Raw genomic sequence first — 211,143 nt, 5'->3', positions numbered from 1 at the left:
ACGATTGCAGCCCACGTGCCCAGACTGTGACACCAGAAGGGAGCACTGCGGTCATTTCAAGAGGAAAGAAGTGATACGGGGACATGGATCTGTACTTCCAGAGGACTGACTTTGCTTTTGAAAAATGTGAACTACCCTAATAGCTTTCCAGATATGTTGGTGTGTGGAAATACAGTGACTTTAGTGCTGATGATCAAGCACTTTTGCACCTCATGCTCCCAGATACATTAGTAATTGATCAAAGACAAGGCAGCGAGTACAGGAAATTTCTGGTTCTTGTGAAAACCTTTAGGTTTCAGTGCAGGACACTTCTGAAAATGGTCTGGGCATCTCTGCGAAAATACTAATAGATGCAGAATCTACACAGTGTAGCACGGGCTCACAAAAACAACAAATTCAGTATAGTTCTATATTTAATGTTGTTCAGCTACAAAGCACCACCACTGCAGCGTGGAAAATCACTGGCAGACTTACAGGAATATGCATATTACCCAGTATGACAGAACCAAAGGATGAAAAAATACTCTTAGACTTCGGTAAAGAGTAGGTAAGTCAAAACAAGCACAAAATTGTAGAAATACAAAACTTCATCATGGTTTAGACACAGATGCTTTAGAATTTGGAAAGGTCATCATAAACTACAAAACCTACAGAAATGTCACTTCCTTGCAATGAGCTAAACACAAAGAAACATTTTATAAAGAAATTGGAAAGCTTCTGCTTAGTCTTTTAAAGCAAAGAAAAACTAGCACTTGGAGGAGAAGAGTAAAGCAAAGGGCAAAAAGACTGAAGAACAAAAGTCTTCACGGACTGATCTTTTGCAGACTGTGCAAAAGCAATTTAACAAGTGAAGACTTGAACATACTTGAAAATACTTCAGTTTACCAGATCAAAACTAGAAGACAGCTGAAATGGCCAACAGACCAGTTGAAGCCTGTTGATCCTGTAGTAACAACACAAAATGTTAGGTGTAGCTGCTGTACTGGTTGGAGTGCATTGTGGTATCATTGATAATGCATCTCTTTTCGGGTATGTCCTCTCTTTGGTATTGCTGTCCCACACTGGCTCTTTGGTTTTTATCACCTTGTGGTGGAGTTTCTCACTTTATTTTGTTTTTTGCTAGTGCAAGACTAGTGAGCAGGGTCCAGCTGCCTGCTGCATGGCATTGTCGTGGGTCGTCTTTGTAAAAAACAGAAAAGGAAGCAAAAATGTAAATTGATGGAAGAGTTCAGCTGGGTGGGCAAATGGGAAAGGCCACTATCTCCGATATGTTATGCAAAAAGATCCAGCAAGGTGCGGTTCGTAGCTTGGATGTGAGGACACGGGCAGCGATCAGAGAGGAAGAGTTAATCTCCTGTGGAAGCTGGTCACCTTCACCTTTATCACTTAACTTCAGATAACCCGACTGACCTCAAGGGTTTATCAATCTGGATTTTTTTGACCCACCCCACACCCTTGCCACTGCATTGACCGTCAGAGTTTTTTATTAGCTCAGCTGCTTTTCTTCCCTGGAATCCTCCCAAGTTAAACTCTCTTGGGGCTTGATTTCCATAGTACACCACAGACCAGAAGCCCAGCACTAACCTTCATTAATTCAGCATGTCCAGCTGGGCTTGGGACATTTTTTTCACAGGCCAGCATAATTCCCCAAAGACTCAAAACATTTAGAGCAAAGTGTAAGACTGATAACAGACCTAAATGCCTGGTACTACTGTTGGCACGCCTGCCCCGCTCAGGTACCGGCAGCCGCTGTGCCTGGGATGAAGGGCACCCCAGCTGCAGGCACTGGCAGCATTGGTGGCAGTGGGCTCCCGGCTCTGTGCCTGCTCGACACATGCCTCAAGGCTTTCTCTCCCACTTTCCTTGTGTATTGACACCTGTAAACTGGATCGCTCACCCTCCTGCAGCTCAGCTGGGGCTGAGGACGCGGTTCCCTGCAGTGAGGTGCTGCCTGCCCTTCAATCCAGCCCTCGCCCTGCTGCTCCTGCCGCAACCCGGGGATGCTGCCTTACACCCTGGCAGTCCTCCCCAGCCCAGCCAACCTCAGCCCACCTGGCCTCCCCCCTGCCTTGGTGCTCCCTCGGCTGGGATCCAGCCTGGCCTGCCAGGTTGGCTGAGCACGCTCCGCTCGCTCCGTGACCTGGGAGCACCAAGGCTCCAGCGATACCATTCAATCTTTATCCAGTGAAAAACATCCTACTTGGGAAAGAGCTGCGGGTGTAACCTGTCTCCCCAACTTATGGGCATGCTTTTCTTTAACTCCTCTGAATGTGGTTCCTGCAGCTCACCCAGGCCTTTTATTTGACCTTTCCGTTTGCTTTTTGCATGAAACCCATTCCAGGCCGGGCAGCTCTGCCTGGCCTGCGTGCAGGTGGCAAACTGTGGCCGAGCAGGGTAAAGGGGTCACGTTTAATATTTGTAAAGGGTAATTCAATTATGGTTTCTGCCCATCACTTCATCTACGTCCCTTCTCATAGCACTTCTGCCTTGACCCTCGCACAGGTTCAAAGCGGTCAGGGGAGCCGGGTGGCTCAAATCGCTGAAGTCACCAGCCCTGGCAGTGTTTCTTGCCGAGCCTCAGCCACACCAGGCTGCCTGAACGGACCAGAACAGCTGTGCCGGGCTCAGCCCCAGGCTACGCAGGGTACTGGCACAGTCCTGGCATACCTCTTGTGACATGGCTGCCGTGCTGGGGACATGTATTGCTCCTTCGTGGGGCTGGGTTGGATCTGCCCAGTGTTGTCAGAAAACGGCTTGGGTTCAGCTGCCCAACTGTGCCACCCTCATGGCACCGCTGGCCCGGGGCTGGCCCAGCACGGTGGGATGCGCTTTCCCACTGGGGCAACGGTGAGTGCCGGGGGAGGCTGCAGTGCTGGCGGCGCGCAGCTGCCCTGCCCTGCCTGCCCTGCCTGCCCTGCCCTGCCTGCCCTGCCTGCCCTGCCCTGCCCTGCCTGCCCTGCCTGCCCTGCCTGCCCTGCCCTGCCTGCCCTGCCCTGCCTGCCCTGCCCTGCCTGCCCTGCCTGCCCTGCCCTGCCTGCCCTGCCCTGCCTGCCCTGCCCTGCCCTGCCTGCCCTGCCCTGCCCTGCCTGCCCTGCCTGCCTGCCCTGCCCTGCCCTGCCTGCCCTGCCCTGCCCTGCCTGGCCTGCCCTGCCTGCCCTGCCCTGCCTGCCCTGCCTGCCCTGCCTGCCTGCCCTGCCCTGCCTGCCCTGCCCTGCCCTGCCTGCCCTGCCTGCCCTGCCCTGCCTGCCCTGCCCTGCCCTGCCTGCCCTGCCTGCCCTGCCTGCCTGCCCTGCCCTGCCCTGCCCTGCCTGCCCTGCCTGCCCTGCCTGCCCTGCCCTGCCTGCCCTGCCCTGCCTGCCCTGCCCTGCCCTGCCCTGCCCTGCTCAGCTCTGCCCTGCCTGCCCTGCCTGGCCTGTTCTGGCCCTTCCATGCCCGTGCCATGCCATGCCATCCCATCCCGTCTCGTTCTGTCCCGTCCCATCCCATTCCACTCTGCCCGGCCAATCCCATCCCATTCCATCCCGTCCTGCCCGATCCAGCCCCATCCCAGTCCACCCGGCCCGGCCCTGCCCATCCCATCCCCATCCCGCCCCCTGCCGCGGGCCCCGCCCCGCCCCCTGCCGCGGGCCCCGCCCCGCCCCCGCCCCGCCCCCCCGCCGAAGGGGCGGAGCTCCCGCGGCCGCCGCTTCCTCGAGGCCCCGCCGCACGCCCCGCGCCTGCGCGCTGCCGCCGCGCCTGCGCCGTGGGGCCGGGGAGCGGGGCCGGGGGGGGGGGGTGCGGTGGCCGTTCCCGGCGCCGGCGGCAGCGGCGCGGCGGCGATGAGCCTCCGCCCGGCCCGGCTGAGGAGGGCAGGCGGGCGGAGGGACGCGGCGCCTTAGGCCGGGCCCCCGCGGCCCGTGTGCCGCTCGCCACTACCGGCGGGGTCCCGCGGCCGCGGAGCTGAGGGAGCGCCGCTGACCGCAGCCGCCCGCTCGGGCCCTGCCGGCCCCGGGGCAAGCGAGGGGGACGCGCGGGCAGCGGGGCGGCTGAGCACCCCCCCCGGGGGGGCGGGGGCCGTCGGGGCGGCCCGGCCCCCCCCTCCCCTCCCTTCCCCCGCGCCCGGTGGCCCGGCGGGCCAGGGGGGGGCCGCGGCCCGGTGCCCGCGGGCAGGATGGTGCAGCCGCCCCCAGCCCCCGCGCCGGGCCGGGAGGCGGCCGGGGCGGGCCGGGCCGGGGCCGCCGGCCGGAGGGGCTGAGGGTGCCGCGGGCTGCGCGGCGGGCGGGCGGCGGAAGGATGACCACCCCTGCCCTGCTGCCGCTGTCCGGGCGGCGGTTGCCCCCCCTCGCCCTGGGGGCCGCCGCCTTCCCGCACCACAGGGCTACCCTGAGACTGTCGGAAAAATTTATCCTGCTCCTTATTCTTAGTGCCTTCATCACCCTGTGCTTCGGGGCGTTCTTCTTCCTCCCCGACTCCTCCAAGCACAAGCGCTTTGACCTGGGGCTGGAGGATGTGCTCATTCCTCACGTGGACACCAGCAAAGGGGGCAAGAACCTCGGCGGGTTCCTCATCCATGGCCAAGGGCACGACGAGCACCGGCACAGGTGGGTGCTCACCCGCCGGGAGGGCGGCGGGGCCGGGGTGCTGGGGGCGTCCCTTCCCCTGGCTCTTTCCCGTGGCCGTGTCCATCCTCGCTCCACGGCCCCGTGTCTTCCGACATCGTCGCGGCTCCCCCGTGGGTGCCACCTCGGGGTGCCACCTGGGGAGCGCTGGCCCTGGGTCCGCTAGCTGCCCGGCGTGGCTGTGGCTCCGGCTCCATCGTTTTTACCTTTTTCCAAGTGAATTTAGCATTCTGGCTAAATCCCTTCTGCCTAGCGAGGGCTGGGAGGATAAACCTGAGCTCTCCTCCAGGGACCGGTTTCTTTCCTCAGCCTAGCCCCTTCCCAGGGTCAGTCGTGGAAAGAAGGGGCTTAAGTTGTGGCATTGGTGGAGACGGTAGAAGTGACTGAAAACCCGCCACATCTTTTCTCTAGCTTTTATGTGTTTACTCAAAACAGCTGCTTGTTGCTGAATAGCGTAGTAAAACTTCAATCTGACGAAGACTTCGTGCTGTGATCTGGAGGCTGTCAGCCGATGACATGCAGGATGTAGAAATAGCGTAGGTGGCACACAATCGCCTTTCCTGGCCCTTAAAATCGCTTCTTGTAATGTTATTCCAGACAACTGGAGGTGCTGGTGGTTAAGCTTCCTTAATTGTGGTTACCAGCATAAGGAAATCGGATATAAAATAGCAGTTTGGAATAACAAGGGTGATTGTCATGCTGTGGATAGCTTTTTGGGGCCACCTAAGGCTTTGTGCGGTGCAAGCCTCTAAATGTTCAAGGCAGGGTCACGTGAAGTTAAGCCTTCAAAAGTGAGATTAAAAAACTTAAATGAGGCTTATACAGTATCTTTGCATCTAACGTACTTTAATTGCTTAGATGCTTCCCTAGCACCTGGATCAACAGTGAAGCCGACTGATCTCTCTTCACTGTCAAAAATGTGCAAAATGTGATGATGGGTAATGAAATACATGCTTTTCCATACTCAAATTAGTAATACAGTGAAATTTAACAAAAGGTTACTTTTGCTGATAGTGTTCCTTTGAGAACAGCTTAAAGCGTATCCTATCGATTGATGTGATATAAGAACTATTTAAAGGTTATTTGTGCTAGCTTAGAAGGGGAGGGTATAACTACCTCATCTTATTCATCTGTTGTGAGTTACACGGTATTTGGGTTGTCTGTGTATTTGTCCTTAAGGCATCTTTGCTGTTGGATGACTTTGGGCATTTATCATGAGCTTTTCCTCCCTAACTGAAAGGGCATGGGTGCTTAATATTTAACAAAGGCTTCTTTTGTCTATGATGTGAATTGCTGGTGTGGTTAAATGTTGCACAAAACATAGGTTTAGACACACTCTAATGTGACTTAGAAGGTCTTATCTTTGTGGTCAGTTTGGGTTTTTTTTTTTTTTTTTTTTTTCTGTGATCTTATTTCTTTGCTTTCCCTGTCGCTCTGGTACATACAGTCAAATTGAGGTTTTAAAATAGAAGACAAATGAAACAAAAGAACAGTTCAGAAATGTTCGAAACTCCAGCTGTGACTGTTGTACCTTTTGTTGCCCAGTAGATGGGCTGAAGAAAAAGGAGTTTGTTGATGCTGATAATTCTGGAGCGATGCTCTTGATTGACCTACATATGTGGGTCCTTTTCAGGTTTCTTCTTTAAGTGTAATTACTGAGGCTACAGCTTTAGTAACGAGGTTTGTACTGGTTTTGTCTGTCATGTACATAAGCAGTAACTTACAACTGTCAGAGCTAAATGTGTTGTGTGTTTGGGATCTGTTCTTGAAGGAAGTGGTAATCCCATCATCACTTAACTCTCCCAGGGTTCCTCCGTTAGCTGCGAATGTGTACACCTCCCTGTGCTGCTCCCCCCCCCCCCCCCCCAACTGTCCCTGTCATGTACAGTTTTTTATGGCTGCCTCTTGAGTTATTTGAGAAAACAATAGATATTACCCTTGGTTTAGCCCTGCAAGTGTGTTTTAACTACTAAAAAAGCCCACCTGTTTAACCTGCTTGTGAGACACTTCTGTGAATGCTGCAGCAGGCATTGTGAAGCAAGGCCATGTGCTTTACTTTTGGAGCAGCTTTTTTGGCTTGTTACCACGTAGTCTTACCAACAGGCTATTTGCTAACTTGGTGCCATTGTGGTGACTGTTTTCCATGGAGGAAAACACCTGTTGCCATTTTTGTTGCTGGGTTCCTGCTGCTGGATTGGCAGCGACATTGCCAGACAGCATTTTGGGACAGTATAGCGGCTTCAGTAGTGAATTCTAGCGTACTCAGTATCTGTTTGGGATGGAAAATTGTGCTCAGCATACTATCAAGGAGCAAAGTTGTATGTCAGCTACTCCATAAGTATTGTTTTTTGGATGGCATTGAGGAGTTACAGTACAAAAGGTAAATTAACCTACTGGTAACACAAAGGAGGGTGCAGTCTTGTATGTGGAGCGTGATGATGGCTTGACAAGCTGTATTTCCAAGAACTGTGGGACTTCAGAAGGAATCAAGTCAAAGGTCATTCATGTGAAGTATACCACTCTATCATGAAATGACAGGTGTGTTGATTTAGTGGCTAAAGGTAAGTGTTTCTTCAGTGAATGCTGGTATTGACCTGTATCAAATGCTAAAACCCACATATCATTATTATGCTGCTCCCTTGGTATATAGGTGATAATATTTTAATGTCCATTTCCCCCTACCCCTTACATTTTGAGCTGTGCAGGCTATTGGGGCATGTTCATGTTTGTCTTCTAGCAAAATAAAGCGATGGTGTACGTGGAGTCTTGTTGTGCAGCCGTGCCTTAGTGGTGTTGGGTGTGCAAACAACCATTCTCCCTGGACTTTGTACTATATTGCTTTCCTACATCTTCCCTGCCTCCCTTAACATTCTTGAGTGTTTTTATTGTTATTGTTACAGTGGTTACTCCTTGGTGATGTTAACAATACACCTTCCACTGACCTGTTTGTTTTTTGGTTTTTTTTTTACTGTTTCTGTCCCTCTTCTCCCCTTCCAGACAGAAAAAGGTGGGAAAACCCACTCCCTTCCTGATGATCTTATTTGTTTCTGTTTAAGGACTTGTTTTTGTAAATAAGCATTTGTTAAAGAATTGCAGTGTCCTTTCCTATCATAAAGAAAAAGAGCTTTCTTGTGAGAAGATGGTTAAAATCTGGAATAAACCTGCAATTTCTATTTTGGGAAACGGATGGGCTGTAGTGCAAGCTAATACTTATTTTTAGCTGTTCATATTGTGGGTAAGCTCTTCGTGTGCACTTGCAGGAAAATGCGTGGGGAACGGGTTACTAATATTGGAAAGGTGTACAGTGAGATTTTGCCTCTGGGAGGAGGGAGGGTGGAAAAGGCTTGTCCAGGACTTGTGAAGATATGTGCATACACATGCTTTTTAAAAATCAATTTCACTTCCCAGAGATGAATTTCTCTCAGTTTCAAATAGGATATTGCAAGGATTCTGGAAGGAGAGCAGCATGCTTTTGAAAAGACATCTTGTGAAACAAACTTGTGCATCACTCAAAATTTATTACGCTGTTTTGGGTAACTGTCACTTCTGCATCTCCCCTGCCACACAAAAACGCGTAAGGTGTTTCTCACTACCCTGTTACTTTCCAGCTATCTTAAGTATTTTATTGTTTGGTGCCAGTTCTGCAAGACTGTTTTGTTTTCATTCCAAAGCTTTCTTATGGTTTCTTGGCATCTAATGTAAATGAGTGAGGATGCAGATGCCCTGTAATTCTCTTGATTGATCAGATTTTTTTAAAATAAGATTATCTGTAATATGAAAATTGAGCAGACTTGTTTCTTTAATGATGTGTCAAGCAGCTGTTCTTTATATTACTTGACAAAAGCTAAGATGATTTCTGTGGTAAAAGTACATTAATCTTAGAGGCAAGGAGTAATGTAATTTTATGAGCTGAAAGCTGCAAAGCCACTTTGTAAGAGCACTTGGACTACTGTTGTGCCAACCATTCAGTGCCTCGGAACTTGCAGAGCTGTATCTTCAGCTGCTAAATTCCCGTGTATTACTGCAAGTCATTATTCCTGCCTGTGCCTAAAAAAGCCCTAAATCAACCACCAGCCCTTATGTTATCAGATTGATAGCAGGTGCTGCTAATCCCATTGACTGCCACAGCTGGCTTGGCCTCGGCATGAGTAGGTGCAGATGGGTGTAAGTCACGCCTTTGACTTGGTTCCTGTGAAGCTAAGGAATATTGACTTGTGTTATGCGAAGATATAATCAGCTTGGCAGCCTGGTATGGCCGGTTGTGGGTCAGCAGCTGTATGGCAATAATCTAAAAGTGCTCGCTCTGCTCTTGCTCAGTGTATGGCTGTCTGTGGCAGTAGCAGCTGCTGTCTCTACTCTTAGGAGGTGAAAGTAACAAAAATGACTCTGAAGACCTTTCAGTCTTAATTTCTTCTTTTCAATTGTGCTTTATTTTTTTTCCTTTAAAGAAATGTGACAGGCCTAATATCTCTTTTTGGATACTTCTGTCTTTGGTCTATATGACTTAATTAGCCATAGTAGAAGTGGGCAGAGGAGGTAGTTTAACCTCTGTTGCTCAGTGGGATCAGTGTCTCCTGTCATCCTCAGCCATGCCATCAAGTATAAAAGTGTATAAACCTCTTAGTTTTTCCTTTCCTGCCTTTACTTGAGGCACAGCTCATTAGGGTAATTAAGATTATTTGCTACTGTGATTTAGAGAACCTGTTTTCTTCCCTGAAAAATCAGGAGCTGGTGTAGTGTCTGGGCCCTGACTCCTGCTCTGTCCATTTTTTCCTTGCATGAAATTGAGACTGTCCTCGGAGTAGACTCCGCAGTCTCTCTGCAGTGTGGGTGCTGAGTTTTAAGGTGAGGGGCTCGGTGTAGAAATGAGGGCTTTTTAGGGTGCAACGTGCAGGAGGTGCAGCTCCTCATGGTGATGCCTGTGGAGCTGAAAGAGGGCAGGAGTGGAACATCCCAAGTCAGGGTTCAGACACGTATGCCTAGGGTAAGAGCTCCTGTCTGTCTGGTGTCGGGCTTCAGCTGCTGAAGCTATTACAGGAGCACTGCCCATCTGTACCTGGAGACTTTTCTCAGCTGGAGTTTTCAATAGCCACATGCCATTCTCTGTTCTGGCCTCCGTTTTGAGAAGAGGCTTGAGAAGTGATGCTGGTATTGAAGATTTGTGGGAGTTTGATTTGTCTTGATTTCTTCTGGAATCCCCATGTTGTACCCTTAAACCCCATTTGGATTTCACCTGAAGTTGTACTGGATTGCAGGAGAGGTACCCTCTTGTATTATTCCAAAGATTTTTCTGAAATTAGCGTGTTATGTTGTAGGCTGAGAAATGCTTTCATTGTCGAATTACAAAATGCAAATTCTAGACCATCTGTCTAGATGTCCTCCCTCCTCCCCCCCATCTGCTGAACAGCCTACATCATATGTACAATGATGCTTTCTTCAAGTTATCTTGCTGTACTCCAGTTTGTCAAAGTATTTCCTGTATTATGAAAAAGGAGTTGAGAGCTGGTGTTCTCCAGTTCTTATGCTTTCCAGGTTTGGTTTTGGTTTTTTTTTTCCCCCAAAAAAAGTTCTAACTTGTAGCTCACACAGAAACCCAGCAGTGTCTACAAGCTGGAATGCAGTCGGGCATGGGGAACTGGCAGAAAGTCTGCCGGCTGGATTTAGGCCAGCTAGTGGGTGGGAGGCAGTAGCACTTTGGTTCATTCGGAGTTTTGTAGATTAAAATCTCAAAAGAACCTAAGTATAAATGTGGGTTGCTTGATGATGGTAGCAGTGTAGGCAATAGTAAGAAGCATGGCCAGTTGTGGGCATATTGCACTATAGGAGTTCTCCCATCTTCTGGTCTTCTCAATTTGCTGTAGTAAACGCAAATGTTTCAGTCCTCCCCAGCTAGTTCTGAGTGACAGGTTTTTGCTTCCTTACAACAAATGTGTGTAAAACTAATGGTGAGTTTGGTGACATCGTGTTGTACGTGTACGTGTTTTCAGCACAATTGAACTGAGGCAGAATGCGGGCGAAGAGGAAGCATTTTGTAATGCCTTTTTTCTCCTCTTATGCCATTCCCTGGGAAGCCTGTAAAGTCCAAAACGCGGTCAGTGCTCGTATTCCACCACCCCAGGCTTTCGTCCGCGCAGCGCTGGGTGTTGAGGAGCCCGGTCTGATGGGTGGGCCGCCGCTGTTGGGGCTAGCAGTGGGAGCTGGGGGCGTGTGTTCGGGTGTAGCTCCTGGGATTTGTTCTTTTCACCACCAGTTGCAGGCTCAAGGGAGTGCTATCACCTGTCTTAATTCAGCAACTAGTTATCACTTTATTGCTAGAATAGATTAGATTCAGAACACTGTTACAAGTTAGCTGTTTGTGGGGAAAGGAGCGTTGAGCAGGCCCACAAGGTAGTAAGGCAAGAAAGGGGAAAACCAAGTGCCTTTCCCCAGCTGCCCCAAAGCTTGAAATAAAAAGTCGGAGGCTCTCGATGTCCTGTATGACTAACTTTTCTGAAGTACCTGCGTTACAATGTAGATTTTTACCTCTTACTTGATCGATATGGCTTCTGCTATTTGTTGTGAAAGTCAGCAAATACATTTTACTTTATTCATTCTTGATACAATAAGGTAATACACTTATTCATGGGGGGGAAGTATTGGGAAAAGCTTTGAGAGCTGCAGAGTTCTGGCAATATAATGTTTGCTCATAAAATTTGTAGGCTTTTGGTTCCTTTTGTCTTTATGTTGTCTGATCTAGAGTCCTGTACAGAGCAAATAAGGTACCTTCATTCATTCATTCGCTCAAATAAAAGGTCAGGAGTTTCGGTATTATTTGTGTCGGTTAGTATTTGCAGATTTCAAAAAATAAGGGAGCTGATTTTCCCTGGTGAATTCTATTCTTGTTTTTTGAGTACCCAACCAGGTACACTGGTGTTTCTAAAACAAAACAAAAAAATTGGTAAGATATTTTATAGGTTATTTATTAACCTTTTCAAAACTAGAGACTACTTTTAAAAGGCTGCTTTAGCCTTGTCTCCCCAGGAAACAAAGTTTATGTGGCTGTGCCATACGTTCATTTCTAGCGCTGGCTGACCTTGTGCTGTTCTGTTCCCTCTTTCTCCCCCGTGACATCCATCAGCAGCAAAGGGTGACCTGTCAAAATAAGTATGTTTCTGTACCTTGTAAATATCTCAGGGCTGGGTGAAAGATAAAGACCTTAATTAGCAATGGTGCTGAAGGAAGAACTGCAGCCATGAGCCCAAGAATCCTTTGTGGTACTTGTTCTGCTGGTCAGTCTGTGCCGGGGTAGCTCTGACCCAGCCCCAGCACGTGTCCTCTGTTCTTCCCTCATCACTGGAGAAGGGTGGCTGGAAATCAACACCGTGGTGGCAAAGGGCTGGGGTTTGTGGGGTGCCAGTAGTGATGGGGAGCATTGCTGAGGCGGTGGGAAACATTGGGAGAGAAAGCTGAAGGCTGTTGAGGTGTGAAATACAGGGCTATGTATGTTCTGCTCTCTGCAGGATTTATTCGCCCAAATGTTGAATCATATTTGTGATTCTTTCTGCCTTCTTTTTAAAAATACTCTTATGATGCAAACCCATGAACTGGATTACCTTGCATATGGTGTTCAGCACATTAATGTTTTATGTGCTTTCTTACTTGTTAGCCACCTCTTAAACCACCGGAGGATTTTGTAAGTGCTTGCCTGACTGCTTGCTGCAGGGCTGCCATCGAGGCTTACGGTGATCAGGTAGCTGTTCTCTGTGATTCCATTTGAGAGCGCAAGCTGGAGGTTTTTATTTGGTTTAACATGACCTAATCTGATTGGTACGGCATGAGCAAAATCACAGCTGTACGAGAGTGCATACGATGGAAGTATTTTCTTGCTGTATGAAGTTTTAAAAGCTCTTAAATGAGGTTACTTTGTGTCTATTAACACCAGCATGCAGAAATACAGGTTTTCACATTTAGTATGTGCTGGTAGCAACTTCTGCAAGATGACATGCATCTCAGCTGAGGTTTAGCCCTGTTTGTAGGCCAGCAGAGCATCTGGGGTTTGCACAGGCAAGGTACATAAGTAGTTTCTCCCTCTCAGTAATTTTGTTACTGTATTTCCCTGGGACCTGCTGGCATGTTGGATGTCAGCATGCATGACATGGCTGGAGTGTACGGTCAGGCCACTTACGAGCAGGTGACAGTCAGTGGTAAATCAAACTAATCTGTTTTCCTTTTTATTGGATCGAACAACGTGCTCACAAAGAGTAAGAAAAACATCTTGTGTATGGGAACGGCATATCACTTAAATCCTTCACTGGGAAAGGGAGGATGACGTCAGCAGTGTTCTTGCTCTGAATATCCTGCTGGATAAGTAAACTTGTGCTTTAGGTTTACTCGTGGTTTAGGTTTGTTGCTGGCAAAAATAGCTTTTCAGCATGTGCTGTGTCCTCGGCAGATGTTTCTTGGATATGTTGCTATCTTTACAAATGTATTGTGTTTTGAGTGCTATTTACTATTTTCCATATGCATATTAGGGGATCTGCTTTTGCTCCAGAATACTTATGTCCTTTCTGTGATATATTTCAATAAAATCATGATCCAGAGCTGACTTTCTGGACCACAGACTTCCTGGTTGTTTTAATTGCTTCTGTGAAATAAAATTTGCCTTATGCTTTAAGAATGAAACTTGAAAAAACACTTGCCACTCTCTGGGCTTGAGATGATAGAAGTAGTGGGAAAGATGCTTCTTGGAGAAGAGGGCAGTTATTTTTCTGGATAAGATACAATATTCTTCCCTCTCTTTTTTTCCCCCCAAACAAAGAGAAAATCCAGTCCTGAAAAAACTAGTGTGAACTAGTTTGACTAAGAACCATGTTTCTAGTGACCTTTTAAATCTCTTGTTAATCAGGTTTATCTTGGAAATGCTGAAGACTGTTTAATTCTAAACTGAATAATTGCAGATGATACAAGAATGTGTCTGTTTTCCTGGTGCTATAATCACACATCCTTAGTTTCCTGAAGGCATCTGTTCTGCTGTCATTGGCTTCTATTTGAGTGGAAAGTGTTTTCCAAATTATTAAGTAACGCATGTATTGAATTCTAAGGTGAATCCATGGTGTTCTGGAGAAGAAAATACTGCAGAGGGGTGAGCTTTTCTGCATCACAGAGTTCTGGTGGTATAAAGGGTGTTCAGGGAATTCAAATTTCTACTTTTGTGAATAATTCCACCTTCTAGAGATAGTGGAATCTGTGGCAATTAAAATATTAATGGGTCTGTGAAACAGCTGTTTTCCAGTAAATAGGAAAAATCAAAACAAATAAGTGGTGCTAAGAATTAGATACATTTTTAACTTCAGTTTTATCACTGTATTTTGCATGTTATTTTAACTGGTTGTTGTTGCTATGAACTGTTAAAAATGCTGATTTAGGTACTTAAACAGTCAGGGTGAATCTTCTAACAGTTAGTTATACTTGTGAAATTGGTCCAGATCAGTGTAGTGAGAAGTTCATACAGTATAAATGTTATGCCTGTTTCTGTGTGAAATTAATTACTATTTCCCATCCCAGATGATGGAAGGGAACTTAACTGTACTGCAATAACTGCCACCCTGATAACTGAGATTATTTTTTTTGTAGTTTTATATCATGTCTGGGAACTTTCTCATATCGAGGGACGGATACCTACGGAAGGATACCAAGGTATCTGTATATATAATATCTGTAAACTACTCAGTGAAGTGGATAATCAGTTGTTATTGCTGTCACTTCAGTGCTTGCATGTGAGACTAAAACCAGTGGCTAATGAGGTGACTGATATTCTACTGGAAGATTTTATAAATAACTTCTGTATGAACTTGGTTTAGCTTTTTCTTGTGGTGATACTGGTGAACAGAATGGTTGGGAATAATTCAAAGTTGTATTGGTAACCAAAGCTCTTTTATAAAAACAGCTTCAAACCCCATCAAAAAACCCTAGGCAAAACCGAACAAAAAGGACCCCATTTACCCCATCATTCTTGGTATTGCTTGATGTGAAAAATAACCACAGAAAAAAAAACCCAGTGATGGAAGAGAACTTTCTGACTGGCTTTTAGCCAGTAGTGAGTTGGCACTGCAGCATCTGATAGCTGTTTGCTGGCCAGAGGCGGCAATGGGAACAGTTTATTGACTCAAAGTCAAATGCCTAATGGTGACTTTGTTCTTTTGTGTGTTTTTGAAAAGCAGAATTTCTGAGATTGTGTTACTAACACTACACATGAACCCCAGGTCCTTGGTGTGCTCTGGCTTTTATACATCTGTAGTCTTTCGGTATGTTTATTTTGGTTTCTATAACTCACGTGAGCGCTAATTTTATTCAGATGGATATGCTATTGCAGTTATGCATAGTCGTTTCCTTGACACCCCCTCTCCCCTCTTTAGACATAATTTTCTCAGAATAGCATCTGGCCGTCACACTACGGTGGGACTAGATCATCCAGTCTGCTGCTATTACAAAGAAAAATGAGGCTTGACATATTTGTGTCAATTTGGCAAGATGCCTGAATCATTACGCTCAATGAAATATGTGACGTTTGAAGTGGCAATGTAACCAGCAGTAACTCTGGCAGGAGAAACTTGGGGCACTGCAAAGCAAATGGCACCTTACCTTGGTCTGGGGGGCTCGGGCACGGGCGTGAGCCCCCACCAGTCCCAGCACAAGGCTGCAGCTGAGGCCATGCAGGTATGCCATTTTATTCCAAAACTTCGTGTGCTCTGGGGTTTGCTGGTGGTGATCCTGGAAAAAGTTAAAGTGCCTTTTGAGTTTAAAAAGAAAAAAGCCCTGGTGATCCTGGAAAAAGTTAAAGTGCCTTTTGAGTTTAAAAAGAAAAAAGCCCTGGTGATCCTGGAAAAAGTTAAAGTGCCTTTTGAGTTTAAAAAGAAAAAAGCCCTGGTGATCCTGGAAAAAGTTAAAGTGCCTTTTGAGTTTAAAAAGAAAAAAGCCCTGGTGATCCTGGAAAAAGTTAAAGTGCCTTTTGAGTTTAAAAAGAAAAAAGCCCTGGTGATCCTGGAAAAAGTTAAAGTGCCTTTTGAGTTTAAAAAGAAAAAAGCCCTGGTGATCCTGGAAAAAGTTAAAGTGCCTTTTGAGTTTAAAAAGAAAAAAGCCCTGGTGATCCTGGAAAAAGTTAAAGTGCCTTTTGAGTTTAAAAAGAAAAAAGCCCTGGTGATCCTGGAAAAAGTTAAAGTGCCTTTTGAGTTTAAAAAGAAAAAAGCCCTGGTGATCCTGGAAAAAGTTAAAGTGCCTTTTGAGTTTAAAAAGAAAAAAGCCCAAGGAAATCTCTGTGGAGCTTCCTTTCATGCAGTAACAGGTAGACAAACCAGCAACTAGCCTGAACCCCAAAATGGCGTGTATTTTTGACTAGGTTGTAATTACTTAGTAGTTCTCTGGTTCCCTAGCAAGTTTGTTTTGAAAACAAACTGGATAGTAATGTCTAGTGTTCTAGTAACAAGAAAATATGTGGAAGCATAAAAAATTAAAATATTCCTTAAATCTGATACTTCACAAATTCATTTTTCTGTCTGACTTCTGTTAATAAGAAAAAATTCTAGAACCTGCACAAACTGCAAATAGAGCTCTTCCAGGCTGCCTTGAAAAATTGCCTTAAACTGCGTCAGCCATAACCTGCCTCACCAGCTTTCGGGTGGATTTAATAATGCTTAAAATAAGAGTGCCTTTCGAGATTCAGGAAGCCTTACACTTACATCAAACTATTCAAAAACATTTGTGGCAGGTGGTTTGTGGGTTTATATTTCATTTCAGTTTCTGCTCTACCTCTCCTCTCTGTAGATGTGGACGCCTGTTTTGAGCTGTCTGGCCCTGCCGGGTCGGTGCCCAGCGGCTGGAGCAGGGCAGGGCTGGGGGTGGCGGCGCCTTGGGGCTCTGCCAGGCCACAGCGTTAAACCAGCATCACCATCTTCTCTGCCATGTGGAGGTGGGAAAGCTGGGAGGCGAGGAAAGGTTAGGAGGGGTCAGATAGGAGTGTAACCCAGTTTTTAATCTTTTTCTTACGCTCCTTTACGCCGTGCAGGTTTTCAGATTACAGGTAGCCCTTGCCGCCACCTGACTCCCCCAAAGGCTAGGTGTGCTCCTGAAACACGCTGTGCGGAGGTTTGGCTAATACTGCCTCATCTTGTAACCCATCAAGGATCACTGAATGTTAACCTCTGAGAAGCAAGAGTAAATAAAAACGTCCATAAAAACGAAGGAATCCTCAAGAAGGGAAGCTGCGTTAGGCTCTGACAGCCATCTTAAGTATCATGTTTTGTGTTCTTTATATTTTCTCCCATCCCTTTCTGGAATCCAAAATGATAATGAGTGAAGGTGATGTAATGTTTATAGGGGAGGGAGTTAAGCTTCCATTGCCTAGTCTGAGTGCTTGATTTTTGCAGCATCTTTACTTCAGCATTGGAAAGAACGTCAGCTGATACCAACTTTCATGCATGACGATTGCAAGGATACGAGTTTTGCCATGGTGATATTCTTTCTCTATAAAATTGCCATGGGTATGTTTGGCATCTTGCAGCATACACAGAGGTTCCTCAAGCAGGGGATACACAGCAGTTGTTTTCTGGCTGGTGCAGAGAGCCTGGCCGGTTAGCTGCGTATCGAGGACTGATGTGCTTACCAGCTCCGTGAGTCCCTGCTGGCCTGGGAGCTGCGAGGTAGGAAAGTATCAGCCTGCTTTGGTTCTTGGAGTGGGTTGGTTCTTGATCTTGTTGAGTCAACATATTCCAACTCCACTTTTTTCTTTCTCAGATTTGTATGCCTTTTTGAGTCAATATTTTCCTTTTGAAGTAAGTTAGTGCTGCAGCAATTCCATATTTTTTTTCTTATCTATTGTGGCTTACAGCCATGGGAGTATCCTCTTGCGACTGTTTGATTTTGGTGGAGGTGAGCCCAAGCTCGCACTGGTCTTTGGGTGGTAAAGAGGGGAATCTCTTGGTCTGGTGGTCTTGGAGCCACGTGCTTGTTTACTCTGGACGAGTGTGTTTGAAACTATTGGGTCTGAACTTCTCCAAATAAACATGATTTTGTTGCCTGCAGCCAGTGAAGGAAAGAGCAGTGGATTGTTCCAGAATTTCCATTAGTCCAATCAACGATGTTATCCTGTTTGAGTCATCTCTTTCTTATGTACTGTAATATTACAGATAATATACTTGTTAGGGAAATGACCTCTTTTTTTCATGAAAGAGGTAAGGAAGTTGCCATAATCATCTGAGCTAATGAAACAGATTTTAATTTAATCTTAGGGGAATCAAACATATGACTGCAGCTGTCCACGAACTGTATTTTGTTGCTGGGAATTTAGATAGTTGACTATGGAGGCAGTGGTGGTGATGGAAGAAATTTGACTTTACATGCTCGATGTACATGTGATTGTATTAAGCAAATTAAGTGCAGACTCTGACGTTTATAAAGCTATTTGAAAAATCCGAGGTCCTGTGATCTTTGAATTGTCTTCATCAACATCAGTAAGACATTTTATATCCCCAGCTCTTCTGTTGTTTTAGATTCATGTTCTGAGCTACAGTACTTCTGTGTGCATTCTGTCTTGGTCGTGTCAAGAGTAATTTGTGTCCAGCTCATCTGTTGTTGCATACATACAGCCTGTGTATGTAGGCTGTAAAACACTTCAATATTAAAGCGTTCCACTGGTAGTGGAAGTGGCATTGATAGCTGTTGATCGGCATTTCATTGTTTTAGTTTAACCTGTTAATTCTGTCATAGGTTTATGAAAAACATCTGTGATAGTTCTAGATGTACTACTGTACTAGAGTTCAAGATGTATATACTAGTGAAACATTGCTAGTTTGCTCTATTTTGTTTCAATTCTTGTATCTTGACTATTTTTATTGCAGATGTGTATGAACAAAGATCTGCTCAGCAGTTCCCAAAGAATGCCAAGTCATCTTTTGCTGACTTAATTGTAATGTGTAAAAGTAGTTTACACATCACAGTTTCCTCTTTTATACTTTTCTTTGTGTTCTGTTGCATTTAAGGTCCTGATGGACCTTACCTTGGTTGTGGCTCAGGCATTCCTTAGACTATGTCTGTGTGGACGTGGTCGTGGAGGCTCTGGGTGTCGCTGCTGGAGCAGGGGGCTGGACCAGATGACCTCCAGAGGTCCCTTCCCACCTCAACCTTTCTGAGATTCTGTGATGGGGACTGTATTCTCTTCTGATGTGCAAAAACCTACTTTCCATGTTCATATACGTGCTGAGTAGCATAAGCCTTGCTTGTTGTATTTTTTGTCTGGGGAGTTACTGATCCAGTGGTGCTTTTCTGGCCTTTTTCAAAAGGAAAAAAACCAACACCCAATTATCTGTCTCTTGAATCAAAATTGTGTAGTTTATTAGCAGGGTGGATTATTTTAATATGGAAACTTATTAAAAGCACCTGGAAGGCTAAATCATTTGTCTCTCAGTTGCCTTTCATCCTTTGCTTTATTGACAAGATTAAAGAACTTTGGGAGCAATGAGATACAGTTTTGTTCTGTGGAACAGTGCAGATTAGATGGTGTGTCATGATTTCCAGGTATTTTGTTGCTCTATCTTTAGGTACTGTTTTGGCTGATTTGCCAAGTAGAGAGGAATAAAGCTTTGCTGTTCTTTCCTTCTAATCAGTCCCAGTGGTGCTGTATGGGAGAGGAATCTATATAGATTATTTCTATTGTGATTAATCCAATATTACTGTTAAAAATATATCCACACTGCAGTCTGTGTCCTCTTATATTAAATCCTTTTGAATCACAGTATATTTGGATTTTTCCTCTGAAATAAGGATTGCGTTTGACAAGAGAACGTTACCTGCAGCTTCTGTCCTGTCGGGATTTTTCTCATGACATGTTGCAAAAGACCTTCTGCAAGCTATTGATATTCTGAGACAGAGTTCAAATTAATTTTTTTTTCCTGTTGCCCCATAATTCTTCCAGTTTCTGTGAAGCAGGGCTACATCTTAAACTGCTGCCACGCAGAGGGAAGGGAGTGCTGGTGGCTGCTGTGGTCCCACCGATCCCATGGTGCAAGAAGCTGATCCGTGTCGGTCAGATGGATCAGACGCTGCTCTCGCGCCACAGCAAGGGCAGACGGCTGGCGCTGATGCTGTGTTAGCCAGGAGGGTTATGCGTAACCGTTTCATGGTGGCAAGAGGAGCAATTCAAGAGAGCTTGCTGTAGACCTGCGTGTGGACTAAGCTGCACACCCCTAGAACTATCATTCCCCTGTAAGGAAGAGCTGGTGTGGGACTCATGGTGGATCCCAGTGGTTCCCCTCTCCTTTTCCTCTTCAGCTCTTTGCTATACAGCATTTAGTGTATGGTGTATGATGCCATGCATATTGACGAATATTATTTTAAATGCATTGATAGACGGGTATCAATTTACCAGATAGCTTTATGGTAACAGTTGTAGGTGGAGGGAGAAGATGAATCTCAGCAGTACGTGTGAGCTTCCAACAGGGTGTTTAAAGCGGCGTTGCTGCTGGGGTGTGCAAAGCAGCTCTGGCTGGGTGAGTAAAACAGCGTGGAGGTGTGGTAGCTTGTGCCGGTGGAACATTGTGTGAGGGCAGTCACTTCTCAGGGCTCTGTAGGACCTGCCAGAGGGTTTCCCATGCAGAGGACTCTGGTACCATCTGCTCAGCTGAAAGTTTGCCGTCTCTGAGTCTGCATTATATGCTGCTTGCTACTTTTGCTTTGCAATAGCCTTTTCCTCTTTGTCTTTTTTTTGCTCTCAACTTATTTTGTATTTGAACAATTGATAAGTTCTAGACTAGGACCACACTAGTACCATGGCTATTGCTTTAAACTGCTAACTTTCTCCAGCTGTTTTTCTTCTTCACCAGCTAAGGTGAGAGCCTTAGCATTTACTGCTGGAGATCAGGCTGCCTGGAGGACTCGTGGTGTAAAAGGAGGGAGCTGCCATGCTTACTGTGGTACCTCTTCTGAACACAACGTCAGGCAGAGGCCATTGCTTCAGTTAATAACATTCTCATTTTTTCCAGTGTAGGGGGTGGGGAAAATGGAAGGAAGTACCTGACTGATCAGTACCTGAGAACAGGAACCTGGAGGGGAAACTGAGCCAGGGCTAGCAGGGGGCCTGGGTGGTGGTGAGTAGCAGCAATTAGTTTTTCTGTGGAAGCTGGGGATGGGAACTGCACATGGAACAAAATAAAGGGGGGTGGGATGACTGTGAAATTGTGCTTTTTGCTTCCGTCCCCTTTTTCCCCAAGCAGAAAAAGATGAGTGTTGGCTGAGGCAGCAGAAGAGGCGGGCATGGGCTGAGTTGAGGTATCAAAGACTAATCAGAGTGACCTTGGGTAGAGGAGACATTTGAAGCAAGTTGGTGCCCGGTAAGACATAAATAAAATTAAGGATGGTAGGGAGTGACTCTTACCTGATGGAGGAAGCAGTGTCATTGGGATAAACTAGAGGAGAGGAAAGGGTACAGCTGCGTGGGGGGACAGAGGTGGTGGCAGGGGAGGGAACGACGGCAGTTAACGGCCACCTGAGTTTGTGTGCAGAAAACATGTTCCTTTTAGCTTGGGCTCTAAGTTAACAGCCCTGAGCATGCAGGTCTGTAACACTTGAAGCTCATGCCCTGTTCTGCTGTGTTCCCAGACATTTAATCTCACCTATATCCTTGTCCGCACAGCAGTGTTTGGGCAGTCAGCCAGTTAGGAGACCTGATTTGGCCCAAAATGATCAGTGATTTTTCAGCTGGCTCAGCTCACCACTGGCTGACTGGCTTGTTGCCTGGTCTCCTGAGTACCGGCGTAAGGAGTAATGGAGCTTCCTTTTGTAGGGTGACTAAAGTCCTGAAGCTTAGAAAATTTGCGCAGAGAGGGTGGGCAACACAAGGAATACAGAGTTGTGATATCCTTTATTGCATAAACCGACATTCCAACTGTTACTGTCGATCATATTAATGCTACAGTCATACGGGACCAGTCTGTAACCTAATAAATCAGCAGCATGCGTGGGCATACAAGAATCCTTCATGTGCACGTGCTAGTCGTCTTATTTCTACAGAACCACTAACGTCGTGGCCGTCAGTGCCGTGCTGCAGCAGCACCAGGGATGCTGTGTTCCCGTGCGCTGCCTGCCTGCTGGTCAGGAGAGGGGACCCGTGCTGATGGTGGGCAACTCTTACTCATGCAGGGGTATTCTCCCACCAGTCCCCACAGGTGGACTCCTCTGCCTCGGGCATTGGTGTCGTCGTCTCTCCGATGCAGCCGGGTCTGCAGGTGGCTCCCCTCCCAGTCTGTCAGAACTTCCCAAGGTTTGACCGGCCGTGGCTTGTGCCTGCATTGGTAACCTCTGCTCTAGGTGCTGTGTGTGGTGTCTAGTCAGTTCATGTATTTCCCCATGATTTTATCCAGTAGTCCTTGGTTTCCAGTAGATCCTTGCCTTACCGCTGTTGGCTCTGACTGTTTAACTCTGAGCACTACAGTTAGTTTTGTTCCTTCTTACCCCAGTCACCTTAAAGCTACAGTTCACACACTTGCTCTGTTAAGGGAAGGCTGTGTGGACTCAATCTGAAGGTTGCTCTCGCTTCTATACCCATGCTAGCTTGGACTGTAACGTGACCCCACCGTCAGCTAATTCAGGGAGCTAACTCCATGCAAACCCCTCAGAATGAACACATGCCCAGGAGAGTGCTACCGAGCCCCCAGAGGGTCTATGGTGTGAAGACCCTCAATCAGTTCACCAGCCGTGGACAAGCGCCAGAGCTGGTGCAAGGTTGAGTGGGACCTTTTACTTGGCAGTAGCTTGGTATTAATCAGCTTAAATATAATGTGAAACTGTAGCTGGAATCTTTTATTTTTCTGCTGCAAGCTGATATGTGTGAAACCCTGTCAAGGTATTTTTCTCTTCCTCTGTTGTTGACCTACATAGTAACTGATAGCAGGAGGCTGTCAGCCTCTTTTAGCTCAAATGGTGGAGTCTCTCATGGATGTAAAGCTCCAGCCTTACCATTTTGAATCACAAGGATGTTAAAATGATTGTCATAATTTTTAGTGATTGCTGCTGCTTAGTTTCCTATAAAAAAAAAAAAACAAACAAAAAACCAACACCCAAAAACCAACACCCTACCCCCAAACACAGTTCTCTACAGCAAATGTCTTTTGGCACCCCGTTCTTCTCTTCTAGTGCCCCAAGCTCTGTCCTTAAGGTTACTTACTTGACACTTTCAAAGGTCAGCCGATATTTCTGCTCACAGTTGGTGTTAACTTTTTTCTGATTGTTATTTGAAACTAAATAAAACTTTTAAGTCTTGTTCTTAACAAAATAAAATCAAGTTAATTATGTAAAAGTGAGTTATTAGAGGTGTTCTTGGTAACTTGAGAAGTTTTCTTGGGTCTTTTTTTTTTTCCCAAGGCAAGAGTAGACTAGGAGTTATGTTCTTTCTACTGTTGTTCTTCCTGGACTCACACATTTATTGCGGGTTTTTGAGGCAAATTCTTTTCAAGTGTATGCCCTCTTGTTATTTCATTTATAACAAGCTTATAATGTCTGTGGAATGTCACAGAGGCATCGTCTGTCCTACCACATGTGGAGGGCGAGGCTGCCCCGGTATATTAAGTATTTAGTATGTTTATATTTAGCAGTTCCCATTGCAAGGAATTAATGCAGCTTTCGTTGTGACATTTTTATGTAGTGATTTCAGCAAGCCTTTGATACCTGCTGGAGGGAAGTTTTCAAGCTGTATTTGTGAAGGTAAACGGGTAAAATCCTGGTTTTCTTCTGCTTAAATGTTCTTTCATGTATTGCTGTTTCTGTATCTCAGGTGAAATGTTAGGAAACTTTTCATAGCTTATTAATTAAACTGATGTCACTATGTTCTGTTATTGGACTAAAGGATGTGAACAAGAGCACGCTATAATCCAGAGATGTGCTAAAGCAATTCCTTTTCTTCTTTACCATATGGGTGCGCAGAAGGAAAAGGAATTTCTGAGCTGGCCAAGACTCCTGCTTAAAACTTCTGGAGGCTATTTGGGTCCTTTCAGTCTCTCCTGAAGTTTTTCAGCATGCCTCTAGGAACTCTTTTCCTCCTCTGGGAGTCTCACGTGTGCAAGCGGGGATTTGTAATCCTGGGGGCAAAGCAGATGAGGAAAGAAGGGAGAGGAAGGATGCTTTATGTAAAACACAATACGATTGGAGTTTGTTTGTCGCTTTTGTTCTTGTTTCTGGCCCCATCTCCTCCCAAAATTCCTGTACAAAATCTAAGGCGGTGATGCCAGCATCCTGTCTTGCACAACTTGGGGGATGTAGCTAGTACAGAGGGTGAGGAAGCAGCAAGTTGGTGCTGTCGTGCTGAAGATGTAGTGCAGGCTTCTGTAGAGCGTATACTGAAACAGCTGCTGGTGTGGGGCAAAAAGGCACCCATGATTCATTTATTCAGGTAAAAAAGTGATGTAAGGGTTACGTTTTGAGAAACCAAAACTTTTCACTCCAGGGAGTGTTAAAATGTTCAGGAGGTGCTAGTTCTGCACTTGCACATGCAACTTTAATGTGGCTTTTCATGTGTTCAAAAGGGTGAGAGAATGAAGGTGTAGTGGAAACCAGTGATATTCTTGGTTTTCAGGTGTTTGAATCTTTTTTTTTTTTTTTTTAATCTAAAATTAGCCATCTAAGTCTGGCTAAATCTAGGATTCTGTTTAATAATGGACAGCTTAAGTAGGACTGTGGTTTTTGTGGGCAAAAAGTTGCTATCAAACCAGGTTTGTTTTTATCATTGTGAAAATGAGTGTTTACAAATATTTTTGTCTAGAATAAAGAAAAATAACTTTTGTAAGGATTGTAGCGTGTTAAAAGATGAGCTTAGTGGTATGGAAAATACAGCAATGCTTCAGACTCTGCAGCAACTCCTGTGATCCATGCCAGGTCACAGAATGCACCACTCTTATTTTCCCTCCTGGCTTGTCTTGTTGGATTTGTCTCTGGTGGGTTTTTTCCTGATTGAAAACTTAGGTTTTGGTAGTTGTAGTTGTAGACTGGACATAATATTTAAGAGCTTGATGCTGTGCATGGGAGCGCTCTGGTTCCTTTTATTTCTGCTTGAGCATATGCTTCAGTATCCGATCTGTGCCATCGACATCAGCGGGACTGCTTTGTCCTATGTGTAAATGTGGTTATTTGTAAAGATGCCTCCTTTAATATTAAGCAGAGCTGATGCATTGCTCTTGCGTGAGAACCCAGTTCATTGCTTTCGCAGTAGTACAGGCCCAGTTATGTAGTATTCTGCCTTGATCAAACTATTTAATCAATAAATAATATAGTATACAAGATGTTTGTCCATACTGTCTTATACTTGATTGTGATGAGTAGAATGTATAATATATTGCTATATACATATCAAACTTGCTCGACAGCAGTGATGGCTTATAGTAGAAAATTCTGTGGTTTGACATTGTTAATTCTAGTAGGCTTCCACAGTTTTGAATAAAAAATATCCTACTCGTTTTTGGTGCTGTTTGAGGTCTGCATCAAAATAAACTCTGTTTCCAGATCTTTGTTCTTTTCTACCTTGCTAATTTCTAACTTCTTATCCTACCAAGTTCGCTTGTTCAATACTGGTTTATTTTTCTGTTTCTTATTTCTGTAGTCAGTATGTATCTTTCACTCCTTGTAAAGTTCTTCAAAGCATCTTTATTATTTAAAAAAAAAAAAATCTGTCTCATTGGGGTGCTAATTGGAAAGGAAGATCCAATGCTCCAGTCAGCTTCCTGCCTTCTAGCATCATACTGTTTAAAATTCTTTTGCACAGGGCAGATAGCAACATTCGGGTTTCTTGATAAAACATGAAGAGATCCTAAATTTCATTGACTTTTCATAAGACTTAGGCTTTTCAGTGTCCTTTTTTAGAAGGAAGATTGATTCCTAAAAAACAAAGTATTTTTTTCTCTGTATTATTAGCATTGTAAGTGCTTTGACAATCGAACTTAAAGACGTTGTGCTGTAGAGGCTTAATATTCTGCACAGAAGTAATTAGCTGCAGCTGTTAAATGAAGTTTCTTTAATCAGCAAAAATTCTGAAATAATGTCTACTTTTATTATATGTTAGTGCCTTAAAACAAATATAATTGTACTCTTTTACATCGTATAAGCAAAAGGATATAAATGAGATGTTTGATAGCTATAGTGACTGAAAACTCTACATTGTTGAACTTTATGCGTCTATTGCTTTTCCTAACAAAGTGGTTTTGTACCTGAGTGACATTAAGACACTAAAAACCGAATGACTTTGCTTACACGTAGTTGAAAACTTGTGCAACCGTTATATGCAATTTGTTTTTTGTTTGCTCCTCACTAATGAAAGTTGCATTCGTTGTTGTAGTCAAAGTATTATATTTCTTAATTAAAGAGTTGATCTGATTCTTCTGAAAATCTGTTTCAGCTGATACTGTAACTACAAAACTAAGAAATGTTACGTAAGCTCTAAATGCTTACGCAGTTTCTAGTGATCCTTCTTAGTGTTCGTGAGCAAATGCCTGGCTGCTGATACGAGTGAACTGTTAGAATGTAGAAAGCATCCGCCTTTCTTCACCAGTAAAACTGAAGCTGTGCCAGCTGTGACGGTGCTTAGGGGTCCCAAGGAAGCCATTGATTTGGCCTTGGTACCCTCCTCCTTTTGAGCTGATGCTTGGGTGTAGGTGGCTGCTGTAGGCAGAGGTGAGGAACAAATGCCTTGCTAATGGTCACAGCGCATGACAATCTCAAGATAAACTCTCCCAATTCTGTTCATGTTAATGCTTATAACATAGGAAGCAAATAATTCCTGAAGGATGACCCCTTGCCTGCCTGTCCTTTTTTTTTTTTTAATCCTTCAAAGTTATACATGTTCTGCATTTGATAATGGAATCTGTGTTGTTTGGTTCTTAACTAGAAGCTACATTTTGTATGTGTGATTATCATTGTGAAAGAAAACAAGAGTTATCTTATTAATGCACTTCACTAATGAAGTATTTAATTGGCTGTATTACCTTCAGATGATTTAGGAAGATTCTGACTATGTTCCAAAAATCTTATTACAAAAATACTTAGCAATACTAAGGAGCTCTTTGGCTTTCAGTTTTGCAGAGGACTTGCTCTTCATGCATAAGGGATGTGCTTCAGCTCTCCACTCCCTTCTGCAAGTTCTGTGTGTCCGTTCAGTCTGTCGTTTTGAAATTCTCTCTAAATGTATTCCCCAAGGGTTTTGCTTGTCCTCGTTCCAGAGCTGCTTCCAAAGGCCCTGCCTAAATTACAAGACAAAGGAAAACTGGGTAGACGTGGATACCAGAGTAACAAGCAGCAGTGGCCCTTAATGATCAGCATGGAGATCTGTGGATTTTAACATATCGAACATCTAGAAGTGGCTGTTTTCTTTCTGTTATGCCTAGAAAAATACATACAATGAATTACCATTTTTGCAGGAAAAAACCCCACCAGAATGGCAGTGCAAGGATGCAAATAATTAAGTGGCTTGTCTTCTGAACAGAATTGCTGGATGAACAGAACAAGATCAAGCTCTGAGGCTTCTAACTGTATGGGTTAAGAAAGGCTGCATTTAAAATATGGAATCTAAGCAGAGAAATTTGGGTGTCATCAAGTTCTAGGAAATGGGAAGTATGCCCAGGCACTGGCAATCTGGGCAATGGGGAATTTTCCACTGCTGAACAAAAGATGTGGGAGGAAGATTAAACATTAAGTTCCAGTTCCTTTGGCTTGGAGGTGACACCCAGCTAGAAAACAATGTCAGAGCCAGAGGTTTGGTCCAGATGAAAGGACAGGTCTGGAACAGGATCTGTGAGCTTCCAGCATCGAGGTGGGAGTTTTTGAGGGCAGTGAAGGTGAGGTTCTGAGAGCCCAGATCCTTGGTCTAAGACTTGGCTGCAAAAGAGATCAGTTAGGGCATCATTGCGCAGAAGTGGAAGGAAGTTTTGTGTGTGGGAAGCCTATGTGGGATTTAAAGGAGGGTGTTTAGGATTAAAGGAGAATGCCCGTGTGAGAATCTCCTCTCCCTAGCAGGGTCCAAAGAAGCTGCATGACGAAAGCAAGGAGGGCTGGTGTTCACAGTGGTGGCTGTGCCTTTGCAGAAGCCTGAGGAAGCAAGCTGGTGGAGCCTGAGTTGGTGCAGATAATAGTAAGGGAAGGCAGGAAACAAACGTGGAAAAGGTCAAGGGGAAGCATGATGGCAAGAGGGAAAACTTCTGAAGCTGGATGGAAAGGGGTAAGAGGACTTGAATAAGGACTCTGTGTCATGTTCCTTGTATTTGAGGAGCAGTACTCATCATGAACACAAATCTAACCACTTGCTAGAAATAAATTCTACTGTCACCTTTGTCTAAAAAAACCCACTTGAGGAATCTGCAACTTGGGTTAATACCGCGGGTGGTGAGGGGAATTGTGTATGTGTATATATACATACACGCACACAGACATCTCCAGTGTTCTTGTGTGTTGTGAATGTATATTCTCCATATACCAGAACATGGAGTTGTAGTATTTGTGCATGTTTTAAAATTGTGTATGCTGTAAGATTGGAGGGAAAGCCAACTTTGTAGTTAATGTGAAATGTTTTTTAGGTGCTGACTCTCAAAAGATTATTTTTTTAAAAAATTATCACCTATCATTGTGTTTCACTGTGTCTCTGACAGTAGCCTCTGGTTGAAGATTAAACTTGGCAAAAGGTTAAAAGTTCAGTGTTGCCACAGGGATTTATTTCTGGATGACAGACTTACACAAATATTTATGTGCTTTAACAGTTCTTGTCTATCCATCTGCTGAAAATCCAAATGATAATAAACTGGTTGTCCTTTTGCTGTGGTGACCCAGTGCTCTGCTATTTAGTGTGAGAACAGCTGCTGTTGGCCAGTTTTTCTTTTCTTGACTCCATTCTAATTTTTATTTCTTTTGGAGCTTGAATCTTATCAAGAAGTTTGAAAGCATTTTTGGGTGGTTTTTTTTTTTTTTTTTTTTTGCAATTCCGCTTCTAAAGAGCCTGTTGTCACACCAGATAGGGGAGACATGTTAAAAGTCATTGTCTTGGTAAGTGAAGCTTTAGCAGCCATTAAGTTCAGAAGGCTCACTACTGTGTGCATAATTAAAGCACATTAATTTTCAGTTAATGATTTGGTTATCAAGCGTTATAATTTATGGTCTTTTCTGAATAACATTTAGACAGTTTGTGGGTGCTTTGAGAGTAGATGCTGTTCCTGCATAAGCAGCTGCAATAGTTAATTGCAGCGATTGTTAAAAAACTTGCACCTGTTTCTAGTTTCAGATTCTAATTGGTCTATTTATGGTTCTTGCTGGCAAAAATAGTTTAATCGCAGATTCTTTTAAATAATGTTGTTTTTAAAATACTTACTGCTGTAGTTTTGTGGTACTTGAACGTCTGTCATGAGACTTCAGAATAAACGGTTGGGGTGACTAAAGGAAGCAGCAGCTTTCTGTTAGGTAAGGATTTTGAAGGTTTACTCAAAATACTGTGTATTTTAAGACCTTGCTTATGTTGCCTAGAAGGCGGGGGTGGGTACTGGATAGGGAAGCTGACACATTTTGGTATATGAGTTTATGCTGGGATTCTTTCCAATCTTACATTTTTAGATTGATGCTTTCTGAGGTCTCTAACTCCGAGTATGTGAATGTAGTGCTATCTGCATGCATCAAACTGCCTGCCTGCCTTATGCTGGATGGAGAGCTGCTTGGTGTTTGGGTGTCACTTGGGGGGAGCGGGGGGTGGCAGCTGCTCACACATTTGCAATCTTCTCATCCTCTTATCTTTATTCTGTATTTTCACTTAGTTCTTGTTGCTTAAGAACTCAGAAGAAACACGTGGTATTGGTATTTAGGGGTGTGATTTTTTTTTTTTCTTCCGTTAGGCTCATATACTTCAATATATTTGTAAAGTAGATCTTCAGCTGGAGTGTAGAATATGACATCTCCTGTAGCTCATGTTGTCTATCATTGGTAATTGCATAGAGAATATGTGTCTGCAGAAGAAGCTCTTGTAGTACCTCTTGTAAACTCCCTCAAATACCTGTTGACCTTTCTTTTCATCTTACTGTTTTCTTATTTTGTCTCCAAATGTCACTTCCTGGAAGACTTGGAGCTGATCATACAGTTAGTGCTAGAATTTTTCATCTCTATTGAGTCTGTGTGCTTTCTTCAAACACTTAGGTATTCTGCTGAGTGACTGAAGGAAAGTAAACTGTCATTCAAACCTCCTTAATGAGTCTAATTGGGTTATAGTGCTGTAGAAATCAACAGCTTTTGTATGTTTATGTAGTGGTTCCTGCAGTGTAGACAGACGTGAGTTCAAAACTTGTTTTCCAATTTATGGCTGTTTCATGCCATTTGAATCTAGGAATAAATGAAGTTGCTAGAGTGACAGAGCTTTTATTGTTACTGTTGTGTGCAGCACCTGGGACTGAAAATTTATTGAAGGAAAGGTAAAGGCAAAATCTTCATGGCACTTGATCTTGATGGTGCACAAAGCCCATCACCAGTGACTCAGTTTAGGGAGTCAGGCTCACTTCTAGCTACTCAAACACTGTTGATCTTTTCTACGCAGAGGGATTGTTTCTGGGGGCATGCATGTTAACCATGGGTTTTAGCAAAAACATTTCTGGTTATGAATAAAGCACACTCATTGTAAAGCATCATCTTCAAATTAGGTTAATGTGGATGTGCCTTGGGTGTCTATTTATTAAATTCTGAGATACATTGTTACCCTGTTTTTCTAAAAATTCATGTTTTTCAGTGGTAGTTGATCTTTTGCAAAAAGGATTTCAGTATCTATTAGCAAAATGTGAGTAGATCCAGTCAGAGGGTAAAGGCTGTCACTTGCCTCCAGAAACTGAGTTTTGAAAATGAGAAACATGCCTCCAAAATACATATTCCACATTGAAGTATTTTGATTCTGAAATGTTCAGTAACACATTTCTCATTCTCAAGCCATCTCCTTGGCTCCCGTACAGCATGCTGTCTCTTGGTGAGAACATGACTGTGGTGAATGATGTCTCGTTCTGGCGATCTCATTCTCTCTAGCTGCAGCTCAGCAGAGCCCTCTGCTAGACCTGGGAAAGCGTTCCAGCCTACAGATGTATGGATTCAGATCCTTCAGCTGATAGAAATGTTCGGCTGCTTTTGTTACTGGGTTGAACACATCACTGCCACAACAGAATGTCGGTAACTTTTGCAGGAATATGAAAAGTTATTTTCCCCATAAGTAGATCACAGTAGAAGAGTTACCCTAAACGGCATTACTTGTGTTTTCTCTCTTTAGAATAATGTTTTGACACTTTGAAAGTTGTTTCTTTGCTGGACAGTTGAGAGAGAGAAGCACTGTTACTGTTAAACAGTATTAATGAGCTCGGATTTGATAGTCAAAGTGAGGAGCTCAGTCCTTTGTTTTTTATTGGAGAAATATGAATGTGATGTGGGTCATATTGAGAAAAGCGGCTGAAGAAATTCAGTTTAAAAGCCTTTCAGGCAGTGCATCCATTAAAACCTCTGCATTGTATCTCTAGTACTGAAATATTGAAAGGTAATAATGCTGCTATAATTTTTTTAAATGCAAGCCTAATAGCACTTCAGAAAAATTTAAGGGCTAATAAACCACCCTGTGTAACAACGCATTTTGCTGCAAGCACAAATGCTATAGTGCAGTGGTGGTTTTCCCCCAGCACACTATGCACATTGGCCTGTAAATTGGGAAGTTATTTTCTGGGTGACATCAAGTAGTGTCAGACTTAGTCAAATTGAGAATAAAATGTGTGCCTAAAAAAAAAAAAGAAAAGTCTCTATTTTTCAGCTCTTGAGCCCAAGCTAAAGACTGCAGAAAAGAGCTGTATAAATTTTAACTTAAAAATACACTGGATGTTATGAGAGCAGTCAGGGCTAGTGCACCGGGGGTTTGAACTGTGAATTTCCAGAACTAAAAGCTTGATTTATTGCACTTGGACCTAAAATCAGCTCTCCTTAGGCAGAGGACTGTAACAAGTCATAAACCTTGCACAAAATGGGCCAGTCTGGTGGGATTGCTCTGATACTATTGTGTCATAACTCTATGCCAGTTATTCATTACCAGCTTTGTTCTTTGACCTTTATTTGTAAAGGTGAAGCTGTGCTCTGTAATAGACACGACATGATCTGTGAGATTAAAAATATTTCTGTTATACTTGGAAAGCTCAGTGCGATCTGTAGATATAACCAGATATTCCAGCATAGCACCCCAGGGAGTTCCGTAAAATTTGTTTGAATCTCTGGAAGTGTTAATTGGTTTATCATAGATTTTTGTCAAATACTTTTAATAACTGTTGTAGGAAAAAAAATCACATTGCTGTTTCTGTTGTCAGTGTTTGGTTATCATTTGTCAATCTTGTGTTTGTTTTTTTCTGTAAGTTTTGGATTGGCGTTTAGTTGCAGTTGGACTAGGTGGTCACTGTAGGTCCCCTCCAGCTGAACTCTGTATCAGAAGGTGGTTGCTCCTTTTCACTCATATGTTTTCAGTATACTGAAAAAAATGTGGTATGGATCAAGTGGCTCAGTTCCTCCTAAAAGCAGTTAGGCCAAGCTTGATATTTCTTACATGGATTGCTGCTTGCCATCTTTCCATTATCCATTGTCGTCTTCATACTCTTAGAGGAAAAAGCGTTTTTGCCTGGGGGAGGAAACTGGCAGGGAGTGTGGTGTTTTGTTGGTGGGTTTGGTTTTGGTTTTTTTTTCTGCAATTGGTGCTTATTTTAGATCCCTCCAACTGTTTTGGTTTATGTTCGTCATTGAGCAACTATGTTTTAAAGACTCACAGAATGGTCGGGGTTGGGAGGGACCGGGAGAGCATCTAGCCCAGCCCCTGCTGAAGCAGGTTCCCCTAGAGCGGGGTGCACAGTCATGTCTAGGCAGGTCTTGAATGTCTCCGCTGAAGGAAGCTTGAATAGGTTGTGTTGTATTGAGAGCCTGATGTGTATCTTTCCGATGCCTTGAAATATTTTAGGACTGGAATGTCCTGAATAACATTTTTGTCTGTTGTTAGAATAGCCTCTTGTTTAACCCAGGCTTTAAAACAGCATTCTTTCATTTTGTGTGTATCTCAAAACTTTTGCTGATCATTAAAGGTTGTGATGGAAGATTGTGCTTAAAGCCAAGATGTTGTTTGTTTTGTTGACTGTGAGTTTCAAAATCAGGCTTTACTAAAAGCTCTTAATGTTCCTAAAAGGCTTTATAATTAACTCTGCATTTAACTTGAGGTTTGTGGGCCGTACTGACTGGAACAATGAGGTCTGAATTCAAGACAAAACATGCTGTGGTGGGGTTTGCAGCTTTTGCATCTCACACCTCATTGTTAATAAAAGGAGTGGCCACAATTTATTTTTTTTAGTAGTTACTTCAGATCTTTTCAAGTTGCATGCGATGTATTTATTGTGCAGAAGGCAAGTGAGAGCCCTTCTGATCTTTTTTCCTTAAACTGAATGATTGCTAGATCTGCCTCTGCATGCATCCTGCGGTTGAAGCACAGGATGTAGGGCTTTTCCTCTCTGAAGTCTTGAGCAGAAAAGCAAAGATGCTGGGAGATAATCTAGAAAACCTCTATGACACATTTTTGTACAATAGTGTTGCTGATGTGTATGCTCTTGTTCTTTTGGGGTTCCTGGCGAAAATAGTGTATGCGCACTAACACAATTCAGTAACTGGTCTGAATCGCTGGAATTACTTTGAGTAAACCAACTTGGGATGTGCCTTCTGTTTTGAAGCTGCAGTTTGTTTATAAGCAATGTGTTTTTAGTAATGAGATGCTGACTAGCATTTGTATCTCCAGAGAAGAAGAGGAACGTCTGAGAAATAAGATCCGAGCAGATCATGAAAAGGCTCTGGAGGAGGCGAAGGAGAAACTGAAGAAATCACGTGATGAGATTAAAGCTGAGATTCAGACAGAAAAGAACAAAGTAGTGCAAGAGTTGAAAAAGAAAGACAGCAAGCCATTGCCCCCTGTTCCTTTACCAAATCTTATAGGGATAAACAGTGGAGAACCAGCAGACCCGGATGTGCGAGAGAAGAGGAACAAAATTAAAGAGGTAAAGATGATGATGATGTGGTCCTATGTGTTCTTGTATCTGATAGCAGTTATTTATATGGCATTTAGTTGGTGTTATGATTTATATTAAGAAGAAAAGACAACCAGGATTACAAGTCTTTTTAATAAACAGTAAGCTGAAAGTGCACAGCAAGTATTCATGAACACCAACGCTATTGCATGTTTTTTCCTGGTGTTGGGGTGTTAATTTTTTAAGTTGTTATCCAGTGAAATATTATTTTAAGGATTTCTTCAGCTTAGTGGTATGGGTTCAGAGTGAGTTTGTTGTTAGCACATGGAACAGCACCAAGTGCATCTTCAAAGCAGAACCTGACCTTGTCAGGTTCCATTCAAAGAATGGGATGTGCTAGTGTGTCACAAGATATTTTTAAATGTTAAAAAGGTGCATTGAAGAAAGGGGGGAAGAAATGACCTGTTGCTAAAATTTTCAAATTATCAAATTGCCACACTCTTTTCAAAATGTTTTTAATGGGCCTAAAAAACTAGGAGTTCATTGAAGTAATTGCCTCATTTACCTTGTAAAACATTCACACTGAGATACTGGCCTAGGCTTTTGATTCTGTGGCAGCTTATGCTATGGGGATTGCTGTTTCTGGTCTTGTCCTTTCCACTCCTGGTTGGCCATGTGATTCATTGCCCTCTTTAGTCTGAGCAATGCCAATTTCCTACTGTTACTGCCAGGCATTTTTCTCAGTCTGTACTTCTAACTGGTACGGCAGAAACGTTGTTTCCTGCAGTCTGCTTAGTTTTGTGCCTAAAAATGAAGTTAGCAACCAGGGATGGTTAAGGCCAGAGGTAGACAAACACAGGCCATGTAACCACTAAGCGCTATTGTCCTGGATGTTCCTTAATTACATCAGCTAAATCTTTTAAATTATAATCTGAGTTTAGTTAGCTCATAAAACCAAATAAAAAAGTCAGTCATACACCTGCCCTCATAGCAGGGAGGAGTTGCAAGCTGTATGTACCGTGCTGTGGGTAGGTCACAGAGGCTGGAATTTTGCTTTTGAGTATTAATGATGACTGGATGAAATTTACTCTTGTCAAAGAGTGAACAACTGCTTTAGATGCACGAGTGATACAGCATGGAGCTGTATCGCTATTTGAGTCTCTCGGGTAGCAGATCCTTCCCCAGAAGGTGTTCCTGTTCAGTGTCTACTGCAGAACCAGTTTTGACTGAAGTTGTGTGTGGAATATTGGACCCCCTTGGCCCTGCTGGGTTAGGGCTGTTTCCCGAAGGACAGCACTGAATTGGGGATTTCAAAAGGCTCTACTGCTTTTTAAAACAGCCCTCCAACGTTTCAGTGAGAGCATGCGGAGAATCTTGCTTTTCAAAATGTCTTTTGCAGGGTGAAGGTGAACGGTATGATCATGTAGTTGTCAAAACTACTTAATTTTAACTACAGATTACTGTATTTAGATACCTTTGAGTTTGCTACTGATGGATTTAACATGTAGAATGAAATTGAGTGGGCCAAGCAATGCGAAAGTACTGAGCACAGCTAACAGCAAAGAACAAGATGTGAAAAATAATCAGCTAAGGGATTGGAGGGACTGTTGAAAATTAGTATTTGTGTTTCTGAAGTTGTTTGGTCAGAATGTAGACTGAGGAGTTGAGAAGCTATAGATCGATACAGAATGGTAGTTTTCTTGGTGACTTGAATAAGTAGTACAGTTTACATCAGCAAGAATTGTCCAAACCTGGAGGTGTAGCAGTTTGTGGGTAAGGAATCCAGGGCAGTTTGTGACTAAGGCAGTAGGTCTGGTGATCCTTAGCTGCAGTTGCCCCAGATCTCCTGCTGTAAAAGGCTTACACTTTTTTTTTTTTGTGATCAGCCTATGTGAGTCACGCTGACAAGCTGGGGTTTTATTGCTTAATATGTTGATGGGTCTTACTGTGGTTTCTGAAGTGTAGCTTTTCATATCCAGACCAAAGATTTTGTGGGAGTATCTATTAGGTAGGTAAGTACTTCAGTTAGGATAATCGTACCTTTGTACTGAGCAGTCCTCAATAGTTTGACCACTGTGCTTCAACAGTCCAGCATCGTAATGGCATGACTGAAGTTTCTGTCTTTGTGTGAATTGCCTTCACTGAGTCAGGCTTGTTAGTACTGTAGCTACAGGTGTTCTCCAGAATTTGTAATGTTTTTGATGCAGGGCAGCAGAATTATCGCTTCTACAGCCAGGTGCGTGAAGACGTAAAATACAGGAGTGGAAGGTCTGCTAGTGAGAAGGGGAAACGATAATGCTGAGGAGCCCGTTGTTGGTATATTGTCATTTTTGTTTGGCTTCTGGATTTTGGCATACACTATCTTGCGGTGAATATAAATATAACATGGCACAAAACCCATGTATTGACAGTATCAGATAAATAATATTTTGCCTGAAACCTGTTTTTGACTGTATCAGATCTATCTGCAGCGATTCCAGAAATGCAAAGTGCCTTTTGAAATATGCTATGATCATCACCGAGGTATTCTCTCACTGTTCTTGTAACCAGTGTGGACTAATACAAATGGTCTTTGTAGATGAGATAAAGACTTAGCAAAAGAAGCCCAGGTTCCAGGAGCCAGTACCTCTAACAGAGGCTACACCTAGCACATATGCCATTTCTGACATGCAAGATACTATGATTACCTGGATTGAGGAGAAAAAAGAAAAAAAAATGTAGCACAGGGAAGCTCCTAACTCTTTGGAGGCTGCTTCAAATTCCACGTGGACCTGGGAAGGCATTTGGCCTGTGCCGTGCTTTACTTTGAAGTGTCCTGATGCATATTTGAGGAACTTCACTTTCACAGGAGAGCTTTAGACTGTTTAAATTAACAAAATGAATGGGTTTATACAGTCTGTTTTGCCTAATATGAGATGGAGAGAAAACTATGTAGAATTGGGCTGATTACTGGGGACAGTTTGTAATACAATCAGGGGAGAGACTGGAAAATTTTCAAAGCAGGATTTAGTTTCTATCCTTTTTTACAGAAAACTTATTACTCCTTTTTCTTTCTGAAGAACAACTCAGTGAATCTTTTTTTTAACATCTTTTGTATAAAAAGTGGTTTTGCAGTACTTAAAAATCAATACGTATTTTTAAAATATTTAAGTGTGTATAAAAGTGCATACACAAAAAAATTTGTGTAATGCTCATAAGAGAGCTTTGTAAAGCACTTGAAAGCTTTATATGATAGAAATGTTTACTGAGCACAGAGAGGGAGGCTTCTTAAGGTCACAGAATAAACCAGGAGCAGAGTCCACATCACTTGGTTTGGTTTCTGTGTGTCTCTTGATTCTCATATTTGTATTTAGCGTTACATTGCATTCTCGATTGTAACTAATTCACAGAATTGTATAATTTGTCTATATTCTCCTAACAAGCTTTTCATTCAGTTATTTCAGTAAGGCCCATTTAAGGGTTGGCTGGTTATTTTAGATGCACAGTGACAACTTTGAGAAGTAAATGTTTTCCACCTGCTCGTTGTACATGCTTTGTAGCACTACTTTAGTATATTAGCTTCCTGTTCTAGCTTTTAAAAATTGCTTTGTCTTTTAATTAACTGGTATTTAAGAATAATTACATCTGAAAATTATTCTTGCTGCTACACTTTTGTATTAATATTTTAGTGATTTTTTTATACCAAGTAAAAGATGAGAAAATGGTTTTATAAGAGGGTAGATATAACTTGTATAATTTTCCAAAGAGATTTTAAGATTTGGGTTTTTTACTGTGGCTAATGCAAAGAAATTAAGAACAAAACTCATCTTTTGGAAGTCATTGGATTCATTTCAAAGTTAAATTAGATATAAATTGCACGAGCACTTGGAATTTTTGGCACTTAATTTCCATTATTATGCCCTTTTAAATGGTGTTCAGAATATTTAATTTTTTTCTGCAGTTGAAGTTTAATCATTACATAGTGCTCTCTTAATGAGTTTTGTTTCCTTGAAGTTAATTTTTACCCAGCGAAATAACGAAAACTTTAAAATTCTTGTCACCCTACTGAGGGTTGAGGTTTTCTTTCATTTCAACCTAAGATTTCATGGTGTTGTCTTACCGCCAGAGTTCATCTCGGATATGGGTTCAAATAGCGCTTTGCCCTCAGTGATGGTACTAACCCCACGCAGGGTATTCTGTGCATGCACCTTGTTCTAACCGGTGTTCTAACTTGTTTGTGTAGAGTCCTTGTGTTGCTAAGGTCCGTAGGTGTTTGGTCAGTGAATTGTTGAAATAATGGATGTATAAGTTTTGTGTACAAGTCAGTGTGTATTGCATTGCATATGCACTGACTGCAGAGCGCTGGGGGAGGTTGTCAGGGTCCTGGTGGCCTTGGGTGGTGTCCCCTTGCTCCTGCCGGTGAGGGGAAGGGGTGCTGGGAGGAGGGCACCAGCAGTGCACGGCAGCAGCTGGTTCTGCAGCTGGTGTTGGCAACAGGTTTTGGGCTCTGCACCATGGGACCCTGTTTGCAGGGGCTACCTGGGAGAGATGGAATCCACCTCCTTGAGGCAGAACAAAGGTGTCCTTGACCTTGTCAGGGCTTTGGGCTAGGAATGATGTGGGAGGGAGAGAGCAACTAGCAGCCCTGTGAGGGAGTGACTGACGGGGCGGGTGAGCAAACGGTGTGCAGTGATGTGGCAGAAAGGCATCACAAAAGCAACAAAACGGGGCCTGAGCAGGGTCACCTCTAGCATTTGCACAACAGCAAGGAAGTGCCTCCAAGGCACTGCTATGGAGAAATCCCCAACACCATTTCTGGGAGATCAGCGTGCCCTGGGGCACCTCTCTGAAGCGTGTGGACAGTAACGCAGCGTGGGGAGCGACCGCGGCGCGGCAGAGATCTGTGCGCGGTCGCAGGGCTGCAGGCGGGCTGGGAGGTGTGGAAATGGATGGAGGTGCAGTGGAATGACTTGCATGGCTGGAGCGCTGCGGGGGGGGGGGGGGGGGGGTGAATGGACTCCTTAAGAACAGGACAGGAAAATGAGGGGGTAAAGTATGTGCAAGAGCAGCTGGGGTGCCTGGAGCTCTGCCTGGGGATGGATGATGAACGGATGGAGTGAGGATTAAAGAGCAGACTGGCGTGGGTGACACTGCAGCATGTGTCTGCTGTAGGCCACCTGCCCAGGAGTAACAAGTGGATGAGGTGCTCTGCAGACAGATTGGAGCAGCATCATGTTTGCAGGCCCTGGTCTTCATGGGGTGCTTCAACCAACTCTGTATCTGCTGGGGGCACAACACAGCAGGGCATAAGCAACTTGAGTTTTCTGAAGCGCATTGATGACAACTCACTCCTCCAAATGTCAGTGCAGCCAACAAGGCGAGGTGCTCTGCCAAATCTTGTATTCACGAAGGAGGGGGTTGTTTGGGATGTGAGGTTCAGAGGGGGCTTTGGCTCTAGGGACCATGAGATAGTGGAGTTCAGCATCTTGAAAGGAGGAAGGGCAAAGATCAAGCTCACAACCCTGAACTTCAGGAGGGTGGAGTTTGGCCTGTTCAAAGATCTGCTTGGTAGAGTCCCTTGGGATAAGGCCCTAGAGAGAAGAGGATTGTGGAGTCTCCCTCTTTGGAGATACCCATAAGCTGACTGGATGTGGACCTGGGCAGCCTGCTCCCGATCACCCTGCTTGAGCAGGGAGGTTGGGCCAGATGACCTCCAGAGATCCCTTCCAGCCTCAGCCCCTCTGTGATGGCACAGTGTTTGTTGGCTGAGCCTGTCAGCTGGAAAAAAGCTTCTCCAGAACGTGATGCAAGTGCGTACAGAAAAGAGTGAAATACCTTCTATGTTCTAGGTTTCAAAGAAAGACTGGAAATTCTGAGTTCTCTGGAGCTTGTGTTCTACTGCTTGTTTTGTATTTGTTGTGATAGACAGTCATGTCATTAGGCAGTGCTAATTGTATGTAGAGTTTTTTATATTCAGCTCAAAGGAGATGGGGTGTTCAGGCAAATAAGCCAGAGCTGTGAAGCGAGTGCAGCCGCTGGCAGTGTGCTCGCTTCTTGTGCGGTTTAAAAGCTGTTGCATTAAGGAGGTGGGACAGCGAGGAGGTATCTTAGCTACTTCTGATAAGCTCTTTTCAACGCAGCAGAATTTTGGTTCCGTTCCTGCTCGTCACGGCTTAATGGTAAAAAGAAGCAGCAGAGAAAGACGTTTAAGCAAAAGTTGTGAAATGGGTGTGCAGGGAGCATGGAGCTTCAGCGAGGGTCGCAGGCTGTGCCGACACCTGTGGAACCAGCCGCTGGTACGTTTGGATGCTCTGCACAAGTGAGGAATAAAGTCCTGGCTGGGAAGCTGGGGACCTTCTGGCTGGAGATCGTTTGCCAGTGAACTTACTGTGGCCTGCAGCAAAACTTTCAGTGTATCCTCTTCTAAAATGTGGCTTGGGACTATGAAGACAATTTATTTAATATTAGTGGAGGTGGATTTGGAAGTACTGTTAGAAATGTGCCAGGAAAAGTGATTAAAATGTGCTTTCATCATGGCCTCTGGACGATGCTCAAGAGGCTGCTAATGTTGAAAAGTAACAGGCAGTTTCAGAAGCAGTAAAACTAAGTTTCCCGTGGATTTTTGACCTACATCCCTTTATACCACCCCCTGCTCCTCATGCACACATTGCTGTGAACACCCTCTTACCTTCCCTTTGACAGCATGAATTGCAGGTGTTCTGTGCCTGGTTTAGAGCTACCTGCACGCTTAAAGCTGCCCCTCTGACAGAATAAAAGGTCTTTCTAACCTATATGGCTCTATGAATAAAGGGTTGGATTGTAACTGCCTTCCTCTCAGTTGGGGTATTAATTTGTGTCTGTCTACCTTCTCTAGCCACAGATATTTTTTTCTTTCCCCCCCCCCATTAAAAGTAGAGCTCTCAAGTGTCTGGTTCCTCTAAGTCTGTAAAATCAGGTTTGAAATGAGAGAACATATAAAAGGCTACTGCAAACATATGTGGTAAATGACAGCTATAGAGACAGCAAGATTGCATAAACCTTATTCTCTTAAGAAATCAGGTTAAAAATAGTGTCTCTTTACCTCAATTCTGTTTTGTGTGCTCCTTGAGAAAAGAGCTGCACAGAAGAAAGAAATGTAGAGGTCTTTTCATGCTGCATAACTCCTGTTTTCGTAGTTACTATTTATACAACTTCCACTGCTAATCTCATTTATTTTTTTGTAATTGCAGTGTTTCTGATCTAGCCAAATAGGCTGCCTGCTGTGACTGGGGAACTTTCTTTTTTTCAGTATCTAAAGCGAACTTAGAATGATCTTGTTATTGCTGACACTTCATACTCATTTTGTGTTCTTGGTCAAACTTAGTTGGACTTCTGGTTGGTTAGAACATCATTTTTTAGTAATAGATACCTATTGTGTTAGAGTTCTGCATTGTATTTTGTAGCTTGCTGCTCCTGGCTTTGATCCCGATAAAGAAGCACGATAAGTATTACAACATATCTTTTTCAGTATTTAAGACAACACTCCCTGCAGTGTGTGTGTTTGTATAAAATATATATACACACGTACAGAGTATGTGTCCCTGAGTATTACATATCTGTATGTGTGTATGTGAAAATGTGTTTGTGTCTATACATATGTATACATACACGTAGTTTGTGAAGTGTTTTTGTTTGTGCACTACTTGGATTCTCAAATGTAATTCAGCATGTTGAGAACATCTAAGTTGGCTTTAAATTAGTTTCCCTGCACTTTTTTTAGTGCTGATCTTATTTTTACTGAACGAGTAAAATCTGCGTAAAGTAAGGATGGGTTCTTTTTGATTAAGCCTGTTAGTAAACTAATTTTCAGTGGATAGATTAGAATGAAAATAGTGCAGTTAGCACTTTGGCTAGTACAGGCAAGTTAGGAATGGCTCTACGCAAAGTTGTGTCCCGGCATGTTGGGATGATTGTATAAAGAACTCATTTTACATTGGAGAATCTTTAATTTTTCCCTAGGAGAAGCTCTGTAGCTTTGTGTATTTATTTTGCTCTAACAGAAGGATGAAAAGAAGGCTCCTAGTGTGGATGGTACGGTATTTCAGCTGCACATCCTGGACAGGTTGCTTTGGTTGGTAACTTAGAATGTGCTACTAATGAGGAATTAAAGTTTGTGTTTGAGGATATTTAAAGAATGAATCAGTTTATTCATGTTGTAGCAATTACAAAATTCTCCAATTATGTGCATTATTGGAAGCATGTGAAAAGTTCAAGGTCTTCATTATTTAAGATTTTTTTTCCCAGACTATTGTGGGAAGAACCTGTCTTTCAACAGTAAACTAGCACATTTGCAGTATTTAAATTTCATAAATGCAAAATAAAATCAAGATAACAAGGAAATATTTCACTTCCCTGATACAATCAGCCAAACAAAAATGAGCAAAACCCCAGGAAAATTACTTATCTTCAGAATGGGTAAATGAAAAGGCTCCGTGATATCTGATTGACCATGCCACTATTTTTTATTTTATGTGCCATTTGTGCCATACTACAGAAACGTTGGTAGCAAAGATAATTAATTATGGCTAGATGGAAGAGAGCTCTATGTTAAATTAAACAAGATCTGTTATACAAGTGACAATGTGTGTTTTGCAGCTATGGAGACTGACTGGAAAGCAGGAGCATCCTCTTTAAATATAGTAAAACTTCTACTGTTTGTTAGTTGACTTTGCATAATTTCTCCTGTAGTCCCTCCTGTGTTTCCCAGAGCAGCTCCACAGAATGTATGCCAAGCGTGTTCTTTAACATAGTTTTCCTGATGATGTTACATCTCGGAATTATTGGTATTAATGATGTAATTGATACACCTTAGAGTGGATGAGTAACCTTTTATGGTGTGTTCTGTTAAGACACAGATATCAGTGTACAACACTGTAATACACGCAGCGTGCAATAGTTTACTCTGACTCTGTTTGCTCTGAGATTTGGATCTTTGATTTGCATTGCTGACATCCATTCTTATTTTCTGCTTTGTTACCAGAGGACTAAAAAGTGACTAACAAGACATCAGTTATGGAAGGGGGTTCAAGGGGACATCAAAAAACTGCAGACCCCTACGCCTGACAAATCAACTACAGATTAACAGAAACCAGAACAGGGAATAGAGTTGTTGAGCACCCAGATATGTAAGGTTTCTCAGTGTATTTCTAGTGATGTCATGATGCACAAAACTGTAGAAGATCCCTGAAAGAGTCAACAAGCATGTGAACAAGGGAGACGTGGTTATAAATGTAACTTTACAAAAAAATCTTTGGCAAGGTTTATCACTGACAGCTGTGGAACCAAGCAGCTGTGGGACGGAGGATTGTGGCTTTGCTGGGGGAAATTGGTTAGATGGTGGGAAGTGGAGAGTACAAATAAATGGTGCTGGAGGCCACAGAAGACATGTGCTGGGGATCAGTGTTCTAAATTATAAACCCAAAACATTTACAGTTTGAAAATGGATGAGTAGTGATATGATTGATTTTGCCGTCAACAGAGATCTGGAGTACAAAACTTCAGGCCAGGCTGAAGAATTGCAGAAAAATTTTATGGGACTGAGTGATTATCTTTTATTTCTCAGCTAAATGTAAAACGATGCATATTGGAATTTCTCCCCCTCCAGCACCAACTTTATGCTTAATATGAGAAAGTGTGAGGTGACATTATCACTTGAGAATGAGAGCTTGTGTTTATGATAGTTCCTTGGAAATGTCACTGTAGTGCTCAATAGCAGACAGAGCAAATATTCAGTATTTTAGGAAAGGAGAACAAAACAGGCAAGGTTCTTACGGAAGTGTGTGGAACTAAGGTGCCTCTGCATCTTGCATGCTTCATATAGTTACAGTCTCTGCTTCAAAAAGGATACAGGAAAACTGGCAGAGGAGCAGGGGTAAGGCGATGAAGGAGGTTCCATTGATAGCTGGAAGAAAGGAACTGCTTTCTGCTGGCTGAGGTGCAGTCCTCAAAATGATCTGGAAGGTTCTCATTTTCCGACTACCACAGGACTAGTCAGACCCGTGAATACCAGTTTCTTCTGAAGCCAGGAGGATACATAAGGTCAAAACCACTGATTCATCATCTTGGGGGAAAAAAAGCAGTTGGCTTTCTTGTATGAATCTGAGCAGCTGGTTCGCTGCTCCAAGCTCTCCAGGTTTAGGCTTTTTACATCTACTGTTCCAGTTCTCACCAGTCTGAAGTATTTTCCCCTTAGTTCCATCAGGAGTCTTAGACTTCGAGTATTCCATGCCAACAAAAAAGGACAATCTTCTCATCTCGCATACATTTCATAAACATTTTAGTTCTGTTCTAGTAATGGATTTGTTACCAGATTTCAGTGTGTCTTAGGGACATGTTCCAGTCATCTTCAGTGGCACTGTTCAGAAACGCACAGCGGAGGCAGAGACTGATGCCTGAAATAATTTCTTTTTAGGCAGAGATTTGTAGCTCCTGGAAGAATAAGTTTGCTGAGTTTCTTCAAAAATCTGAGTATCTGTACAAGGAAAAGGTAGTTCTTTAACCTCCAAAAAGTACTCTCTGCAGACAGCAGGAAAGCAGTTATTAATTTTTAATCTGCTGATTGAGCAGTAATCTTGTCTAGCAAGTCTTTGGTTAATTTTAAAATAGAATTTTGAAGGTGGTTTATGTAAATCTCTTGAAATGGTACCCTTAACCAGAACATGGTCCTTTGAAAGCAAAACCTATTTGTTCTCTCTATTATGCATGTTCCTGATGGAATGGCAAGAAGTCAATAGGTTTCTCATTTCTAGGCACAACCAGTAAATGCTGCAATTTGCCAGTAAATTGTTTCTTTTGCTTATTTCTCAGGGCTCTTATTTTCTATTTGCTAGGTGTCTGCCCTTTTTGAGGAGTGGAAAGGGGCTTTTGAACCAATCTGTGGTTTGAATTATTGTTTCTAACATGCTGCTGTGGTGATAAGAACTCCTTTATAGAAATATTTTCAATCACTGTAACATCCTTTCACTGTTACAATTATGATTACTGTCAAAAGAGATCATTACCGCTCTGTCTTTAGGAAAACCCGGTTTCCCAGTGACTGTAGAGGATCAGATCTCATAAACATATTCTGAAGTCATTAAAAGCATCTAAATAATGATGTACCTACAAAAGCAGTTTTTCACGTGCCCTGCTTCTTGTCGTTCAGGCTCTCTTGCAGCAGAGTCCAGGTTCATCATCTTGTAGAATTTTCGTGCTGTACATGCAACAGCATCTTGCTGGCTGTTGTATATAGTGCATCCCATAATTAACATTTACAAGACTGGTATTCAGTGGACCTATCCCCTATGAATGATTTTTGCCTTCAAAAGCAAAATCTGGCATTAATAGCATCAGTAGAAAGTCCACCGCCAAACCTGTTGGCTCTCTGGCAGACAGGCTGCAAGGTCTTCACACGACGCGCCGTCAGGCACCAGGCCCTGGCTGGGCACACGGCTCCAGCTGTGCATGCTGCAGCTGTGGAGATGTACACCTCGCCTTTTTCACACTGTTCATCCACGCCTGGATCTGCTGCTTGTTACCACTCTGCTGAGCTTAAGGTGCCTCTGTCAGTGGGTTCTTTAGGGATTGGCAGGTGGGGTTTGTGGGGGTTTTTTTGCAAATATTTTACCGTCTTTCTATTATCATTAATGCTGATGTTCCAGTCGTTGTCTGAGACTTCCCTCTCCTCTAAGAGACAAGTTTTTGGGATTTTTCCATGGTTGTGGGTTTTCGTGTGTGTGTTGTGTTTGGTGGTGGTTTTTTTGTGGTGCTGCTTTTTTTTTTTTTTTTGTTAAGAAAAAAAGCCTATCTATACTTGCAGCTATTCCACAGCATTTACGTAGTGAAAGCTGGAAATGCTGTCTGGCATAACCATAGAGATAATCTTGTGTTTTTCAGATCAGGAGTTCATGTGGCTTGTATTTGCTGAGCCAAAGTGGCATCCTCTTAAATTTTTAGCTGTTAAAGGCATCTGTCTTCCATATCTCAAAAGCTGCTGCGTGCACAACTGCTCCCAATAGTGTAGATGATGTACCTAGAGTGTGTCATGCTACGAGTTTCTGGCAGTAACAGAAATGTCCACGTTGTTACAAGATCTTTTAGCATATCATCCTTACAAAACTTAATATCACCTACAAGAGCTGTGGGGTTTCTCACTTGCCTGTGATGTGCCGTTACCTGCTAATGCGGTACCGAGAGCTCTGCTCGCTCGGCGGCAGAGGAGAGTGGCGAGCTGTGTGCCAGAGTGACGGTCAGTGTTCATCTGGAAAAAATCAGTTAACTAGTTAGTGTAATAAAATCAAAAGATTCTCAGGGAGTTAGAATACCCTACTCTTTGTACACTGTTTGGGGGAGGTGAGGGGACAGGACAGACACACGTTCGTCTTTATCACCGTGGCTTAGTGTCCTCAAAACCGTGGTGTCCTGTCTCAGAACCTTAGGCGATGCGGTCAGCTGCACCTGTCACCTGCCTTCAGTGGAGTTCCTGCTCTCGGTAGTGTATTCTTGAGTTACTTCTGCATTAATTCATGAATCTAGTGAAATTGACTCCTTTACAGTTCTATCTTAATGAAATTTTATCTTAGGGTAAATTCTGTCTTATGGGTATAGGGGTATAGAAACATCTTGCATTGTGATGTTTTATCCCTTTGTAATTTCCATAATTTTCTTGGGGTTCCTCAGAACTAAACAGTCTGTAACAAAATCCTTCTCCCCCAGAAGCCCGGCAAAGTGGGACAGTGAAATATTCCACAATTAACATTCTGCTGTGAGGAAAAATGTCATTGTTGTTCTTTTAGCCTTAGCTAGTTTTGATCTGTACTGGTATTTGCCTACACTTTGAGATTCTTAAAAAGCTAAAATGTCAATGGTCATTTGATTCTCCTTCATGAAATGTTTATGTGATGTATCCAAAGGTCTCAGAAGCCCTGTTTCCCTTATGGGGAAGCAAGTTTGTTAGATCTGCCATGTCATGGTAACCTTGTTTAAACACCTGTCTGCTACCAAACTCGCACAGAGGTCACTGGTCAGTAATTCTTTATTTTCATCCTCTAGTGCCATCCAAAACTACAGGTCTGTGTTTTCCCAAGTACAACTTTTAGGACTTGAAGGTGGACTGGCAAGCTGCGAGTTAGAGCAGGACACGTTGTGGAGGCTTACTGTCCCATTCGGGATGGAGGAAACCTTGAGACCACCTGAGCGGAGAAAGCCTTCTGTTAAGCCTGGTCTGATCCCAGCAGGAGGCTGACCTAGAGACATCCTGGGCACCCTTCCCACCGGGATGATGCTGTGGTTCTGGATTCAAGGATCTTCAGTTAACAAACAACTCTTGATCTTAAGTTAATGAGCAACTTTGCATAAAAAGTTGTAGGTTGATTCTGCGTATTGTTAGTAGGAGATCTCAGAGGAACTTCTGTGCTGCCTGTGATCAGGCTTTTATGGCGTTTATTGTGCTGTAGTTTTCTTACCAGTCAGGAGAGGAGCACTTCACCTGAGTCACCTAGAGGTTCTAAGAGCTGTTAATTGGTCAGCTCACTAAGTGACTTGTAAACACTGAGGAATTTGTGAACACTAATGAAATTGCTTTTCTCTCCTCTTCTAGTATCATGAATATTATTAGCATCCTCTTTTTGTTACGTCACAGATTCATGATACTGAAAGAAACAATAGGGTTTTATTGCCTAATCAGGGTCAGAATCCTTTACTGCAAACACCCAAAAGTGACACGTGAGCTGACCTTGAATGCCAGGCGGTAGAAGTGGGACCTGTGGCATCCTGAGGGCCGTCAGTGCCTAGGTGGATGCCAGCTCACCTTCCCAGCTCCAGGCCTGTGCATGTACCTTTGTTGCAGGTCAAGTTTATTGTCCGGATATTGTCATGGCTCTTAACGGAGCCGCAGGAAATTTGAAGGGAGCTTATGTTCAAAGGCATTACAGCTGCATCGGTTGGACAGGGATCTGCTGCTGCTTGTAGGGAGACAGGGACTTTGTTTTGCACGTTTAGATGCGGTTTGAAAGATTTGGGATTACCAGAGGCAGACTTGCGCTAAGTCCTGAGCCCGGTAAGAGAAGAGAGCTGAGTGCGTGCTGGTGGGGCAGCTGGCTGCACCTCACTCTCCAGCCAGCACCTCCTTGTTCCCTTCCATCGTCTAGGAGTACAGTGACTCTCTGATTAAAATGAGAGAAATATAGTCCTGTAAATTGCAGTGAAAACTTTACTTGCCCTGATACAATCAGATTCTTAAAGGGTCAGAAATGGTCTGTTAGTTACGTTAGCATCGTTTCTCCTTTCAGAGAGCATTTCTCAAACTAGTGGGGATCATGCTTTACATCCTGTCATTTTCTTGGGGATTTTGTTTATATTAACAAAATTTTAATACCATTTTTAAGATGCACTATAAAGATGAAATATGTATAATGCTATGGATACAGCCACATGGCTGTTGTTTTAGAACAGATCTGTTCCTGACCTTGTGTCGGGGCAGTATCATTTGGAGTCTGATTTCTTCCTGTTACTTGCTCTGATCTGTTTAGTTAAATAATATTTAATTTTTATATTTTTTTAATTGCATTTGCTATGCAGTCTGGAAGCTGCTGAATTTCTGCTTTATACCAACAAGCAAGGAATTTGAAAAGTTTTGGCAAATCCATAAAAGCACTGTTTAGTGGCTGATGAGCACAACTAATACTTGTGGGTCCACAAGATCCTTGGGTTTTTTTGATGTACTTTGCTTACTAGGTGGTAGAAACATTTATTAAAGAGCTGGGAATGTTTTGTGGAACAAATATTAATAATTTTATACTGCTTTGTTCATTGTGCTTTCTAACAAGAAAAACTTGATGTTTCTTTTCATAGAAGCTGTATGACAGTGTATCTTTGTCAAGTAGGTGTTGCTAATAAAAAAATTGATTTTTGCAAAATTGTTTAGTCATACTTGGATACACCACTGTAAATCCCTTTTATGCTTTAGATATTGGTAGATATTTTTTAATTTTTTTGGTTCTTAGATGTTAGCTGGTATTTTTCGCCAATTCCTTATGCTTAAACGCATTCCTTACGGCTGTGTCTGTATTGAAGGGAAAGAAAGAACAAGAAAACGATGTAATGCAGAGCATCAGGCTCTATAGCTCAGCAGAGCATCAGGCTTTATAGCTCAAGTCAAATAGACTTGGAGTTGTTTCCAAATTTATTCATGCTGTACAGTCTGATTTCTGTAACAGATAGAAATAGTGGCAAAGTAATTATCAGTATGCTGGGATGACTGTGAAAGATGAAGTCTCAAATAAGAAGTAAAATATTCATACAAAGTAGTTCTATAATGTAATCAAATCCTATTTTTTTCCTTCTCTTAGATGATGAAGCATGCCTGGGACAATTATAGGCAATATGGATGGGGACATAACGAGCTCAAACCAATTGCCCGGAAAGGACATTCCACCAACATATTTGGTAGGCTATGTTTTCTGATTGGTTTTTTCAATATTTCTGTCCATGCTGTCCTCTTTGAAAGTCTACCCAAACCTACTAGCAGATTTTAAAGTGTAGATGACAGAAGGGTATGGATTATTTCAATTGTACTTCAGTGAATTGCTTTACTAAACTATCTTTTGGGAAGCAATATGTTCTTATTGTTGCAAAAGCCAAGCTGCTTGTGTACACACACATAGAAATAGAAGTTGCACCCCAAAATATCATTACTGCATTGTAATGAAATAGCAATTTGTCTTTTTAAAAAACCAATCACATCTTGTCCAGACCTTTGTGGTTAGTTCCATGAGAATGTGATACAAGATAAAATGTACATGCAACATGCTGAAAAACTGCTGGTACCATGGTGAAATCTAAAGTGGCCTTTAAAAAAAAAATCTGAGTTAAGGAGAAGTGACATTGTTACTTGATGTGTGGCTTATGGATCTTGAACCTGTAGACTGGAATGAAAGAAAAAAAAAAAAACATTCAAAATGCATAAGTTTGAGGGTAGGGGTAAGTTTTGAAGAAATTCGAGAGATGGAGTGTGAACATTTGAGCAGTGGAGTGTGAATGAGTGTTACAAATGACATTTAGAATAGTATGAAACATGAGGAAGGTAAAGATCAAGAAAATAAATAGCTTTGTGTTGCGTGTGTGTGATCAGACTAGATGACTTTTCTTCCTTAAAATGTCAGGGATCTGCAGTAGCACTGCTTTTTTGGTGTACTTGCACTGGCACAAAATAAGTAGAAGAGTGATTGGAAAGTGATAAGCATTTTATTGGTACTGGAACCAGGGAAAAATCCTTTTTTTTGTCCCCAGTTCTGTAGGACTGATGGTTGAAAAGACCTGGTTGTAACTGTTGAGAACTGAGCCCTGGAGGTTCTGTAGGTTCATCCTCTGGTACAGCGAAACACATGGCCTTGATGGTAGTGAGTAAGGCTGTGCTGCCCAGGGTGCACAGCACCTAGGGTGGCTGAACCAGCAAGTTCATGCATTCATTTCTGAAACGGGCACAGGAGAGCTGCTCTAAGACCGGTACGGTTTTCTGAATTTTCTTCAGGGTTTCATACTGCATTCATCCGCTCTGGTATCCGAAGGAGGTACAAATTTGTCATAACCGCTTTTTACACCAAGAGTGAGTGTGAATATACTGTGTATGCCTTAATTATGTTAGTATCGGTTATTTATAACAGTTTGCCTGAAATCAAGATGTTATTGGCTTTTATTGTAAGGCAATTGCCTAACGACCTTGGGGTTGGTTCCCATTGTAATTGGTGTGTTTCGCTTATCTTGCTTTAAATCTTGAATTTTTGTGGATGATGGAAATACAGATTAGGACTGCATACGGATCATTTTCTGTGTTTAGTGCCTGAACCCAGAATAAATTATGTAAACTTAAATCAAAATGTGGTTAGCTTTTTCTTTTGCTGTTCGTAGGGAAGAAATAAACTCCCAGAGGAAATCTTCCAAAAGAAGAGTCAAAGGACTTGTTTCGAAAGTATTGGAATACTTCAAGGGATTTTTCATTTTTGCTCTGTCCCATCCCCTAATCTCCATACATTTTTATCTTGAAATTGGTCTTATATCTTACCAAATAAACAAGTGGTTTTCTTTACACCTAAACAGTTTTTCCATCAGATTTATTTGTACAATGAATTACAACCTTAAATGTGTGTTCGATATGGAGAAGTAAGAACTTTAACTAGGCATGCTGCTTCTTGCCCCTGCTTCCAGTGATGGAAGGAGAGCCTTCAAGTTAATTTTCTGCAATACTTCAAATCAAAAAACTGCCCACAAATACACCCTTCTCCCCAAACCTGCAGTGTGTAGAAGCCTATTTAAATCCATAGGAGAATTAATTCTAGCTGCTGTGCTAGTCCTGTCTGCTGTAAGCACTGTTCACCTTTCCCGCAAGCAAACCCCTCAGAGCCTGGTGTTGGCGGCTTCTGCTCATGCGCTGAGACCTGCCTTCTGGCACTTCGGGGTGGTGTGAGAGCTGATACTGTTCTACCTCTTTATATTCCTTTATATAGAAAATGACTGGGTCAGGGGGAGTTGTCTGGCGGGGGAGATGAGCAAGCTAGCATGCTCTGGAGAGAAAAGCATCTGGTCTGGAGGAGTTTGAAGAGTGAAATGGAAGAGTCTAAGATGCAGCCAGTACTGAGCGTGGGGCTGCAGGGAGGGCCAGAGCAACAGGCTTCTGCCGTGGCAGATGGAAGGAGATTTCTTGGATTCTTAAAGAGTATTGTGTAGTACTCTTAGATAATTTCTCTTTGCTACCTTGTATGCCAGCACTGCTTTCATTTCTGCTAGAAGAATCTCTTCCGAAGCTTCCTGTGATCTAGGTGATCTGTGTTATCTCTAATACATGGGTTGCCTTGATATTTTTTTTCCAGCTGGTGAAGTTTGGTCTGACAGCGGAAATCTTTAATATTCACCTGTATGATCATGTAGTTTTTGCTGTTGAATTTATATGCAATTCTGTTGCTTAATTTGCCAACTGTAATTTTAGATTAGCCTTAGTTTGTAACCTAGACTCTCTGTGAAGTGAGGTTTTGTCTTTATATGGCAGGAAAACATTTTTCTAATGTTTGTTTTTAATGCAACTGACACAATATTTTGAAGCAATTTTGAATTATCATTTTACTGTAGTCTTTTCTCTCTGTTCCTCCTCTGCTTGCTTCTAACATGTTTCCTAATGAGTCTGGAAGACTTCTACTTTCTTTTTTCTCCTTGGAATCCTTGTTCTTTGGAGTTTTGGCATTGCTGTCTGAAAGAAATTGCAGGCTTCCTCCACATTCAAGTTTCTGATCCTCTTATTCCAGCTAACTCTAGCAGCCAATTCCCTGTTTCTCTTCTGAAAATCTGTTTTGTGCCATCTAATTTTTAGCCAAATCATGTCAGGATTGCTCTGTTCAAGGCTATTTCATAGGAAAACCTTTCTGAAACAGATCATCTGGAGTATATACCAAGTCTAACATAGAATCAGCTATTGTTGGTTTGGTGGGTGGTTGATGGGAAGGGGGAAGAATAATGGTCCTTGTACTGAGGACAGTCTGGGCTTGTATTGTTATTGCTAGTACTTTACAAATTTCTGTTACCTGTAATGACACCATTCCCAGTGGTATTTGCCTTTATTGAAGCATTACATAATTTCTTCTGGAATCTGATGCTATTTTAAATGAAAAGCTGCTCAACAAAACCTGTTTGTAGTATTAATCTCAATGATGATTTGACCCAAGCCCTTCCCTGCCATTGCTGCAGAATGCTGTATTCCATCTGTTTCAATTTACAACACGCCTGAGATTCAGCGAGATGGTATCGCTGGTTGGCACCGCAACCCTTCGCATGAATCTTTGGGAAATCAGGTTTACTGATAACTCACAAGCGAGGTAAAGGCGATTCAATTTAGAAGGCAAATAAGCCATTAATCTTCCCCTTTCCCTCTGAAGCAGTGTATATCTATGTCTGTGCCAAGAGGAACATCAGTGTTCCTATCACTGCAAGATCTAGGAGGGTTCAACCTGGGATCAGAGAAGGGAACAGGAGATTTCCTGCTCTGCTGCCATAAATCTTAGTTTTAAGTCATTAAAAAAAAAAAAAGGTGATGAACTTCAAAGCAAGATGCTCTGTTCCCAACTGAAGCACACCAGCAAGAGCATCTGTGGGCTGCCCCAGTTATTAACTTGACTTTTTTAACAAAACCTGCCGGGGTTGTTTTAGCTGACCTGCAGCTGGAAACTCTTGACAGTCTTTTTTGAGGTGTCTGACCTGGTGACTGTAAATTGTAGAGGAGAGCCGGTTAGAAAGGTTGCCCATCAGGCATAGTCAGTCAGCAGTTAAACCCTGGACTGGTACCTCTTCAGCAGCTGGGGCACAGCATCGGTGGCGGGGTGCTGCCCTGGGGAGGTCACTGGGCATTGGTGGCCTTTTAAGTGATATTTACACTTAGGTGACATATGGAACAAACTTTTATAGGTTCTGTGTTGGTGAAACAGGGTGATAACTTGCTCTATTTTTGTAAAAGTCGCCTGCTTTTGAAAGGGCTGGTAATCTCAAGATTTATTCATTCTCACCCTATAAGATAAAGTATAAAAGGCAAGAGAGGTAATTTCTCTCTTCAGTTTAGATTTTTATTTGCAGCTCTGCTGGTGGTTGTAGTGGCTAAGCTATAAAAAAGTTAACTTTTTTGTTTGGTTGCTTAAATTGCTGGAATAATTTGATGGCAGCCGCAGGGTGTTATTGCAGAGGTGGGGCTGCATGGAATCTGGGTCAAGTTCTCATTAGAACACAAAGGGGGAAGAGAAAAAAGGCTGATGGAAAATGATGTGTATAAGATAATGAGCAAGCATGACAAACTGCGCTTCCTTTAGAAGGTTTTTCTGGGTTTAGCAGAAACCAGAGTAGTTGATGGTATTGTTGGATTCTCTTGCTTTGATCCTCAAAAGCAAATCCAATCAGATTTCATTAGAGTAACCATCTGAAACATGAAGGGACAAATCATCTTTAAACAGCGCTTGTCTGGTGATCCCCAGGTGAACATCTTATGGAAAGATCATTAAAATTATTCAGTCCAGATATGAGTCAGCTTTAAACTATGTGTATTTGTGGCATCTTTAACTTCAATATCTTATGAACTAATTAGCATAGCACAAGCTTTGAGGATGCTTTACTGTGAGTTAAATTGAGCAGTTTGTACTAATGGGTTTGTATCAGTCTTCAATCTTTATTTTTCTAAACCAGTGCTTATTTGGGAACTTGAATGACTCTTAACGGGGGAAAAAAACCCTCAAAAACTAAAAAAAAAAACCACCACAGTCCTTGGGCAACTCAGAGCATTTTCCTTAGCACTAGAAATAGTGTGCTGTCATCATACCTGATGCTTTCTGAAATGAGAGTTCTGAAATCTGTGGTGTGGCGGGTTTTTTATGTAATATTAACTAAGAATAAAGTGAAGATGTGCAGTTTGGTAGTCACTGAGTACGTAAAGCACTGATACAAACTTTTGCAGAATTGTAAGCTTCCCATATTACTAGCAGTGCATTTCTAAACCTTGCATTTGGACGTGTTCCATCTAGAGGTGAGCTGTATTATGTGAAGATGATCTGATGATGCACATGTATATCTGTTCATGTATGTCTAGATATGTTTTGAAAAGTGTCTTTCCGAAGTAGTAACGATGTGGTATTTTTAAGTTATAGATGCTTGCATGCAGACGTGCCCACTCCCATGCGCAAAGACTTAATGAAATTATGATTACTTATTTTGTCCTACTTGAGCTGTCTCATGCATCAATAGCACTTTCATGCCTCTCCTCATCTCACATGCCATGCAGATGGTCAGTTTAATCGGAGATGTCTGCCAGTTCAGTCTTGGGATAACGTCTTCTGGAAGGAAGAGAGAATTGTGAGTGAAGTCACATTGTGGTTGCATTTGTATTACCTAGTAGTGCCTGAAGGCTGCAATGCAGTGCTGTATCTCTTCCCTAACACATGACCAAATAAAGCTGGTCTCTCTTTTCATGAGGGATTTTTGTCTGGCACATTGTGTCATGAACATAACGTGGTGCTGCTTCGTACATATGGAAGAATTAAATTTTGAGATGTATGTTGGTTAACGAGCAAGACTTGTCCAAGGGTTTGGCTGGGGCAGCTAGTGAGCTAAATTTTTGTAACTTGCCAGTGGGGTACTTGGTTTCTGCCACCTTGTGGAGTGTGTTCTGTTGCCTGGCTCGCTGCACAGCCTGTCTCAGCCTTCTGCTGCCAGTTCCGCTGATAAACTCCCGTGACCTGGGAGAAAGTTGCTGAGCCAGCTGTCAGCTGCCCACTGCCGCAGCGTGGGATGCTCTTGCCGCAGATCTTTGTGTTGCTAAGCAATGGGGATCTGACAGTGCATTTCTCCGCTGAGCCGGAGAGCAGGAGCAGCGATGCTCCCAAGCCCCCTGGAACAAACGCATTTGTCAGACTGCAAGGGCATGAGGCTGTTGCAAGAAGGAGCAGAGTCAGGCAAAGGAATCTGTTTTTCCAATACCTTTGGCAAGTACCGAATAGCTTGGGAGCATAATGCAATTTTATTTTTTTAATCCAGTTTGTGGTCTAGCAAACAAGAGGTGGAATATTTCTTGTAAGCACTACAAGAAAATACTTTAACAGATCATTTTTTTAAATCACCTTGGGAAATATTCATTAGTTTATTAGACATTTTTGTCATCTGTCATTGTAACAGCTATTGAGCTGCTCTGACATTATATCTGCTGTCATCTGATTAGTTGTCATTTATTTTTGAAGTTCACATAATTGAGTGTCAAGGCTGTCAGGTTTCATGGACCTTTTGCTTTTCTGGGTTTTTTAGCTGCTAAATAACCTGCAAATTTATAAACATTATGGAGACGAATGTGGGGAAGAAACTAGATGATACACCCTGAAGTAAAGGCTGAGAAATGACCTTCTGAAAATATAGCTAAAAACTTCTGGTATCTTCTCATTGTAAAACCCTAACGAAGATGGAGGGGAAACACCTGCTGTTCAACATCCTTTTTCTGTGCATGTTTTCAGCCTCTGAATTGGTATGGAGGATAAATGAATGCAAAAGAGGAATATGAGGTATAAGTGTTCTTGACTTGGCATTTTGATGTAAAAAAAACTACTTGGTGAGCAGTAGTTTTTAACTGTACATGCACAAGTAATCTATCCATCATTGCCTTTTTCTGTGGCAAATGAAAGGAGAAAGAAAATCCATTCACACCAACTAGTGAACGGAGAAAATTTCACGATGCAAATCTCAGCCAAATCTCTTATTTCAAGTTCTATTCAATTTTAAGGTAAATGAAACTGGCTTTGGAACAGGCCTGTGTAGCTGTGTCCTCACCAAATCCATGGTGAGGGACTACACTGTGGCAGTATTGACTATTACAGGTACATCGAATGTGGTGAGGATTTTTTGGGGGGCAGTAACACAAATTCTGGACAGATAAAATGTTAAGAAAGACCATAACTCTCAAGGGTTGCTGGCCAAATCTGTAATTGGCACAGTGTTCTGCTAATGCAAGAGAAGTCCCTTCAGGTCAGGTGAAAGATCAAACGTGATTGTTACTCATCCTCCAAAACCTGCTGGTGGCAGGTGCCTGGGGAGGAGATGTGGGAGCAGGGAGAGCCTTCAGTCAGGGAGCATTTCTCGGGGCTCAGCAGGCTTGCAGAAGTTCCTCAGCTTTAGTGTGTCTGTGGTCAGAGGCAACCAGCTCTATTAAACCACTTTTAGCTCATTTTTCTGTGATTTTTGTCCAGTCTACTTCTGAGTCTGTGCAAACCTAAGAGCACCCACCAATCCCATCAGTGAGTGCTTCCGTAGCCTGAGTCCAAACTGTGTAGAACGCTTTTTAGCCTGCTCGGTGTCCTGGGTGACTAGTTCTGGTACTGGAAAAACCCAACCCATTATTCATCTCTCCCTTGCCGTTCCGGAGTTTGTAGAACTCCATACGCCCTCAGCTGTGTGCCTGTCTTACGTGGAGAGTCTTGGTCTGTTAAGTCATTTCTCATACCTATGGGGTTTTTTCATATCCTATACATTATCTCCTTTCTTTGTATATTTTAAAGTTTGGGGGTTTTTTTCTTTGAAAGAAGGACCAAAACTGTTCTATTTTCTGTTTTGTTCACTGTTCCTTTCCTAATAATTGTTTTGCATCTTTTTGCCTCCTTTATGGAGTCCAGAATCTCACTATAGGGTGGCTTTTCTGCAGTAGCATTCCTTTTCAAAATCCTCATCCACTGTATATGGTACTTCCAAATTATGTATAAATATGATGATTTAGAAGTATTTCCAAATTATTTCATAAATAAGCGTGTTGCCCAAGCATTCATTTCTGTAGGATGCCACCGGTGGTTTCCCCTCACAATGATAACTGGTTGTTTATACTTTCCTGTCTTACAATTATTCATCTGTGTGAGAACAATTTTCTCTTACCCTGTGGCAGGTTAATTTGCTTAAGAACCTTTGTTAAGGGATGTTCTTACATACGTTCTGTATATATATCCTCTGTCCATATGCAAGTTCACTTCTTAAAAAAGTCTGTAATGTTGATGCCGAGGTAAGACTTCACTTTGCAAAACTTCTGACTTTTCCTCAGTTCATCTGATATTTAAAGCTGTCCTCTGACTGACGCCGCTAATTGGGCAAATAGTGTTCTGTAAACACTGTTTTGCTCCGCTGCAATGGATGTCATCGTGTTTATTCAGGAGACGGTTGTTCTCTGCAACTTGCAAATGTGTGCAGGCAGGATGCAATCTGGCTGCGCCTTCCCTCTTGGCAATGCTGGTGCCACAGACAGACAACTGTGGTTCGCTAAAAATATTTTTTGAATGTTACTGCTATTTCATCAAACTGTCACAAGTGTGCCTGTGTGTATCAGGAAAAGTCACCATGAGCAGCTGTGGTCTTCTGGTCTTTTTAATAATCCGCTGAATTCTTCTCACCCAGTTTGTACTAGCTTGTCTGCAACACATTTAGGTCAGTTGTTTTCAGTGGCTTTTTGTACATGTTTCTGAACCGATGGTGTTAAATCCTATGGCATTAGTCAGAAGGTTGAAAATTCTGCCTTTAAAAAAAATAAAAATCATTACATTTGCAGATGCAAAGTAGAATTAGAGAAACACACCTCATTTCTAGAACCTGCCTTACAGAATAGGTGAGGTAAACATCTCCATCAAATGGTAATGAAGAAATCAAGCCATGTTAGAGATCGGGGCTCAGGCTGAAATTGAGAATTTTTGCTCTCTGCAATAGTATCCTCTCCTGGTTTTCTCTTACAAACCAGATGGTTTGCTCTGAGGAAAGAAGTATATTTGTTTCCTGTTGGGAATCTTTGGACTTAGGTTTATTTCGATTTGGGAATTATTTAGGTTATGTGAATGCTATTCCTGAATTTAAACTGGTTTCTCGTCATTTGGAATTAACAGAGGGTGTGATAAGGAAACACAATTAAGGCTAGCCAGTCTATTTTGGACTGTTAAAATATTAAGTAAACAGGCATGACAACTAAATAAGGATTAGCATACTGAGCTCTAAAAACTGAATATGCTCAGGGCAGCGACACGGGCAGGCGTGTGAAGGGGAGGCAGCGGCAGGTACGCTTGGATGTCACCCGAGGCCAGCAGGTGTGTGAGGCAGCCGTAACTCGGAGCCAGTGCAACTGCGCTCACGCTGCGCCTCTGCCCTAACACACTGATGTTGTTTACTCAAGCTTTGCGCTGTTCTGATGAAGTTTTATGGCTACCACATTGAAATCGGCTCCTCTTCAGCTGTCTTAAAGAAAATTTAGAATGTGGTTTGGACCAAATGTGTGCAGTGGCTCAAGCTTTTATCTAAAGATAGAATGCGACGTGATGGCTGTTAGAGGTGCAGGGGTTTGGGGGTTGTTGATGCTTTTCCCGCTGTGTAGCTGGCAAGGTAGTTTAACTTGAGATTATCTGTAAGAAGTTTTATCTTCGCTGTCTTGGAAGGTCAGTACTTCATTCTGTGCTCAGGTCTCTCAACTCTACTCGAGCCCAGGCAACATCTTGCTCTCCTGTTTACTGTCAAATACTGACCTTGCTTTGCTTGCTGGTTTGCTGCCTGCCGCCTGCATTTCAGTTCTGCAGCCTCAGGAGCCCACGTTCCCAGGTCCGCTGCCCTTCAGTCCGTTGCTTCCTGACGTCTCCAAGTGCGGTTGCTCCGGAGCAGTGCTTTGGTTAGGTGTAAGTGACCACGTCGTGCGTGTGGCTGGTGGCCATTACCATTCTCCTGTTACTTTTGCCTCCCTTCTGGTGTACTTCTGTGTCCCCTCCTTTGTACTCCGTGTCGTCCTCTCTCCCTCGTTCCTTTCCTACTCTGAAGCTCATTCAAATCCTTCTGTCCTGACACCCCGGCTGCTCAGTTATCCCCTGGTCTTAACCTTTCACTAACTCAGATCATAGTTCCAGCATTAATCTTAATTATGGTCTGCCCACAGTCGTCCTTCTGTCTACAGTGATGCAGCTTTGTGTTTGTGCTTAAAACCAAAGTAACAAACAAACAAACAAAAAATATGGAGGAAGCAATTGGAAGGAAGTGTAGAAAATGGAAAGGATCTGGTGTTGGGATGTTAAACCCTTTTCAGGTTCAGTTTGGAGGACATTCAGGCTTTGGACTCGAGGGACTGCGTTCAGCTCTTGCTTGTATGAATTTTGAATTAAGCTGAAGGGCCACGTATGATTTAGTTGGGAAGTGAAGCAGTTCAGTGAGGAGCGGAGAAGAGGAAGGTTTACTGCAGGGTAAATTTTTAGACAAAGTTTTTAAATTTGGGTCGTAAGGACATAGCTTTTTAAGCAGCAGTTTGTGGTTAATGACATCTACCTGCAGGTCCACTCTTTAATAGATTAAAAGGCTAGCATACACTCCCATTACTTTCTCATTTATAAAATTAAGGAAAGCATTATAATTGATTATTTAGTGTTATTTATATGCTAAAATACTTTACTGTCTGGTACAAAAGATTAGGAACTCCTTTTCGTGTTGCCTATTATCAGCAATTTAACAGAACTAAGCAATCAACGTGCTTAGTTTTTTGTTCTGCTTCTTTAATTAGTCTGAAATGTTAAAGGCAATTGGTTTCTTCATGGATACTTAAAGGCTTATTCATTGCATTTTATGGCTGAGCTGAAATCATATGTTGCAGTTTTGTATGAAATGTATGGTCTCATTGACTAATTTTGTGACCCATATTTTCACAGTGGAATTAAACTCTGTGGTTCAAAAGTTTAATTCATTTTCTTAAACGTTATCTTGTTCCTTGTGAGTCATTAAGGTATTTTACAAGTGGTGTGCTTCAGTAGTGGCAGCTTTATTGCCAGAGCCTCATAAGAGATACAGAAAACTGGGTTGATAATTGTTTGTTTTTAATTTTCATGTTATGTATTTTTCTACCATGTCTGTAACTGTCTATCACATAAAGAAATCTTGTTGCTACAGTCAGAAAACTTGAATTATTTGAATCTTTTTGAGTAGAAATTGCTGTATTTTCCCTAGATCAGTACCACTTTTCCCAGTCTGCATTTTTCAGCCATTCTGGAGCTGGGCAGTCAGGAATAGCAATAGCAAGAATACTTTTTTTTTTAAGACTGTAATAACTTGGTATTTAATGTCAGGCTGAATTTATCAAGGAAGCATTTTTGCTCTGTTGCTAGGGTTTAAAACACCTGTCTGCGTGAAAAGTAACTAATCTTTCAGGTTCCAAGTGTAAAGCCTGTTCAAGGAGGTATGCCCTGGCACGCCGCCTCTTCTGTTCTGGGAGGCACCGTGCTGCGCGGGGAGGCTGTGCTCTGCGCTCGGTGAGCGGCGCTGGCAGTAGTGCTGGGCCGCTCCGAAGCTCAGGTCACCTGCCAGAGCGGGAATGTAACTTGGGAGTTAAGTTAAATTACGCCTCGAGACAGTCCTCTTGCAAATTGGTCCTCTCAGCCCCCTGTTAGTCACGCCGGTCGTCGAAGGCATCCTGCACCAGCGGGAGCAGGTTCTGCTCCCGGTAAATGCCCGTCCAGGGCCCTGAAAAAATGGAGAGCTGTATACGAGTGGCGGAGACCAAGGCTGCTTCTGGCACGTGGGGCTGGGGGTGTCTGGTGGTCCTGTCCCTCAGGATGGCCGTCCTCTTGGCTATGCTGTTTTGAGAGCGAAAGCCCTTTCCTTATCTCCAGATCTCTAGTCTTTACACATAGCTAACTAAACATTCCAGCTTTCTATTGCTTATGAAGAGGAGTTGGCCTTCTAGAGTATAAAATAACTTATTTCTATAGCAGGGATGTCTTGACACAGAGGTGCTTGCTGTTTGTGTGATATGTAGAGGTGCTTGTCTTCAGTAACAACCCAAATACTACTTCTACGTCCGACTGCTTGTTTTTCCTCAAGCAGTCTTGCCAATTCCCTTGGCTTTCTTCAAAACGTAGCTGGTGGTGGCATCCACAGGCAGTCCTTGGAAACAAGGGGGAAGAGTCTCCGTTAGATTCCTCTGGGATTCTTTTTTTTTTTTTTGTCACCAGTTCAGGAAATATTAAAACCTTACCTTGATTGTAAAGAACTGATGAGCATCCCACTTCTGGATCTTTCATCTGCTATCTTGTCTACTGAATAATAAATATTTCCCTTTCAGTGACTGCATAAGGTAAAAGGGTAAGAACAGTCACGTGCATCTATTAGGCCCGTTGTGTATGACTTTCCTTGGAGGCAGAGTGGCCTCATGGTCATTTCCCACTTGGGCTGGTGTCCTTGTCTTTGCAGCAGCCCCGCGGTGACCTGGCGTGCATTTTGGTAATGAGAGATCCCTTTGAACAGGCTGTACTTCCATCGGGTTTGTTACTCCTCTAACCGCTCTCTGGCTAGGTGCAGAGTGTGGTGTAAGACACTAATGCAAAAGTGTTACAGCAGAGGCAGAGAGTGGAAGGGAAAGAAGGAAAATTCTCTCGCCAGCAAGGCAGGGGAGGAAAATAAGACCAAAAGCAAGAAACCCCTTGGGTTGAGATAAAGGTACTTTAATAAGTGAAGGCAAGGGGTGGGAGGGGAGGAAGTAATTTCAAGGCAATCGCTTGCCACCTACCACAAAGCAGACTGAAGCCCAGCTGGTCCCCAGGGAATGGCTACCTGCCAGGCTAACCCCCTCCCTGACTCGGCTTTTCTCATGGAGCGTGATGCCATATGGTGTGGAGCATCCTTACAGTCAGTCTGGGTCAGCTGTCATGGCTCTGTCCCCTCCCAGGCTCTTGCCCACCCACAGCTTATTCACTGTGGGGGGAATGGAGATGGGGAAGAAAGGGAAAAGCCTTGATGCTGTTCAAGCACTGCTCAGCAGCTACCAAAACTGATGTGTGATGGGCTCTGGTTTAGTCACAAACCCAAAACACAGCACCGTGCAGGCTGCTGGGAAGAGAATTAACTCCATCCCACCAGAGCCAGTACACCTGCTCAGCCCTCGACTCGGGCTGATGACAGCTCCCATGGAAGTGTTTTTTGGAAGAATGAGGTTTGTGTGTGATGTCTACCTGTTGAAGAAAGGAGTAGGTATGGGCGACTTGTCAAATAACCAAAATTTCCATGAAGCACCTGTTTGATGACTTTTCAACTCTGAGTGCGTGGCTTCGGTTTGCTGGCAAAGTTTTATTGTGTTACCTTGTTCCTTGTTTACACAATGTGCCTGTGTCTCGAATTCTCAAAGTCTTCTCTGATCGTGATTGATCTGTGCTAGTTTGCGTGGGGTTTTTTTCTAGTACCTCACTGCTCCTAGTTTCTTCTGCTTCCACATAATAAACTGAGCAATGCAATAGCTGGTATCAGACTTTCCAAATCTCTCAGCTTATCATTATGGTGTAATGAAAATGGGCTGTTTATTTTCTTCATGTTCCTTTTGTCATGGAACACATGAAAACAATCTGTCTCCCGGTACTTTGATAGTCTCTTGTGAGACTTTAAAATGGTATAAATAAACGCGTTCTTCATCTAGCACTTTGGCATACCATGAGGATTTTAGATCGGGAGGCCATTTTTCTTTTAATGGCCCTGCTGTTTATACTTAGTCATATGATTTGCAGGATATTTCGCACTGTAGATTTATGTGCTGTCAAGTGAAGGAATTATTTGTCTGATCTCGGGAAGCTGAAGTCCAGCTAAATATAAATCTGAATTACTATTTTGCAGTCCTCTGGAATAATACTCTTGCTTAATGAGAGTGGGCATGATTTTGTTAATAGTTCAGCTATTTCACTGCTAAATTCCTTCCATTAGCTTATGATGGATGTTCTGTTTTATTTAGAAGAATGAGCGTTGCATTCATTACGCAAACTTCATTAAATTTGGAGCTCAATCAACTAGAACTATAATTATATGGAGAAGAAACTTCCTAATCTGACACTTGTAAAACTGAGCCCTTTTGGAATCAGTTACTATCTTCTGCAACACGACTGACCGAGCCTTTGTGTTGAGCAGAGGCAGACCCTGGGAGGAGTGCCTTCAGCTACGAGAAGTGTTATTTTCTGTTATAATTTAATTGTTTCATAGTCTTTTTTGCCACAATGAGACATCTGTGCTCTCTGTATCCAGAGCAATGATAGATCAGACTGGTTGAGGTGGTGTGTACTCCTATAAACATTTCATTGTTTGGAATTACTTTATTACTTTTCAAATGACACCTTGTGTCCCGGAAGACTGTATTTTTGTCCTTTAAGGCAAAATTTATGGATCTTAGCATAGTTATGAAAGGGGGGGAAAAAAACCCATACTATATTATGAATGGAAAATTATTTCTCTTTGTGATTTTAGATTGAATGGTTTGTATTGACATCAGGAGGAGGGACTGCAGCTGCCTATCCCTTGTAGTCTGTTTTCCCTGTGGCACCACATGTGACGAATGCCGGCCAGTGACCTCTGAGCACTTGCTGTTCCTTCCTGCTTTAGATGTCAGCTGATACTTGCTGGTAGTGCCAGGGCATCTGAAGGTAGAGGAAGACAGCTATGACAGCATCACTGCCTGTTCTGGTCAGGTTGTGGACCTCAGCAGATACAGAAGAACTCAGTGGAAGTTCTTACTTAGGAGCAAATTGATAATACCATCTGTTCCAGGTAGTCCTCCAAGAAAGAAGCTGAGAGCAATTAATTAATTTTGCTTTCTAACTCAGCCTAGTGTAGCTCACAAATGGTTTTCAGTTGTACCTGTCTTGCAACACGGGGCAGCCAAGGTGCTGCGTTAGTGTATTGTCCCCTGTGTTGCCTTATGTCCAGTTCCACCCTCTGTTCTTGTAGGCACAAGGCTTCTGCGTTCTGGATTCTTCCCCCTCGGTGCCCAGAAGGGAGTCAGCTGGACCTGTGCTGCCTGGCTGACACTAAAGGAAGACGACTGGGTAGACAATCTCTTACAAAATATTGACTTGTCATCTCTTAACCTTTTAGAAACGTGTTCAGCCAAAAAAGTTTAAAAGGCAAAGGTTGTTCTTCTGAGTCTTCCTCAAAGAAGTAGTGCTGGTGTGCAGTTAAGATTAGCTGTCATATGTTTAAGAAGTAGAAGGAACAATAAACCAAATTTGGTTGAAATAGCCTATTTATGAAAGAAGAAAACCTAATAATTTATTATGGGTTGGGATACAAATGCTATCCTTGGGAGACCAGGGTAAGAAGTAGTTGGGCTCTCCCATAAAGTCTAGAAACTCTAACCATACCGATCTCCATCTCCGCAGCGGGCGTCGTGGCTGCAGGGACGGGGGCACGTGTGAGCAGGAGGGGCTCTGCTCGGTAACATTTCGTTGGACGTTTGTGCTTCTGGGAAAGGCAGACACAAAGGTGAAAGAAAGGGGCAAAAAGGCAGCGGGAGGGAGAGCTTCAACACATGGTTGGGGGGTGGCAGAGACAAAAGCTTGGAGTATGAACCTGTGCCGGTGACCCTCGAGGGTGAGAAACACTGAGCAAGCCTGGGTGGGCTGCCCCTGCAGCTGGAGAAGCCTGTGTGAAACGGGTTGTCATCAGTCCCTGTTGGGCACTCTTGGTTGAGGGGAGGTTTGTATGTTGAGCACTCGCTCAGTGCTGAGGTTGAAAGCAGGTTCCTGGTCTGTGTGATGGGGCTGGGGTTTCAGTCCCTGTGGGATGCGTCAGGAAACCACGGAGGCGTTTGGGCAGCTCTGGAGAGAGCTCTGTCCCTGCAGTCCTGGCCTCTGCGCTCTCAGTCCCTGGGTGCATCTGTTGGCTTTGTGAGGTGGCAGAAATAATCATGGGCTTCTGCGTTTCCATGGCCCTTCTTCCACGGCTCTGTGCAGAGAACTCCGTGAAAAACATTCTTTAAATTTGTATTTTTTAAGATAGCTTCTGGAGGGCTGGAAAGCAGGTATTCTGGAGCCCACCATACTGCTGTCCCACCTTGCAGACACTTTGGTTTACTTCTGAGACCCAGAAAACTGTGGGTGAACTTTACAGTGGGGTCTCAACTTCTCTAGCACGGTGGGGGATGCTGACCTGCCAGTCCATCCCCGTGCAACGTATTCTCCTCATCCCCTGCCAGCACTAGAATATGAGTGTTTACTGATGTGGTTATCACTGCGTCTGACTATTAAGTTAGAAGGTTTTCATTTTTTGAAATTATTACAAGAGGAGCTTTCAGGATTTCCCAAGGCTGTGCGTCCCTGTTGGTTCAAACACCCTGTGTATTTGAAAATTTCCATCTATGTGGTTTAAATAAAGGAACAGAAATGACTTGGAGTGCCATAGCAGTATAACACATTCCAACTTCGTCAGAAATACCTTGTCAGCTAATCCTGAAGTTAGTCCATGTGTCATGGTCTAATTTGCATATTTTTGAAGTGATAAATTAGGTAACTGTCACATCATGCTTATGAAGAGGTGCGAAGTTGAGTGCAGCCTCCGTGCAGCACAAGCAGTGGGATTTGGCACTTGGCTGCAGGTGTTAAACCTTGCAGGGCACCACGCTGGATCCAGAGAGCTGGAGGTGTGCCTGGTGGCCAGTTTGTCAAAGGAGGTGTCTTTTAATTAAATCTTGTGACAGGTAGCGTGTTCCAATCTGTACTTGAATATTCTTAACCCACCACTGACTTTAGGCTTTCCATATCTAGTTTAAATTAATTAAAACAGATGCACGGCTGTCTTTGAAGAAATTAGTAGGTGATTACTTTGTCATAGAGACTGTTTAATTTTTATTACTGGGGGGAGGAAATCCCTGAAAATGGAATTAAGTTTACTTGTAAGCGTTGGTCATTTACGTATGTGAAAAGAATGCAATGGGGGTGATGGCTTCATTCAGTTACTGTTATGCTTGAGAGAGAAAAAAAAAAATAAATCTCTAAACAGGTAAAAATCATTGTGGATTCCATTATGGATGAAGAGTACATTAAAAAAAAAAACAAAATTGGCTTAACTTGTTAGGAGAATACTGTCATTAAATTGCTAATCATATAGTTCTTGCGCTGTTTTATAGAGTGCTGGTAAGAGCAGTGAAATTCGGCTGCTTTCAGGGCGTAGGCAGTTCTCTACGCTCCGTGACAATAGCCCCTCGGCAGTTGTTGCTTTCCCCTGGCAGCAGAGACCCCAGCCCCCCGGGGCAGCAGCTGAGTGCGGGGTGGCCCGAGGGGGTGGGGGCTGGGGGGGGCGGTGGGTCCCCCCTCCATCCTCGTCCTGTCTGCTTGTGCAAACCGGGGAGTCGCTCCTCAGCCCTAAATTGCTGCTGTTTCAAGCGAATGGCGGTTTAGGGTGAAGCACCATTGATTTTTATTTGGCTTTAAGTGCTCCACACTAAATGGTGACGATTGAGGAGCCATTAGCAGCTCATCGTGTGGGTCCCTGCGGGGGGGATGGGAACAGCTGGGGGCTGCGGCTTCACCCCAGCCCAGCCAGGGCATCCCTGCGCATCAGCCCGTGCTTCCCTGCCGAGGTGGCTTCCATAACTGCAAACCTGGGGAGGTTTCAGTGGGAAATGGGGAATGCAAGGCATTGCTGCAAGTACCGATTGCTTTTGTTGTAACACTTCTATCCTAGAATTCCCTATAGTTTTTTGAAGCTGAATGTCTTTTGTCCTTTTGTTTTGTTTGTGTGTCAAAGTACAGTTGCTCACGTTCAGGTTAGGAAAGCAGATGAGAAAGTTTTTTGTGTGTGTGTCTTTCTTTAGTCTTTTCTCCCCAGAAGCCAAACTGCCAGAGGACCAATGCTTTGGAAGAGAAGAGTGATCCCCCTTATGCTGCTGCTAATTCCTTGCTCATTTTGATTACTCTGTGCTGTTACCTTTGTAGTAACTTTGTTTTGCTACTGCTTGGCTTATTTTCTCATGCTTGTGATGTTTGAGAAAAGTAATGAAATGATAATTTGTAATAGAAATCCTTCCTTTTCTGTGTAGGAAACTCACAAATGGGTGCTACCATAGTAGATGCATTGGATACTCTTTATATCATGGGGCTTCACGATGAATTCAGAGAAGGACAAGAGTGGATCGACAAAAATCTTGATTTCAGTGTGGTGAGTAGAGCTTGGCCTAATCTTTCTCGAGTCCTTTTTGCACTGTTCCTCTTGGGGGGGGGACAGGACACAGAAGGGGTCTTTCAGCTGGATCTTAAACTTACGATTTGAAGTATCAGATGCAAGCCGTAGTGAAGTTCTTAGTGTTTGTAACTTTATCTTGAACAAAAAAAACCCAAACACCCAACCTTTTCACACTTTAATTATAAGTAAAGATACATCTATATATTGTATTTTCAGAGTACAAATTGGATAATGGAAGAAAGGGAAAGTGGTCAGTGAGAGCTAACAGGGTCTCAGAAATGAAGGCAAGAAGGTGGAGCTTTACTTGCTGGTAGTGGTTGGAGATAGTGGAGCTGCAAAAGACAATTTCTTTCCAAACTACGGTGTATAAATGACTTAACAATACAATTTCTTCTTCTTTCCTGTCCTTAAGATGTTTTAACGTGATGAATGCCTCTTGGGTCACCTTGGTTTGCTGACAGGTTCTGAATCTGTCACAGGATGTTTCCAGTTGACCAGGCAGCATTTGGCATTCTTCATTGTGTGCAGAGTTTGGAAGTGTTAAATGGAAGAAATGGCTCTTTTATCCTTATTGATTACTGTCCTTACTACTATTTTGGGACTGTCACAGACTGATGGAATTTGTATTTAAGTCCTTGTACTTGTCCTGTGGTTCCAAAAATAATTTTCATTCAGTAATGCACAAAATGAAATGTAGGTATACAGTCAAAATTGGGCAGATGCTTCCCATTGTTTTTATATTACATCCTACATTTCAGAAATGAGGAGTCTGGATTTTTTCCTTTTGTGTTATACATCAACTGTCTGGCAAACATTAAAAAATTTCTGTTCTGCTTTTTTCAGCTAGTGCCAGATAATTATTCAGTCTAAAACTGAAGACCCTAAATATATCAGAGACAGTGTAGACATAATGGTACCATTATGAGGGTGAACTAAATTATTTCTGTAACTCTTGTCTGATCCGAGGCAATCTCGATATAAATTTGCAAAATTAATCTAGGATTTGGGTGGAAGAAATTTGCATGACCCACTGGGGTTCAATTACAGCTTTCTGTGTATCAAAAGACATTTCTGGAGGTTAATGCCTTGCCTTATATATACACCAGACTTATTTCCTTATATGGTTTGAAGCTTATAAATAAATACTTTAATTTGCTCCTCTTGGATTCTTTTACTGGGAAATAGAAGTCATTGGTTTCAGTCTACACTGTACTGTTGCTTGTGTGATTCATGTCTTTAATAGGTATTAAGTGGAATCCTGTGGTGTATTGTTGATACTTTTCTTGTATCACCTGTATGTGAATGAAAATATGTCTCTTACTAAAAACCTTTATTTGGGAGTATTTCAAACTTCAGACTTCTAATCATCAGTGCTATTTGAGGAAAACTTTAAAGTATTTATATAATCTTTTAGAAATAAGTAATATGTGCAAAATGCATTTATTTTGGATACATGCAAAATGCATGATAGAACCACAGGTACCATAGAAATAGTGTGGAAGGAAAGACATAGCTACAAATATCATTTCGACTGTGTGCTACTTGGTGGGTCAGCTTGTACAGCGCACATTGTGGTGGCTTTTCTGGATAAAAGGAAGGAAGGAAAAGTCTCCCTTATCTCAAAATCTTCTAATAAAACTATATTCCTGTGTCTGATGGGTTGAATGAAGAGATTACGGGGCAGACAGATGGGGTGTGTCCAGGCAAAGGAGTCAGTGGGGGAACGGAGGGAGGCAGAAAAATGTTAAAACTATATAGTTCCTCTTAATTTTTCAGAGGACTGAGTCAAAAGGTACTGGTAAACTTAGCCCAAGGGTGTTAATGTGGAGGAAGGCAGTAAAATGGTTTAGTCTATTCAGTTTCTCAGTAGTCTTGCAGTAAATGTCATAACATTAAATATGTAAAGGCTGTTCCTAGACAGAGACTGTTAAAATGGAGCTCTTGGTAATTCAGATTAAGAAAGCGCATTACAAGAATTCTCTTAATTATTGTTCTACTTCATCCTGTAAACTCAGAAGATTTGTTGTTATGCTTAAACGTAAAAGATGCTGAATCATGGAAATGTAAAGTCCTTGCCTTCTTTCTCACCATCCCCAAACAACTTTAGTTGCACTTTGTGGTAATAATATGATTAGAGAGCAGGAGAAAAAACTAATTTGATTTTTTTAAAAAAAAAAAAAAAAATCAGTTTAAGCTGTAACTAGAATTAACACTTGGTGTCATGAAGATGTGCACAGGAATGTCAGTATGGATCGAGATACCGAAACACTACAAACCTTGGCATGTGGATTGGCGTGCCTCTGCCTTGAAGATTTTTTTTTTCCTTCTTTGATTAGGGGGTTGGTTAATTATTTACTCTCTTTCTGTTCTAGAATTCCGAAGTGTCTGTCTTTGAGGTCAATATTCGCTTCATTGGCGGTCTTCTAGCAGCATACTACCTTTCAGGACAAGAGGTAAGGAGGCTGGAAGGTGTCTGTGAAATACTCTAGCAAATGTTGCATATGAAGAATTTGCTAGAATCTTTGTTTCTCAGTAGTTTGCAACCTAATTTTACAGCAGCAAGTTGTCTAAAGTAACCAAATTCTTAAGAATATGAAATCTTTAAAGCTTGTTTCTGTGCAGGTCTCAGCCAGTGTAGCACCTTTTGTTAGAGCTTTAAAATGCATATTTTATCAAGATATTTTCAGAAAATACCCACTCAAGTAAACATCAGCCTGAAATGTCAAGTCACTAACTTCTCACGCCAAAATAGCTTGGTTTGTTTTGATATTCTGTAACTATGATGAAGAAAGAATAGTTTTGTCACTTATCCTACAAGGCTGTCGGTTTGCTTCACAAAAGCGTTACACAATCTTCTTACCATTTTCTCAGTGACAAACTGAGAAATACCAAGCCAATTCTATCCTGCTCTTGAAATTTCTATTAAAAAAGATCATAAACTTATTCTTCTGAGCACTTATGCAAAGACATGCTTAGATTGAAACGATGCATATACCCAAAGACTTGCAATCATAGCCTACTTCGGTCCGGCAGTAACGCTGCTCATAGCTCTTATTTCACCTACTTTAACAAGGCTGGAGCCCTACCCAACCTAAAGTCAAGGCTCTTCGCGTGTCTTACCAGCTACCTGTCTTTTGATCTGTTGCCTGTGTCTTTGATTTATCTGGTTTTATCCTTTATTTTTCATGGCCCTTCTGTAGCCCGCTACCTAGAATATTAGGCTTTCAGCCATATTTCATGGCTTAAGGTTTGATAAGCATCAAGGCATTCATATGTATCTTCCTTCTTTGTTTAGGGGAGCACCACATAGGTATCAAAAAGTTCTAGGGGATTTTTAAGACCTCAGCCCTTAAAATAACCAGGAGAAAACCCCATATTTGTTGGTTCTTTAGGTCTTTGGCATCATCCTGGGATCTGAATTTTCTCCTGGAGAAGTGTCTTCTCTTTGGAAGAGCAGCTTAGTGGCAAAGCAAAAATCCAGTGCTTATCTTGAAAGAAATTGCTAGTTGATTGTTCATCAAGTGTTACTGCTTCACTTCTTTAGCGTCCACACCCTCCAAGCCCTCCATCTGCAGAAGGTTCACCTGCAAGCCATCCTTTCTGCTACGGCGGCTTTGTGCGGTGCGTTACAGGAGGCCCAAAGGGAAGGAAGGCAGCGCACCATTTTGCCCCTCTCTTTCCTTTGTGGCAACTGAAGAGCCGGCTGGGTGTTTGTGGCAGTGAGCCCATCTGCCTTCCGGATCTGTCAGGCTTAGGGCTTCCATCAGAGCTCCCTCGCAGCTTGGTCAGGATGCCACCCTCAGAGGGTGGTGCTGGGCACTGGGGTTGCTGGTCAGCCTTTTGAATCTGCTGCCATGGCACCGCTGCAGGTATACAGCCTTTGTAGCAGCCATCCCTTGTCTTGGAGTAGTGGTGAAGCTTAAGCTTGTTAGTTTACACTTTTGTCCTAACAAAAAAAGAATAAAAATCAGCGGATGATCAGCCCAAATATTAACTTGAGGCAGCTTCTGCGTTTCATCTAGGTCAGCTTCATTAACCTACCAGTTTTCTTTGGAAGGCTCCCAGAACAGGAGCTTTCTTTTGCTGTCAGACATAACCAAGGACAAATGCTTGTGGTTTTGTTTCTGTAGCCAAGAAGCTTCCTGGAGGGCAGCCTGAGCCGTGTCAGCCTTGTGCCGAGGAGCAGCTGCCGTAGTGAAGCTGGAGCTGTTTGGTGTGGCCATGGTGGTGCGGCCTGTAGGAGCTCAGCAGCACGGTGAGGCACGCTGCCTTGCCAGAAATCTGTGTTTCTTTTGCTTGGAGCACAGATCACACTGAGTCCTGTGTGATCGCTGAAGCCTTCAAGCATTGAGTAGAGCGGTCCCACATGCTCTTTTCAGCTGGGAACGTTGATCCTGTCTCTGGGTAACTTACTGAGGCTGGAGTGTGCTCCTTGGAGTCCTCTACCGTGAGCATGAGACACCTCGGAGAAAGAGCAAAGACCCCATATCAGTAGCTGGGTTGTTCGTATAGATCAATACCACACCTCTGCACAAGCCCCTGAAAAGAACTTTTTTGCCCCAATATGCCTGTGGGTACAGCCAGACACCACCAAAACACGTGCTTTGCCTGCATTTGTGAAGTGGAGTATTTCTTTTCCTTCCAGTTGCTTCTAACCGCTTGGTAGAGTCAGAACAAGCTCCTTTGCTTAAGGACTTTTCATCACCACATTTCATTTCTTTCCTTCTTACAAAGCTTTTATCCTCTGGCTTTCCTAAATTTTGGCCACTGGGTTGACTTTTGTTTTTAGAAATATTTTTATGGCATCGGTCTCTCCAGTGGACTTCACATGCTTCATGACTTGTGGCAAAAAACTATTCCTGTCAAAGTGTTCATATGATTTTTTTTTAATTATTTTCCAAAAGAAGAACTCCTAAAAAGTGTTCAAACTGAATTTCTCTCAAACTAGTGTGGCAGGTGGGGCTGCCTCTGGTACCTGAGAGACTGCTTCCGAGTTGGGTGGTTGCTCTGCAGTGTGCCGTGTGGGTAAGGCAAGGAAGGGGCCTTGAGGCTTTCCAGTAACTGAGCCCAGGAGATACCTGCCCCTGAGAACTTACTGGGCTTGGAAACAGGTTTGAGATGCCATTTCCAATCTGGTCTCCTCCCTTCTGTTCCCAAGGAGGGAAGGCTTTCCTCAGCCCGGGGCTGGGGTACGCTGCATTCAGCCATGAGAGCCACTCCTTAGCCCTGCTAAAGCAGGCGAGCCTGACCCCGCCGTCGGGGTGTTTTGCCTGGTCAGGTTGGGAACATGCACACGGGCTTATGCCCCTGGGGGGAGTCTCTGCCTGCTGGTGGGTATCCTGCCTTTGTTCATCAGGCCATCGCTTGCTCATATCCCTGTCCTGTACCTTCGTGACATTCCAGTCCCCATCTCCCTTCCTCCAAGCCCCTACTTCCGTAAGACTGTCGCTAGATACTGCTTTAGAAGGTTTTCATACTAATTTCCATACTTCTGATGCCTTGAAAAATTGGTCCTGTACAATGAACAGTCTGCTTGGAATGAATTCTGGTTTTCCCCTTTTAGTTTATATAAATTCTGCTTAGGTCTGCAACAAGAGTTACTGCTACTTGATGACAGTTCTAAAAGATGTTCTTATTTCATTTTGACTTCTGTCGCTCAGTGCTGGTAAAGAAGCTGTAGTGACAACTATAAAAGAAAGTGTCCAAGACTCAGTTATGGAAGTTCAATCATTAAGTGGTCTCATCTGGAGAATTTGCTTGTCAGTGTGCTTTATCTATATGCTTTTGCCCTTTGTATGGAGAGGATAATTGTGCTTGGTAGGATTTTACCAGATTATGAATCGTAATGGTAGATATTGACCAGTTTTTAAATACAGCTGGCTATTAGTTTAGGTTTTGGTTTAGATTTTTAATTTTTTTCTTCATAAATTGTCCTGTTTTTAATGCTCTTACTAGAAACATGTTTTTAAAAATTAGCATGACTCTGGTCTCCATACTCTATTTCAGCTGTCGTGTTAGTGTTATTACTCAGAGGAGCATCAACTGTGCTCGTGGTTTTAATGATGCTGGTTACTGGCGATGGTAAAATTTTAAACCTTTTGTGTTAAGATCGTGGGTGTTGCTGTCACTTCTTGCCGTAAGAGTTCCTTCTCACTGCAGTAGATGGGGGAATAGTGAAACGGAGCTTAAAAAAAAAAAAAAAAAAAACCAAAAAAACAAAAAACAAAAAACTGCTGTTTTTAGCAGCTGACAACTTGGCTTGAAATGCTGCAGGCTTGTCCTGTCTGGTGTTGAGTCACAAGCCTTTTTTTGTGGAACACGACACCTGTGAATTTTTTAGCAGCTCAGCCTTTTACATGTGGGGATTTCTGCTGGGCTTCCTCAAGTGATGAGCATGAAAAGCTGAAGTTTGAGGAGGATGAGTTTGCATGTCCCTCTGGCCAAATGTCTTGGTTGTCTTGCCTCACTGTACCTTTCTGTTGATGTAGAGACAAAACAGTTTCTCTGCCTAACAGACAGTGCTCCTGATTTGAGGAAAATCACCATCTTTTTTTCCATTTTTCCATGTCAGAATGCTTTTTGGATAGAAGAAAATTAAGGTATGCTTGTGAAACTCAACGCTGTGTAAACCTGCCTGTGCGTTCTGTTTCAGTCTGCTTGATCTGGAAGAGCACTGAGGTTTCCCTGGTGGCAGGGGAGGTCGGTCTGCAGCCTGGGAGGCCCTGGATTAAATCCTCTGCACAAGGAGTTCTTCCGGGCTGATGGTGGACGAGCCATCTGGTGTCTGGCTAGGTGTATATTTATCAGGTCGAAGAGTGTGCCTTCTGTCTCAGCTCCTACATCGCAGTGAGGTCCCAGTCTGTCATTGCTTTTGAGATTCTTGGGGATTTTTTTTAAGCTTTGAACCTGTGCCTTTTGTCCAAAGTATATTATTGAAATATATAATGAATATATGCTAAAATAGTGGAATATAGAGTCATAGAATGGTTTGGGTTGGAAGGAACCTTTAAACGTCATCTAGCCTAACTCCCCTGCCATGGGCAGGGGCACCTTCCACTAGACCAGGTTGATCAAAGCCCCATCCAGCCTGGCTTCCAGGCATGGGGCATCCACAACTCCCTGGGCAACCTGTTCCAGTGTCAGCACCCTCACCGTAAAAAAAAATTTCTTCCTTATATGTAGTCCGAATCTACCCTCTTTTATTTTAAATCCATTACCCCTTGCGCTATTGCAGCAGACCCTGCCAAAAAGTTCACCCCATCTTTCTTACAAGCCTCATTAGGTAATGAAAGGCCTCTATAAGGTCTTCCTGGAGCCTTCTCTTCTCCAGGCTGAACAACCCCAACTCTGTCTGACTGCCCTCGTAGGAGAGGGGCTCCAGCCCTCTGAGCATTTTTATGGACCTGCTCCAACAGGTCCATGTCTCCTTTTGTACTGGGGACTCTAGAGCTGGATACAGTACTGGGGACCCCAGTACAAGTGGGCTATACTGTATATTGGATTATTATTATTATTATTAAATTATACTGTCAAACCAAAGAAAGAAAAAGAGACTTGATAAGAAGTGGAGGAAAAAAGCGTGAGATCTCCTGGGAGTGCTGGGTGTGCAGGCAGGCTCTCTTCTGTTCTGCTGTGTGCCAGAGCTTTCTGCCTAGTTTCCACTGAGCAACCAATACAAAGTGTTTACTTCACTCATTATTCCTTCTTAAGCTGTACGTTAATAGGTGTTATCTCTGTGTACCAAAATCTCTAAATGGGAAATGCAAGATTCATTGTTTCTGTACCCAATCAGGAGCTACTAATTACATATTTTTGCAGATAAAGGGTTTAGGAGAGTTGCTTTGAAAGTGGATGAGAGCCGTATCGTGAGAACTAGGCACTCCTTTTCTCCATCCCAGGTTATGATAGAATGGATAAAATTTCTACATTTTGCATTTTGATTGAAAAGGAAGCACGATCTTATGTTAAGGTGCGTGGACTGCAAGTTTTCCACCTCCTGAGTTCACAAGCACCCCTGTGCTTCCCGTTTGCTGTCTGTCAAATGGAGTTAATGGGCCTCGTTAACGTGCTGGCAGTGAAATATGTAATGACTTCTGATCTGAACCGAGCCAGGCTGTTCCTTGGCAATCCCTGCAACAATCCTTTAACTTTTGCAGGGACTAGGCATGGCATTCGTCATGCTGGGGGCTGGGGGGAGCGATGACACTGTGACATAGTTGGTAACAAAAATAAGTAGAAATGAAATGTTCTGTATACCTAGTCTGGAGTAAACATTGAGTGTGGCAGTTTAGGATGAAAATCATCCTTACATGAATTAAAATAAACAAAAAAACCCTAAAAAAAACCCCAAACCCCAAATGAAAAAGCAACATTTCTTTGTGTTTGCATTAATAGATTTGTCTTCTCTTATGCATCATCCTGGCACAAATCCATTTTTTGTCTTTAGCTATGAATCCACTTTTTTTATAGTTTTCAATGATGCCTATCAAGGCATTCTTTAGCATTTTCCCTAGAACAGTAGGTTCCTTTATGTTAATTCCCTAAACTTACTGTATAAAGGTGTTTTGTGTTCATCTTTCACTTCTTACCTAATACTAATGAAATAAAATATCTTGATATCACTCTTGTATGTAAGAGCATCAGGATGGAAATGGTTAACGAAAATATCATGTATATACAGAGATCAGAACAAGAGCTTGCATTTCACAAAAAAAGGATGCTATTGCAATGTACACTTTTATTATTGGAGCTTTCTGTTCATACAGTCTTGAAAAAATCTCTTTCCAGGGAGGTTCCTCTGTTACTTGGAAATCGGCTGGATTTTATAGCTGATTTCTCAGGATGTGGTTTGAGAATTCTTTCATCTCCCATAGCGTCTATCCAGTTCTCAGAATTAAGACTTTGTTCAAGATCAGTTGTGTTTGGTGCTTGCTTCTTCACTGAGTAACATGAGGTTTTCTCTTTACTTTGTTGCTATTGGTAAATCCTTCTTTTCAACACATTACCTAATTGCTCTTTATTGGGTGTATGATTGGTTACATGTTCTTCTACTTCTGTCACATTTGTGGATCTGGGACTTTTTTGGCATCAATGTAGCTGATACTGCTTTCCAAGGAAGGCCAGGAGAGCTGCTTCCTAAAATTGCTGCCTGTCCAAAACGTGTTCAACTCCTGGCACATAAAAGCAACAGCCAGGCAAGCGGTAAGAATGAGTGGCACAGAGATCTTTCTGTGTTAATGCTGAAACAGCAAAGCTTGCCAGCAGACCCCGCAGCTGGAAGTTACAAAGTCGATCCATGATGAGTGTGCCTGAATCTCATATCTGTGAGAGTAGGGTACCAGGAGATCAGGAATTACTATGTCCTCAAGGCTTAGGACAGCAAGATGTCTGTCAGAACCTGATGTAGGGTACACACTGGAATCTTCGGCAGAAATGGCATTTTCTCGTTTTCTCATGGTGTGCTGAATCAAATGTTCGAAAAGCTCTAATTTCTATTATGCTGTCCCCACGCCTGGTTGGTAAGGGAGCAGGAAGTACAAGTAGGACATCACAGACCAGCTATGCCAGCTGAAACAAGCTGCAGCTCTTCATATCGGTTATGTCAACCTCTTTGAGCTCGTAAAGGCAGATGGAGATTTCCTACAGCATCTTGCAGGATCCCCAGCCCGCTGTTCCCCATTTCTGAAGACCATCCAAAAGATGGCAGTGATGCCGAACCCTGCCAGGAGCAGTTTCTTCACTTCAAGCCTTTGTGGAGACACTGTAAATTAACTTTCTGCTGTCCAAACAGGAGTTTGTTCAAGGAAGGAGAGAGACAGCTGCAGAGCCCAGGCAGTGCGTACATGCAGAGTAATCCTGTAATTAAACACACTATATGATCATAGGAGCAATAAAGCATAAACAAGATAAAGAGCAGTGTTGCCATGTTTTTGCAAACAGAGAAGATAGCAGCGCTGATTGCTGTAACTGTAAAAAAAGCCGAAGATTTTGAACACACATTTGATGAATGCGCTTCTCCTTGACAGCTGCTGCCCAGTAGCTCCCAGCAGTGACTGCACCCACTGCTGGAATGACTGTGACACTAGTACCACATGCCAAATGCCTGTCCGACTTCTTGAGGTATAGATAAAGTCCAGATTTTTGAGCAAATCTACAGGAATCTTTTCACAGTGATCCCAATCATAGGCATGTCCACTGTCTCTGGATACTGTGACATCTCCCCTGAGGCTTAATAATCCTACAGTACAATTTATTCCCTGGAGCTCTCAAAGAAGTTGCAGTTACCTTTCCTGGATGAGGCCCATGCTATCGCCATCATCCTCACCGAAGAAGGAAGACGACATAAGGCTGAGAAAGGTGAGTTTCTGATGGGGCTGGCACCAGCAAGGCTGGCTATCCCTGCTCTTCAGGAGAAGGGACTAAGAAGCAGTAATATCATCCCATCTCTGGGGTAACTTCAGGTCCAGTTTGCTGAGTCAGCATTTGCAGAAGAAACAAGAGCAGCAGGAGGCAAAGAAGCAGTGCCACTGTCTTCCAGCTTTTCTCCATGCTCTGGGACTTCTTACTCCTCCTTTGTTTCAAGAAAGTGTCTCTTTCCAGAGTGACTGGGCGTGCTTCCTTGTTACTTGGCAAGTCCTAGCCAAGCAGGAATGAGCCCCGTCCACTGATTGTTGTGGCGTTATCTGCATTTACCCAACTGAAGATGGATTCTCCTGCCTTTGTGTCAAGTCTGCCCCTGCCCCATTGCTACAGCCTCACCCTTACCTGTGACACAGTGTGGCTCGCCATGGTGGCAAGCCCTCATTGCCATGGACATCTTCCATGGTGTGACCCGGTGGGGTGGGGAAACTCCTTCAAATAACAGCTCTTCTCATAGTCCCACCTCTCCCCTTGGCTCTGTGAATTGGAAGGGGGAGTCCTTTGCTAGTAGAGTTTCACTAATAAACCTTCCTGCAGTGTGTGGTACCTTCATAAACTTTCAGCCTTGGTTAAGGATTTTGACGTATCCTCTGCATTATTTTCTGTGCTCTCATGTTCCATGTGTGAGGAGTTGGGCGAGATGCCGTGTATACGGAGAGCGGAAAATAAAATCCTCTAATGTTGAGAGAGAGAGTAGCTGGGGCAAGCATAGTCAGGGTGGAGAAGGCGGGATGCAAAATGCATGTCATTGCCAGGAGGCTGAAGGGATGTAGTTAACTGAGACCAAGAGAGTCAGAGGAATGTGGTGTTACATGGATTTCTTTTGTTTCACTGCAGACTTTCTTTCAGGTACCTGGATTATATTGAAATTAAGATAAATCCTTTAAATGTGTGGGCTTCCCCTGCTTTTTTGAGCTTTGCCTTTGGGAAGCTTGATTCTTTCAGCCTTAATAACCCAGGGCATGAAAACTAACTCAGGTTGAAAATGTATTTAATGGAAATTTTGACTTGAAGGAATTTAAACATGACATCACTTCTTGTAGTTGATGTTTTGCATAACTTGTGTCTTTCTGTATAGGCAAGAGCTTTATTTACATCTTTTTCTAGTCTTTCTTCTTTAATGCTCGTTTTGAGGGGGAAGCCTATTTGTTTTCTGATCCTCAAGAAGTCTTTGCTTGTTTTGATATGCTTGTGCCGTGTTCGGGTTTTTGTAATTGTATCAGGGGCTCTAGAATGCATCTTCTCAGGGGGTGGCTTTGGTATGGGTTCCCCCCAAAGCGGTGTGTGTGCCACTGTAGCTCAGTGCTGCAGCTCCTCCGTTCCAGCTGGGAGATGGGCGGTAGGTTGCGGGTGCTTGGGGGGTATAGCCCTGTCCTGAAAATCCATGGGATACCAGCCCAGCCAGAGGGGAGGTCACAGGGGAAGAGCTGCTCATCACTCCTACCTTCTGTGCAGGAGCTTTGGCAGATGGCTCACAGCTTTATAGGCACCCAGGAGGAACCTTCTAAATCTTCCCTGTAAAATTCTTCGGCATGTGCTCCGTGAAGGTTTATGGTATTCTTGGGAGGGTCTGTGTTACCATGCTAGTTTCAGACATCAATAATTGCATAGTGGATGGACTTAAGGATAAAAATACTGGAGATATTCACTGGATTTGGGGTGCTTCTGTAAACAGAAGTGTGGTTTTACCTTTCCTCAGCAATTAGTGTTCTGAGTGCCTGTGGTCCTCCCAGACTGGAGTCCTTAAAACTTCTGGAAATCTCACATGATGAACCACAAAAAGGAATGGTACAGTTAGCAGGGGTCCCTGAAAACTGGGATGGAACTAGCATCTCACAGGGGTCTATAATGAAACCAAACATCGAGGCCACGGCTTCTGGGTTCCTCCCCCCAGAGGTTGGGCCACAGCTGTTTGCAGCACCATTCAGGGGCTGTTCCCAGTTCTTGCCTACGTTCTGGTTTGACTGAGAGGGCTAGTTAAGTGATACGTGCTTTGCCTAGATCGTTTGTTAGCAGTCCGTAAAGATTTTCAGGGCGTGCAGGAGTTAACCCCGTCTTGCCTTTAGAGCAACAAAGCATCATCATCGAAGCATCAGCATTGTGGAGATGGAGAGAGTGCACAAGCCACCTGCTGACTGCTTGCTTCCCCCGCCATGAAGTGGAGCTTCACAAATCATTAAAACTCCTAGTGTGACTGACAGAGGCAAATAAAATATTCCTGCTAGCAATAATGCATGGAAGGACAGGAGCCTGGAGGTGGGTAGAGGGTCAGTTGTATGGCACACGTGGCCGTGCTTGAGAAACGGCATCAAGTAAGGAAAACAAAGTGAATATTATTCTACCTGCTGCTGTGTGATGGTGGCAGGAGGACACTTACACCATTATGACAGTGTGTTCTTGTCTGCTGATGACTTATTAATACAATAAAAAGGGTGGCTTATTGTTGAATAAAGTTATTTAGGGTATTTGCAATATAAGAAAAATTAATGATTTACTTTTGCCAGCCTTAGATATAAAGCAGTTCCTTTACATGATTGTCTTCCTCATCTTTATAAACACCATCAAAGCAATATATCTTTCTGGGCAAAATAATAATGTAATTCACATGGATAAACCCAGCCTGAAATCTCATTTAAAGCAGAGAGCGAGGGCTGTTAAGTACCTGATACTCTGTTAACAGATAATTGAACTAATCCTTCCCAGGAAACTGGCAGGCAGCATCTCTTCTGTTCAGGAAGATTCTTTAATCAGATTGTTATGTATACCAATGGATGTCCCCAACAACTGACCTAAATATATAAAGTATAGGTCTTCAGTAAGCAAGGCAACGTATTTTGTGAACTGGTTCATCTTCCAGTGAAGATGAGATTTCAGTTTGCTGCCAGGAGATGAGCAGCTTGTTCATAAGTAGTTGTGACAGCTCACTGGTCTCTTAACAGGACACAGCCTGAAAAAAAAAAAAAAAATTTTTTTTCCCCCCTTGATCTTTAAAGCATTGTTGCATACTGGGTATTGCCAGTACTCACTGCAGTGCAGCGTGTAATCCTTGTGCGGTTTGTTTACCACACTTGTAGTAAACTCTTTCTTGGATGGCAGATGACACATGGCCCAATTTACTGCTGCATCTTGGTACCACACAGCGCCTGAAGAGGAGGAAAGAAGGGGAAAACTGACTTTGCAATTTTGCTTCCTCTAAGTCTGATTGGAAATAGGTTTGCCTGTTAGTATGACCTGCTTTAAACTGGTAGAAATAAAGGACAAGGTATTTTGGCAATAGAAAATACAATAGCCATGTAGTGGTAGCCACTCTGAAAGCTCACTCTTTGGTCCAGTTCCTGTAGAGGGCTATAAAAGCTGAGCAGGTCTTTTGTAACTACTCACATGTGTCTATCTCCTGATGACCATGACTGTTAGTTTCTGGCTCCCTCTTCGGTCATGCTGATGCTGATGGGCACCAGTGACAGCAAGCACAGTATCTTACCTTGTTATTACATTGGTTTATTGGCATTGCTGTTGACACAGTGACACGTTAATTTCTACCTGCTGAGTTTTCCTGTGTTCGTTCTCCCTAAGTTAGTGTCTGCACTGAGGGTTTTCGTGCTCGGCGTGATGTAGGAGAGGGAGTATGGCATTCTCTTTTTATCAACCAAAACCACAGTTCTTCCAGCAGGATTTTTTTTTTCCCCACTTTAAAAAAAACAAAAATGCAACTTTGGATGTGATACCACTTTAAAACCCAGGCGTCTTTGGTTGGTTTTGCCTTTTGGAACTTGTTTTCATTCAGTGCTGACTGTTATGTTTTCCTCTTAGAAAGCAGTTTGAATATTAAAAAGTGCTTAGACAAGAACAGGTAGTGTGAGGGAAAAAGAAATGCCATGAATGCTAAAGCAAGGCTACTAAAAACTGGCAAAAATATTAACAAAACTCACGTTGCCTCTAATGACATGCGCAGCTATCCCATGGTAAAGGTGGTGAATTCTTCTGCTCTCAGGAATCAAAGGGATGCTGTCTGCAGTAGTGTTGCTACCATTTATGAGTTTGATTATCAGCAAACAGATTTATAAGGAAATTACTAAGAAGCTCTCTAGCCCATTAACATTTATTTTTTAATTCAAGATACAAAATTGTGGATGCGTTCTCTTGGTTTAGGCACTTAACTATGTGTTCAGGAAAGGTCCTTTGAGGTGACCTACGGGTCGGTGAGCCAGTTCATCTGGTTTCACTCCTCCTCCCCATCCTAGAAATTCACTTAATGGAAAATCAGAGATCATCAGTATAGTAGTGCCTTGACGATAGAAATCTTCTCATAAGAATTCATAGCTGACTGTAGATTTGCTCATGGTGAGATGGCTAATAAATAGAAAACTTCAGCAGAATTGAATCAGTTGTTCAGCCTAGCCTGTATAAATTACATCCATTTTAATGTTGCCAAAGGTGTAGACACAGGCTCCGTGTTACAGGAACAACCAACCCACGTTGGCCAGACCGACACGGGAACAGAACAAGGGGATGTGTTTTGAGTAGCTGCGGCTTTGAAGAGTACGTGGCCCTGCAAAAGGCAAGCAGCTCCCTTTGAATTTCTGGTATGAAATTCTGTGGCAAAAGACCTGTGAGCATTTGGGTTTATAAACAGGAGATTTGAATATGAGGAAGGATTTATTTCTTTATAAGTCTATGAATAAAGGGCCAGTGCTGGTATGCTGCAGACTTCTTGGTAATCCCATTCTTAAAAGGTTGTGTAAAACCAGAAGTGGTGGTAGAAAATGATGAGAAGGTAGAGGACCGAGAGTTACCTCTCCTGGACATATGTGGTGTATGACTCAATCCAGATACATCTCTGGAAGAAACGTTTCACTCAAATACTACTTACTGATGTAATTATAAAGGTAACTTGGTAATTAAGCTTTATACAGATGGTCTGATGAGCATTTTTTAATTTTGATTGCATGGTATAAAAGAAGAAATTTGTTGTCTTATGTTTCTGGCCTTGAGTTCTATAAATTATGCGGCAGGAGTTTAGGGTATTTATCTCACCATTTTTCAAAATAAATGTTTGGTTTTTCAAGTGCCTTGCAGAATTTATGCAGCTATGAAGATTCAGTGCTTACTAATTCATTGCTCATAGCTTTTGTTTGTCGACTAATTTTCTGTCAGAACTTGGTTCTCCTATATATACATGTATATAAACTGTAGATAAGCTAAATGTATTTGTAAATCTGTGAAAACAAGCCAGTTCATCCGCTTAGAAAAACTGCACAAAACGTTATTTACTCACTTTCATTGGGTGCAGTGTAATGTACTTTGCATCTGACATAGTGGAAAGGATATGTTTTTGAAGGCGTATAAGCTATGTGGTTTTAATTTTTTTTTCTAGACTCTCTCTCCCTGATTTTTGCATTCTGATCTTTCAGATCATACTGAAGGGAGGAGGGAGGCTGTGTGTAGTGAGTGCACATAGTGTGAAACAATATGTAATTTCATCTCTGTGTAACTTTTTCTGTAAAGGCAAATACTGTCTAAAGGTGGGGACTGAGTCATTTCTGGCAAAGTCTAAAGGGGAAATCAAGATTAATTTAAAATTGAAAGCTTGGCAGCACATTCAAGAGAAACAGGAGACAGGAATAACTGAGAAAGTAAGCAAATTGATACAATAAGCACAGAACTGAAGGGCAAAAAGATGACATGGCAGAGAAAAATACAGGGGAAATCAAAGAGATATTAGACATGAGGGGAGAACATGTTAGGAGCAGGTGTTACAAAAAAAAAAGCCAGTGCCAAAGAGATTAGTATCAGAAGGCAGGTATTTTTTTATTGCATGAAAATGATTCTCATAAGATTTGCAAGTATAGCACGGAAAGCTTAATTACTTAACTTCTGAACCATTTCTTAGGGTTTGTAATACAGATTTTCCTTTTTAAAAACCATAGAGAGATTGGATCTTTGGTTGGGTTGGGACCTTGAGGAGCTTAATGCAGCACGTTACTCAGCTCAGTAGAACAGCTGGTAGTACCAAAACACCAAAGATCACAGATTAATTAAAAAACCTCCCAAGATTCATTTTTTTGCCATTTGCTTTGCCTGGATGTATTTGGCTACAGGGGCATGTTTGGAGGCTGATGTGTTAGGGTCAGCTCTGGCTCCTACTGGTACGTTCTGGAGATGAAGCCGCCTTTGCCTGTCGGTTCCCCAGGATGTTTCTCATACTCCTGTTCCGTACAAGTACCCTCTTGGCACTCCCTCCGTGGGCCTTTCTTATGTCTTGTCGGCTTCAGCACTCCAGGAGGAGGGACAGGGAATGAATGATGTCTTTTGTTTCTTCCCTTCAGCTCCTGTCCGTGCTCTCTCCACTTCTCCTGGCACTTCACCTTGCACCAGGGGGGACTGGAAGCCCTCTGTCCTGCCCTGCTGGTGCCCCGCTGGCAGAGCTCCGTGCCCATCCTCTGTCCCTCGATGGCTCTTGTGCTCGGTTCCCTGATGACAGTCTGGTTCATTTTGCTCCCTGCCCTTTCCCCACACTCTTGAAATCAATTTTCCTCGTTGCCAACAGCTAGTGGGAGAATGTTTTTAAGCCAGGTGCCAGACATTGTCTGTGCTCTCACATCTGGTTCCTTGTGCTGCAGGAGCTCCCACGGCAAGAAGAAATCATCTGGAAGGAGACTTTCAGAGGCCCTCTTGCATCCATGGGGTGCTTAGGCAGGAGTGACTGTGGCTGATATGTTGTGCAAGCTCAGGATTGTTGCTTCTAGTCCTGAGACAATTTATTTGCAAAGGTGACTAATCTGGCAGGTTAATACTGCTGGTGCAGGTAAACTTGCGGTGAAGTCGTCAGCGATGTGAAAAGCAGGGAAGATAAAGTATGAGCCTTGCCTAGGCTGAAAGCAACTTTCTAGTAGCAGTAATAGACGAGACAATTAACTCGACTGCCGTGGGTTTTGGCTCATTTAGGGGGGATGAGAAACGGTGCGTTATATCTTCCTGGAATGATCAGATCAATTTGTATTAATTAATTGTACAAATGTATGGCATTTGTATGCCAGATTTTCATCACATTTATTCTGAATTTGAAATGATCTGTGATGCTGACTGAATGGTGTAAAGTGCCTTGGATTTGAAGGCCCTTTAAAAATGGAGAACGTGTAACTTTTCTATTCAGATATGCACAAAACCCACGCCAAGGAAGCTGATGGGGCCATTGAAGTGAATGGAAATTGAGTTTAATTGAGGTATTATTAGCCAGTGCTAGGTAGCTTAAATGTGATTAGCTGGTTGTCCAGTACGTGCCAAATTTTTACATTTAGATGTTCTAGAGCAGAAATTTCAAATATTTCTAATAAGCTAATATATGCACAAACTCTTACGTGGGTTTTTCAAAAATATCAATAGTGTGAAACCAATGAATATTTCATTAGATCCTAAGATGCTTCAGTCAACAGTAACTAGATTCCTCATGTCTGTTTTCCAGGAAAGCAGCTTTGGAAAACTTCAGTAAAAGATAAAGATAGTATCACTTAAGAATTCTGTTTGTGACTCTTTCCCTTCTGATGGTAGAAAGCCACCATAGCGTTTATTATCTTCTGCCTAAGAAGCAGCATTTGAACATATAATTGCTAATTTGTAAAATGTAAATAGGGAAGGTTTTAGTCAACCAGAGAATATCAGTCTTTTCTGCATTTAACTGATGCAGTTTAAGTATTTTTCTGTGTTTATTTTTCTGTCATTTGTAGACTGTAGCTGAACAATATGATCAGACAGGCATGTTAATGCTTTTCAGTGCAACTGGAACTTAAGAACTGCCACTAGGATAGCGTTCCTGCGTGATCTAGTCTGTCCAGATCAGTTGATATGATGGGGTAGTTTCTTGCCATCTCTTTTGCTAACGCTTTACCTGTCCCTGTATTCAGTATTCCAAGTAAACCATGGCCTTTGTTTTCATCTCAGAACAGCCTAGAGCCCCTAGGAAAGGGGAGATCCAGCGACGTGGGCGTATGAACAGACCTGTATGCTTCTGTGAGCTTTACTGAGCTTGTTGTTTTAGAAGTAAAGTGCAGGGCACAGTTGCAGCTTTTTCCTTGAAGTCAGAATAATGCTGATACAGCAAATTTATTTTTCTTTTTTGCAAGCTGAATCTTTAACTCTCCAGACAGAGATACTAAGGATAACAAGGCTTGTGTCACCATGACTTTGATATTAGAGGCAACAATTTCATCACCTGATTTCATGCATCATCTGAAACCAGACAGCCTTTCTAGCCTTCCTACCATTCTTCCAAATTGCCAACAAAAGCTAATCTTTCAGGGAGGTATCCATCATGATTTTCTTTTATAAAAGCATTTGTAGAAGTCTTACATGCAATGTTACTGGCTAAAGAAAATGCCAGCCTAGTCTGCATGTTTTGAAAACTAAGGCAGTTTCAGAAAATCCCTTGACAAAGGTCTTTCAGTGCAAAAAAACCCTGGTTTGACTTTAGGAAGCTTTAAAGGGAAGAGAGGCATGGATCACAATGGGTGCAGGAGGCAGCAGTCGTAAGTATTCATAAATGTGGACTTTCTGAGTTTGCTGAATTAGTGATGGGGTTTCTGTTTTGGTATGAGTTTGGGGGGGGGTTGGGGTTTTGGTTTTTTTTAGTAGATCAGCAAAGCAAGTTATATAATATATATGAAGTACTATCTGCTTTATCCTGTTGTTCTTGAGAGAACAGAACTCTCAAGGCACAGGAGGACTCTGCAGCAGCAGCTGCATGAACAGAAGTAACAAGTCCTGGGCTTCCGTCGGGTTGAATTTGGCAGTGTTTTGAAATTTTGGAGGCTGATAGAATTAAGGAGTTAAACCCAGTTGCATTCTCTCTGCCTGTGTAAATCTTCTGTGTTTACCAGGTGCATGCCTTACAGAAATGTAGCAGCTTAAGAGTAAGGTTTAAATGAGTGTCACAGGGCACCAAAGCTAATGCATAAGGTGAATGGCATCACCCTTGGAGCACCCCTACCTTCAAAGAGGGGCCCAGGGAACTACAAGGCGGTCAGCCTTACCACAATCCTTGAGAAGGTGGTGGAGCAACTGCTCTTGGAAAGCTATTCCCCAGCCCACAAACAGCAACATTCTTGGGAGCAGCCAGCATGGATTCCCATGGGGGAGGTCATGCTCTGCCAACCCTGAGAACATGTGATGAAATGACCTGCTTGGGAGATGGAAAGCGAGCAGTGGATATTGGCTTCTTAGACTTTGGTAAGGCTTTTGGTGCTGTGTCCTGTAAGATGCTCACAGACAAGCTGGTGAAGTGCAGGCTGGATGAGCAGACAGTGAGATGGATTGAAAACTGGCTGAATGGCTGGGTGGTGGTCCCAAGTAGATTTGAAGTGTACTTCGAGGCCAGTACTGGTGGTGTGCCCCAGGGCTCAGTACTGGGTCCAATCCTGTTCAGCATCTTCATTAATGATCTGGGTGATGGGACAGAACATACCCTTAGCAAGTTAGCTGATGATGCAAAAATGGGAAGAGTGGTTTATATGCCGGAGCGTCATGCTTTCACCCAAAGGGACCTCAGCAGGCTGGAGAAATGGGCTGACAGGAGCGTCATGTGGTTCACTAGGGTAAGCACAGAGCCCTGCACCAGGGGAGGAGCAGCCCCACGCACCGGTATGTGCTGGAGGCCAACCTCCTGGAAAGCAGCTTTGCAGGGAAGTGGTGGACACCACGCTGCCTGTGAGCTGGCAAGAGTTGCCGAGAAGGTGAGTGGTGTCCTGGGCCATGTCCCGAGTGCTGCCTCAGCTTGGGGAGGTGAGCCTTCCCTTTACTCAGCACTGGTGCGGCCACGCCAGGAGGGCTGTGTCCAGTCCTGGGTTCCCTAGAACAGGAGATGTTGGACATACTGGAGAGAGTCCAGTAAAGGTTGACAAAGGTGTTTGAGGGCCTGAAGCATCTGTCATCCGAGGAAAGGCTGATAGACCTGGGACTGTCCAGCCTGGAGAAGAGAAGCCTCAGGGGGAATCTCATCAATGTGTGCAAGTACCTGAAGGGAAGGAAGTAAGGAAAGCAGAGCTGGTTGACACCATAGCCATTTTAAGGTGACATTATGTCCAGATTTGAGTTGACTCCTGTGTTTTTACCTCTGATCTTAGACTGCTGAGATGGATTTAGGTTTTTAAATTCCATATATAATTTTATTTTCTGTCAGAGAAAGTAATATAAATTCACAGAGCATCCCTTCACAAGATAAGTGTCTCTTGTTTAAGGACTTGTAGTCTTTTAGAAATGCTAAGTGCTGTTCATCAGGTACTTTGGTAATCATTACAGCTCACTGAAGACAGCAAAATTACCTTAGTTAAGGCGTTGTCTTTGCAGTGTCTGCAAATATTCCTTCATTTCTTCCTTGTGCATCTGCTAGGACTCGAGAGAGACCTACAGTGCTGAAGAGGTGCTGTTGTATCCATGTAATTCTACATAGTTTCACCACTACAGGTGGTCTAGTTTGTAGCTGCCATGCTAAGTCTCATGTGAACGTGGCTTTATGTTCTCCAGGGCCAGTTCTAGATGTGGCGGCTGAGTGCTCTCCCACTGCCAATTCATACTAGGACCTGAACTGGGAATAGACTCATCTCACAAGATCCTTTGTAATTAAGTTCGTGGAATTTATTGGAAGCAAATATGTGAAGAGGGAGTGATTTCTTGGTTTCCTGGGAGCAGGATAGCCCCCACTTGCAGTGGGAAATGCCCCAGGAACACTGTGCTGCCCACCTTGAAGGGGGAGGTGTGTTGGAACTTGGAGCAGCATGCAGGCGTCTTGCTGTGCAGTAAGGCTTCTACAGGAACAGGCAACAAAACAGCAATGCTTACTAAGCTAGCTACTTGGTTGTTTGTGTTTGTTTTGGTTTGGTTTTTTTTTACAACTCTGCTTTATTTTCATCAGTAATCACACCATGAGCCTCTATCCCTGCTCACGCAGAAGGTCCTGCCCCACAGGCTGAGCTCTGGGTGGGTGGGTGGCCACAAAGGGCAGCAAAGAGTTCACTGCTGCAGGCTGAACTCTGAAGGTAGAAGGGGAACTATTCTAGCTGGAGCTGAGAAATACCAAATATTTTCCACAAGGGTCTGAGTCTGCTCTTGCAGTCAGATGCTCTGGGAGTTTTCATCTGTGTTCAGAATTAGATAGGTCTGCCTCATCATCTTCGTGCTTAGTGTTTGAAGGAATGTGGTAGTAATAGTAGTACTGATGGTGGGTACTTGAGTACTACGTGTTTGTGAACTTCTGCAGGGTCTTTTTGTCTGATGCTTGTTTTTTTGAGGACCCAAAGTCATCAAACCTACAGAACCAGCTATATTGCATGACTGTGGATACTCACTAGGTAATAACTTCCCGAATTAAGCAGAAGTCTGGCATTTGTTACTGTTTAAGATTGACTGAAGGGCTGATCTGTGCACATAAATGAAAGATTCTTTACTTGTGTAAAACACCTATAATCCCCCTCAGAGTTAAGAACAGTGGCCGTTGGTGGTGCTGGAAGGAACACCTAGCAGCAGCGTTAGCACGGTACGCTCTTCTCAGAGCTGCAGCCGTACATCTCAGCAGTCACTGCATCAATCAATAAGGCTTTTGAAAGAATCATCTTAATCTTTAAGGCCTTTTCTGCTGAATGTTTTGGCCTCACTTGGATTAATAGGCTCAGGAACAAGCTGTCGTGTTGTGGGGTGGGTGGCAGGTTTGATGTTAGGTGTCAGTTTAATGGATGGAAGTGGCTGAGGCCCTCACGGCTGCCTGCTGCACGCATGAGTTTTTCGATACTAATTGATGTTTTCATCTTAATGGGGGATCCGCTTACCCGATTTGGGGTTTAGGTTTTTCTGCTAATTTTCTCTTCCCTCCTAGCTGTAAACAGTTTGATATGTGTTTGATAGGAGGAAGAATCCTTCTGTTGCTGTACATCATTTGCAGAAAGAAGAGTTAACCGACCAAAGGCGGTGTAAATGGGTAGATTTAGCGTATTAGATTTTGCCATACAGAATGGAAACACTTCTCCAAGGCTGTGGTGGCTTCTGAAAACTTTCTGAAAGCATGTCTGTGTTCTGAGAATGGACAGATCAGCTGCCCTGGGGTTAATACCTGGGATTAATTCCCCTCACACCTCCCTTCACTCCCAATGTCTCTCCCGCCAGTCCCTCACACGCTGTCACTGCTGCTGCTTCCCCCTCATGGGGAGGGTCCTCACACCCTGCCCTGCCCCAGCGTGGGGTCCTGCATGGGCTGGGGGGGGGGATCTGCTCCCCGTGGGCTCCATGGGCTGGGGGCACACCTGCCTCACCGTGGGCTTCATCACGGGCTGCCGGGGGGGATCTGCTGCAGCACCTGGAGCCCCTCCTGCCTCCTCCTGCCCCGGCCCGGGGGGCTGCAGGGCTGCTGCTCTCACACAGCCTCACTCCTCTCTCCCGCTGCAGGTTTTCCCCCTTATTCTTAAATCCGTCACCCCTGAGGTGCTGCCGCTGTCACCGCTGGGCTCAGCCTTGGCCAGCGGCGGGTCCGGCTGGGAGCCGGCTGGTGTGGGCTCTGTCGGACACCGGGGAACCTTCTGGCAGCTCCTCACTGAAGCCCCCACTGCAGCCCCTTGTGGCGCAAACCCAATTCAGCAGAAGGGCTGGCGGAGCGGTGAGGAAGCTGTGTGGTTCTCAGTTATTGTTCCATGCTCTGGCAGAGCGAGATCACATCAGCCTTCTTAGCTGCATGTGCCGCACTGTGTGTTTGTGGAAGCTGGAGCGATGACTCTGCAGCAGTCACAGCCATGCTTCGCTATTAGTTACTCTTATTAGTTATCCTTATCACCAACATTTTCCTGGTAACTAACTTTCCCTTGCTCCATTTTGGTGTTACTTTGTATTCTCTGCGTCCTCGGAAAAAATTACTATTTTTCCTTGTATGAGCCTTTTTTATACTGAAAAGTCATTGTCTTGTCCTCTTTTGAACATTTTGCCTCTGCACTAAATAACCCCAATTCTTTCACTGTTTCCTAATGAGCTCTGTTTTCAAGCCATCCATTCAGGTTTTGTTCTTCTCTGGCCTTCTTGCCTATATGTTCCCTGAAACACATTGCCTGTCACCAGGGAACCACCAAGGCTGAAATAGAATCGATCAGTTCAACCTGTTTCTTTTTTTTTTAAAAAAAAAAGTAAAAATACTTACTATATGATAAGTAACCATGTTGTCTGATGCCAGCACATTACCTAAAAGCTAGAGCCTGAGGCATTTACTGATGCTTTTATGGTAAGTTGGAAACTTAGTAAAAGAAGTGACTTTAATGAGCTCAGCAGAGCACTCCGGTCACATCTGCAGTCTCCCATAAAGGGCAGCTCATCTGCCACCACTTGCTAAATCTCTATTATTTTATTTTTTTTCTTTCCTCCTACATCTCTCCAAATATAGTCTCCTGGTCACTTTGCTCCGATAGAAGCCCACACTGCAGTCTGCACGAGTAAACGCTGCGGCAGGCTGGGCTGGCTTTGTCCCCCAGAAGCAGCAGACAGGGCTGAGGTGTCGGGGAGGGCAAGTAATGGCATCTCCTCAGCCAATTTAAGAGCTTCCTTGCATTCGTTCTTGGATAAGAGGGACCTAGGGAGGCAGCGTTTTGCCTTCTGATGCGAAATGCGGGGGACATGGAGCACTCGGCCCAGCAGAGGTGGCAGGAGGGCACCTGTGGCTGCTGCGGGCGCTCGCAGGCCGAGGGGCTGGCGTGGGGCTGGCCTGGCTGGAACTGTCAGCGTCTACACTCACCGACGCTGAGACCAGCTCAGCCCGGACTTCATACGCTCCTAACAGAAACTCCTTCCAGTACTATAGCTTGTTCCCCAAATATCGCGGTACATTTCAGATGGATTAAAAGCTGGGTAGTGGTACGTAAATAATTCACTGTTAGGAATTTTATTCTAGCGAGGGTGTTTTTAGGGATGTTCTCCCACTGAATATTCTTACCTTAATATTTCAGCATCTTTTATTAATGAATAACACAATGTGTAGCACTTTCAGACGGTGCAGGATCCAAAAGCTGAAGCTAAAATTAGTGCCGCAGATGTCTTTCTGAACTGTGTACCGTTCACCTGGCGGTCGTCCTTCTCTGCCAAATTCGGTGGTGAAGCTTGTCCATGCTGTAGAGGAATGCTCTGCAGATGACTGCCTAGAGATCTGTCTGGTCTTGGCCCACCTACCCCTTAAAAATCTAAAAGTTCAGGATGAATTGGTGACATGTATTTACAGATGCAGATCAGGTCGTTTTTATGTAACTGGGCAGAGATAGAGCATTTATTTCTCTCTGGGTTTTTTTGTTTCCCCGCTTACCGTAGACTCCACCAGTATTATACCTCTTATTTATACAATGCCTTCCTATTTTGACTTGGTCCTTTATTCGAGGGCAGAGTCTTACCTAAATTTTACTGCTAAATTTCTGCATTTTTTCCTCAAAGGCTGTCTCTTGTCAGTATCTTTGCTAAAAATCATTCCAGCCATATTGCCTATGTTACTTTACAATTCTGTCAAACCATATTCTGAGGTGCCCTCTTTTTCAGTTTAGACACATCCTATCTTAGAAGTCATTTAGAGTACCTCTGTAAAAGTTCTTTTTCCTGGCTCATTGCTTTCAGATCCACCTCCATCTCTCCATACTTTACTGCATCAAATACAATTAGATGTCATCTTTAATATTCTTTTCTGGTTTGCTTCATGTCTCGCTAGTCATCTCCTCAAATATTAAGATATTGATCTTTTCCAACCCTCATATGAAAAATGAGGATGTTCTTGATTACTTATTTTTCAGCTACTTTTCAGCTTGCTTTTCTATTGAGCATGTTTTCCATTTTCCTCCCATAGACTTTACAAAAGGGAAAAACCTTTTTAGAAATCCAACAGAGTTGTCTTGTAGTCCTCCTTAAAGCTCTTACTCTTCTCGATTACCCAGTATTGGTCAGGTAGCTGGTAATAATAGAATCATGGAATATCTCAAATTGGAAGGGACCAGTAAGGGTCATGGAGTCCAACTCCCTGCTCCTTGCAGGACTACCTAAAATGAAACCGTTTGATGGAGAGCATCGTTCAGATGCTCCTTGAGCTCGGACAGGCTTGGTGCTGTGACCACCATCCCAGTGAAGAATCTTTTCCTAATGTCCAACCTGAGCTTCCCCTGTTGCAGCTCCATTCTGTTTGTTTGTGCCCTACTGCTGGTCACCAGAGAGGTAACGTTTCCATAGTCCACCCGTGTTGCAGAAGTTATTTTGGGGCATGGTAGCTCTTTCAGATGTTCGTGCAGTGCTTCAGACTGGTGAATAGCATTATCTCCAAATTATAAAGATACATCTACAGAAGTGCAGTGAATACTGACAATGTGTTAATTAAAATGTACACTAACAACTAGCTGGTAGAAACAGCTTTATGCCATGGGACTCTGCCAAATGCCTTCCTTGGGAAAGGTGTGTTCCAGAGGCTTGGAAGGAACTTTCTCCCAACTGCTTGTTTAACCGATAAACATTAAGCTCTGAATAAGCCTATTGCAGATTTATGTTCCAAAAGTAAGCAGAAACAACACTAGAAGTGAAGGAGGTTTTGTCTTGTCAGGAATTTCTGTGAGTAATCAGACTTGAGAGGGAAGATTAAGCCTATCGTTATTTTCTAATGCATTATCAATGAAAGAAAAGCCATAGAAAATTGCGGGTTTTATGGTTTTTTTAATATGGTTTTGCATCGGCAATGTTCATAAAAGAACAGGAACTTTGTCTGCACTATAAATCTGTCTCTCATTAAGAAGAGATTGGAAATTTGTAAAAGTTAAAATACTTGTGTGGGGGTGGGGGAGCTGTCTTCTGATTTCTAGCTACGAAATTTAAAGTATGATTTAAAGACTGCTTTGGAAAGCACTTAAAATTCCTAATATTGGTGGAGGGAGGTGGGAGGAGAATTGATATTCTTTTTTAATAGGAACCTAAGCACTATCGCTGGAGAGCATGGAAGGGAAGAAATGAAAATGACAGGTTTTCTTTTCATGTTGAAATCGTAATGAGATTTATAAAGTGAGCAAGTGAAAAATAAATGATAAGTTAATACATTTTTTACAGTGTAAAACTTTTCTAATACAAAGAGGTGGGTGGGGCAAGGAAATTTCAGCCTTTATAATTCTTGGAGATAAATCAGACTTTGTAACTATTTGCAATTGATCCTACTATCTTAGGTTTTCAAGATCAAAGCAGTGCAACTGGCGGGAAAACTTCTTCCAGCCTTCAACACCCCTACGGGTATACCATGGGCAATGGTGAATCTGAAAAGGTAACGCATTTTCTTTTGTGGGGACGTGTGCTCCTCCTCCCTCTGACTTCAGGTTAGTTACGGCATACGTCAGTTTTCCTTAGCAGTAGAGCTATAAAAGATGCAGACAAATTGGCATTCCTGGCACTTTCGGGTAACCTTAATAGAGTCCAAAGCATTCTACCTCGTTAACTGCAATAAATTGTGACCGTGATTTATTTTTTTCTCCTCCTGATTCTGCAATAATTCCACATGTCATTAGAACGTACCCAGCGTATTATGCCACGTGTTGCCCTGGGGCTTAATCATTGGCTCTCTAGTCATTAAAGAACCTATTAAAAACCATAATAATTTCCAGGCAGTGGTTGGATTTACTGGGTTTTATGTACTGTGTGGGCTGTACGTTACCTTCAGAGGACTCATAGTGTCTGAGAAGATGGTGGGACTGAAGATAATAATGAATTTACAGTTCAGCTGAGGTGTAAGGAGCAGGTGGTGAGCCCGCTGGGGTCCCTGCAGGTGAGGAGGCTCCTCGAGGTGGCTGTTGGGCTCGGGTGCCGGCGCAGGCTGCATTGCCCTGGGGAAGGGCATCACCTTGCCCGATTTATCTGGAGTTGCTTGTTCAATGCCGGGATTCCCATCGGCTTTTGGGAGCGTGGTTTTGATGTGAAGTATTTTGTAAATTTTTATGTTCTTAAACGGTAGCTGAACTGGGATGCGTGTCTGGGTTGTGTGCACAGTCAAGCAATTCAGCATAGTAAATAGCAGAGAGTTCTTCAATTGTTTTAAATCTTATCCTTTTAGGGGAGATATTTGTCACACTTTGTTAGACTGCAAAGAGGTTTAGGATTTCTTTAAGACTATTAGCCTCGTGTGCCACCTTGTGAAGGGAAAGAATCCTGACTTTGTCGTCACCCTCGGATGAAGCCCGAAGCCCGTGGAGCCGGGGTTTGCCCCTCTGCTGGCGCAGGGTCTCACCACCCTTCCCTGGTGTTCTCTGCTCTGCTTGGGCTGCATTACCGCCTCCGAGGCCGTTTATTGGACCTCTCTACAATTAACATTGTTTTGTTTAAATTTCGTGATGTGCTTTCTGCACGGCACTACGGTTTTACTCAGCCTTGTGTTCTTTCCGCAGTTTCCTAGGGCTTGAAATTCCTCTGAGTTACTATTTTTGCTTTGTTCAGCCCAAGCCTGTGCCGTGGTTGCCGTGTGCTTGGTGGGCCAGGGTGGCCACACTCGCGGGCAGCACGGCGGGTTCCCTGGCTCAAGCGGCGCGGGCGGCGAGGTTTCGGAAGCTGAAGCGGTTGCTGCGTGGGGGCCGCAAAGCACAGGGCTGGTGGCGCGGGTATCGGGGCGCAGGCAGGACGGCAGGGCCAGGGAGGAGGGTCTGCAGTAGGCGGAGGGGAAAGGGCTGGGGTGCCTGGAGCTCCCTGCGTTGCCGGTTCTGGTCCTGCGGCCGCTGTGTCGGTCTGGCTGAGGTGCAGAACCAGCCGGCATCACAGCAGAAGCAGCGCCTGTGTGCCGGGGGCAGGGGCGGCAGCAGGCGGCGGGGGGAGGGGGGGGGGCATGCGGCTGCCATGCAGTACAAGATGAGACCTGAAAAAAGTATTTGGGGAATTATTGACTTGTATTGTATTAGTTTTTGTGTTCATCATGAAACACCTACTTTTCTTTTTCTGTGAGAGCTGTACACCAAAAAAGCCCCGGGCCAGCCATGATTTTGTCTCTGCACTCTAAGCAGTGGCTCCTGCGTTTTAAAAGGGGTTGTCAGAGCTACAAGGACTGCCCTGTGAGCAACATCTTCCCTTTACGTTTCCTCTTTCTAATTTGTAATCTAAAAAATAAGTAAAAAGACATTCCTAAGTGGTTGTAGTCTTACTGATAACTGAAATCTTTTATGAGAGGAGGTAGAAGTAATCTCCAGGAAAATGTAGTTACCTTCAGGAATTAAAAGACCTGATCCTGGAACGTGGTGAAAAACTCCCATTTTCAGTGAAACCAGAGGGAATTCAGGAGTTATGACTTAGCAAAATAGTATTTCTTAAAGTGCAAAAGACACGAGTTATATGATACTTGCTGTTGATTCTTTACGTGAGCCTGAGGACCTCGTACTGTTCTGCCTACAGCAAGCATGCTGGTTTGGGATGCAGATAGGATAGGGCCTGCTCCCGTCCTGCTGGAGTGTCCGATACTGCCTCGAAGCACGTCCCACCCAGGCCAAGGGGACGCAGCAGATGTCCAGCAGAACAGGGAAGCGAGTGCTGCCACCTTCAGAAGCATCCTCCTTCTCTGAGAATTGCTTTTGATTCACGTCCTTAGGGACATACGGTGAATAAACAACTGAGGTTGCGCCCAGTGTTAGGTCATTATATTTCTGTGATATTGAGATATTATATCTTCTAATCAGAGGACTTTATGTTGATGAGGTTACGGTATCTTCTTTCCAGAAAGACCCAACCAATGAGCCAACTGATCAGTCGAACCCCAACTCCTGTAATCTGAAGTAGGGGTTAATATTTTGCTGTTACTTGGTTAATTTGCTGCGGTGGTTTTTACTAGTGCACAGTAATTCTGAATCTTGCTGTTTTCTCTTTTTTATGCATATTTGTTGGAATTCAGTGGCGTGGGTCGAAACTGGGGCTGGGCTTCTGCCGGCAGCAGCATCCTTGCAGAGTTTGGAACCTTGCACATGGAATTTGTCCACCTCAGCTATTTGACAGGGGACCCTGTATACTACAACAAGGTGGGTCTCAAATTCAGGTTTTTATCATACAAGTGTCTCTTATGCTGTTTCATCATAAATTGCAGTAAAGGGGAAGTACTTTCTATATTGAATTGTGTTTGCATTCTTGGTAGCAGGTAAATATTTTCATACTTGTCATAAATTTCTACTTGAAAGAAATACAACACAAGTTTTCTTACATGTTTCAGCATACATTTAAAACCCATAATTTTTAAACACGTTTGTGTGAGCAGTCCTTTAAAAACAAAAACATACTAATCTGCAGGAAGCCCTCAAGAAAGCAAGCTTCTGGGTTCAGATTAAGAAAATTACTACTGAAAGAAAAAAAAAGAAAAAAGATTAGATTTAACTATGTGCAGAGAGCAGATGAACCTTGTTAGTGGTGATCCTGATTCTTGATTTAATTTAGGTCATGCACATTCGGAAGTTGCTTCAAAAAATGGATCGTCCTAATGGACTTTATCCAAATTATTTGAATCCAAGAACAGGCCGATGGGGTCAGCGTAAGTATTCTTATTTTATTCATTCCTAATTAAAGCTCTACTTCTTACTTTGTTGCTGAGTGGGAGATCAGAAAGACTACTCTGTAGGGTACAAGCAGCATTGCTTGAGAACATGCAGTGTAGCAGGGTAACTTGGGCCTGAGATCTCCTGAAACCGATTTTTGCCTGTCACTTTCTGAAGGCACCAGCTCAGTTTTTATGGTACTTCCCGAAAGCAGCTTCCTGCTCGTTCTGGTGCCTGTCCTTTTAGCAGTCAATAAAGTCTTCAGTAGTAAAGCATGAGGCTGCAGATGGTTTCCTCACTTTGGTTTTGTTCTGCAAACTATCTGGTTAGTGGCTTACTGTACGGTAACGGGGAAGTGATGTGTGTTGTGGTGGTTAAATTGGAGCTCCTTCACCTGGTGTTAGGGCTGACATTTACAAACATTGTTCTTCTGCTTAGTGGCATGTGGAATGGCACCATGAGCCTCCTCATAGATCCTGCTGGTATCAAGGTCTCTTTTTTTATTTTTAAAAGGGCGGGGGGGAAGGGGCTTTGGAATAAAAAGAAAAAAATGTTTTTGTTGCTGACAGTGTGAGTGGAGAGAGAAAACACAAAGAAAGTCACAAACACAATTCTTTTTCTTGAAGTGATTCTTCCAAGAAAACTTGAGTGGTGTAGTGCTGTCAGAGTGGGTGTGATAAAAGAGAATCTTTTTCTTCAAGGTTTCTGTTCCTGTTTCTTTTATGAATGCAAGTTTATTTAAGAAAAACAAGCAAGATCTATTTATGAACTGTTTGACATCATTGACAGGTTTCGAGGATTTCAGTGGTTGGCATTAGATACCTAGCAGAATGTGTTGTGGCTTGCAAACAGAATTTGCATCTGCTTTGGAGCCGGTGTACGAGGGACGTGCGTGCGGCTGGCGTTGCCACGACTCTGAAAAGAGTCATCTCATGCCATCATTAAGGCCAAAATTCTCTCCAAAGCATCTAATGTCTTTGAGAGAATAGTGACACCTTCTAAGATGGACACATGGGTAGATGACATAAATTCTTCAGACAAATTTAGGTTGATCAATGCACTCAGAAAAAAGGTGAAAATATAAAAATATTCACCTAGTATTTATTCCAAAGACGATTCTACCTTGTTCTGAAATAATTTCTTCTATTGCTTTTTGCTGTTCCTAACCAGTTGCTCCTGCTGCTTCTATCAAAGGTGATCTAATGTGGCGTATCACCTGGATTCTGTAGGGGCTGTCTGTCAGTTGCAATAGTAATGCTCAGAATTAGCAGCTCTTGAAGAAAATATTCCTGGTCACTGAGAATAAACATACAGTGAAAATTTTAACTTTGCAGAAGTTTGGTGGAGCTCAAACATACTATTTAAATGAATTTGGAAAGATAATACACTTGGGGCTAAAGCTTAGGGTTACAGGCTGAGACTTAAGTTATTAGGATAAAAAGAATACAGCTTCATAGAGCCTTTAATTTTTCTGTGCTGCTCATGAGTCACAAACCTATTTCCTCTAATTTGGTTGTTGGGGGGTTTTGTTTCTTTTTTTTTTTTTTTTTTTTTTTTGCAAATAAGCTTTCAGTTACAGATAGAGATGTTCTGGTAGTATTTCTAAGAATTTTCCCCAAATGAGCAAGCTTCTATAAACGTATCTTGAAATTTTTTGGGGGGGACAAGATAGCAAGAATTGATAATTCTATTTTTCCTTTTGCAGACCAGGTGAGAAACAGTCTTTATTGTGTCTTTGATAGATCGCTCCTCACTGAAATCTGTTTGCAGAAGTTTAAGAGGTTACAGTAAGGGTGCACGTGCTCTGGAACCCTGGACATGTGAGCTGGAATAGCTGTGGCTTGGGCAGGAATTTTCCTTCTGCCTCTCTTGCAGAGACTGTCCCCTGCATCACAGCAGCCGGTTACGTGAGGGTGATGCCTTTACGCGCTGCATCTCAGTTCACTGGAGGGCTGGGGTCTGAGTCTGTGATACTGATACTGCCTTGAGTCCCATTGTTGTTGTTAAGGGCAGGCGAGGCTTTCATGTCCTCCTCGGAAGGTAATTTCAAAGAGCATTGTGTTTGGCTTGTTACTTACTTTAGTACTGGAAAGGCTGAGACAATGGGAAGAGTATCAAAGCGTAACTTCTCTTCTTGCAGCTTCTGGGAAGGCTGCCCTTTTCATCTTTGCTGTGACCTTTCCTTTGATGCATTTTATCTTGTGCAAAGTACCTTCTCCACATAGTTTCTGAGAATTATTTCAGAACTCTTTATTTGCCTAGATACGTGTAACTCTTGACTCTGACCTTTCTGGGTTTTGGGTTTTGTTTTTGTTGGTGGTGGGTTTTTTTTTCCTCTTCTGCCTAACATTTTTTTTCCCCCTTCTCAGACCTTTTTGGCTCAATTTTAGTCAGCTTTTCTGTTAATTTGTACAGTATTCCATCTAAGTCATGAGGGGTATGAAACAGGTAAAATAAATCTACCTAAATACACCGTTGAAGTAATATGGGATGTAGCTGCAATACAGCATCATTCTAGCAGTGGGTTTATTTTCTGTTTCCGTATCTGTCATTCTAGCAGTAGGTACATTCTAGTGGCGGGTACCTTTATTCAAAGTAAGAAAAACAGCAGTGATGTGCACATAGCAGTCTTAATACCAGTTGATTGTCCAGAGAGTATTAAACAAAATATATAATGGAAGAAACCACTGAGGTCAAGTTTTCTCAGTGTTTATTTTTGGTAAAGAAAAAATTTAGATGATTTGAGTAGAAGAGAAAAGATAGTATTTCTGTGTTGGTTTTCTGATTAATTTTGTTCTAGCAGGCTGATAGGTAGACTTGAATACTTAAAGGCCATTCCTGTTGTGAGACAGACTTGTGGAAGAAAAGTGAAGCCTCGTTCTCTTGGCTTTGCTGCGGCCCCAGGGGGCTGTAAGCCAGCTGTAGCTCTACTTGCAACAAGAGCTTATCTACCTTGATACCTGGTAACGTATTTTGACACCTTCTCTGAGGTGTTTGCACAAGGAGCCTGGGTACATCCTCATTTTGTGTTTTTAACCGAGAAAGCTCACGAGGACTGCATCTACTTTGACTTGCCATCCCAAGAATTAACTGTTAGCGTGAGCCACTAATGTGCCTTGAAATACCCCATCTGGAAACCTTCCCTTCCTTTGTCGTCTTTGCTCCGGGGATCTGTGCAGTCGTTGATGCTGCCATGTAGGCAACTTCTTCGCACATGTAGGGTCTCACGACATACTGCCTTTCTTTTTTGGAATCTCAGATTTTGCAGAATCTAAATGTCATGTTCCCCGTCAGAATGTTATATGAACTGGATATAATTCGTAAATGCGAAGCTTATATCTCAGCTGCGGGTGTTGGGAAATCAGAGTGTTAAGTCAGTGATAGGTTTTATGGAGGGGGAAGGTGATATTTATTTGTTTACAGAGTCATTAAACAAGCCTGGTTTTAGCTGCTGTCATTTTCTCCTACGTTTAATTCACTGATACTTGTGGGTACCAAACCACTTCCAGTTGTCTGGACTCAGAGAAGAAAGGGACGCTGGCTACCCAGTCCTTTTCACCTATCTAGGGTTCTTGGGTGATGATGATCTAGCTTTTGGACAGATCTTTCAGAGCTTCTGGACATCAGCAATATGTTACAGGGTTTTTCTGTGCTTCAGAGTACGTGTGTGTTTAGCCCACGCAGATCTGAGGCCATGTTGCTGTGCCTTGTCTGTTTTCAGTCATTCAGATGCCTGCTTTAAATGTGGTCCCTTCCCTTGGGTTAGGGGAAGTGGAACAGTGGATGTGACGTTCTGCAACCTTGTCGCTGTCCTTCTGCTGGTAGGATGCAGGGTCCGATGAGTCATTTCTGCTGCGGTTTGATTAATCAGAGCACAGGCCCTTTGATCTCAGCGTAAACAGTGTGTTCTGCAGTTTCACTGCTGGGGAGCGATGCTCTGGGGACAGTGCCCCAGCCATGCAGACCGTCCTTTTTGCTCATTGTTCTGCTGGTGCTCACAGAGATACGTGTTTTCATTCAAAAACCAGTCGATGTTTCTGAAATAAATACCTAAAAAGGTATAATCAGTAAAGTAACGAAACCAGTCAATTAGTAACTATGGTTTTGTCAGGAAGGATGTGACTGACCGTTGCTTTCGGGTTCTTCACAAGCTGTAGAGTGGAGTCATACTGTGTGACATAAATCTAATCCCTAGCCATGTCTTTGCAATGTTTACATTTTTATGAGCATGTGTTTCCCTGTGCATTTAATGCATTGAAGCAGGGTTCTGGAGATGGATTACCTCCTTTTTCTGCCTGCCTCATGAAGCAGCAGCAGCCAGGGCCAGGAGCCGCAGCAGGCAGGGCTGCACGTGGGCTACTGTTGCATCCCATCATTTTTTTTTTTTCCATTTAATGCCATAAACCCCAACCCTAAAAACTGTGGGGTGAGTGTCTTACTGGTCATTGCTAAATCTCCGTGGTTTCCAGTGAAAATGCTTCATAATAGAGCTGTACACGGTGGGGCCCTTGCTGCTTGGAGCAGGAATGGAGCTCGTTATACCCCAGAGGAGGAGAATGATGTCATGTGTAGGCTAAATATTTGTGCTTAAGATTGTAATGCGCAGGTATTAGTACAGCATGAGTGGCGTGACAGACAGCTTCTTAATGGGTTCTGCTCAGGATTTGTCAGCTCACTGGGGATTCTGCTAGAAGGCAGAGCTATCATGCCCACAGGAGTGTTGACAGATTGAATTTTTACTTACAAACTGAGGTGATGGTCCAGTAGAAACAAGTGATTTACAACACTTCTGCCTTCGGGTTTCAGTTTCTGTAAGATTGAAAGGAAAATAGCCGGCAAGAAACATTTTCTAACCTCTCACAATAACCTACATTTAACTTTGTTAACTTTTCATTTCACTTGGTGAGCGGTTGGTTTGGTGTAAGCATCAGAACTTTGAATTTAGATTATTTTCAAAAACGGTGACAGTGCTTTCTAGAGGAACCTGCTAAGCAGATACAACTAGGATTTTTATTAAAAGCAAGAGATTTCAGAATTGTGGAAATTATTTTGTACTGAAGAAAGGTGATTTTTTTAAAATGAAAATATATTGAGAACATCTAATTCTAATTTGCATTTGCAAACAGGTTAGCTGAGAATACCAACTAGAACAGCAATAACAAAGAAAACACCAATTTTGCATGTTATTGCCAGGTCAGGACATGCCACTTGTGTTTGCACATTTCTCTGAATTGGGCACTTTTCTGCTTTCCAATAGTGGAATAAATCACTGCATTTCATCTGGTTCCAATATCTCTTGCAAGTGATAGCGTTGTTGGAGGGGAACCCAGATCGCCCTGACTTCCTGCACCTGGGCTACCTGTGGAATTACCTGGGCTGGTTACATTAGCAAGCTGTCGGCTTAACTAAAATCTGGTTTTAAGCCATATATGGCTTCCATATGCAAGAAAACAAGCAGAAGTACCTAGTCTGTGTTAGCCACCTGTGTTTATTACACCTTAGTGATATGTGAGCACATTAACAAGTTACTGTAAAGTGAGCTAGTGTGAGAATTTACGGTGTGTGCGCTGAGTAACTATTGCTATTAGGAATGTAATAGCAAATACTGAAATTACCACCCCTGAATGCTGATGTGATGAATGTTCAGACTGCAGCCTGTTCCACAGTGCTGTGTTCATGTCTCCTCACTGAAAACAAGCCCCTTAGCAGGCAGATTTGCAAGTGGACTAAGTTAAAAGCATGATGAGGGGGGTACCCTGGCAGTGCAGTTACATCGACCAACATCGTGTTGTTGGTGAGTCCTTGTATGTGTATTAATGCACGGAATTTAAATGCTGCCTTTCACGTACCAAGTGATGACTAGTCTCTGAAGACAAATAAGAGGGTTAGACATGTTGCCTTAGCACCTTTTGGTGATGTTCTCACTTCCTTGTAGTTCCCTGCATCTGTTACTACAGAGCGAGTAAAGCACAACCAAGGTGGCTGAATGGGGGAAATCTGTACCCTCGATTTCCCCGTTGCTTGCGCTGTAGGCTGGCCTTTAAATGAACCAAAGCAGATACCTTTGTAGATGTGCATGTTTCAGTTTCTTCGGGTGGTCTTTCATTTCTAGCAATACATTACTAAATTAAACCAAACCAAGCACTTTTAATTTTAAAATATTTAGAGAAGGCATCTGTTGATTTAACTTAACTGGATGAGATTGACACTTCCATTAAAATGGTGCAATTTTCACAGGTAGAAAAAACAATAAAAACAATTTTAAATTACTGTCATCAAGTTAGTGTGAATACTGGATGAATATTCCTAATTTTTTATGCCTGTCTGTACAGCTGGTTTTGCACTAATGCTCTTGGGCTGAGCTAGGTAATTAATGGAACTGCTTAATTTAAACTCTTGCAGGTAATAGACAAACCATGAGCAATACACCCCATCTATTTTCATTTGTCATATGACATGGTATCAAATACATAGCACCATCTGTCTATATTTGTCAGTATTTAAAGGAAAACTGAAAATAAATTTGATCTAAGTGTTTGTAATGCAGTTTGTTAAAGAAGTTCATAAAACCACTGTGTCCAGCAGTCTCCAGGACTTGGAGATTCCTCCTTCCCAGTCGCTGAAGCCCAGCCAGGTAGGGGTCCCTCCATCTCAGACTGATGGATGCAGCTGCTGCTGTTACTGGGTGCAGGTCTGGCCAGCAGCGAGGCCGAGGACGTGCCTAGAGAGGTGCGCGCGTATGCTGCGAGGAGGAAAATGCGGCTGCCTGCAGGCTGCACCAACGGCGCTGCCTTTGTAGCACCCGGCGCCGCCGTGATGCACATAAACCATACGTACAGGTAGCCAGGTCTTGCTGCTCCTTGATGTCCCCTGTCAGGTAGATGCATATGCTTGCGCGCTCCTTGCAAGTGCCCGCACACTCGTGGATCCGTCAGCACCCGTGGGGCTGGCAGCCTGCCCGATGCCTGTGCTCGAGCCCTGCAGCCCAGGCACAGCCGCTGCCTCAGAGCTCAGGTCTTTTCAGGTGCAGGTCTCCTCCTCTCACTGGTGTGTGTCCAGCTTGACGTTTGCTGGTGAATTCCATGTACACACATGCACTCAGGGTTAAGGTCAAGGGGGGGGGTGGGGAAAACCCAACACGGTTGTTTCCAATTGCCAGCACATAAACCACCACATGGACCTGTAGCCCCTTTCTCCAGTTGCTGGCACTCTGACCGTGCAACATGCTTCCCAGTCCCTCCAGTTACTGGCACCAGACCTCTCTTGTGTGCCAGCCTGTCGAGGTGCTGGCATCTAGCCCTGCCAGCTCTGCAACCTCTGGCTGCTTCTCCAGCTGCTGATGCTTGCACCTTGCAGCACCCACACGTAGGATAGTGAGTGGGGTTACACGCTAAACCAAAGGATTTAATAAGAAGATAGGGCAGTCAGTGCTGGTAGGGTGCAGGGCTCAGACAGACAACTGTGGTGATCTACAGCCTGTTTATGTGCGACCAGACCCTTTCAAGCCACCTCGTCTCCATTTTTTCCCCTGTTCATTCCTCCCCAGTCCACCCTGATCCTTCCCTTTCCGTCCCTTTGGCCCTAAATAGCTCATAAAAGTTTTATCTAAAGCCATAGGCCCTTTCTGCTGTCCCATAAATAGATTTTACAGTTCTGCAAGTCCCCTGAAATATCTCACAATGCTCATGACGATCATGTTGCCCCCTTCTCACCAGCGACAGAGTTCAGGGTGGCTCTCCCACGTTGTGCCAGAGAAAAGTTCCTTTAATGGCCCATCAATCAGTAGCTGGAGAGTTCTGCTCTGGGTTATTGTTTGTCACCACCTGCCTGTTAATGTCCATGTTTAATTTACCAATTTCCTTGTCATTCGTTACTTCTTCTATACTGAGTATTCCTCACCCAGATAACTTGATGAGGAAGGTGCTTTCCCATTTTGTGTACCCCACGTGAGGATGCTGAGAACGGTCAGCACATCGGCTGGAGGGTGCTGTCCTGGCTCTCTGGAATGCAAACTGTCAAGGGTGTTGCAGAGGCTGATAAGTAAACGCTCTTTGGATTTCTATTTTCGGCACTTTCATTGTTCAAATTAAGCAAGAAGCCCTTTCAGTCTTCGCACCTACCTCTGGGAGATCAAAGCCCTTGCAGATTGTAAGGTGGAGTGAATAATACTGAGAAATGAAGTGATCTTTCAGAAGATCAAAGATATATTGCAGACAGATATTTCAGATAAAAATATAATTGTAACATAAACTAACAGGTTGATAGTCTAGTTATGGGTAGTGAGAAGGATGCTAGTATTGACAGTTCCTGTCTTTGCCAGCTGCAGCTGCTAGTGTTCTCCTTTAATTATGAAGGTGCTTTGAATTTTCTGCCCCCCACCCTTACATTGTTCATATATTTACTTAGATGCTTTGTTTAGCAGAATTAGTCTCTTAAATGTTATCTGTTAATACCCCTAAAGGCTCTAAGAAACCAGCGACACCAAGAGTTGCAGAAAATCAAGTTGTGACATATAATGTCAGGTTCTGGCAAAAAATCCATAACCCAAAAGGTATCGGAGGGAATTGTGCCAAGCAAACCTGTATTTTACAAAATGTATTTTACAAAAACCTTCAGATAATTGCCTTCAATTTCGACCTGCGGGTAATAGTTTCTAATGCTTTAATTCTTGGGTGATTTTTTTCCTTTTGGTGCAAGGAAAAGATTTTCTTTCTTAAATAGAAATGGTGCAGGATTAAAATAATTCATCTTGTCTATTGTAGAAATACTTGCAGGAATAGTTCCCAACCTGACTTCATCTTTGCACATGTATTTGATTTAGCAAGTGAATTTCTTTTTTTATGTGTGGTTGGAAAGTCAGTTATAGAACTGGAGATGTGCAGTCTGCGAGGTGGTTACTTTGCTGACTGATGCAAGCCTTTATTGAGGTGGGGTTTTTTTCATTTCAAATCTGCTTTCAGTTGAGTACATTAAGTACAAATACAAAAACACAAGATGATTATTAGACTTCCAGCAGCAGGCATGCACGTACCAGTTGCAGATGAGGAGGTGGGGGTGCTTCTCTGCTGTTTAATTTTCTTTGCTATCTTGACAGATGTCCTTAATTTTTCTTTCCAAAATATTGGGTCTCATTCTGTATTTAGGAACATGTATGTGTTTTGAATAGAAAATAATCTATGTAATCTCTACTGGGGAATTCCCCCTGCCCTTTTGCTTTACAACCTGGTACAAATGTAATTAACTATGTTCCAAGAAAAGGTTGCATTCAAATTTGTTTATTCATTAGAAGCCAAGAGCAAGTTAATCTGTTAAAACTTTGCTTTAATGAAATACAACAGAGCTGTGCGTTATAGGGAATAATGCTTTCTCTAAGTCTACAAGGTTAAGACATTTCACTGGTCTGTTGAGCAAGATGCTGAAAAAGCTGAACAAATAAAAGCTTTGTTTAGTGTGTTAAAGATTCTAGTGTTGCTGGAAGGTTAAACATGTGTATGAATTATGTATTTGAAAAGGAGTGTCTATAAATAATTCCTAAAGGAAGGAGCTGGATATGGTGTTAACTGGGTTTTGAAAGTGCTTGCATACGTTACTGTGGAAAGAGGTGAATATTTTATTTTGCTGTACCACCAAACCATACTTGAGAGCATGATCTTGGTGGGGAATGAATCAATATCTAGAATTTTAAATCTGTCCTGCAACAGCTTTAACATTTATTTTCTTTGCTGTGAATTCAGCAAATTAATCTGCATGAAGAGGGTCCAGCATGTCTTAGGGTACTGCCTGGTATTCCTGAGGGTTTCATTTGTTGGCTCTGAAGACAGCTAACTGAGAACAGCAGGGGAGTACAGAGGTATCCTTCGGTACGTGCTCTGTTGTGAGCGCCTGTGGAATCTTGCTATTTCTTTAACAACTGATTTTTGTCCTAGGGTCTCCGTATAGGTAAACTGTATTTTTGAACTATTCTAGATTTACTCGTTTCTTACTAAAGGGGAGCCTGACAAAGTCCGGTTACAAACTTGTTGCAGCCTGATTACAGTTATGTGTGTTTATTTTATTCCTGCTGCATCACTTGCTGGAGCCTGTGCACCTCTGGTTCTATCAGCGTTGTTCTCCAGACCCCAGATAGATCCAGATGATGCGTAACAGCCATTGCGTCTCATTCTGTCTGCAGTATGTGAGACTTCATAGTCTGAGTTACATGTGGATGCTTCCAGTTTGGTGACACTGAGGGAAGAGGGTCTGTAGTTTTGTTCAGTGGATGCTGAATGTGTCTTCCTGATGAGTGCTTTTAATTGTGCCGTTCCGCTGGGAGCTGGGCTGTCCGTAGCAGCGAGGTAAAGTACCAGCTCGTCTTGGGCATCTGCCTGAAGACATAGCTGATGCCTGGGTGCAGAGCGCGCTGTAACGCTCCTTGGCCTATGTGGTCAAAACAAAAGGGAAGGATGGCGATGGCTGCAGTGCAGACATGGGCTGTGGTACCTCAGGCTCAGTCATAGCATGTGAACGGAATGATTCTTACCATCAGCACAGTGTCCTCGCACCTACTGAGTGACCAGAGCCTCGGCTGGCTGTGTGCGCCAGTCAGGCGTCTGTCATAAGAAAAATGAGAGAGATAGGCACAAGTCTAGAAGGAACAAACATGCAGAGTACCTGGATTTGTATTGCAGGGGGCGTAATCTGTAAGTACATAAAAACCAGAGTGTGTCTTGCGTTGCTTCTTTGACTCTTTTGACTGCCGGCGTTCGTGTCTCGTGTACATATACACGTGTGTGTATGAGTACGTGAGCTGCTGCGCTCTTGGTAAAGCTTGGAGGAGAAGGTGAAGTTGGTGACTGTGGGTTTGCCAGTTAATTTTGCATAGATGGATGTTGGGTTAGATTTAATCTAGTAAGGGTTTTCTCTCTCCCATGTTTTTGGTTTTAGTCAGCAAGAGGAGAGTTGAGATCTTATGGGTGAAGACTGAGGTGAATAAACTAAAGGTTGCAATGACCTTAAGAGCTTGGCAGTCCCCCACATAGACACTGTCCTTCAAAAGGGACTCTAGGGGCTATGGGCACATACCTACTGCAGTGCTGTTTGTAGCAGGTGATGTTACCACCCCATAGCTGTTTTTTCACAGCCACCTTATCAGATAAAAAAAAGTCATCAGAGGTAGACGTGTACCTCGCTTCCCATCGATCCACTGCAAATTTCAGCAGCTTCCAGTTGAAGCTGCTGCTGCAGGTGGGATTACACTGACTCCAGACTTGGCAGAGGCAGGCATGCTTCGTTCAGGGGCTCTCAGTGAGTGTCAAAATCTCAAAAAGGCAACTTCAGGTGATAAAAGGCCATGTCACTTTTCACTAAAAGCACCAATGTTTAATGTGTTGTTCATTTTCACAAACGGACTTGATGTATTTAGATGATTAGTCTTAATTTGTGGACATGTCTTCTAAGAAAAGGTCTCAGTCTTTCCAGAATTATAAATAACAGCTGGAATGTTTTGAAGTTTTAGGGAAGTTTGAATACAAAAAGGAAAGTATTTGTTCCAGCTGTGAGTTCCTGAGTGTGAAAGGAGAGTCTCTTGTAAGATGCCACATTAGGATACTACTTTGACATTGCAGAATCAATAGCTGCGTTCCGTTTGAAGATGTGTTTTAGTTCTAACATGAGTTACCTAAGTATGTGTATGTTATATATATATTGGGCTAGCTGTACTTGCTGTTCTGTTTCAAATTATTTCTGTTGTCTTTGCACACACCTGAATTGGGCAAGTTTGAGAATTTTAATCTTTAGTTTGATAATCACTGCAGTTCTAGGAAGTCATTTTCCTCTAGTTTATTATGCAAGAAACTGGTAGCACTTAATATTGCTCTACACTTTCCATTAAGTGATTGTGTTTTCAGTTCCTTGTAGCTGCCAAACTTCAACTCTTCCAACTGAATTACTCTGTCTGCCTCAAGCTGTTTTGTTGGGCTTTTTTAAACAGCTTTGATAAAAATCCTTCAGACGTTTCTAAATGAAGCTAGAGGTGGAATGCGGTTCTACCCAGAGTAAAGTCTGTTTTTTCTCAGGGTTACAGTTAGGAAACTCAGGAACCATCATGTTTTGGATATGAAATACCATGGGAATTATTTGTTTCAGGACTGCATGAGGAGAAAACCATCCATATTTTTCCAAACCTTTCGAAAATTCATCTGTTTTCTCCATATGGAGTATTTGGAGTTGAGCTGCTACGTTCTCTAGAGTTGCGCGTGCCGAGCCGGCGTGATCGCGTACCCCCAGGCTGGGAAGGGCTGAGCTGTGTTTTTGTTGTGCCTGGGTCTGTTGTGACCATAGAGCAGGAAGCAATGCCTGTCCGGCTGCTCCTGGCTTACAAAGGCTTGGCTTTGCAACCTGAACTGTTCTTGGGAGTAGTTCTGTTATGTGACAACCTGCGTGTTTTCAGAAAAAAAATGCGTGCTGGTACCATGTTCTTCAGTGATAAACGATTCAGAGCTGACTAAAAATTGCACCTCCACCTCCTTTTATCAGGCTTGCCTCTGCTGCAGTTAATGTACAAGTGTTTGCACTTTTAAGCCATCCTTTATGGCTTATAGCATCCTTAGGATGAATTTCCACCGTGAATTGCAGCAGCTGCAATTTCCAGGGCCTCAGCATTCTGGATTAAAGGATTAGAAGGGGAGCTTGCACCTATTTAGAGCAGCTGAGGGGCGCTAAGCCCAACTACATGAAGTAAAGATTGAACTGAAATTTAATGAGAGCCACTCTAAAGGCAAACAGAAAAATAATTCCTCAAAAGTTTCCTGCACAGAGCAAGAGGGCTCTTGCAGTGTAGGGCCAGTTGGTACCCAGATCAGCTAACGGTGAGGGGGTGTGGGGGTTTCTTAGGGAAAGTTAGTATTAGCTTAATCACTTCGCTGCTCCCTCCTGGTCACTTAACTTTTCCACTCCTTCCCTGACATACTACAATAGCACTTTGTCAAAAATATGGTGTTCGCAATCCTTGAGGAGAATCAGTCTCCCTCTTTACTACGTTCTTTTGTTGCAAAGTGGTTCTGCACTGCTACTCCTCTGGTTGAAATGGATCGGTAGTTTGTTCACCTTGGTCTTTCCAGTCTGTTGGGTGCAGCACTGTAGGCAGGTTTAGGTTAATTTTCCTTTACTTCAGAGTCACAACTAATGATTCCAGTTCTAAGACTTGAGTTGCTTTTACATATTGCCAAATTTCTGATTCTTTGGTTGCTAGTTCTCTAGCTGCCTGTACTTAAAGATATTAAGTCAGTGTTGTAGGTGCAAATTAGTGAATTAAAAACATTGTGGGTGTAGTTTCTCCTCATCTCCACCTGCTTGTGCTTACGTACAGGTAGAAGGTTACCTCACCGTACTGCCTTTCAGCATGGCAGCCTGTGCACGCTAAACACACTCCTGTTTAGCGCTTTATTTCATCTTTTTCATTCCGTGTGCAGTGAGTGATGCGTAATAGCTTTATGGACACAGTGGAAGGACGGCAGGAGGTGCCCGGGGGTCAGGACAGGGGAGTGTCTCGCCAGCCATCTGCTCACGGGTGGCAGGAGTCCTCACCCCCTGGTGTTGTGACTGCAGCATCCCTTCTGACATGATGTGCTGGTTTTAAAACAGCGCCTGACTTCTTTCTTAATTCCTTCTCATTGCCAAGAAATGACAATTGAACAATTAAGGCACAAAGCAGAGAGGGTTTAGCAAATCATGAACTGTTTTTAATTTGCCTCGTTAAGCTGCTGTTAACTACTTAAAGCCATCTGCTTAAAAATAATTTGCACATCTTCAGTTGGCTCTAGAGAGCAGGTAGGCCTTCATTAGAGCAGGTTTTGTTATTAATGTTATCTTTAGGGGGCTTCGGTGGTTGTGGAAAATATTCTATTGCTCATTGAACCCAACTTTCCCTGTAAACAAAGCAAGTGGCACGTGTTGGTGAGTTATAGCGGCTGCCAGAACCGCGTGCCTGCGAACCGCTGCCCTTCGTTTCGAAACTGGCTGGCTGTGGAGGAAACTATTTTTCAGCCACCGGGTAGATCTGGGTATGATCTCCGAGGAGGGTGAGCTGTGTGAATGCCCCGTATCTCTGTTCCCTACTGCCTTCCCCAGGAATTAGTCCTGGGGAGGAAGAACAGCCAGATGCATCGGAGTGCCTCAGCTGTAACTGAGGCGGGGGAACCCGGCTGCCTATGCCCTGGGGAAAAATGAGTTTGTCTCCCTGGATTTGTAAAGAAAACTAGTTCACTTACAGAGAACAAATCACCAGAGCCACAGCCTCTCCCTCCCGTCTCGAGCTGAGCTGCACTGTCGCGTCGGTCAGTAAGTATGTGCCCCGCGGAGCCGCTGTGTTTCTGCGGTTGGCTGTGGAGTAGTTGTCCTGCTTCTCCTTGGAGGAGACTGTCTGAGCAGTGAGCTAACAGGTTGCTGATAAGAATAAGAACATTTGGAGTGAAACTAGATTTAGAAATATTCAATAATGATGGCGTGAGAAGTTTTTTAAAAGAAGATCCTCCACTCGTTCTGTGGAAAAGGGGTGGATGTGATTTTTGGAATATTAGCTGAGATACGGTATTTGACTTAATATAGATCTTCTTTTATCAATAAATTAAAAACTCATTAAGATATTGCTATGAAATTGATTGTTTAATTGTTTCTTTCCAATTGTGTGCTGCTTATTAAGAAGAAAAATGTCAATATTTACCAGGATGTAATCCAAGCAAAAATGTTGCTATGAACTGTAAATATCATACTCTTTCTAGTAGGATTTTTCTTGGTTCTTTCTGGCAAGAAGGAAGTCTGCAAACGGACTGACTGTGCAGGTTTGCACACGTGTTTCCAAGTGTGTGACAAACCAGAAAAAATAAGGGCTTTCTGTAAATGCTTCTGGTTGCAATAGGTGAAGGTATTCTTTGCAGCTGCTGTGTCTTTTAGTTTAAAATAAGACTTCCCAAGGAATCATTGACTTGGAATACTTTTAGGTTTGCCCAGTCATCTGAGCCTACATTTGAAAAAAAATTGAGGAATGAAGAAAATATCTTTGTCCTGATTGGAAGGAATGAATGTTCTAAAAATGTATACGTGTCATTGAACAGGGTATGTGGCTTCTGCCATGTTTGATAGGCCCTCGTGCTTCTGTTCGCTTTGCTATATTTGTCTTAATCTGGAAAGAATTTTCTTTCAGAATTTCATTGTGAAACGCTTCACAGTAAAACCCTTTAAATGACATAGAGCTAATTAATTCTTGTAGATCAAATATTAGACATTTGCCAAATATTTATAAACATCTTAAACATGATACCCTCACAGCTGTCTACTGAAGAGTACCCAGTGCCAAGATGCTGTTGCAAAGTCCGGTACTGTGATCATGAGTTGTTCCTTTTTAGTGCTCTGGATTGACATGCGAGGTTAGGGCCGATTGAAAAACTTCAAAATATTTTACGGGCAAAACGTTTACGAGCAAAACATTTACGAGCAAAACATTTTGAGTTGATCTTAGTTAAATCCCTGAATCCATCTAGGCTGTAGCTCAAATAGCAGGAAAGAGTGATAACTGCAGTGGACCTTCTGATGATAAGTTTGGGTAGAGAGCTTTGTTTGTAGGAGAGAATGATACATGATGACCCAAATCTAGAGTTTTCACCAAGCTGTGTATTTGCTAAGGAATCTTGAAAAATAGCTCTTTAGTATTTCCACCGTAGGTGAGAGCAAGTTGTCAAAGTCCCACAGTCTGTCACAAAAAATATTTTAATTTTCAGCCATTTCTAGTTACAGTTGTTACACAAAATGCAGCAGATTCTGCTTTAGCAGTACCTTCTGACACTAGCAGAAGACCTGAAGAAGATCTTTCCAGGGTGCGGCTGTAGAAGTCGGAAAACTTGCTGTACTTCACCCTCAGCTGAGCTGCTGCTGTGGCCTCCTTTGCACTTCAACCCTTCCCAGCTATTTTTTGCAGATGTGGAGGGGTCAGGGCAGTAAAGACAGCCGTATCTCAGCGCACTGGGCTCCCTTGAAATACTGCTTCCTGTCTGTGTGAAAGGCTGTGATGGCTTACCATGTGCGACCACCAAAAATATTTCATCTGTCCCTGTACCACTACTGAAGAGAAGGACCAGAATCAGTTTGCCCTTTCTGACAGGTCTGCCCTCTGATCCAGCTGTGAAGGGCATCAGCTGGGGAGTGGGGGAGCCCGCTGTTCCGTGAGAGAGGAGCCTTGAAAACTCCTACAGTTGGGAACTGGAGTGAGCTACATGAAACAGGGATAAAGAAAACGCTGCTGCCGGGAGCTGCGAGGCCCTCAGAAGCCTTTAGCCTTGCCATGGTTGCTTCTCGCTTGCTGAGTGGGAGGACGAGGATCTGTATCTGGGACGCTTGCGCAGCTCTGTTCTTCGAATGCGTGAAGAAGGTGCAAAAAGGGCTGTCTAGGGGATGGCTCAGAGTCCTGTGTGTCCTGATGCTTCCTGCCTTCCCTGTGCTTTCATCTGAGATGAGAAGCACGATGGAGGCGGAGGAGAGCTGCTGACAGAGAGACAGACAGTTCTCAGATGACTGCCTGAAGAAGTAGATGTGAAACGGGGTCTGTTTCTGATAATTGACTTTGGAAACTCACCTGGAATGTGGATTTCTCTGTTTAGGAAATAAAACTTTTTCCATTCATCTTCCTGCTCTCTCCTGCCCTGAAACCCAGCTGGAGCTGCTCCAAGACGAGCCCTGCTGAGGGGTCAGCAGCCTTGTCCTGGCCGGGGAGAAGCGCTGGCTCCAGCGGCTGCAGAGCTTGGCTGGGGAGGAGGCAACGGCTCAGCAGAAGTAGTTTTAAGCCGTGTCTCCTCTGAAGTCAGTCCCTGAGTAGTGCTGGCATGAGTCGTAACTGAGGTCTTGGCATGGTTTGCTGCTTTTTTTCTGAAAACTGTGGAGCCTTAGTTCTTGTGCCTACTTGAGAATGTAACTGCATTGAAGGAATAATTTCTAGCCCTTGTACTTGTAGAAGAAAGTGACTCATGACCTGAACGCCCTCTTACAGCTCAGAGCTAGAAGGCTTATGAAAATGCATTGTTTGCAGTTAAATCACTGAGTAGCTGGGTGTGAAAAGGCTGTCTAAGAGAGACTGAGATAGGAGAGAAGGGCATGAATTAATTTGCTCTGGATTCACAACCTGAAACCAAACGGGTAAGCTATAGGCTGGCTCCTTCCTTTGTTCAGAAATCCATTGTTACGGAGCAGAGGAGTCAAGAGGCAGCGAGAAGAGTTGACGCAGAAGCATCTACCAGCTCTAACCTCCTACTCACATCTTCAGAGCCAAGCAGGCATGCTGGGGCAGGACGGTGCTTGGAGGAAAAAGCAATAGAAGGAGAGCTCCAACCTCTCTTTTACCCCTTTATCCCAGAAAGACTGTGAATACCACTTTTTTGGAGGTACTTTGGTGAAGGAAGTACCGTATCTTCTTTGTTTTCACCTGGTAAAATGCGTGACCGTAACAGCAGTGCAGTGGGTTTCTGGCATTGTGATGAAGTTGGTCTTAAACCTTTCTCTCGCCTCACTTCTGCTGGCCGAGGTCTGTCTGGTGCCTGGGGGGGGGGGGGGGGGGGGGCTGTGGTGCTGGCAAAGCAAAAGGTTGTGTGGTTGTGTGCGCTTCTGGTTGGAGCCACTGACTAAATCTCATAAACGTACTGCCTGAGCGAGAGGTGCCCGCGTGGGAGCAGGCGTAGCTCACCCGGAGAGGAACGTAGGTTGTTCTCATGGGGTCTGCCGGCACAGAGCGATAACTACATGTGAAAGGCAAACCCTGCAAGAAAAAAAAGATATTTAAAAAAAAAAAAAAAATCTGCATGTTAGGAGTTGTGGTTTACGTGGTGGTGGATTTTAATAGTCAAGCAGCCTTACCCTGCTGCTCAGGTACAGTGGAACAGAGCAGGGCTGGTGCTGCACACTGCAAAGGCAATTTGCCTCCCTTTTGACTGAAACAATTTAAATGAGAACGTTTACTTTGAGAAATTCATTAGTGTGTTAAGGAACTAACTAGCTGGAAGTAAAAATCTCCTGGAAAGATGGGATTCTGTGTAGTTCATGGCAGTTCATAGCCAGCCACAGGACCTGGTTGCATCCTGGATACAGAGACCTTATGGGTGTTTATATATACTTTTACGGATGTAAAAAAAAAATTTAGAGAAACCTCAAACTCTAGCAAGCAGCAAAACAATTAGGTTTTGTGGAATGAAATAAAAAGAGAGGTTAAATTATATTTTGATACGAGGGATAGCCTGTGCAGAATGAGAAATAGTGAAGGCACAGAGCTGCTTCCACACCTATGAAGTTCGGACGGGACAGGAGATACAGTGCAGCTTTGTGCTGCTAAACAGGCTTAAAATATTGATAATTCTATAACAGTAGACCTTAAAAATGTAAGTTCATGTTTTGAATAAATTTAAGGTGCTATTATATAACAACTTCAACTTTTTTTTCCTCTTTCCCTCCTACAGATCACACATCCGTGGGCGGGCTGGGAGACAGTTTTTATGAATATTTATTGAAAGCCTGGCTCATGTCAGACAAGATGGACACGGAGGCAAGGAAAATGTACGACGATGCAATTGAGGTGATTATGATTCATTGAGTTTTCCAGTACAGTGGTACTTAAAAACCATCTTTTACATTTAAAAAACAAAACAAACAAAAAAACCCCTAACTCGCCTCTTCCCCCCAAAACAAAAACCAACCAAAAACCCCACAGGGATTGCTTTGATTATGTAAGTTTTAAGAAATGCAGGGATGAATAATACTAGCTTTCACTCAGAGTAGTTTAAAATGTATTGTTGTGGAATACATCTGATGCAGATTATTGTGCTAAAAATAACCAGCTTGTCAAAAATGGTTTAATGTAAAAGCCTAAGCTATAGTTTATTGGAAAGAGATCCAGCAACCCTAAGGTGTGTGAGGAATGACCAAGTCACTTTTCTTTAGTGTTCAGAATCATTCTAGGAGTTGAAGTCCTGAATTGTTTTATTCTTTCAATTATTTTCTAAAATGTTTCAATGTTATAGTCCATACTTATCTTGTAAAACGTAGTTTGTACCCGTTTCTTGCTCTGTGACTCTTGTGATAGAGTGTGGCTCCCTCTGACAGACCCGTCGTGCTTGCCCAGGCAGGGCAGTACCGTGGGGCGGTTCGGTGGGCGTTGGGATGGGGGTGGGGGCCCTTTTGTGGTGCCTCTGAGCTTCATGCAGCCCTCTTGCTTGCTTAGTTTCCCCATACACAGGCATCTTCTTTCATCCGGCTCGCTTGTGCCCCTGCGTGCCAACATGCCTGTGCTACGGTTAAGACACATAGAGCGTAGCTAAGCTAATTTTAGTCATTAACCGTGCTACCAACAGCAGCAGGGACTGTCTAGTCTTGTCCACATGCAGACGTGTGTGGTGCCTAAGTTGTTCCATGCTCTAGGCATGCTGTGTTTCTTGCAACACAAGCTGTTAAAGCTTAGGTTTAGTATAGTCAGTCTCCTAAAACAAAACACCTGTTCTTGGAGTTCTCAAAATTCACATTTTAAAGGACGCATAGTGGAAGTTCAAATCCAAAAGTGCTTTGAAGCTGCACTATGTCTTATTCCTGACCTGAACTTGGTACGTTTGGCTTTCAGCTACTTGAACTTTTTCATTCCCTACATGTTTTAAAGGGTTATCTGCATCAGGTGGCTGGTTACTAACAAAGGTACGCTCAGCGTTCTCTCCTGAAGGAGAAATGCATTATTTTCTTTAGTCTCACAATATAAAACAGTTCTTGAATTATTTCTTAACCTTTTTGCTAAGTACTTTCAAGTGTCTTCAGTATGGAGACAAGAATATAATAGTTCTTATAATGTCATTGCCTGATCTGTTCTCAGTATCCTCCTCTTCATCCATCCAAGAGCTGTTTGCACTCTCCACCTTTGCTTTCCACTGTCATCCATCCACTTTCCAGTTGGTTTTGCTCAATGTGTGATCTTGTCTCTATTAAAATAAACACAATTGTTCAGGCAAAACCCATTTTGTCAGCTGCTCTGAATGATTTTACAGGACTGACTTTATCACTGTCTACAGCTCCATCAATTTTTGTGTAATCTCCAAATTTTTTTTAGCATTTGTTTCTTGCAGATCATTGGTAGAAATGCTCCCTAGCATTGAATAAAAGTATCTTTGCAGAATCTTCATGGGTGAGGGCTTTCCACAATTTTTTGTTTTCACTTTGAACTGTTCTAGCAAGCCAACTTTTAATCCACTTCATACGTGCTGCCCTGAATTTGTTTAGGACTAATGTCTTGTACAATACCAAGGAAATTCCTGGAATTCCTAATATTCCTAATACCAGCATGCACGTGTCAATGAAACATTTATTTTTAACACCACATCCTTCATTTTATATGATTTTTCTATTAATATTTTAAGATACTGTTAAAGCATCAGCTATTTCCCAGTCCTTTTGAACTTCCTTACCTTTCCAGGGTTTGTTAAAGTCAACATCAGTAGTTTAAAACAATAGTTGAGTACTTCTAATATTCTAAAATAGTCTATTGGGTCCTGTGGGTTTTAAAATGTTTAGCAGTTGATGTTTAACATGCATTGTAGTTACCATTGAAATATTTTATTCTGATTCCTAAACTGTGAGCACTTTAAAATTAGAGGAAATAAAACTTTCCCTTTCATCCTCTTCCCTGTAAGCCCAGTCTTGCAAACATTTTGTATGGGCAAATCTCTGTCTCTGCATGGAGACACAGCAAAGCAGATCTGGGACTAGATGAAAACACGCTGTGGATAGGAGGGAGAAGGAGCTGAGCTGCTCGCACTTCGTGTGACATGACCTGCAGCGCAAGCATCAGCTGGTTTCCTCTTCAACTTTCTCTCATCTAAGCCCACTGTGTATGTTTGAATCTGCATGAACCGTACTGTTTAATGCGTTGTGGAGCATCCTTCTGGTTCAGGGTTTGTGTTTGTCGCAGGTCCTGTGTGACATTGGAAGATGTGGGCAAAGACTCAGTGAGTAGGATTTGTTTTGCTTAATTGCAATTTGAATTTTTATTTTAAAACTTAACATATTTTTAAGAGCCCATTCCCTTACTATTCTTTCATTGTTGCCCATAACATAGGTCTTCCTCCATAGCTGACACTTCTTATTCTTTGTTTTTCAAAACTTGGAGCAAAAGCTCATCACATCATTTATGCAAGCAGAAGGGGGAAGGTGTAAAATACATTCCTCCCACTCCATACAGCGTTGGGAATGTTCTCAGCACCTGCCAGTCTAAAAGAAGGTCTCTGTCCAGCCACACTTCACTCCTTAGCTTAGGAGATAGCCAGCCATACCCTAACTCTCAAGACTTGCAGTAGGCAGTGATACCCCATTCCTTGGTGGTATTAAGAGGAAGAAAGATAACAGCGTCTGTTCTTCAGATGTTATGATTTCCAGTCCATGGCATATGAAGTGTTACCAGTCACTGCATACTTCATAACCAGAGTACAAACGAGTTCTGCATCTGTGACCTCTGCATGCTGTGTAACAGCAGTGCAGTCTTCCACTGTAAAGGACACTTCATTTCTATGTCCTAGTATGTAGATTCACAGCTGTGATAAAAGCTGAAATTGTGAAATTTGCTGAGAATTCTTTGTTGGTATAAATATTGAGGTTGGGCCTCTTAACTTTGATTTCAACAATATTGTGTGGACCTCCCAGCTAGTCTAGTTTAAAGTGTCTTTTCTCCTTCTCGCATCAGCTGGAGGATAAGGAAGCTTCCCTTTGATCTGTTGCCTTGAGTAGTCTAGTCTGTTAGGCTCACAAATTTGATCCTCACTTTTCGTACTGCACAGCATTAGGTAGCTAAAAGGATTTAGCCTTGTGTTTGACCATCATAACATAGCACGGCAGCTCAGAAAACGTTTTTTTTTTTTCTTTTTTGTAGTCATAAAAATCGCAGAAAGCATGAACATCAGGTAGAGAACATTGTCATTTCACATCGTGGCCTATTGTTTTGGGCATTTCACAGACTACAGAAGCTTCTTCCTGCAGTTAATCTCTTCGTTGATGTGAACAAAATCTTGTCTTTGGGAGCTTAAGGATACGTGCCCACTCTGGTGGGTGGGTACTCGTGGTCCAGTGGTATGGTGTTGCTCTACGTACCCCTCGGGGTGCTCTGTGGCCCCAGGCACCCAGCCCAGGGTACAAATGTCACATCTGTCCAAACCTGCTCAGCTTTTCTTGTCTGCTAGTCAGTGCTGCCAGCAGTGCCCAGCAGTTCCTTGGTAGCTATGTAAATATCGATTGTCCTTTGTATACAGTTAGCAAGTCGTGGGTTGTTGAATGATGAAGTATTTTGAGAGGGTTGCATTTTTTTTTTTTTTTGGTCAGGCTTCCTTTCTAACTCCTAAGACTTCAGCAGCCAACAGAACTTCATTTTCAGATTTCAAAAACTACCCCTTACACAAGACAGCGATGTTCAAGTTCAGAAGATGTGCTCTCTATGTAGAAGAGAGGCATATTGCGCCTAGGTGATGTTCTTCAGTCAAACCCTGAAAGCGAGTTTAGAATGGAGTAGCTTGTGGAGACGTGTATAAATTTGCCCTTTGCTGCCTGGTGCCAACCACAGCGGTTTTGTCACCCTGGAAATGCTCCTGCAACCATTTAGTCCTCAACAGTTATGAAATTACATAAAGATACAACTCAAAAGGGAATTTCACACAACATTTGGGAAAAATGGAGTTTTCCTTCAGGAAATAAATAATCTAAACCCTTTTAAGTCTTTTTGCTCTATAGTAAAAGTGGCTTTCCTTTAAAAAGGACTTCTCAACTTTTATGTATCATATGGTCAAAAAAATCCTATAATCATAATGTCAGTGTTTTCACAGTCTAGGGTAATTGAATGAACAGCGATGGTGCTAAAGGCGTCAGTATCATCTTCAGTGGCAGAATTTTCAGCACATCCAATCTTTCCTCTACCTGTACTTCCAGAACAAAGGGGCTTGGACGGTCACCCACCTCGGGGTCCCCGGCCACAGCAGCCCTGGTGTCGTGCCAGTCCTCATGGCCAATTTGTTAGACAGCCACTCTGGCAGCTGTCAGAGGCTTAGTGGTTTCTGCTCCATCAGTTATTTCTGTGTTGTTCTTGCTGGATCCTGCCGTCAGGACAACCTTCAGATCCATCAGTGGTATTAGTGAAGAAATGAACCCAACAGGAATGCAGACCAGCACTTCCCTGTCGTCACCTTCAGAACTCACAGGCTCGGTGGAGGACAGTGGAGAAATTTTACCATCCCAGTGATGGCTCAGTCCCCGGTGGAAGTAAGGAGCGGGGCCCTACTGATGGTAATGCCGTCTTCTCCCTGTAATCTGCTGCACTGGCTTTTAGCTAGTGCACTCGCCGTGGCCATATGGGCACTGCCAGACCTTTGCTGGCTGCATGGCTGAGGTGTAGATTCGCATCGCTATAACTGTTCTGAGAAGTTGCTCCAGGCAATACAGCATCTCAAGTCAAGAACGTATTCAGAAAACCATCCAGGAACACATACATATTCAGAAACACAGCTATTTCATACTACCGTTTATATTATCGTCTTCCCCAGATGAGGCTCCTAATCTTACAAACTCTTGCCTTTTCTAACTGTAATTTCAAAAACTTTGTTTCTAAGAATTTTTTTTTTGTTGAAGAAAACTTTGAAAGGCTTTCAGATGTTATTTCAGTACCTGGATGGAGGAATTCCATGTTACAAAATCTTGCTGGCTTTAATACAGCTGCTTCAACAGTCCTCTACCAGTTAAGCATCAGCTTGATTAAAAAAACAAACAAACAAAAAAAAAAACCAAAACAACCCAAACTTGAAATACCTACTGCGGTCACAGAAGAGCTTGAAGCTTTTTGTTTGTCCATTTTGTGGAAAACAAAAGTCTCCCTTTTTTCTTATTTGGAAATTGGTTATTTCACTGTCCACTAGTAAACCTGAAGTACAAGTTGCAAGCTTATTAATCTATTTATTAAATCTCTGTTGCAGCGAACTGCATAGTTTGTGCTGTGTAGATAGCAAGGAGACAGTGGCGTGCAGCAGACATGACCTCCACATCCATGATACCCGCTTTAGTTGTATGCGAGATCCTCTGCCTGTGTGTTCTCAACTGTATTTTGCACTAAAACTAGATACATTGTGGACATTTGGGGTGTCGTTTGCTGCAGGTACCAGAAGGGTGATGGGCAAGGGGTGTTCACTGCTGGAATGGATCTTGAGGGTGGCAAGAACAGTAAATGCCTTTTTAATGGCACTTTAATCCTTCAACTCTAATCAGCCTTGGAATACTCTGACCAGTCACGGGTCGCGCACTTTGAAGGAAGTTGTGAACCCATCAGACAGTTATGTGTAGAAGTACAAAGGAGATTTCTGGAAAGAAGATAAGAATAATGTCTCCATGGTAAAGAAGATAGTGGTCTTTATTGTAGGACTGAAACTGTAACGAGATTCTAGTCACAAGAAAAACTGTCTAATGCTAAGGTAGAAAGTACTGCGGTAGACTGTGGGGATTGTGAAGCTCTGAAAGAAGTAAATGTGTTGTTCCATGTAGTTTGAAAACTAAGGTCGACTATTCTCCTACTACCACAATAATACCATTTATAAGTCAAAAGCAACAGCATCTATTGGTACAAATGTGCAAAGAAAAAGCAGGAGTTGCCTCACCTATAAAATAATGTGGTTTTGTGAACAGCTGCTCTAACCTTCACCCATCCCTTGACTGTGTACAATCAGAAAGCTGCTGTGAAGAAGCAGATAGAAGGTGGCTGGAGCATTCCTGTTAATTAATGCTATTAAAGACTGATTGAGAGTGCAGGTGCTGCCTTTATATGTGTTGCTGACCAAAAGTTTCCAGCATAGGTGTATTTTTTAACTACACACAGACTGTACAGCAGCGCGAATGGGTACTTGTCTGAGTTAATAAGTAAACAAATATTGTTGGAGCTGTAAAATTTGTGCTGATTTCTCAGCTAAAAGTGCAATGTAATCTGTGTCGTTATTTTCCTGTGTTTGATTTCATTAGCATCGTTTAGCAGTTGCGGTATTTTTTTGTGTGCATTGAAATTAAATTCTTACGGTTGTTTGTTCCTGTAGTGCTCAGAAATGAATCTGAAAGAAGAAAATTCTTTTTGTTTGGAAAACAGTACATTTATTCCTTGAAGGTGAGCTAGGTGAGCTGGTATGTAAAACTTGCATGTGAAACAATATTTAAAAGTTCTCTTAATCTTCTTGTAGGCCATAGAAAAACATCTCATCAGGAAGTCCAATGGAGGACTGACCTTCATTGGGGAGTGGAAGAACGGGCACCTTGAAAGAAAGATGGGCCATTTGACCTGTTTTGCAGGGGGAATGTTTGCCCTTGGAGCAGACGGTTCCAGAGATGATAAAGCTGGACATTATTTGCAGCTTGGAGCTGAAATTGCACATACGTGTCATGAGTCATACGACAGGACAAGTAAGATAACATTGCTGATCTGGTTATTTCTGTAGTTGAAATACAGAAACTGTCATAATCATTTTAAGTTTTGTTATGGACATATGCCTTGTCTAACACGTACTGGTTTTATACCAGTATAACTTCTTACAACCCATGTATTTACTTCTGATCTACATCATGGTGAGTAAATGTAAAAATAGTCTTTATATGGTTCCTTCCTGCACATTTATCCCTGTTTTTAGATTAGTCAGCTAAGATGGGTGATATGGGCACAGGGAGGAAGGAGTGTGTGTGAACTTCTGTCTTCCACAATATATAGGGCAGGTTTTCATTTCATATATACTGTTCTTACAGTTACGTAGAGTGAAAAATTTGCAAATAATACCTTTTACTGTTTTCAGTAACAGTGTATTCTGGGTAAGTACAATTAAACCAGAGAGAAGGAAGATGAGTATGGCAATGGTGAGATGGCCAAAGACGTGAGTAGTGCAGAGGCAATATCAGACTTCATTGTTGGGCTGGAAGTTTCTCAAGTTCAGTCTTTTGGACCAGGTTTATTTTCCATCTTTAATAGTAACCTTGATGCATAAAGTCCAAGTGTGCTGATGGCACTTACAGCGGCTGTGAAGTCCTAAGACACAATTAAAACAGAAGAGTCTTAGAGCAGTAAACAGGAAGATGTTGAGGACTGGACTGTCAGAAATAAGTTCGCTAGAAAAAAAGGCAGGAGCTCTTTCTGTAAACTGGGAGTTGAAAAATGCCAGTGCAGTCCCAGTCTGTATCAGCTGTAAAATTTCCAGCAGAGATTAGTGCGTTAAAAGACACCTATAATTTGTCATCCAGAATATGCTGTATAAATCTGAATTTCAAGCAGAACAGATGCAGAGAAGGACCAACAGAGTTATTAGAGCAAGAGAGCTTTTATCTTACAATAGGAAAATAAGAGAGCTTGGCCTGCTCAGACTAGAAAAATAATGCCAAAGAAGGGTATAAGTTTGTTGTCATCTTAAGGGGTAAACACTGAAAAGAAATAGAGTTATTTTAAGACGTAAACAACAGAGCTGTACCAAGAGCAAGATTTGTAAGCACCCATGAATAAATGTAGGTTGGAAATTGGAAATGGCTTTGTGTAGCCATCAGAGAAGTGAGCTTCTGAAATAACTTCCCAGTAGAAGTAATGGTAACTAAAACTCAAGGAGTTTTAAGGTGAGAATTCATGCGTTTATTCACAAGATCATGTAGTATCATTGTGTAATTGCCTGTCATTTTAAAGAATTCAATCATATGAGTGATACTTCTACCCGGGTGGCAACAGCCTTAAAAAGGGAGAAGAAAAAATGTGGGGATGCTTAAGGAAAAAGGGAGGACGGAGTAGCTATTGTTGCATTCTGAAAAACTGTGTTTAAATGTTTAATTCAACACTTAAAAACAAGCAATGCTAAATTCACAGTTGTTTGTGCAGTCCTAATTTCATTCCTTCAGGTGTTTATTCTGTACCCTAAATAAATCAAAAGATGGAGGGGATAAAAGTTTCGGTGACGTATTTAATGACTATATAAGAACACACATACGTAAGAAACAGACTGAAAGTTGTGCAGACAGCTATAAATTTGCAGTGCCCTAGTTTTCTTTTGTTCAGTCGTGCAATCTCAGGAATGTGGAGAGAGATATTTGGGGTTTTTTTGCCTGGACTGATTTTTCAAAGAAAATAAAAGAACTGTTATGTGTGAAATGTCAACTTCATTATGCTTTAACAGAAAGATTTGAGGGATAATTGTACACTTTAATGACAGAACTAGCTGGTTGCAGAAAAAAACCCTCTCTTTCAGAGGGTAGATAGTCATCCTGGTTCAGCTGGTAGGTTTATGTTTCAGTCAGCAAAGGGGAGAGCCTGATCCCTTACTGCTATAGACCTGGAGAACTCTTGCCCCATTTGGTGGCCCCAGAGGAGAGAGCAAGGTGCTGAGGCTGTGCTGAGGGTACAGAGCTCTTTTCTTCAGACAAAACAGCCACAACTGTCCCTTCCTGTGTCTTCCCAGGGCTGCTCGTAACAAACTGCAGTATAAGCCTGGTTTTATAATATTTTAGTATAAAAATACTTTATGAAGCAACCTGAATTTTCATAAGGAAAAAATAAATGCTGTTTCAAGGTCCAGTCTCGGCAAAATCAACACAGAATTTCACAGAATAAAAGCACTTCTGGAAAAGAGAAGCATTATATTGTCAGCTGTCAGCAACCTGTTGCACATATTGCAGGTATGAAAGCCTGTTTTAAAAAAAGAATAATAATTTGCTATTTCAGAAAGTTTGCCTGAAGCCGTATTTGCTGCTATCTTTACAATAATGTTCTCATGAATTATGGAATACAATCTCCTGAAATTCTGATTTGAAATCGTGCTTTCCCTGTCTTGCATAAATAAACAAACACGGTGACATGGCAGATGAATTAGGGTCCAGGACTTCTGGGGTTTCAGGTAAAATTCCACTGGAGTAACTTTGATCTGGATGGATTCTACCAGTGTGATATTAAGTAAAACGCTCTTGTCTTGCAGTAACAGTCCACGTGCCTATTTAGCATTGAGGTGATTTTCTGCCATGACATTCGTGGCTGGAGGTTCTTGATGTATTAGGATTTTTTAAGGCAATAATAGTGTCCTCTCAGGTCACTCTCATACATTACCCTGTGTCTCCAGATAAACTCAATCACCCTCTGTAAGGCAGAGCATTTGTGGTAAGCTCAGCCTTCTTTAACAAAAGGCGGCCTTACTTATTTTGTCAAGCTAATTTATAACCCTTTCACTTGTTCTTGTATGTTTGCCTCTCTTTCGTTCACTTGTTATCACAATTGATGTGAGAAGTCGCCTGTTGAATTATGATTGCCCAAACTCTCATCACTTCTAAGACCATCTCTCTGGTCCCTTGATTACATTTGCTTCTGTTGATGGCTCCTCAGACCCTCAAGGTCTTAGGCCATTATGAATCCTTCTCTGCTTTCTGGTCTGCCCCTTGATGTCAAGCATTCTGTCGCCATCCAGTTTGTGCTCTCAGCAGTGCACCTTCCTGGCGCTGCAGAGCTCCTGCCCCAGCTGGCAGTTATACCCTCCTCTCCCAGCTGCCCGGGGCAGCAGCAGATGGTGTCGCAGGAATTCCATCCAGGCCTAGCTGGGTTACAGTGCTCCCAAACAGATGATAACCGTTCCTCGACTCAGATACTTCTTTTAGGTTCCCCAGAAGCATGCTAAAAAGATGTGTGTTTTGCCACCAGTTGTTTGGGGAGGATTGAGCACCACCCTGCAGACAGAAAAGCATCCTGCTTCTTCACCTCTTTACTGGTGAAAAAATATCCTCTGCTTCCCATCCTTTCATTGCGTTTTGGTAAATAACTTCGCCATGTAACCAGCAGAAGTTGCCACATGGTCACGGATTTGCACAGTAATTTGTTGACTGACTGACTTGCTTAGCCTTGGCATCATTGGGGTGAGAGCTTTCCACTGTCATCCTGGCTATTCCTTAGTCCCCTGGAATGTGTATTTAGTGATCCCTTGCAGGTTTTTTGGATGCTCACAGTGCGTCACTGGGGCTTGCTGAAGATTTTAGGACATTTCTTAACTTCATTGAAAGTGTGGCACAGGCTAAAGCCCACCATCACATTTGGACAGATTGTTGCTGGCGTGACACCGTGCCACATCTCCCGACAAATAAATAAGGCCAACCTCAGATCTGTGAAGCTACCTTAGAGAGGCCACAGCCTGTTGCACCTGCATGTCTCACTGGGTCAAGCAACGATACTTGATCTCAACCCACACAACTTGGTCTCTTCCTCATTAGCTAACACCGTGATTGTTGGTAGTTGCTGCTGCTCTAGCCAGGATTACTCAGCACTAAGATGAATAGTTTTTTCATAGATGTAGATGTTGAGGAAGGATGAAACCCCATTTGGACTTACAAGGGCCGCACGTGTTCATCACCATCCTGAGCTTATGGACGGAGGAGATCATTGCAGCTCTGCAGAGAGAAGGGCTTTCGTCTTTTGTCTCTTAAATTCAAGGATACTTTATTCTACATCTCAGTCAAAACAGGTAACAGGAGGTGGGTCTTGTGGTAGAAACAGACCTATTCCAGTTCAAAAGTCAGGTGCTTGACTTCTGCACAGATCTGAGGCTTTTCATAAGGTACTTGGCCTTCGTAGTAACCAACTTGGGTGAAAGTATCTGCTTTTGTTACCCAAGTGGCTGAGTAATTAAAAGCAGGTTAATAATTCGCTTCAGGTTAGCTTGGGGCTTTTTAGCTTTGGACAGTTAAATTGAGTCAACACCCTGCTGTTTTTTGGGAGCAAGTCTTCCAGACCTACCCCCCAAGAAGATTCTGCTGTCCTTCCTACACATGCTTTTTGCTCATATCAAGCCCAAGTCTTATTGTCCAAAGGTAAAGCGGTCTGTCTATATGTGACAGCTTTCTCCTCTGTGGCTTGTTACAAGTTCTGTCTTAATCCTTCTAGATGTTGCTCCATCCTTTGTGTTCTCTTTCCCACTAGATTGCTTTCTGTCAGCATGTAAGTTACCCATGTCATCTCTCATGACAATGCCTGTTCCACAGTGCTGATAAGTACAGAGAAGCTGGAAAGTCCTTGCGACCATTCCTGGTGTATTTCCATGGGCATTATGTCCCAGTGACAACTGGCATCCTGCCATGTAAGCAAGGAGAGGTTTATGCAGGGACACAGTCTCTCTGATAATCCGATTCACCTATCAGTGTTCTACAGGAATATCTGAGAGAAGACCTCAGACTCCTGAGTTTGTGGGCTGGAGGGGTGGCTGGGGATATCCTGAGAAGCTCAGGCCCTTCTCATGGCTCTGTGAAAATCCTGGTAGGTTCTGCTTAAGCTGAGGACCAGTCCATAGCACTTTCTGTAGGATGCCTTCCTAACTCACCAGCTGGAGGAAGCTGATGGCCTTTGGAAGGTGAAGGCAGGGGGTACAGGCATGATTCTGATCTGCCTCCGAGCAAGGGATTTGTGTTTCCAGGATCCATTGAACTTGTCAGGTTGAGACCCCTGAGGCTCTTCCTCTCATCAGGAAGTTGTGACTGCATGTGGCACCCCTTGGAAACACCAAAGATTTGAGATTTATTGACAGTCCAAGTCAGAAAACTTAACCATAACCAGGATTTTCTTGTGATCTGTAATCTACACGTGCCTCTGCTTCCCACCTGCTCTGCTTTTTTCCGTACCATAACCTATTGATAATTATCACTGCAGTCATCCTAAATCTCCCATCCTGTGACGGGAAATGTGAAGGTTTTTCTGTAGTCGCGCGTGCTCTCAGTTTGGAGAGATGATTGAGAGAACCAAAGAGAGAAGTACGCCCTGATCTTCATGCCCCTGTGCCGGCACAGCACAAGGAGTCACGCTGCTGTCGGTGGGCACTGGTAAGGCTAAAGGAATACAGCTTCACGTGCTCTGGGGGCAAGTTTCTCCGTGTTTCAGCTTGTGTGTGGACTGCACATCTGGAGGTATTCCAGTTACTGGGGATTAGTTCTTTTTTACATGCTTAACACGCACCACTGAGAAGCACGGCAAAGGCATAAAATAACTACTAATGTGAAATCCATAAATGGTTTAAAAAGTCCAGCAAATGGAAAGCATCAAAAGACTGCTAACAAATGAATCTAAATAATTATCTATCGGATGTATTGTAGAGGTTAGATCAATAAGCAAAATCATCTATATAGATGGCAGCATGTGCTGATTTATAGCACACCATATTTTTAGTAAAATATACCATCCCTTATGCATAAGAATTTTACCATCCATTAGCTGGTAGCATGTAAAGTATTCACTGACTACAGACAGATTATTTTAGGATGAAGTTTTTTGCACATCTTTTAAGTTTCTTGACGAGTACTGTCCTCGCAGTCTGGGTGCAGCTTTAGCTGGTTTTGTAAGTGTGACAGTTCCACTGCAGAATAAGCCCGATGACTAAGATTTCAGCTGAGACATTATAAGGGTATGAGTAGATGCTGTGTCTGTCCCAAGACTCTCAGTCAGAAGCTAAACAGGTAAAGATGAAGAAACACGAATAATTACTTGTTTTCAGGAGAAGTATAAAATAACAGTATGTGTTGATGGAATGGTTCAGAGAGTCTCAAACGAAAGTATCTTGGAGATTCTCCAAGTTTTGTATGAGTTAGATATTATGTATCCTTTCTTACTTACAGAAAAATTGTTGCTAGCTTAACTGTAGTCTTAAAGGAGCACAAAAAAATTAATGTTTTCAAAATTATTTCTCAAATTAGATATATAAATATCTAGAAGTCTGAGGATTTGCCCTTATTTTCAGCAGTGCTAAGTACACGCTTATTGAAGTCAACTTTAAATCAGTTAAAATCTCTTTTTAAATGGTACTGGCTTAGCTTTAGTTTTGCACTACGACGTGAAATTATTTCTCATGCGCTCTCCCTGCCTAGACAGGCCTGTCAGCCCTATTAATACTAAAATACCTGGATTAAAGTGTGACCACTGTAGCATTGTAAAATGGCCTTAGGTGGTTCTTTGCTTAGAAGCATGCTCCCCTGAAAGGTACTGTGTTCATAGTAGCTTCTTTATTTTAGTCAGCTACTAGTAGAAGTGCTGTAATTAATTTTACATCCTTGGTTTCAGATAAATAGACAGTGAGATTGTCACAATATACAGGGGTAACCTGTCCTTGGGTGGTATAATTTCTTGGAGTGCCCAATAATAGTAGAAGTAGATAGAAGTAAATAATCAAAGATATAATGCAACGGCAAGCTACAGAGCAAGAGAAGGTGTCGCCGTTTCTGTAGGTGATGCATCACCAGAACTGCCTGAAATCCACCTTTTTCGGGGGATAAGAGTAATGCAGCTGACATGGTTTACCTGATTTCCAAAAGGCTTTTTCAGAAGTTCTCTACTAAGGCACTTTAAGGATATTAGCAGCTACTGCGTAAGCAGCAAGTACCTGCATGGAGAAAAGAAATAGTTGTAGTATGACAAATAAGGTGGAGGTAAATATTCAGCTCTTACAATGAACAAGTGGTGATATTCTGGTATAGCTGATGTATATTTATACACACATGTGTATAGATGTGTATAAATTTATAGGATATTTACATTTTATATTTTAATATATGTATGTATATTTACATATATACATATGTAAATGATTGGGGAACAGGTAGAAATGGTAAGTGTGCTGTTAACAAAAAAAAAAGCTACTCAGGATAGCAAGGATAAAATAAAGCTGGAAAGTTACACAAGAACTATATGAGGTTGAGTACTTGTGTAATGAATTACTAAGCTGAATTCAGTGCAGTTAAATGTAAGAAAATGTAAAGTGAGGCACCTATGAAAAAATTATTCCTAACCTCACATATAAAATTATGAGCTCTTAACTGACCGTTGCAACTCAGGAAATTGCTACTGAGATTATGAAAATGTCAGCTCAGTAGCAGTCAGGAAAAACTGAGAACAAGCAAAATAGAAAAAGTCATTATGTCACTGTATTAATCTTGGCAGCACTTCTAGCACGATATTCAGGCTGGTGCTCTCATTTCACGAAGGATGTAGTAGAATTGGAAGAGTGGCAGAGAAGGGCTAGAAGGAAAAGTAGAGGTATGGAACAGTTCTCATTCAAGGAACAACTGAACTGGATACTGTTCTTCCGTGTGGAAAAGGGACATTTTAGGTAGGATACAACAGATTTGCAAAATCAGCAGAGGACTGGTGGAGTGAATACGAATCAGTTGTTCACTCTCTTCTCCAAGACAAGACCTAGAGACTATTGAATGGATCTAGCAGGAACCAGGCTGAAAATGGAGAAGAACAAAAAAGTTGGTTCTGCACCAAAGAGGTATTGGAGATGTGGAACTCCTTAGCAAAGGTGGGTTTGGATGCTTAAGGTTTGCACAGGTTTAAGGAAATGCCAGGTAAGTTCTTGGGAAATAAATCTACTAAGACTTACTGAGCATATTAAAATATATGTCTAGATTGGGAGAAGCTTTGAGCTCAAAAAAATTGGAGACTGGTGGAGAAGCTGGAGAAAGGTATCTGAGATATTTGGCCTGTCCTTTCTCTTCCCCATCCTTGTCTGATTTTGGCCATTGTTGGAGACGTGATACTGAACCAGACAGAACTATGATTCCATCCAGCATGGCCATTCTTATCTTCTTAGTTTTGGATAGGTAGAACTCTGTATCTAATATCATTGGTTCTGCAGTAAAACTTGTAAATTATTTTATGAAACTGGTAAAATGACCCACTTTGAAATAAGTATCGTAAACATTTCCTGTGGACTTCCCTCACCACGCATGTGGCTGAAGCAGAGTGGTGCTTTTTTTGTTGGCATCCAGACATGTACTCCCTTGAAACAAAAAGATGAAGGAACTTTTTTGGATGCCTTCTGCTGGGGCACGCACCGGGAGGTGCTTATATTTTTCATTGTAGTATTCTAAGGTTCCCCTTTCAGACTCATGAGACCATGGTTAATTTGAGCCTCTAGCCCCACAGGAATTATATGATTAATTGGTTTGATAATTTTTAAAGCTCGAGTGCAGCTTCAAAGTTCATTGCCTTAAAAATTCCCTGCCAAAGCAAAGGCTGGGCTGCAGCTGTAGATAAGAGTGCGTTATTTATGTCAGGTTCAAGGAATAATGTGGAGCTGTGTAATAAAAAAAATATATGTAATTGCATCTTCATATTATAGAGGGTTTTTCTACAGGTACCACCTCATATGAATAGTCTTCGAGCTGCTGGCACAGGGCCATTACAGATTCCTTTAAGGGCTGAAATAGTGAATCTCTTAGTTCAGAGATTTATTTTCAGGTGTGGCTGAGTTTTTGTTGCCTGGTGGTAAACTCATTACTGGAGGATCACTTTCTGAAGCACAGCAGTTACTGTGGTCTGACAGCACTTCCCTAAACCAAGAGAGTTTGGATAAAGATGTGGGTTATTTGAGATGGTGGTAACTGATTGTATTCTAAAATCTTTTCTTGCTGTGCTGGGTGGGATCAAAGGACATCAGAACCTTTCCTGACCCTTCTTATTTTTCTTTTGCTTGCAAAGAAAGGTCACTTTAATTTTGTCCTATAATTGAATGTGTTAATGTGTTTATATTCTTAGTGTTTCATTAGTTTTCAAGAGGATTACTGTATTCCTGTCAAGATAGGTAGTTTTCCCACAGGAATTAGATAAATTATTCATTAAAAAAATTATAGGCCTCAACAATAGGAAATATTTATGAGACTGCTTAAAGACAAGCTAGTTCCTGTTGTTCTCTAATGCTTGGGTTATAGCAATCTCCTATCCACCCTTCCTGCAAAGGTTGGTAAGGAATAATTTTTTTCTTTCTTTTTTATTTTCCCCTTTTTTCTCTGCAGCATTAAAGCTGGGTCCAGAAGCATTCAAATTTGATGGTGGTGTAGAGGCGGTGGCAGTGCGGCAGAACGAGAAGTATTACATCCTAAGGCCAGAGGTGATTGAGACCTACTGGTATATGTGGAGATTCACCCATGATCCCAAGTACAGGCAGTGGGGCTGGGAGGCAACGCAGGTAACTGTATTCATTATCTGTCAGTAATCTAATTCTATGTATTTTTCCTTTTGTAGCCACTTTAATCTCATGGTACTGAAACACTTCAGATGGTAAATGATTTTTCAGGAGTTCCTGTAAACCAGGGTACATACGGGGTGCGCGCAGTTATTCCTGTTTTGCAAGTGCTGAACCAGATGCACAGATGAGAATTGTGTTCAGCATTATACAGCTGATGAGTTTTAGGCGTGGAAATAGAATCCACTAGTCATGATTCCTACAGTTATCAGTAGTCCACAGCCCCCAGGAGAGATAATTTATCTTGGGAGATGAAGGTGTTTTATAAATAACTGTTAAGCATGTGTTTGTACTCAGTTTAGATTAATTGACAAAGCTATTCTTACAGTTTCTTCTTGGTTGGCTATTAAAACACAACTGGTAGAACAACTGTTCTCAGATGGTTTGTAGACTAGATGTCATGTACATACGTATATATGGGCTGGTGTCATGGCTTTTTCTTTTCTTAGCTGTCTGATTGGAAGGAAAAAAATTGCCAGTCGGTTTAGATGTACTGAATTATAACAAAAAATTACAGCATCACAAGTAGTAGGTTGTAAAAGAAAGTCAGAAGTGGCACATATGGCAGAACTTAAAAATTGTTGGTAAGGTATTGTAGATTGTTGCCTTTTTTTTTTTTTTGTAGCTCCTTTCCTGGGTTTAAATCTAGTTGTTGAATGTTTTAATCAAATTCGTGAGTGTGAAAATGCTTCTGAGTCTTTCTCATTGGAAATACTTGTACGGGTTCGCAGAAGCCACGTGTTGTAGGACTGGGATATACCGTTCTGTGCCCATGGCCTGCCTTCATTCATCCTCTGTACACAGATGGGTAACTCCTTTATCTGGTGGTCATACATTGTGGGCTATGAGTAACTAGGCTTCATTCTCACACGGCAATATAAAATTATAATTGTAAAAATTACTTGTAATCCCCAAAAGACTTCGGTTTTTAAGTGCTTCCTAGGGCTGAACTTCTTGTCTTTTTTGGTCTCATGTTTCTCACTGCTCCCACCTGCTGGGCTGTACTGGGCTTTGGTCATTTGCTGGCCGAGCAGTTTTCAGGTCGTCTTCAAAAACTGCGGATTCCCACAGCTTGTCCACTTCCCAGCTTACAGCTACAGCAGTCTTTGGAAACACAGCTTAAAGCTAGTTTCAGAGATGAGAATAAACATTAAAGATAATGAGACACTAATGCAATATTTTGACTACAGCCAAAGGAGATGAGGGAAGAGCAAAGGAAGAGATGAACCAAGAGCCTGGAAAAACTTTATTCTGCAGGTGAAAACAAGTTTTGCTCCAGAGACAGGAGACCCAGAAAAAGTACTTGGAGGAAGAGATCTATTGAGAAGCCTGTATTCATCAGGCGGAAGATAGTTAAGGCAGCTTCAAAATGTTTAGCTGAGCTGATCCCTATCCTGCCCTCAGCACAGTTACAATCACATAGAACAGTCCAGGTATTTTAAGAATGTGTCATAGTCTTGGTTAGGTTTTGCCTTGTAGACTGTTTTGTTAAAACCAACATGATGTTATTCTGGAGAGAGGTTCTGTATTTGTCACGTTCTCTAAAACATTAAACATTGAGTCACATCACCCCTCCTGCTCAAACCATGCATGTTTCTAGTGTGACAAAGAAATGGATTCAGTAACCTCCTCCTTGCCAGTGTGCATACTACAGATGCTTTCTGATCTAACACCAGCTCCTGTCAGAAGCTATGGCTGGATGATCCAAGCTGAGACTGGGTCCTTTCTACTAGGTTAAAGAATTTACAGATGTACATTTTTTCAGCCCAGGAGCTGTCTTTTAAGCGCACTGCAAAGCATGTCTTTGAATTGAGTTTTGTTTGGTTTTCTCTATTTGCCTTCATATCTTGGTCCCCATTAATGCTTTCAAACCAAACCCTCCCTGCCTCCTCCCCTGCCTCCAGTTTCCGCGGCGTGCAGGGCAGGATTTTATTTTATACTTCTGTTAACCTGCATCAAAGTTGTCAGTCAAGCAGCCCGTGTACTTTAACTGCCTCTGTCCTTACAGAGTGCCTTTTTTTGCTTGCTTCCTCAACAAAAAGTTTCTTTATCCAACATAGCTGTAAAATATTCTTTAACTCTTCATAAATGGTTTTGCATACAACTCCCTCCCACAGTTCCAGATTTTCTTACTCTACCAGCTAATTAACTAACTACTAACTCAGCAGCTTGGGAAGGTTTTTTGTTCCCCAGGGCTTTCTATTCCCTGCATATAGATAATAAATTCTTGTGTTTACTCCTCACACCTACACTCTACTTTTCCTTCTTCCCTACCACACCCAGCTCTTGTTGAGTTTATTCCTCCATTTATAAATAATCTGGTATGACACACAGAGCTGTCGGCTTGCTGCTGTTGTACAACACTGTCTGCATTAACTTCCCTTTTGCCTTTCAACCACTGAAGCATACTTTGAAATCTGTATTGTAGACGTCTCGTGGTGAATGATATTTTCTTCATCAGAAGTCTAGTAGCTCTTTTAAACTTTTGGGGAAACAGAGTGGTTTGGTTTTTTTCTGAGTTCTAAATGGTCTTCATTTTCTACATTGAACCTGTGTAGCCTGGTGTCTGAGGACTGAGTTCTTGGTGGTCTCCCTTGTTTGCTTCTTTGAGTGGATTACATTCCTACCTGAATGGATTTGGGTCAGTTCACTGATGCATTAGAGATCTGCTGCTGTCATTTTGACACTTCAGGGGTGACCCAGGATACACTGCAGAACCACCTGGCTTTTAAGTATACTGCATTACTTAAGTTTCTTTAGCACTTCCAGCCCAGACCTCTCCCTTTTATCAATGAGTATTTGCACAGAGGGCTAAATTGTGTGCATGTGCAGATCTATGTACTGTATTTTCTTAGTTAGTAGCTTCTTTTTGGCTTTATTATCTAGATTTTTGGACAAAAATTGGGCATTTTAGTGCAGGGGATGTGCTTTGACCAAGGCCCATTTTGTCACATCTTTCCAAATCCAGCGTCTGTGGGGGGAAAAAAAAACAGGTAGTTGAATCTTATATTGCCTCAGCAATCATAAATCCCTGTGACAGGGTGTCTCTCTTGCCCAGTAAGAAAAGGCTAATTCTCCCTAATACTATACTTAGCACTAGAGACAACAGCCATCTCAATTGTATTAGGCCAGCCAAATTGGATGATGGTAAGCTGGGGGGCTGGCTGAAGTATTACAGAAATACGTGTGCAAGATATTCAGGGTAAATACAGAAAATAACTAAAATCCTTTTTAGGCTAATTATTTGAAAGCAATAAGAGCCACCACTTCACAGTAGGCATGTAAAGCCAATTACTAATCTGAGTGAATGAAGGGTTCAGATATTTGTTGGGGACTTGCATATCTGACTAAGCAGGATTGCACCATCGAGGCTGCAAGTACATTCAGAGTTTCTACTTAACAGTAAAAATGATATACGATACCTTGAGTTTGGGCTAACTTCAGGCAAATTGAGGATTGATGGTAAGATGGAGTGGAAAGATCTATAGCTCTCTGCTTAGTGAAGTGGAGTAGACAGAAAAGAGCCAGGCAAAAGTTGGAGGTTAAAGAAACATGGGTTCACAGTTGAGGGCTTGGTAGCTGTGAGTACCATGTCTGGTGAAGAAACTGGCACAGTTTCTATGAGCATGTTGTTGGCATCATCAAGGAGAGTCACACTTGCAACCACAAGAACAACCTCAGAGGAACTGAGGGAGCTGGGGTTCAATCTAGAGGCACTTCTGATTTTATTTCCAAAGAACTTGGAGCAACAATGACCTCCCTGTATGTCACAGGCCCTGAAATTTCACTTTGTGCCATTTTTGACACACATGCATTTGGCAAGAGTACACTGTTGTATATTCTTCTGTTCTATTCTTGATTTGAATAAAGGGACTTCTTTTGGTAGTTTGTTCCGTTATTTAATTACTTGTGCTGTTAAAAATACGTGCTTTATTTCCCATTTGAGTTGGTCTAGTTTCAGCTGTCAATCACTGGATTTTCCTATGACTTCCCCTACCATATTAAAATGTCTTTTATTCCCCCATGTTTTCTTTTCAAAGAGCTTTTATAGATTGTAATAAGCTTACTAACGAGTCTACTTAAGATTCTAAACAAATTGTGTTATCTTACTGTCAAGCATTTTCTCCAAATGTCTGCACCCACATCAGTTCATCGTTCTTTTTTAAAAATTAATTCTAGAATTCCGTACTCCAATTTTGACTTTACCCACAGCCCTGTGCAAAAGTATAATTATATCCCTGCTGCTGTTTACTGTCCCTGTGCGTGCACCTGCCACAATAGCCTAGCAGGAACTCCTCCTGAATTGTCTCATGTGGCCACTGAATTCTTTGAAGTGTCTCTGCTTCCCTGGCTAATCTGGTTCTGCAGTTACACAGCCTTTATGTCTAGATTTAGGATTATGTGCCTGGTTATATGAAACTCGCTTTGTTTGGGGCCCCGTTACTGCCAGATTACGCTGTGCTGTTATTTATCGCTGTCATTTTTGCCAGCAGCAGCATTGTGGTGATTGCTAAAACTTCAGACCGCTCCTTGTGGATCTCTGAGAGGCAGTTCTATTTGGTGATGATTTTACATTGCCAGTTCGTTCTTAGAGCACTGTGAATCAGTTTTAAATTAAGACAGCGATATTAGTATGGTGTAGAGCTGCTTTGTCTTATCATAACATCCTACGGTACCATGAATTGCTTTAGAAATTTTTAAGTTTATTACAGCTCTGCAGTTACCTTTCTTTGTCAATTTGTAGACCTCAAACAATGAAATCAAGCTTGGGAGCAAGATAGTTTTCTATAAAACCGTGCTGATTGGTGTCAATTATCCTCTTATATTCTATATTTTTACATGTGTTTCCATAGTTGTTTGAAGCTAACGTCAGGTATGTCGTCCTAAAATTATGCAGCCTGCCGATGCTTCATAATAGTAGCATTGCCTTGATACCCTTCCAGTCATCTAGGACTTCCAGGGTGCAACAAATTTAGCATCACTTTATCAAGGATACTGGTCTCCAGCTCTTGAGTGAAAGAGCATCCAGGTGGCAAATCAGATGCCTCTACAGCAAGTACTCTGCGATCTGTGTGAAGGCAGAGCACTGCAAATGTCAAGTGCCTTTTAAGCAGCTTGTCTATGGCACCAAACTTTGCAGCCAGTGTCCTGAAGTTCTGTGCACCTCTCAATCAAGGACCGTTCATTTATCCATTTTTGGATGAATAGCTGTATAGCAACCTTTCAGAGGAATTTTTCCTCTGTTGTTTATTACTGCCTGTAGTGTCTAGATCTCTGATCAACTAGGATAAATCCTCTGCCTATCCTGAACTCCAATCTAGCCAGCGTCTGGTTCCCCAAGGGGAGATTTCCGAAGATATAAAACTACTTGGTAATTTCAAAGGGGGGAAAGAAAAATCGATATAAATCACAATTTTTTCTTTCTTCAGGCTTCTAGACCTGCTATAGCTGCACCAGTGTTGCACTTAGTTATCCAAGCATGAGAGCCCTACAGCACAGACCAGGATCTCAGTGATACCTGTTATCTGCAGTCTCCAAAATAAACGAGTTGTGTCTCTTACGATGACTTGGGGATTTAATTCTTCAGGGGGAAGGAGACAGTGTCCTCACAGTGATACCAGTTGTTCCTTCTTTCCATTTTGCCACAATCACTAGCAAGGTTTTCCTGTCCAAGCTGTGGCACACAATGTCAGCATGGCTGAATCATTGACCAGAGGAACACCTGCAAGGTCAGGCTCTGCATGCTAGAAATTCTGGCAGAATTGTAACTGTTGGCGCTTCCCCCCCACATCTTGCCGTACTCCAGAGCAGAGAAAAGGTCGTGCTCCGCAGTACTATATAAAAGGGATGGTGGCAAGAGGAGGCACTTCATTGCCTGCCTAGAAAGCCAAGGTGCTTTGGTTCTTGTTGACTGACACACCACCTGCCTAGTAGCTGTAGGACTTGTGGGGAGGAACATGCAGATGGTTCCATAAACAGCATATGCATCATTTCTTCAGAAGTCAGCCAAACAATTTTTTCTTTTCCCATTTTGGTTTGGGGGTTTTTTGGCTGCCATGTGATAGCTAGCATCACTTGTGGTGTGCAAGAGCATGCAGACAGATGGTCACGTATGTGATGCTGTTGGGCTAGATGTGTCACATACACCTCTCTCTCCAGACTGTAGAGAAAATATGGTCAACCCAAATCCCAGCATGTAAATAGTCTTGGTGTAGCCCTGGCCTGCACCAGTAACCAGATCGGAGTAGAATTCATGCAGACTCCTTCTCCTTTTAGGCTCAAGTCCTGACAAAAAAAAAAAAAAAAGGGAGTTTCCATCCAAACTTGAAGAAAGCTTTCCTTGACATAAGGAATTAGAGAATTAGATTTTGCCAAGAAAGACTGTACCTTTCCTGCAAAAGCTCAGGCTCTAGAGCCACAGCCATTCCAGTAACATCTTTTTGCCAGTCTCTCCTCTCACTCTTTAAAAATCTTGGCCTTTAGAAATTTAAAAGAACTTTGTACAGTCTGGATTATTCTTTGGTCCATGAACAGCCTCACTTTTCCACAGGGTAAGAGTGATACTCAGAGGAGGTTAGCTGTAGTACCTGATGTGCTGTGACTTACTGCCCTAGGTACCTTGCTCATTGCCTTTTCACTTTTCCTCCTGATTTCAATGATGGCATCTACAAGCATTCTTCATACGTGTGTCCAGTGGAAAATTCTCCTTTGTGTCTCGATATTTCTAGTATCCAAAGGCTATAGTAAGGACCTTGGAGAGTTAATTTTTGTTTGATTTGTTTTCTTGGCAAAGAGGGACATCATTCAAAACTTAATTGCCCCCTGCCTTGACTCCCCTCAGCTTCTGTTGGGTATAACTAGCAAAAATCAGAATTAACAAAAATCTGGGCCTAAAGCACCATGCAGAGGGAAACTTCACACAGGCTAACAGGCCGAGTTGTAGATCACCGAACTCGGGGAGCTGCCTACCTTCGGTGGCTGGTAATGACAGACATCCTGAACCAAACATTTTCCTTCATGGCTGCACCTTTTCTGCCCCTGCATGAATCTTTTGAAATAGTTGGTGTCTACTGAGGAAGCACTGCCAAAGCAGCAGGGAAGCACAAATAACCTCTGAATTGTTTCAGAGTCCTTTTTTGGGGCCTGGTTTTAATGGCTGATATCCTTGTGTGCTGCAAGGTGGTGCATGTGAGTGGAATAATGAAAGCGTAGGCGAGAGGCGCTCTGAGCTACTAACACGTTCTTTCCAGTCTCCTCCTCTTCTATTGTGCTTTTTGCAGTACTGTGTTGGAGCTGACTAGCTGGGTGATTTGTGAATCACGGATCCATTGGGCCCTTTCTGCATGGAATGTTTATGGATTTAAACTTCATGCTTTAAAGATAAAGAGCTCTTCTGCAGCCCAGCACACAAGCTGACTTGAGTTTCAACTGTGTAAAGGGAAAACAAAGAGCAGCACATGTAGGAGATGGAAATGTGGGGAGAAAGCAGCAGCTGGAAGAGTTCATAAGGTGAATTCAACAGTCCCTAAAGATGAGTACAGTATTTTATTCCTACTTTCAGTAAGTCCCTATGACTTGCTACTAGTGGCAGAGTTCCTATAACTCTTCAAACTCTTCCAGCTGCGAAATCCAGGGGCATTGGTCATCTTCCTGTGCACCTCAGCATATGTTGCATTGATTAACTGATGGATGTTCTACTCTGTGTTACCTATGAGGAGCTGTACCAGCTCAGAGCAAAAGTCTGCTGAGTCCATGTCCTGTCATTAATATCAGTCAACAGTAAATACCTAGGAAAGAAAGTATTCTTCCCCAGAATACTTTCTTAGCACCTGGCAGTTTGCCAGATGTGCTGTCATTAGTAGCCTTGGAGGGATGATTTTACTTCTGTATGTGTCCAGTCCCTTTTTTTTTTATTTTGGTCAGCATAAACTGTTAATATCCACAGCGTCCTGTGACAAGGAGATTCACAACAGAATAATGGATCGTGGAAAGAACTACCTCCTTTGTTGATCAAGCCTGATCCTTTAATGTTTCCAAATTTTGTTTTACAATTAAATTCTCCTTTTCTTTTTCCTTCCTCCTTGCAGGCAATTGACAAGTATTGCCGAGTCAGTGGTGGGTTTTCTGGTGTCAAGGACGTCTATTCCTCATCTCCTACATATGACGACGTACAGCAGAGCTTTTTCCTTGCTGAAACTTTGAAGTAAGTGCTCTTCAGTCTTGCATCTTCCTGTAAAAGCTGGCATCTAAGTTCTAGAAGAGTGCGGTGGGTCAACAAATAATCTTGTCTTGTCAGCATGGGTTTTTGCTTTGGGCTTGCTTTTGTTCCCAGGTTTATGGTCCTGGATCAGTCTGTTTTACAAGCAGAAGAGACAAGTGGAATTTCCCATAGAAGAAGCTTGTGCTGAGAGAGCTTTAGTTTTTAAGATTTCTCTTTGATTTCTGACATCACAGCAGAGAAGAGGTTATCTTTTTTTAAGAAATTCCCTTTGCAAAAGACACTTTTTTTTAGTTGGATAAACTGACTTGACCTGTCTTATACAAGTAGTTGCTACGCTCTGATGTTGTACGACCTGTTTCTCCTGTGTCACTGTAAGGGAGTAAATGCATGGAACAAAAGCCCTTCATGCCCTTGGATGATTTTTCTGTATTTATCCCACAACATGTTTTTCTAGAATGCTTTTTGGCATAAGCAAGAATATCAGGCATATTTTATAATCTGTTACATAAATATTTTTAATTCAGTCAGATCAGTAGGACACCTGTAGTCCACCCTGCAGAAGCTAATCCACTCTGTTGTGTATTTGGTTCAAGGTAAAATGTTCAGAGTCATTGGTCTCTCACCATGTTTCTTTTCTAATTAATAACAAAAAATGCTATACTAGAATACGCTATAACATCTGACTTGTGGAGATGATGCATACAATAAGAAAAACTAGTATAAAGATAGGAATATGTTATGGGGATTTTATTAAGAGACACATTTTTAAAACTGAGCTAGCTATGTCATGGCTACTCATCTTTTTCATCATTGACACAAACCAGCTATCAAGAGCACTGTTTTGTCACATGGTTGTCATCGCTCTGAGGTGTTTTGCCCATGAAGCAATGTCCTAACGTGGCAATTTTCTTAATACTCAAGTTACATCAGCAAGTTTGGTAATACAGCTCTGGCATTGAAATTTCCCAAGATTCCTGTATTGGTTACCTCCCTGAAATCTTGTGAATTGTCTACTTTTGTAAGAAAAGTGTCTGAATTGGCTTATATTCCTTATGTCCCACCCACCCACCCACCCACCTTTTTTTTTTTTTTTCCTCCTGCATAACAGTTTGGAGAATGTTTTAGTTTGTTAAATTCATAGGCAGGTGCCACTGCTGGGAGTGTGAATGCGGCCAGAACTGCTATTAGGAGACACAGTTGTTGCCTCTGCTTACATACCTATACCACTTTCTGCCAACGTGTGATGGAAGGGATGATACATACGTTGTTGCACAAACGTGTTAGCAAGGAAGGCTCAGTAAGGTGCCCTTTCTGTCTTTACAAACCGGTGATATGACAAAAAAACCTGTTGTAATCATTTGGCAGTCTAGCATGTCATGCAGGCTTTGCACAATAAACAGGGTTTCTGTACAGTATCAGCAATATCAAATTTTCAGGTCTTAATGGTAGCTGATGTATGTGAACATTAATTTTGGGTATTGGGAGATCAGAATGCAGCAGGGAGAAAGCAGGTCCTGAAAGTGGCAATGCCGGTGCCTACTTCAAGCACCACAATGTTTCACTGGCAAGAAGGGACTCTGGGTTCATCACATGTAAGAGGAAAATCTGGCTACTCTATCCTTCTGCTGGCTCTGTACCAAATTCCTCTACGTAGTCACAATACTTCTTTTCCCCAGGTTATCGTTATAAAACAGAAAGTCACCCACTGCCGCCTCTGTTGTTCTCAGGATCTGGAGACTAAAAGCTATACTCCCAAAAAGAGAGGCTGCAGTTTCAAACAGGTCCAGTCAGAGAAGCAATACCTCCCCAGGAACTGATCTTAAACAATGGATCTGCCTATAAAAGCCGAATTAGAGAAGGAACTCTGTAGTGGCAAGGCTGACCTTTGAAGTATCACCAGAATTCTGTCTGCATCTTAAATAATCAGAAGGAAATCTGAAAATTCACTGATGCATCACTCGGTAATGGGATGTGCTACAGTGCAAGCATTGCAAAAGAAGCTGGTTCTAGGAAGGAACACAGAAAATTTTATTGGCTTTTAGTTAGGATCGTTTCCCGCTTGTGGGACAAAGTGAAGTTGTATCGGAGAGCTGGATATTAGATTTTTGACATTGATGCAGTTGGCATAGCCAAACCAGAAACTGGTATCACTTCAAGATAAAATGGAGAACATAAGGTCAGGATAGCTCAAATGGCTATGAAAATAAAGACAGGGTATGATGCCATGAGGAAAATGAAGATATCCCTCAGAAGAGGAACATAAAATGTGTGTTATGGAATGTTTGCTGTGACCTTTTCTGGTGGTGTTAACAACTTCTGCATCTTTGTTCCTCTCAAATTCAAAGTTGATACCTCTCCCAAACATTCATTGTTGCTGTTCAGATACTTTTGGCTTATCAAAGATACTTGGCAAGTTGTGAGAGTTTGGGCAGTATGAGTGGCAGGGAGGTAGCTGTTGAGTGGGAAGGAGCAAGGCCTAGAAATAGGTAGCTTAAGTTATTCCAGGGAAGAGCATTAATCAAATTAGGAAGGTGAGTTTGAGTAAGATGAAACATTGCTGCTGTGGTGAAAAAGAGTTTGGAGAGCTGCAGAGGGAGAACGCAAGGTAGGAGTACAGAGGAAAGGAAAGGCATGACTCTCTGAAGATGAATGAAAACCAGAGAAAGACACCTAGACATGTGGAACAAAATCATCTCATCACAAAATGTTTATCTGTAAACAGTTAATTGGTGAGAAAGGAAAGAAGAGGTAGAGCTTCACTGACTGGATTGTGCTGTGGACGCAGCTGGCAAATGAAGGCCATGGGAGAAGCATCAGGCAGTGACACACAGCTGTGGGCAGTAGACGCTACCAGCATCTGACTGAGGGAGAGGGAAGTGACAGCAGCCTCAGCAGAGTGACTGCAGAACAACATGTGTGCACATTGTGGATGTGACAGAGCCCACTAGTGGGAAAAACACCCCATCCTTGTCACATGCTGCAAGACCTATTATTTTGTGGATGGCAGGAAAGCAAGCTGTAGCAGGAGCTTAGAGGTCCTCTACACCCATGGTGTTATGCTTGCACAGTCAGGTTTTCTGGAACAAGGGAAATGTCTTTAGAATTTTAGCAATTGAGTTTGGAAGCCTTGACGAATATCCCTACCACCAGTATCTCCTACAAAGTACGGCACAGCCGCAGTCGAAAGTGTGTATTAAGAAGAACCAATACGCATCTTCCACCTATGTCCAGAAACCTTAACTTTGTTAAACACTGCATTTGCTCTGCCTTGCTTTCTGATGTACAACACTTACGAATCGCCTCTGCACGATATATTGGCTCATTTCATCCCACCAGAAGCTGAACCAGCTTCCAGGACAGTGGTAACAAGTCAAATATCTGGCATGTCTTAGTGGCTTCTCTTGTGCTTCCTTGAAATCTTTGATGTAGGTGAAAGAGGATTAGTAATCTCCAAGTGGGTTTACTCTATTAAGAAGAAATTTTTGCTGTCTTCTCTGCTCCCCTGTCCCCCAAATCCTGGTGCTTGGGGTCTTGATGTTTGTTTTACATTGCAAGTCTTTGAAAGGAGTCTTGAAAAACAACTTATTTGGAAAGATTAAAATGCTGTCTTCATAACTTTTCATTGAAGGGCTTGATCATGATAAAAATGACTCTTCAGATCACTCTAACAGGGAAGGTTGTGTGGGTGCTATACAAACATTGAAAGCAAGTAACTTGGTTATAGCTTTAGCTGCTGACTGGTGGGGCCTGAAGCTGCTGTGTTGCCCCAGCCTCTGTTGCTCTGCTTTAATACCCACCATTTTTCCTCTTTGTCTTGATACCTAGGTATTTGTATCTGCTTTTCTCCAACGATGACCTTCTACCACTAGACAACTGGGTTTTTAACACAGAAGCTCATCCTCTGCCTGTTTTACATTTAGCCAACACCACACTGTCAGGAAATCCTGCATATCGATAAAAACAGCTCTTTGAAGAGGATAAGAGACTGTTTTCAGCTCTGTTTTGTTTACATGGACCACTTGAGACTTTAAGCAGGAGAGGAGACAGACGCTTGATAAAACGAGACCTCTGAGGAAAGCAAGTACTGGCGTGAGAAATGAAGCACTTCAGCATATAGATAAGTTAAAAGTTCTGTTTTACACATGACCAAAACACATTAGTGTGGTATTTGCAGGACAGAAACTTCATGTGCTTTGAACCCTAGCAAGACATGGAAGCTACTGTTTAATATAAATGCAGCAGCGTAAGGAAGAAGAGGCTTTCCCATTCAGGGAGAGGAACTTGCGGCTGCTGCTGTTTGCTGTTGAAAGGAACAACACACCAGTCACATCTTCAGATCGGGTGGGTTCCAAATACCTAGATTTTATTTTTCTTTTTCTTTGTTTGATGATGGCATGAACAAAGCAACAACAAAAAGCAACATCACTGCACCAGCAGCATCAGGATTTGAATATTTTTTTTTTCTGTACCTGTCTGAATTTTCTAAGGAGGATCTGTTTGTCCGGATTGGCAGCCATTCTCAGGGCCTCTAAGCTATTAAAGCTAAACTCTAAAAACTATTTCCCTCCTCATTTTCCCTTTTCAAATAATGCTTTTATAATAAGAAAGATCTGTGGTGTATGCTTACATCCAAAAAACCAGTTAGTAAGCATTTGGTTTGTAGTTCACTGTCAGCAATGTGGGCTTAGTTCATTTGGCAAGTACAGTCACAGAGTCTGGAGCATATCATGGGTAGGAAGGAGGCTAAGTTTCCCTTCCTCAGAAATCCTGTCATATCGGAAAAAATCTTTCTTATTAGTCCTGGTTCTTAAAGCTAAATAAACACAGATGACAACATGAGAAAAACATGAGATTTGTATAGGAGGTTACGTTATATGGTACTTAAAAATGCTCCCTGTGAGCTAAGCAGCAGGAGTTTGTTGCTTTATGTTTTTCCACACCATCTGGATTTTTCCCAAAAGTTACAATTTCATTCTCTGGGTACTATTCACAGAACCTTTTCTGCAGGTGTGTGTATGACAGAAGCCCCAAACTGCCTTTGAATTAGTTTACAAAACTCCCTTTTCTTCTGGGTGCTCCAGTACAAAGCCAACATGATCATCTTTGAAAAAAACGTAACATCTCTTACGTACGAGTGCGAAAAGACATGGTCTCTTCTTCCCTTGGTTTATGAGAAATTAAATGCTACCTGCATGTGTTTTTTTTCAAGTACTCCTGGGCTTGGCAGAACAATATCACTTAAGTGGAGTCTGCTTCAGTCTTCACTTAATAGCTAAAAGAAGTTTTGTCTTTTCAGGTATATCTCAATCTCTTTGTTTTACTGTTGCTCTAGAATCCTTACAGCTCAAATTATTCCTTTTATTCCCCTTCATAGCTCTCAAATTCTCTTACCATGGTGGCTGGCCCCTTTGCTGAAAAAGAGCTGTGAGGTGCACCCTTCCTCCCTAATTAGTGCACAGGCTGAGTCTCTAAAAAAAATCTTGTGTTTTCATACTGAAGTGAATGGAAGAATTCTTCAGTGAGCTACAGCAGTACAGCATCAGATCTAAAGGGAGTGAGGGCTATTTGTCCCCCTCAAAAAATCTTTTATATGAAGGTTTATATATAAAAGCTTTTCTCTCTATCATATTATAACTGACTCTACGTTATACTAGCATTTCCCCCATAAGATTTTTCTTCACTCATCTTTGACACTTAAACATAGAAATCAGGACATGATCTAAGAAAAAATGCTATCAAACGCTTTTTTCCAGTTACTTTAGTTTAAGAGGAGGAAGACTTAAAGCCTGGAAAAAACTCCCATCTCAAATGTTTTTACCTTAGTACCAGTACCAGTTACCAGCTACTGTAATGTGCAGTAGTATCTTAAAAATAATTAGAGAATTATAAAGTAATCAATATAGTGATAATAATGATTCAAGTAATTGTTTATTTAAAATGAGAAGTAGCTTAATAAATTGATTCTTCTTACTGGTCCCACTTTAGTTCATTTTTCTAATTAGTATTCAGTGACTTACTGAAGAGCTAATCATTTTTCATTTTCCAAAGTTCAGACATGTTGCATTTTCAAATTGAGTTCTTCCCATCCCATGAGAACTGTTACTAGTTTAAAACTGCACTCGATCACCTTGTTCTCCTAAATCTCTCTGGGTACAAAGGAGAAAAATGAAAAGCAGAGACTTCTATTTTCAAAAAGAAAAAGGCATTTGCCACGTCATACACCCATCCCCGTACACCTCCCGATAAATGCAGATGTAGAATGGCTGCCAGTCTGTTCAGAGGAAGATCAAGGACAGAATTCTGGAGTCCCAGAAACAGCAAGCTTATCATTGCTGCTCTTCCATCGCCCTCTTGTGAATCAAAGAGCGACCCCTCAAATTAACCCCTCCATGAATCCCCATGGGTTAACTCACTGCCACAAGAATGCTTGAATTGAGGACCTAAGCCATTTCATGTTATGGGATGGTGTTTTTCTCAGAGCAGGTGTACAGCACTGCTATTTCTTCTTTGTGTAGACAAGCAGCAGGCACCAAATAAAGGACACTTGTTTCTCGTTTTCCAGTTACCCCAACGGCTGTCAGTTTCTACTCTATCAGTCTTTAAAATACAAACTATCTTTTTGCTCCAGAAGCTACTGATGTGCATAGTCCATCAAAAATAATGCATTTTAAGGACTAATTGCTGTGTCATTTACAAATCTGATCCTGAGATTTCCTAACGCAAGCTGAGTTTGGAGGTAATGGGTTCTGGGTGAGGTGTGTGCATAATAACCAAGCGCCACGGATATTGAACCTTCTGACTGAAGTGACATGCCCTCGGTCTGAGTCCTTCACAGAGAAGTAGGTTCTGATCTGCAGGGTGGCGTTACGTGCAACCCAAAGTTCAGACTGTTTTCCCTCTGGGTACTTAAGGTACAGTAGAATATTGCCATTTTCATTCCGTTGCTGCTGTGTTACATACTTTCATGAAGATAGAGTGTAAATTTAAGCACAAAATGACTTTTTTAGTCCTAGTTGTTTCTGAGTCTTGCACTGTATTCTCTAACAAAACAATCCTCGTTTTCTTTAGGTAGCTGTCCCACTTCACCGATTTATACAATACCCTCTCCTCTTACAGGATGAATTAAAGAACAGAAAATCATGTACGTTTTTGGCACACTGGATTTGGGCAAGAGCCTGGAAATCCCAGAATTGTCTATTTCCTGTTTGCATGCAGTCAAAACAAGGATGTTCAGTTCTTTTCCTAATCCAAGCCTCAAGCTTGCCTGTTGGTCAGGATCTGCTAGCAGTAAATTTTTTTCTAACACTTACAGCTTGACTTTTCAAAGAAGCCAGATTTCTGCAGCTTCCATTGATCACCCCGGAGCTGTGTGCGTCCTGCAGTCAAGAAGTCAACTTCTTAAGCTTTGTCTTCTAAATAAAAACAAAACCCTTGAGTCATATTCTGGGTGTCCTTAAAACTGAATGTTTAAGAAAAGTATGGAAAATAGTAGGTACTCTGGAGTAAAGGGAAGAGCAGGTAATTCCCTGTGCCAGTCTCACCTTTGAGGCTTCTTTAGTTCCCTACTCCAAGTTTGTGGATCATTGTCTTCTGTCTCCTAATCACTGACATGTTCTCACCCAGTGTTTTACAAGATTTGAATGTTGATTTATCTGGGTTCTGAAAAGTAAAAATAGTAACACTCCCTGTAATACCATCCTTTAAGGTTAAAGGTCTACGCTGTGCTGACCTGCAGCTAAGCAAAGCCCCACTGGGCTGTCTTTTATGACCCTGTCTTCTGCCCCTGAGGAAATGGTATTACAAACCTTCGTAATAAGTCGCTAATGGCATCAACTTTGAAAGGATTAACAATGTCACCTGGCATCCACAGAAAATGGTGATTACTACAACATCTCAGGGTTGTAGTAAACAGGCTTTTAGCAAATTGAGCCTGTTACGTACATTAATAGGTCTAGTCCGTGTTTTTAAGGGGACAAATAAGAAACAGACTTCTTGTTATTAGGGAAAAATGAAAGCAAGCTGTTGATCCCTGATAAGGCATCCCTCTTTCACTCCTTGAATGTTGAGAAACAGTCTTCTGACTCAAGAGTTTAAGTTGCCATACAAAGAGGAAACCCAGGCTCTTTTGCAAGTTATGTGCGTACAACTGTAGCAGAGATGATAAGCACTAGCTGCTTCGGCTGTCACCCCCTTCTAACAAACTGCTCTGTAATTGCCCAGGAAAGTTGGGAGCCACCAAAGTCAAAGGAGACAACCTGACTTGTTACGGTGAATTGTTGCCTTTAATCCTAATCGCTTGGTGGAAGTTGGATTTGCATTCTACCTTTATTCTTGCTTTGTCTAAAACTGACAGATTATTTTTCCTCCAAAAATAATAAAAGGGCAAAAGTCTATCTTCTGATGTGGAAACCTTCTGCCTCTGACCTGGAATCCTGCATATGTACTTTTTACAGATTAAAAATAATATTGTATATAAAAAAAAAAGATTGAATAAAGAATGTCTTTAAGTGAAAAAGGTGTGTTTTGTGTCCTTTGCCTCCAAGAGCAACCTCCTGTAGCATGGGACTGTGAAGCTGATCCTGTGTCGTAGGCTTGGTGGTGCTGCAGCTTTTTTCTCCCCTGCAGCTCTGCTCAGGACTTTGCCAACTTAAACGTGCATCAGGACCCCCTGTTGCAAAGTGAAACCCCTGTACCCCTTGCTTGCTTTTAACAGGTCACTGTAGTGCTCAAATTGTTCTCAAGATGTAGCTAAATGTACAACAGTTTGAGGCTGTTTGTGTGCCGTTGTGAAAGCCACCAAATCTCACAAAATTTTGAGATTTCTACCCTTTTGTTAAATTTGCATGAAAGGGGCTAAAAATTTCAAAGATTCCTAGTGATGAAGGTAACGGGGGCAGGCAGACAAGCAGTGCTACTAAATAAACTTAATGTTCCTCAGACACCAGGTTGAAGCCCCAGGTTTTCTTAATACTAAATAGCCAGTGAATTGGGCAACTAAGTCTGTCTGTTCATTCCTCTGCCTTCGGTGAAAAGGAAGAAGTTTAAATGTTGTTCACAGGGAAATTGGTGTGAGGAAATTGCTTTGAGTGAGCCTGTTTCCCCCTGCACATTTAATTCACTGGAACTGCTGCTATAGCTTTCTGTTTTGCAGGACAGCAAGTGAAGAACCAGGTTTGCTTTCTGATTCACATTCACTGTGGATAATCCTTACTGTCTGGCATCACCCGTATTGCTCGTAAGTGGTCCCTTGTTTCCATGGCGCGCTGTGACTGCCATCCCGTGTGTCCTGTTTCAGTGCTTTATATCCAATGCCCAGCCTTCCCAGGGTGCTTCTGCCTCAGGATGCAGTGACCTCCTGCAGTATTACTTCACAAGAGAAAATTGCTTCCGAAGTGCCACCATTCAGTGCAGCACGTGACACCAGGTATGCGCCTGGTGTCCTGGTACGCCGTCCATGTTGAGATCCAGTTACGCATTCAGCTGCTGCTCCCCAGCTTTCCACACAAGCACGGCATGTTCATCACTACTGCAGCGCCACTACCAAAGCAGCATCTTTTGTATCCGTTTACCTTCCTGTGGTGTCCTTAGCCCTTAAGCCACCTCACTGAAATTCACTTCTTCGTTCAAAGCATGTTTGCTATGCCTGTCTGTGTCACACCATCTCAGCCGCTGAGCCCTAAGGCACAAAGCCTTGCCTCCTGCTCTCTCTCTCTATCCTTGTCTATAACATTTTGGCCCATATGGAAGGCCTTGTTACTGTCCTCACTGCTCTCCAAATGGGATCCTGCCCTTGATGGTTGCACTGCATTTTCTCTGCCTCTTCAACGGTGAAGTGTTTCATCCCTCTGTTTCTACCTCTTCTGAAACACGCTTTCTTTGCACGTCCTCTATCCAAGGATACATAACAAATAATCCTCTTTTACTTCTGCTTTGGCACTCTGTCTGCTTGTCACCCACCCCCTTCCCTTGTAGACTTTGTGATTGTGTGTGCTCCTTCCTGCAGACCCTGTGCCTTTCCTATGCGTGTTAATTAGCTGTATTTAAAAATCCTGAAATTGATCCTTAATGGGTTATTTTTAGCCTTCATCTTGCAGCTCTGAGACTTGGCTTCTCTCAGTGCAAAGCCATAGGCGTTCTGTGGGCTTTGGAAAGGAAACATTACTCTATTTGTGCCAGTTCACATGTGGGATGTGTGAAGGTTGGTGGTGGTGGCTTTCTTTTTAATGTGGCTTTTTCTTTTTAATGTGAAGAGCAAGAGTCTTCTTGATGACAATATTTCAGACTGAGCAAACTCCCATGTGAAAAGGTTTAAGAGCAGTCACTCATATAACCAAATTACTTGCAGGGATTTGGGGAGGAAGAAAAAGCTCTGTGTGTCCATGTGTACCAACAGTTTCAGTTTTCTTTCTCATATGGTTTCCATTGTACAAGTAGTTCTAGGCAACAGGTATGATACCTGTCTGTTAGCATATAAACCAGAAATGGTGAGCTGCTACATGACTGAGAAAACAGCATCATGTGTGGGTACGGGGTCATGTAGAAATCCCATGTGAACTGCATTATGGTAGAGCTGCAAAAAGGAAGAAGTAATTTCTTCCACAAGCTGGTGGTTTGTATGTTCATACCCATCTCCACCAATCCATGCTGAAGCTTCAGAAGACAAATCAGTGGAGGAGACCCCCAAGAATGCGAGTGGATGCCAGCAGTCTGCTACAGCAGCTGTGACAGAGGCCTGTGCATGGGTCTCGGGAGGTGAGGTACAGGAAGATTTCTCTCATGGACAGATAGACCCGTCCATGACTGGTGTGTGGATCATGCCGGCATTCCTGTGGATTCCTCCACAGAGCCTCTGGCTTGACTGGAACCATCTGTGAGACCACAGAATGTATTTTGAAGAGTCACTAAAGATGTAGAATTGCTTGGGATACCAAAGACAACAGTTTTCAGGGTAATCAAATACTACTTTTTCTTAGCTCTGTCATTCTCCAGATGCAGAATGTCAGGTACATCTCATGTAACTGAACTTCAGTAATGTATGCAGTACTACATCTTTATTAATTTGTCTTGAAATTATGAACACGAGGGCTGCACAGTGGATAAGGAACTGGATAAAGGAGAAACAAGTATAAAATGGAGAAAGAAACTTCTAGGTGTTTTTGTGAATGTCACTAAATCCTGGTACTAGGGACAAATCTTCTATACTGGCAAGAATTTGCAGAAGAAAGTTAGGAAGAATCGTCCACAGAGAATGAAGGGTCAGATAATCCTGAGACCTGGAACAGCAGGAGGCAAAAGAAATTTTAAAAAAGTCAAAAGGCAAACTTGTTCCTCCAGGGACCAGGAATTAAACCTTTCACTGTAACTGGGATGTTGTCAGTCTGAAATCATTAACATTGATGAAAACTTGAACATACAGGCAGCCATAGTGACACAGATCAGCAATGCAATGGGAAAATAAGCAGGTGAAAATAAGAGAGTGGCTGTGCCGTATCAGAACTGATGTCTGCCTAACCTAGCGACTTGGCTGAACAGTGACCAAGGGCAGATTCCCACAGAAGAGTAGAAAAATGTAGAGGCATGAAGGCAGGTTAATTAACATTGACAATATGCAGCTGTGGGCTGGCTTCAGGGGCGGCGGGGTGGCTGATGGGGATGAGGTGCAGCCGTGGCTGGTTCCTGCTAAGGAGTTAAATGGCTCTAAGGGGGGGCGGGAAGAGGAGCAGCCAAGGAAGAGAGAGCTGGAAGAAGCAGAGGGAGGGGAGAGTGTGCCCTGGATGAGGAGAGACAAGGAGAAGGATGCAGCAGAGGCAAGAAGCAGAGGGACTGGCCTGAAGAGTATGAAGAAACAGCAGGAACAGTAGATAAATCTTGGAAACCTTGTGGGGGGTGGTGGCTGTGCCAGGGCGAGGTGTGGGAACCACTTATTGAAGTTAACCTGGGGTGGAAGGGTAAAAGCCTGGCTAGTTTTGATAGTGATATGACAGAAAAATAAGTATATACCCTAAAATGATCTGCAGCTTCCTGAGCAGGGGAGATGTTCTTGGTAATTAGTCTGGTAAGTTCCTGAATCAGTAGAGGCTGTCAGTGTGCGGAACAAGTGCTGCCAAAGAGCCTCGTGGTGCTGGCAAAGCGTGCCTGTGCTGAAAGGGTACTTTGGGGAAACTAAAAAAGCATCCATGTTGTACAAAGCAGGGTGGACACGCTGGAGATAACGTGTATGGCTCTGGTCACCAGTGTTTAGAAGGGCTTGTTGCAGGCACAGGTACAAGACAGGAGTATTTAAGTTTACGAGGGAACGGAGAGCTGGCGTTATGGGAGGTGAGAAGAAGAGTTTAGCCTGGCAAAATGGGAGGCTGACAGAGGCAATAACTGCTGTCCACAACACATCAAGTGTTTAATCATACTGGGAGAGAAAAAGGCTGTTTTTCCTGGAGGACAAACCTGGGAGGGTGGGGGATGACAAAAAAAAAAAAAAAAAAAAAAAAAAAAGAAACCCACACCCACCAATTGATCCCTGCAATATCTGACATTCCTGACAATTCCTGACAATGAGGTCCTAGAAATAGAAAACATGTTGATTTGCTGAAGAAAAGGATGATGTATGTGCTTGCCTGCAGTTTTAGATACCTGAATCCAGGATATAGGAGGTCCCTTCCTGTCCTACATTCCAGAGCCCCTATGGGAGCTCTGCATCTAGAGCTGACTTTACAGAAACCTTTTCCTTTGTGCTGTTACCTCTTTCTAGTGCAGGACAAGTGCAAAATGCCTTTGGCTCAGAAAAAAAAGCCCTTCTTATCTACACAGATGGGAGTAATTAGTTCACGTTTGCTATGCTGGTTGAGTAATGATGAGTAGAAAATCACCAAAATACTTGCCATTAAGTTTTTTAACATGATTATCTGATCAGTTTTCACTGCTGGATTTGCTGTGGCTGGATCAGAAACAGGCTGCAATGTGTTGAAGCACAGTGCTATCAACATAGGACACAGATTTCTTTTATCTAAAGACTTGTTATTGAACAAGAAAGAAGGAACAAGGAATGCGATACTAAAATAGAGTGGAATGGTCCACAAATAAAGTCCTTTGTGCAATGATTCTTACACAGCAAAATAAGTAAAGATAAGTAAAGTGCGCTTGGAGAGACATTCGCTGAAGATACCGTCTGTTGTATGCATTTATATTCTGTTTTGCCCATATTTATATATGGCTCATCTTGTCGGGATACACATCCCATTATTACTTGAGGTGCTTTATGTCTGTGGGATATTTCTATATTACTTAATGTTTACATCAAAGGATTTCCCTGACAGTTCTGTGGCATTTTGCTGTTAGATCTGCACTGATACATAGTTAGGCATTTTGCACACTTTAGCCAGGCAAATAGTTTCAAACAATCCATGCATTATTGCTCTTAGTATGCTCAAGTCTTAGAAACAGGTCACTTGGGCAACCATTTATGTCAAGCTAATACTATAGTCTGCTAAAGCCTTATGCCAAGCTCCTGTAAACTCAGACCCTTTCCTATTTGTATCACAGCGAGGTTAGGTTTTCAGCTTGTCATTTGATATTTTTCAACTGAAGTGGAAATTTCCCCCAGGAAAAGAATCCCCAAAATCTTTGAATATCCACCAAGTCATAAACCTGTGGGATTAATTGCTTTCCTGTGAAGCAGACTTTGATGAGCTTAGTCACAACAGGGCAAAATTTACCGCCACATCCAGGAGACATCATTACACTGATGTTTTTTATTAGCTTAAATAATACACAGATGCTGCTTTCCCAGGTGTGTAGTCTGAGTAAACCTCTGATTTCCACCAGTTCCTGCTCATACTATTTCTTAATAGAGCAGGAGTCTATGAGGAAACACATCAACCCCTTCACAGGGCACAATGTGTAGCCCTGGAGATGTTCCCTCTGAACAGGTTATGTTCGGTGCCAGATGCATGTTAGCTGCATCAGAAAGATGCTCTGCCCACGTCCGTGTGTTACCCCTGCAGCAGAAACTTTTCCGCCAGCTTGAGCTGTTGGGGAAGGGGCACTGGTGTGGCTGGCTGTACACTGATGCTGGTCCCATCTTGCTCACACTTCTGTTGGCTACTGTATTCTGTGTTCAAGGCATATCCAGGCTAGTCAGCCCAAAATGGGAAAGTCATGATTTGTTTTCAATAATAGTATCAGACTAACTTCCAAACTGGTGACATTTGAACACATCGGTTCAAATGTCACAGTCTGTCTTCCAAACACTGGACGTCCTTTGCCCAGAGCTCTGCATGTGTAACACCTGATGCAGCTGACTCGCCAGGATGTGTGAATTCCCCTGCTTCAGGAGCCAGCAAGGCTCAGCAGACCCAGCCAAGCCCAGTGGACGCAGCAGTCTGCCCTCAACAGATCAGGAAATCAACACAAAGGATGGTGGTGAGTTTGTGATGTGAGACATGAACTGTGACTGTGAGGAGGTTTCTTCCTGCAGGGGAGCAAACACACCTGCCGGGGGTGGGGTCGGTTTGGTAACCTCTCTGGAGACCGTGGAATTTCGACTGGCTCCTGGTGAGAAAGGACTGCACTTTCATTTTTAAGTTTCATTTTTAGCTGCTTGACAACCCCAGTTTTTCATAAACTCTGAGTCAGGCTGCAAGAATTATGAGATTGCTTCTAAATAATAATTTTGAGGATCTGTTTCCATGTCTTCAGTTTTTTGGCTTTTTTTATCTTGAGCCTTTGAGTGACACTTATTTTAATATTTTTAAGTCCTTTCTTTTTCTTCCAGTATGGTGAAAACACCCTTAAAAATAAAAGAAAAAGAAAACTTGGCATGTCTCCCAATCTGGCAGAGGCTGCAGCGTCATGAAATGATCAAGAGTGGGCACTGCTGCATTAAGCTCACCCTGACCACTGCTACAAACGTTAAAGTAAGGGCAACTTGCTTTCTGGAAAGCAACTTTTTTTTAAACTTAAATCTGATGCAGATACAGATCTTTGTTCCCCAGACATACCAGGCAATTTCTCTTTTTGACAGCTCTGGTTCAAACACAATTGGCAGCATCCTGTTTTTAGTGAGATGGCTCACAGTAACCAAGTACAAAACACAACACTGAATAATGTCATGGCTGAGTACAAAGTTCTCTGTTACAAATCTGAGCCCCACCCGCAATTACTTTTGGGTTCTTGCACTGATCTTTATACAGGCAGGTTAATTTTTCTACTCCGAAGTGAATAATGAATGGCATTCATGCACTTAGCCTTAACTCTATCCCCTGTAGTTTGTCCAGCACCCACTGCAGGAGTACTGGAGGGAGAAGGGAAGGGAGAAACCTGGAGGTTTTTTTAATCCTGTGCTACATATCTACTTGTACAGAGAGGCCAGTGCAGACTGTCAGTGTATTAAAGGTTTTGTGCTTAGACAGGAGCAGAAAGCTAGACAGTGTCTAGCTGTCTCCAGACTCTATCTGGGCTGTGCTCTTGTTGTTCTGTTGTCACAGCTAAACGTGTCATCGCTGCCACTTGGGCAATCCTTAGAGGATGAACCAGAGACCTTTTCTTGAAATAGATGAGTCAAGCCATTCCCCTAAAGCTACACATAGTGAAATTTTGACTTGTAAAAGGGGCTACAAAGCACCCAAGAATGTTAGCAGGAGAGGAGGTGAGATGAATACTTGCATGAACGCTGGACACGATGTACCAGTTAACCTTTTGGCTCTCTGTCTGAATCTACCATACCCAGTAGCAGGCAGTTTGCACCAGCAGCCTTGCACTGTTATATGTGATAAAAGTGCAGGATCTGTGAATACAGAAACTCAGCAGCCAGAATATTAAATTGGGCTTTATAGAGCAAGCGAGGGGAAACTGTTGCTAAAGATACCATCTTGTGGTAGGAAGAGGCACAGACCAGCAAAGCCAGCAGATTTAAATTGTGTGAAGCTAGCATCAATCCTATCAAATAGCTGATCATAAACTCCTTCCTCTCAAAGCAAATGATGCTACCGAGGAGTAAATACTAGGCTCAGATCTTTCTCTGCCCGGTGTGTCCTAGTCCAGGAGCTGCATGGAGGGGATGTAAGAAAAATCACAGGTTTATACTGCACTCAGCGCACCCAGCAGTTGGTCTGTGACAGCCCTTGTCCAAAACACCTTCCCCTGTGAAAGGGTGATGAGATGAGACTGCGGACCTTGTCCTTACACTGAGACATTGCCCAGATCTGCCTGGTGGCCACTTCCCACCTGCCTTCCCAGTACAGCAGGAAGCTTTGCCCTCAGTGCCTCTGCCACCAGCCCCCTGGGCCCTGATGTCCAGCATGGCTTTCAGAGCACAGCACGTCTGCCCGCTGCCTGCTGTTTTCCCACAGCCTGCATCCAAGCACGGAGAGACTGGCACTAAAGCTGGGTGGGAGAGATCCCAGCTGTCTGGCAGCGGGACCTGGTCGATTTGCCATCTATCACAGCGCTTGTTACAAGAGGTGATCCAGCTCCTGCTGTGAAATTTTCTTACTTCTCTTCCCTCATTCATAACAACGCCATGAACAGAGAGTTCAAAGTAAATGAGATCATGGTAAAAGTAACTACTTTCTCTCTCTCTAAATGTGTAACTAGTAAATCTGGGGACTGAGGAAGAGTCCCTAGAAGGAAGAAAATTTGAACACTGCAAAACAGTCGCCTCAGCCACTTCTTAGAGGCAAAACCTACCATGCCACACTCAGTGTCAAAGAGTTTTCATGTCTTGATTGTTCCTTGTGGCTGGCCAGAAAGACCACATTGCTCTAGCAATACTTGTGTGCCAGAGCTTATTTCAAGCGCCTCACAGACAAGAGATACCAATTGCAAGATGGACCAAAAGAAGCTTGCCATGAGGATGGCTGTCCTGAACGTAGTGGTGGGTATACACTGTTCCTTATGTTGTCAGTGTTTATAGTGTGTAGAAAGCCCAAGTACGTGTAAAAATCCAGTGTGCTTTTGGTCTAGATCAATAAAAAGCTTACATGCCTAAAGTTGCAAATTTATATCTAGCTCCTGATGAAATCACTGCATTGAAAGATTTGAGGTGCAAGAATATTTGAAAAAGAAAATAGCATGTAATGAGAAACTGAAGAGGCTCTGTTCCTGTAATTTTAAAAAAAAAAAAAACTAAACACAAATGATGAGGTGATTACAAGGTATACAAGTACCTTCACTGGGAGGAACTTCAGAGTTCTCAAAAGCTTTTTATGCTAGTAGAGCTAGCATAACAAAAATCAAAAGCCAGAAACTGAGCCTTCACAAATCCAGACTGAAGAATAAGGCATGAATTTTCAACAGTATAAAGGCTTAATCACCAGGCAAAGTGATACATTCTTCTTCCCTTGACACCTGGAGATGAGGTCTGGATATTCTTCTTTATTATATGTTTCAGTCAGGCCCAAATCATTAGGCGCACTGGACATAAGGTGGTGAAAGTCTATGGACCACATTATTCAGGCAGTAGGAACAGATAATGCAATTGTCCCTTTTAGCCTTGAGAACTATCGCAATAATTCTTAAAAGGCTTGGTTGGCTTTCTGAATAGTATCACTCGGTAATTAATCTGAGGAGAAAGTGCTACAGCAACACTTCAAAAGAGAGATCTTCAAACCAGGCTGTGCCTTGCTGAAGGAGAAAGTCCCTGAGAAGGGATACGGGTGAGACTCTGGGTTTGGAGTGCGATAGCTGCTTAACAAGCTAGGGAAACTCTCCTGTGTATTGACACCTTAAAATTCTTTAATCATGTTGTCTTTTACAAAAACTGAGAAATACCTATAAAGACTCACAAAGGCAGATGTATTGTAGCTATTCTGCATTAGATAGTAAAGGCTCTCCTGGCTCCTGGCTGAAAAAACTTGATGAAGAAATGCCTCTCTACACCTTTCTTGGAGACTCCACTGCTTAATATCCAGTGCTTGCTGCTAGCACTGGAGAGGCACATTTTGTTTAAGAAATGTGGGAAGTTCAGTTGTGTGAATGAGGAACTTCTAGAAATGACAAACATTGGTATGAGAAAGAAATCCATGGCACGGCCAGCTGTCCAGTGGTTTTTGAACTTGGAGATGCAGGTGGAGATCTTGAAAGAGGGAGAGGAGTATTACGTGGGACTACAAGGCTCATGACAGGAACTGGTATACTGAGGATGTCTTTTGAAATGTACCCTACTCTACTCGAATTTCCAAGTTTTCAGGACTGTTTATTGCAGACGCTCCACTATTTTGGGCAGATACCTGAAGGGAGAAACAACACAGACACAAACCTGAGGGTGCCCAGGGGGGGTGGTTGTCTGCGTCCATCTCTCCTCCTCCCCTTCTGCCAGCCCTCCCTGCGCCCTGGCACCAAGAAACTCAAAGAAAGGATTAGAGGTGTAAAAATCCCCACCATGCTGCAGAATTACAACTAAAAATAAGTAACGTAGGCCTTATTTTTTCCCTCCTTTTCTGCTCTCAGGCAGGTTTCACACCAGCAGACACTCTGGGGCATGGGGTGCAGCTCCATGGGGCAGTGAGCTGTGAGAAGCTCAGAGCAGGGAGCCTTTCTACAAATTTGAGGCTCTTCACCATGGTTTGGGTTCCACCCTTACCTCATGGGTTTGTTCACAACAGACAGGAGGTGCTGGGTGGCTGGGGCGAGGTGGGGACACCCAGGCCTGCCCGGGAGCTGCCCCTGCCCCCTTGTGCCGCCATGGAGGCCGCAGGGCAGCAGCGGGAAGCGCTTCACGCCTCAGTGTCCCCCCCGTGCTGCCGCAGCAGTGACGGGGACAAGGGGAGCCCCTGGGAGACTGGCGGGTCCCCAGCCTGGGCCTGAGGTCAGGGCTTCTCCCAGGCGCCTTCCCGCCATGTCGGTGCTGGACACGCCGCGTGCGCAGCCGGCACAGCCGCGAGGCGAGGCTGCCTTTCTCACCCTGTGAGCCTGGTGCGGGGACTGCTGCGGGCAAGGAGCAGGGGGGCTGCGGCGGGACTGATGTGACTTCATTTTGGTCTATTCTGAGGCCTGGGTTTAAGCAAAACTGGAAAATCAAACATAAACCCGAGCTAAGCGCAAAGCTAGGCAGCAGGGGCTGATCCTTTCAGCAGCTGCCTGTGGACAGGAGACCACTTTAAACCATATTTTATTGGCTCTCTTTTTGGATAGGGCAATCGCCCAGCTTATGAAGTATTTTTTTTAGAAATGTGGGTGGCCAAATTATGTCCAGCTGACAGCAACTACTACAAACATGTAGAGGGCTCCCCGAGTTTCTCCCCATTTGTTTGTCACAGGTTCCTCACCGCAGAGGTGGAGCACAGAGAGGAGCAGGGAGCACATGCCAGCTGCCCCTGTGTGTGGACCTGTGGCTCCTGCCGAGATGTTGCAGCACCCGAGGCACAAGCACTCGGGGCTGTTCTGTTGGCTTTGCTCCTGGGCAAAGGGATGGCAAGGACCTTTGTAAACTGCTGCTGTAAGATCAGTTGGACCAAATTATGGCCTCTCTGGGGAATTAGTTTATTTTTTAACACTATCTTTATTGTACTAACGTGATGTTGAGGCATGAAGGTCTCCTAGTAGTGGTTATACACCTAGTTTGCAGTCCTCACTGATGCGCTGCTCGTCTGCCACAAGCAGATTCAAATGTGTGAAGTAATGCATTTTATCTGTTTTTAAACTTTAGTGCACACGTCACTTTGCTTGGTGCAGATTCTATTGACGAGTTTGTAATTCCAAGTTTCATTTTCAAGTCACCTGTTCTTTAAGGTTACTGCAAACCTTCTCACCCTCCATCAGTCCCTAGAGGTGTTATTGACCTACAGTGCAGCTGGGGCTGTGTCTCCATCGGCGTGGGCTAGATCTGTGTGCTCACTAATACAGGAGGAACTCTGACGGAGGTTTTAAGAGTACTGCTTACTCAGTGGAGAATGGTGGAGGTGTTGACATGGTTATCTGTGAAGTGATGGCATTCAAATAACATCCACAGTACTAGTTTGCTGAGTGTTTACAAAGCTTTCAATGGGAGCTTGGGAAACTTATTTCTGTGTCCCAGAATATGAGTGGAAGTTCTGGTGACTGATATTCTACTGCTTCAGATCTTACATACTTAACCTAAGACGTTACTAAAAAAAATGGTAATATTCGCACTGGGACTATCTAATGTCTAGGGCACTGAATAATTAAACTCAACACAGACTTCAAGCTGCAAGCATCTCTGGAAATGTGATTTATTAGTACTGAGTCAGGTAAAATGTTTCTGTTCAGGGCACCATGAACAGAACAGAGAAATCTGAATATTTTAGAGCTGTTTTCAGCAAGCAAGCTGTATGTTTAAGAAGCAAACACTGCATCACATCTATTTGTTCAGACAGGTTCTACATTTTTGGCCTGAAAGGCAAGTTAAGCATTCTGCAGAAACTCATACAGCCATCAGAAAAGCACAGGGACAGCACATGTGCATCTATCAGCTAAATTTAGGTTTTGTTCCCAGCTGAAACCTGGAAATAGCATGACTTTTTTTTTTAAGCGGTTAATTTTTCCTCAGTGTTCATAAATGTCTTGACTCTGCGATGGAAATCCTTCAGTGACTAAGGCTGTCCTTCAACATTTTTCTCCTTTTCATCTTGTTGAAGCTGTTATTTTGCTGGGCAACCATAAAATTTATTGCAAAATAAACTAGGAAAATGAGAATAGATGAGAAATTCTTCACTTGACCAAATCTCCCCCTTCTCTCCCACCACACACCATCCTAACTAAAACTGTGTTGCTCTTACATTGTACTTTTGGCCTCACGATGCTTGAAGTACCCACATTTGCTCTCACGTTTGACTGTCAGGTGAATGGCACATGAAACTGGACAATGCTCTTGGAAAAAGTCAGCAAGATTTGTAACAGCTTTTGCAATTGGTGGCTTCTACCTGCTGCGTGTTTGGTAAGGCTGGCAAGCGCTGCGTGGGTAGGGTAGAGCTGAGTAGTACATATTTGCAAAATATAATCATAGTTCTAGGGCAAATTGTGCTTTACAAAAGCCTCAAATGTGGCATGGTGTGAAAAGGAAGGCTGATGTGTTCACACCATGGGCTGTGTGAAGTCTTAGTAAAATAATGCCTTTGTGCTGCACGAGATGTAGAAGTTCATGTGGACTATACAGTAAAGCTACCCTGATCCGCCTGTAATCAGCAAACAAATGAACATTTCGCTTTTATTTTTTCTAGGTTGGGGGACATGGGGCAGATAAGGGGCTGTTACACAATGTCTTCATTTAAATGCTTTGTAGTTTGCTGCTGCTGCTGTTCACTCAGCTCTCCTCTGGCTCAAGGCCCTACTTGTTTAGCCAGGTCTCAGCTCCTCTTAAGACTTAGGCAGCCTTGCTTTTCAAGTACTCCCTTCTCTGTGGGACCATGGAGGCAATCCACTGACCAGTACACTGCCTGGCCTCTTCCCACGTGTAGCGGGGCACATAGCCAAAATCCTTCTGTGCTTTTCTGTAAGAGAAGGTGAATGGGGTGTTCAGTAGAGTGACCAAGTGACGGTTGGTGGAGGGGATGTATCTGACAAAGGGCCGGAGCAAGAAGCTCACGAGCTCCAGCAGCAGCGAGAAGTAATACAACATTGTCAGAGGCATGGGGAGCTGGGACTCGATCCCAAACCCCAGCTCCCTGGTCAGCTCATAATTTAGATCTGCATAGCTCATATGAGGAGTGTCATCTGAGATGTAGTAGAACTGCCCCCTGATGTGCTTGGCTTTCTGTGGGACTTGCAGGGCTTTGGCTGCCTGCACGTGTGCCCAGGCAATGTTCCCCACATACACAGGGTTCACCAGAGCCTCCCTCCTGGAGAAGCGCAGGAAGACATTTTTGTTCAACAGACACTTATCCAGATGACCTTGAAGAAATGGGCATCCTTCTCCAAAAATGTACATGGATCTCAGGGCACAAGTCATCAGCACGCCACCATCCTTTAGCACCTGGCCATCTGCTTTCAGCACAGAACCCTCTGCCAGTCTCTTACTCTCGGCATAAGGAAATTTGGATGTACTCTCATAAGCTGTGTCTTCATCACCATTAAAAATTGGGTCACCTTTGCAGTTTGGGCCTGTCACTTCTATGGTACTGGTATATACGAAGTGCTGGATGTTACAGCGGATACATGCCTCCAGCAGCAGCTGAGTACCTTCAAAAGAGAAACGCGCAAGTCAGTCTAGACCTCCCCAAGCAAGAAAAAGTCGGCTTGTAGATCAGAAAGAGCATCTCTGGCTTGAGCTTGGCCAGGTTTCCCCTCTCTGCAGCTGGAAGAATCCTGTCCTGAACCGAGCAGCAAGTTCAATGAAACTGAACCTGCTCTTAATCTGTGTTTAAGTGCTATCAGTGCACCTGCTGGAGTTAAACAAGGATGAACACTTGATCTTAACTGCATGTTGTGGGCTTTTTTATGCCAAGAGTCAAATTTTGCTCTTGCTAAGATTAGTATGGATACTGACGACAGATTCAGGGGCTTGTGCCTGTTGGTTGGATTGAGTTGGCTTAAGGCAGAGAACCTTCAGAAGCCATCCCTCTCATTAGGTACCATCCATCCTGTATGCTGAAGCCCCAGTTTTTCAGGCTTGAGGATGCTTTAGGTTAGTTTGCTAAGGAGGGACAGAATTAACGTGGGACCTGAAGGTTTGCTCCAAAATCAGCTTCACCCAGTGGAAGTCTATCCACTATTCCATTGGCTTCAGAGGAGGGCTTGAAGAGAACGATCTTATGTCAGAGCAATGCATGATACCATGTAGTCAAAGATCATAAAGTGCAGTCAGCAAAGTGAATCTTGTGTATGTATGCCTCCTTCTTCAACACATTCTGGCTTTTACTTGCATTAATACAGGATTTCGTACTTCTAAAAGCCTATCATAATGTTTTCATCAAGTAGAATCTTTTCCTTTTCTTCTGAGCTTTGAGGCAAAAACTGCCTTATTTGTTGTGCGTGATGTGATGAGAGAGATTATATGTGAAAGGGCCAGTGACTTTGGAACAGAAGATACAGCTCAAAGACATTTGAAAATGTTTTTGGCAAAGGAACATTAAATCAGGATGACTGATATGATATCAGAAGGGTGTGGCCTAAAATCTGGGGGATAAAATCAAACACTAGGAATGAGGCACATAAATGATCTAACAACTCTGCTCAGTCTGTTACGACAACTAAAGGCAGCACTGGAGGGAGCATTGCTAGAGAGAGTATGATGAATAAAAGAGGTTCAGAGGACCAAGGAATATTGGCAGCAAAATACGGACCTATTAATGAGTGAAAAATGGGAAGAATTATTGAACTGAATATTGTTACAGCACCAAAATTCCTTTTTTTCAAGCTTGAACAAGAGAAAGAAAAAAGTTGAAACAAATGGAAAATAAATCTGCATGAGGCTTTAAGAAACACTAAAGAAGTGCAAAGAAAAACAGTTTACACAGCCAGGAATAAATTCATGTGAAAGGTGAGTTCATGGAAGTCACTATGTCTAGGTGACACACAAGTCAGGGTCATCTGGAAAATTAATTAATTAATTATTAAAATATATTATTTTGAAAATTAATAGCTTAATTCCTGCCATCAATGCTGTTTAGAAAGTGAGGGAAAGTAATACAGTGCAGAAAGGCTAGATAAAATCAAACGAGATTGCAAGTTTTAAAAAAAAGCAAACATAAAATTATCTTGACAGTTGGTACCTGGTCAAGATCGATTTCTCCCAAATAAAATGTGTTTTGTTTGCAAATCAAAGTTGTATCTAAAAAATGAAAAGGTTTTTCCAGTAATGGGAATCTGAGCGTCTTTCACATACCATGTAATGAAGTAAATCTTCTACAGAGCAGGTCTCCAAGTTTTGCTTGCACACAAATCCCTTCTGGCTGAGGATCTGATTCACAGAGGGTACTTTTATTTGGATTATAATTAATTATTTCCTTAATTCCCTTCCTCCTAAAAATTTGCTTCCCTTCCTCAAAAGATACTTTTGTACTGAGACATTGTGTAGCGTGTGAGACAGGAAAGCCCTACATCATGGCGTTTAACTTGTTTGCTCCTGTTCTGGTTTGTGAACATCCACATTGACTCCTTGACGCTTTTATTATGAAAGTTCTGTTTTCTAGGAGAAACAAAACCTTCATCCTGCAAGTCTATGAAGTACGTAGCAGTGTCTTGGCTGGTCAGAAAGCCAGAAGAGCATCAGAATGGAAACGGAGGGAAACAGCGAAGAGGACAGCAGTATTCACTGACTGGCCTTAGGGTCAGTTTGCTCTGGGAGCAAGACTAGTGTGTGCATTCCCTCTAGCACGTGTTCCCAGCTAACCCTCACTGGCCCAGTGCAGTTTTTTTCACCCACTGGGCAGACTGTTGTGGGGCAATCTGAAAGATTTATGGAAACCTAGATACTTCGTGCTTAAGTCTAAACCTGCCAAAAGGAACCATGGGGCAGACTTAAATGAGCTTTCTAGCTCTGACTCCAGCTCACAGCTAGAGAGCTTTCTGCTTTTGGGACATTTTAATACTTGCTTGGGGTTTTGTTACATTTTTTTTCCCCATGGGTTTAGGCAACATGTCCTGCTGTGAAAAACAGATTGTAGCAGGAGTATGATCATACAGAGAGAGCTTTACAAATCCTCTTTCTGAACTACCACCCATGTATATTTATTTTTCATGCTACCCAATGTTTATTTTTCATACTACCCAATGCACAGGTTTACAGGAACTTGCCTTTCTGCTCTTTCCTCCTGGAAGGGACATGAGAAGCTGCCCGCTGGGTTCTAATTTGTGGTCACTGACAATTTGTGGCTTTGACTGAGCAGAAATGAAAGGGTCTGGAAGCTAAACATACAGGCAATGACCCAGGCTACGGCAGCCAAAATGCCATCCCACTGGTTTTTAAGGTGCATGTGAGAGACAACGAGACTACAAAGAGTGCTGTCTTGCTCTGAACACTGGTGAGTAGCCAATATTTGTAAAAGTGGTGCCTGTAGAGGTATGTTCCTTATTTCTCTGTGAAGAAGCCCTGTATCTGTGGCAGAGAGGAACAAAGAACCAGGAAAACTATTCACGGGAAGAAGAACATCTTCCTGACATCTTCCCCAAGGACTGAAGTAGCACAGCCAGGGAGGTCAGTGTGCATGCAGGTGAGGCAGTACCAGTTCTCTGAAAGGCATAGAGGGCTTGGGGATCAGAGAGATGGGGATAAAATTGTTCTTTTAGGGAACAGATTAAAATGTCCTGGCAACTGATGCCATACAGGCTATTCTTAAGCCAAAACCCTCCCGCTTCATGTGGTATTTTCATGAAACACCAGGGCTCCTCAGTAGAAAGGGAGATCCCATCACTGAGTGAGAAGTCACTGAAACCCTTCCCTCCCACAGCCTTGAGTTTGATGGGGGATTTTAATGATAATCTCAAGGTGGGAGAACACCTGCTCCTCTGAACTGCATCCATGCCCACAGAGACATCATGGCAAATGGGAGGAACAGAAGAAGAGGAAGAAAAAGTATAGGAAGCAGAGAGCCACAGCATCTGGGATGTTAGCAATGCAAGTTTGCTGTGATTGCAGCCAAAGCCTGGAGTGTTTGTAAAAACAGAAAAATGTACACAAGCAGGGATGCTACACAGCGAGGGAGAATAAGAACCAGTTTCTTGGGTGCACATTGGGGTTTCAGAGGTGAATTGCTTCCAGAAAGGTCCACTGAGCACAGGATTATGGCTACCCCGACTGAAGGCAGAGCCTCTGCAGACCTCAGGATGGGCGTATGAGAGTGCTGACGAGTGAATGATCCTGCAGTGCCCTGCAGTGGAAGATGGATGGATGCCGGGTGTGGAGAGGACCAGGGCAGCACATACGTGTGCTGTGCACTCACAGGTGCATCTGTGCAAGGTGCAGAGCAACCCAGTTAATCTGGTTCAAAAAAACTGGTCAGGTGCTCCCTTTCCTGAGCAGATGATGGTCAGGACATAGTAGACCTGGGTTTGACAAAGGTGTTTCACCCGCTCACCTGTTACATTGACTTCCCAGAGCAGCTGCTTCTCTACAAGGCCCAAGGTGTCGATGATGGAAGCTGTATGAATGACGAGGGAGACCCCCTGACAGGCTCTGTGCAGGAATGTCACATCTCGGATGTCTCCTTCCAGGATTTTCACCTCAGTCTTACCTTGGAACTCTGTGAGGGCAGCAGAAAACAAAGCAAAAGTCTGTACAGGCATCCTAAGCAGAGCACTGAAAGGAGTGGCGAAGGGCTGTGAGGAAGCTGATGCTGTGCCAGGGAGGCGCTCACCACCCAGGCACAGGAGCGATTTTTTAAGGCTGGCAAAACAAAGGTGTTTTCCAATGGCTATATTGTCAAGTGCTAATTACAGTGCTATAGAAGTTTATGTTGCATTACTGTATTTTTGGAACCAATATTCAACATGGTTCTTTCCTTTTTTTTTTTTTCTTTAGGAGAAAACATTCCCACTGCTAGCAAGGGCTTGAAGCTTCCTTCAGGTGTGACTATTTTATTGTTCACAGATGGAGGAGCTTAAGCAATGCATGTGCTGGTGACCGGCTATTGATAGGTATTAACCCAAATATACCAAGCAGCCAGGCACTGCATACTTCTGTCTTCAGGGTGATGAATGATGCTCTCCACCTACAGCACGCATGCACAGAGCTGTGTTCACACCTGTTTTCAGCCCCTTGACCTTGCCCATCTTTTTTATGTCCCTCAGGCAGGACTTACTGTGGTTCTTCTAACTCCAGCTCTGGCTCCATTTCCATGCCTGTGCTGCAGGGTCATTTTTAGCATGCACATCTTTCTGGTCCAAATCTGACTTCTCAAGGCTGCTCTCCTGAGCTACCTCAGCCCTGGCTTGCTTTAACTCCAGCCTTTTAAGCCCTCCAGCAGCTAGTGTGTGTGACCCTGGAGGAGCTCTAGGTCTGAGAACTATCCTTCCCCTGTTTTGCTAGGCAGGAGCATCCTTTATACAGCCCAGAGCCACACTAACGAACTGAGCCAGCACAGTATGATCACCTGGAGAAATTTACAGCCTGAAGGGATGCTGATCTCCTGGGAAGTCTGCTGGCCCAGCTGCAGCTATGTGGGGAGAGGACTCTCTCAGCATCACCTACAGCTTTTAAGGTGGTGGTGTCCTTACAGCAAGTCCTCTTGCAAGATTCTGCTGTGGCTGCGCTAGAGGGCTGCCAGGCACAGCCGTGGCAGGGCACTCGGCAACACGGGCAGGTCCTCTGCCTTCTTCCAGCATAATAAAATGTCCATTTTAGATTAAGAGAAGAACCTGATTAATTTCTACAGCTTTTAGCCTCAGCCATGACTGAAATCTGAAGTATCCTAGTGTCACCAGCTCCAAACCAGGCACTATTTCATCCCGTATCTTTAATGGAGAAGCATGAAGAGAGACAGCTGATGCCATCTGGAACTGAGTAAGAGTATCTTTTTAAACTGTTTTATCTCATTATCTTTGTAGCAGGCTAGAATGTAATCCTGTATTAATTTAACAGTTATTCTGATGCAACAAGCTTGAGGGTTTTTTGTCTGTTTGTTGTTGTTTTTTTTTATCACAACCAGTTGGTCTGAGATGTGAAATTTGTGAAACGTTCACAAAACTGTTACTAAATCTGGAGTTACTGCCCTCCCAGCACAGTCACTGCCACACAGTCTCTTATGCTTTTTTATTTTACAGAGTGCATTCATTTCCTAGGGCTCCATTTCCAGAAGGTTTACATTGACTTTTACTTCTGTGGGTGCCAAAGTGTCAGGCTATGTGGCTAGGCTTTTTGTTTAGTGCGTGGCAGTTGGATTTGCTCTAATAAACACTACTCTTTGTACAGCCCTTAGGTTGATGTTCTCCATGCATAAAGCTTTGTGGGGTTGCAAGAATCCAAAGGCTTGACATACATGGGCTTCAAAATTAAAAATTCTGACTTAGCCCTTTCAGAATGGTCGTGGTGCCTGAGCAGGAGTTAGGAAATAGAAGTTTTTACATATGCAAATCAAAGCTTTCAGGAAAAATACAGAAGAAACCTGTCCCTTTTAAAGTTGTTCACAGGAATAGTTGGTGTTAGTGACTAGAAAGCTGCGGTCTAGCTGCTTTGTGCCTTGTTTGGGCTTGCAATTTAAGTTGTGTGTGAGGTACTAAACAGGAAAGCTGCTCGCCATTCCGCTTTAGCCAGCGGAAATGGCCCATAGGGGCCTCGTTCACTTTACCAGCATCAGTGAGATGTCAAGAATCAGCAGCTTGATCTGGTTTTGTTCTGGGGCAAGAGGAAAACTACAGGTGAGCTTGGAAGCACAGAGAGGAAAGAAAAAATTACTGACAGACAGTGGTTTCAGTTTGAGATGGACAGTGGAGAGAAAATTGATTTCCATCTGCACAGACCGTAGCGCAGGCATCAAAAAAGCACGTGTGTGTCAGCTGGAAGGGGGATGAAAAGAATAAATTCAACTCAGCTTTCCATTTTTGCACACTGTGATTACAAGAAAGTACCTACCCACTGGGAAAGCTGCTTTTACTTCACCAAAGCTTTCTGTGTCCTCTGAGCTGTAAGCAATGCTCCCTGCTTGCTACAGCGTAGTTTTTGCTTGGAAATGCAATGATTGCTCAATAAAATTCAGTGTCCTGTGAGCAATCCAGTCAGACTATTTGCCCTAAACGGTCTCTTTTTCCTATGTGGTGTTTGTTATTGAAGCAAACAGCGATGTCTGTGGGACTCCGTTTGAATTTTATAGAGGCCCTAACAGCCGTGGGGTGGATGGTGGGGAGGGGCACTCCTCATAAGGGATCTCCACTTCCCTGCTTAACTGGATGGTTCATCAAAATGGTCTACTTGGTGTATTCATAGGAGAAAACTAAAAATTGTATCTTATTTTCATTTGTAAAAGGTAAAGCAAATATTTCTTTAGAGAAGCTGAACTATTTATTCTGTTCCCGTTTCAGCTACTGGGATGTTCTGTTGCTGGCTCTGCCTTTCTGCTCTGAATGCAGCAATAAGGCAAATGAATGCCTGCAATGTTGAGCAAAAAGCCAGGAGCAAGTTTCCCAGAGCAGGAACTTTCCCCCAGAAAAAGTTGTGGAAAAAAACCCAAAACATTCCTTCTTCGTCTCCTTTCCTTCTACTTTGTAACAGTACTGGATTAGCAGTGCAAAAACACGCAATGCTAAAGCATCACACAACCTGTAAATGTCTGAATAATGATGTGAAATGAGGGCTCAGCAGGAAAGAGGGGAAACAAGGGGAATTCAGTGCTTTGAAACAGCGAGAAATCCTTTTGAGAACAACCTAGGAGTTTCCAACTTTTCCAGAAATGCCAGAACAAAAAAAAAGATTGCGTAAGTGGAAACACCGGAAAGGCAGAAAGATACGTTTGGAGATGGGAGGTAGGAAACCCAAGGCACCAAACTACCATCTTCAACATGATGTTCATTCTCGACCATGCGGTGTGACTGGGTAGACTCCAGCTCACAGCACGACACTGATTGCCCCTTCTAGCCTCCCTAGGGCTGTTTCATGCAGACTGAGTATGACAGCCGAGGTCTCGGCAAGAAAGTTGTTTGGACACGAGAGGACTGTCCCTGAGTGCCTCCTGGTACAAGAGCTGTAGCTTGCACATACTCCTCTGTCTTACTACTGACAGACCTCACTCTGCAAAGGTGCTGCAAGTAAAAGATGCTCAAGAGCTTAGTGAGAAGGGCAGCCACAGAGCTCTGTTCCTGGCTAGGCAAGAAATCCAAACAACGCAGGTTAGCAAGTAAAAATCCCGGCAGTAAAAATAATGCAGGTCAGAAGACTCCAGTCCCTTGGTTTTTGCAGCAGCCCTGCATTTGGAATATGAGCCACTGTGCTAGAGAAGGGCTTGAAAGGGAATGGCAGGAAAATATTCAGATAGTCCCAAGCACAAGCACTCTTGGGAATCTTGAGAAGATGTAGCTAGAGAGGCTGATACAGGCAGAGGAACTGCCAGTCAAAGGGCAGGGCTTCAAAGCTGTTAAACACATCTGAAATGCCAGCTTGCTGTTCCTACTACCTGTTGGGGGGGGGGGGGGGGCGGGAAACAAGGCTCTGAGGGGTTAAAAAAAAAGGCTCTGAGAAGTGATTTTTCCCTTCCTCATGTGCTGGTCAGATGGGCAGCAAGAACGTTACAAGAATAGGAGTGTCTGGGCAGTGTTTGGTGGAGGAAAGAGGGAGGGTAAGGAAAGAAGGTGCAGAGTTTTCCTGTTAACTAAAAAAGAACAGTGAAATCTTTGCTGCAGTCCAGCCAGGACTGTGCTCACAGTCATTTTCACTCCCCAGGAAGCTCAGAGCTCTCCTGGCCCCAGTCAGTGCTGATGCTTCGGTCACTGCCCTGCTGCATCAGTGCTAAACCACACGGGCTCCTGCTGCTGCAAACGCTTCAGCCTCTGCTGCAGCTGCAGGTTTTGTGACGGTAGGAACTGCCTGGGAATCAGAGCAGGAAGGACTGCTGCAGGGCTCAAGGGCATCCAGCAAATCCTCAGTGAAATGCTGGATGAGGTTTAATGAGGCAGAAGTCCAAGTTGTATAATACCATCCTAAATGCTTGTGCAATTTGCACCAAGTTTATGGTGTGCTGTTACTACACTTTGATGACACTTACTCTGTAGATTGTGGCTCTTTAGCAAACCGTGTGCGGATAGTCCATAAGGGTTCCCATATAGTTGCTTGTACAGAGGAAGAACAGTCTTAAGGTTAAGATGCGATGGAGGAAAATGTTATGTGATGTGTTGTAAGGACTTGAGAATTTGATTGAATTTAGGTTCCTGTGTGCCTTTTTATAGATGTGCTCAGGATCCCAAGAAATGGGACATTTAAAATATAATACTCTGAGCTGCTCGCCCCACCTGAGACCATTTCTGATCCTGGGCATATCACTCATTCGTGCTGTCTCCAGTCCATCCAAGAAGCCAGAGTCCTGACTTGCCCTTTGGAAATGGGTCCTGTCTCTTCTATGCATAGCACAAAACCAGTCAGCTCTCTGGACAATTGTGATAATAATAATAACATCATTTTTTTAAGATTCCTCATCACAACTCTCAGCCAGAAGATGCCTATTAACCAAACTAGTCATAGCTTGAAGAAAACCATTAGCATCTGCACCCATGGCTTTGCCGCTGCCTCCTAGCCTAGCACATCCGAGCCCGGGACAGCAGGCTCTGACACCCCCACCCTGCAGCAATGCCTGTTTTCCTTCCCCCCAAGCAGAAGTTGAGGGTTTTGCACTAATTTAGCTCTGTGGATTTTGATGTAATAGAAGTCAGGTTGAAGACAGCCTGTTTACTACATGAACAGTATGTAAGTCTCTCTTCCAATCCAGAGAAGCCTCAGGGTCTGGCAAAAAAAACCTCTTGCCTTTACATTTTATGTCTGATTTCTGTGCTGGAGGGAGAGGGAGGGATAAAGCAAGACTTCCTTGAGTTAAAACCTCTATCTGCAAAGCTGGTTTGGATGAGAGGCAAAGACTTCCAGGCTATCCACATGAGACAACAGCACATATACCTGCAGCACACAGTCCTCGCGAGACGGTACTTACTTCCAAATCTCCCAAGTGCTTCATTGCTAAAGGCTTTGTCCAGCAGTCGGATCTCAGCCAGTGCCTCCTCTTCTTCCAACAGCAAGCGGACAATCCTCTGGCCAAGAAATCCTCCTGCTCCTGTCACCAGACAGCTTACCCCAGCCAGGGACATAGCTCTGGGCTGCTCCTCACGGCAATATGCCTGTCCCCCGAGCTTACACGGTCCGGTTCCGTTTCTGCCTGAGGAAATGCACACAGGACATCACCCTCTGGAGTCTTTATAAATCAAAAGTTCTGGTGTTACCAGAAGGAGACACTACTAGAAAGCAATCTCTAGTTCCTACATTAAACAACATTTTTTTAAAGCATGTCTTACTTTTGCTAGTTATTTGTATTGAGAACTAGCCTACGCGTTTTTCCATGCAAAGAAAGAACTCTTTACAAACTATTACAAACTGAAGAAATTAACAAATCTGAAAATGCTCAAAATCAACTTCAATGCCAAACAAACCCCACAAAAGTCTGCTTCAGTCCTTGGCTCCACCTCTATAGCACTCAAAAGGCTGTGGGGGAGATTTGCCTGTATTTATATACTGCAGAGCACCACCTCGGTCATTTTTCTTCCCCTCCCTCTCACATGTCCTTTGCCGCAAATGAATACGGGGCTTCCACCCCCACCCACCACCCACCCCCAAAGAGGAAGGCTCTGGATGTGGTGAGGTCTGAGCCTAGATGTGGTCCTATATGCCTAAATCCTTGGAAGGCAAACCCTCATACTGATAATTCTCTGCAGCTGCACTTGCTTGTGTAATACAGTGTTAATATGAAAGTAGAGAACATTAAAATTAAATGTAAATAGCAGGAGTAGCTGTTTGTAATGGTTTGAGACAGGGACTCTGCTGCTGTCGTTTTGTGGGATACGGGGCTCCCCCGTTGTAGCGTGGGTTTCTCTCTTTTTGCAAGATCGAAAACTAACCTCTGGGACTTCGTAGTTGTTCAGTATACTTGAGGCATTTGAAGTGATGGGAATGGTCTGATGTGCCACTGAAGTTAAATTAAAGCTGTAGGAGAAAAAGATTCACCTCTGAAATGTCTGGTGTGGGAATACCTAGTTAAAATAAGGCTGTGGATGGCTGTTTGTGCCTTGGCAGTGACCTGTATCGATACTTTATACATCTCCAAAACACCAGGAAAATGCTCAGATGTTTCTCCATAAGGTTTCATCCCAGTTCTAGCAAAACTCCTTTCTAGCATGACCAGGGCAGGGCTCAGGCATTAGCCTGGAGCTCCTTATACCTGTGCTGCCTTCCTGGGGCTTTGTGTACGTCAGAACGTGCTGACTGGAGCTGTGCTTTCTCTCGCACACAGGACTAAGCAGACATCCCTGCTGAAGCAAGATTATAAATAGGTAGCTGCCTTGAGCAAGAAGGAAGTTACAAAGAAGCCCAGCAGCACAACTAATTAGGCTGAAATCACTGGGAAGGGGATCACTGTGACTGGAGGCACAGCCCTCTAAAACTTGCATTGATGCGACCAACCCCTGAACTCCCCTTTTTATTCTGACATTAATTTTGTTCATTCATTAAAGAGAGCCCTGGAGAAAAGCTACAGAAGCAGCACCCTCGTACTGTTACTTTTTTAGAGCAAAACTGGGCCTGAAAGTGACGGTAGGAAAGAAAAAAACTTTTCTGTTGGAGGAGAAAAGTTTCTAGCTGACCCAGATGACAGTGTTTGGCAACTTGTTTCTGTTACAGCGTCCTTGAAAATCCTTCCCTGACCCCAACAAAACTTTAAAAAAATTGTTATCAGTATGTCTTTCCTTGGCTTCTCTCAGGCAGGACCTTGATGCTGTATGTTCTTATCAGAAGCTGTTGCAAATTAATTTTGTGCGGTGCCTGCATTTTGCAAGGAGAAATAACTAACCAAAGCCTGCTGCTGCAACAAGTGTTCTCTGAAATCATGTTTCATTTTTACTGTTAGAAAGGAAATAAAATGCCTTAAAGAGGCATTATAAAAACAGACAACATCACCTCTTAGGGTAGAAAACACTCTCCTGCACCAAGCTTGCCCTTTAGAATGACCAGGTTTCGCAGAAGAGCGATGTAATCCCCCCTCCCGTTCCTTCAGCCATCCCAGGCTGAACACACCCTGTAAGAGATGTTAAGAAAAGTTCACAACCACTTTCTCCCTTCTAAGGGGAGAATTTTGGTACTAATGAAACAGTTTTCTTTGTCTGGTTTGAATGCACAGAAACACTGAAGCCTCTTAAGGTGGTAATCTTCACACCTTGCTTCAAGTGTCTTAAAACTGTATGAGAAGTTGTGTTTACTCAGCGTTCGACTCAGCATAGCTGTCCAAAAGTTACTTACTTAAGTCTTGTTGCTTCTTGTCAATGTGTAACCACAAAAGAGAGGAGGCAAAGTGCCTCCTGCTCTTGAAGACAGAAGCTTTCCTTGAGTAAATCTACATCTCAAAGTAGCTCTTTCCCAGAGCTGCCAGCATCTAGGCATTTTGAGCTTATACAGGCATTATGATGCCAAGGAACACCTTAATTTTTTCACATGAGAAGCACATAGATATTTTTGTGGGTTTTTGGTGATGATTTTGGTCACAATCTATGTTTAGACAGCAAAAGGTCCAGTTAAAATAATGAGAATGCCTTTGCTTTTCCCTGCTTCAGTTCTCATCAAGTCTGGGCAACAGAGCAGACTCCAGAAACCTTTTTCCTAAATCAGTCTCTTGTTGCCCATCCTTGAAGTCCATCAAAATGTGTGACGTGGTGTAATTCCTGAGTCTTATCTGCTGAGTTGTCAGTCTGCTGGCAAGGTTTATTGTTACTGGAACAGAGGGAAAGGGCTGCATGTGAAGGTCTCTGAAAAATCACTGCAGACACTGTTATCTCTGCAAGAGACTCAGGTCTAAACAGAGTGAGCTAACAGTGCTGTCTCCTCTCTTCTGCCTCCTTAACGCTAATTCAAAGTCGGGCTTATGCAGAAGGTTGCTTCTTGGTAGCACGGTCCTCCCGTGCGCGCCAGGGAAGTGGGCACCAGGGCAGCTGCAAGGCAGGGGGGTCTGTCCCGCTAGGAGCTGGCCCTGTGCCCCACAAGTGGTACTGTGCCACAGGCAGGGCCTTGCCAGTGAAACCGCAGCTAAGGAGCGGCCTTACCACTCGCTACCCTCTCCCCAGGATGCACATGCCCAATTCTGTAGCGGTTCCCCTTTGGTACTGATCCCTGTGGCATGATCCTTGCACAAACCTGACCCGCGACTCTTCCCTTCCTCTTACTCCTGGGGGCATGCAGGACTATCCAAGTGCACGGACATTGCCTCTGTTTTGGAATACCTGTTGATCTGAAAGAGAGGAAGGAGCTAGGAGGACGTTCTCTGTCATTGTATAGTTTGAAAAATCAGATAGAAAAATTGTCTGGCTGCAAAGAGCCAAAAGCTAGAGACAGGACTGGAGAACAAGATACTTCAGCTCTGTGACGCTGCTCATTCCAGATGCTTGCAGTCCTGGACCCCTGCTGATCTTCATTTCACTCACAAATGCTCCATGCCTCTCAAAATCTGGCTCCAGATGTACTCCACTAGACATCCAGATCACAAGCGTTGCAAATTAGTGGCCTCTGCAAACATTTTTGGTTTAAAACGTTTATGCTATTTCAATACAACAAACCTATGGAACAGCTCGATCAAAGGCTGCTATTTGTCTGGCTACCTTTAGTAGGGTTCACAAGTCCTTCAGCTCCACCTGCCCTCCCACCCTCCACCCCCAGCTTCAGTAAAAACAGAAAAGGTGATCACGAAATAAACCACTGGGCTGATTTTCAGGATGTGGCATTGCTTTTCCTTCAAAACAGATTTCAGTCCTATGGTTCTCAGCAATGGTGTAACTGAAGCCACCACAACCCAGCTCAGCAGTGCAGACAGTTGCCATCACAGTTGTTTCAGCTCCAGCAGATCTCTCTGAGTTTCTTAAGGTGGCTTTCCTCCTTGGAAAAGATTTCCTTCACAATTGTAACAGCCATATCCTTTCCAGCATCTTGTTCTGTTGGTTTTAAATGAAAGCCGAGATTCTGCAGCCTAAAATGAGAGGGGTTTCTGCCTCAGCAGAGGGGCGCTGAGCAGAGCCTCTGCCCAAGCAGCGCAGACTGCTGCAAGGAGCAGCGCGAGCAGACCAGCCATGCCACGGAGCATTGACGGAGTCTGACTGCGAGTGAAAGGTAGCTAAGGGAAATGCAGGTGAGAAATGGGTGATTTTTTCAGTACCTGGATTTCTCCAGACGAAAGGGATTTCTTTCAGTGAATGGAAGTGTAGAATAAGGAGCGAAGGCCTTGATGGCCATCTGCCACGGAGACAGAGGAGCTCATTTTCATGGAAACAGAGCTCAAATGCAGTTGTCCCAGCCTCTCACCGCTTTCCCATTTCACAGCATCAGCTCCAGAAGACAGCAACTAAAGTCAGGCACCTGCTTACTCTCACACTTCACATGCCCATGTTTAGGTCTTCTAGATCATCCAGAAAGAGATCTAAAAAAACCCCCAGGTGCTTAGACGCAAGTCACCAAGATGAAGCCTGCTGGAAATCCTGCTCCTCCCCAGAGCTCAGCCAGATGTCTCAGGTCTGCCAGCAGGCCTCCTCAGCCACTGACGTCTGCATAAGCTGGAAGACACTCTTCTAGCAAGTTTAGGACCTAATGAGCCTCATCTGGTTCTTCTAAGATACATGCAAAAGGAGGTGCTGCTGCTGCCCCTGCTTTCCCTTGTGCACCAGGAACCAGTGGGCAAAGTTCTCAGAGGGAACTGGGGGAGCAGACGTGCCACCTTCTCTGCAGAAAAAGCAGCTCCTCTTCTCTGCCAGGAGAGACCCTCGACCGGAGAAGCTCACAGGCAGTTTCACGGGAGGAGAGCTGGCACTTTCTTGTTGAAACTTGGCCACACAGCACTCCAGGGTTAGGTAACCATGTGGACCTGTGCACCAGTGGCTCCTGTGGCATCTTCCTCCAAGTAACTACTGGATAAAGTGATGACCTTGCATCCCCACCTTCACCATCACACACAGGACAACCTCGACCACTAGCCAACAGAGCAGCACTCTTCCCCACCCCTTATTTTTGGTGCTTTTACCAAGAGCTCCACGGGGAGCTGAGGTCGGTCCCAACTGGGGATGCCCACGCCTGGAACCCAGGGCAGTTTGCAGGAGACCACCGCCCAGGTTGCCTTCTGCCAAGAAAGGGGGCTTCATGTGCATGGGAAGATGGGAGGTGCCCTGAGCAGAGGAGGTGCCCAGCAGGCTGGTACTTCTTTGGCACAAAGCAACATGTGGCATCCCCTTGCTGCCCACATCTCTCAGTCATTTTGCGCAGCCATAGAGCACCACAACAGCAGCAGCTGCACCAGTGGGTCTGGCCTTAAAAATTATTTACAGGAAAACAAGGTCAGGTGCCTTACCAGATAACTTTAAGATCATGTTGCACTTTTAAAGATGAGGCACATTTGCAGTTTTCATGTATGTACAGTTCCAGTTTGCCTAGCCTCATTTAAAAGACCTGATTAAGCACGAGTAGTTAAATCAGTTAAACTCTTTATGGCGATTCAGCTTATTTCTAGTTACTCTGGCCCAGTTCCCCACTGATTTACACACCACGTTTATAACAAAGACCAAATGTGTACACAGGGCTTTAGCCATTTTAGCCACAGTTTTAGCCATTTTAAAAAGAAAAATTCTGTTTACACCTTTACTTGGGCAGCATTATATAAAGATTAAAAAACCAAGTGTTATTAAACTCCTCCTAGTGACAATAGTTCAGAGTAAATACTCGTGCTGCAGCCTGACACAGACAGACCCCAAGGGATGTCAGCTCCAAATAACACAACAAGAGCCTCACACGCTGGCTGCAGGACCCTGTGCCGTGTCCATGCTCCCCAGCAGCTGCCCCAGCTCAGCCAGGCTCCTGCGCGGCGCCCGGGCAGCCAGACAGCAGCGCCGGCATTCCCACCAAGGGCCTGTGAGTAGCCTCAGTGAGGACTGAAATTGTCCTGAAGAGGAATAGTAAGGAAGGGGTGCTGCGGAGGGACAGTGAGATGATGCAAGCATATGGAACGAAGGAGGAGGAAGACTAGGTGGTGTAGCTGAAGAGTGTGCTCTAAGGAGTGCTACAGAGATGGAATCATCCAGGTGAAAGAGAACTAGAGGGAAGGAATGGAAGGAGGGGAAGGAGGGAAGGAAAAAGAGCATGTGAGCTCCTAGTTCTTGTGAAGGAGCCATCACCAGCAGGTGACAGCAGGTGGGTAGCATAGCCACAGGTGTTCTTCCTCATGGGGATGCAAGACCCATGTCTTTGGAAGACACTTGGACAGGGAAGGGATAAGCACATGTTTCTGTCACTGTAGAGAGCACAAGTTTCTGCTGCTCTACGCTGACAGCAGGCACACCACTGCCTCTGCACCATCTTCCAAGAGCAAAGGCCACGTGGTGCTGGCAGCTCCTGCCCACTCCACCAGCCTGCGCTGACGGTGCTCAGCTCTGGCAGAGACCGGGGCACCCAGTGAGTTATTTACACAGTGCCACAAACCTGTGATGTGCTCAGAGAACACATAGTCCTGACCGCTGCTCGGATGAGTTTGCCTTGCACATTAACCATGTAGTGAAGAGGGAGGCACTCTCAGCAAGGAACGCAGGGTGTTGCTTTGGTTGCTAGTGATTTCATCGCTCTGCATTTAGAAGCAGTGGGCAAGAACTGCCCCCACCTCCAAAGGGTAGCTGGGTGCTTGTGAGCTGCTGCATCTTGTTTCTGTATCTGCTACGACTACATCCAGGGAAGCCCAAGCCGTGCAGGGTACCAGCACCACACTTGCTGCCCTGCAGCAGGAAAGATGCGTAGATTGAGTTGCACTCAGACTTGGCAGAGCAACCAAGTGGGAGAAGCAAGGGATGTAGTTTTCCATGTCTGACTCTCCAGTGTAACAGAGCTTCAGAGTAAGGCCCAGCACAAGTAATGCCACAGAACACCAGTTTAAAGCAAATGTATTTAAGCAAGTAACAATTACCCAAAGTCTTAAAGAACTCATTGGTCTCAATAAAAGCAGAGAACATCCTTTGCTAAAACGGAGCCCTTCCTAATCTCCTCAGAAGTTCCCTGAAGGCCTTATCAGACACATATTGCACATTCAACATCTGCCCCTCCTTTTTCTCTCTTGGGTCTGGCTGGGACCTCCGAGCGAGCTGCCTTTGTTCAGTGGGCATCGCAGGGGGCTGCTCACAGCTTTGCGAACTGAACTAGGTGTCGGCCAATCTCTGAGATGCTGGCACAGCCTGGAAAAAATAGAGAAATGAAATGTGTTGGTGAAAGGGAAAGGTCTGTGGATAAAACTTGGAAGCCCTCTCTGAATCACGGTCTACTCTGGTATGAGCCATGCGGGGATGGGTTGGTGCTTCAACAGCCCTGCTCCTCAATGGCACCTTCAGCCTTGAGGTTAGGCACCAGGCTGCACGCACAACAAGAGTTAGAAACATGAAAATACAAAGGATCCTGATAAGAAGCTGAGCAGGGCACCATCTGGTCCAGCCAGAAGCGAAAGGCAGACAGAAAAGACACAGGGATTGCTGTGTGTTGAGTAGAGGTAGAGATTTGTATTGCTGTTATCATTCAGGCAAATCTGGGTGGAATTTCACAGCTCTGCCAGAAAGGTCCCAACCTACAACTCTTGCCAAGTTCAGTGCCCTTTTGCATGTAAAGAAGTGTGACAGCCTCCTAGAAAAAAAAAAAAACAAACAAAAACTTGTAGGAATCTTTACTAGTTGAAAAAGTAACCCAAAAAACCTATTAAGAAATGCCCAACGGGATTTCAGTTTCACTCTCCTAGTCAGCATTGCTAGTCGTGAACTACTTGAGTTCATGGTTTCATGGAGCATGAAAATCTTTAAACCATGATTTGAAGTGGTATAAGACCCTTTGCTGATGTCTGAATACTTGGGCACTGGATCCACATGTTGTACTTGTTCGCGTGTGAAACCGGACTGCACGGCGCTGTGCAAACTGCTGGTCAGCAAGGGGCAAACACAACAGCTACAGGAGGGAGCTCAGGGGAGAGGTGCAGGGTGAGGAGCAACAGGAAAAGCTTGGAGGAGACACGGATGCAGAGAATTGAACCTGCACCAACAGACTGTATTCTCTAATAGCCAGAAAAAAATTCTGCATCCATTTTTCCCAAACATTTCACGCAACAAAAAAATTGATTGCGTTTCACCCTGGTAAACGTTAAATTAAATACTGAAGAACATATGTTGCAATTCCCAGTGGAACAGAAATTCCAAGTTCTGCTCAGCAGTTTTGTGTCTCTTGAATTGCATCAAAAAGCTGCTTTAACCTACTCCCTCCTTGCAAGCTTCATTGCTATAGGGCCTGAAGTGCCAAGTGGTTTCACAGGATGTAAAGAATCACCTGAAATACAGCAATGAGGACCAGCACAGCTTGCGTGGATTGCCTTTTTGTGACCCATCCATCAGACTTCTGATTTTAGCTGGCTTGCATGCAGAAAGCTCGGTATCACCAATTACAACCAACCTGCAAAACGCTTACCAGCTAAGGCCATCGATAAACGAAACTCATCCTGCAAAATTCTCAAAACATGTTGAAGACCTTCTTCACCCTGCTCCAACAAAGAAAGCAGTCAGGGAAAAAGGAGCACTGGCACAGAGCAACGCTGCAGGATGCTTGCACTGTGAGAGCTGGGACAGTCCCTTACGTCCGTGCCAATTCCAGTCTCTCATACAGATGAATGATTAAAATGATGTGATGGATGTGCTCAGCTCATCACAGATTAGTTCAGATGCTTTTCCTTTTGTGATACATCTGAACAGGGAAAGAAAACAAAGCTGTTTTTCACTTCTGACATTTTCTAGCTGGCTTTTTTCTTAGCTTTCAGTTAACCAATGGGCTTGTTTTAAAATGTCAAGCCTTGTAATGCTGACAGTATTTTATGAAGTAGTAAGAGTTTTATATATGGTACAGCTTTAAAAACTTCAGTTTACTAAGATACCAGGCCGAATCTTTAAAAATAGTACACTCTGTTTCCCTCCAAGCAAGTTACACCAAGAAGCTCAAAAACCAATCAAAAACCAATACATATGATTTTGATCTTACTGTAAAATATTGAAAGATTTTTTTTCTTTTTTCTCTTAAATTTTATTTTTATTTCTCACAATAAAGAAAGCTTTGGGTGCAGACAGTGTCAGTGCTTCTTCCTGCCCTAGTCTAGTCTGTTCTGTTCTATTCTTCTATTGTTCTGTTTTGTTCTCTTCTACCCTATTCTATTCTATCCTACCCTATTCTGTACTTTTCTGTTCTATTCTATTCCTCTGCTCTAGGGTAATGCCACTGAGATACATCTTTAGGAATATTCTGTGGAATATAACAGCAAAGCACAGATGAACTCAGAAAATCCCATCTCCTTTCTATTTACATCAAGGAAAAAATGCAGGCACTCACAGTGAGCCCCCTCTCACATTAGGCGCTTTGTCCTGCTTACTGGCGGCAGAAACAGTGCCGCCAGCTCTTCCAGGTTCTCAGAAGGTTCAGGTGATTTCTCACTGAAAGACTAGCTGCCAGAACCCCCAGCAATCACAGCACTGGGCGAGAGTCCCATTTAAAAGGCAGGAAACGTTTCTAGACCCTAAATATTTCCCTATCCAGTTTCAGTCTCGTGCTGGACCTGTATCTTTCCGCATAAAGCGGGGTGGGGGCAGAATCCAAGAGAAACACCTGGTGGGGTGGCCAGCGCAGCCAGTCAAACCTCCAGTCACATCGACATGGTCATTATGAACACTGACCTGTCCAACTGCTCATGGTTCCATTCCAGGACAGCTTTTTTCCCTTAGTAACCCTGCCAGAAGTCCTAAGAATCCCTTCGCACACTTGAAAATACTGGTGTAGCCATCTGCCCCTGCACCCACATACATACCAAGCAGTATCGCCACAGTGGTTTGTTTAATTCTAATTATGCAAATTAGAAATATCCCAAAACTGATACAGTACTCAAAACGTCTCTGTTAGATTATTTATATTATCAACACAGAATGATAGTGCTTTGACAGACATTTACTTGCTACTGAAAATGTTTACATCTGCTGCGGTTTCATTTTATTTATGTGTTGGAGAGGTGGTATATAGGTATGTGGAAGCACTCACTAATGTATGGAGTGCTCAGAATGGGAATGTAGAAGTCCATTTGACATCTCTGCCCCCAGAAGACCATACTCTAAAAAGAGCTGGGATGTAATTTCAAAAAGCCTTAGAAATTTCTCACTGCAATTTGTCCAAAATACACCAAAAAAACCCATAAAGTACTTTTTCTTCCAGAGAAAAGTTTGAAAGTGCCAGTCCAGAGCCTAAAAAGCAAAAATTTAGCAAAGCAAACAACTGGTATAATTACATTTTGATTTTAAATACGTAAACTTCTGCATCAGAGGCCTGATTCATGACTCTGGACCATAGGAATAGGCTGGCAGTTGGGAAGCAGCGAAGGTGGGACAGAGAGCAGTGGCACACTCCGGCACCCGCGGGACATGGTTCAGCTCAGTCTTGTCCAAAACATTTCAGACATCGGTGGGATGGAGTCCTACATGTATTTCTGAAGAATTCATAACACCACTAGGAAACTGCTGTATCAAACCCACATATTATTTCCCAGTAAGCTAACAGCAAATAAAATTATCAGACTCTGCGGCAAATGAGCCCGCTGCCAATTTTCAAAAGCTCTGATGGTCCCAAGTCCTACAGTATTTTAGCACCAAACAGCAACACCAAGAAATCAGGTCCCACAAAACCATGTTATCAGCTTCAAAATAATATTCGAAATCATAAAATTCAGTGGTATTTTTAAACCATAGAAAATACCTAGTTTTGATTCCGTTTGGGGCGTTTCCAACTTAAAATTCAGCAAAACCAACGAACAAAAAAAAAAATGGCTAAGAATCTTCACTGGTAAAAACTGCCTCTATTGACTTTTAAGTAACAACAGAGTGTTGGAGAGTATGAGAAGTCCACATGCAAACTCAAAGCTTGTTACTCACCTTGTAAGCCAGACCCCACAGAGCCGGTCTGCCAATAAAGACGCATTTTGCCCCCAGTGCCAGCGCTTTTAACACGTCACTTCCTTTCCGTATCCCACCGTCTAAATAAACTTCAGCTCTGCCTTGTACTGCCTCCACAACCTCAACCAGAGCATCAATCTGCAAAGGAGAAGCCGATCTCAGCTTTAGGTCAGCTTTCGATTCCAAGAGACACTCCAAAGAGACAGACAGGGATGCAACGCTTTAACAGCATCTCAAAGTGAAAAGTGACAGCGCATCACGTCTAGCTCAGCACCAAAAGCTGCAGACCAGAGCGCGGCTCCCTGCCTGTTTGCCAGAGTTAATTCCATTTTTCAGTGCTTTGCTTATAGTGATATTCTTTGCTAGCACTTCTGATAAACAGAAAAGTAACATTTTCACTCGGTTTCCGAAAGATTTGGAAAATAAATTTCAGTGGAAATACCTGTTGTTTGTATCTTACTTTCAAGACAGTGGTGAATGAGAGAAATGTTTGTAAAAAAGGCTGACGTCAAACTTCCCCCTGCTACTGTCCAAATTGCCTGAACTTACGTACCAGCCTAATCCTGGTGGCCACCTGTCAAAAGCCTCCATGACCCCCCTGAAGCATCTGTGAAGGATTTCATTTGCTATGTACTACAGTCAAGGTACCATTTACTCTGGGCTCATTCTCCCAGTTCCCTGAGTCCCTCCTGCGGGCGCAGTGCGGAGCCAGGCTGGTGGTGCAGGGCAGCACCGCGAGACACTGGCTCCAGTCCCCGGGGCAGGACACGGCACTAGACCCTTCACAGCAGACCCAAAGGCCTCTTTTCTGCAGTCTCTTACACTCTTTTGCCTTCTTTTTATCTTTTGGAAGTAAAGCAGCTGTAAGTAAGATTACTAAGTAGATTTTTTTCCAACCGGTCATAATCTTTTTCAGAATTTCAGACTGAAAAGTTTCAGGCTAGGAAGAAGAAGCAGAGCTGAACGAAGTACCTGCTGCTTTGTCTGTGTACGTAAAGAAACTTTTAAGGTAGAAGAGCATTTTAATATGGATGCCATTTCCATTATTACATCCTTAGCATTAGCATTTAGATTAATATTTTTTTTTTATTCATTATTGTCAGCCTTGGCATAGAAGTCCCTGGTACCTATTTTTAGTTTTGAGGAAAACAGAGAAAAGAAAGCCCCTAAGACACTGTGCAATACAGCACTGTAAAATCAGAACAAGTGGAAAAACTGACAGGAGCCAAATTAAACCAGTGAAACTCACATATGTCCAAACAATCCAGAATTTCTTTGTACAGATTAAAAACAGGGGATTTTTTCTCCAGATAAGTTATCCTTTTTCTGGCTCATGAAAGTCAATAAATTCCCATTTAGACTTGAGCCGCAAAGACGCAAGCGGACCTCTCACTAAATCGAGCTGCATTGTTTGTGCATGTTCTGGCAGATGTGAACAAGGAGAACACATTCTGCTCTCGTTTGTACATTTTTGGTTCCAGAGTTTCAATTTATTTTTGCTGCAGTGCGCAAAGCCTACGTGTGCACTGCATCAGCTAATGAAGGCGTAGGCAGAAAACTTTCACTGTCTTAGGCCAGTAGTTCCTCTGCAGTAATGTGGGTTCAATGCTGCTTATACAGAACCCTCCCCAGAAGCTAAGAAAATACTCCGGTGGGTAGCCCATGCCAAGGCACGCAGCTCACCAGTTCAAAGCTGAAGTGCATGTGCACACCGCCACAGCCACGCGACGAGTCCACCAGAAGCACGTACACAACAACAAGCACCGCAACACCCAGCTCGGCACAGGCACAATAAATGCTCGTGGGGCGTCTGTTTTCTCACTTACAGTGGCAGGTACTCCATCCAGCTGCCTTCCACCATGGTTGGACACAACAATTGCCTTAACGCCATGCCTCACTGCCAGCTCGGCGTCTTCTTTCGTCAAGATGCCTTTGATGATGATGGGCAGGCGGGTCAGGCTCCGCAGCCAGTAGATATCGTCCCAGGTGACCGAAGGGTCCAGGCTGTTGGGTGGCAGGCCGTACTCAGAGTGGTCATCTCCCTGCAGCGTAGGACAGGAAAAAACCTCATCTGAGCTGCAACAATATGCAGGCCCCTTGAAGTCTTTCCTTGTCCTAGAAATGATTAATTAAACTGGCTAATGGATACGTTCATCAGCTCTGGAAAGCACGTGTCCCTGGAAGAGAACAATTACAATGGGAATGGAACCAGTGTCTTTGAGGCAGCTGGACTGGGATTTTGAAGCCAGAACCCAGGCTGGCAGGAGGTCAAGCCAGGATGCTGCAAAACCAGAGGGGGAGAAGATACGCCCCGGGTACAGCAGATGCCAAGGCAGCAGTTACCCAGTGGGTTTTGTCTCATGTGGTGCACGCCAGGGCAGGGAATGAAAGGACGGGCTCATTTTACAAACCTCAAAAGCTCCTTCCAAGTTCTTTAATTTCATGTGTGGAGGAAGGCGGAAACCATTGCGGACATCGTCGCGTCTTTTGCCCGTGTAGGGCAGATCTGCGGTGAGGACGAGGCCCTGGAAGCCCGAGGCCTCCGCCCGTTGGACCAGCCGCTGGGCAACTGCCCTGTCACGGTGGATGTAGAGCTGGAACCAGTGGAGGCCACCGGGAGCAGCGGCAGAGATCTCCTCCAGCGTGCAGGTGGAGTACGTGCTGGCAATGTAGCAGGTGTTCATTGCTTTGGCCGCTGCCAGAGGAATTGGAAAATAATCAGATGCAGAGTCATTTGAACTGTCCTGCCAGACATTGGGTACAAAATTATGTCCTGTTTGCAGAGACCACCTGAACTCCTGCATTGCATGTATTGAACCAAACACAGCACTGTACCAATTGGCACGTGCGCCCCTGGGATTAAAAATGGCTGTGTTTACCGTGTACTGTTGTTGGATCGTGGTGAGAAAGCAGGAAAGGGAGAGGGAATTTGCCAAGTGGTGCTTTCATTTTACAGCAATTTTTTTAAAGGATATTTATTTTAAATGGATATTATCTTTATGACTGTCCTCGCAGGAACGCACTGTTGAACGTGCTCAGTGTACACAGAAGCACAGACAGGAAAAAAGACTCCAACTTTTGAATTGAGTCAGTCAGTTCTCCAAACCCAGCACAGGATTTGGGAGGATATGTTATCCTTTTCTCTGAGGGAGACACTGTTCTGAACCAGTAGCAAGGAATTTACAGGCTGAGTCCCATCCACCACCTGTATGTCCTATCTACAGCCCCCAGGACTGAGAACTTTGTGTATTCGTGGTGCCAGACACGTGTCCACTGCCTCTGTCTTAGTTTGCAGCAGCCTTCACAGGGTCTTAATAGTGTTATTTTATATATATATATAAAAAATACATCACTTAATAGTGATAGCTGGAGAAATGATGCAATGACCAGGCCCAATGGGTCATCCACAGGCAGGAGTGTCAGAAAGTGGGAAAGGAGTTTTCCCCTTCAAGCCTGAAGATTTTGCTCAGTCACACTTCAGGTCATCCTAAGAGCTTCCTGAGGCTTTTCCGCGAACCCCTTCTGGCTACGTGGCAGCAAAGCAGCAGACTACCTCTGGCTGTGCTTTTCTCTCCGTCAGGCCATGCTAGCTGGTGGAAGCCGGTAGGGGCGATTCCTACAGGAAAGCTGATTTCAGTCCCCAGGAGCGTGGTCCTGATGTCCATCAGGGATACGTCCCGCAGCATACGGGGCCGGAAATGGATTCTGTAAGGCAAGTAAATACCCTTCGGGACAGTAACTGTTCGGTGGCTTTTCTAAGGTTTCATGGAAACCAGGACTTCATTTACCTATTGCAATGCAGGGATCTGAGCCAGTAAAGAAAACAGCATATAGGAAACGATTTCTGGGCTTTCTGTTTGCTTTTAGAGGTCAGTTCAGCCACTTCCACTTTTCATTAACCCCGTACTCCTGCTTACTGGCCATAGTATATAATTTCTGCATTTCCCACCTCTGCTTTTGTTGTCCCTGTGTCCACCCCACAGATTCCTTCTGCTTGCAGCCCAGTCCCAGGTCACTGCCTTCCACCCCACCCTTCATACATCTGCCCTCAGCGCACACTGTCTGCCCCCACTCTCGGCAGCGAGTTCCTCGGATCCCGCCCTACTTACACACAGGCATCCTGCTGTCCACCAAATGCTCCTCACTGCATCTCATTCTATTCTAGTTACTCATCCCCTTTTCTGTTGTACCACACCATACCATACCCTTGTACCCTGAGCATCCCTTACACCTCGTACAATCTGTCATATTCAGGATATATATCAGAGAATAAAGCATATGTCATTCAGGTATGTAAAATTCAAGTGCATTTTGCTTGGGGACCACCTTGAAAGGGCAAGTGTTAGGTATCTTGGCTTGAAAAGGCAGTGTTAGCTACCTTTGCTTGTGAAGTCCAAACACTTGCAAAAACCATAATTTAAAAGCTTCCAGTATAACACCCCTCCTTTCCTCCTCACATTACCTTTTATATGCCAGGATATTTTCATCTCGGGTGCTACAATCATCTGCTCCAGCTGCAAAAAAATCCCAAGCTATCTTGGGTAAATACTTTTTAGCGTAAGCTTCAAAGTCTGACAGACACACCATAGCCATTGCCAAGAGAGGCTCTGGGAACCCTGGGGAAAAAAATAACATGGAGCAGAAATTAGATCCCTGAACTGTCATTCTGTCTTCCAGGGCCTCTAATGTCATTTAATGCAAACCTGGGACCCATCTGTCTTCTAGAGGAGTTGCCGAGAGGTTTTCTCAGTTTATCTTGCTATTCAGCCTCTGCCCTCATACGAGAAAAATGTGCAGATGCAGCCGTAAGAGTAGGAAGAAGCTTGCACCTCTGCGCCTCGCTTCCTCCTGCCTTAAACAGAAGCCCAAAGAGGACATTTTAGGTCCCCTGCTATTTTAAGACACACCAATTGTGCAATTCTGTTGTAAATTCCACCTTAAAACTCGCTGGCTTATTTGTTTTCCTCAAAGATTGTCCCAGAACATGGTTTGCTGAGCAATTAGTTACGGGGCACAGTGACTAGGATCGAGCTCGTGGAATCTGGAAGCAAGTTAATACAGAATCTACATCTAACCTGCTCCAGCATGAACGCATCATAAAAATATGTCCAGACTCTGAGTGCAAGTCACTGTCAAGGCCAGTGCTGGGGAAAAACACAGTATTTTCTACAGATCCTCATTCCTCTTTTCTAACAGCTATCTTCTGGGGTTTGCAGGACGTGCTGGAGCACCGATACATACTAAAAAAGGAGCACAGAGAATTTGGACAAACGATGAGAAAACACTGGCAAAAAGAAAATTCCACAACATGAAACGTGATTCTAAGAACGACCCTCGGTTTTTCAGGGAAGAGAAGTGACGCTGTGCGACCAAAATGTCTAATCAAGCTGACATAAATACTGCCTACCAAATGCCTGCCCTTTCCTGCTTTTGAACTAGCCAGCACCAAAAGCTCTGCAAATTGATGTTTTAGCAAACCGTGCCCCTGTGCGAGGAAACACGTACAAAACACAGACAAAATCAATTTGCTAAATCATTTGCTGCAATTACTTCTGCAGCGCTGATTAAAACAGGCATTTTGCAAAGCATATGAAAGCATGAAGTTTTAAAATAGCTGTGGTTTGGTCTAATTTTTCTAAAAATGCATGGGAAGAAGTAAATATCCTAGTGTTCAGGACCGCAGATTAGCAAGGGTTGCAAGCTTCACCAAAACCAGCCCCGTGGGCCTGACGTGTGCCCCTGGCACAGACAAACACCCAGGTTACATACACGGAGCCAACCTGTCTCACTGCAGACAGGGACGTGTCTCACTGACAGAGGTGCCTCTGCATAGACTTGAAAATTAAGACTCATCATTCTCTGCTAGGAAAGGGCCCAAGATGAGGGACTCATTGGGAGGTAACGAAGAAATGTGACTGATTTCATCAGGTCTGGCTCCTCTGACAGGCACCAGGTGATACCAGTACCCCGAGTCCTCTCCATATGCCTCAGGCACCAAGTGCTGGTAGCACAAGTCTTGATCTATCACACATCACGATACACCGTAACCCACGTATCACGACTTCTGCTTTTCCAGCCATTAGAAAGGCCAAAGCCAGCAAGCACAAAAAGATAAACCCAAGTCCTCTCATGGCAGAATAAATGGGAATTTTAAATAACCCAGCCCAGTCCTCACCACCTCCCAGTTCAGATCTCAGCTCAGACTTACCTGTTTGGGGGCGAGACCTTTCCCTTGAGCCCACAGCACGTAGAGGAGGGCTTTTCTGCTTGTCACTGAGCAGCTGCTGGGTTTTCAGGGGTCAATAAGCAACCACCAGAGATTAAAGCTCAATCCTGCAGCAAACTTTGTACTGTTTATACAACACTAACTCTGTTTTGCTATCAAGTGATTAAAAGCTGCTTCCAAAAATGTGCATCCCCTTGTCAGCAGCACGGCTGCTTGGGGCACGGTGCTGGCGCTGTGCTCTCCGGCTGTGGCTGAAGGGTGCATGTCCGTTTAGGGAAGCAAAAGTATTTTGGGGGGTTTGATGCAATCTCTAACTGTTGGTAAATTGCTGCTGAATAAGCTACAAATCCCATCAAAATGACGATTTGCGACATAAGTTCTTACAGCTCACAGCTATGGAGCCTTGAATCATTACCACCAGGTGTGGAAAAGACCTTTTTTGCTTCCTAGCGTATACAAGCAAGTCAAGTGCCCTTTGCCTTCTGCCATTTTTAAAGGGCTGTGAGTGCTCTCATGATCCAGTTGCTCTCCCACCGTGCTGGCAGATTCCCTCCTTGGGCTCCCCAGAGGACCACTGATCACGTCCCTTCCTTGTGCCTGGAGCTGGTGAGACTTCTCTGTGCTTCCCCCCCATCTCCCCTGCTAAATATTACGAGCTGGGACTGAGGTGCCAACAGATTTATGATATTGACTAAAATTTGCAAGATATGAAAATTAAACACTGGGTAGGTTTATTTGTCTTTTGATTTTTTATCCTTTATGGTTCATGTTTTCAGTTTTTCCATGCAAGCATGAGAGCTTGAAACTTTGATTTTTACTAACTGCAAATTGAGATATTTTCCCCATAAACATACAATACCAGGTGCAGAGGGTGAGGCAGAAACTTGTGAAAACGTTCCCAAAGTTTTGCCAGTATTGTTGCCCTCCCAGCCCCAGCAGCCCAGCTGGGGCAGTGAGTGAGCCAAGGGAAAAGAGCTGGAAGCTCAACAGAGCTGCAGCCTCGGGACCAGGTGTCCAAGAGGCTGGGCTGATCCAGGGCTGGAGATCTGATGCTCCTGGCAGCAGAAGGCCCAGGGCACTGACAGCAGCTGGCCAGCTGCAGGGAACACCAACGCTTTGGTTAGATGTATTCACCTGACCCTGCCCAGACTCTGGAGGCAAGCTCATCTGTACTATCGGCTACTGAAACAGGGGAACCTGCTCCAGCAGCTGGACTAGATGATCTCCAGAGGTCCCTTCCAACCCTGACCGGTCTGTGATTCTATGAAACTTTTTTAAATTCAGCCTTCAGAGCCTGTTATCCACCAAGAGCACTGTGAAGCTGGCTGCTGGCATCCAGCTACGGATGCAGGGCTCGTGGACGAGATGAGGCGGGCACGCTGGGATAGAGGGCCAGCGGGCAAACTGGTCCTCCGTCCTGCCCAGGGCAAGCCAGGCAGCAGGCGGCCTTCAGGTCACTTCCGAAGAGAAGAGCAAAGTGTCTTCATCTGCACGCAGGGGAGCGCATCCCCGGGAAGGGAAGCCCTGCGCTCGCTCTCCCTCCGCTAGATGTCAGCTGCGGGTCACGTACCGGCCCGTGCGGGGAGCCACCGCCAGCCGGAGCAGCCCCGATGGCCCGCCGGGCACCGCGGCCTCTACAACTGGTGTGCTCACATCACCAGAGTGCCTGCTAATACGTTTGGAAATCTTCATTCCCCATGGTTTATTCTTAACATTTTCTGGTGCGCAGCACAGCAATAAATGTAGCTACATCTGGTCTGGCCTGATCTTCATTTCAAGTTCTGTGGGGTCCTCGGGCATATTTCTCATCATGCTGATCTCACTGCTCCCCTACTTTAGGAATGCACATCGCAGCCAACTCCCCAAACCATAAAGTTCACGATTTAGGGGTTATCATGATTTCACATGAATTAAAAATGGTCTATGACTACTGTATTTCAGATCAGGAGAGAGGAAACATCTCTACTTTGGTGCTGTGGGGTTTAAGAGACTGTACTTCACATGAAGATAAATTCTCTTCCTTCAGCAGTGAGTGGGCTCAATTCAACATATCAATGACTTCTTGTCCCATAAGTAGTATTTTCTCTGATACTAGTAATACTTCTGATTCAGTTATAAAGCTCTAAGGAAATCAAGATTTGCCACAGAGGTGATTTCTTTCATCAGAGCCCCTGCTATATACTGGGAAAAAGCAGAGAAGTTTTAAAGTTCTGGATCCCTTTCACTGGAGTACAGCAATAGACTTAAAAAGACTCTAAAAACTCTTCTGGAAGCCTTGCTGGCTTCTTTGGAGAAGCGAAGAAAAAAACATCAGAAATACTCACGCTGCTGACCCAGCCGTGCAGGTAAAGTGTCAGGCAGTCAACAGCCAAAGCTGGATTTTTGCACAGATCTGCATAGCTGTGGTTTTACAGTTGCTTACTTTTCAGTACTGACATAGTCAAAGGCTCATGAGTCCAAACACAAAGATCTTGTGTAAATCTGTGCTCCAGTTCCTATTACAATCACAATGCTCATTACTCCAGTGGGTTATATTTGTTTGCTTTTCACAGATGGCAAATTGCCGTGGGTCAAGCTGTCATCTGTCTCACTCATGTATCCACTAGTGGTGGGTTCAGTCTGGGACTTTACAGCAGTTCAGTGAAGAATCTGGTGAACTCTAAGCAATGTAAATAACTCCGATCACATAACAGTTTGCATACAGTTACTGCTTTTTCCTTATCAGATGTCTTTCTTGGGCATAAGCCTCATGTTTGTAAGGAAAACACTTTTTCCTTGCATGTCAGTCATGCAAGAAAGTTCTCCCAAAATTCAGTATTTAGATAGCCATCCCTCTATTATAGGTGGAGATGGCAACAAATCTTATATTTAACATTGCCTAACACTTGTTATTATAAGATCCAGTTTTCAGTTGCTTTTAATTTTGTCATATTTTAATCATTCTAGTCTGAAATTTTCCATCCTTGGTCTGTGTTGGGCTGAATTTTTTTGGGAACATTTCACTGAAAGCCGGTCAGCAACTTCCAAGAATGAGGTTAGTGAAAAATACGGTGGTTGGCCCACGCTGAAAATGTCTTACAGCGGTTCCACTGCAGTTTGGTGCTTCATGCAGGGCCTTGAAATTAGCGGGGGCTGATCCCTGGGGGCATCAGCCTGTACTCGCTGGCCAGATGAAAATCCAGCCAGCTCTGACCTAGCTGTAAATCACTGCGCTCCACTTACACATACTCAGCAGAGCTTGTCTGAAATCCAGATGTTTGCTTTGCTGAAGACTTGCCTAGTGCCGAGCATGCTTCTGCCCGCGGCCAAAGGAGCTCAGAAAGCCCCAAAGATGAGCAAAGGGCTGGCTGCCCCCCGTGCCACTTGTGCTTGGATCCAGCCTGAAACAGCACTGGAGGGGAGAAGGAAGAGAAAAAATAGTGGCTTAAAGCCACAGGACAGAACCCAGGGACAGGCAGGGTGGGATGCGCAGGGGCAACAGGGTCAGAGACAGAGCAGGGGGGAGTAAATCAGGACAGGGGGAGGATGACAGGACTTCAGGTAGGTAGAAGAACCAAGAGAAGGGGACAAGTCTGAGGAAGAGGCAGAAGGGGACAGCCTGTGACATGCTGGCCAGAATGAGTTCTAGGAGACTACCAAATATTTGGCTGTTCTTTCTGTAACCATCTCTGTCTCCAAAGCCCAGAAGAGAGCTCCATTTGTTCTTGGCATTACTCTGTGGAACAGCAAATACTACAGAGCCCGTTGGGAAAACAGGTCTCATCTACCCCCAGCGTTAGATTCTCAAAAAGGAAAAGTGTTTCCCACTAGGTGATGCCTCCTCCAGCTCATGTGGCAGGGCTCTGTGCTGTGTCTGGATGTCTGACCATATAAAGTCTCACATCTCCCGTATACTGTCATATGTGGCACAACGTCACTTTTGAGCTTTTCTGCCCAGCTCACCTAACGGCCAATGTGTCACCCAACTATGAGTCTCCCCAAGAGGCAGCTGCACCTCACCTTGCCATCCGAACCAGAGTTAGAGAAAGGGTTTGAAGCCACCAGCTGTGACGAGCGTGCACCAGGAGAGCACCGAGCACAGATCTGCTGAGCCCGGGACAATGGGGCACAGGGAAATTGCAGGATGCCAAAGCAGAGTGGGTCTGCAAAGAAACACCGAGGCTGGTAACCCACCGCCGTTACCTGCTGGTAGCGCTGGGTGGGCACAGCCCCTGCCCCCTCAGTGAGCATTCGGAGCTGTTCCTGGGGTTACTGCCGAGCCCTAACCTCTGTGCTCTGCACTCTCAGCTGCAAAATAGAGATCCCACTGTCACCACACACAGCACCGCCTCGGGACCATTCTTTCTTGGCTGGGTTCCGCAAGAGGCTACTGGACTTGGACTGCCTGAAACAGGGCAATTCAAAGTCATGGACATGCTGGGAAAACCATGCCTTTTTGGGTCCTATCCCAGCTGCCTCAGGCTGCCGCTACGGTCCTGGATGTGACATCTCTTCTTTTTCCTCTGGAGAGTTTAGGTCAGAAAAGCAATGATCTTTTTTCCTTGCAAGGTGCAGCAATCCCTTCTGCCCTCTCACAAGGTGAAGGGAATCAAGCACAGCAGACTTTCCAAATCACAGGCTGGATTTCCAACTTCATCCCAATCCAAGCCATGGCAGGACCTTTTGGCTGACAACTCCTTTGGCACTGTCCCACACCACATCCATCTTAGTTTCCCTGGACATGGCAGCTTGTAGGTGGAGCACAACGTATCCTGCCATCCATCAGTCTGAATCTTCCTACATCTCCAGATGTAACTCAGTAACCTGGATTTTTGTGGTATCTTTTCTTTCATCTCATTCCTACCCTTTTTCTCCCTTGCTCCTTTCCCTCCCCACCCCACCAAAAAAATTAAATAAAAAAACACCCAGGAGAAAGCAGGAGCATGCTCCTGGGTCCTACTGTGGAAGTCTGTTCCCTTGCATCTCTTCAAGCAAGGAAGGTCTGGAGTGCTTTGTGGCACTAAAGAGAGATGAAGCAGTCTTCTCACCAGGTTACCCCTCTTCATAAAGATGCTGGAACTGCAGACTGACACCAGAAACACTGGAATCAAGCCAGTAGGTTGGGAGGAAAGTTCACATCAGGCTTTGATGTAGGAGATGCACTCGCTGTCACGTGAGGAGTCATGGGCTGCAGGTAGCAAGGAGAGAGTGCACCAGCAGGGTCATAGACTGAGCACACAACCATTAAAAAAAATATTCAGAGAGCAGTTCCAGAGCCATTTAAATATTGCTTGGAAGAGCTGAAGAAGGGAGCACAATATTCTCAGTGTGAAAACATACAGCACTGCTCATCTCAGGCACGTATCTAAGACTACTGTCAAGCAAATAACTGCACAAGTAAGCACAGGCTGAAGTACATATGCAAAATAGGAGTAAGGGTATGAAGAGAGCAAGAAACGAGTTAGGGAAGAAGGGCTGAATCTGCTGTTTCCCGGAACACCCTTTGGTTCTCACTAGCTGCTACTGAAGCTGCCTCCAAAGACACTGTGCTCACACAAGGTGGAGCAGCAGAGATGCTCAGGCACCACTCAGCTTTGAGTTTCCCCCCTTGATTTTCGTGGGCAGCTGTTCCTCTTAAAGCCAGGGAGTCAGAGGCAGCTAGGTACAACATTAACCAAAATACACCCTTATGTAGGTTTATTTTGTCCATCCCCTTACCTGGGCTTCTCTGCTGGTTAGGCTCACGTAGTGCATTCTTTCTCTTCCTGCTTTGCCTTGTTTTTCAAGTACCACGGTGCTGACAGTGAAAGAGGTAGCTCACTCAAACCCACAGAGCACAATAAAAAGAGAAGCAAAGTGTACCTGGGACCTGCAGCCATCTGAGATGAAGGGCACACCAGGCTTGATGTCCCACTTCCATTTTACAAGGTGAGCAAAGCCACCACAGCTGGGAGTTGCCAGGAGAGTGCTGCTGCTGTCTGACCACCACCTGGGAATGGGCCAGGACCAGGGCTCCACCTGCCATTGCACAGCTGTCACAGGAGAGCAGGAAAGCAGGGCTGAGAGAAGCCACTTAGTCCACCCCTCTTCACAAAATCAGAATCAGCTATACCTGTGCCCATCTCCACTCCTCCAAAGAAAACCACTTTCACTGATTTACTACCCTCAACACAAGGAAGGCTTACCAATATTTCACCTGGATCTCCCTTTCCCTAATTAAGCCATTACCCACCTGCAGTGGGCACAGAACAAGATTCAATCCTGTTCTCTTTATGTCCATCTTTAAAACATGTAAAGAACATTGCCAGGCCACCACCCCCCGTTGTCTCTTTTGTAAATCAGACTATGCAAACTCCTTCAGCCTTTCATCATGAGCCATGTTTTGTAGCCTTCTGGTCATCCCCAAATCTGACTCCCCAGCTGTTCCACATCCACCCTTAATTACAGCACCAGAAACTGCTCATCATCCTCCAGCTGAGCCCTCTCCTGCCCTTATCTGGGACAGAGCAGAGAGAACATGATAATGCTCCTGTTTATTCAGCTGTGATGGTAGAAGAGTATTTTTGTGTTCATTACTCAGCAGTACATTCCTTACTCATTTCTTTAGATGTGCTGTTCCATCCCGAGATAAAGGAGCCAAATGCTTTTGTTCATCTCTTTCAGACAAAGAGGTGCTCTCATCCCTTTTCCAACTAGGATAAGGGTCAGGATAAGGCTAACAAGTCTCAAACCCCAGAGATCAGCCACCTTGCTAAGACTACCAATTTTCACAAAAAATATTGAGAATAGATGCCATAAGATGACTCCATCCCAATACACGACAGAGACACCCAAACACACCCAGGATGTCTCCTCAGAAACAGACAGAGAAGACCTGATATACGTCATATAAAGGAGGCCTCTGAACAGCAGCATCAAGAACAGTCTTGATCGTGATTCACATCAACCTGGAGATTTTGTGGTGATGGAAGGGCAGAAAATAAAGGAGATTTTCATTACTCAGTCCAAATGAGAACATGGACTCAAAACAGAGGGGCTCCTTTTAGCCTTGAGACTCAATTAGTAGTTAAGCAAAGCCCAGGACTCCGGAATCCCAGAACTGATGCCATCAGGAAAGGAAAACTGTACTGGTGCCTTGGAAGCTGGCTTATTTATTGTGGTTCACAATAATAAACAATTATTCTGTGGCAGCTTTCCACGGAGAGATTTCTCTGTCTCGCAGCAGCATTGCATGCACTTTCCAGCTTGGGCACACTCCCCCCTGCAGTGCTGCTCTCTAGCTCATGCCCAGCTGATAATTGATAGCTAAAGGCAGAAGATGTTTTCCTAATAAAAATTGCATCCTAGTTTTTCCAGACTATTTCTCCAGTTTCTCAAGGTCAGCTAAAGTAATTTCACACCCTCCCAATTCACTGTGATATGGGAATATTATGAGTGTTCTCTAGTCCGTCATCCATTCCATTAATCAAAAAGTTAGCAATAGAGATATCAACATATACTTCCAGGCTAACAGTGACCTAGCAAGAACTACTCTCCAAATATGCTTTTCAACCAATGTTGCATTCATCTGCTAAAAGTTATCCACAGCAAATATTTCCTTCTCTTGCTTCTGAGAGGCCCATAGGAGACAATGTTCAAAGCGTTACTGAAGTTCAGCAACACCTTTCTGCTGTTCTTCCCTATCCACAAGTCCCATCACAAAAGAATATTATATTAGCTTGGCATGATTTGTTCTTGATAAATCCATACCAGTTGCCACTCACCTTGTAGTTAACTTTTGGAGGCTCAACAATTGCTCCCCATGCCCCCTCATTACTGAAAAAAAAATACTGAGGCATTTATCTCTGTATGCCCCGATTCCTCAGGGGTAACAGCTAGTAGTTCTGGCTTTGCTTCAGACAATCCTCCCAGTATCCTAGCAGGAATTTGATCAAGTCCAACTGATTTGAAAACATCCCAAATATCTAACTCTTCCATGCTATTGCCTGGTCTTGCAGCAAATTGAAAACATTCTCAGACATTCTTAGCAAGAGGAAGGCCATAGACAGTCATTTTGAAATTAAAATATTCCCCAACAGGCTGGAAAACCCAGGTATTTGGGTGCTGAAAAGCCCAGACTCAGCATGAGCACGCTTATGAGAAAAAAAAATAAGAAAGTTCTGAATCCTGAAAGAAAGCACTATCTAGAAGATGCAGATAATCCAGCAGGGCAAGAGAAAAAACACACGAGGTTTTCTACAAGGTACCAATAAAAGCTCCAAAGCAGTGGTACGTTCACTTCTACACAATGTTTGACATCTAACAAGTAGGTTGAGGAACCAGAATGTCTGCTCCAAGCCACCAGACACTGACATCCAGGCACCCTGGGGGAAGGCAGGCGGTCCATGGGCCACACCACCCAGGACACACCGCAGAGATAAACTATGCCAGAGCCGGAGCAGCGCTTCGCCTTACTGAAAGCTCAGCATCGGGTCACATTTCCAAGCTCACCAACTCAACAAGTGACAAAGTCTGTACAGGTTGAAATTCCAGGCCTAAATAAGACTACTGTAATTATGAAATATAATGTTACTGATGTGGGATAGCAAAATGCCTTGGATTCCATAAGCTGAAAAAATCAGAGAGGCAGGAAAAACAGTAAGTAATGGGAGAGGTCAACTGCCCTCCTGTAGGTTGACAAATGTCATGCCAGGACATGAAAGAGATGACATCTTTGGGCTCTGTCAGCAATTATGCCATGGAGCAGCTGGTTAGAGAGCCCACAGGAGCAAAGGCAGCCCTGGTCTTTGTGGCTCTAGCCCTTCCAGTGGAAGCTCCGCTCTGCAACAGTGACCACAGAGGACTCGGCTTCACCAGCTCTACATGAGCACCACAGGCCAAATATGCCACTGCCATTGTCCTCAGCATCAAGAAAAGCTATGCAGAACTGGGGAAGCTTGTTAAAAAGAAGCTAGAAAGGTCAGCAAAGAGAAATCCTAACAAGCGGCGTGGAAACTTCTGAAGAACACCAGACTGGAAGCATAACACCGCTGCGTATGACCTATTGAGAAAGGCTGGAGAATGGATTAAAGGAGGCCAGCACACATAAACAGCCAAGCAAGCAAGTTTATTAGCAGTAAGAAGGCATTTTTCAAAAAGATGCCTATTGTATCCAAACCAATAAAATGAAATGAATAGCATAGTCAAGCAGATTAAAAGCAAAATCCTAATTAGGAAGGCTAAAAAAGAGTTTGAGGAGAACTAGCTAAAGAAAGTACTAGTTTTAACTAGTACTTCCTCAAAAATGTCAGAGGCGGAAAAAAAACTGTGAGAGACTCTGCTCGGCCAGCTAGTGACATGGCAAAACTTGGAGACAGTGTAGCCACTGCACATTGCTGGTCACTGGGAAGACCTGGGGGAAGTTTTCACATGGGGGAAAATGTAGAGGACATGCCTGAAATTAAGGTGATTGTGGATGAGATTGTTTGAAACAGACAAAGTGAGAAAGAAAAAATTGCTGGAGCCAGATGGTACCCAGCAGAAATCAAGGATGAAAACACCAAGTGGCCAGTGACCACTTGTCATGTGCAACCTCCCACGTGAAACCTCCTTGGGACCTGAAGAGTGGAAGGTGGTATGTATGGAGTCAATCTTTGAAGCATTTCCTGGGAGGCATCCAGGGAAGCACAGGTCTTATGCTTCATATTGTTTTTTAAGCCTAGAAAGGTGAGCAGCTCAGCTCCAGAGGACCAGGGTACGCATGTGTGAGCAGGCAAAGTCTGCTTTTGATGAATCGTTAGCACACAGTAGAGAATTCATTGATATGTGATTAAATAGAACATACTTCAGGAAAATGCAAAATTACATGTGTAAAGAGAAGTCCTGTCTGAGAAGCTTCCTTGGACATTTCTGAAATGATCAGCAGCAGGCAGGTAAAGATGGCCCCATAGACAGAATCTGCCTTCAAAAGTTGCTTGCTAGGGGCTGCAAAGTACACTAAGCAGCCAAAGTATAAGAAGGAAAATCCTGAAAAAGATTTAGTTGAAGTAAAGGAAATAGAATGTAGGAGCAAACATTTTCAGACCAGACGGATGTCACCAGAATTGTTGCACAAGGGTCTGTGCTGGGGCCTATGTTCAACTCACACATGACCTGATGGCACAACAATATTCAAGCTCACAAGGACAAAGGCAGGCTGTGAAGGATGGTGGAGGGATTTTGGACAGCTGAGTAATGAATGAATAAATTGGTGGGCAAAATTTAGTGCAGATAAGTAAAAAGCAACATACACAAGGAAAAATTGCCATTTCTTATATGAACTGATGACCTCATGCTGACCATTACCACTAAGCGTTGAAATATGAGGGTACAATTCCATGAGGATACTAGCTCAGTGCTCAGGGGCAAGTAAAAAGCAAATCAGAAGTTAGGAGTCACTAAGGAGACAGCAGACAACAAAACAGTGAGTAACAACATGCCCGTGTATAAGGCCATAGTTAGCCCCAAACTTGAACCTGCATGCAATTCTATTGCTACCAGGTATCACGGAACTGGAAAACATTCCCAGAACAGCTACAAGGATGAACAAATGCATAGGATGACTTCTGTAGGAGAAATGACTCAGTAGACTAGAACTTTTCTGTCTGGAAAAGAACTGGCATAAGAGAGTTCTGCAAAAGCTTGAATGAAATTGTGATGATGCATAACAATAGACTGTCTACTCCAGCTCAAGAACTAGGGACAACAAAATGAAGCAATCAGGTTAAAAAAACCAACAAACAAAAGTGAGTTTTCAAACAAGTAATAAAACTTGAGTACTTCATCTAAAGATGTTTTTGATGTGAAAAACCTACAAGGATTTGAGAGAAGGACAAATGTTTGGAAGTACACTACATCAAAGAGATATTTGAGAAAAAACCATCAGGAAATCTCTGGAACTAAGTCTGTTTGGCAGTTAGGAGTGTCATTAATGCCTCACCTGTTCTTACCCTTCTAACACCTGCTGTGGTCATTGTTGCACAGAAGCTACCAGGCTATGAGTATCAAAGCCAGGAGAGCGGTTCTCATACCTCTTTTGCACATAGAATCATTTAGGTTGGAAAGTGTTACATCACTATCAAAACTAGCCACGTGTAACAAGGCTTTTACCCTTCCACCCCAGGTTAACTTCAATAAGTGGTTCCCACACCTCGCCCTGGCACAGCCACCACCCCCCACAAGGTTTCCAAGATTTATCTACTGTTCCTGCTGTTTCTTCATACTCTTCAGGCCAGTCCCTCTGCTTCTTGCCTCTGCTGCATCCTTCCCCTTGTCTCTCCTCATCCAGGGCACACTCTCCCCTCCCTCTGCTTCTTCCAGCTCTCTCTTCCTTGGCTGCTCCTCTTCCCGCCCCCCCTTAGAGCCATTTAACTCCTTAGCAGGAACCAGCCACGGCTGCACCTCATCCCCATCAGCCACCCCGCCGCCCCTGAAGCCAGCCCACAGCTGCATATTGTCAATGTTAATTAACCTGCCTTCATGCCTCTAGAATTCCTCTACAGAAAAAGACCTTTAAGATCATCGAGTCCAACCACTAACCCAGGAGTGCTAAGGCCACCATCAAACCATGTCCCTAAGGACCACATCTACACATCTTTTAAATACCACCACAGATGGTGACTCCACCACCTCCCTGGGCAGCCTGCTCCAATGTTTGACAACCTTTTTGGTGAAGAAATTTTTCCTAATATCCAATCTAAACCTCCCCTGGTGCAGTTTGAGTCCATTTCCTCTTGTCCTCTGGCTTGTTACTCGGGAGAAGAGACTATCTCCCACCTCACTACAGCCTCCTCTCACGCAGCTGCAGAGAGCAATAAGACCTTTTCTCCAGGCTGACCCCCCCAGCTCCCCCAGCTGCTCCTCATAGCACTTGTGCCCCAGCCCCTTCCCCAGCTCTGTTGCCCTTCCCTGGACATGCTCCAGCACCTCAAGGTCTGTCTTGTAGCGAGGGGCCCAAAACTGAACCCAGGATTTGAGATGCAGCCCTCCAGTGGGACAAGGGGAGCAATCACTGGCCTAGTAATGCTGGCCACACTATTTCTGAATCAAGCCAGGATGCTGTTGGACTCCTTGTCCACCTGGGCATGTTGCCGGCTCTTGATCTACACCTCCAGGTCATTTTCTGCCGGGCAGTTTCCAGCCACTCTTCCCCAAGCCGTAGCTTTGCATAGGGATGTTGTGACCCCAGTGCAGGACCCAGCACTGAGCCTGGCTGAACCTCATACAACTGGCCTCAGCCCATGGGTCCAGGCCATCCAGATCCCTCTGCAGAGCCCCCTGCCCTCAAGCAGATCAACACTCCCCCAAAACTTGGTGTCACCTGTAAGCTTACTGAGGGTGCACTCAAGCCCCTTGTCCAGACCATTGCTAAAGCCATTAAAAAGGACTGGCCCCAGTACGGAGCCCTGGGGAGCACCGTGTGTGACCAGCAGCCAGCTGGATGTAACTCCAGTCCCCGCCACTCTGGGCTCGGCCACCCAGTCAGCTTTTCACCCAGCAAAGCATACACCCAGCCAAGCCATGAGCAGCTGGTTTCTCCAGGGGCGTGCGGTGGGAAGCGGTGTCTAAGTCTGTCAATACGGTGCCAACAGCCCTTTGAGTGACCGGTCTGGGGTGTGCACCGTAGCTACATTCAGGCCAGGAGCAACAAACAGTACAAGGGTCATCATCTACCTTATCCACCGTTATCAAAGCCCCGTGCACTCAGCCTCTCCAGTGTACCCTCATAGCCTGAGTGTGCAGTAGATGGTACGGAGTGTCTTTTCTCTAAGCAGGCTTTCTAACTCGTCTATTCCCCATTTTTAAATAGATGGAAAGATAAACATTCTTTGTAAACATGAACTGCAAAACCAGTTACTAGTTCACATCTGGCTCCTTAGATAATGGCAATTATTTCAGCAGTTTATAGCTGTCTAAGCGCAACCGCACGTCTCTGTGCAGCGCACAGTAAGACCAGTTCTGCTGGCCAGCCTACGTTTCTTGTCCAGTTTCATCTGATCATGCCAAGGTGTCACCAATGCGGTTCCAGTCCCTTCTACCATCCATCTCCTTGATCCAAATCGTCCGCTTTTCATAGTGTTTATGCAAAAAAACTGGCTGTCAGATATGCATACTTTTGTACTACCCCACAATATTAAATCATCAGCCCTGACAGAACAGAAGGAACTCCTTGGGATGAGTTTGGTTGGTTGAATTGGTTTGCTCCATTGGAACAGGGCAGGAATTGCTCCATTTGGCCAGCTCTCCTACTAGATTATTAAAGAACTCTTTAGAATGTAGTATCTATTACAATGAGAAATTTGAATGACTGCATCATTTCCAGTGTGGTTTTGATTTTTTTTTATATGCACCACTTCTTTCTCATCATTTTATTTTAGAGCAAACGAAAGCTTGGGGGAAAAAAATAAGCAATCACTCTTCCTTAATTAAGGGATATCATTCCCTCTGGTGAATTTGTGGAGAGCAGGAACAGAATAAATTTCTTTTCATTTCCTCACTGGGAATATTAAATGCAATGCAGCTAATTTGTCTGTGAATTAAACTTCCAGCTTTTTTCAGCTGTTTAGTGCTGCTCTTATCTTTTATTTTACTGTAGCAGGGGAAGATGCAGCACTATGCTAGCTGAGGTGTAGTGGAGGGAAAAAGCTTTGTATTTTGCTTGCTTTTTCTGGTATTGAATTTCTGTAACAGAGAGGCATATACAGAAAATAATACATGTAGTTGCTCTACGACTCAATTTCTTATCAATCTTCTCAGCCTATTGAAAACAATAATTCTCCTTTAGAAAGCCAACTTACAACAGCTGACAGGGATTCTTATTTTTCAAAGTGGCATTCTTCCTCCATTTTCACAGGTTTCATGTGTGTCACTTCTGCCGGCTCCTATCAGCCAGCGGGTCTGCGGCAGGAGCATTGAAACCAGCCCCTCTCAGTGCATTTCCCCGTAGGTCTGGAGCCTGGGCAAGATTTGGGGGGGGCTGCTGGGGGCAGGTGGCGGTGGCAGTGGCACACATCCTCAGGCTGGGCCGAAGGACACCAGAGCCTCTGTGCTGTGTTAAGACTCCCTCCAGCCTATTCCTTCCAGAAGCAAATCCTGCACTCAAGCAGGATGAGGAGGATTATTTCCTTTTCCTTTCATCCTGTCCTGATGAAAAGGATTATTTCTTTAGAGCAAAACCGTACGGAGTAAACATGTTATAACGTAGCAGACCAACATATCTGCTTGCAGACAGAACCCACTGGCCGCCCCATACATTCATCTTCTCTCCCTTCCTCCACTCCCAGCACTTTTTAACTGTTCAATGTCTTTTCCAGCTGTGTCACTTTTGAAGCCTGAAATCTGGCTGTTGCTCGGTTAGTTTGGAGGTTGGCTGGAAACGTTGCTTACTTGTTGGCTACTGCATTGCTCTCCTGCTTACTTTTCCTGCAACAAGGCCAATTCTTGCCCCAGTGAAAGCATTATAATCTCAAGTATAGTAAATCATCTCACTAATAAAGTCACCCTAAAATTATTATATCTCATTATTCTTAATTAATTTGCAGTGTTTCCACATTTTCCCCCAAGCTCCATGCTGGAGAGAAGAGGATATACAGCCTTTCTCAGAGCAGAATTAAGGATGCGCTCCAAGAAAGAGCCTAGGGTAAATTTTACTCAAAACCAAGATCCATTTTGTCCCTAATGTTCCATGTTTGGGCTGTATTTTACATGTGGCAGAGTGGACATTTAAGTTTACACCGAGTTTAACAACTCCTTGACTGTTACTGAACAGGAAGAAATAAGACTGGATATGTTTGTTACATTCACATGTGAATTGATCATGTAAAAACTTTCTTGCCCTATTTACTGTAAGAGCTTACGAAAACCTGTCTAGATATGAACCTGGTACTCCTTTAAGCAGGCCTTCTATGGGCTGCTGTTCCACTTTTCCATTACATCTATATCTGCCTGAAAATCAAATAGAGTATGCAGATAAAAAAGTGTTTCTGTATTATATGTCATGTTTGTAGTTCCAGATGAGCTATGGTTCTCCTTCACAAGCTTTCTGAAGTGGCCGAGGAAAGCAAGGACGCTGCGGCTAGGAGAAGCCTGCAGAGCACAGGTAGTGGTTCCCTTGCCCTCCTCGGACACCAGCAGGCTGGCTGACCTTTGGCAATTCACTTCTCAGGATGTTCTTTCACTTGGGACTTCTATTTTCATCAAGGAACAGTGTCCTGAAGGATGTGCTGTTTATGTCATCCAAAGAATGGTGTACGACACTTGACAGAACGCAGTTGCCTTATCATGCAAATAGTCGCCTGCTATATCAACATCTTAATTTTCTCTCCTTATCTCTTGAAATTTTGACATATAACCTCCTGATATATCCTGGCCTGTCCCAGACCCACACACCCTAAATCCTAGCTAGCCTATGGGATGGGAATGGATGCAGAACTGGTGGATGGTCTGCTGGTAAAGCGGGGAGAGCACAGGTCTACCCTTGTGCTCCTGGGCTCTCGCACTGTTCAGGCATCTCAGGAGATACCAGCTGTGGGTAAAGGTGCTGATGTTTCCTGGGAAGGTGCATTCAACAAGCAGCAGTGGGAAGCTGAACCTCTGCAGTGAACCTGTGGAGTCCATCAGACGTTTCCTCTGCTCCCCACCAGCTCTTCTCAAAGTGTCCGCATTCAGTCCCTACAGCTGACTCCACCGTCCTGGAAACAATCCTGAGGACTACAGGGCAGAGTCACATCAAAAAGGTGTCACCCTCAACTGAAAAGAGCTCCTAAAGCCTCATGAAAAATTAGGAAGAAAATGCCTTACTGCATTTTAGAGGAAACCAAGAAATAACGAAGGCTAAGGGCAGACAGCAGTGCCCTGCTTTGGAGGAATATCTTGAAATGGAAGTTTGAACGCATCTTGTGTGGCTTAACATCTGGTAGAGTGGAAAACCTGGGTGACAGCTTTGGATCCAGGTCTGAATAACATTTGCATCCATTTAGGTCAAATGTATGGCATATATTTGATCTTGTTAGGCTCTATGGCTTAGACTAGAGGAAGAACTAAAAAAAAAAAATAATTTAAAAAATGGAGCCTGTGTCTCTTCTCCAGTATGTTCAGCACACTTAACGTAGCTGTCTTATCCTTTTATGAAAAACATACACATATTTGAAGTCCTTTTCTCCACCTGTCCTCTCCTCAAAGAGGCAGGGTCTGGGTTTATTATTTCCTGCTACAAGCAGGCCCATGACACGGGAACAGGGGCTCAAAAATTTTGTTCAGAAAAAAAAAAAAAAGAAGAAATAAAAAATGCTTTAAGCCATCTATCCTCCACTCATTACAAGGAATCCATATGCTCGGGGATACAAAGCCAGCCTCTTCCCTTTTCACACAGTGGAGGTGCAATGGCATTTAAATATAGCAAACAGAAGTAAAAGGCGTGCTGGCAAGAGGAGACGACTGGAGCCCCAAATCTCTTTTGTGAAAACACACATGAACAACATCAAGGTTACAGCAGAGCAGCTGATACTGCCTTAACACAGCACAAACCTGCTCCCAGGGTCTGTTGCTCCCTTAGGCTTAGATCCCTTCCATTTGCACAGCTTGACAGGACAAGGACAACCGATGCTGGAAGAATATGGGCTCAGTATGTCAGTCCAGCAAAAGGAGATGAATAACTATCATACAGATGGTGTGTGCTTGGAGGAGAGGACAGGATGGAGACACTCTCCTTATAGCTGGCCCAAAATTTAATCATCTGTGCACCTGGCTTCAGACAAGAGCGGAGATGTGGTTTTAGTTAGGGGTGTATGCTGCATCACAAAGGCAGAACGTCTATTAGTTAATGGCTAGTATCAGCTTTCATGCCTTTTAAAGCCATAAATATTTTAAATATCAAGGCCTTTTTCTTTCATGTGTGTATCTATTTCTCTTAAGTGCATTCCACTGCTGTCTGTCCCCTTCTCCTCTGCTCTGCTCTGCAAAAGATTAGACATGATTTTGTCTGGTGGCCACCTCCAAGCCTTCAGTCACAGAAGGTGTTGCTGGCTTACCACAGGTCACGTCACATTAATCCATAATTATTTCATAATTCCTGTTCCCTTTGAGAGAGGACTTCACATTAGAAGGCTGGGCACTCAGTCTCACAAAGATGTTGGAGATTATGGCTCACAGCAGGGATCAGGCACTGCTCTGGGAGATATGGGTTAATTCAAGAAAGGCAGTGTGAAGCAGTGACAAAGCTCATATTCCACTTGCCTGTATATGCCTGGGACTGCTACAGAAGCACAAAGGCAGGCCTGTCCCACACGGTTAGAGCAGCTTCTGAGAGCCTCGAAAGTGCAGGGTGGGGCCTGATATCTGTGTCCGTTTGATACGGAGTTGCTGTTTGATTCGCCAGATGTGCTCTCCCCCATTCCACTCACCCATCATCTCATTTCCTCTCCAGCAGCGACTGTGGTATTCAGAGTGTGTTTCTACATATAAGGGCTTTCCTACTTGGTGCTGGGCAGGTTTTATTGGAAAGGCGTACTGTTCCTTTGCCCTTGTGATGGGGAATACACTGACCTCTCCCCTGCCTTGCCTAACGTGAGTCTTCTCCCACTCCCCACTCAGCTGGCACGACAAGGATAAATGGACTTGCCTCCTTTTCTATGTATGTATTCCGCTCCACGGGAAGTCCCCGCTCTTTGCATTCATTAGACATCAAAATCAGTTAGTGATGTCTGTTTCCACGGTGACATACAACAGAAATCTCCAAGTGGGGGGGCTGACAGCACAGGTGAATCGTACAGTGATGGGGAGAAATATGAACGTGAATTTACCCTTGGAGAGAACTGTTCACAGTACAGACAAGCTCCAGGGATGTGTCCAGATCCCCTGAATTCCCCTGAGAAACACTCGTGTAATTAATTTAAAATAGACAATTCCGGCTCCTCCAACTTAAGTTTTTGTTTTAATAATGCCAGATGTTAAAAAAACTGGCAGCCTTTTTGGTTCCAGAAGTAACAATAGGACCTAAATAGTAGCTAAATCCTGGCTGAAGGATGTAGGGACAGCAGAGACGTAGCTCCATTATTCTTATCCTACATGTGGCATACAAAGAGGAATAATCCTGTTTAACTTCTGGCATCATCTGGTGGCAACAGAACATGACAGAAACTCAAGACTTTTCATCTTATGAAGCTTATCTGTCTTTAACACGCTTTTTATGAGTGCATACTTTGCAAGTTTTGTCATTTTCTGGGAGTAAAAGCCTCCCTGCACAATTGGTCATAAATCCAGATTTGCCTGTGTATGCCATGTGGGTCGCCCGGGTCCCTGACGGTTGAGCGCTCAGATGCTCTCTTTAGGCATTTCAGCATTGAGACTCTGCTGCATTATGATCACTAGCAGCACGAAAAATTCCTACTTTTATCAAGGTTGATGAGCAGGTAAGTTTGTAATCGCTTGTCTGCTGCTGAGGCTTATGTGTCCAAAACTAGATTAGCTCTGTAATTTTCACAGTCATATATTTAGAGGTGTTTAGCTGAAGTGACTTCTTTAGAGACATCAATTGTTGCTTTCACATTGTCCTTTAAGAACGATCTGCTAGACCTCGAGCAGCTGGGGTCCAGATTGGAAAGAAGATGCCTACAGCAACTGAATATGTCATTTAACATCGTAAGCTTCACAGAAGGTGTTAAAGGGAGCTGGCATGCACGCTATGCAGGGGCCAGAGGGATTCAATCATACACTGTGCAGTTTCAGACAACCCAACTGCAAAGAAAGAATGAAGTGAAATTTGTGCTATTATCTAGGAACAGTCCAAAACACTTTGAAGTCAATGGAAAGATTTTCACTGACTTCCAGAGCTCTGGATCAGGTCCTGGATAGTCTTATACAGAATGACAGGGAACTTTCATCTTCAGGAATTCCTCTCAAGGGACGTTGCATTAAATGGCCTTTACTAGCTGTCAGGGTCAGCATATCTTTAGATAATGACATGGAAAATGTTTGGATCTTCATGGCAACTTCAGCTGTTGTCCACTAAGTGATTCAAATCTAGACACCTACACTGAGATGTATAGATCTATATTTAACATCTCTATAACTGAGGTCAGACGTGCAGAGAGGACGAGCTCTTAGCGCTTGGCATTGAGGTTCATGACAACTGTGGGTGACTATTGGATCTAAAAGACTTGTGTTTTGCTGCGGTGCCTAAATGCAGATTAAGCAGAGGGATGCACCCGGGAAGAGGCCCTGTATCCAACAGTGGATACCCATGTTTGCTCACAAACACACCTTTGCTCTTATGCAAGTGTCTGCAATCAAAAAGCAAGCATTCCACAAACGTCCTGAGGGATCATACACATGCACCATAGCTGCAGTCAAACCAGGCAGCTGTTTGAAATTTGAATAAATGGTGTTTTCCCAACATTTGAACATTTCTCGTATAGAGTTTATGTAATCATTTATGTATAAAGCACTATATATACACACATATAATATATACACACACACATATATGTGTCGGTCTTACCAGCTCTGTCACAATCTTTGTTCCTTTCCACTGGATTCCTCCAGTTTGTCAATAACTGCCCAGCAATGACGCGGCTACAGCCCCAGCTGGTGTGAACTGGTGCAGCTTCGCTGGCTTCAAAGCCCCTGAAACTCTCAGGTGTGGTCACACCAGCTGTGTAGAGGGGGGGTTGTTATCATGTTCTCTGATGTGGTGCTTTCGTGCACGCATCCCAAACTGCATCGCTGACACATAGCAAACTCGTGTCTGATTTACTGTCTGTGCTCAAGCTTAGGTTTCTTTCAGCCTACCTATTGCCATGGCTCCCTCAGTGAATAATGTGTTTTAGATAATTTTCCCCATATGTATTATTCTGCACTTTTTCTCAAGTAAGATTTCATTTTGTCACCCAGTGACCTACTTTCTGAAAGTTTGGCTTCTCCAGTTTTGCTCTGCTCACAGTGCCCTGAGGGAGTTCCCTCCCTCCCGCAGACCCCAGGGACCTGAGGCTCACCCTCTTTTCCATTATGAAAAAGCTGGAAAACATCATAATTACTACTCAGTGTCCAATATTTTATGCAAATTTCTGGAGAACTATTGATCATTAACTGGTTTTCAGGCAGTCCTCAGCTTGCCTGTTAGTGACAAAGCATTTTAAATTGTGCTACTAGAACCAAAGGCACAAGGTTAGAGTTACAACATGATTGACACAACCCTAAAAGCAAGACGGGGCGAAGCAGCTTAGCAGTGCGGTACCTGAGCAGGGAAGCACCCTTAGTGCTTCCCAGCCTGGCCATCAGCGCCTCCGAAGAGCTAGAACCGCTCTGATTCACCTCACCGACCTCAGGCCGGAGGCCAGGCACGGTGGGGACGGGAAGAAAGCAAAGGTGGCAGGTCTGCATTGGACACCTGGAGCAGGGATAAAATAGAAGGCAGTGTGGCTGGCTTGCTGCAGGGCAGGAAGGGGGGTGCTCAGGGGGCCATGGAAGGGACATTTGAAGCTGGGTCTGTGCCAAAGATCTCATGTCAGACCTTCTCACCTCCTGCCCTCCCTCTTCCCATCCGTCCCACACACTACTAAAATCTATTTTAAAAACTTCTCTCTGGCGAAGTCTGCTTTCTCTTCATGCTTCCCTAGTGCAGATCCCACTGCTTGCTTATCCCTTGGCAGGTGAGATCAGACGCACAGGATCAGGGCTCAAAGGCAGCACTGGGTTTAGGCACTCAAATGATGCACACGCAGGGGGATCGTGGGGAAGCAGCTGCAGCAGAAGGTGAGAGCTGAAGCACAGAAAGTCTGCCAGGAGCTCTTCATAAAGTGGCACAGCTCATAAGGTGGCACACCCCAACCTGCAAAGCATGGCCACAGCTTCTCTCCAAGTTGGAACCCACATTCCCGGTGTGTCCGGACCATAAAATCACAGAGGCTGTGGTGCTGTACCACAAATGACTGGCATAGGGAACTTACGAGTAAATACTTATAAACAGAATAGAAATTAGACATGTAGGACACTTTGTTCATTTTTAATAACATTCTAATTGCTTTCATCAGGTTTTCCAGTACCATCTCTGCTGTTATCAATCACGACTTCATCATAAAAACTAAATTTGAAAATAGAATGAGAACTTGCCTGCCAAAAAATCATAGCCTACATCTACCCCAGCGTCTACCCTGAATATTAAACAACAGCCAGGCCCAGGCAGTAGAAGTGGTGCTCTGTCATCTCCCTGTTAAATCTCCGCAATTGCCCTTTGGTGCAACCTTGGTGTAGAAACCCTTAGTGGAAGGCAAGATGAAGGGTCCTTTCCAAAGCAGGGACCTCACAGTGTACAGGATGGTTATCACCTTCTCAGGTGGGGGGAAGCCTTGTGAGAGAATGGCGTGCAAGGCAGGGGCAAGGTGGAGGCTCCTGAATACAGCAGCAAGGGCAGAAGAGTTGGCAAAGCGTGGGGGAGCAAACTGGGAAGGTCAAGCAGATGAGATCAAGACAGGGCAGAACCTGGTAGCACCTTTCTATTGCATAAGGGACCAGACAGCAAGTTGTGGCTAAACTGTGCTTGGAAATCCAATGTTCCTTGGCTCCTCTTTTACACCCGTCACAGATCTACATCCTGGATGTTGCAATACAATCGCCTTGTAGTAACACACAGTACATTGCCCTTCGCTGGGCTGTATTCCTGGTGAGCACATCTGAAACATCCAACAACAAAACTGAAGTCACTTACTCACCGTAACAGGATCCGTATTTCCCTCTAGTCTCATTCAGTTTCTGCTGCTGTCTTGATATGTGGTTTCTTCTACAACAAGGTGACTGATTTTGCCATTTTAACTCGAACTCATGCTCAAGAACCTCCTTGTTGAATGTTTAGCTGAACAGCTTTTTGAAATACCTCAAGTGGCAATCTCTTCCCATCTCCCACCTCAAAAGTGCAGTGTCCTCCCAAAGCCTTTTGGGTGCCCAGATAGCCAAGCCGAGATTTTTTTCATGCCACTTTTCCTTTCCTGTGGTTT

General features: G+C 43.6%; 3 protein-coding genes across 7 annotated transcripts; 1 reads left to right on the top strand and 2 right to left on the bottom strand.

The window, feature by feature from the left end:
* Positions 1-3,752: 3,752 nt before the first annotated feature.
* On the top strand, positions 3,753-148,861 carry MAN1A2 (mannosidase alpha class 1A member 2). 3 transcript variants are annotated; one of them, XR_008747709.1, is made up of 14 exons: positions 3,753-4,580; positions 33,412-33,667; positions 48,982-49,078; positions 66,981-67,099; positions 69,496-69,576; positions 93,736-93,830; positions 96,429-96,552; positions 96,962-97,055; positions 115,530-115,645; positions 122,301-122,520; positions 131,896-132,068; positions 140,213-140,328; positions 144,172-144,687; positions 147,463-148,861. XR_008747709.1 is itself a non-coding variant. In XM_055807498.1 (13 exons), exons 1-13 carry the CDS (start codon positions 4,273-4,275, stop codon positions 147,470-147,472), a joined length of 1,809 nt encoding a protein of 602 aa, XP_055663473.1. In that variant the 5' UTR covers positions 3,753-4,272; the 3' UTR covers positions 147,473-148,861. The 3 variants fall into 3 exon arrangements, 2 of the variants coding, with proteins under 2 accessions (XP_055663473.1, XP_055663472.1); XM_055807498.1 differs by lacking the exon at positions 144,172-144,687; XM_055807497.1 differs by lacking the exon at positions 147,463-148,861 and having other exon boundaries at positions 144,172-146,547.
* A 12,628-nt stretch (positions 148,862-161,489) lies between these two features.
* Positions 161,490-172,392, bottom strand: HSD3B1 (hydroxy-delta-5-steroid dehydrogenase, 3 beta- and steroid delta-isomerase 1). Its single transcript, XM_027784349.2, has 3 exons — positions 171,858-172,392; positions 166,311-166,475; positions 161,490-162,474 (listed from the first exon to the last, which is right to left on the bottom strand). Exons 1-3 carry the CDS (start codon positions 172,009-172,011, stop codon positions 161,660-161,662), a joined length of 1,134 nt encoding a protein of 377 aa, XP_027640150.2. The 5' UTR covers positions 172,012-172,392; the 3' UTR covers positions 161,490-161,659.
* Positions 172,393-178,850: 6,458 nt separating this feature from the next.
* HAO2 (hydroxyacid oxidase 2) lies at positions 178,851-189,249 on the bottom strand. Of its 3 annotated transcripts, XM_013297920.3 has the most exons (8): positions 189,143-189,249; positions 187,397-187,550; positions 186,488-186,639; positions 185,346-185,629; positions 184,761-184,976; positions 182,914-183,072; positions 180,422-180,491; positions 178,851-179,154 (listed from the first exon to the last, which is right to left on the bottom strand). In XM_013297920.3, exons 2-8 carry the CDS (start codon positions 187,525-187,527, stop codon positions 179,099-179,101), a joined length of 1,068 nt encoding a protein of 355 aa, XP_013153374.1. In that variant the 5' UTR covers positions 187,528-187,550; positions 189,143-189,249; the 3' UTR covers positions 178,851-179,098. The 3 variants fall into 3 exon arrangements, with proteins under 3 accessions (XP_013153374.1, XP_027640144.1, XP_027640145.1); XM_027784343.2 differs by lacking the exon at positions 180,422-180,491; XM_027784344.2 differs by lacking the exons at positions 178,851-179,154; positions 180,422-180,491 and adding an exon at positions 180,518-180,694.
* Positions 189,250-211,143: the final 21,894 nt, after the last annotated feature.

This window comes from Falco peregrinus, chromosome 6, assembly GCF_023634155.1.
Source record: "Falco peregrinus isolate bFalPer1 chromosome 6, bFalPer1.pri, whole genome shotgun sequence".
Taxonomy (NCBI): domain Eukaryota; kingdom Metazoa; phylum Chordata; class Aves; order Falconiformes; family Falconidae; genus Falco; species Falco peregrinus.
Note: the sequence above shows the minus strand (reverse complement) of the source record. Positions and strands in the feature narration are given on the sequence as shown.

What these genes read in the sequence shown, in the direction of transcription:
- HAO2 (XM_013297920.3), bottom strand. Translation starts at nt 187,527, where the DNA reads ATGGCTATGGTGTGTCTGTCAGACTTTGAAGCTTACGCTAAAAAGTAT. An exon ending in ACTTGGAAGGAGCTTTTGAG is followed by an intron (nt 184,977 to 185,345) that starts GTTTGTAAAATG and finishes CCTACGCTGCAG; the next exon opens with GGAGATGACCACTCTGAGTA. An exon ending in TGGATGGAGTACCTGCCACT is followed by an intron (nt 183,073 to 184,760) that starts GTAAGTGAGAAA and finishes TCTCCTTTGCAG; the next exon opens with ATTGATGCTCTGGTTGAGGT.
- HSD3B1 (XM_027784349.2), bottom strand. Translation starts at nt 172,011, where the DNA reads ATGTCCCTGGCTGGGGTAAGCTGTCTGGTGACAGGAGCAGGAGGATTT. An exon ending in AGCACTTGGGAGATTTGGAA is followed by an intron (nt 166,476 to 171,857) that starts GTAAGTACCGTC and finishes CTGCCCTCACAG; the next exon opens with AGTTCCAAGGTAAGACTGAG. An exon ending in CTGGGAAGTCAATGTAACAG is followed by an intron (nt 162,475 to 166,310) that starts GTGAGCGGGTGA and finishes TCTCTTTTGAAG; the next exon opens with GTACTCAGCTGCTGCTGGAG.
- MAN1A2 (XM_055807497.1), top strand. Translation starts at nt 4,273, where the DNA reads ATGACCACCCCTGCCCTGCTGCCGCTGTCCGGGCGGCGGTTGCCCCCC. An exon ending in ACATTCCACCAACATATTTG is followed by an intron (nt 49,079 to 66,980) that starts GTAGGCTATGTT and finishes TTTTCTGTGTAG; the next exon opens with GAAACTCACAAATGGGTGCT. An exon ending in ACCCTGTATACTACAACAAG is followed by an intron (nt 96,553 to 96,961) that starts GTGGGTCTCAAA and finishes GATTTAATTTAG; the next exon opens with GTCATGCACATTCGGAAGTT.